Source organism: Euleptes europaea, chromosome 5 (assembly GCF_029931775.1).
Source record: "Euleptes europaea isolate rEulEur1 chromosome 5, rEulEur1.hap1, whole genome shotgun sequence".
NCBI lineage: Eukaryota > Metazoa > Chordata > Lepidosauria > Squamata > Sphaerodactylidae > Euleptes > Euleptes europaea.
The window spans coordinates 26,890,374-27,178,731 of NC_079316.1; the positions used below are offsets into that span (position 1 = coordinate 26,890,374).

General features: G+C 43.1%; 3 protein-coding genes across 3 annotated transcripts; 2 read left to right on the forward strand and 1 right to left on the reverse strand.

The window, feature by feature from the left end:
• Positions 1-89,927: 89,927 nt before the first annotated feature.
• Positions 89,928-234,776, forward strand: VEPH1 (ventricular zone expressed PH domain containing 1). Its single transcript, XM_056850194.1, has 13 exons — positions 89,928-90,075; positions 96,857-97,072; positions 97,901-98,075; positions 123,198-123,364; positions 127,511-127,720; positions 154,181-154,401; positions 167,191-167,400; positions 170,617-171,011; positions 188,314-188,453; positions 193,931-194,065; positions 212,129-212,246; positions 231,494-231,630; positions 234,535-234,776. The coding sequence occupies exons 1-13, from the start codon at positions 89,938-89,940 to the stop codon at positions 234,769-234,771; spliced, it is 2,499 nt and encodes an 832-aa protein (XP_056706172.1). The 5' UTR covers positions 89,928-89,937; the 3' UTR covers positions 234,772-234,776.
• On the reverse strand, positions 101,400-108,200 carry PTX3 (pentraxin 3). Its single transcript, XM_056850195.1, has 3 exons — positions 108,056-108,200; positions 107,102-107,635; positions 101,400-102,026 (listed from the first exon to the last, which is right to left on the reverse strand). The coding sequence occupies exons 1-3, from the start codon at positions 108,198-108,200 to the stop codon at positions 101,407-101,409; spliced, it is 1,299 nt and encodes a 432-aa protein (XP_056706173.1). The 3' UTR covers positions 101,400-101,406.
• A 37,520-nt stretch (positions 234,777-272,296) lies between the features above and the next one.
• CCNL1 (cyclin L1) lies at positions 272,297-285,471 on the forward strand. Its single transcript, XM_056849622.1, has 11 exons — positions 272,297-272,575; positions 272,946-273,020; positions 273,594-273,703; positions 279,176-279,296; positions 279,879-279,943; positions 281,525-281,624; positions 281,889-281,993; positions 282,099-282,240; positions 283,894-284,005; positions 284,136-284,234; positions 285,011-285,471. Exons 1-11 carry the CDS (start codon positions 272,297-272,299, stop codon positions 285,357-285,359), a joined length of 1,557 nt encoding a protein of 518 aa, XP_056705600.1. The 3' UTR covers positions 285,360-285,471.
• Positions 285,472-288,358: the final 2,887 nt, after the last annotated feature.

The window sequence follows — 288,358 nt, forward strand, 5'->3', positions numbered from 1 at the left end:
TCCAGTTAAAGGGACAAGGCAAGTTGGTTATGTGAAAGACGTCTGTCTGAGACCCTGGAGAGCCACTGCCAGTCTGAGCAGACAATACTGACTTTGAGGGACCAGGGGTCTGATTCAGTATAAGGCAGCTTCATGTGTTCATGTGTTCAGTATGTAGAGCTCCATTGCAAAATGGGACACCCAAGGCATGTGTGCTGCAGAAGTCCTTTGTAAGGGGAGGAAAAATCAGTTATAATCCAGTATTCATGTGCACTCTGAAAAGAAGGAATTACCCAGGCTTCTGGCATCAGCACATTTGTTTGTTCGTTTTACATTATTTTATTTTAGTTATATGCTTGCTGAGATTCAAGGTAGATTACAGGATAAAAAACAATGCAATCAGACAGCATGAGACCTTAATGATCTCATTGACTTACACTGTGTCTCACTGAGAAAGGTGGACAATAAATAACATACATAACTAAAAAATAATAAAAATGAACCAATTAATAATGCAATAGGTTTAAACTAAAAAAAAGTACAAATTCCTTAAGGCGTGGCAGAGTGTTAGATGCTCAGAGTGGTCCATAAGTCATCTTCTACTTATATAGGATAATTTACACCACTGCCACCAAACCAACAATACAGGGAACATTCTTGAGAACATGAAACTAACGTCTGGCATGGATTTTCCTCCTGTCTTCGCAGACCCTTCTTAGGAACCATCATCGCTAGCTTAACCATTCTTGTAAGGCTGACTCTGAAGACAATGGAACCAGTATAGAAAGCATCTCATGTACAAATCCAAATTGGAAACCAGAAAAAGATTAATGATCAGGAATTAATCCCACAAAATCCTTTTTAGAAAGATGAAAAGATACACTAAGCTGAAGACAATACCTGGAGCTGTGTTTGTGCCTTTGAAGACTGTGCAGAAACGTCTGTTTGTCCAACATGAGTCAGCCAGATTGCTGTTGGGATCAGATACAGGGTCATATCACTCCTGTGCTGTAAGATCTGTACTGGCTTCCTGTCTTTCACTAGTGCCGGTGCTTATCTTTAAAGCCCCAAAGTGCTGAGGGCCAGGGTACCTGAAGGACCATGTTCTCCTGTCCTTTCCTGCTCACCAACTAAAATATTAATCACAAACTTTCTCAGCAGTGGCTCCTTGGATATGAAATGCCCTTCCCCTTGAAGTTCGTGAGTAGGGTTGCCAGGTCCCTCTTCGCCACCGGTGGGATGTTTTGGGGGTGGAGCCTGAGGAGGGTGGGGTTTGGGGAGGGGAGGGACTTCAATGCCATAGAGTCCAATTGCCAAAGGAGCCATTTTCTCCAAGTGAACTGATCTTTATCATCTGGAGATCAGTTGTAATAGCAGGAGATCTCCAGCTAGTACCTGGAGGTTGGTAACCCTATTTGCATGGCGCCTATCTTCTTGGCTTTTTGGTGCCAGGTGAGAAATTTTCTCTTTACCCAGGCTTTTAGATAATGTTTTACCCCCACTCTATGGCATGCCCTCTGGATTTCTTTTACTGACAATTTTATGGATTGTCTTACTGCTGAGAATTTTGTTGGAATTCTATCAATCCTTTTATAATTTTTTGAAACTAACTGGAGTATTTCATTAGCTGCATTGCAAAAGGTTTTTAGAGTTATGGGACAGAAATAAATAAGAAGACAGGAATTTCTGGTGAATGTATGAAGGTTGGGATAGTTGGAGTATCCTCATACATCCAACTGCAACTCATTTACCAGCTGAAAGACGGTAGTGGAGAAATTCTGGATTTTCAAAAAATTACAGTGCAATCCTATGCAGTTATTCCAGTCTAAGCTCAGCATGGTGTAGGGGTTAAGAGCGGTGGACTCTCATCTGGAGAACCAGGTTCATTCCCCACTCTTCCACATGAAGCCTGCTCGGGCCGGTCACAGTGCTTTCAGAACTTTCTCAGCCCATGCAGAGGCAGGAAATGGCAAACCACCTCTGAATGTCTCTTGCCTTGAAAACCCTATGGGGTTACTATAAATCAGCTGTTCCTTGACAGCACACACACACACACACAAACAAGCCCATTGAAATGAATTGCACTATTTAGCTTCATTCTTCTCTCACAAGAAGAGTTACTCAGAAGTAACCCCAGTCCAATCAATAGAACAGCTCCAATTGTATGTTAGCATATGTGAGGGTAAGGGGGAATCCATGAGTCAAAAGGTCATCTCATACCCTTGAGCAAACAGTAGCCTTTGAATGTTTAGCATGCTCCATGTTAAGATCCCTGTGCTTGCAATACAGATACCGGCTGGCGTCCTGCAGCTGAAATAAAATTCCTTTTATTGTGCTTTGTAGGCTGCTTTTATTCTCCCACCCCAATTCATAGTGCCCTGTATATGCTATATGTGCTATATTTGGAATACATTAGTGATCTATTTTCATCATAAGTTCAAATTGCACAGTCTCTCTCTTGGAAACGTTCGTTTTTCTTCCTTGGGAAGGGATAATGCATCTTGAAGGCCCCGGTTAGCCTCCTCAGTGCTCTTCAGTAAATTAACTACGGAAAAATCTTTCAACGTACCCTTCATTATTTGTAGTATTTAAATTGAACCACACCGCTTTCATTTGGTATAATAAAAGATCCTCATCTGTATTAACTGGGTTCGATATAAGTGGTTTGCCTCTCAAATGTATTACCGTTCATTTCATATTTAGTGATGTAGTAATAGCTTAAATTGTACACTGAGGTCAAGCACCACTATTGATTCTTTAAAATATAAATATTACTATTAATTAGACATAGACTTGGGCAATTTACCTGACCTTATCAGAATTTCCTTCATTTTTTATTTTAAAAACAAAATGGGAAACAAAAATGGCTGGTACCAAAAAACTGGCATCTAGAATTTATAATGGAAGAAAACCTATTTGCGTAGATGAGATAAAATACACGGAATGAGAAGCATGATAAACTGGACAACAAGACTATTGTATTTAAAATACTTTCTGTATTGAAGTAGTGGTTCTTCTAACCATTCTTACCTGGAACTAAATCAACAGAAACTAAGCAGATTTTCTTCCAAGAGAGTATGTTGAGATGACCTCCGAACTCCTACCATTAGATGTAGATCATACCACTTAAACTGTATTGACTTACTATGTACATATTTATGCTTTCTTATTTTTCTCAATTTTAGACGGATATTCAAAAGATTGCCCTGACCTGGATGGTCCGGGCTAACCTGATCTCGCCAGATCTCAGAAGCTAAGCAGGGTCAGCCCTGGTTAGTATTTGGATGGGAAACCACCAAGGAATACCAGGGTTGCTGTGCAGAGGAAGGCACTGGCAAACCATCTCTGTTAGTCTCTTGCCATGAAAACCCCAAAAGGGGTCGCCTTAAGTCGGCTGCGACGTGAAGGCACTTTACACACATACATTCAAAAGATTCATTTCCTATTTCTAACATCATACCTGAGCTGAAACAGCATCTGTACTTGAAAGTAACAGTGCATTCCTGAAGGGGGGGACAAATGCTCTTAGGAGCCAGTGTGACCCCTATGCTGGCATCTGTGCTACTTGTGCCATGCAAACTGGCATGGACGCCAGCATTGGGGCACTTACACTAGCCCCCCGGGATCACGGAGGCCCCTCTGGTGTTCTCCCAGCAGAAGTCCCCACGCTGACGTTCTGGAAGGTGTTCCTGGGGTGTTCTGGGGCATGGAGCTGCTGTTAGGCAGCTTCCAAACAGCTTTCACCTCAGAAACACCACCCAGGATGGCGGCAGTCCTGTGCCACCTTTTGAGGTGGTGCAAGCCCACTTTCCCCTATGGGGGAGAAAAGGCTTTTTTCCTTTTTTTATTTCGGAAAAAAGGCTTTTTCCCCCTTCGTGGTGGCTGGGAAGCCTCTGATGAGGCTTCTCAGCTGCGCCATCCTGGCTGCCGCAGTTTGCACGCCCCCCTCAGGAATGCGCTGTAGGAACCACTGGCCCTACCTGGATGGCCCAGGCTAGCCCGATCTTGTTTGACCTCAGAAGCTAAACAGAGTCAGCTCTGGTATTTGGATGGGAGACCACCGAGGAAATCTAGGGTCACTACACAGTGGCAGGCAATGGCAAACCACCTCTGAATGCCTCTTGCCTTGAAACTTTGTCGGGTTGCCATAAGTCAGCTGTGGCTTAACAGCACTCTTCACCACCAAGAGCCACTGAGGGATGTGGAATGGTATAGTATAGCCCAATCTCATCAGATCTCAGAAGTTAAACAGACTTGGTATTGGATGGAAGACCACCAAGGATGACTTTGCAGAGGAAGGCAATGGCAAACCGCCTCTGCTTAATCCCTCGCCTTGAAAACTCTATGGCGTCGCTGTAAGTCAGCTGCAATTTGGCGGCACTTTACACACACATACAAGAGCCACTGTTCTAAGCCCTATTTGCCTTTGAAGGCAACAAGAAAGAGTCTTGTAACACTTTGAAGTCTAACAGGTTTATTATGGCACAAGGGCTTGTGGACTGAAAGGTGTATGTCCATCCTTAACAGCTGCAACTGGTGGTTACATCGTTTTGCAGTGTGGAAGGAAACCAGTAGCACAACTGTGCCCTTTATAGATAATATTGAAGTTCCTGATCATTTCTAATTCAGCAGCACCATGCTGGAGTGTCCCTTGGAAATTCTTTTGCTGAATAAGGGTGACTTTCAAGTAAACAGTACGGTGTCCCAGGAGACTGCTTCCCCTCTTCCCAGTGTTGTAACCATTGTTCTTTTCTGTAGAATGGGTAGGAAACCCATTTTGCCCTGCAGTGTCTACATGTGAAGAGGCTAGTGTGCTGGGGAGGTGGGGAAGAGATGACGATTGTACTCACCTCCGCCACTAGGAGCAAGGTGAGCCCCAACAGTTCTGCCAGTGCCTCGGGGCTCACCTCAGCCACTTGGATTCACAAGATGGTCTGGCATGCCAATGTCTGGCATACATACAAAGCCTAGCCCTGGTAGAGATTGTTCTGAAAAGGGCATTGGTAGCATACCATGGCACAGAATTGCTTGGATCCTGGTGAAAATATCTGCTGATGGAAGGATTTAGGTTAACAGAGTGTGACTTCCTCATCTCTCTCTCTCCTGCTGCAGCTTAAGCTTCCTCTCAAAATGCTGCTCCTAGGAGTGAGGGGACCTCCCTCCTCAGAATAGCATGAAGGGGGGACTTAGAGGTCGGCTATGGGAAGGGGGAATTGGCTAAAATCTCCCTCTCCCTCCCATCAACAGAAATCCTCTATGGGATCCAACTCATTGTGTTGAAGGGTGAGCAGGTGAAAGATCATTGCCTGAGTGGAAATGAGGAAAGAGTTGGCACCCAAGTTTATTGCCGAGCTTAACCTCGGGATTTATGCCCTTATTAGGTGGGCTGTTATTGTGGGAGGAAATTCTTAAACCATCTGTTTGTAACTGAGAGAAGAAATCACTATGTAGAAAAGGGAAGAACGGCTGAACACCAAGAATTTCATGTGAAGATATTGAGCCATGTATTTTTTTTCCCTCATGGGTCTTTTATGCATGGCTGTTTCACTGGCCATCACCCCTCCAATGACTTTGGGTCTTTGTGTTGATTATGCATGCCATTTCTGACTGCCAGAGGTTGCCTCGCTCTCCCCCTGCATTTCCCTGCATTTTGCCCACGTTTTCAGAGACCTGTTTTATCTCAAATTTGAAAACGCAGGCAAAATACGGAGAAACTCAGGGGCAGAGCGAGGCAACCTCTGATGGTTGGAAATGGCATGCATAATCAACACAAAGACCCAAAGTTGTCGGAGAGGTGACAGCGAGTGAAATAGCCATGCATAAAAGACCATGGTGGCCTATCTCACAGGTTCTTCTGCAGGGACCAGTCAGGTGAAACATTCACTACAAGGAAATATAGTGCATTTTCTGCTAGCTCAAAACAAGGTTGCCAGCTTCTGGTGCAATCTCCAGCTTTACCAATATAGAGCTCATGGTGATGATGTCTCCATTTTCTGAGTACTAATAATACTACTTGAGGTGACCAAAGAGAAATATCATTTGTTGATTATATCTTCAGCACTTACTTTCCATGACACATGGATATGTCTCTCATCTAGAGCACCGAGGTGCATGCCTGGACTCTGAGACCCTTTTCAGGAAGAAGCCATATCCTTAAAAAAGTAGAGGTTCTTGTTTTGCAAAAAGATACCACACTGAAAGCAGACTTCCATGACTTTGATCTAGGAATCATTTGATTTGAAAGCTGATGGTGAATACTCAGTTCCCTCACAGTCCTCATCCCATTTACTATAATGGATTCCTGTGAGGTTACGTTTTCTAAAATGGTTATCTCTAAAACTTAAGGCAAGGGGTACAATCAATCTTAGGGCTCAACTAAATGAGATGGTGTTCCCAAGTTCACCTCGTAGAATGAGTTCCCACCAGGGGACTCCTGGTGGGGCCCAATTCTGATCAAGACCACTGTGGTGCAGAGAAGGAGGGGCTTCTGTCTTCCCTGCACCATTTTTTTTGACCCAAAATGCCTCCAAGGGTATTGGCAAATAATGCCCCCATGCCAGTTTATGCTGGAAAAACAGCATATGCAGTTGTGGGGGGGGGGGATACGGGAGCCTCTCTTTCCAGACCACAATGGTCCCAACCAGAATCAGGTCCCTGAAATGCTGTTAAAAGGAGTTCCCCCAGAGTTCCTGAGGATTCATCCCTGGGGTGAACTTGAGGACACTGGCTTATCTAGTTTAGCCCTTACGCATGACCTGAGATGTGCTCTAGTTGTGACAGTGCCTTGCATTTCACAGCTCATCAAGAAGAGTGTCGGCCATCACAGTAATACCTCCACCTGCTTTTCATGTATCTGATCATAAGATTTATTCAGCTTTATTTAGCAAAGGGAATACTATATTTATATGAATCAGTGAAATGAACAAATGCTGAAAATAAGATATATTTCTGCTCTTCTTTTCCTTATTTTCTCCTTCCATTTATAAGGAGGAGGCAGTCATTATGGTTACAGCACCCTAAACATTGAGAGCCATAGGCTGAGAGCCATTGCTTTAATGCATCTCACCATGACTGATGGGCACTGGACACAGTGCCACATAAAGCAGCTAACTCACGTGGGGCATTTTAACCAGCTTGTATATTTACTTCTTTAGGAAATTCATTACCCTGCTTTTCTTCCCTGTGGGACTTACAAACACAACTAAGTCCGATCGCTATAAATAAACAATTTTAACAAATAAAGTGCTATTCAAACAAACAAAAATGACACCAAACCACATCCTAATCAGATTCTGGATCCAGTGGGGAGGTTTGTTCAGGTGCCATGGGCTACAAGCCAAGGGCCAAGACCTTTGGCTCTTGCCCTTGTGCCTCTGCCCCCACCCAGGCTTTATACCTGCAGGCAGGAAGGAAAACAAAAGCTCAGGCTTGATGTTATACACCTGGCAACCTTATTTCCAGATTCCCTTCCCTGCTTATGACTCCTGATCTCCAGAGTTATAGATTCATCACTGCAGGCTCAAAATATAGCTAGTGTTGGTATGGGAGGCTAATACTAACAGTGAGTTACACCCTTCTAAGCCCATCTGGTTAATTTATAAGGGTGTAACTCTGTTTAGTAAGTGACGATGGGTCCCATGACTGACACTGTAATGGTAGAGATGGATAGTGAGAACTAAAGTGCCCCAAATATGTACAGATGGAGGGGGTTGTCATTCTGGGGAATACCCAGTAATTTTATATATAACCTTTATATAACCTCGTAGAATTTGCACAGGATCAGGTCGAGTTTGTTTGTTGCCTGTTCCCTTCTCCTGACTGTATCACTTGTAAAGTTTGCAGCCTCAAATATTTAAAATATTGTGAGCTAATACTTAAAATAATTAAGCAAATACATAAAGGCATGGAAATATGTTATTGGCTGCCTTTAGTTAACTGGATCAAACCCAGTCAAGAATCTCTTGACTGCAATAACAGGCTCACTGTTGCAAAAAATCACAGCCCTTCCCAGTTGCCACATATTGTACTGATCGTATGCCAGTACCTGTGCTTGATCTCTCTGAGACTATGAGACCTCAAACATGAATTCCATCTGACACTCACCCACCAGGGGATTCTGCCTTCATCAAGGTGAGAGGCCAAATTGCCTTTGTCTTGGAAACTCCTTAGAGTTTCTGAATCATCCGTTCCTCAGACACCAAAAATCAAACCGCTCCACAAAGCGCTCAGGGTCACTAGTCACACCCTGTAAGCATGCAGAGCAAGAGAAGAGGTCCTCGTCATAAACCACCAAGGTATTAATTACCACCATTGTATCAGAAGAGGCTATTAGTCCTTTGGTTGGAGTCTCAAATCCAGTTTTGTTTAATTTTAAGTTGCTATGCCATTCGCCCTCTGGGTTTACTGTCAAGGCCATGCAATTTGGCTCCAGATTTACACACACAGCGCATCTTTGTTTGTTCTGGGTGGATGAGTGAAAGTTGTTGCCTCACAGCCAACTGCAATTCAAAGACCAACTTTCTTGCATCTCAGCATGCCACATCCAGGTACTTGATCTGCATCTTCAGCCCATTTCACTGCAGTGTTTTTCTAGCTGGAATGAGGTAACATGTTCTTAATTTTTTAACTAACAAGTGTGTGCGTAACTGAGTGAAACCTTAACCAAAGCCTTAGGAAAAAACATAGGCAAGCATTTATTTATTTTTTGTAATATGCTGAAGGCTGGGTATATTTTTCAGTCAATTTGATTTGTTTTAGGACAAAAATGATTCTAGACAATGGCTGATATCACACATGCATTAAATTATCCAAACTGGGCATAAATACATTATTTATTTACTGATAAAATGTGTATACTGCCTCTCCAGAACTATTCAAGGGAGCTGACGACAATAAAGCAAGCAGAAAAAAGAATACAACAAAGACAATAATATAAATCATAACTATAAAAATGTAACAAAACCATCCAAAACAATAAAAACATACCAATAAAAACAACCTCTAAAAGCAAGTTGAGCCATAAAATCATGTAAAACAGAGCAGTCTAAAATGCCTTGCGGGAAACCATCCTTTATTCTTCAGTGCTGTACAGATGCACGAACAATCTGGATATAATTTACTACTGTCCCTCAGAAGCTTTGCAATTTAGGGGCTGGATCCAGCACAGCATTTTCACAGGTGCAAGGAACTTTGCCTGCAGAATGCAACTTTCCTGCTTGCCCCCATCCCATGGTAGTCCAAAAGGCTCCTTCCCAAATCCTGTTCTTGCAGTCCCCTCTCCCCAAAGAGCAGGATTTGGGGAGGGGGGGCGTTTCAGGCTGCTGCTGAAAGGAGGATTAAAAAAAGTCATTTTCTGCATGCAAAAGACCTTGTGCCGGTGGAAACTCTGCACTGGATCCAACCCAATGTGGCAATTTTTACTTAGCAAATCAATCAATGAAAGCCGGTTGATTAATCAGTGCAGAGCAGGGGAGGACTGGCCATTTACCTTCCAGGGAAAGTTCCCAGTGGGCAATTGCCCTGGATGGCTTCTGGCAGCCAAAAGCAGGCAGAACCAAGCCCCAGAAACCACGTCAACACTGACAGAAGCCCCTGAGCTCAGACCTGGCCAGGGCTGTCTGAGGAAGTGAGCTCCAACTCATGAAAACCATGCTGTCAGTCTTTACAGTACCACTAGATTTCCATTTTCTTTTGCTACAATAGACTAACTCGATTGCCTTTCCGGAACTGACCAGAGAGACCAATGATAGGGATCTTGCACTGCTGCTACACTGGTGATACAGAAAGCCAGGACTGAGTTCAGAAGCCCCTGCAGTGCTGGCTTGTAGTGCTACAGGAGCCACTTGGCTCGCTCCGGGGGGGGGGGACATCTTTACTTCCCAGTCTGTTCCCGGTGTGAACCAGTTTTAATTTGGGGGGGTGGGGGCTGAGAGATTATTTTTAGCTTGATGCTAAATACAGAAGGTTGCCATACAGGAGGAAATGGAAGGAGCAATATTAAAGGGCCTTTTCTTCTAACAATTATCGACAGTAAAAGCTTTGATAAGCAGCACCTCCTTAACCGGACAGCTCAATTAACTAGCATGCTGGCCAGTCCAATGACTTAACAGCAGGCTGCCTAAGTCACTGGCCTGTATGATGGCTAAAAGCTTTGTTAACTGGTGTATTTGGTTGACAGACAACCTGAATTCCTTGTGGATGCTGATTAACAAAGTTTTTACTGTACTTTATTTAGAATATTTATATCCTGCTTTCCTTGCGGAAGGCTCATAGTGGCTTATAACAACATAAGAAAAAATATAATATAAATATGCCAAACAAACAGATAAAACAACTATGTCTTGAGTTTGCTGAGATTCAATAGATGGCTTATCCAATGTGCCAGCTGAGTGCCGGGGCTAGGACTTTGACTTGCACCCAAATGCTGGCCACATCTCTGGACACATCCAAACTGTACAGTTATCTGCAGGGAGAGGAAAACAAAGTTAGCCCAGATGGAACTCATCTGCTGCTAACCTGCTGCCAGCATGATTGTCCTCACATGCATCCCCCTGCCAGGAAAATCAAAAGTAAGTGGCAGTTTAAAACAAACAAAGGTAAATTGTCACTAAAGGGAGAGTGGGCAATTTTTGTTGATTACCCTTTCCTGCAGGAGGGAAGGCAGCATAGTATAACCCGATCTCATCAGATCTCGGAAGCTAAGCAGGACCGGTACTTGGAAGGGAAACCACCAAGGAAGACTCAGCAGAAGAAGACAATGGCAAGCCACCTCTGCTTAATCACTTGCCTTGAAAGCCCCTTGCGGGGGTCGCCATAATTCAGCTGTGACTTGACAGCACTTTACACACACACTTTCCTGCAACAGATCTTGAATTCTCTTCTTATGGGGTCTCCCAGGAGAAGTATTTTGGGGATCACTCTGGGCTATAGCAGGAGGGAAGATGTAAGGAAGTGCCATTCCACTGATGGAAATGCTTTTAGTTAGCTGAGATTTACTCTGGGATCCAAGTGAGCGTATTCTGTGCATGATCAGATATATCCTCTTTTAAATTCTGATTATATAATATTCCAGGGCTGACCCTGGCATAAAAACCACACTTGAGAGCCTTTGCTCAAACTAAACACAGACTGAAGTCAGAATGGAACAGCTGAGTTGATTGAACCTTTCCTGTGACTGACACAGTAGTGTAGAGTAAGCTGTAGGACTATGGGTAACTTTGAAGTCTTGTGGGCACAGTGCACAAAACCAACAATGCCATGCCCAGGGGTGGGGGGGTAGAGAACATTTTGAACAAATGCGAGCCATCATTGCTAAACAAAGAACAATACGTTTTCTATGGTTAGAGGGTAATAACAATCGAAAAAGAAACAGTTTCAGCCTAGCAATGCAGAAGAGAAATTTCCAATACACACACATACTGAGCTGAACAGCCCCTCTACCCTTGGAAACTATTTGGAGAAAAGCCCTGAAGAAAATGGGGCCTGGACCATGCTTTTTCAAAGCCATGGGTAATCAATGTTCGAGTCCAAATTGGAAATTGCAACATCTTAAGCCATCATTTTACCATGTAATGCCTCAGACAAGGAAGGTGGGGGTGGGCTGGGGGAAGAGGGGGAGGAGGGAGAGAGAATTCTGAATGACAGAGAATCAGTTCAGCTTTCAAAGAATAAGTGTAGCCCCAAGTGAAAAACTTGACATAAATGCAACAAGATGGCAAAATAAACAAAGCCTGCGATTCTGAAGTTTCAGAGGTTATTCATCATTGTCAAGAGTTTCTTTAGAATATAACCATTACAGCAGTTCAGAAAACTGGCAGGTCATCTCAGATGCTATTTCTATATCTTAAAGAGATCCTTTTCGGGGATGAAGGAAAAAATCAGCCTGAATATGAGGCAGGAAAGTACAGTATTCACTGCTTTGTAAAACCAGTTTATATATATATAAAATAATTAGGGTTATATACATACACACAAACCCTAATTATATATTCTTTAAAATGCCTGTCCTGCTTCTGTTCAGAAATTTGAGCGTCTATGTGCCAAAGCACTTGGGTGAATCAAAAAACAAGTCCTAAATTATTAACTATTAAAATTAACAAATTAATTAATTAATTTAAAATGTTCAATCCCCGGGTATTTAAGAGCAGAAAGAATAAATTTAACTACAGAGAGTGTAACTCCCTTATTGCTACCAGCCAACAGAAATAAAAGGTGAAAATCATGCGGCAGGAAACTTGGCAATAAGAGGTGTTATAAAGTAAGCCCTTCGAGTGGAATATAAACTACAACTAAAGGAAAAAATGCCTGTCATTATGACTAGAGAAGAAGCCAGGTATTTTGCAGCAACTACGGAAGTGATGCAATGCATCTTTATGCGTTTAGCATACAGAGGCACATCGTTCCCTTTCATGGGGCAAGCAGCAGCTTTGGAAGATAGGGTTACCAACCTCCAGATGGGGCCTGGAGTTCTCCCGGAATTACAACTGATCTCCATGCTACAGAGATCTGTTTCCCTGGGTGGGCTTAATGGAAATACATCTCTGCTGAGCTCCATCCTAAATTCTGCCTTCCTCAGACTCTGCCCCCGAATCTTCAGGAATTTCCCAATCCAGAGTTGGCAACTCTATTGGAAGATGGGATTTAAACCAGGAATATTTATTCATGTAATATTAAAATCCTATTCTTCCTCCAAGAAGCTCTGAGCAGCACTCATGGTTCTTTCTGCTTCCATTTTATCCTCAGAACAACCACGTGGAACAGGTCAGGTTGAGGGAAAATAACTGATACTGGGTTACCTAATGGATTCTAAAGAAGGTGAGATTTAAACCTGGGTCTCTCTAAACCACTGGTTCCCAACCAGGGGTCCGTGGACCCCCAGGGGTCTGTGAGAACTAAATTAAGGTCTGCGAAACAAAGTTATAAACCCATAATAAATTAATATTTTCAATTAAAAGTTCTCTATTATAAAAATATATATTCAAATATTATTCTAAGTTTAATGTTTAACTAACAGTTATGATTAAAGTTTATTTTCAAATTCTCAGAATTTTTATTTTGAACCTTGGGGTCCCTGCACCAAACAAAAAAGTCCTAGTGGTCCCTGGTCAAAAAAAGGTTGGGAACCACTGCTCTAAACCTATTCTGACACTCTAGCCAGTACACAGAAGATGCCACAGGTAGGAGTCCCACTCTGAACTGTGTCCTCAATTGCATACCATTTACCTATACCATAGAGTTCAATGGGAGTTGTACAACCCATTCCTGAAGGCGCCATTAGGCAGAGGCTGGAAGCAACCAGCCACGCCGCCTCCACAGAGGCTTCCCAGCTGCTGAAAATAAAGCAAAAGACATTTAAATTGGAAAAAAGGGAAACTGCCCCCATTGAAAGGAGCGAGGTGGCGTAGCCATGCTACAGCTCAAGGGGATGTCCATGGGTCCAAAGAGGTTAGGAAGTTGCCTAATGGCAGCTCCACCCCCCAGGAATGCCCCCCCCCCATGGTGGTGCAGGCTCCCACTTCCAGGATTTCGCTGCTGGCATCACAGTGCCAGAAGCGGAGCTCTGCCCAGTGGCGTGGATCCTGGGCACTGGCGTGTTTGCCCCTTTGCAGGAGTAGGTGCCACTTTATTCCATGATAAGATGGCCCCTATGCCAGCATGGGGTCATGCTGGCTCCTGAAGACCTTCAGCCCCCCCTTCAGTATTGCAGCCTTAGACCTATAATGGGAGAAGGTGAATTGGTTGCCAAGAGTCAGGAGACTGGGTTGCACTGACTTTTGTTCCTTTTCCATATGCTGATTCTACTAAATCAGTCTCTAAACCAGGAGATTATAGCATATGAATGTTCTCAAAGTTTGGCTTCTCCCAAAGGAACTAGCCAAAATCTCATAATATTTGATATATTTAAAAATCAGATCTCAATCCAAACTAGATTTACATTCATTGTTCCTTATGGAGATGAAATATTTGCGATGAAGCAGGCCAGGATTTTATATGAAATGAATAATTTGATGCCCATCCTGTTGTTCTAATACCGATGTGGTGTGAGCTAAGTGATAGGATACATATAACTCATAGAGACACAACATTTATTGGATGTTGGCTCCCAACAAGACATAACTCTCAGAATGAACAAAAGAAAACACTTCTTCACAATGTTGAGTCTGGTCCTGTCATGTAGAGGATGGTGCCAAGTTGTTTTCTGTTGCCCCAGAAGGTCGGATCAGAATCAACGGGTTGAAATTAAATCAAGAGAGTTTCCATCTAGACATTAGGAAGAGTTTTCTAACAGTTAGAGCAGTTCCTCAGTGGAACAGGCTTCTTCGGGAGGTGGTAAGCTCTCCTTCCCTGGAGGTTTTTAAGTGGAGGCTAGATGGCCATCTGTCAGCAATACTGATTCTATGACCTTAGGCAGATCATGAGAGGGAGGGCATCTTTGCCAGCTTCTGGGCATGGGGTAGGGGTCACTGTGTGTGTGTGTGTGGGGGGGGAGATAGTTGTGAATTTCCTGCATTGTGCAGGCGGTTGATTACCCTGGTGGTCCCTTCCAACTCTATGATTCTATGAACAGGGGATGGCCCCACTCACTGCCTGCAAGTATCAGCCTGGTGTGGCGGTACCATGCTTCCTGGTCCTGCCCTGGGTCTGTTAAGGGGCCCTGGGCCCTGCCTGCCACCCAGGTGGCTCACTTTAGTCTGCCAAATGAGGGTGATACTGTGATGCCACAGGAAGGCTGGGAGCCAGCGTGGTGTAGTGGTTAAGAGTGGTGGTTTGGAGCGGTGGAGTCTGATCTGGAGAACCGGGTTTGATTCCCCACTCCTCCCCATGAGTGGCAGAGGCTAATCTGGTGAACTGGATTTGTTTCCCCACTCCTACACACAAAGCCAGCTGGGTGACCTTGAGCAAGTCACAGCTTCACCTACTTCACAGGGTGTCTGTTGTGGGGAGGGGAAGGGAAGGTGATTGAAAGCCGGTTTGAGTCTCCCTTAAGTGGTGGAGAAAGTCGGCAAATAAAAACCAACTCTTCTTCTTCTTCTTAGTGCCCTTACAGCTCTGGGACAGAATAGTGATTGCCTAGGCATAAGTGAAAGAAAAATAGGGCTAACCTAGCAATGTGCCAGCAATCCAAAAAAGGGAAAAAAAAGATGCCAGGTGACAGCTTTATAGTTTCATAAAATCTCTTTGCATTTTGCTGTACAAGCTTTGTCAGGGGGATCAGAGTTCCTTTGTGCTGACCCTTTCCACAACAACTGACTTGTATGGCATGCCTAGGCATGCCTACTGGACAGTCTAGCTCTGACTGCCACATAATGTATCACTGGCCACTAGTACAGGTGGGTACCACTGGGTTAGCCATTGTGAGAAACACAGCTAGATGGACCAGGGGCATAACATTTACAGGATTTCCAAGGGAGGTTAAAAGAATCTTTATAATATAGTGACATGTATTATGGTGGTTGGCCACAATTCTATTACTGGCAGCAAGCCATTTTGTTTGCTTATGTGGCAAAAAGGCTGTGGCTTGCAAATAACTTAATCTCTCCAATTTTCCTTACAGGTAGAAGACATTTACCTGACTACACTGATTACATTCTGATTTGGAACAGCTTTTGCTATACAGATGCACATTCTTAATGTCCCTTGCTATCCACTAAGGAGATATTAGTCACTGGCTAACTTATATCAGTTTACTAGCAATTTCTCCAAAGAATCATGGGAATGTTAGTTAGGTGGGAGGTCCCGAGAGTTCTTTTGAACAATCCCTAGTTCATCATACCGTATTACTCTTCCCAGAATACCCCAAGGAAAGGGAATGATTATATTAATCGGCTTAACTCTAGCCTCCTGCAGATGTTACATTGCTATTCCATTCAAGTGGAGCAGGAGCTTACCAGCTGTGCATATCAGCAATGTGTGGGTTCCCCCAATGCAGCTGATACAACTGGTTGCCATATTGTGTGATTTGGCCAATATGTGGATTTTCCATGCAGGTACGGCTTCCATTCACTTTGATTACTATTAACACAATGGGTGCTTTTTTTTAATGGCTGCTTCCATCTGATGGCTCCAATAAGGCACTGGATAGGGCTTTGTTATGAAATGATGTTGCAAATCTCCCTGAGAAGGGCACATGAAACTGCAGCTTGGGGGCAGCAACAAAACAGGGTCTCCGGCTGACAGCTAGATGTGATCCCTGATCAGATTTTGAAACTGCCCTCTGTACAAGTTGCAAAAAACTATCGGTGCCAGGTACACTTTTGGAGTACTGTGGGCAATTTTGGTTGCAATATCTCACAAAGGATATTGCAGAGCTGGAAACAATACAGAAGAGGGCAACCAAGATGATCAAGGGGCTGCAGCACTATTAGGAAAGGCTGGAGCAGCTGGGACTTTTCAGTCTAGAAAAAAGATGGTGGGGGACATGATAAAGGTTTATAAAGTATGCATGGGATAAAAAAAGTGGATAGAGAGAGCTTTTTCTCCCTTCTCCCATAATACTAGAAGTCAGGGGCACCCAATGAAGTTAATGGGTAGTAGGTTTAGGATAGACAAAAGGAAATATTTCTTTACTCAGTGAGTAATTAAACTGTGGAATTCACTGCCAGTGGAGGTAGTGATGGCCATGAGCACAGATGCCTTTAAAAGGAACAGATTCATGGAGAAGTCCATCAATGGCTACTAGCTGTGGTGAGTTAAGGAAACCTCCATTTGCAGAGGCAGCAAACCTCTGAATACCAGTGCTAGGAGGCAGCATCAGGAGAAGGCCTCTATGCCCTGTTTGCTACCTGTTCAGGGCAACTGGTTGGCCACTGTGTGAAACAGTATGTTGAACTAGATGGACAGCTAGTTTGACTCAGCTGGGCTCTACTTATCTATTAAAACTTCAGCTTCTTGGCTGAATCCTGATGATTTTTACTGAAGGAGGGGACTGGCCGTTTTGGCTGATTCTCCCCTCTCTCCGCAGACCTGATACTGTTCCTGTGGATCCCCCCCCCCCGGAGCAGCATGTGGGAGGACATTTGGGGTTGCAGTTGGAGGAAGAGGTGATTTTCAGTGAGATCCAATCCAAAGTACTTTCTTTCTCCTTGTCCCTCTTCCTCCCACAGTGAAGCAGCAGCAACTGAAGAAGAAAACGTAGAATGTTCTCAAAGAAGCATCATTTCTGATGAACCCATCCTTCAGTAGCTTCGTAGCTTCTCACAAATAAGATAATCTGTGGTGTACCTTTGAGATTCATTTTCAACATCAGGAATACTAACAGGCGTATTTGGAAAAAAACCCAATCTGCTCCTGCAGACAACAGTCATAGTAGACTTTCATTACCTGTCCCACACATTAACATTTTTTCAAAAAAAGATGAATAGTTATATATCATTCAGTTATTGTACTACCGTTATTAAATAAACATGTTATAAACTGATTGCTCTGTCCACTTTGGGTCAAATGACTTATTCAGTGGTGTGCAGAAAAACTAAATCACATCTTACTTAATGGTGTGAAAAGTTAATTATCAATGTCAATTAGACACTCAGTCACTGACTAACTACACTGTAATTGACAAGGGTTAATTACTGCCATTGTAAATTAAATGATATGTGTCATTCTGAGGAGGGCCGCAGGGGAAGTGCCTGGACTATTTAGTAGGTCCAGTTTTATTCCTGCCCACTCTTTTCATATGTTTTGAAATGCTTTCTATGTAGCCTGGCTATAACGCCAATCAGGTAGCCCATTAAATGTAGACTGAAAGTCTCTATTTTGGTGGCAGCTCCCAAACCTGTTGTGACGTCATCACAGTGTGTTTTCCGATGATGTATTATTTCAGTTTGCGTTTGCGTAAGTATGACAAAAATTACAGGGAAGGGAGAAGAATAACATGAGGCTGTGGCAGTTGTGCCAAGCATAGGGGCTACTTTTACAGGACACACATCTAGATTTCCTACATCGGCTCCTCCTAAGGTTGCCAACCTCCAGGTACTAGCTGGAGATCTCCTGCTATTACAGTTGATTTCCAGCCAACAGAGATCAGTTCACCTGGAGAAAATGGCCGCTTTGTCAATTGGACTCTATGGCACTGAAGTCCCTCTCCCAAACCCCACCCTCCTCAGGCTCCGCCCCAAAAACCTCCCGCTGATGGCAGGAAGGGACCTGGCAACCCTAGCTCCTCCTTTTCCCCTTACATTGGGATTTACACTTGAAAGACTCATGATGTAATTCACATCAAGCCTTGTCTCCCCTCCCCCCAAACTTCCCATAAGATTTCCCAGCATGATTTCCCTTCACATGTCTATCAGATGATGTGGTCTGTTACTCAGGAAAGCTCACTTTGAAATATATGTTATTAGTCTTTGAGGTGCCACTGGACTTTTATTTTGCCACGATAAACTAACATGGCTACCCTTGTGCATACGTCTTCTCTAGGTTGCTTACTGAATGTTGGGGGGTGGGTCTTATCATAATGATGCAGTCAGCAGCTTCATATGAATCATCAAGATGTCTATTACACAGTCAAATTAATATTAACAGATGCTAAAATGTGGCAAGCCTAAAAGACCTTAGCTAGGTAGCAACTTCCCCAAGTATGCGGGATGGCAGGAATGACCTCGCCCAAGAGGAACTAGAGAAATATATCAAGGAAAAGAAGAAAAGGGACAGTCTTCAGGGCATATGGGGTCCTTCTTTTTAATATATCCGGAGACTGATAGGCAAAATAGCCCCCACCCCATGTCTTTTAAGCTCTTTATGGCCTGATATTTCATTTCAGAATCACAAGTGCTCCATCTAGTGGCTCCTCATTTTCTTCTTCAAAAATAATAGGTCTTCATTTCTTAACAGTTATTGCCCGTTGATTTTTTTTGCAGTAATGTTTTTTTTAATCCATAATTTTAAACAGCAGTCTCATTTTTGTATACACTGGGATAAAAACACCATGTCAATCTTCCAATTTGGTGCAATCATCAGAAAAAAAATTTGCATTATGTTTTCTAGTTCCACTGTTTGATTTAGCCAGGGACAGCTATGTCTATCCCCACCCCCCACAGATATGTAGCATACTTTTAACATTTCCTACATAAATATAAGAGACATTAAGTACTTCCGATATTGTGACAGATTTAGTTAGCTGTAGCAATTGCCTTCGAAAGTGCTTCAACATATTTATCACATACCATATGCAGTGTGATGATTTTAATCCAGGATCATCAATACACACAAGTAAGGAGGTGGCTAGTGAACCCTGTATCTAAGAGCCAAAGATTTGCTCATGTGTAGATTTTGCAAAGCTGCAAAATGAGGTGAGCTACAGCTATGAGTTATGGTTCTGCAAATCTGAGAGAATCCCCATGTTGTATTTTTTAAAATTAATTTAGGATAAGCCCAAGTTAATAGCAAAAACTGCACATGCACAGATTTTAGGAGGAAACCCTGACACAGCAATGCAAAACAGTATAGTTGTAAGCCAGATCTAGTTTACAAGGAGAATGTATTTATTTATTTATTGTTAGGAGCAGAGCCCAGATACAGTTTGCTGGAGATTATTATATTGGGGAGTAGGAGGTTAATCCTTAGATTGCCATAGTAGGGTTGCCAGGTCCCTCTTTGCCACCTGTGGGAGGTTTTTGGGGTGGAGCCTGAGGAGGGCGGGGTTTGGGGAGGGGCTTCAATACAATAGAGTCCAATTGCCAAAGCAGCCATTTTCTCCAGGTGAACTGATCTCTATCAGCTGGAGATCAGTTGTAATAGCAGGAGATCTCCAGCTGGTACCTGGAAGTTATGCCAATAACTCACTCTACTGTAAATAGTAATGATGCAAATAAAACAGTAGTAGGCAAAATTGAATGAGACAATAAGCAATGGATAGCAGGCAGCAAAACAGCGAAGGCTGTAACTATATTACAAAGAAATAAATGTACAAATGAAGCTAAGCAACAAGGATTACAAAGCAAGGAAATAACAATGTCAAGAAAAAAATCAGCTGGAGTTGCTGATAATAAGTGCAAAAAAGTTCATGTAAGACATAGAGTCATATTTTAGTCAATATCAATGTCAATGTGTCTTCAGGCAATGGAGATACAGATGGTAACGCGGCTCCGGGCGTATTCCAGCGTTTTCACTACAAAAAGTAGCTTCCTCAGCCTGATATAAAGATATATACACACAAACTTCTTTTTTAAAATGTACTTTGTAATTGAGGCTTTGAGGACTATTTATTCTTTTAGTTCTCAATGAGGACAATGCCTGGACTCAGGGGGCTACCCGGCATTCTGCTGGCCTATTATGAGGAGACTGTAGGCTTGAAGGAATCACCCAGCAGGCTTGATGAAAACAACTAAGAAAGCAGGTGTATTTCAGTGGTATGTGCGGCTTGGCTGTTTTGTTTTCCTTTTCTCCAGCCTTCTCTATATTACAGTAACAAAGTTACTGGAGAGCTGGGACCTGAAAAAGCTTAACAGCTGGAAAACAGATGCCTTGTTTGACTAATCCAGACTTATAATGTGGAACAGAAAGGCAGCAGTTTTTAACTATTAACTTGTTTTGACAAGAACAACACCCAAACCCTACCGATCTTCAAAATACCTTAAGTCCAGAATGGAATCCCTGCCTAACGAGCAGACCTCCTAAACCAGCATGGTGTAGTAGTAAAGAGTGGCAGACTCTAATCTGGAGGACTGGGTTTGATTCCCCACTCCTCCACATGAAGCCTGCTGGGTGACCATTGGCTAGTCACAATTCTCTCAGACCTCTCTCAGCCCCACCTACATCACAAGCTGCCTGCTGCGTGTGGGAGAGGCAATTGTAAGCCGCTTTGAGACTCCTTAAAGGTAGAGAAAAAGCAGGGTATAAAAACCAACTCTTCTTCTTCTTCTCTAACCATAATCTAACAACCCTCAACTCTTGTCAGCTGGCCAGCAGTTAAATTGCCAAACTCATCCTTTTTCTTTTCTTTTCAAAATTCCAGTCCCCAGTTCATTTCCCCCTTTTGATCCAAAGAATTAAGCTACCGTACTTCCCAGGAGGTGACAAACACTTACCTAGAGATCACTTTCTTCACCCCTGATGTCTTTGGTACCACGCCTTCTACTGGCCGCCCAGAGCAGCCCAATTACCGTACATTGTTCTCCTCCCCATTTGTAAATCCCAGTCATACAAGCTGTCATTATTAACTCTCTCTGTGGAAATTTCTGTGGTCACAATAATAATTTGTGAGATCTGTGCTATCAAGGGTTTTGGTATATCCCTGGTTTACAGGTCGCAAAGGAATAATACAGCATATTAGATCCCCTATCCTGTCCAGAGGGATATAAGGAACATTTTCAAGCTCAGGTCCGCATAGTCTCAATGCCAGTAATTCCATCCCCGGCAGACTGAAAACGATGATAGACAGCTAAGAAATAACTATCCAGGGAAATGGTCAGAAGTCAAAGACAGTTTAACCACAAAGTGGAGAACTGAAAATTGTATTTCACAGGCTTGAAAGTCAGATTCGGTATCTGTTCTCAAACAAGACATCAGAAGCTTTCTGCAGAAGCAGTCAAACAGATGGACACAGATACTGGAACCATGCGAAGCGACGTATTAGTTCTGTTGACAAGATTGTTACATAGACAACTTTTGAAATCCTGCACTGTAGCCTGCTGCTTCTTATTCCTCTATCCTTTCAGAATTTTATTTGCCTTCGAGGTTGGGAAAGAACAGCACAAACAGAACATATGCAACATTAGTGAATGCTCCAGTGCAAGATTGTCAGGTGCATACAGAGAGGAGGTAAGCTCTCAGATACAATGGGCAACTTGTTTAAAAAAGCAAATCAAAATATGATGTAAGAATTTCACGGAGGCATATTTGAAATGGCATCTGGTATAGAAAGAGAAGGAGTTTGACAACTATCATGCAAAACTTCATGCAGATAAGATGTTAGCTATGACACCACTTAACTGATATTCTAAAAGTTTCAAAGAAGCTGACATAGCACTAGAGAAGAATGGATGAAAAAGTTGTTCCTTAATTAGAACTGTTTGGAGAGCAGAGTGACTTGTCTATTATCTGAATTTAATGGCAGTCTTCATTTAGTCAATACAGCTTAGGCGTAGATTGTTAGTCAATAATGAAAGAAAATCTAGTTTAGGACCTTACACACAACATTGGTACTGGGTCTGCCCTAGGTACTGACCAGATGTTCCAGCCCCATGGAAGTCCCAGCAATTTTTGAACCTTAATTTTCACGTGCATGGGGAACTCATTCAGATCTAGACCATACAGCACACATGGGCTGTGTGGCTAAACATTTACTGATGGTGTACTTGTAGCTTTTCCCAATGGAGCTTAAAGCAGAAGAATTGTTTTTATACCCTGCTTTTTCTCTGCCTTTAAGGAGTCTCAAAGCAGCTTACAATCACCTTCCTTTCCCCTTCTCACAATAGACACCTTGTGAGGTAGGTGGGGCTGAGAGACTTTGGAGAGAACTGTGACTAGCTTAAGGTCACCCAGCAGGTTTCATATGTAGGAGTGGGGAAACAAGCCCGGTTCACCAGATTAGAGTCCGCTGCTCATGTGGAAGAGCGAGGAATCAAACCTGGTTCTCCAGATTAGAGTCCGCCACTCTTAATCACTACACCACGCTTACTCTCAGTTCCCTGAGGTGTGTGGGGGTCAGTGCATTGTGAATGACTGGGAGCTGGTATATGCAGGATTTTCAGGTGACTTTTCACTAGCTAGCTTGATCCCAATGGCATTAATTTTAGCCTTCAAGTGTTCAAGTAGGCTTTGCATAATAAACATATTCTAAATTTTGTTAGACCGGTTAGCCATCTTTGTTATAAGTAAGTGATATATTATGTGCAAATTTAGCAGGTGCCAGAAAATTGTGAGTATAACTGATGAATATGATAAGAACATTTATAATTTAGAACAGCAATTCCCAAACTGTTCTCCACAGAGCACATGGTGCTCCACGAAACATCTCCTAGTGCTCCATGAAGAGATTGGAAAGAAAAATAAATAAAATAAATGTGACAAGATCTCAAAACTGTTAATTTTTGTGGCCATAAACTGTGTGTAGGTATATATTGAGCAGAAATTATTTAGCTCCTGCAGTGTGCTGTGAAGCAGTAACTATAAAGGGCTAGTCAGCGTTCATTGCGCCAAACTCAAAGTTTGCTGTCTGTCGCCCATCATATTGGCCCTATTTATGTTTATTGTTGTTTTTTGTATGTAGTGAGATTAGTGGAGAAAATAATTTTTTTGCATGAAATATAACTTGATGTTTAACATGTCCAGATGCTTAAACTACCTTCCATTGTCAATACTACTGTCATTCGGTTTAGCATATAGGTGCTAGGTGAAAATTAGTGCTCTGTGATGAATTTCTCTCTTGAAAAGTGCTCCATGACTCAAAAAGTTTGGGAACCAATGGTTTGGACAATTAATGTTGTGCCTGAAAGAACTGTTTAATTATTTAGAAGATTCCTATGCCACCTCACCAGAACCTGCTTGAGGCAACTTACAAGTGAACTGGGATAAACAACAACAGTAAATGTTTTTAAAAAATTATTAGTTAACAGACTACTAACAGATCATTTTTTTAAAATGAAGTGTGCAAATGCAGAATAAAACAGTCAACACCTTTTAAAAGTCTCAAAACAGACTTAAGCAGACTGTAAAACCGTTTTGCAAGATCAACCACTAATTAAAAGCCTGGGTGAAAAGGAATGTTTTATTCTGGTGCCTGAAAGGGAATAAATACAGTCAGTGTATGGAGAACCTCAGTGGGGAGGGAATTCTACAGTGGTGCCATCACTGCAGGCTCTGGCATGGAGAGCAGGCTGTGGGAGATCTTAAATGATCTTGACTGATGGGATGGACAGTAGGGGACGAGGTCCTTCAAGTACTCTGTCTCTAAGCCAGAGAGTTAAGTTAAGAAACAGAACTTTCCTTTATTTTGTCTGTAGCAGCAAAATAAAACAGGGTTCCTTTTCCTTTATTTCTGTCCTTTATGCTCGCAGACTAACAGGTCATGAGCAAAACAAATTCAATAAACTTGGTAATACAGAGATAAGCGAACATACAGAAATACAAAATCCAGAATATACAGTTACAAGGAAGTATCATTAAAAGCCATAGATAAAATTTTTGCTACAGCGAGGGTTACATTTGGATCAGTATTAGCCAATGATTTTGCTGCTGAAACAGCACTTTGAAATGGGCAGTGTGCCCTGAAATGGGCAGCCAGTGAAGATCTTTCAACACAGGGCTAACAAATCCCTGTAACCAAACCCTGACAATAGCCTATTGTTTTTTTGGATGGAGGAGATATTTTCCAAAGCCTCTTCAATTGCCACGTTTTGTAGCCTGTTCGCTGTTGTTCATTTCTCTTTCCCTGCTTTTATGCAATTTTTTTCCTCGTTAGGTTTTCTTCCCAGACTTATCCCAGAAAATCAAGGGTTACACAGTAAATATAACATCACAGCACTATATAGATCTCCTGGTGATGTCATGGTGTCACTGAAATTACTGAAGAAGAGAAGGGGTCTGCACCAAGGCAAACCAAAGGAACCAATGGCGCAGAGGGAAATTAATTATTTAATGATGTTTGCAACCCCGATGCGTTGCGCGTGCATCTTCGTCAGGGGGAATCTTTCCGATTCTTTTCAGTAACGGACAAAGCTGCATGCACAAGGTTGCAAAAACCATTAAAGAATTCTTTCCCTCTGCACCATTTGTTCCTTGCCTTTGGTCACTGAAATTACGCAAATCAAGAGACAGGACAACGCTTCCTAACAACCACACCTCTCTATGTAGGCATCCATGTTAACCACCTTTCAGTGCAGTTACCAAAAGGTTGGATGCTCTTTGAGTCTCTGAAAATATTCATGAAAAGTGACTAACAATCTTTTGGCTTGGCCATCTTTAACAATTAGCTGAATGTTAATGTGCTTAATTTAAGATGGATCTTTTTTATGAACTCTTGATTCAAAGGATCTAGTGGGATGCAGACTAGACTTTCCCCAAATAGCAATATTACTACTGCAATCTGTGACGTCAGCATGGTGTAGTGGTTAAGAGTGGTGGTTTGGAGTGGTGTATTCTAATCTGGAGAACCGGGTTTGATTCCCCACTCCTCCGCATGAGAAGTGGATGGTAATCTGGTGAACTGGGCTGGTTTCCCCACTCCTACACATGAAGCAAGCTAGGTCACATTGGGCTAGTCACAGCTCTCTTGGAGCTCTCTCAGCCCCACCTACCTCACAGGGTGTCTGTTGTGGGGAGGAGAAGGGAAGGTGACTGCAAGCCGGTTTGATTCTTTCTTAAGTGGTAGAGAAAGTCAGCATATAAAAACGGACTCTTCTCCTCCTCCTCCTCGTCCTCCTCCTCCTCCTTCTTCCCTGAAGTACTAGATCATGTTGGAATAATAGCATAGATAAAAAATTTATCTGAGGATTCTTAGGATTTCTTGTAAATTTGGTAGACACCAGGTAAACTGTTAACCAGGTTAGAAAATAAGTATTGTTAAACAGATACATAAGACCAGATATGATAAATATGACAGATCATATGAATGGTCCAAGGTAAATAAATGCTTTAGCAGTTATTGTAAGCTCCTTATTAACCAAATACCAGGAATTAAAGAGAAGAGGAAAAGTATTGGTCACATGAAAAATCAGCAATATTCTCATTGAAGAGCTTATAGTGATTGAATCCCAATTAAGTTCATTACACTCATGTAGGGTGTCTGCAAACTATCCCTGACGTTTCCCATCCTTACTGAGCAAACTCAAAAGATTTAAGTTATGCACACCTCTTTCAAAGGCAATATCAAAACAGACATTCCATTACTGTAAAGTTCATCTGCCAAAATTTCAACAAGTCGGCTCAGTAGCATGTGGAGGTATTTTCAATATGTCAGATCTGCTGATAACCCAAAAAGCTTACTTTTTTCTAGTTTAAATGATTATTTTGCCTTTTGTAAATCTAATGGAATGTAGAGAACCTTAAAATATTGATTTACTGACAGATGTTGAAAAGAGCAAGCAAGAAAAGAGAATCTCTTGTTTGTTTCCATTACTACTAGATACATTTTTTTTACATCTTAGAAAAATTAAAGGAAATCAAAGAAGAATCTTAAAATGTCTGACTGTATGTTTGCATGCTGATACAATACCAAAAGGCCAAACTATCCATTACTGCAAAAAATGGGCGTTCCCAATCCAGGACATTGGCACGGTAGAACCAGCTGATACCGAAAGGGATAAGAATCCCTTTCCTACTCACTGATTCCCATTTACAGATGCCATTGCCCCCCCTCAGTCATGTTCACAGTATGGTTGGGTGACCTCTCTTTGCCTCATAATGCAGAGTTCTGACTTGGGATCCCCAAAACAATTCAACCATTTGAAAGTCTGTAGCTAGGAGGGTTGAACAAAAACAAAAAATGTGACGATGTTATTGAAATCAGTCCAAACTGGAGGAGCATCTTAACAAAGAACAAGTGTTCTGAAGCAGGAAATCTGTGCACTAACAAGCACAACATCAGTTCTTGTAGAGGCACCATATAATCTTTGTCACCATACTTTGGGAGATATACTTTTTTTAAGGAATTCACAGAATGTGTGTTCCTAACTATTGGAAAAATTGGCTGTGCCTTTAATAAGGACAATTTATGTCCCAACGCAGAACCAGTTCTAAATCTAAAGAGCAGAACTACGAGTTTAAACTGGTTTTGGGCAGGCAGTTATCTTTTTAATGCCTTTAATCAATCAAAATTTAGCAAAACACACATACTTTGATTGTCCTTCTTTACCATTATTTATGTCATTTTGATACAGAAAAGCTACTTAGAATAAGAAAAAAAATGCGGCAAGAATTTGCAGATGCCACAACAAATGGCATTACACTACACAAGCAGTATATCACTTGGCCAGGTCACTATATCCTTGCCTCCTATTTTCAATTTAAAGCATATCTATCTTTAAAATTCAGGAATAATAGCTTGTTAATGCCCATAGTGATGCAAAATGACATGTTTTGGAGCAGTGGTTACATTCATCCCAAGGGTTGGGACCTTCACGTGGGTCATGGTGATCAGGGTCAAAATTGGGGGGGGGGTGGCGAGGAGGGCAGCCGCCTCCCCTGTGGCATGCAGAGAGGGCAGCAGAACTGCATCTCCTGTAGGCACCTCTGTGCCGGGAAAGTGAGGCAGCTCTGCTGCCACAGAGGGTCAAGCTAGTAAAAAAAAAAAGGAATCTTCAAGGTATCATTTTGTCCATAGAAAGCTTCCAGCGAAAATACAGGAAACAAAGGAGCTGGCTTGCAAATGTAATGGGTGTGGCTCTGAAAAAGAATTTGGGTGCCTATAAAAGAGCAGAACATTTGTTTAAATATGGGTTTTTGCTTCCTGTCCCAAAGGCAGCGCATAAAGTTTTTAAAAAGAACATATTATGACAAATGTTTACGAGAAATTGAAGCTGCATATGTATGTATGTATGCTAGGGTCTAAAGGCAAGTGTTCATGTGATGCAATAACTTCTGGCCAGCATATCTGGGGACTTAATAGGAGAAAACTAGAGCATGTTGCCAAAAGAGGGGTAAATAAGAAAACATACCTTAAAAGAGAAACTGAAAGCTTCCAGGAAAGGAATGCTGTACACTCAGGAAAGGAATACTGTACAGATCAACTGGCAAAACACTGACTGAAGTATCAGCCAGTTCAATGGTTCCCAAACTGTGCTCCACCGAGCACTTGGTGCTCCACAAAACATCTCCTAGTGCTCCGTGAAAAGATTGGAAAGAAAAATACTATTGTCATTCAGTTTAGTATATAGGTGCTAGGTGAAAATTAGTGCTCCGTGATGAATTTCTCTCCTGAAAAGTGCTCCATGACTCAAAAAGTTTGGGAACCACTGAGTCAGTGCATAGACAGAGAGGACTCCATAGATGCTAGGATGTGCTCCACAAAGGCAAATTGTTAGTATGTGTATGTTGTTATGCTTTCTTTTAAAAGTTAGATTAATTGTGGGTTCTGTGCTTGAAGAAGCAGATGTTAGAAATCTAAGCTTTCCCTTTAAAAAAAGATACAACTAGCTGAAGCCATGTTTATGTACAAAACTAGAAAAAACCCTAAGCTAGTTTACAACAGTTGCCTTGCATTTGTGATAGAAAGAACTTTAATTTTAAGACTGCCTGACCAGGATTGGGAAGAGTGTAATACCAACCAGCAACTGGTCCGCTGGTGCATTTCTATCAGGTGGACTTATTTTTAAAGTGACCTCTATTTTCCAGTCATCCTATTCATAGCAGTCACTCCTGTGATCTTCTATGAGTACATCCTCCAAAAAGACACTGTTCGGTGCTCACACAAGCAGATAAAAACAACTAATTTTGAGGATGACACAAAATTATTCAGGATGGTGAAAACCAGGTATGACTGCGAAGAGCTCCTGGAGGATCTCCACAAACTGGATGAGTGGGCAACAGTGTGGCAGATGAAGTTCAGTGTTGGTAAGTGTAAGGTGATGCACACTGGAACAAAAACTTGTTGGTTTCCTACAGGATCTTACAAAAAATTAACAAAAACATTTATTTGGGAATAAGTGACATTCAATTACATAAGTTCTATGGAGCAGAATCCTGGCAATTAGTGACCTCAGCAAAGTTTATTAATACAGACCGGTAACTAAAAAAAACAGACATTAAAAAAAAGGGTTCCTTGTGGACTGTTGGGTCATAACATGTGTCCCTTAATTTGCTGGAACTACGTATGAAAGATAATAATTATTATTCATGAAAATTCTGCATTATCACTAACACTCAACACAGTTACCTTTTCTAGTTACGCAGAGACCTATTAATACATTAAATGTCAAAAGAACTGGTGGGAAATACTCATAAACCAGAATGCACAGGTAATGTACAACAGTCATTTTTGCAATAATGAGGGCTCTTGCTTTTCAGTTGGTTTGAGATAATGGTATCTGATCCTTTCTAGGAATTTTGCCTGAAACCAGAGACTTAAAACTATCCCAGTGCCCAACTGCCAGATTTCATGACAGTTATTATGCTTACGGGAATCTACAAAAGAAAATTAAATCCACAGGGAAGGCAAGTTTACTTCAACATGTGTCAACATTTGCTGGACCAGGGAAATTAATGCAAGGCTTACAAGTTGATATGCCAAATCATTATGGTTCATCAGATATAATGGTTACCAATTATTACAGCATCCTTGGTTCACAGTGAAATTATTAAAGATGTGTCAGAGGAATTGTAAGGTAAATCATGCATTGTTCAGCATTTAAAATAAATATATAAGATGTCAACACAAGCCCTCAACTGAATTTGCTCTGATCACAGTGTACCCCATATGTCATTTCCACATATACATACATAAATAAACTGAAGTCGTAGATCCTGTCTCTTTGCTACACTTCAGTGGAATCATGAAACAACATACATGGTGTGGTTTTGCTGATTAATGGGTGATATTATGGGCTGCATCCCATTCACTGGGGTATAGCAAGTTACAATCCACATCCCTAACCTCTAAATAATGAAGAAGCTGTATACCCTCTGAGGTATGGTGAAGCGTCTTAATTAGTGACAAACAAATATAATGGGAGAGTGGATTAAACAAACACCTCAACATTTACAACTAGCAAGATGTGACGTTAGGGAACATCTTCAGGACAGCTGAATGAGATATGGACTGACCTTTTGTATTTTTCTGGGTTTTGTAAGATGATTTAAGTCTTTAGCAGGAAGACAGAATATAAATACATAAATGAATTCCTTAGTGAACTTTTTTACTGTCAAAATTGTGGCTGCCTAACAAAAAAGTGACTGTCTCACATTCTGATATACAGCAGCGTTTTGCCCTGGGTGACTTATTCTGGACTTGCCCATGTAAACGGAGTTTCTCGTGTTGCCTTCACTGTGTAGAACCACACCACAGCTGTTCTGTTGGCTAATAAGATTGCTGCAAGAATTTGGGGAGATTCTCCCCTAGCACAAGTTCATAGTGTGATTGGCTTAGTGTGACAGCCAGCGTGGTGTAGTGGTTAGGAGCGGTGGACTCTAATCTGGAGAAGTGGGTTTGATTCCCCACTTCTCCACATAAGAGGTGGACTCTAAGCTGGTGAAAAGAAGGTGATTGTAAGCTGGTTTGAGACTCCTTAAAGGTAGAGAAAATTGGGGTACAAAAACCAACCCTCCTCCTCCTCCTTCTACTACTACCTCAACAGAAGATTAACTGGCCCAGGAAAAAACATGTAATATTGTAAATTATTTTAGTAAATAGAGATGAACAATGTTTCAAACATGAACATGGTTCAATGAAACTAAAAGATAAATTATTCAAATAAGAGATGTTTGTGAGTCTTAACATAAAAAGGAAATTGATTGAATATTCTTGCCAGACAGTTCAGAAGATAATAGATGTTCAAGTCAGAAAAAACAGAATTCCCAGGTACATTAGAGATTCTGCCTGATTATGTTGAGATTTGGCCAGAAGTCATAATTACCAGGACAGCAGTGATAGCCATGCATTGCTCTCTCCAGAGAAATGAGCTGTACTAGGTATAATCAGTTGACTGACTTCATTGCCTGAGATTGCTCTTTCGAGTGTGAAAACCACAAGATAGCTTTTAATAATTTAAATCACACTTTAACAATTTTGAATATCGAGTTTCATAACTAGTCTATTAAACCAGCTTTTGTGAGTTGATATTTACTTACCGTAGGAGTCCTTGTCCTTAGTTGTAAAATTTAACACATAAATTAATTTGACCATTATCCCATTAATATTGCAGCCACCCTGTTGGTGAGACAACTGGTTCTTGATCTATGTTTGAAAGGTCAACATCATTTTCAAAAGTTCGTGTGAGTCAAGTTTCAGCTGAAGTTTGGTAAATAGCCAGTCGCTGCTGATGCATTAATTTCATAAAGTCTTGTACATGTCTCTGTGTTTAGGCCTCTCAAACGTCAGCTCCCTATGTCATTACAAATACATGTCAGCACAATCAGCCTCCAATTTAATTCAGAGAGAAGGAAAATTCCTAAAATGTACAAATGAATATTTGTATCCTGCCTTTGGATGGCCCAGGATAGCCTGATCTCATCAGATCTCAGAAGCTAAGCAGGGTCAGCCCTGGTTAGTATTTGGATGGGAGACCACCAAGGAATACCAGGGTCGTTATGCAATGGCGAACCACCTCTGTTCATCTCTTGCCTTGAAAACCCTATGGGTTCGCTGTAAGTCAGCTGCAACCTGTTGGCACCTTATACATGCAATTTGCCTTTCCCTTGTCTTTTCTCTTAAACTAAAGGATGTCAGACTACTGTTTGCAGACTATGAAGACAACACCTCAACAGCAACTTCTTCAGGCTCCCTTCCTGAAAATAGTGGCTGTAGCATGGGTAATGTCTCACGCATTCCACAGTGAACACAGAGAAAAAATTCATTGAGTTTCTCTGCCATCTCCCCATCTTCCTTCAGCAATCCCTTTGTTCCTTGGTCATCCAAAGGCCCGACTGCTTCTCTGGCTAGTTTACCATGCCAACAACTCAAACAGCATACTAAAATGTGATACTGGCTTATTTGTGTAGCCTTTGGTCACGTCAATTTTAAAACAGAAGGAAAATAAAACACCCAGACTGCAAACAATTAGAACCAGTGTTGTTAGTGATAGCAGATGGCTATAACATAATATAAAACTCAGTTAAGGCAAATTACCAAGATGTAAGCAAATGCTGTTATATAACATTGCTGAAATTAGTTCTTGTGTGCATATTAAACACTAAGAAGTGGATAAGGGGGGAATTCAATGATGTTCTTCATCTGGATTTAAATAAATCCCTTGCTGTTTCTCTATACACATACATTTCTATATCAAGGAAAAGCAATATTACAGTCTAGTCGATTGCCTTAGTATGAACAACCTGGAAAGTTAGCGGCAATGAAAATATGCTTCCCTGAGAAAAATTTAAGGGTTATCTGAAGTAATTCCTTTCTAAATTAGAGAGAGAGAGAAAATTACAGATGTAAAGAAATGTGAAATCAATCAGCATTTTTACAATTTAGTGAGCAGTTTTTCATCTGGAGCACATCACCTCATTTTGCAGATCGCTTTATAGGCTCGTAACGTAACGTTATCTGGCAACCAGCAGCATAGCATAAAGCACCGTTGTTATGTTAAAGCAGCTATTACACTACCAATTTCTAGTATGATTTAAAGGCTATAATGATTTTCTGTTTTGTCTTTCATAATCAGTCTGAATACGGATTTGATAGAGAGCTGTATAACAGGAAAAAACACACATGCATTTTAATCATGTTTTTCTTCTGTGACATGAATGAGCTAGTTATATGAGATGTCAAGGCATGATCCATCAAAAGTTATGTCTTTTAAAGTTCTACTGCTTCCTACTGGGGAGATTTAAGAGCATGCCTTAAAGGGCTTATCTTTGGGTGGGTCATACACTGATCTAGGAATGCAAGGATATTGAATCTCATGCTTCTCACATGGGGGGGGGGCAAAGAGCTAGGGGTGCAAAGAAAAAAGAAGAGAGCATATTGTGAAAGAAACAGAGAGGTGGAGATGGAACAAAGGGAAAATACATGAAAACTGAATTAAGCCAGCGTGGTATAGTGGTTAAGAGCAGTGGTTTGGAGCGGTGGACTCTGATCTGGAGAACCGGGTTTGATTCCCCACTCCTCCACATGAGTGGCAGAGGCTAATCTTGTGAACTGGATTTGTTTCCCCACTCCTACACACAAAGCCAGCTGGGTGACCTTGAGCAAGTCACATTCTCTCAGCTTCATCAACCTCACAGGGTGTCTGTTGTGGGGAGGGGAAGGGAAGGTGATTGTAAGCCAGTTTGAGTCTCCCTTAAGTGTTAGAGAAAGTTGGCATATAAAAACCAATTCTTCTTCTTCTAAAAAGGAAACAAAAATGCTTTTCATAACAGTACAGCATCTTGAGTAGTTTAGGGAAGGTGGCATGGTATAGCCGGATCTCATCAGATCTCAGGGGAAAAAAAGACACCAGTGTTGCTCATAATCAACCTGGGCAATTGCTAACAGAATACAGGCTGGCCTCAAATGACAAACTGAAGAAGAGTTGGGTTTTTATACTCCATTTTTCTCTACCATAAGGAGTCTCAAAGTGGCTTACAATTGCCTTTACCTCCCCACAACAGGCACCTTGTGATGTAGGTGGGGCTGAGAGAGTTCTGAGAGAACTATGAGTAGCCCAAGGTTACCCAGCAGGCTTCATGTGGTTCTCCAAAGTCTGCCACTCTTAACCACTACACCATGCTGGCTCTGTGGTAGCTATTGTACAAGCAGCTCTGTGGTAGCTATTGTACAAGCAGCTGGGTGTGGGTTCTTGTTCATGTTTAGCTCATCAAGTGAAATGGTTCACTTGATACAGGATCTTTAGTTTTTGCCCATTTAGTGAACTGCTAAATACCACTACGTTCCTCTGCTATTTGGGGCTGTCTCCATGTAGACAGATGTAAGGCAACCAAGACACCATGACTTGTCTTTCGACTTTCGATTCCTCCTAGAGAATCTGTTGATATGCAGCCCAGATGCAGTTCTGCGCACCTTGGTTAAGTGTGTGAATGAGTGCGCTTGTACACCCATGTGTTTAATGATAGAGAGATCAAAGGAGAAGGGGTGATGTGCTCTTATGTGTTCCAAATAGCATAGATTAGCGTCAAGTCCCTGCAACAGTAGAATATAGCAAGTTAATTTGTCAACCATCAAACACTGCTTTAAAATAAAGAAACATGCTGCTCTGGCCTATCCTATTTATACTATGCAGTTAGGGAAAGGAATGCATCAAAGGACAAACCAAAAAGGCAGCTTCCAAGAAGAGCTTCAGGCAAGATTACTCATGTTTGAATCTGAAAAGTGCTTAAAGATTTTAAACTCACGGTAGTGCAGCAAATAGAAAGCAGACAATGGAGATCAGTCCTGTGACAACACTCCAGTACTTCCATGCATTCCCGACACATTCTTCAAGTAGATGCCAAATCCAGGGTGTTCCATTTAGACACAATCTCCTATCCTCCACTGGGGAGACATTAAAAGCATGTGGATGCAGCTGAAGAGCCATCTATTCAAGTTCAGGGATATTATTTCAGAAGTTGGCTCCATTCTGAATCCCATGCAAATCCATTTACCAATTCTGAATACTCTCTCCCCCCCGCCCTCAAAGCTCTCATATCCAGATGGATTACTTGGTACAACAATTTGTTTCCAGTCTCAGGGAAGGGCCTGCCAAATTCATAGAAATAGAACACATCTAGGATGAATGCATCAAATTAAAAGACAAATCCAGCTAATTATTCTATCTGGACACATATGAAAGACGAAGCCAAAGCCAAAAAATGAACATTTAAAATATAGGCATTAACCCAGTAACCATTGGACTATTTCTACCCTGGTCACAACTGACCGGCTTTGTATAGCGGAACAGAAGAGTTGGAAAGATTTACTTTCCAGAAAAAAGATGATCTCTTCCACAAGCAGTCAACACATTAATACATTTGTAGTTAATGAAATAGCCACCATGACAAAAGTCTAATTAACATTACCACAACTACAACTATATGTCAAATTCACATACGGAATGTATTTCTACAAATAGGGCACTCATGAATACTTGTGGGTGTGTACATTCTGTCAAGTCACAGCTGACTTAAGGCAACCCCGTAGGATTTTCAAGGCAAGAGACATTCGGAGGTGGTTTGCCATTGCCTGCCTCTGCGTGGGCTGAGAGAGTTCTGAGAGAACTGTGACTGGCCCAAGGTCACCCAGCAGGCTTCATGTGGCAGAGTGTGGAATCCAGATTAGAATCCGCCCCTCGTAACCATTCCCCTTCCTGGTCTCTTCCTCCCAAGGTATCTCCACTTTTCCTCATTCTTTACTTCTTGCAGTCACTATGGTTTCCCCCTTTCCTTGTACCATCCCCATTTCCCCTTCTCCCATTTTAATTCTGATATAACTTTTTTCTTCTTTCTTGCTGCTCCAATTTTGTGTATGTAAAGTGCCTTAAAGTTGCAGCCATCTTATGGTGACCCTAGAGAGGGGCTTTCAAGGCAAGTAAGAAGCAGAGGTGGTTTGCCATTGCCTTCCTCCACAGAGTCTTCCTAGGAGGTCTCCCTTCCAAGCACTGACCCTGGTTAGCTTCCAAGATCTGACAAGAATGGGCTATACCATGCTATCTCCCCCCACATTGTGTATGAAGTGCCGTCAAGTTGCAGCCGACTTATGCCAACCCCTTTTTGGGGTTTTCATGGCAAGAGACTAACAGAGGTGGTTTGCCAGTGCCTTCCTCTGCACAGCAACCCTGGTATTCCTTGGTGCTCTCCCATCCAAATACTAACCAGGGCTGACCCTGCTTAGCTTCTGAGATCTGACAAGATCAGGCTAGCCTGGGCCATCCAGGTCAGGGCCTCCCCCACATTACTCACTTTTTCAAAATGAAACTGCACTAGCTATTTAGGTTTACCTAAGCAACCACAGACAACATCAGTAATGCTGTCTGCAGCTGCCCAGGCAATCAAAAATGGCTGCTTAGATATCCTGAGGTAATCTTGAAAGATCTCAGCATTTCTTTTACCCATTTTTTTAAAGTAAGATTTTCCTGCAAACCTGGGGGTTGTCCAGATTTTTTAAAGACACATCTCTTCTATCCATACATGACCTCTGCTGAGAACCTGGAGAGCTGCTGCCGGTCTGAGTAGACAATACTGACTTTGATGGACCAAGGGTTTGGTTCAGTATAAGGCAGCTTCATGTGTTCATGTATGTGACACTTCGTTGTGCAGCTTTTAAAAAAATCTACACTCTGGGACCAATTTTAGAGTTAGATACATAATCATGATAAAACAAACAAACAAAATTCCTTAACCCAATTCACAGGCAAAGCAATCCCCTGATCCGGCTTCTGGATACCAGTGAGCCATTCCCTGTGGACCTTCCACAAGGGGAAAAAATAACATGTGCCCCTGTGTGAGGTGCATACTGTGCAGCAAGCGCACCCGAGTCCATGGCAGCCCCAGCTGTACCCACCCACCTGGCAGCAGCGGCTGATGACGCCCCTCTGAGTGGCACCCACAGGTGCAGCCAATCACTGACTACTGATCTGGCCACTGCCTCTTGATGCCACTCTCCCCCATGGAGAACCAGAAGAAAGGGCAAAAAGACCCTGAGCAGTCCCTCCCACAGCCCATAGGGAAACGGCACCCATGCAGCCAACAGGGCACCCACCCATCACTTGGCAAGGATCTGCCTGGCAGCAAAAATGTTGCCTACATCCAACCATCCCTGCTTGAAGCCACACTGTTTTTCTCATATGATTTTTTTTTTTTTTTTGGCTATCAAGACACAGCTGACTTATGGTGACCACTGGTGGAGTTTTCAAGGCAAGAGATGCTCAGAAGTGGTTTGCCATTACCTGCCTCTGCGTCACGGCCCTGGTATTCCTTGGTGGTTTCCTATCCAAATACTTGCCAGGGTTGTCCCTGCTTAGCTTCTGAGATCTGACATGATCAGGCTAGCCTGGGGCTATCCAAGTCAGGGCCATATGATTCTATTAAATATTAAAAGCAGAAATTAATTTATTATAGAAAAACATATTAACATATTAAGCATACAAACAAACATTCAGTTTAGTGGATCCGCTGTATCTCATACAAATGATCATATTACTGCTCCATACTAATTAATCTGAACCCTTGACTGTTGGCTCCATACTTGAAATAACAGACATGGTTTAAAATTCACAGCTGAAATTGCAGCAGCACAACTGTAAGTACAAAGTGGTTAAGGGACTTTAAAAGAGCAATAATCCTTGTTACATGATCCATGAATCCATCCTAGGTGACTAATTTGTACTGTTGATTAAAGCCAAAGTTTGATCTAGAGTTCAAAAATCTAGAGCTCTCCAGAGTTCAAAAATCATATTAATGAAATACGATGGTGATTTGGAAAGTACATAGCTGGTGCACTCCAAAATCCACTTTCCTGAATTCAGTTCTTTCCCTTTCTAGGAAAGGGGAAAATGTTACAACAATATGGGAAAATCCTAATTGTACCCCGAGAGCAGAAATGTGCCTGCATTTATAGGAAGAAGGACCAGATGAAAAGGGGAAATGGGCAATTATATGCAGAACAGCATTTAGAGAAGAGGAAGGAAGGATGCCAAGAGAGAATTATCCTCTCAGATTGTATAACACTAGCTAAGAAAACTCCGTCTGGATTAAAACACACCAATAGATGAGTCTAGCATGTCTTTTCAATCAGACAACTGGCTTTCTAACCAACCAAAGTGTAGCAGAACTAATCTATTGGATTTTAGCAAAACAGCTAAAACCACATAGAAGTTATTACTCAGACTAAGAGAGATAGGAATCAATACACATAATGTAAGACAGGTAGGACTGACTGAAGCAAGACGCTGCATTTTACTTCAAGAGAAGAAGAAGAGTTGGTTTTTATATGCCAACTTTCTCTACCACTTACGGGAGAATCAAACCGGCTTACAATCACCTTCCCTTCCCCTCCCCACAACAGACACCCTGTGAGGTAGGTGGGGCTGAGAGAGCTGTTACTGTCCCAAGGTCACCCAGCTGGCTTTGTGTGTAGGAGCGGGGAAACAAATCCAGTTCATCCGATTAGCCTCCGCCGCTCATGTGGAGGAGTGGGGAATCAAACCCGGTTCTCCAGATCAGAGTCCACAGCTCCAAACCACCACTCTTAACCACTACACCACGCTGGCTCCCACGCAAGCCTTTCTAGTAGTGAGAAGTAACCAATCAAGTTCCTTTGCTCAGGGATCAGTCTCAGGAGCTGTTTTGTCCCCTACTGTCCTATGAGAAATATTTTAGAGAATATACCATGCAAAGAGGGAAAACTAAACATAATGAACTAGATAGTTATGAACTTCAATAGGACTAAGTGAAAGGGGGAAATCACATGGGGGAAATCAAGAGGCATTTCTGTTACTGAATTGAGCTCCCTACCAAGAAATCACTGAGAAAGAAACAGATCTCAAGGTATTAGCTGATCATGGGATAAAACAAGTTCCTATACAACATACATCTCTAGAGTATATGGTTCATATCCTTAGATCATACAGAGTAGTTTGTTTTGCAAGCTCCTTACCTAGAATTAGGGTTGCCAGCCACCAGGTAATAGCTGGAGATCTCCTGCTATTGCAATTGATCTCCAGCCAATAGAGATCAGTTCACCTGGAGAAAATGGCCGCTTTGGCCATTGGACTCTTTGACATTGAAACCCCCCCTCCTCAGGCTCCGCCCTAAAAACCTCCCACTGGTGACAAAGAGGAACCTGGCAACCCTACCTAGAATGCCTGGTTCTATTCTTTAGACCACTGTGGATGGGACTGCAGTACAATGATGACAACACAGCTAAAACACTTACACAAGAAGGAGGATCAGTGATGGAATGCCAGATGAAACAGATACATTTTTACCTGCCAGTGGAAGGAAGGCAATGATAGAGCGGTACAGGTAAATCTCCCTGGGGAGGGATTCTATAACTTCAGTTTAGTGACTGAGAAGGCCCTTTCTATGGTTGCCACCCATTTAGCCTCAGAATGTGAGGGAACCCAAAAGAAGGGCACTGAAGATGACTACAGTGGTCAAGTAAGTTCATATAGGTGTAGGCAGTCCTTAAAGTATGTTCGATCCTTGACATTCGCCAGTTAAAGAAGTTCAGGAAGCAAGCGTTGAAGAAGACCTTCCTCAATCTGAGTTCATGGAAAGCCACAGCCAGCCAGAGAAGACGGCACTGAGCTAGATGGACCAATGGTCTGATTCGATACAAAGTAACTTCATATATTTGGCTTCACCTGTATGGTAAACACTCTTACCTGGATGGTCCAGCCTTGCCTGATCTCATCAGATCTCAGAAGCTAAAAAGGGTTAGCCCTGTTAGTACTTGGGTGGGAAACCACCAAGGAATACCAGGGTCATTATGTAGAGGAAGGCAATGGCAAACCACCTTTGTTAGTCTCTTTCCCTGAAAACCCCACCGGGGTCGTGATAAGTCAGGTCTGACTTGACGGCATTTTACACACACATGAGGTAAACGTTGCTTTTAGACTAAAGGCGCAACTATATATGTTTTCTATATACAAACCCAACAGTTATTACATATTCCTTTTCTGCTTCACCTTTGTTAAGTTAGTTCCTTTCCCTGCAACCCATTAAAGACCCTGACAGTCACTTCTTAAAAACAAACTCCTTCCTCAGCCCTTTTTAGAATGTGAAACCAACACAAAGAAAGCGAATTGTCAAAAAAAAAAAAAAAACCAAGATAACAGCTATGAAAAGTAAAATACTACATAGTGAAAAAAAAATCAATGCAATGCATTATTGAAGTAGAACTCACTTCATTACCTCAGGGCCTGTATGTTCCTGGGAGGCCTCTGTGGTAGCTCTAACAACATAATGTGGTACACGGTGGAACATCACACTGGCAGCTGATAACAGTGGGAATTAGCATCATGTGGCTGGAAAAAAGTATACATTTTTGTGTAGTTAGATGAATGCCTTGATGATGGGAGTGTGCAATACTTATTGAGCTGAATATCTGCAGTCCTCTTTGCTAGTGATTTTTTTTTAACGTTTAACCTGATGTTAACAAGCACAAAGCAAGGAAGCAGTTCAAAGGGCAGAAGGATTGTACAGGTAAGTTTGCAATCCTCCTGAGGCCCAAGGGCTAACCTTTGGCCTCTCACTGTAAAACAACTCCTTTCATGCATGTTATTCTGTTGTCTATTTGCTAGTTAACAGTCATGCAACACTAACTATTGTCAGGCAGTACGCTTAGTATTGCTAAAAGCTTTTCATGGAAAACCTGTCAGTTGTTCTCATGGCTAAAACATCTGGAAGTTTTCTGTCAAGGTCTAGCCCTCACTCACATGGGACGACCTTCTCAGGCAGAAGGCTTGCCTTCCAGGCAGGTTGGAGTTTCAAGATTTCTTATTTTAGATGGAAGCAACTTAAGCACAGCTGCTTAAACGTGGACCCTCCAGTTGATGAAATGAAAGGGCCCTGCATGGAAGAGGGGATTTCTTCTTTCAAGAGCAGACAGCACCATATTAACCTTTACCAAAATTAACCACTTAGTAAAAACTGACCCATGATAATCATCCCACCTCTTCTTAACTGCTCAGATTGTGATGGATGACACATGTAAAGAGTTAACTACTCCCAAGAGTAGGCAGCTTTTCCTTACCCAAGGAGATCCTGTAATTTAGAGTAACAATCATAATATTTACCATTAATATGGGGCTTTGTAATGTTCAGAAGCAGTGGGGAATCTTTGGAGGGCCACTGCTGCCAGCTGTTAACACCTGAGCTTTTGCTTTGGTTTTCTGTTTCCAGGTATAAAGGTGGGGCATGGTCAGAGGCATGTGCCCTTGGGCATAAGCCAAAGGACTGTTGTCCCTTAGCTCATGGCCATGGAGAAGATGGACCATTGGAGAGCCAGCATGGTGTTGTGGTTAAGAGTGGTGGACTCCAATCCGGAGAACCGGGTTTGATTCCCCACTCCCCCATATGAGCGGCGGACTCTAATCTGGAGAGCCAGGTTGGTTTCCCCACTCCACCACATGAAGCCACCATGCCTGGCAGAAGGGTGACCTTGGGCTAGTCACAGTTCTCTCTGAACTCTCTCTCTCTCAAGGTGTCTGTTGTGGGAAGAGGAAGGGAAGACAATTATAAGCCACTTTGAGACTCCTTAAAGATAGAGAAAAGTGGGGTATAAAAACCAGCTCTTTTTCTTCTTCAGGGCTGGCCCAAAATATAGCTGGTTTTTAGATGATATTTTATTTAAATATTTTCAAGCTACTTTGGATCCCTACAGGTAGAAATGCAGAAATGATCCGTCACTGATCCCAATGACCTTCCTACCTAGATCCTTTTTTCTTTTCTTTTTTTTGGCTTGTGTGTTTACCTACATTTGGTAATTTCCATTGGTTTTATCATGTGCTTTTATAACGCTTTGCTTTTAATTGTCGGCCACCTTTCTGGCCCTGATTGAGCAGAAAGGATAGACACTTTGTAGATAAATAAAATAGTTAAGTAAATTAAGCAAGGAAGTCAAAACACTTCACATTATTTTTGTTCCTTCTTCTTAGTAATAACCTTGTGAGGCAGAACAGTATTGTCACCCCATGTTACAGACTGGGGAGAGGGACAGAGAGAGACCCTGAGCTGCCTGCCTGGCCCATGCCTGGCAGAAGGAAAAAAACTTGACTTGAGGGTATTAGGTTCAAAGCCCCCACACCGGTTCTCAGATGAGTGCCTGCCAAAACTCCACGGGTAAACTTTTAACCAGGCACAGAGTTGGCAAGAAAGATAAAAGGTGGTTGCTGGAGTTTTGCATGCAGCAGGAAGCCACCTTCAAAAAAGAAGAAGAAGTTGGTAACCGAAGTTCAAAGAAGGGAAAAATCTTTTCTTTCTCATTCAGGGATAGCGGTCTTAGTGCAAAGAAGAAAAGGCCGCTTTGACCCTAACCTCCCTTTCCCCCTCCAATTATTACACACAGTGGAGAAAGAGACGCTCCAGAACCAGTGTTGAGTAGGGGTTAAGAGCGGCGGACTCTAATCTGAAGAACCAGGTTCGATTCCCCACCCCTCCATAATGAGCGGCGGACGCTAATCTGGTGAACCGGGTTGGTTTCCCCACTCCTCCACATGAAGCCAGCGGAGGGACCCTGGGCTAGTCACCGCTCTCTTTGAGCTCCCTCCGCCCCACCCACCTCGCAGGGTGTCTGATGTGGGGAGGGGAAGGAAAGGTGACTGTCAGCCGCTTTGATTCTTCCTTAAGTGGTGGAGAAAGTGTTGTTGTTGTTGTTGTTGTTGTTGTTGTTGTTGTTCTTCTTCTTCTTCTTCTTCTTCTTCTTCTTCTTCTTCCCCATCCCTCGACTTTCCTTACTCTTCCCCACATCCCGAAATACCCTTAGCCCCAAACAAGAACCAGCCAGCCACAACGCCCGAGCTCCCTTCTCTCCTTCAAGCCCCCCCAGCAATGCACATAAGGGTACCCATTATAGCAGGAGCAACAGAGAGGCTCGTTAGAGGCCAGGAGGGGCGAAAGCGCACGGCCGCTGGAGCCTCCTTTCTTCCCTGTTCCAGCCAGGATGCAGCCAGGCTCGAACGCACGGCCGTGCGTTCGAGCCTGGCTGCATCCTGGCTGGAACAGGGAAGAAAGGCGGCTCGAGCGGCCGTGCGCTTTCGCCCCGAGGCGGCTTCCTTCGCCTAACGCGGACCGGCCGAGCGAAGCCGAAGAAGCGGCCGCCTGCCTGGTCTGCAGCGCCCTCTGCTGGCGGCCTGCCGCCCAAAAGCGCCCCATCCAAAGCCGCCGTCCCCAGAACGAAGCCCTGCGGCGCGGGGTCTCCTCCCGAGTCGGCGTGCATTTCCTCTTTGCAAGGGAACAGGGCGGGTGCGGGTGCATTTCCAGACGGTCTGTCCCACTGCAGAAGCGAAACGGAGCTTTCGGTCGTTTTAAACATGCTGCTTCGGAGCCCGTTTTCCTCCCCACCCCACTGCAAGGAAAGCTGCAGTCTTTCAGAGCGCCCTCTTGCTTATTTGGTCCTTGCAGGTTATCCGGGCTGGGTGACCGTGGTCTTGGAATGTCCTTTCCTTTTCTTTCTTTCAGGAGAGAAAAAGACCAAGACCACGGTCACCCAGCCCGGATAACCTACAAGGACCAACGAACTCTGACCGTGAAAGCCTTCGATGATACTCTGCTTATTTATTTGGCACCGTTTCATTCTGCCCTGCCTTCCAGGAGCTAAGTGTGATTAATTTCCTTCCTTCCTTCCATTTGATCCCCACACAGCAAGCCTGTGGGGTAAGTTAGGCTGATAGACTGTCCCCAGGTCACCTGAAAACTTCCACGGCCGAGGGTTACAATGTGGGTCTCCAGATGTTAGTCTCACCCTCTAACCATTATTACAGACTGCCTTTGTATTCTAGGAAAGTTTTACGAAAGTCTCACCTGGAGCTGTGTAATATGGAGTATAGCGTTCCCTACCAGCGCACCAGCTGCCGCTGCTGTCAGAGATGTGCTGTGCTGGTGTATAGATGCAGCATAGTTTGGTTCCAGAATGTAGGATAAGTAACTCTCAAGCGTGATGCCTGCAATGTGGGATACCACCACAGAAAACCTCCAAGTGGCGGCGGGGGGGGGGGGTTGCAATTCTTTCTCCTCATGTGCACTTTCCTTCAAACAACTCCAGCTCTTCGCATCGTCCCTGTTTTGTACCGTTTACATTTGGGTCCTAAATATATTTACCTGGATTTGATGCCCCATTGATTTCAGCAGCAAGCATGTTTTGGGTTTTGGCTATAAACAAACAGGTGTGCAGGGGTTGCACATAGAATCGATGTGCAGTATGTGTGATCTATGGGTCCCACCTACACAAGGGTAATCAAGCAAGGACTCTCCAGGATTGATTGCCGGATTCCCCTATTGTAAAAGAGAATACAGAAATTCCATGTAGAGGTAACTGAAATAGGTGCGTATTGTTTTGTTTTTCATCTCCTTGTCTTAAATTTGAGGTTTTAAGTTCCTTAACAGTGGGATACATATTTCCTGTGGAAAAGCAGGCAACAGACAGGGGGCATTGTGGAGCTGCAGGGAAATATTTCATCCCCATTACAAGCATATTTACTCAGGGTTGAATTGGATTTACTCTCTCAAAACTGTACATAGGATTTCTGACCTAACAGCCCTCACCTTTTCTTGCCGCTTCTTCGACCAGCTCGCAGCGCTGAGAACAGACTGTCTCATAGCCTGACCGGGTTTTTTTCTATCTGAAAAGTTGATCTGAAAAAGCTACCTGGCAGTTTCCACTATAAAGGCACAGATCCACTTTCTGGCTGGCTTCAAGAGATATATAATTTCTGTAGATTGGTCTCAGAGGAGCTTTCCTACCTATTTCTGGTGACAGTTCCAGTTGAAATTTCTACAGTGCTGCTTTTTGTAGGACTGCTAAGTGACAGTGTCTGCTGGTTTAGATTGCTTTTTAAAAGGATTAGACAAAATCGTGACTGGTGGATGTGTTAAAGGCTGTTAGCCAAAAACTCTCTGTCAAAAGAAGTGTGCCTGAGTCCTGTGACACAACTGTTTAAGAAGCTACTTTAAAATGTTTTTCCCCACAGACTTTCCTAGGACAGCTGCATGTTTTGCTGTTCTGTAATAGCTGAGGGTTTTTTCCCATTTTAATAGCTAGAGCTTTCCTTTTATGTATATTTAATTGGGATTGTTTTTATATATGTTATGCTTCTTAAACACTTTGGATGTCTTGTAAATTGGGTGGTCAGAAGCAGAGCAACTGTGCCTTTTACACTTCCTTTACTCCAAGTGGCAAACGCTATCTGCTAAAATCTCCTGGTCTATTTTATTTATCTATTTGTCTTATTTAATTTATAGCCCACTTTTCTTACCAAGGCTCAAGGCAGAGTATATGGTATAAAACCATGCAATTAAATAGCATGGGAGACCTAAGAAGCAATGCAATAGAACTAGGATCACAAAAATTAGAAACGATGCATAAAAGTATCAGAGGCAATATGTCAAATAATGTAGAAAAGAGAATTACACAAGTAGAAAACGATGAAGCAAGAGCAGGATAATAGTACAATAAACAGATAATACATATCATGCACAGTACCATAGAACTACAATCCTGTTCCCTTTATTTTTATTATTTTTAATTTACTTTATTTATAGTCCACTTTTGTCATTGAGACTGAAGGCAGATTATATAATGTAAGTCAAATATAATCAACAGGATGGGACATCCAATTAACAATGAAATAGAATCATAGAATCATAGGGTTTGGACTACAGAAATCTGAAAACAAGAAGAAATCTAAAACAGAGCTGAATCAAAGCATAAGCATTTAAACGTGACATGTTAAATGGTGTAGATACATAGTTGGAGCATCCTTGCGGGGATAGGCAGCAATACAGAAGTATAGGCCTTATCCCTTTACCAGTGCAACTTTCTGACTATTATATTACAGTACATTCTTATTTTTTTTGTGTGTGTGTGTGTTAAGTGCCGTCAAGTCGTTTCCGACTCATGGTGACCCTATGAATCAATGTCCTCCAAACTGTCCTTTTCCTTAACAGCCTTGCTCAGATCTTGCAAATTGAGGGCCATGGCTTCCTTTATAGAGTCAATCCATCTCTGGTTGGGTCTTCCTCTTTTCTTGCTGCCCTCAACTTTTCCTAGCATGACAGTATTTTCCACTGACTCTTGTCTTCTCATAATATGTCCAAAGTACGACAGCCTCAGTTTAGTCATTTTAGCTTCTAGGGTCAGTTCAGGCTTGATTTGTTCTAAAACCCACTGATTTGTTTTTTTGGCGGTCCAGGGTATCCGTAACACTTGTAACATTTGTATTACCTGTGCAAAAAAATCCTCTTGGATAATTCTGTTTTGCATAGTTTGTCAAAAGCCAGGAGAGTGGGAACCTTCTGAACCTCATCAGGCAGGCCATTCCAAAAGGTGGCGGCCACAACGGAGAATGCATGAGCATGGGCAGCTACAGATCTTACCACGATTAAATACAGCACTATAAATCTTACGACTATTAAATATCATGTTGTATTTAGTCTGTGGCTTCTCTGTCTGGAAATGAAGAGACTTAAAATTATTTAAAAATAATTATAGCCAACGTTTAGGGCTGTTTAGCTTGGAAAGAAGGTGGTTAAGGGGAGACCTGATAGAGGTCTATGAAATTATGCATGGTACCTGAGTTTGATCCCAACGGAAGTTGGTTTCAGGTAGCTGGCTCAAGGTTGACTCAGCCTTCCATCCTTCCGAGGTCGGTAAAATGAGTACCCTGCTTGCTGGGGGTAAAGGGAAGATGACTGGGGAAGGCACTGGCAAACCACCCAGTAAACAAAGTCTGCCTAGAAAGTGTCGGGATGTGACATCACCCCATGGGTCAAGAATGACCCAGTGCTTGCACAGGGGACCTTTACCTTACCTTTATGGAGAGAGTGGACAGGGAGAAGCTTTTCTCCCTTTCTCATAATACTAGAACTCAGGGTCATCTGCTGAATCTGGAAGGTGAGAGATTCAAAACAGAAAAAAGGAAGTATTTCTTCACACAACACATGGTTAAATAGTGGAACACCCTGCCCTAGGATGCGGTAATGGCTAGGGTTGCAAGGTTGCTCTTCGCCACCGGCTGGAGGTTTTTGGAGTGGAGCCTGAGGAGGGTGGGGTTTGGGGAGGGAGGGACTTCAATACCATCGAGTCAAATGGCCAAAGCCGCCATTTTCTCCAGGGGATCTGATCTCTATCGGCTGGAGATCAGTTGTAATAGCAGATCTCCACCTATTACCTGGAGATTGGCAACCCTAGTGATGGCTGCCAGCTTGGAAGGCTTTAAGAGGGGAGTGGACATGTTCATGGAGGACAGGCTATCCATGGCTACTAGTCACAATGAATACTAGTCATGATGCATACCTATTCTCTCTAGTATCAGGGGAGCATGCCTATTATATTAGTTGCTGGGGAACACAGGCAGGATAATGCTGCTGCAGTCATCTTCTTTGTGGGCTTCCTAGAGGCACCTGGCTGGCCACTGTGTGAACAGACCGCTGGACTGGATGGGCCTTGGTCTGATCCAGCATGGCTTTTCTTACATTCTTATGTTCTTAGATACTTTCTGTTTTACAATGCACTGGACTTTTAACATTTTCTCAAAACATTTTAAAATGAATACTTAAATCCAAAGTATGCGTTGGAGGATTGTTTCAGAGTGGCTTTGACCATCCAGTTGTTAGTACACATAGTGTGAAAATTATACAGAATGAAAAACGGTAGTTAGCATGTGAGTGAAACTGAAGAAATTGCTTCTTCTATTTACACACTACTGCCCTCTACTGGACATACGATTCGCTGACCTAGTATATCTAGCTGTGATCTCATCAGTTGTGATTAAATACCAACATCTTGTGATGAATTACATTTACTATAAACCACTAATTGCCTCACCTGCAGTTTTCTTACTAATCTATCTTCACTATGATTTATTATAAAAACCCTGAGCAACATGGAAGCAGATGCCAGTTTTTAAAAGCAGGCTTCTATCCGGTACCAGGGATAGATTTAAGAGGCAATGGCTCAGGAACAAAAATTCTTGAATGATGTACATCCTCTCAGAAACGTTGCTGCTGCTTAGGCCCTGATTCAGAAGACACAGTGACAGTACACTGCTGCTGATCAAAGCATTTATCGGATGCATTCCAATGCATTTGCCATTCCCAAACAAGCATTCCCTCCCCACAGTATCATTCTTGAGTTCACAGATAGTCTATAAATGTAATAATGGTTCTAGAAGAATGACTTGTATAAAGCTTTATAAACTACAATAAGATGTGGGTTGATTTTGCCCTAGTCTTTTAGTTATTCTTTTATGGCGATTAAGACAATAATTATTGCTAATCTATTTCATTCCCAGGTTTTCCTGTTGCCCTTCTGTCTTTTTTCAGACCTGATTTGTGGTGATTTTTTTTCTTGAAATTTAATTGTAGCAGTAGCTGGTCCAATTTTATTGAAAGCACCATTAAGATTTCTCAGGAGTACCATCCTTTTAAATTTTTTCTGCAGCTGCTTCCTTCTTCACTTAATTACTTCCTCTTCACTTGTCAGATTCATTTCCTGCTCACAAACTGAAATGTTAAACTGTACTTGTAAGGAGTAAACAAATTTATTTCTCATGGAACCACCATTCATTTCAAATCAGGAGTCTTTACTCACTGTCAGAAGAGACAGGGTCTTCTTGGTTACTGCTCCCAAATGATGAACTCCTTGCCTGATGAGGTTTATCTAGGCCATTCACTTTCACTATTTTGCCAAACTTGTTTATTCTGGAGGACCTTTAGAATTGGGTGGATGCTATACATTCTGATGTTCACTGATGTTTTTGCTTGTGCTGCAGCTAGTTTTTATGTATATGTAATAACAGTGGTTTGATTAATTGATGTTTCTATGAATCCTGGGTAAGTTTATATTATAACAAGCGAAGGACTTGCAAGGGCATCTCCTTTTCCTCTACCCAATATTTCCTCTTTCCATTCCCTGAAAGTCCCTATAGCCTTTTCCTGTTTTCTTCTCTCCTTCCCACCCACCAGCCGAACTACCTGTCTCTGCCCTTTATCTTCAGCTTTTCTTCTTTCCTCCCCAGCATCCTCTACCCGGGAAAATGATGTCCAAGTTGTACAGTATTGGCAGCCAAACACGGCTGCTTAGGTAGCTGAGAGAGGGCCCAAGAAGAAATGAGTACCTGTTACTGTAATGGGTACTTCAAAGGGAATGTGTCAGCCAGGCAGATAACAAAGTTGAAAAGACACAGAAGTTGGAGACCAAGTAAATAAGCGGAACTGATGACCAACTATGGATTAAGAGGTGTGTTGGAAATGAGATGTTATGTGTTGTCAAACCAATGAAATGGCAAATTGATCAAGGTATAAAACTGAATGCACATCTAATGTCTCCTTACGCAAGCTTTGGAGATGACTCCAAATGAGATGACTTGGAATACTGTGTCCAGTTTTGGGCTCCACAGTTTGTTGACAAGTTGGAGCGTGTCCAGAGGAGAGCGACAAGAATGGTCAAAGGTCTGGAATCCATGCCCTATGAGGAGAGACTTAAGGAGCTGGGTTTGTTTAGTCTGGAGAAGAGAAGGTTAAGGGGTGACATGATAGCCATGTTTAAATATTTGAAGGGATGCCATGTTAATGAGGGAACTAGCTTGTTCTCTGTTGCTTCAGAGACTAGGACACAGAGTAATGGATTTAAACTAAGAGAAAAACGATTCCACCTAAACATTAGGAAGAACTTTCTGACGGTGAGGGCGGTTCGATGGTGGAATGCTCTGCCTCGGGGGGTGGGGGGGTGGAGTCCCCGTCTTTGGAGGAGGTCTTTAAGCAGAGGCTGGATGGCCATCTGTTGGGAGCGCTTTGATTGTGGGATCCTGCATGGCAGGGGGTTGGACTGGATGGCCCTTGTGGTCTCTTCCAACCTTGTGTGATTTTGTGGCTCCCTTGCGTCAGTTCGTTCATGGCCACGAATAAACTTTCCTTTCCTTTCACTAAGTGTGTGTTGTAATTGGTCTCAAAACAGCACCAGGCAGACAAACCTGAACCCCAATTTGGGTATCAATACTAGCGAGGCAGCTAGAGGGACCAGCGCAAAAGCTGGCAACCCTGTTAGTAAGGTAAGGAATACAAAAGAGAACTTCAGACGACTGCTTGGAGATTTAACACCAAAGTTTAATGTCCTTCTGTGAAAACCAGTAGAATGTACTTCCATTTACTTTACTTGCATTTGGAGTAAAGAGTGCGAATCCAGTTAAAGCAAACAGCTGCCCACTTTACTGTTCTTATGTATCACAAAGAACCAGCAATGTCTGAAAACTGAGCCCTCTTAATTCCTATAAGCTGTAGGTCAAAACCTGGCATGAATAGGTTATATGGAAAATGCAGACTGCGTTCCTTTTAACTACAGGAATAATTTATTAAGATCTTACCAAATATCGGGCGTGCTTGTGCTGCCCTATGAAGAAACAAAGGATTTTTTTGTTTCTCTTAGCAGTGCCGTCAACCCGAACTGTTTTGCCAGTGCTGTATCCTCGTTTAAAAAGAGAAGCCTGCATTTATTGAGGCCTTGCTGGGTTGCTATGAGTTCAGAATGCTGTTGTGACCTTTCCTGGCATCTCTGGATTCCCAGGTAATTGTCTTTCCGTTGCTTCCAGTGATTCAGGAACTGAAAGGTGGTTGACTTTTAGCACAATCCTAAGTAAAGTTATATCCATCTAAGCCCAATGGATTTAGGAAGGTGTAACTGTGCTTGGCCGGTTATACTCTTTACTGTGGTTGTTTCCCATAGTTTGTTCAGGGGACCAAGCAATGCAATTTTGTTTCCTCTGCCTTTCCCCCAGGATTTATCCATTGACTTGGAAGTTGAACCTATTGCCTCTTTTGCCGGCAAATCTTGCAACAACCTTATGGTAGTTCTGTCTACGTGATGTACTTGTGGTTCCTGTCCCCACCCCCACCCCCACCCCCGGGAATGACAGTTTTCCTTTTGCAAATATTTTAAAGTAAAATTCAGATTTTCAACCTATCATCACCCATTGCGGACTATCCACTCAGGAGTCACCAGGGCCAGTTCAAAGCTTTTCCTACTCCGTATGTCCATATGTCCCATGCCACCCTTGGTGAGTTCCAGCAGGTGTGTCTCTGTAGAGCACCTTGGACCCAGGAAATGGCACATATTTGGGAGGCAGCAAAGGGGAAGCCACACCCATTGCCTTTCCTGTATTGTTGCCCTTCACTGATTTGGTACCCGAAGTGGCAGTTTGGGTTGCAAACTGGCCCTGGGAGCTGCCATCTATGAAAGCCTGCTGAGATTTTTAAACAAAAGCCTTCATGCGGTTATAAAAAGCCCACAAAAATAGCGCCAAATGTGCTTCATGAGAGAGAAAATGTCACTGTCTTAGTAGGGATGCCAACCTCCAGATCAACCTTAGTAGGGATGCCAACCTCCAGATCTCCTGCTATACAACTGAGCGACAGAGATCAGTTCCCCTGGAGAAAATGGCCACTTTGGCAATTGGATTCTATGACATTGAAGACCCTCTCCCTCTTTCAGTCGGTACTTGGAAGGGAGACTTGAAAGGAAGACTCTGCAGTGGAAGGCAATGGCAAACCATCTCTTCTTAGTCACTTGCCTTGAAAGCCCCTTGCTGGGGTCACCTTAATCCCCTGCAACTTGATGACACTTAATCCCCTGCAACTTGATGACACTTTACACACACACAAACAATCCTGCTTTATATACCGTATATACCCATGTATAAGCCAACCCGTGTATAAGCCAAGGTGCCTAATTTCTCCCCAAAAATGGGGAAAAATTAGGCACCCGCGTATAAGCCGAGGGTCGGCTTATAACCCCTCCCCCCCCCGCAGGCTTACCTGACAGGGTTCTCCAGCGGTGAGGGTCCGGCGGCGGCGCGGCCCGGGGGGGCCTAGGCAGCCTTCCTGCTGCCCCAGGCCGCTCCCGGCGGGAGGAAGCGGCGGTGGCGAGGCCCAGGGGGAACCGGAGCAGCCTTCCTGCGCCTGCAGGAGGCTTCCCATGGCCCCTCCCAGCCGAGAAAAATGGCGGCGAGGCCCAGGGTGACCCGGAGCAGCCTTCCTGCGGCTGCAGGAGGCTGCCCAAGGCCCGTCCCGGCCGGGAAAAATGGCGGCGAGGCCCGGAGGAACCCGGGGCAGCCTTCCTGCGGCCCGGGGGGGCCTAGGCAGCCTTCCTGTTGCCCCAGGCCGCTCCCGGCGGGAGGAAGCGGCGGCGGCGAGGCCCAGGGGGACCCGGAGCAGCCTTCCTGCGCCTGCAGGAGGCTTCCCATGGCCCCTCCCAGCCGAGAAAAATGGCGGCGAGGCCCAGGGGGACCCGGAGCAGCCTTCCTGCGCCTGCAGGAGGCTTCCCATGGCCCCTCCCAGCCGAGAAAAATGGCGGCGAGGCCCGGAGGGACCCGGGGCAGCCTTCCTGCGGCTGCAGGAGGCGGCCCAAGGCCCGTCCCGGCCGGGAAAAATGGCGGCGCGGCCCGGAGGGACCCGGGGCAGCCTTTCTGTGGCTGCAGGAGGTGGCCCAAGGTCCCTCCCAGCCGGGAAAAATGGCGGCGAGGCCCAGGTGGTCCCGGAGCAGCCTTCCTGCGGATGCAGGAGGCTGCCCCAGGCCGCTCCCGGTGGGAGGAAGCGGCGGCGAGCCCCAGGGGGACCCGGAGCAGCCTTCCTGCAGCTGCAGGAGGCTTCCCATGGCCCCTCCCAGCCAGGAAAAATGGTGGCGGGGGCCGGGGAGGGCCGGGGCAGCCTTCCTGCAGCTGCAGGAGGCTTCCCATGGCCCCTCCCGGCCAGGAAAAATGGTGGCGGGGGCCGGGGAGGGCCGGGGCAGCCTTCCTGCGGCTGCAGGAGGCGGCCCAAGGCCCCTCCCGGCCGGGAAAAATGGCAGCGGGGGCCGGGGAGGGCCGGGGCAGCCTTCCTGCGGCTGCAGGAGGCTGCCCAAGGCCCCTCCCGGCTGGAAAAAATGGCGGCGCGGCCCGGAGGGACCCGGGGCAGCCTTCCTGCCGCTGCAGGAGGCGGCCCAAGGCCCCTCCCGGCCGGGAAAAATGGCAGCGGGGGCCGGGGAGGGCCGGGGCAGCCTTCCTGTGGCTGCAGGAGGCTGCCCAAGGCCCGTCCCGGTCGGGAAAAATGGCGGCGCGGCCCGGAGGGACCCGGGGCAGCCTTCCTGCGGCTGCAGGAGGCGGCCCAAGGCCCCTCCCGGCGGCGGCGGTGGTAAGTTTCCCCCTCCCTCCTTCCCTCCCTCTCTCCATATTGACCCGCGTATAAGCCGAGGCCGAGGCCCCATTTTTGGGGCTGAAAAAACTCGGCTTATACGCGAGTATATACGGTAGTTTGCAGAATTACATAGTGGGAGCCTTCCTAACCTCCATTCCACAGTATACGGCCACAACCGAAAATGCACGTCTATCAGCAGTTGTTGGTCTTGCCCATTTGCTGGGTAGCTCCTGCAAAAGTTTCTAAGGTTCTGCAGCAATCCCCCAGGGCAAAACACATTCCATACCCAGTACAGGCTACCAATGGGGTGCAGAAGAGTCAGGCCTCCTCTGTCTGTGCCTCCCTGGTTTTCAGGTGAGAGTCCACCCTGGCTCCAAGCTTTCAAACTGTATGCTGACCAGACTCCTCCTTGCCAAGCATTTGCTAGCGCTTGAGGGAGGTGTGTCATGTCCATTTTCCCTAGCCACAAGATGTATGGGTCGATGATAATGGCACCGCTCAAGCAGTTCCTACCCCATCTCTATGAAGGTACCAAAGGCCCATGTTTCTGGCCTGAGGATTGCCCCTTCACCCTATTCAATGATGCCTCAGGGTGCTCAACTATAGGGTTGCCAGGCCCCTCTTTGCCACCAGCAGGAGGTTTTTGGGGTGGAGCCTGAGGAAGGTGGAGTTTGGGAAGGGGATGGACTTCAATGCCATAAAGTCCAATTGCCAAAGCGGCCATTTTCTCCAGGTGAACTGAACTCTATCTGCTGGAGATCAGTTGTAATAGCAGGAGATCTCCAGCTAGTACCTGGAAGTTGGCAACCCTACTCACCTAAGTTTTATATATGCCACTGATCCTTTCCTTTTCCCCCCACCTCAGTTGAGGTGTCCAGAGCAGATTTGTCATTTCAGAATTCCTGGGAGCCTTACTCTGTTTTTACTCAGTCTATATAGTCTGTTCACTCCACGAGTAGTTAATTTAACAACTTCACTGAAACTTTTCTCTCTAGGACTTGGAAACAAATTTCATGTATATGTGTTTTTTTTAAAAAAATATATATATTTGTGAAAGCCATTGTATCATTTTGGGGATTTTACAGTTCATTTATCATCAAGTAGTTACAGTGGAGTGATCACAATAGTGAAAAGTAATGAATGGAAGAGAGACTTGAAAATACATAACTGGAAAAGCAGCATACAGAAAAGGGAAGAGAGAGGGGAAAGACATTTATTTGTGACTATTGGTTTCTCAAATCCAGAGAATTGGGTTTTTTTGTTTTTTGTTTTTTTGCACAGCCCCATGAAGTTGGCTGGAAAAAAGAAGTCCTTAACACAATTAGAGAATGCTTATAAGCGTCCTATAGTGAGTTGAAAGGCCCTGTGTTGTTATTTTTTTATGTACAATAAAGACTTATGATGAGTTTGCACATTTCAAAACTGAGATTAAACTTGGCCAGAATACCATTTATCTTTTAAAGCGTTAATCTGATTTATCTCCATTTTGCCATCTTTCTCCCTAATGTACTCGACAGGAAAAAAAATTCAATCGCTTTTACTACTGAGCTGGGCCCGAAAGGCCAATGTTCAATTTTCAGTTTCTCAATTTTTATGCAATGTGTATGCTTGGGCACTTGATAAATACAAACCTTGGGGACAGCCCAACCAAGTTATATTGTGAACACGAAGGACCATCTGTTGACTTATATAATAGAGATTATTGGTTTAAATTTTTTAACCTTATGAGAAAAAAAATCGATTTTCTACAATATACTGTAGAAGGTTAGTGAGAGTCTTCAAGTGCTTACTGGTACTTGTGTATTATTTTAAAATAATGTCTTCTTTCTTGGGAGATAATATTGAACTTCCTCAGAGTTTTTTTTTATTTATATCAAGTGACAGAGCCACAGGACAAAGATCAAAATAGTAACAACCAATATGGCTTGGATTCAAAGATAGTCTTCCCTTTGCTGTAGCCATCTACCACTTGAGAGAGCCAGCGAGGTGTATTGGTTAAGAGAGGTGGACTTTAATCTGGAGAACTGGGTTGGATTCCCCACTCCTCCACATGAAGCCTGGTGGGTGACCTTGGGCTATTAACAGTTCTCTCAGAACTCTCTCAGCCTCACCTACCTCACAAGGTGTCTGTTGTGGGGAGAAGAAGGCAAGGCAATTGTATGCCAGTTTGAATCTACTTTAAAAGGTAGAGAAAATCGGGGTATAAAAACTAGGGCTGTTGATTCGGTTTGGCCCGAACTGAAAATCAGCCGAATTTCCCCTGATTCGGTGGTTTTTAGTTCGGGAGGAACCGAACTCAAAACTGGTGGGCAACCGGGGAGCCGAATTCAGCGAGTTCGGGAGTTCACGAATAAATCCGGCAAATTCGGGGCCGTCAGTAAGCAGCATAACCGTCAGTAAGCAGCATTCTCCTCCCCCGGCCAATCGGTGGCCAAGCTGGGTCTTCTTCTGGCCAATCAGTCAGGATTGAGTACTGGAGGAATCAGCTGATGTGCGGCCCGGCCAGGGAGAGAGAGAGAGACAGCGAAATCCTCGTGTGTGTGTGTGGGGGGGGTGCTTGTGCACATTCGCTCCTTTCTGTGGCTGCAGGGGGCGTATTTTTTTGGGTACAGACACAAAGCTTTCAGTGGAGCTTCAGATGAAGCTTCTTAAGATACCCCCCAAGTTTTGTAAACATTGGGTCAGGGGGTCCCAAGATATGGGCTCCCCCCTTTTTCTTTCCATGGCTGCAGGGGGCGCATTTTTGGGGGTACAGACCCCAAACTTTCAGTGGAGCTTCAGATGAAGCTTCTTAAGATACCCCCCAAGTTTTGTAAACATTGGGTCAGGGGGTCTCGAGATATGGGCTCTCCCCCTTTTCCCTCCCCCCCTTTTCCATTTATGAGGCTTCAGGGGGCGCTTTTTTGGGGATATAGCCCCCAAACTTTCAGCATTGCTTCAGACAATCATTCTTAAGATACCACCCAAGTTTTGTAAAGATGGGTTCAGTGGGGGCAGAAATATCGCCTCCCCCCCTTTTCTCTTTCCGTGGCTGCAGGGGGCACATTTTTGGGGGTGCAGATCCCAAACTTTGAGCGGAGTTTCAGACAAGTGTTCTTAAGAGACCACCCAAGTTTTGTGAACATTGGGTCAGGGGGTCCCGAGATATGGGCTTTCCCCTTTCCCCTTTCCCCTTTCCCCTATTGGGATGAATGGATCAGCCGATCCTGTGTGCATCTCCAGAGCAAAACGTCCCGTGCCTAATTGGAATCATCTTGGATTACAAGTCCTCCCCAACCCCTCCTGATGGAACAGAAGACAGCCACAGTAAGACCCCTTTGGGGGCTTTAATCTATAATTTTTCTCCTGTGTATGTGTGTGTGTGGGGGGAAAGCAGAGTCTGTGTGTGTGTGGGGAGGGAGCAGTTTCTGGGGTGGGAAGCCAAAGGGGGCTTTCATCGGTTCTGCCTGGGGTGTGTGTTCCCCCTCGAGTCTCTCGCTCCCTGGTTTGAGGGGGGAGGTTTCAGTTGTGTGTCTTCTGGTTTTCCCTGTTGCAAAGGTGTTGTTTTACAAGGTTGTGTTGCTTTGCAGTTGCTTTGCAAACTTCTCAGCTGTTGTCGGGGCTGGGAGCTTTGTGCGTGGGCGGCAAGCTCTGCTGAGAGATGCACATTAAGGGTGGGGGGGACCCCTTTCAGGGCCCATATCTCAGCCCCCCCTGACCCAATCTTTACAAAACTTGGGGAGTCTTTCAATAAACGTCCTTTGAAGCTCTGCTGAAAGTTTGGGACCTCTAACCCCAAAATGCCCCCCCAGAGCCGCAGAAAGGCGCGATTGTGTTTTTAATGGCTTTATTCGGCCGATTTTTTTCCCCGAACTTTGAATTCCCGCTGAATTGAACGGACCCGAAGTGGGGGAGTTCGAACTTCGGCATATCCCGAATCTAAACGGGCCGAATTCAGCCGAATCCAAACTATACTGAATTTTTTAAAATTCAACAGCCCTAATAAAAACCAACTCTTCTTCTTCTTCGAGAATTGTATCTTCACACATATGGGCCAGGGCAGAAGTATTGAATTTTGCAACAGAAGCTTAACATTGTTGCTTTAAAACGAATCACTGATCTTCAGCAATCTATCATTAATAATACTCCTGAAGTTAATAAAGAAAAACCAATTTTTAATCACGACCCCCACCCCCCAGTGTTAGTAATTTGCATTTGGGTGCATCTGAGCTGAAAAAAATACCAGAAAAATACCTTACTGGTATTTTTGGGTATTTCTTCAGATGAATACACTTCAGTGAACCCCCCCAATGTAATTGATTATCTCAATCCTGACACACACACCCAATTCAAGAATTTTGGGGATTATTCAGGAATGCCGAGTAGCTGCGGTTAAAAGGGCCACAAAGTAGCCCCTTCCCCACCTTTGGAGGTTTCCCGGGCAACAGGAGGAAGGGGCTACCGCCAGGCTCTGCTCCATGTCGAGGTTCTTGACGAGGTGCACAGGGAAGACAACATCGAGAAACAGCGGGGTAGGTAGCCATGGACATCTCCATGGCCTCCATGGTGACCGATGGCAGCACAAACATTAGGGCAGCAGCACAGGCATTGTGCCTCAGATGCATTTACTGCACGGCCCACCTTCTCCACCTCATGGTTAAGGATACTTTGGGTATCTTTTTTGTAAAATTCTTGTATGTAGATTTAATTGGACACTGAGTGCCTTCATCAGGAACAATTAATTAATACAGCAGAGGCAGCATTCCTTTCAGAATTCATTGTATTGCGTACTTTAGATGTATGTATTTCCTTAAGACAGGTGATCTACAGTGCAACTTCTGAAGCTTCTCCAGTACTTTAAGGAATGTGTGCAACATTCTTGAACACATGAACACATGAAGCTGCCTTATAATGAATCAGACCCTTGGTCCATCAAAGTCAGTATTGTCTACTCAGACCGGCAGCGGCTCTCCAGGGTCTCAGGCAGAGGTCTTTCACATCACCTACTTGCCTGGCCCCTTTAACTGGCGATGCCAGGGATTGAACCTGGGACCTTCTGCATGCCAAGTAGATGCTCTACCACTGAGCCACAGCCACATGCCTTCTCCTGTATCCACCCTGTTGCTCATATATGTGAACTGATCAAGTATTCAGGTAGGGAAGTATGTATCTGAAATGACACAATGCCAACTGGTCCTCCTACTGCCCTGAGTTCAAAGCAGAGTTTAGAAGCTCAGCATATGAGTTGTGTAGTTCAATTAGCACAGAGTGTTTCCAAGTTCATCAAGCATGCAACTCAATCAGCAAAGCTCCCTAGATTGGTAACAACAGTGGCATGAAATGCATTTCTCCTGGAAAATAAAGTATGCATTTCGATTAGCAACCTAAGTCAGGTTGATAATTAAAATATGTAACTTGTTCTGCCAAACTAAAGGAACAAAAATGACTAGTTAACTTTTTCAGTCTGTCCGTTAACAACAGGAGCTGTCATTTTTATGCACTAGTTGTAAGCAACTCCACAAGGCAAATGTGACACTTGTATAGTTTTGGCATTTCACCATCATCACACACTGGGGGGGAAATGCTACTTTTCTTGCCTAAGTGTTTGGCTTACTTGGAGCTGATCTGTGCGTTACAAAGAGCAAGCTGACAGAATTCTGGATTGCACTGTATCAAATTAAAGGTGGGTAATCATTATTTAGAAACACAGTTATTGAATCATGTTTTTAAGTCTGTTTTATGGAACAATTCTCAAGATTTATTGTAAATTGAAATGCTGTGTGGTGTCTCAAATGCCCAAAGACAGCATCTAAGAAATACCTATCTATCTAAAAAAGTTTCCTAGAACATCAGAGAGAGGTTGCTGCTAGTGCTGTTTTAGTATATTCACAGGGAACTTTTTGTATTGAAGAGCATTTTAAAAATTTACATACGCAGCTGTCTGAAGAGGAAAAATCAGGAGGCATTTTTCCTGTTTTTTCTGTTTTCCTGTTTTCAGGAAACATTTTTCCTGCTTTCATTTTGTTTTTCAAATGAACTTAAAATGATTTTTTAAATAAACAGTGCAATTTTAATTCACAGTGGGTAGCCGTGTTAGTCTGTTTGCAGTAGTCAAAAAGGGCAAGAGTCCAGTAGCACCTTAAAGACTAACAAAAATATTTTCTGGTAGGGTATGAGCTTTCGTGAGCCACAGCTCACTTCTTCAGATACAGCTAGATACAGCTAGAATGTGAATCCATCGGTCTTTAAGTAGAGGAACAGTATGTAAATGTGAATAGCAGGCTTGATGGGATTAGGTGTGATATGCAGAAGATGTCTGTGATGTCCAGGGAAGAGATGGGTGTGGAGAAATCAGCATTGGTAATGGGCCATGAATGCAAGGTCTTTATTCAGCCCAGGTAAATGCATTGACTTTAGTTTGAATATCAACTGTAATTCAGCAGTTTCTCTTTCCAATCTCCCTTTAAAATTCCTTTGTAAGAGAACTGCTACTCTTAAATCTGCAACAGAATGTCCTGGAAGGTTGAAATGTTCACCCACTGGTTTTTTAATATTGTGGTTTCTGATGTCAGACTTATGGCCATTTAATCTTAATTAAATTAATTAAATGTTGCAGATTTAAGAGTAGCTGCTTTGGCCATTGGACTCTATGGCATTGAAGTCCTTCCCCTCCCCAAACCCTGCCCTCCTCAGGCTCTGCCCCAAAAACCTCCCGCTGGTGGCGAAGAAGGACCTGGCAACCCTACTCTTAGTCCATCAAAGTCAGTATTGTCTACTCAGACCGGCAGCGGCTCTCCAGGGTCTCATGTAGAGGTCTTTCACATCACCTACTTGCCTAGTCCCTTTAACTGGAGATGCCAGGGATTGAACCTGGGACCTTCTGCATGCCAAGCAGATGCTCTACCACTGAGCCACAGCCCCTCCGGTTCAAGGGGAACTGGAGGAGAGGGCAGTTAAATGTAGAGTGACAAGGAGAGAGTGTGCTTAATCCTTTTCGCCTTATGCCATCTCTATAATTCACATTTTCACTCCTTGAAATTAACTTCTTTGTCCTCAGTGGGTTCCAAATGTATGTAACCTGTAGGGAGACCTTGAGTTTCTCTTGTGTCAGAGTTCAAGTATGCAAATATGGCCCGAGATTTTGCCAGGCACGCTACAAATTTACATATTTATTGTTTGTCATTGTTCCCACTTTGATGTAATCACCAAATTGCCCATTCAGCAATTTGATCCATCATTCAGTACTTCAACTTGCAGTTAAACCAATTTATTCTCATTGCAGACAATTGCACCAAATTGGTTTAAATCACAGTACTGCAGTTTCTAACCCCACGTTCCAACTGCGAGGGCTGTAGATTTTGTTTGCTCTTATAATAAGAGATTCTTTTTGTTTGGACCTTACATGCAGGGTATAAAAATATAACAGTCCTGTTCTTATTGTGTTTCCTTCCCAAGCAGCACATTAATTTATGTATTTTTTCAAAGTTATGTATTTCCAGTATGATTCTTGTTGTGTTGATATTAACTTATTTTGTTGAAATTGTTTTAAGAAGTTTTGTTAGACAATGGTTAATTATTTAGAGCTCAGTTCCAGTAAGAACATTATTGCAACTGTCAGTGCTGTCCTTATTAAAATTAAAATGCTTTCACTGAGAAGTAGTAAAAATGTCTCTTTTAGGTTAAATGCACTGAATGGTCACTCTTGTCCACCTTCATCACTTGGGGCCCCAAAGGTCCAACTACATACAATTGTATCTTTCTCTGTTTTTGAAACTTCCCTCAAGATTTCTTTATATATTTTATTTAAAACATTTTATGCCACCTTTCCACCCAGTGTGGTGTAGTGGTTAAGAGCAGTGGTTTGGAGTGGTGGACTCTGATCTGGAGAGCTGGGTTTGATTCCCTACTCCTCCACATGAGCAGAGGACGCTAATCTGGTGAACTGGATTTGTTTTCCCACTCGTACACATGAAGCCAGCTGGGTGACCTTGGGCTAGTCACAGTTCTCTTAGAGCTCTCTCAGCCCACCTACCTCACAGGGTGTCTGTTGTGGGGAGGGGAAGTGAAGGTGATTGTAAGCCAGTTTGATTCTTCCTTAAGTGGTAGAGAAAGTTGGCATATTAAAAACCAACTCTTTCTCTTCCTCTTCTTCTTCTTCTTCTTCTATTACTACTACTACTACTACTACTACTACTACCACCACCACCACCACCACCACCAGGGTGCTCAAGGCAGCACATACAAAAACATTAAAACAATTAAAAACATTAAAAATTATAACATAATTCAATACAAAACAACCAGAACTAGGGAGGAGGGCCGATAACAGTTGTTGGGGGCATGCCAAATGAAGCAAAAATGTCTTCACCTGCTGGTGGAGGAGACTGATAGATGGAGACAGATGACACTCCCTAGGGAGGGAGTTCTAAAGTTTTGGTGCCACAACCGAGAAAGCCCTTTCTCGGGTCGCCACTGGTGGGGGCAACTGAAGAAGAGCCTCTGAAGATGGCCAAGTGAACAGGAAGGGGGTCCTTAAGTTATGTTGGTCCCAGGCTGTACAGGGCTTGAAATGTCAATACCAGCACCTTGAATTGAGCTTGGAAGCAAATTGGAAGCCAGTGTAGATGGAACAAGACTGGAGTGATATGGTGCCTACAACTCACTCCAGTCAACACTTATTAATAAATAGGAATAAATCATGTAAAACTACAACATAATTCAAATAGCATATTGTGACAATTTTAAATGCCATGACACTCAATCAGATGAATTGATTCTAATTATATTTCTTTACACCTTTTAACCTTTCTTTATCCCACACTCAAAATGTTCTCCAGCCATAACTGACAATTACCCACCCAAACAAAACAAAATTCACAATACGGATGTGTAATAAAAGCCAGAATAAAACAGCCAATTAAATCCCCCCCTCAAAATGTAACGGTTTTTAAAATGTAACGATTTCCTGAAAGGGACGTTCTTTTTCACACCTGCAGGGAATCATCATGAATAAGACCTTGCTCATACTTTTCATTGGCGTAGTCTTTCTTATAGAAAGAAAGTGAATTGTGGGTTACACAGTCCAGATAAGCTGGGGAAGGAAGGCTCATAGGACCCTTACACAGTCACAGTTCTTGTAGGTTTCCAAAGATAAGAACAAAAATACATGTAATACTTTCTTAGGACCAACCAAATTGGCACTAATCATGCAATGCACAATATTTTTGTCAGTTTGGTTGGACATAATAAAAGGCAAAACACAGATCTTGTACTTGTTTGTGGATTTTGTGTGGATCAGTATGGCTGTTTACAGCTTCTTTAAAGCACTGTGATGATATGACACCTTTCCCACAGGTGTGTGTGTGTATTCAGTGTTGTTGTTGCTTCCAACTTATGGCAACCCTATTAGTTAATGACCTCCAAAAGTCAAATTGTTAACAGCCTTGATCAGGCCTGGCAAATGGAGAGCCTTGGCTTCCTTTACTGAGTCAATCCATCTCATGTTGGGTCTTCCTCTTTTCCTCCTGCCTTCAACCTATCCTAGCATTATTGTCTTTTTCAGTGAGTCTTTGTCTTTTCATAATGTGACCAAAGTATGATAGCCTCTGTTTCATCATTTTATCTTCTAGGAAGAGTTCAGGCTTGATTTGATGGCTATCCTGGTATGTTCCCCAGAGAACTCTTTGTTCATCGAATACCAATCTGCTGGTGGTCTTCAGCCCAAAGAGTGTCCAGCTGGCCTTGTCTATGGCCAGGGCTTTTTTGGCCCTGGCCCCTGCCTGGTGGAATAGCCTCTTCAGTGAGACCAGGGCCCTGCGAGACTTTGGAGAGTTCCGCAGGGCCTGTAAGACAGAGCTATTCCGCCAGGCTTATGGTTGAGGCCAGCTACGGTTCCTTTCTCTATAAATGCTGACCTCCCTAACTTCTACCCCTGACCCCTCCCTCCCCTTTTTGCTATCACTGTGGGGACTCATCCATCTGCTTGCCTGGCTGTAACTGCATGGTACACTTGAGGGCGCCATCGGACACTTTGTTCTCTGTTTACTGATTTCATAGGGCTTTTAAAATTGATGTTTTAATGGGGTTTTTGCTCTATTTTATCTTAATCTGTTTTATGAGCTGCTCTGAGTCCATCCTCGGCTGGGGATGGTGGGGTATAAATTTAATAAAGTAAATAAATAAATATTAACCGTTATGTCCTTAAGTTTATCATGTATCACTTTAATCGCTTTTTTTTCTAAACTAAAAAGTTTTAAATGCTTGGAGCCTTTACTCATAAGGAAGGACACTCAGACAGCAATCCTAAGCAGGTCTACTCAAAATCCTACATAGGTCTATTCAATAGAGCTTACACCCAGGAAATTGTTTTTAGGATTGAAAAGTAAACCCCTTGATCATTTTTGCTGCCATTTCATACTCCTTTTCCAGCTCTGCTACTATATATGCCATAACAAAATATTCTTTCTAGTTAGTCAGGTGTAATGAAGTGTTTCATAATCCTAATATTCTCAGGAGCAGCATTTCAGCAGGATTCAGAGTTAATTTAACATTGCATTAATGTTCACAGATTGTCCCCCCGTTTTGCTAGCTACTCAGGCAAAGGATGCAACAGACCAAGTAATTATTATAATTTGCCTGCTAGCAAGTATTCTAATTCTAATAGTTGAAACAAAGGAGTTATTGTATAAAAACGAGGCCAACAGATTGTTGCTATGTTTAGCTACACAGGCACAATTCAGCCGAAGTTAAAGTTCATTGTTTTCAGTGGAAATGAAACTTCTGCTTAACTTTGGGGGATCATTCCCTAATGTACAATACAAGTAGTGAGGAACCTCCTCTGATCTGACAAATCTTTACATTGCACATTTTGAGTGAGTAAAACTTTCTGTAAAAAGCATCCCACTCACTCAAAAATACTGCATAGAAGGGTGTGTGTTTTCAGTGCTTCCTCTTTCCCCCCTGCTGCAAAATAGAAAAATTCCACCCCCCAGATTTTCCTTCTCCACCCCCAGTCACACCCACCTCTACCAGCTACTCCGTCTTCAATTAGATTAATTTAAATACATCATGATATTCTAACAAATTCTGAACTGCTAATTGTAACCCTTTCTGTTCTCTCTCTGTGTGTTAAGTGCCGTCAAGTCGCTTCCGACGCATGGCAACCCTAAAAATGAATGTCCTCCAAAATGTCCTATCTTTGACAGCCTTGCTCAGATCTTGCAAACTGAGGGCTGTGGCTTCCTTTATTGAGTCAGTCCATCTCTTGTTGGGTCTTCCTCTTTTCCCGCTGCCCTCAACTTTTCCTAGCATGACTGTCTTTTCCAGGTGACTCTTGTCATCTCATAATGTGACCAAAATACGATAGCCTCAGTTTAGTCATTTTAGCTTCTAGGGTCAGTTCAGACTTGATTTGCTCTATAACCCACCAATTTGTTTTTTTGGCAGTCCACGGTATCCGTAACACTCTCCTCCAACACCACATTTCAAAGTTCTCTACAATGTTTTAACTGAAAAGAAAAAAAAAACTTCCCCTTTCATACTCCCTAGCTTTATCACTCTCTGCTTTTCAGGATTTAATGTTGGAACTGACTTATTACTTATTTATCTGCTACCGATTTCAGAGGGATAGGATTGTTGGTTATGGCTTAATGAAAGTAAAGTAAGTTACACACACGCACAAAAGAGACAATATCGTTTAGCAACAAAACAATCTTTACTTACTATAATCAAAGGATGGGTTCACTGGGAGATTAAAACAAATAATCCTTTCTACATAGCTAAGTTTCCTAACCTTGCCAGATATTCCTGGCAGGTACTAAGCTTACACGCGAGGCATTCTTAAAGGAGTAAGTTGCCTCTCCATCCTCTCAGGCTGGTATCAAAACTAACTCTGGATACTGCTTTCACTTCTACACAAAGGAAAAAGGAAAGCAGTAAATGCAGATTGCATGTGTATGTGACAAACAAACACGTTTGCAATGGATACTCTCTGACCACTTAGCTAATTAACACATTACATCATTTCCTTGAAATGGTCAGCATCTATACAATCATTATTAACCTTTGACTGTCTGACATGTAACAAAGCTCGCTACCTAATGTCCAACATTTAACAAGCCCCTTCCCCAACTCTTCCCCAAGATTATAAACTGAGTTCAAGCCTACCTATTCAATCAATCATATAGCTGTTCTTTTCCAAACAACAGAGACTTGTATTAAAATCATTTGTTAAAAGAATTTTGTCCCAATCTAAATCTACTTATTAAAACTTCTAATATGTATTTAATACAGGGAGGTGAATTCATAACATGTGGTGAAGTGGGCTCTAGCCCAGCTGAGCTCATACTTCAAAAAATCTGTTTGTCTTTCACAAGAGTCTTTTTTTGTTTCTGCTGCAACAGACTAACACGGCTGACCTAACTGTTCAGGGGAGGCGTTTTTAATAAATGCAACAGGTATATGATCAAACAGAATTCTTCAGAAAGGGCATTTTAATAATAGTGTACTGTTAGGGTGTAGTTGTTAGAATGCCAGATTAGGATCTGAAAGAGCCAAGTTTGAATCCTCACTCTGCCATAAGGTTGCTGGTGCCCCCTGCAACCAGTGGGGGCAGGGGACTTACTGGGAGCAATGCAGTAATGTCACTTACAGCGTGCACCAGTAGTGATATCATCACATTGTTGGCAGTGTAGGGTACTCTGGCATTTGGGCAAAAGCTCTATGGTAGAACTAATTTTTACCATAGAGTTTTTGACCAAATACCAGAGCATCCCTGCATCGCTGGGAATGTGATGAGGTCACTTCCGGTGCATGCAGGCCTAGATTTTCTTTTGCTGCCAGTAAGTCACCTGCTGGCCAGCTGATTGGCACTAGGGGAGGGGCCCCAGAGCAGGGGTTCCCCTTCCCAGAGCAGGGCCTGGCAATCCTATTCTACCATGGAAGCTTACTGTGTGACCATGGGTCAGTCACACAATCTCAGCTTAGGGTTGCCACTTTTGGCCTAGCAACCAGTGGGAGACCAGGGGGGACATGTGGGTGGCTGTCAGCAATAGGATTGCCAGACTCCCGCCAAGGGTGGGGGATCCCCTGCTTTTGGCCCTCTCTCCCGGCACTGTTCAGCTGGTGGGTGGGGGTCTTATCAGATGCACAATGAGGCCCAGGCCTTGATGCAGTTGGCATGTTGATTTCACTTCCTGAAGTGATGTCATCACATTGCTGATGACATAGGAGACACTCTGGTATTTGGACAAAACTCTATGGTAAAAACAGCTTCTGCCATTGCTCCAAGAAATTGCTCCAAGAAAACTACAGCAGAAATGTAAAGTGTACACAAAACATTGGGCAAGCCGTATTCCACAGGGCATTTACTAAAGTATGTCCCTAAACTGATTCTTGTGGAATCATACTGGAATAAGCTTTTGAAATTTGCATCCAGAAATGATAAGCGGTTTGTGTCATGCTGCATTTTGTTGGGATGTTTGGTTAAAGAGTCGTGCCACTTTTGTTAGAAAGCAGCATATGAAACTGTCTTCTAGTGAATCAGATCATTGTTCCATCAAGGTCAGTACTGTCTGCCCTTCACATCACCTTGTACCTGGTGCTTTTAACTGGAGGTGGCAGAGACTGAAGGTGGGGCCTTCGGCATACCAGATGTTCTACTTGTGAGCCATGACCACTGCCTTGACCACGGTAAGACAACAGAACATAGGGTTGCCAGGTCCCTCTTTGCCACCGGCGTGAGGTTTTGGGGGAGAAACTGAGGAGGGCGGGGTTTGGGGAGGGACTTCAATGCTATAGAGCAGGGGTTGGCAAACTCATTAGTCAAAAGAGCCAAATATCAACAGTACAATGATTGAGATTTCTTTTGAGAGCCAAATTTCTTAAACTTAAACTATATAGGTAGGTACACTGTTTATTAACTTAATAAACTTTAATTAAAATTTTAAGTCTTAATTAAACTATAGGTACACTGAATAAAACTTGATATCATACTTAATAGTAATCTTATTTATTGATAAAAATTAAATTGTAAGTGCCTGCCATTTCCCCCTCCCCGCCTGGAGTCCTCGTCTGGAGGCCTGGTCTACCGCCAAAAAAGCCTATTGGTAGACCTGGCCTCCGGCTGAGTCCCATTGGGAGGCCAGGTCTACCCATTGGCTTTCTTGGCAGTAGACCTGGCCTCTGGAGGCCCATAGAAGCCAATTGGTAGACCTGGCCTCTGAAGGGGGACTTTTTCCCCTCCTCGGAGTCCAGGTCTACCGCCAAAAAAGCCAGTGGGTAGACATGGCCTCCCAATGGGACTCAGCCAGAGGCTAGGTCTACCAAAGGAAGCCAACCCCGCGCAACAGCTGATGGGCGGGGGGGGCAGGAACCGCTGAGCTGCCCGCCCAGCAATCGCGCGGCTAGAGGGGAGGGGAGGCTTTAGCCTCCCAACCATTGAGGGCAAGGGAAAGGGGGACCTGGCCATTCTCCATGGCGGGGGGGGGGGGGAGACAGCGCGCCCGCTCGCCTGCTCTCTCTCGCGCTCTCTCTCTCTCAGGCGTGCTGGCTCCGCAGCCCGGCTGCTGGCGCGAGCGGCGCGAGAGCAGGGGCTCTGAACCAAGTTCGAAGAGCTGCACTCAAAGGGCCAAAGAGCCGCATGCGGCTTGGGAGCCGCAGTTTGCAGACCCGTGCTATAGAGTCTAATTGCCAAAGCAGCCATTTTCACCAGGGGAATTGACCACTATTGGCTGGAGATCAGTTGTAATAGCAGGAGAGCTCCAACTAGTACCTGGAGATTGGCAACCCTAGCAGAGCACCTTGATTGAACTGAAATACTTTGAATAGTAGTTTAAGAGGCCATCAGTGCCCAATTGAATTAGTTTTCTTCTTGGACTCCCATTGTACCGAGCACCTTCTTTCTGAGTTGGTCAGGCACCTCACAGACTGGCCATTGATTATGATGCAGTGAGGTTCCTACATTCTGCAAATTTGCCTCCTGTTTTTCTGCAAATGGCCCGAAACTAGGATTACAGACTCTTGAGTATGGCAAAAGACTGGTTGGTTACAAACCCAAAGATGTGGGGTAGGGTTGGAGACACCGGCCCACAAACTGAACTCTTAATAGCAATACATCTGGTTTGAGTCTCAGAGGGCTCTAAATCAGGGATCAAGGTTTCGGAGCATGTGGGCGGGGCCACCTCTGTCTGCTGTTTAATCTGGAAGAACCGAGGGCTCTGATCGTGACCACAAATTTCCTCACAGGCCCTGTCACTTTCTTAGGTCCCCCATGCAATGTAAAAATGCTAGCACAGTTGAAGGGGTGGGCCCTTGGCCAATATTGAGGTCCCTGAAATTGCCCAAACTTGATACCTTCTGGAACCATACCATTGTGATAAAACAGGGATAGAGACGTGTTTTTACAAATCTATATAATATTTACAATTCTAAAGAAACAATTGGCACACCAGGGCTTAATATTTACAATTCTAAATTAAGGAGGGGCCGTGGCTCAGTGGGAGAACGTCTGCTTGGCATGCAGAAGGTCCCAGGTTCAATCCCCAGCATCTCCAGTTAAAAGGACTAGGCAAGTGGGTGATGTGAAAGACCTCTGCCTGAAACCCTGGAGAGCCGCTACCGGTCTGAGTAGACAATACTGACTTTGATGGACAAAGGGTGTGATTCAGTATAAGGCAGCTTCATGTGTTCAAAGAGGTGGTACAACACAGCATGGTGTATAGTGGTTAAGAGCAGTGGTTAGGAGCAGTAGACTCTAGAGAATCGGGTTTATTCCCCACTCCTCCACATGAGCAGCAGACTCTTAATTTGATGAACCGGGTTGGTTTCCCCACTCTTCCACATGAAGCCAGATGAGTGACCTTGGGCTAGTCACAGTTCACTCTGAACTCTGTCAGCCTCACCTACCTCACAAGGTGTCTGTTGTGGGGAGGGGAAGGGAAGGTGATTGTAAGCCGGTTTGATTCTTCCTTAAGTGGTAGAGAACGTTGGCATATTAAAACCAACTCTTCTTCTTCTTCTTCTTCTTCTTCTTCTTCTTCTTCTTCTTCTTCTTCTTCTTCTTCTCCTTCTTCTCCTCCTCCTCCTCCTCCTCTTCACATTCTTGTATTCCAAAAAAGAAAGTTGTGCCCTCCAACTTTTGTTTCTGATATTAACTTCTAAATGCCACTAGCAGATTATTCATTAATCATCTAGAACTACTCACCCCCTTTTATAAAGCAAAATAGAAATGATCATGACCGTAAGGATTCATATTTGTAAATCAAGTGTGGTGCCTTTTTTTCCTTCACTCAGGCCCACTAGTTTCGCAACCCCAATTATCCAGTTTTTGAGTGCCAGAGTTAGGGGGTGGGGTGGAGAGAAGATATTTGTTTGCTTGATTCCACATGACAACTCCAGGGTAACTGAACAGACTGTACGGTTGGTTTGACAGGGCAAGTACACGGAGCCAGCAGCCGTGCATACCAGAGAGAAGGGGGGCTTGCAGGGGGACTCTGACACTTGTAATGGATTTTATCAGAATTTCTGCAAAGGCTGACTATTTTGTCTTCCATTATTAATGCTCTTCTGAGGGGTTTCCCCCCCTTTCGGTGAGGTAATGAATAACTATTAAGTTAAACCAATATGCATTCATATTAGCTTTTTCAGCAATGAATAATTGATTGTATGTGCGGGGAGGGGAATAGTCTTGAATGGCTGCATGGCGAAAGACTAAAGTGGATTTCTGAAGCGGCATTAAAATGTAACCTTAAAAGTTGTAATTGTTTGGGAGATTATGTTAACGATGGGTATGCTACAGTTGTTTGTGGGCCTGGAGCTTTAAGTGCATTACTATTTTATATGTGAGGGATGTGTGGGGAATTAGTTTCATACGTTTCTAAAAGGGGAAGCAGGGTCTGCAGAGAACATGACGTTTCACAGCACATAGATTAATATTTCATTGTTCTTAATTTCTCCTCAGGGCTCCAGGGCAACGTATTTATCTCTCACCACCCTCATTTACAGACTTATCTCCCATTGCAGCCTTAGTTGGTGGGGGGATGGCAAAGGGGAACAAAGATATTGGCTTGTTGCACAATTTCTTTTAACAGTTGCCTGGTTGACTTATACTGAGACAGAACTAAAGAGCATTGGGGGAATGCTATGGAACTCATACTAGAATGCTATGGAACTCATATTTAGTTTTGAGGGTAACAGTCTATTGATCTGAATATTTGAACTAAACGTCATATTCTTAGTGGACTTTGGAGTTCAGACTTCTCTAGGATACTTGATTAACACCTGTCTTAGCTGTCTGTCTCTCAGTTTTAGCAGATGACCTAAGGTTGCCAGGTCCCTCTTCACTACCAGCGGGAGGTTTTTGTGGCACAGCCTGAAGAGAGTGGGGTTTGGGGAGGGGAGGGACTTCAATGCTATGGAGTCCAATGGCCAAAGCGGCGATTTTATCCAGGTGAACTGATCTCTATTGGCTGGAGATCAGTCATAATAACAGGAGATCTCCAACTAGTACCTGGAGGTTGGCAACCCTAAGATAACCAGATAGTCACCATCAGCATAGCCTGCTGCTAATGCCCTAAGTATTATGATAATAAATAACTAATTTGCTTACAAAGTTTTGTCAATGCTGAAATCCCCAATGACCTAAATTTATAGATCAATGACTATAAAGGTGTGATGTGGAAGCACTGTAAAATTATAAACTATCATTATGGTATCTGTACTCCTATTATTAAGTTGCCTGAAATGGTTTTAAAAGTCAGGACAGTATTTAATAAACTCAGTTAATATTAAACTGGGTCACATTTCTCTATCATCATTTGAAGCAACGCTGCTCAGATAACTGCGAGGGGGATAATAACATGACTACATACAATTATATAGCATCTTGGAAGTCAGTTGGATAACACTAAGTGGACAAAGTCCAACAGTACCTGGAGTCTTGTGTTGACCAAATATTTAGTGCAGTTATTCAAAAAATAACTGAAGCTGGGTGATACAGGAATGGGCAAGGGTCCAATTAATCCATAATTTACCAATTGTATCAACCAGTATTCTGTTGAATAACAAATGCTGGGTCTAAAAAGCCTTTAAACTTAAGATCTCACCCACCACTTCCAGCCCCGCCGTCACCCCTGTCAGATTCAATCCTGGCTCTGTTCCCCATCTTTCATTGAGGGTAATTTAGCAATCCTAGAAGGTGCTTGAAACTAAACTGTTGATTGGGATTAGGAATAGTGCTTCTACAGTTTGTCAGGGTTTCCCCCCATCCCTAACCATAGGCACAAGAAGTGCATTAGAGGCTCACATGAAAGTATCTTAAGATTTCAGACGGGGTGATGTGCATTGAAAAAATAGTTTTTAGATGTTTCTTTTATCTAAGAACTGATGTTAAGATTATCTGTAATGTGTTGCTAAATTGGTTCACTTTCATGAGTGATATGATCGGTTTATGTTTGGAGTGAGTTTTGAGTTCCTTCCTATGGATTCACTAATTGACTCCAGATTAGAAACTCTTAGATTTCCCATCTGTAAAATGGGCAACTGAACTCTACTGTGCCTTCAAAACTCCTTAATAATATGTGATTTGTTGTGTAGTTTACAGATGAACTCACCTGCTTGAGTTATGTATTTTTCTGTTCTTGTTTTTTCCTTGTGACATACTTGACAACTGGATTCTGTTTGGTTGATGTGTTTTGGTTGGATATTTTCTAGGCATGTATTGTTTGGTGACAGGGACTTGTAAGCACATGAAATAGTTATACCCAATTGATGAACAGAGCATTTTCTCTGGGTCTTGGCCTTCACATCTGAGTTCTACCCCTTTAACATTGGGCTATAACATCAGATATACAGGCTATACCCCTTTACTGGAAGATGCTATCTCCTGGCACAGGGCTACTTCCTCACCAGGGTGTTTTTCCATGGTAGTCTGGTTTCACCCCTGATGTGCAAATAAGCTCCCTGCTGTGTTCTCACATAGAATCATAGAGTTGAAAGGGTCATCTAGTCCAACCCCCTGCACAATGCAGGAAATTCACAACTACCTCCCCCCACACCCCCAGTGACCCTTACCCCATACCCAGAAGATGGCCAAGATGCCCTACCTCTCATCATCTGCTTAAGGTGATAGAATCAGCATTACTGACAGATGGCCATCTAACCTCTTTTTAAAAACCTCCAAGGAAGGAGAGCTTACCACCTTCCGAGAAAGCCTGTTCTACTGAGAAACTGCTCTGTTAGAAAATTCTTCTTAATGTCTAGGCAGAAACTCTTTTGATGTAATTTCAACCCGTTGGTTCTGGTCCGACCTCCTGGGGCAACAGAAAACAACTCAGCCCCATCCTCTATATGACAGCCCTTCAAGTACTTGAAGATGGTTATCATAACCCCTCTCAGTCTTCTCCTCTTCAGGCGAAACATACCCAGCTTCTTCAACCTTTCCTCATAGGATTTGACCCTCAGGACTTGACCACCGTTTTATTTCTTTTATTTTGAGGAGAATGAGTTATTTATTTATTTATTAAATTCCTATTCCGCACTCCCAAGCCAGACAGAGCCCAGGTCAGGTTACGCAGTGCTGCACAGAAATAACACGGCACCCTTTTTAAAACTTTTTTTAAAACCTCCATATATTTTCAGACACCTCCAACGATCCCCTCCTCCTTCCCTAAAAAGAAGGCTGAGCTATGGATGATTCTCTTCTGGTTTTTTTTTTTAAGATTATGAGTAATGCTGGATAGAAATAATGCAGTACCTGTAACAACCTTAAAAAGAACCTTCTTGTACTTGAAGAGCCTCTGACTATCCCCTCCCCTCAGTTTAAAAGGCAGACAATTCTCTTTTGTTATGCTTATTGTTGCCAGGGACTGGCCCCTTGTGTTCATCAACTAATGTCTTTTCACCGAAGTCCTGAAATTGAGCTGTTTCCCCTTCCGACACCAGAAACTGCTTCTGCTGATAGCATTTTGCCCACATTCTGCCCAGGAAATACTGTTTTTAGAGGTTTAAAATAAAGCTTTTGGATATGGAAAGAATGGGCTGCTAATGGTCTGCGCGCAAATATAGTATGACATCATGTAGAAAAATAAAAAAGGTACCAGTCAGGTGGCTGAAATATGGGAAGGATTGCTGAGGAAGAAGCCCTCTCACTCCATTTGGCTCCATCACCAAATCCAGAGGGTTTTATTCCCTAAACCCACCAGGTCTACCTTTTCACTGAGGGCCGTGGCTTCCTTTATAGAGTCAACCCATCTCATGTTGGGTCTTCCTCTTTTCCTGCTGCCTTCAACTTTTCCTAGCATAATTGTCTTTTGCAGTGACTCTTGCCGTCTCATAATGTGACCAAAGTATGATAGCCTCAGTTTAGTCATTTTAGTTTCTAGGGTCAGTTCAGGGTTGATTTGATCTAGAATCCACTTATTTGTCTTTTTGGCTGTCCACGGTATCTGTAAAACTCTCCTCCAACACCGCATTTCAAAGAAATCAACTGTCTTCCTGACAGCTTTCTTCATTGTCCAATTTTCAAACTCATACATAGTAATGGGGAATACAATGGCATGAATTAACTTGATCTTGGTTTCCAAAGATACATTACTACCCTTAACATATGTGAGTGCAAATGTCTATTTACCAATACAAAATATAATTCTGCAAAGTAACAAACTAAACTGTTAAGAAGTTACTTGTACTTTTACTAAAACAGATATCTTTCTTTGGTCATGTGTCCTGCATGCAAGCTACAAACTTTTCATTTAGTCCTGACAAAAAGAAACTGAGAGGCATGTGAGAAACAATAGCAGTTTTGTGGCTCGGGTTTAAATGTATGCGTCTGAGCCCATGGGAACTGCACTAGACCATACATGCTGTTTTAAAAAGATGCTGATCGGAATAATCTTTAATCCTTTTCTTTCACTAGGGAGGGGAAAAAACCTCTGTGAAATTCTGTTGAAAAGAAAGTAAGGAGATGCTTTTTAAATTCTTCACTAATAAACAAAAATAATATTCTAAATGGTAGACCAAATGTATATTTCCAAATAGCAACTACTATTGCAGAATAAAGATGGTATAAATGTCGACAGTGCTAAAGAAAATCAGGATGAAAATGTATTCAGCAGCTGTGTTCAGAATGATGAAATAAGCTTCTGGTATCCCAAACTATGATTTGGCAAATATTTAAGATACTGATATTAAGATTAATACACATATTTATGATGAAGCCCTCAGATTACAGCCAGTCTATATTTTCAGCGCAATCCTGAACTGAGCTACACCCTACTAGATCGATTAAGTCAATGAGTACAGAAAAGTGTAACTCTATTAAGGATTGCATTGGCCCCAGGTAAATCTGGGGGTGTCGCTTAAGGGTTGCACTGTTAATCTAAGCAAAATACTTGGTAAAAAGTTAGCTAGTTCATGGATTACAGCCAAAATTGGGTCACTGTTGAAATTGGTGAACATAGCCGTTGAACTGAAAAGAGTTGCAAAAGAGTGTGAATGTCTGTTTCGGTAAAGAGGATAGAGGATCTGGGATTCATAAATTGTGAAGTTGTTGGGGTAGGCACTCACAGATGATGTCAACATTAAGTCAAATAGGTCACCTTTAATTAATTGCTCATGCCACTAGTTCTTTTTCTCGGTGGATTCAGATAGTCAAGTATCTTGGGCCAATAATCTTGACCGGGCAGCTAGTTTAAAACTCACAGCATAGCAGCTGCACAGGCACTTCCTAACTCTGCAGTTGAAACAAACAAGACAGGTCTTTCTACAAAACTGAGAAAGGGCCCAGATTTGCAGAAAAATCTGATGTCTTCAAAATAACCATTGGGGGGTTAACCCCCCCCCAATAATAAAAGGAGCAGATGTAGATTTAAGAAACAGATGCCTTCAGTGGCTGTTGCTAGGCAATCACTACAGTATTGCCAGCCTTCAAGGCTTGGTTTCTGACAATAAAAAGCAAGGGGAGGGATCAGGGCCCTTTCCAGGGCTATTTTGGCCTCTGAGAAAGAACTCATTATGGCCAGGCCCAGCAGCAACCACCACAAGACTTGCTACCATGTGGTTTGCATGACTCACCCAGGCCTGAGTGGATGATCCAATTCAACAGCAGCCTCCCCACTAATGCCAGTGTAGTGAAGTGGTTAGAATTTCAGACTAGGATCAGGGAGACCCAGGTTCGAATCCTCACGCTGCTGTGGAAGCTCACTGGGTAACTTTGGGCCAGTCATACACAGGGTTGTTGTGACAATAAAATGGAGGAGACGAGAATGCTGTAAGCTGCTTTGGGTCCTGCCCGCATTTCAGTCTATACATGCAAAGTCTGTGCCTGCCTGGATTTTATTTATTCAAATACTTGTATCCCCACCAAAAAACATAGCAGGTGCAGCCAGATAATGAAATAGTTCACACCAACACAAACCTTGCATTTATATAAAATCTGGAAATGCTTCCAAAGTTAGTGAGATGCCTACTTAGATGAAATGTTGCATACAAAAATGCACATCAGGATAATCCTGTTTGGTGAGCATATTGCGGTGGATGTCATGCTAGTCAGGTTTATGTATGTTGAGTTATTCCCCCCCCTCACAGTCCCTCCCACCTTCCAATTCTCAGAAAAATAAAATCAGACAGCAAAGCACCAGAATAACAATAAGATCAAAGGTCCCCCCCACGGCGAGTTTCTGAATGTCAGAAATTAATTTGTTTCGATTTGGAGTGTTTAGCATGTTTACAAATAGGTGTAATACATATCTTATCTTGATTATTAAATTATAACACTTACAGCCCATTCCTCAAATACGGCGGCGGCCCGACCCGAAGACCTTAGAAGGCCGACGAAGGCCTCCACCGGCGCAAGGGCCCACACCACCAGCGCCCTGAAGGCGCCCGCCGGTGTTAGTGGCTCCAGTGCTGGCGTGCAGGCCTGGATGCCGGTCCCCGGATGCTGCCGCAGAAATGCTGGGCCCGGATGCCACCACAGCCTCCTGCTGGCATCCGGCCGCCAGCACAGACCGCGGCGGAGACCCAGAGGTGTTCCGGCGCCCCTGGAGGCGTTCCCGGGGTGTAACGGGGCTGGGTGGGGGGTGGACGCGATGTTAGTCAGCCTCCTGAGTCGTTTGGGCTCAGGAACGTCCCCTTTTTTTTTGCAGAGATACGCCAGCGTGCAACCCTCATAGGGTTGCATGGTTTTTCTGCAGCGGGTGGAGGTTTCGGCACTGCCAAAACCTCCTTAGGAGGCAATGCCGCTGGGTTGCCTCCTAAGCCCAGCGCAGGTATTCCTTTCAGGAATGCGCTGTAAACTCTACAACAAAATACAACACTAACAGCCCTATCTTAAAACCCTGACATTGGTGTATCACTGACGCTGGCATGATGCTGCTAGTTGGTATCCTGTGACCACTCCACAGAGGAAGCATAAAGAAATGGAAGGTCTCATGGCAATGTGTAGAGAGCATAGCAATTGTACGAGTGTGTAGCAACTCCACTGAATCCCACCACCAAACAGAGCTTGGATTGGCGGGCACTTGCCCACCAGTCCATCGGCTGGCTCAGGAGTGGGGATCGCATGTGTGAATGCACGCGAAGCGATTACATCACTTCTGGTTTACACCCAGGAGTGCCGCATCGCTACGGACCGCTTTACCACTCAAACCCCCAAAACGTCAATTTTATAGTAATTTCGCAGCTTCAAAATTGATGTATGGCTAGGTTTGTCAAGTCCAAGATGGGAAATTCTGGGAGATTTGGGGCTGGAGCCTTGAAGAGTGCAGTTTAGGAAGGTGAAGGAACTCAGAAGGGAGGTGATACAATAGTGGCTTCCTTCCAAAGGAGTCATTTTCTTCAGGGAAACTGTAGTCTGGAATTCAGTTGTAATTCTGGGAGATCTCCAGTCCCCACCTGGAGGTTGGCCACCCTAGCAATTAGAGACTGGGCCTTTTCTGTGGAGGCAACTATTTTGGAACATCTTCCTCCTTGAGGCTCACCTGGTGCCTACTTTACTGTCTTCTAGGAACCAAGCCAAAATGTATCTTTATACCCAGGCTTTTGAGGTTTTCATATTTCCAGCTTTTTAATTCTCTGCTCTGGTCTGAGGTCTGTTTTATGGATAGTGTTGCTTTTATACTGTTAACGTTATTTTAATTGTAACCTGCCTCGAGCAGGACTCTGATAAGGTGGCATACAAATAACCCAAATAACCACATAATAAATATTAAATTCTGTCTTTGTAGAGATCAGCTCAAGGCAGCGTATAACTAAAACAATGATATAAGGCCATTTAAAGAAAGCCGTAGCTGAGCAGCCTAGCATGGCGCAGAGGTTAGAGCGCCTGATTGGAATCTAACAGCCAATTCCGGAAAATACGGCGTGCGGAGTCGGCAGGCATCTCTGAATATGCGCACCGTTAAACAAACAAACAAACAAAAACAAAAAAAAGCCGTTTCGCAGCTTTTTTTGTATAACTGGGGCTTTTCGCCCCATTGAAAACAACGAGGCTGCGCCTGCAAAATAGCAGGCGCAGCAACGTTGTTCCAGCCACTGGCGCAAGTGGTCGAAAGGGGGTAGGAAGCCACCTAACCGGCAGCTCCTCCCCCGGCCCACCCCCAGAACGCCCCCCACGCCTACGTGGCCTCTCTATGCTGTTGCCGGCGCCCCGGAGAGGCCGCGCTGGTGGAGGAGAGAGGCGCGGCTCCGTGGTGCTTGGGCACTGGTGGAGCCGCCCTCCCTGCTGGCGGTGTCAGGCCACCTCCTAAGAGGTTTCGCCCCCCCCCCTCAGGAATGGGCTGTAAGGGACACAAGTTCAGATCCTTACTCTGCCATGGAAGATTAGTGGGTGAGCTTGGGCCAGACACACACTCTCATCCTAACCTACCCAGCAGGGTTGTTGTGATGATAAAATGGAGGAGGGCAGAATGATGCTTTAAGTCTCTTGAGGTCAACATTGGGCAAATATGCAGGGTGCAAATATCTAAATACATAAATAGATAAAATATTGACCAGCTAGAAGCAGACCATAAAACAGCTTAAGGAAAAAATCCTTAGTAATTTTTTTTGTTATTGCAGTTTTTAATACTATAGGGCTGCCACCTCCAGGTGGGGCCTTGAAATCTCCCAGAATTACAACAGGTCTCCCCACAACAGAGAAAGGTTCCCCTCAAGAAAATGGCTGTTTTGGAAGTTGGTCTCTATGGCATTATACCCTGTTGAGATCCCCCCTCCCAAACCCAGCCCTCCTCAGGCTCCACCTCCCAAATCTTCAGGGATTTCGCAATCCAGACCTGGCAACCCTATTGGTCGCCACCCACCTCATCTCTGAAGGCAGGGGCATATAGAACAGAAAGGCAGATCTTAACTGCATAGTATGGCAGGAGATGGTCCTTCAGGAACCCTGGTCCCAAGCTATTTAGGGCCTTAAAGGTAAGAACCAGCACTTTGAATTGTACCCAAAAACAGATGGGTAGCCAGTGCAAATGTTTCAGCACCATGATCCTTGTAACCAGTCTCTGCCAACAGATTGGCCTTTTGGACCAACTGAAGTTTCCAGACCATTTTGTAAGGCCTCTCCACATAGTGCGCATTACAGTAATCTAACTTGGATGTGACCAGAGCATGGATCACCATGGATAAACAACTCATAATTTCTGCTAGAAGCTTTGGCTGTTATGTTCTCTTCTCATCAAGCTTTGCTTCAACTGGGTACCAGAATTTTTGGACACCCTAACCCAGAACCTTATTGCTGTAAATAAGAACTTGATGTTTCGAAATAGTCAGAAAAGTAAAGTTAGAACAAACAGGGAACAACGCAGTTTGGGTCCATCTTCACTTTAAAAACTTCCATTAGTATTGCCCTGGCTTTCCCAAAGACTCCTGAGAATTTTAATCTGCTGTTAGAGACCCAGTGTAACCCTGCACAGAATTACAGGTCCCAAAGTTTCCCTGGTAGAGAGGGAATGGCTTAGACCACAAAGCAGAGACTTACTTCATTTCTCACTCATGCAATGTTCTTGGTCAGGGGCGCAAAAATATTGACAAGGTGTTTATGAAATGGAAAGCTGAAGACAGCTTCTGGCCTCGTGCTTTATATTCATGAGCAGTTTTATTCTTTGGGGGAAAGAATGGCTTCTCCATAGTAGCACCATTCATTTTCTCTCTTTCAAAGAAAGGAGGGGGGAGAAACCGGCTCACTGGGGTCTCTCCCCAAGAGAGGATAGTTTTCCACCAACAGAGAGCTCTCTCTTTCGCACAAAAAAACCCAACAACTGGCTAAACAGGCTTTTTTGTATTTTGCCCCAGAAACAGAAGCTTTCATTCAGAGATAAGGCCACTCCGCTTTTTGGTACTTTCTGGTCACCTGACCGAGCCCTTGGTAACTTTTTAGGCTGCTTTAGTCTGCATTCCTCAAATTCCTGATTCCTGGCCCTGCAATTAGCAGCTTCAGGTTCACTGCGTTAACCGTAGATTCCATAACTTTCCACTTGTTGTGCCCTGGGATGCTGAACCGCTGCAAACAGGCGAACCCGCACCACCGTGGCAACCCAAGTCTCAAAATACACAACTTGGCAGCTGCGAATGCCCTCTGTGAAGGCTGTTGTGGAGTCATGTCCAGGTAAAGCGATGCTTTGCGTTTGTCTGCTCATCAGAGATTACTTTATACCAGAAAAGCCCCAACACTGAGCCTGGATTCTTCTTGTTCCATGGTAATGTTTAGTTTCAGGACATTCTCACCTGCTCTGCTGCAGCGGAGAGAGAATCTGACCTGTCCCGTTTTAGGCTAGATTTTTTTTGTAAGTAAGATGTATGATTGTTTTCAGATAATTCTTTGATGTTCATTTTAAGGAGGTCAATGACAGGTGTCCATTTTTATGGGTGGGAAAAAACATCAGAAGCATTTGTAGTCATTATAGTGTATTGTGCTCGGTGTGATTTTTTAAATAAATTACTGTGGATGATGAATGGCATTAAATGAGGGTCACTAAGAGGAATGCCAGGAACTGGTCCGGTACGCATGATTCATTTGTATAACTTTGCAGTGAAAATTCAGACTGGCATCCCAAATGAGATGTTTTCAGTGGAAGTGCTGTGGGAAAGAAGTCTGAATATGCCTCTTGCTTAGAATCAGTGAGCACATTTTATACCTGGACTGAAGGGGATTTTGACAGTGTGTGATATGCACTGGACAGGACCCATTCATTCTACATTCCTGTCAGAATTCATGCAAGTTTCAAACTGCCAGCCATAGTAACGGTTTAATGTCATCCAGGACTTTTTTGTGTGTGATGGTACTCATCAGTATTGACTACCTGCACCTTTTTTCAGGGCTCTCCCAAGTCCTGAGGGGGGAACTGGTGGAAATTAATGCAACCTTATATAACAACAACAATAATAAATATGTTATTTATATGCTGCCCTCCCCTTACCACAGCAGGGCTCAGGGTGGTTTTCAACAGGATAAAACAGCATTAATAATATAAGACGTAAAATCACAAAAGCTAATACATTAAAATAGAGAAAAGCACAACACTTAAACTATGGCGAACGCAAATATGAGTACTGGCACTTAGGGGGAAAGCAAAATAAGCACTGATGGCATCATTGCGCAACATCTGCATTGTGCAACATGTGATCATATGTCCTACATTATGCTTTGGCTACCATAAACAGGAAAGGGGCTTCTTTTCTTAAGGAGTGTAAAAAAAAAAAGTACGACAGTGAAACAAGATGTGTTTGTGTGCTTTGTCTGACCACATTATATGAGTACTACTAAAAAAAAGACTTAAGAGTGAATGTTTAGAGCTGTCTTTTGCTGCAAGTGTGAATTCACTGACAGAAGAGGTGAGGTGATTTTTATTATTGGTTTAACTCGTTCAGTACTGACCTCAAGTGTGATTAGGGTTGCCAACCTCCAGGTGGCGGCTGAAAATCTCCTGTGATTACAACTGATCTCCAGGCGACAGAGAGCAGTTCCTCTGGAGAAAATGGTCACTTTGGCAGCTAGACTCTATGGCATTATACCCCATTGAAGTCCCTCGCTTCCTAGAACCCCACCCTCCTCAGGCTGCACCACCAAAATCTCCAGATATTTCCCAATGCAGAGCTGGCAACCCTAAGTGTGAGGTATAGGGTTCCCAACTGCCCGGTTGTGGCAGGAAATTGCCCACTAATCATCTGGGCTGCCCACTGGTTAGCTAGTGGCCGGCAGGCAGAAGGAGGAAGGCATGTGCTCCTGGCGTGATACAGTCACTTCCGGCTTTACGTCACGTGGGACTATCTAGCCAGTTCCTCTCTAGCCAGTTCCTTTTTGGAGGAATTAGTTAGAGTGTCCCTGCATGACACTGGCACTTCTGGGTAGGGCTGTCGATTCAGTTCGGCCCGAACTGAAAATCAACCGAATTTTCCTCGATTCAGCGCTTTTCTGTTCGGACGGATCCGAACTCCAAAATGGGAGAAATCCGGGAGGCCGAACTCTTCATGTTCGGCGAGTTCGGCGAGTAAATTCAGCGAATTCGGTGGTTCGGCAGAGACGCATGCGCAGGAGCTGATCCGCCCGTTGGCAATCTGCTTTCTCCCACGGCCAATGGTAGCCCAGCAGATTCTTCTCATGGCCAATCAGAGCATTGATTTGAAGTTTTGAACTGGCCAAGAGAAAGTTTAAAATGCCCGCCCATCCCTCCCTTCCCCACTGTCTTCCATTTTGGTGGCGAGAGATCCAGCCAGCAGAATTGGTGCGGTTGAGAGATCCACCCGAGTTCATCAGTTGGAACTGGTTTGAGGGTGTTTTGTGGTTTTTGTGTTGTGCGGGTGGTTGCTTTGCTTGGGGTTCCACAGTCCGGCCTAGTCTCCCCCCCCCAGGTTGGCTTGAGAAGGGCGAGCGGTCTCCGTGCGGAGGTGCGAGGAGGACCCTCTCGCTGCCGGGGCTCCCGCGTTCCTATCCCACCCCCCACCCCCCGGTGCTTGGGTGCCACTTGAGTTCATCCAGCGCTTTTGGCTTTTGGTTGTCTTGTGGTCTTTGAGTTGTGCGGGTGGTTGCTTTGCTTGGGGTTCCATGGTCCGACCTAGCCTCCCCCCCCCCAGGTTGGCTTGAGAAGGGCGAGCGGTCTCCGTGCGGAGGTGCGAGGAGGACCCTCTCGCCGCCGGGGCTCCCGCGTTCCCATCCCACCCCCCACCCCCCGGTGCTTGGGTGCCACTTGAGTTCATCCAGCGCTTTTGGCTTTTGGTTGTCTTGTGGTCTTTGAGTTGTGCGGGTGGTTGCTTTGCTTGGGGTTCCACGGTCCGGCCTAGCCTCCCCCCCCAAGTTGGCTTGAGAAGGGTGAGCGGTCTCCGTGCGGAGGTGCGAGGAGGACCCTCTCGACGCCGGGGCTCCCGTGTTCCCATCCCACCCCCCACCCCCCTGGTGCTTGGGTGCCACTTGAGTTCATCCAGCGCTTTTGGCTTTTGGTTGTCTTGTGGTCTTTGAGTTGTGCGGGTGGTTGCTTTACTTGGGGTCCCACGGTCCTGGCTAGCCCTCCCCCCCAGGTTGGCTTGAGAAGGGCGAAGGGGGCCTAGTCCCTGTTACTGCCTTTGCCACCCTTGCCTGGTGTGTGTCAGCTCGCCATTCACTGGTTATAAGGTTGGGCTTAAGGTGTGTCTCCTCACTGGCTTACTGGCATTAATAAGAGACTTTTGACATTGTCTGGCCTAGGGACCTCGCCAAACAACCATAGCGGCAGAGCCGGTCAGCCTCTTAGTAGACTAGGGCCAGCCAACATTTAAAAAGCATCAGGGGGTCTCTTTTAAGTAGACTGTAACTAGGTGGAGGGTACGTCTGCCTCGCCAGTCGCCACTCGCCACACACAGAACTGTCCCGAACACCGGTCTGCACCAGAGGGTTTGGCACTTGCAAATTTCACTCCCGGGAGCATGATCGGTTTCTGGCCACGCCCGGCGATTTGACAGGTGTCAATCAAGGTTGCTTTAACTTAAGCGGATGGCACCTGGTTTTCAGAACAAAAGAGAAGTTTGGCCTTTGAGGCGAATGTCCGTCTTTTTTTGGGGGGGTGCCTATCACCTATCACAGCTTCTTCACTCAGTTAGTAGGCTGTCCGAAACGTGGACAGCGAGCTGGAGCGCTTGCAGCCAGTGCTCCATCTTCTCCATCAAACAGCTTAGGCAACCACGGACCTCATTAGGAAAGACAGGATGTCGCGTTTACGGTGGTCGTGAGTCCCGCGCACCTTTCGCCCCAGACCCCCTCTAATCTTTGCAACCGGGGATTGCCAAAAGCCGCTGGGCAGCCACACCTCAAAGTGGAAGATATACATTACACTGGAAAAGACTCTCTGAGAAAAAGAAGGGGGGCATATGTCTTTTCCTTCCTCCAGCCACTTTTTGTAAGAGAGTTGGGTGGTCAATTAATTACTTCCTCCAGCCCGCGGAGCTGCCATGGGTGCAATGCTTATATTTCGCGCTTCACCCTGGCATGCAGTTTGTGAATTGCGTGGGCTCTCTCAGTCCAGTGTATTGCATTGCATCATTTGCTTGAATGTGCAAATGCAGCCGAGCCGAGTCACGGACGGTCTATGCTTTGCGATGGGCAATTGGGGGAGGGCTTCCAGGATCCATATCTCGCCCCCCTAGGACCCCATCGTCACCAAAATTGGCGGTCCTTTCAATAAGGGTCACAAGAAGCAATGATGAAAGTTTTGAACGTCCAGCTCTAACCCCCCCCCCCCCGCAGCCACGGGAGGCCAAGAGTGATTGTTTAAAATTTAAATGGCAATATTCGGCCGAATATTTTGCTGAACTTTAATTTCTCGCTGAATTTAACGGATCCGAATCGGGGGAGTTCGGACTTCGGCGTGTACTGAATCCAGACGGGCCGAATTCGGCCGAATCCGAACTATACCGAATTTTTTTATTTTCAACAGCCCTACTTCTGGGGTAAACCCGGAAGTGACTGTAGGGCTCCAGGAGCACGCATGCACAAAACACTTCCCAAAGCACAAAAGAAGAAACATCTTGCCAGTAAGAAGAAGGGACCTGCAACCCTAGTGGTGTATGCAGTAGTGCCATTGCAGTGAACATTAGAGGATATATCCAAGTATCTGTCCTTTGGAATGGTTGTCCCTTTGGTCTTGGGAAAGGGCACAATAGAAATCCAGTAAACAAACAAACAAACAAATAAATTTGTTATGTCTTTTTCTTGGACAGAAAAGACCCAGACTCTTTAGCCTTTCCTCATAAAAATGGTGCTCCAACTCCTTAATCAGTTTGGTCATTCTCTCTTCTACGGCTCCTAACAGCTCTGCAGTATCCTTGTCGTGATACAGTGACCAGAGCTATACCTAGTACTTCAAATGAGGAACACTGTAGCTCAATATGAGGGCATTACTACTGTACTCAGCACCAATATGTTGGAAGGAATGGCATGTGCAATGTTTAGGGTTGCCACCTCCGGGTTGGGAAATACCTGGAGATTTTTGGGGAGGAGCCTGAGCAGGGCGGAGTGTGGGGAGGGAGGGACGTCAGTGCCATAGAGTCCAATTGCCAAAGTGGCCATTTTCTTCAGGTGAACTGATCTCTATTGGCAGGAGATCACTTGTAACAGCAGGAGATTTCCAGCTAGTACCTGGAGGATGGCAACCCTAGCAATGTTGCCTAATTCTAGCACAGATTTTGGAGTCTCAGGAAAGGACAGTAGAGAGTTAATACAGGGGTACATAGGGTGCTCTCTGATCTTTTCCTCTGTCCACTCCAGCTGCTGTCCTTTTGTTACCCAGAATGCTACTCACAGGAGTTCCTTCCTTCTAGTCACTTCCCTTCTCTCTCTCGTCCTCTGTCCACTGTAAGGGCTGGACATGCTTTCTACAATCTCCACCCTAGCTTAGATAGCTAGAAAACTTTGCCTTTTCTGTCTAATATGGTGTTCTCTTACAATAAAGAACTTCTGTTTCTTTTCTAAGAGCAAATCTAAGTGCTCTTAGCACTTAATCCTCAAGCAACCAGATTATAGTATTCTGATGTGCAGAGACTATTCTGCTTTCACAAGAATCCCCCATGAACTCTGCATGTCAATCTGTATCCATACCTTGTGATATATCCATACTTTTCCATACTACACTGGCCCAAGTCTTGGTTTGGCATCTGTAGGTCTCTGCCTCCTACATGTTTCAGCTGGTGGAAAGATCAAGGAGGAACTGGTTGGAAAATCCATTAAATGTAGGGTTGCCAGCCTCCAGGTGGTGGCTGGAGATCTCCTGCTATTACAACTGATCTCCAGCCAAAAGACATCAGTTCACCTGGAGAAAATGGCCACTTTGGCAATTGGACTCTATGGCATTGAAGTCCCTCCCCTCTCCAAACCCCACCCTCCTCAGGCTCCATCCCCAAAATATCCAGATATTTCCCAACCTGGAGCTGGCAACCCTGATTACATGCCATTGTAGATTCTTTGGGAGTACAGAAAGTGCCCTACCTCTTTGCCTGAGGTTCACGTAACCGAACTGTTGTGTTTAATGCAAACTGTGATTAAACTTTTGATCTGCCCTAATTAATCTATTGCCATTCTGTTAGTCATAAACATATGTGAAAACGTATGTATAGTACCTGACGAAATGTAGGTATATTATTCTTTAAAATGGTTAAGCAGCTTTAATATTTAATATTTTATACTCCGCCGTGAGGATGCCTGTTAATATATCCTGATTTGTTAGACCTTTTCTGTCTTGCTCTGTCAGCTTTTCTTTTCCACTTCTACGACATGCTTCACACTAGGCTCGATATATGTTTACACTCAACAACACACCCAATCTTGCTCTGAATGTTCACATAAGCACCCTTATTCTCTGATAAAACAAATACCCAGTCACACACATTTCTTCCCCCCCTCAAGAAAGCCTGAGGAAACAGGTCCAGCAACAAGTTCTAGAGGTCACTAAGTAAAACTATCAACCCAAGGGAGGAATGCGGTTCCAGAAAGCTCTATACGGATCTGTACTGTCAAAATGCTAGGGAACGTTCACTTAATCATTACCAAAGTATTATGGATTATTGCTGTTATCAAAAGTATTATTGTTTCCGATTTGGGTATGAAGCTGCCTTCTATTGAGTTACAAAACTAGTTCCTCAAACCCAGTGTTTTTCTACTGTGTCTTGCGGTAGCTCTCAAAAGTCTATTTGCCCACTGTGGAAACAGATAGGATACCCAGGGCTGTATTATTTGGGCGGAATGGGGCAGATGGAAATTTAACCCTCTCCCCTCATGTTGTGGTCCTGATCAGAATTGCCTCTCCCTTCCATATTATTTGTCAAGGAAACAATCCTGGGTGCACTGTTCACAGAACTCCCGGCATCTCATGGAGTTGAGTCCACACATTCTTCACAGTCCTGAATCCTGAGGTGCTGGGTACGGAAACAGTGGCCTTCTACATGCCAAGTATACTATCTGACTCTGAGCTCCGGTCTCTTCCATATCATGTCTCTAAGCTCAAGACTCTCACACGCACTCAAAGTCATACAACACCTTTCAGGCCGCTCGTCTCAGATCCCACTCAGCGGATGAATTGTCCTTTCAGGGAAATGTCCTCCGCCATTATAGAATGTTACAGTTCTGACTGCCATCCTGAGATGCCTGAGGCAAAGCCATAGGGATAGAGGCATTCACAATAACCAGACAACATCCTCCCAGCAGTTCTAATGCTTCCAACAAGCAAGAGGGAGGGAACACTATAGAGATGTATAAAATTGTGAGTGGTGTGGAGAAAAGAAGACAGAAAGAACAATTTTTTTTCCTGCTCCCAAACTCAGATTAAGTTGTTTATGGGTAGATTCAGGCTAGACAAAAGAATTTCTATATAAAAAGTATAACTAACATATGAAACTCACTGCCACAGGACACAGTGGTCACTGTTTAAGTGGATCTGACAAAATTGCGAAGGACAGTTCCATCAGGTTAATAGGCTTAAATAAGATCATACTTAGAGTCAGAATACCTCGGAATGCCCTGGCCCGAATTGCCCAGGCTAGTCCAATCTTGTCAGATCTCAGAAGCTAAGCAGGGCCCAGTTAGTATTTGGATGTAAGATGACCAAGGAATACCAGAGTTGCTATGTAGAGGCAGACAATGGCAAACCACCTCTTAACGTTGCTTTCCTTGAAAATCCTGTTGGGTCACCTTACGTTGACTTGATGGCAAAAAACCCAAAAACAAAAACCCTGAATGCCAATTGATGGAGGCAACAACAGAGGGGTTTTTTGGCCTTTGTGTCCCCACTATTAGTGTTCTGGGGCAACTAGTTGCCCACTGGGGAAACAGGATGCTGGACTGAGATGATCCTGGGTGTGATCCAGCAAGATTCTTCTTATTTGGAATCTAGTCCTTTCCTCTTTTTGCTCCCTGTGTTGGGCTCAATTGGGTTTTAAGACTTTTATGCGTATGTTGGGATGAGAGGTATGCACAGACCCTGAAACATATTTTCCTCGTCTTGCATGTATTATCGATTTAAGAAAAATATGTGTTTCTGTTGAGAAATGTTCTTATCTTCTGGCATTTTGCCAATCACTTAACAACTTAAGTGTCCTTTTTTGTTCTCAGTGCATTTCTTTTATAATGAGTCACATGGCTCAGCACTGCATATTTCTTACAACTGCTTGTACATCTACTTTATATTCCCTGAGATTTATTCTTGTTTCACTTGCTTATATAACAAGCATGTGGAAAATGTATCTCTTATTGCTGTGTTAAAGTTTGCTATAATACATTACAAAAAGATAATGCATTATTATGTGGATATTTCATGTTTTTAAATATATCGGCCATTATGCATGGCTGTTTCCTCGTGGTCACCCCACCGACTATTTCAGGGCTTTGCTTTGATTATGCTTGCATTTTCCGTCCATCAGAGGTCGCCTTGTTCTCCTGGCACATTTTGGCACGTTTCCCCTGCAATTTCTGGATGCTGGCTAAACATGAATCCAGAAAATGTGGGCAGAACGCATGGAAATGCACGGGGAGAGCGAGGTGACCTCTGATGGAAAATCTGAACAAAGCCCCAAAGTAGTCTGCGGGGTGACCGCAAGGAAACAGCCATGCATAAATGGCTGTTGTACTATTTACTAGCAGCATTTGGGGAAGTATAGGAGGAAGGCCAAAACTGTTTTGACACAGGTTCTACTCATAGAGAGAGAGACACGGGGGGGGGGGGGGAAGGAAGCAAGCCCTGTACCACAGGGGGCCTCACTTTCAAACACCTTACAGCCCTCTTTCAGCTCTCTCTTCCAAGTTGAAAACCATCTGTTCCTTTACACATACCTTTTCACTATCCTCATCTGAAGTGATGATGCTTCCCCAAACTCTGATGGGCTTCATATTCAAGCACACAGAGCTACTAAGGGACCATCTGCTAACACTTAGCTCCCATTGAGAAAACATTCGCCTCTATTAAAGAGCATTATTTTGTTAAAGGCCTTGACTTTTGTCAGATGCCAAATTATAGTGTTCACAGCAATCAGACAAGAAACCTGTAATAATACTTGTGTGGAAGTAACTGCCTTTGAATTCATTACAATTTAGGGCTGATCTACATGATCAAAGACATCTATGGTAAAGTCATTCCTTGGCTGTCAGATCTCTAAATGCTGGTGCTGGGAAGAGTTTATATTTAAGGATGCCCCATCATATAAACAAAAATGCACCACAGAAAGAAAACTAGCATTTGACAGAATATTCTTGTTTCTTCTTCTTCCTAATTTTCTATATGAGGAAATTTTCTTGGCTTATTTAAATGAGTAAACCACACCTATGTGTCAGAAAACTGGCCAAAATTAATGTGACAACATGTTCATAAAAACGTGGTGTAGTGGTTAGGATCTGGGAAACTGGTTCAAATCCCCACTCAGCCACGAAGCTCATTGGGTGACTCTGGACCACTCTCCAGCCTAACCTATTTCCAAGGGTTGTTGTAGGGATGCAGTGATGAAGGGGGAGAACAATGTTATAAGCCACTTAGGAACAATCCTAAGCAGGTCTACTAAGAAGTAAGTCCCATTTTATTAAATGGGGCTTACTCCCATCAAAGTGTTCTTAGGATTGCAACCTTTAGGTCCTCACTGGTGGGGGAGTAGTGTATAAATATCTAAATAAATAAATACTTTTACGAACAAGAATGGCTGAAAGAGCGAAAAAAATTGTTTGCAGCCATGTTAGTCCAAAGGTAAAAGCCAAGAACACCATCCATGTAATACCATTTATTACAACCAACCCAGTGAGCTATGACATGTAACATGACAGTGTGCAAACTTTCAAGTTTCTCAGAACTCTTCAACAGGTCAGATGTTAAAGAGTAAAAAAGGGGAATAAAGCAGATTCCAGATCATCATGATCTTAAGACCTTCTTATGCCAGGTGCTGGTAAACCTGAAATCTGCTCTTTTTCCTCTCTTTTTTTATTTTGTAACATCTGGCCTGAAGAATTCTGGGGAACTCAAAAGCTTGCCCACTGTTACGTGTTACTGGATTGGTCAAAACAAATGTATTACATGGATGGTGTTTTGGGTTTTTTGAATTGAGTGAGTCTGTTAAAATGTCAGAGCTCATATATTGTATGTTAACAACAAAGAACCACTCTATTTATGTTACCAACTACTAAGAGGCAGATGTTGTAGCACCTTAAGGACTAAGGCTGCAATCCTGAAGGAGTGGTCTGAATCTTCTTAGGAGCTGGTGTGAGCAGGCGCAGGTGCAACTTTATTCCATGATAAAGAGGCATCTACGCCAGCACGGGGGCAAACACGCCGGCGTCCGGGAGCCATGGAGTTCCGCCTTCCCCCGCCGTCAGCGCAGCCACTCCAGGAACTAAATCCCAGAAGAGAATGCCCACGCTGGCATGGGGGAGGCATTCCCAGGGCATTCCCGGGGGCAGAGCTGCCTTTGGGCAGCTTCCTACCCCGTTCACCCCAGGAACACCCCCTTGAGCTGCAGTGTGGCTGTGCCACCTTTTTTGGTGGTGCAGCTATGTTTGATTCAATGGGTCATCCCCCCCTTTTGTTTTTTATTATTTTAAACTGCTCTGTTTCCCTCCACGGCAGCTGGGGGGCCTTGGAGGAGGCAGCACAGTTGCTCTGCTCTTGGCTGCTGCCTAACTGCCCTCCCTTCAGGATTGCGCTGCCCCTGAGATATTACAACAAATGTTCTTACAGGCCAGAGCTCATTTCATCACATGCATCTGTAAAGTTGGCTCTAGCCCAAGAAAGGTTATACCCCAATCCATATGTTAGCTTTTACTGATGCACTCGATGTTTCCGTTGCAGAAGATTAACATCTCCAGAATGTACATGGTTCATAGTTAAGTGTATTTTCAAAATATTTTTGCCATGACTACAATACAGCATTGAATGCTGTGTATTGAATAAACTATTACCTTTTTGTTAAAAACACATAATAGCTTATGAGGTGACATCCACATATTTTGATTAATTTCCTCATCCCCTCTCCTTTCAGGTTGTGATGGAAGAGGGGTCAAAAATAAGTGAACGATATATTCTTCAGAGAAAAGGGATGCTGTTTGGGTTATGCATTACCTGGCTTGATTAAAGCACGTGGTACCTGGCTGGCCGGCTGTACACATCCACAATGCATCATCTCTTTGGAGTTGTTTTGGGACAAAAGGACCTTTCACGTGCAGGGGACCTCTTCTCCTTAGACGATTCCGAAATAGAAGGATGTCTATCAGAAGCTCTCGATCAAATAAAAATAATCAGTTCTTCACCAGTAAGTAAAACATTCCACATTCCTTTTTTGTGCACGAGACGAAATGTAGGATAAGGATTAAAAAAACAACAGCACGAAAGAGTTTGCAATCATATGCATGCACTGTTAATACAAGAACTCAGCATCAGTTCCCAATCTGTTAAATGTGAACAGGGATGGTTGACCTTCCAGGAACAGTGTGAGAATAAACGACCATTAAATGCTAAATACAAATCACATTAGTTGGTAACAATAACAGACTCACTCTCCCCACCCCTGCAATCTTGTATCCATTTAATACTTGTTTAAAAATTCTTTTGAACTGCCTACTTATTAATAAGAATCATGGAGGCTATCTGTGCGATGACAAAGGAGGGTAGTAACAACGGAGAAATCCAGTAATCAAAAGAGGGGTGTGTTTGGATGGAAACTAGAATTTATTAAAGTATTTGGGGAGGGGCTGTGGCTCAGTGGCAGAGCATCTGCTTGGCATGGAGAAGGTCCCAGGTTCAATCCCTGGCATCTCCAGTTAAAGGGACTAGGTAAGTAGGTGATGTGAAGGACCGCTGCCTGAGACCCTGGAGGGGCGATGCCAGTCTGAGTAGACAATACTGACTTTGATGGACCAAAGGTCTGATTCAGTATAAGGCAGCTTCTTGTGTTCTTTTTTTTAATATAATTTTTTTATTGTTTTCCCATAATGATTAAACACAGTATTCAACAATCAATGTAAATAAGCATCAAGGTGTAGATTCCAATAAAAAATTGTTGAAAATACATATATATAAATAAAATATGATGACTTCCCCTACACCTCCCTCAATCTTGTCATTTATTTGTAATCTCCTTTGTTTAAAATTCTAATCCTAATATTATTACAAACATTTATAAGAAATTATTCTTTATTTAAAATTACTCAATCTAAATAATCATTATTTCGATTTTAACAATTTTCGATATTCAAGTAAAGAGAAAAAAATAAGAGAAAGAGAAAATAGAAAAAAGCACTATTTTATAATAAAAAAGATGGATTAGATAATAGGTATCATTTTTTTACTTCCTTTAAAAATAGGTATCATTATAACTCCTCCATTTCTCCCAGACATCTAATAAGTATCTATTATGTTAATGACAATAATTATTCTGTTTTTGTCAAAGCCAAGCCATTAATCAGTCCCTTTTAGTTAAATCCCAAAAAATCTAGACCCTTTGAACCAGTCTCTTTATTCTGAATTTCTAACATCTTCCTCTTTTTCTCAGTAGCTTTAAACGTCGAAGAGCATCCTTGGAAATTGTTAGTGCAGTTCCTTCTGCAGAAATTGACGAGTGATAGACAATCTTCAGTGTGGTTTCTTCCATCCCTAAGGCGAGGAAAAAGATCCCGGTGCTTCCAGCTTATCGCCCTTTTAAGTTCTCCCAGTTAACATTGAAGAATTCATCTGGTAGATTATACAAACAAAAGTCAAAGTCTCTTACGTTCAAATCCATGGTTGTCAACTGGATTGGTTCAATTTCTTCTTGCAGATGTATAGCCTTTGGTTGTCCATTGTGGCTCTCCAACTCCTTAGCAGAATTTAATTCTTCTTTTGATGGCTTGTCATTTGGAGAGCTTTCTTCTCCCATCTCGGATCTCAATGTAGTAACTTGGTCTTTTATATCCTTGAGATCTTCCAAAATTCATCCAGTTTCCGATTGAAAAGTTTGTAGATATTGTTTGTCAGAGAGAGTAGTCGATCCATCTGTTTAGTCACACTTTCCATGGTTGCTGCTTCTCATAGTTCTGTTGAAATTTAATTGGTAAAGTCCAGATAGGTATATCACTAGTTCCTATGTTGTGGGTAGTGAAGAAATGTTGCGGGAGGCAGGATATAAAGTCACAAGCCTGCCTTACTTCCTTTTGCCCAGGAACTTGGGAGATATTTGCCAGTTACACAGTAATGCCACACTTCTGGTCTCAAATACCGTGGTGTTCTCGTGGTAGCAGACGGTAGCAGACGCTTCCGGATAAGACGTGGCTTGAAGACTTGTTTACTCAGAAAAGTGTCTTCCCGGAAATGGGGGGGAATCTCCTCCTCCCTCCCCTTTGCACATCTCAGTCTCTGATTGGTGGCTGTAACGTCATTCAGAGAGTCCCGATTGTTATGTCTACCCACCAATCAATTTGATAAAAATCCTGTCGGTTTATCCAGTGTTTTTAATTTTCAAAGAGTCATCCAAACATCAGATGGGGAGATACGGATTCAATAGGTATTTTTTCGCTCCTTCAAGACTTCCAGATCCAGGTAAAACAAAAGGATTCTTGTAACTTACTCAGATTGTAACTTACTAGAAGAGTAGGTATTCTTGCTTCTGTATTGTTGCTTAGATGGTAATAGATAGGGGAGATGTGAGCCTAATTCCAAAGAGACGTTCGTGGCAATGTTTTCCCCTCAGGCCGGCGGGACCTCATCCAGGATTCCGAGAGTTGTCCGAAGGCTCTCTCAGCAAAACTGAGGGTCAAAACCACACTTAAAGGCAGCAGGGGTAATCCTACTTCCCGGTCCACTGTTTAGGATCGGGTAGGGGTGCAGGATTGCACCCCAGATTTGAACGATTCTTGGTTCCCTCGGGAGCCCCCGAGAGATGTGGTGCTCAGATCAGCGTCCCTAGCGGAAGTCCTGGCAACTTCTTGTGCTCAACCCAATTCATTAAAATTCTGCTTTTATTTTATGGGATACTTTTCTTCAAAGACGCACTTGCTTTTGGATATACAAACTCAAAAACAGTCACTCATATTAAAATGGACCGAATTCAGATGTCACAGCGATCTTCACTATTGGTTCAGACTCAGCTTTTTTGTTGAGCTCGCACATTCCCATCCTCGGTTCTCCCCTTGAACATTGAGCATGATTGAAAACTTCCTGAACCTTTGTTCAGCTTCCAGTTTACCATGATATCTGAATGCAGGTGACTGGGCAAACTACAGCTTGATCCCCTCCCCGTAAACTGGGATTCTAAACTGGTCTTACATTGTAGTTTAGAATGTATAGCAAATTGAAGGCTTCTGTAAGCAAGGCAAAGTAGGGGAGAGAAGGAGGGACGAAGAGGGTGTGCACAGCGAACAAGTCAAGTTCATGGCCATCACAAACAAACAGGGGTCTGTTGTGACATTGGATTGTGACATAAATGTTTCTCAGTACAGTAACACTAAAATGTACTCTTTCCTACCTGGGAACAACATTCTAATTTTGCTGAAAGGTTTACTGTTTTTTATCAGCTCAAAGAACAGTTGCTCAGGGGGGGAAATGAACCCTGTGTTAAAAAAATAATAATAAAAAATCTCTTGCTCTTAAGAATTTAAATAGCAGAAATAAAACCACAGTAGCTATAAAAGATAGGTGCCTGCTAGCAATACCCATTACACTCCACCACTCTCAAACTAATTATTTTACTCTGTTAGAACCTATTGAAGGACCTTCCTCCCCAAGGAGGTATCAGCTGATGCTGCCCAGTCTATGAAAAGGATTAGATGCCTAATAGAATTAGTACAGCACTTAGATTGCCATGCTTCCAATTTAGCTACTGTCTGTACCATCTCTAACAGATTTTCTCTGTACACTGCATCCATTCACAGAACCAAACTAGACATTCATGAAAGGCCAGTTCAGACTGATACTGCAGCATGGGTGAATAAGGATTTACACACTTCCTTAGCACTGTTTTTTTCCTGACCTAAGACTCTTGGATCTGCTATTTGCCCCACTCTGAGCTGGGACAAAACAGCATAGGGGAAAGGGGACCTCCTCTTCCCACAATGGCCTTACCTAGATTTGGAAGATCTATTCATAGATCTCATCACGTTTGGCCCTCAGTCTGGGTTAGCAAGCATTTCGAAAACGTGACTAAATAAAAAGCTCTTATGAATGGATTTTTGAAAATAACTTTTACAAGTTAATTTCCACTAGAGGGCAGCAGCGATACATAATTGGTGTGGACTATGATTTCACAAATTTTCTTATTCAGATGCTGGAAGATGCAAGCATTATCTCTGGCCCAAAGGTGCCTTAGAAAATTGTTGATATCTGCATGCGTTATTTAGTTTGGGGGGGATTTAACCCCCCTGTTTATTTTCATAAAACTTTTTGGATTTTTCTGCACACTCAGGGGGCTCCCCAAGTCTACAGAAAAACCTGTTGGGGTCACTGTGCTCCCGGTGTCCGCAGGCAGGGGGCACACTTGGGAATTAAATATATAGAAGAGATTGCTCATATATCCATGATGAGCTTTGGCTTGTGTTAATTTTCTCTCCTGCCCTCCTTCACAGTTCTTTCTTCTGGTTCTTTCATAGAGCTTAAATCTGGTCAGGGCTAGAAAAAGTGTTGGAAATTCCTCTGTGATTGACAGGCAAGAACTTGCCAAGTTCCTATATTAGTGCTGGCTACTTGCACTGCATGGCTTCAGTGTGGCCACTGCTTCCTCTGCTCACGTGGTGGTAGCAGAGGGAATGCTGCAGCTCTCGCAGTGGATGCCAGACCCCTTACCCCACCAACCTGGCACAAGTGGTGGGAGGGTGGTAGCAGCTCCTAGTCCTCCTCCCCCACCACCGACCTGGAGTGGAGAGGTGATGGTGCTTGAGCCAGTACCTCAGCTGCCTTTGGGTACATGAGGTCCTTCCCTTCCTGCTCATGGTAAGTGTATATTGCCTATGCAAATGCAGACAGTGGTTCCTTTGTTTGGGAGTGTTATCCTCTCCATTTTTTTTAACTTTTCAGATTTTTCTGCCAACCTGGGTGTTCCCTAGTTTTGTCGTCCCCCCCCCCCCGCAAAAATCCCTTTTTTCTGTATGGCCCTGATGTGCAGATGTAAGTATCTGCAGATGGGACCATGATGAAAATGAGATATATTGATAAGTAGGGGACTTACAAGAACTTGGAAGAGGGCACCTCATTTCTCCCTGTGTTCCCCCACCTGACAGTATTTCCTCTTCCTTTCTCCTGGCAGCCCCCAAATCTTCTCCCCTTTCCCAGCTTCCTTCTCTCATTCCCATCCACCAGCCTTCTCTCCTACCTCTAGTCATCCGTGTTATTTATTATTTATTTAATTCATTTAGACATTGCCCTTTCTTCCCCAGTGGGGAAGCTTATATATCATTCGCTCCTCCATTTTATCTTCACAATAACCCTGTGAGATAGATTACGCCAAGAGTGAGTGATTGGTCCAACATACCCATTTATGGCAGGGTGGGGATTCAAATTTCGTTCTCCCAGATTCTATTCTGATACCCTCACCATTCCAGAACACTGTCTTGCATGCAATGGCCGCTGTTGAACAGTAGTGAGTTGCCAGGTGGCATGAGAGGGCCCAGGTAAGTCAAGGAAGTTGTGTGGTAGTGAGTCGCCTGAGGGTTGCTGCCAGATCAGGCCCCGATGTGTCCTCTGTCCAGGACAGGAGGGAGAGGAGCAGTGGTGGCCCGCAGGCCAAAACTGAACTGTGAAGGCCCCCCTCCCCCTTGAAAGCTGGCAACATTGTTGTGGTTGCCTAGCAACCCCCACAATGTGTGTGTGTGTGTGTGTGTGAAGTGCCGTCAAGTCACAGCCAACTTATGGCAACCCAGTAGGGTTTTCAAGGCAAGAGACTAGCTGAGGCAGTTTGCCATTGCCTTCCACTGCATAGCAACCCTGGTATTCCTTGGTGGTCTCCCATCCAAGTACTAGCTAGGGTCGACCTTGCTTAGCTTCTGAGATCTGATGAGATCTGGCTAGTCTGGGCCATCCAGGTCAGAGCAACCCCCACAATAGGCACTGAGATATCAGAGGGTATCCATTTCTTAAAGCTACAGGTGCTGCTTCTATCGTATCCCTGTGTAAATTTACATGTGCTGTACCAGTTGGCAGGCATTATGAAGCTTTGAGATTAGCCAGATCTGATATATTAGGAGTCATCCTTCCCTGTTTGGGTAATAGAACGGTGCCTGCTGCATCCATTTAGCCCTGGAACTTCAGTTTCAGCAAGTGGGCTGTAGTGCTTAGAGAATCAGACTAGAATCAGGGAGGCCGAAATCATCACACTTCCGTGAATTTCACTGCATGTCATGGGATAGTCACCGGCTCTATCTCGCAAGATTGTTCTGAGGGTTAAATGGGGCAGGGAGAACTAAATACACCACCCTGAACTCCTTGGGATAAAATGTTCTACAAGCATACCTCTGAGATATTTTGGGTTTGGTTCCAGACCACTGCAATAAAGTGAATATCAGAATAAAGTGAGTCACACAATTTTGTTGGTTTCCCTGTGCATATAAAGTTATGTTTACACTATAATGTAGTCTATTAAGTGTGCAAGAGCATTAGGTCTAAAAAAGGTACTGTAATAATAATGAAAAAGATTGAAATAGTGCAAGAATTACCAAAATGACACCGAGACACAAAGTGAGCACATGCTATTGGAAAAATGGCATCAATAGACTTGTTAAAAAATGCAATATCTGTGAAGCGCAATAAAGTGAAGCGCAATAAAACAAGGTTTGCCTTATATAGACAGACAAATTGATTCCAGGAAACCAGTGCTGGAAAGCGTACCATCAGATCTAGGTTTAGGTATGGCAGCCACATCTGCCATATGACACTTGACACTTGGCTTGACACTTCGGAATGAACACTACAGAAATGGTCTGCAGAAAAAAGTTTGGTTGTTCTAATTGGCTCCATAAATTCCAGAAAGAAAATAGAAAGTTCTCCTTAAAACTGTAAGTTTATAATAAGTGTGAAGGGTCTATTGATTAATTCTGATGCTGCCTGAGTACAAATTGCTTTGTCTCAAACAGGACTACCAAACCAACGACAATGACCAGGCAGTCGTGGAAATCTGTATCACTCGAATCACCACAGCTATCAGGGAGACAGAATCCATAGAGAAACATGGAAAATCCCTTGTTGCTCTTTGGGAGTCGTGCTTGGAGCACAACCTGAAACCTTCAGGAAAAGATGAAGACACACCGCATGCAAAAATTGCATCTGATATTATGAGCTGCATTTTGCAGGTAAGAGCATTTTGAAAAGTTATTAGAAAAGTCAGAGCGAAAAAACTGCATGTTTTAAGAAATATAAGCTTGGTACCCAAAATGGCATTCCTATGTCTTTTTGTTACATATTGTAAAACTTACATTATGACTTGACATCATTCCTTTGTGAATTTTCCCATCCCTGCTAGTGACAGCCAATGATACAGTGGATGGATGATATATTGATGTTGAAGCTTTAGGGTTAGTTTTATTTCAGTTAGAAGTGAGAATACTCAACAAAAGCTGCTTCCATACAGAGACTATTGCCTGTATGGCTCATGTTGCTGCTGAGAATGCAGAGGAACTTGCAAAAGTGATGCTCTTGTCCTCACAAAGCCCCAAGTAGCCCCAAATTTTGTGATATGAACCAGCCCTGGTTGGAAAGGAATGGAGTTACCCCTGGGATAAGGCTGCCAACTTCCAGGTAGCAACTGGAGATCTCCTGGGATTACAACTGATCTCCAGGCAACAGGGATACATTCCCCTGGAGAAAATGGCTACTTTAGAAGGTGGATTCGATGGCATTATACCCCACTGAAGTCCCTTCCCTTTGTTCTGTAGCCCCTTGTGATAAAACATGAGGACTCAGTACTAAAGAGACATGCCTGGAACACCATGTTTAAGAGCTATACAAGCCCTGTGCTTGGCCTAAAAGAACAAGGGCGAGCATAGAAGCTGCACAGCCCAAGCCAAATGGTTGGACAGTCCCCAGTCTGGTGCGATAGTTTGTAATAACTACTTTCTTCACTTGCTAGTTTCTTTTCTCCCCCCCCCCCTTTTTTTTGGTGCCACCATTTCCCCCAGCAGAATTACAACCGTCCTCCCATTATGGCCCTGGCTGTCCCAGTGGCGGTGAAATTCCTGCAAAGGGGTAACAAAGAGCTGTGCAGGAATATGTCGAGTTATCTTTCCCTGGCAGCCATCAGCCAAGCAGATCTACTGGCTGAGCACACAGAAACAATTGTAAAAAGTGTCATGCAAGGTAAGGTAAAGCAGATTTATTCTATTTTGGTTTATCATCGCTAAACAGTACTGAATAATTTTTCATACATTTCTCTACTTATTTATTTATGAACATTATTTATAGTTTACCTTTCTCACTGAGACTCAAGGTAGATTACACAGTAGAAGTCATTGCAGTCAACTGGATGGGGCATCCTTGAAATTATTTAGATGTAATTATAGCACAGTTAGTAATCTAATGTTTCATTAAAAGTAGTTCAGAGCTCTTAATTCTATTTAATTCTTTCCTATATTTCCTTGCATTTACATTATCATTGCATTTACATTATTCTACCACCAGATGTTGCTCTGGATGCCTGAGAAAGGAATTCCAGAAATTATTAGTTTCACAATGATCTGGTAAGGTTTAGGAAACAGAAATGTTTGGGTTCACTTTAAGAACAAAAGGAGAGTAATAAAAGGGGGAAGAAATCTGCTGACTTTTATGTATATGATCCATCACCCTGATCCATCTAGGAGCAGTAGTCCTCCATGCATGTATCCCTAGATAAGAAACCTTCTGTGCAAATTCTGTGTATTGGATTCTGTGTATTGGATTCCAGCTTGGAATGCACAGAACCACTGATGGATGATTGTGCTAATCAATTGTCTGGGATGAAGAGGAAAACTGGATTCAGATCTGTCATCTGCTTCTCTTCAGTAAATACTTGTATCGTCGCTCAATGGTTTATTTTCTAACTGGGTTCCATGTGTGGTCCTGAGAGCTGCAACAGTATGATTAAGACCAGAGAGTTGCACAACCCAGTAAGGTCCTATTAAAATGAAAGGATTGGCAAAGCAGCTTGTAGAGCTGGGCTTTTGTGTGTGCTGCCTTTATGGGTGCCTGGCAACCAGCAGAGAGGCTGTGGGTGGGAATATGGGGAAGGCTGTGGCATCATGTCACTTCCAATAAAAAAAATGGAGGTAGCACAGGTAGCTCTAGGAATCATGGGAAACTTTATGGTAAAACTGGAAGTGACATGATGCTGCAGCCTCCATTGCAGGGTGGGTTGTTACTTTCCCCCAGTTGCTGCTCAGGCTTGGCAACCTGCCCTTGAGCAGATGTTATCCTTGCTGCTTTTGAAGCAATAGTTGAGGATGCTAGCATATTAGTATTTTCCTGTGATGCATAAACCATTGTGGGATAGGATTGCACTATTTGGTTTCCATCTTAAACCACCTAAGGAGATAAGTGTTGGAGATCACTTTGTCTTTAGCCTTACTTAACTATGAGTAACTTCAGACGTTGTTGAATTCATCCTAGTCAAATGCAGAAGTGACTTAGAGAATACTACCTATTCCTTTGAAGGGAAAGCCCCTGCATGGGACCTGCAGGGGGCCCTGATGCTTCCTGTATTTTCACAGGGTAAGTTTGGCTGGGATGGCCAAAGATTCAGTAACAGGATTGGCTACAATCTAACATGGGCAGCCCAATCCTAAGGGGTGGTGGATATGCGGTGGCCATGGACGGCGCAGCCATGCCGCTCCTGTGAGGTTTCCCAGCCAGAAGAAAGGTAAATAAATTCCATTTAAAAAGAAGACATAGAAAAATTGCCCCATTGCCTTTAGCGAGGCTACGCCAGCAAAATAGCAACATAGCAATGCCACAGTGTGAGAGAGCATTCCCCGGGGTGAAAGGGGTTAGGAAGCTGCCCAAAGGCAGCTCCGCCCCCAGGAACGCCTGGGGAATGCCTTCCAGGATGCTGCTGTGGGGAGTTATGCTGGGCAAATGCTGGCAGGAGACTGCACCGGTGTCCAAGGGCCACACTGTCACCGCAGTCCAGGAAGGCCAGCATAAGTTGGCCTAATGCCAGCATCTGTGCCAATTGGCACAATGCAAGTGGCTTGGACGCCAGTGTAAGGGTCACGCCGGCCCCCATGGGCATTCACCCCCCCTTCAGGATTGCACGGTGAGTTAAGCATGTTTAATCCCATTGATTTCAGTATGCTTGCTGTGGTTAATTCTTATGTTGAAATGTGGCCACAAAGCATTATCCACTTCTCAGCCCCCAGATTTAAAAGATCTGTTTTTGAGAAATGTTTCTGCAATTAGTGAAGAATATGTAGGGAGGGGGGAGGAACACAGTGCAAAAGGGAAATGCTGGTCTTGCTTTCAAATTCAAACCTTGAAAGAAAAACCCACCAGAAAATGCAATTTTCATAAAGAATTTTTTATTTATGGTACAATTTTATAAAAATAATTTCAATAAAATTAGTACAAAATCAATTTACAATATAATACAGCTGTATCCTCTTCAAAGAACGACACAGCAGAAAAACTCTAATTATCTGAAAGCTAGGTTGACTCCAGCATAAATAATATCTTGGACAAAGTACTAGCTTTATTCAGGTGTGCATACCAGGAACAATGAACCAAACCAAACCTATTACTTCATGACTCTTCTGTAAAATTCACATTAGTTATATAACATGTACAAATGGGATTCCCCAGAAATTGGTATAACATTTGCTCTGCAGATAAAAGTTCTAGCCATTTTTGTATAGTTATTTGATTGATGAATGTTCTTAAACAAAAATCTAATCTCAGATGTCTATAGAACCAGTTTAGAGTAATAGCAGTCTCTGTATTAAAAATGACTGTTCCAATGTATTTCTTCAGTATGTTCAAAAGCACCTTTGAGTAAGTTTCAATTTTTTAATTTTTTAATTTTTTTGCTAAGACAGTGTTTGGATCCATACCTCAATTTAGAACTGCATGTACTGGCTCGTCTCAAAATATACGTAAGCGCCAATGCTCACAATACTGCTGCCACAGAGAAGCCATTTTAAATTGTTCCCAGGGGCTGTTGTTCTTCACTCTGGTTTATCTGGGAGCCCATGAATAAGGTTTGAAATGCTGAGAAGGCTCCCAGCAACTGTTGGTTGTTCTGATAGCTGCTACTGTCATCTGCCGAAAGCTCCTTTCTAACCATCTTTCAACACTGTTTACCCATCCACTCACTCATTCGGCTCTTCCTTCTGGCATCACTTGGGTCATTTGAATAGCACAAATAAACAGAGAACCTGTAGTAAGGTAGCTGTGGCTGCTTTCTGCTACATTCACCAAGAAGAATCTCATTTAGGAATTTCTTTGTGAACCATGGTTGAGTGGCAGCTCATGGTATGCCCTGGTTCACCTCATGGATCAGGCAATTTCCCACAAGCAACACAAAACTTTGAGCTTTAGAGCAACCCCTTTGTAGAGGCCATATTATGTATATCAGCCCTCAGATTTGTATATATTCTGGTTTGCTAGACACTGTGTGCTTGATATGTCCATGTAGTCTTGAAGGATAACTTTTTCCATTTGTTCAGAAACTGAAAACATACTGAGCTCCTCCATGAGGCAGAATCTCTGTAACCCCCCAACCAACTACGTCACCACGGATGTTGCATGTTTCTTCTTCACTCTGCCTTGATATCTCTTTTTCGCTTAGGACCCTGTTCCAAATATTAAAGCCAGTTATTTTTCCAGAGAAAGCTAAAGATTCATTGAAACCACCTCCAACACAGCAGCCGTTCTTTTCTTGGCCAATCTGCAGAATTCCACCGTCTGGAATGATGTGTTCCTTGGCTATATCTGAGGAGGCCTTGACCAGCTTTCCATTTGCCCACAATGATGCATTACCGTTAACTGAATTCCAAATGCCACAAAAGTGAGTCCACTGTCCAGAGGAAATGACATTTTGGGCAGCTATCTTGTTCAAGTCGCTACTCACAGCCAGAACTGCGGAATCATAGCTAAGATAAAGCTGGATCTCATAGGGATTTATTTTGGTTCCATATGAGAAAACAATAGTTTTGTCGAGCATTTCAGTCACTTTGACCCACATGCAGGCAGTAAAGGAAGAGAGCATCATTCCAACTGTTGGATGAACACTCGCAAAGATCTTTTTGGAACGCATTGGGAATAAAAGAGCTGTCTCACAACCTGCCAAAAAAAAGAAGGAAAGAAAGAAGACATCATCAACCCCTTACATTGTTTACAAGTCTCATGTGAATCTCAGATAACTGTAGGGCAGTATAATTTGTTCACATGGTTCTAGGAACCTCTGTTTCCAATCAGCAAAAGTCTTAGATACACAGTTTATAGGACAAATAAGCAATTTGATGCACATTGTTCATTAATGCATAGGGTTGGCAAACTAAGCTTGACTTAAGGATTCTACTACCTGCAGATTTAAGCAGAAACCGAAAGAGCATGGGCATCTAAGTATTTAAATATTCCATATGTAGGCACAGTATCAATAGTGCTCACCAAGGGATCACCATGTTCCCTTGCACTGCCATATTTCCAGCATTCACCACCAATCCTGGATAGCCCCTCCCACCATATCATGGCACTTTTTTTTGCTGCTGTGAGCAAGGTTGGCCCCCTTCCCACTAGGGTTGCCAGCTCCAGGTTGGGAAATACCTTGAGATTTTGGGGGTGGAGCCTAAGGAAGGTGGGGTTTGGAGAGGGGAAGGACTTCAATGCCATAGAGTCCAATTGCCAAAGCGGCCATTTTCTCCAGGTGAACTGATCTCTATCAGCTGGAGGTCAGTTGTAATAGTGGGAGATCTCCAGCTACTACCTGGAGGTTGGCAACCCTACTTCCCACCTAGGAGGCAGATCAGGCAGAGACCAATGAATTTCCAAAATCAAACTGGAAATCAAAGGGCATATGCTACCCAAGCATTTTCCAACTCTATGCTTGTTCCCACACTCTACATTTAACCCTCCCCACCCAGCCTCAAAGTTATCCCTAATCTTTCCTCTGTACCGCCAACTTAAGTAGTCAACCCAAGCCCAGACTCCCATGTTATTCCTACATTTACCTCACTGGCTTTGCAGAAATCCTGTGGAAACTGTTTATATATTTATTTAAATATATACACAATATAATACTCAATGCACCAAAGAGCCTTCCAAAGCAGCTCTCATAATTTTTTTTGCAATTAAAAGCATTTGGACCAGAAACAATTTTTAATTACAGCTCTATGACCTTTTTTATTGTAAATGTTCTCCTCTCATGGAATATTGTATCAAGAAAAAAACAAACACAGTGATACCGCTGTTAACAGAAAAAGAGTTGATTAACTTCCACATGTGCCATTTGGCCTCATGTAATGGTTAGAGTATTCTGCCATAGCTTGGGAAATCCAGTTTGATCACAGATGAAATTCATTATAAACATAAATGCAAGCTGTTACATATTGTTAGATAATGTCCCAAATATGCAGTGTGGCCTAAAAAACATTACCAGTTACCTATAACTACAGATTTACAAAGGGGAAACAAGGCAATTGCAGCCCAATCAATGGGAAAGGGGGTAGATCTACACTATTGGTGGTGTTAGTTCTTAGGTCAGTACATTAGTACTTATGGTCAGTACATTAGTACTTATGGTCAGTACATTAGTCAAGTTATGAGAGTTTTTTGCCAGATTCCTATGACTACTTTTGACATAGTAAGGGAACTCACCGCCCCCCATTATTTTAAAGTGAGTAAGGAGTTTTTATGAGGCTGCCTTCTATGCAATAAAACTATACATTTTCATGGCCTGATAAATGGTAGGATTTTTTGTTTGTCTTATTACTAGGCTTCCTTACAGATTTTCTTCTTGATGAAAATATTATTAGGCTCCCTTGCAGTTTTACTTCTTGGTGGAATTATTACTAGGCTTCCTTATGACACAGAAAAAGACAGGTAATAATCATCTATTTATAATCTTCACAGGATAATGGTGACTTTTGCCATAAGGACTGGATCTTATGGGTATATTAGCACCAAAGAACAATTCCTTTTCGATTAGCATGATGCAGAATGGGAGACCAAGGATGGGTAGACCTAGGTTCAAGGCATCAGCCATGAATGTAACCATACAAATTCAGGACAGTCATCATCTCAGTCTGCCTCACAGGCTTGGTGTAAGGATATAATGGGGATATAATGGGGGGAGTGACTACACCACTCTCAGTTACTTATTGGGCTGCTTATTGTGCTGGTCACAGGCTGTTAAGTTTTGAACTTCTCTGAATGTTTTAAGTAATTTTGAGCATTTAGAGCTAGACAGAGAGAGGTGGTTCAGCAGGGGTGCTTGTTTAAAGAGCAAAGAGCTCTATGTATAAATGACTTTTTAATTAGCAGAATTTCTATCTTTATTATCAAGGAGTAAGCAAAATCAAAACCAGCTTCATAAGAGACCAGTAACAATATAATTAGAAAACCCTTTCTGAGTCAACCTGGCAGGAATCCAGGTTATGTGAGAAATCAAAACCAGTTGCTGAAAATTCTTTTTAGAAAAGATTTCCACAGGGATTTATGGAGTATTTTAAAAATCTGCTCTTCTTGTTCATAATTAAATCATGACTCCCCCCCCCCCATCAAAATATATGAAACCAAATGATTCTGTTGTGGATTAAGAACAGGTTCTGTGAAGTCAGTGGCGTTATTCCGTAGAGCACAAATCCAACCAAAATTAAACATTTTGACTTCAGTGGAAAAAAATGTAAGTATTTATCTAAGGCTGGAGCTGTACATTACAGCCGGTGTGTGTTTCCCACAACTCCTCCTCCTGTCTCCCCCCAACAATATCTAGAGCTGCAAAACATGTGACATGATGACATCACTGTGTTGTGATTTTTCTCTCTACTCATGAGGTAGTCAATGAAATCTGGTGGGGGTGGGGAAACTTCCAATGGGATGATGTCATGTTTTGCATTACTAAATATTACAGGGATGAGAGTATGAGAAGACATGGAGTTGCTGCTTCCAGCTGCAGCCACACATCGTCCACAATATCCATTTATGCCATAATTCTCCCATTGCAATCCCTGAGTGAATCTGGTTTACCTTTGGTTGGATCATACCATTTATTATTGTACAAATGTGCACAGCTGGGATCGACATGAATTTCTTTCTCTTTTGTTTCATGAATGTATCCTAAAAAGAGAGAGGGCTACAACGGAGTGTTAACTTGATGTTTCCATTTTTAGTAAGACAAGCTCTAAACAACAGAAGCGAGCCACTAATAATTTCTTGTACCTTATTAAAATAATTAGAGGGGTGTGAATAATTTCTCAAAAGATCATAAGAATGGTGGGAAAGAGCACAGGATGATTATTGTGTCGCTATTAGCACTGCCGAAGTTAGCGAGCACATCTTTCCACCTGACCACAGATGTGCATGTTTATATCCTGTTGTAATGGAAATAAGTTTTGCACCAGAAATTACAACAGAAAGACAAAACGTAGAATGCTTAATAAAGCTGAACTTTTTCTCCAGTCTAATACATTTGAAAGGATTTTAAGTGTTGATGGTAGTCCATGCATACCTTTTTGGTTGGATGTGCAGGAGTCTATTATACCATGTTTTTAAAAAATGCAGTGAGTTTTCACCTAGTGAGATGTGGTCATGCATAAGAAATGACACAGGATATTTAGCCATCTGCCTACATTTCAGCCCTAATGAAGCTGAAATAAAATAAAAGCAGCTTTTAAGTTGCAGCATCACAGGCAGCTATTCCTTCGGAGACCAAAGACAGGCATTGCTAAGCTAAAACTTCCTTCAGTTGCAGCATTAACGTCACAGAGCAGGCGGAGTTTAGCTTTTGCACATTTCGTGTGGTTAAGTCTAAAAGGCCCTATTACACTAATGTTTCTGCTGCATTGCTTTTTTTTAAGTAATGTTTCTGGATTTCTTCAGTCAGGGACCATACTAACCTACAGTAGGGTTGCCAACCTCCAGTTACTAGCTGGAGATCTCCTGCTATTACAACTGATCTCCAGGTAGGGTTGCCAACCTCCAGGTACTAGCTGGAGATCTCCTGCTATTACAACTGATCTCCAACCGATAGAGATCAGTTCCCCTGGAGAAAATGGCTGCTTTGGCAATTGGACTCTATGGCATTGAAGTCCCTCCCCTCCCGAACCCCGCCCTCCTCAGACTCCATCCCCAAAACCTCCCGCCAGTGGTGAAGAGGGACCTGGCAACCCTATCTCCAGGCAACAGAGATCAGTTCACCTGGAGAAAATGGCTGCCTTTGGCAATTGGACTCTATGGCATTGAAGTCCCTCCCCTCCCCAAACCCCGCCCTCCTCACGCTCCGCCCCAAAAACCTCCCGCCAGTGGCAAATTCGGTCCTGGCAACCCTAACCTACAGTCATCTTATAAGTCCCGGTTTTGCAACAAGTGTGTGTGTGTGTGTGGGGGGGGAAATAAGGCTGAAATTCAAAGGTATTAGTCATTTCATTAATTTGTAGCTTGAATCATAACATCTAAAATGTCACCTATGAATGATTGCTGGAGTTGGGATATCAAAGCAGTGGTCTTTCCAAGGAGAGAGGTAGAAAATCCTTGTGATGTATCCACTACCCAGTTTTTACTACACAGGGTGAAAGCTATTTTGCCTTCCTGAACCCCTGTGGAGAATCCATTTATGCCCTGAAGCATGAGAGTTGATGAATAGCCTGTTGACATAATCAGTAGGCTCACAGGGTCACATTCTGCACATAAGCAGCCTCCAAGGAATGCGGTGAGGGAGGCAGGTTAGTAGGAGGGGAGAAAAGGCAGGACTGAAAAGAAACAGGGTCGACATTTTGTTTTGTTTCTTGCAAAGTATGAATAAGTGTGTAAATCTGCGGCTATGCACATGGCAGACAACAAGATGTTGCAAATATGTTCAACAATTCTTTAAGGGCTTCCAAATGTGTTTGGACCAGTTCAGGAACCTTTCTTTACACAGACAAACACAAGCAGAGGTTTCCTTCAACATCTAGTCCTAACCATGCCGTGGTTTAGCTTGTTTTTGTATTGTGTGTACCTCTTTGGCTACCATATTGTATAACTTGGGCTTGTCTTTTTGTAAAGACTGTTCCCACTCAGTCTTTGCAGTAATGTATATATCTTGTATAATCAAGGCACCAGGTGAGAGCCTTTCACCCAATTTCTGAACAGAGCTGTTTGGGAACAGATGTAAAATGCATTAGTAGCCCTGACCGTGTCAAACAGAGTTTTTAACTTACCAATTGGCAGCAACCTCTGTGTTTTCTTTTTGTGGGATTCTTTCAGTTCAGCTTTTGTTTCCTGCAGTTTTTGCCAGAGTGAGTTCAGAATGAAATTGTCTCCTCTTGTCATGTAGTCTTTCTCGGTCAAGCCCCTCTGCTGAATATCCAGCTCTGTTTTCCTCTGCCAAGCACGCTCCAGATTGCTGAGTCGGTTGGACACGTTTCGACTCAGCTGTAGAATTTCTTGGAGGACTTTGCCTTGCTCTGATTCATGGAGCATCCCAGAGAGGTCCTCAGCTTCTTCATTCTTCCTCGCCAGCATCCGGTCCACTTGGTTTGAAATCTGGGAGGTGGCTTGCTCAGTGGACGCGATGCAAAGGCTAGAAATGTTTTCCACAAACTGGAGCATTTCACCTCTCAGTTTCTGCAACTCCACCTTAAGGATTTCATCCAGGGAGTGGAGCAGCATGCTCTCTCTCATCTGCGAGTTCTCAAGCATAATGAACAGCTTGTCCCATTCCGTGTGTTCTCGTTGACAATCGCAGGAAACGGCTAGAGTAGAACATATAGCAGCAGTTATACCACATTTCTCTGCTTGATTGTTTGCTTTAAGCAATAGCGCAGCTTCAAAGGATATGTGTTTCTCAAACCGTCTGCAAACTCCCAAAGCACCAGTGATTTCCCCAGAAAGTAAGAGAAAGGTATGACTTGTTGAAAAAGCAGCAATTGTTATTTCAACCTCTGCATTAAAAAAGGGAGGAACGAGCTGAGGAATCTGCTGGGCTAAGTGAGGGTCTTGTTACACTAACCCCTCTATTTTTGTATCTGCTGGCTACGGTTTTTACAACAGAGAAAGAACAGATATTGCAGTCTCTGAATGCTCTTTCTTTTGCTGCTAGACAAACAGCTAACTTGTACTTAAAGACTGTAAGAAATAGGCAAAAAACAAACAAACCCACAACTCCTACTTACTTTCTTCTGTTGGAGGAATTTCTATTACATTGTCAAAATCTAGGTAGAAGACATCGTTGTAGTCGTCTTCATTCTGGGATGAGAAAGACCAGAGAGAGAAAAATATAAATAGAAAGGAAAACATTTTGTTTGTAGTAGGATTCATGAGCAGTTTCCTTGGAATTTTCAGCCTCTCCTCGAATGAAAGGTCTCTACTGAGTCCCAAGCAGAGAGGATTCTATAAGACGGAGTTACAGAAGCCCTTAAATATAACTGTGAGAGCGCCTGAATTTGAATGAATGAGTAATGCTAGTGCTGGTGCTGTAATAGGAGTGCTTCTGGTTATTATTAATTTTTTTTGGATGGGAGTTGTGAGGAGGGGGAGGCGTGGAGGTTGCACAATCCCAAACCTTAAAAGTTTGAACCGATGGGCGGATTAACTAGGAAATTGACTGGAGAAACAATGGAAAACTGTTCTTGTGTATTGCAAAACTCTTTTGAGACAAGATTTTTTTAAAATAATAATCACCCATTGGTCATCCTAAGGGATAAAAAGCAGAGTGAATAAATAAATTGCAAAATTTTCAAGTCTTCTTTTGGAATAATCTTATAGCACATACCAAACTGTTGTAATTTTTGTATGAATGTTAGGTTCCAAAATTAAATGTCCTCAGAGCTTACAGTGTGGTAATTTTCAATGTGTTGTGTTATCAAACGTATTGTCATTTACTAGGAAAATGCCCGCTAAAATGATGAGTGGGGTGAAGAACAGTCCTGTATATTGCAAAGAGGCCCCATTTGCAGTAGGATGGCCAGATTAAAAAAAAAACACCAGTCAGTGCTTTCAGCCAACCACCGGTTGAACATATTCCACATTTCCCTAAAACTGGTGATTACCTAATTATAGGTGTGATCCAGGGAAGGCCACTGTTCACAAAGTTCCAGATGCTGGATGCAATTTTTTAGCTCACATGCAGCACCCTTTTGTACCCTTGGACCTCAGTCATGCAGGAAATCAGCTTATGGAAGCCTGCTCCTGCACAGAGAGAGGCCATGTTAGCCCAGAGCATCCCTTGTCTTGCTTACATTCACAGCAATCCTGAAAGATGGATCAGTGTAGTCCCCATTTTACAGATGAGATGACAAAGGCTCACGGAAGTGACTTGCTCAAAATCATCAACTTCATATTTGGCTGGCCACTGTGCGAACAGACTGCTGGACTTGATGGGCCTTGGTCTGATCCAGCATGGCTTTTCTTATGTTCTTCTAAGATTTGTTCCACTGTTGTGAAACACTTCACAGGTAAAAGAGCAGGCTGTTTTTGATAGCTCATTTCAACCTACACTTTGTTCTTGGTTCACTACACCAGCATGGTGAAGTGGTCATAGTGTTGGACTAGGATCTGAGAGACCCAGATTCAAATCCTTGTTCTGCCATGGAAGCATGCTGGGTGGCCTTGAGTTAGTCACATACTGTCAGCCTGACAGGGTTGTTGTGAGGATAAAATGGAGAAGAGTAGAATTATGTAAGCCACTTTGGGTCCTCAGTGGAGAAGAAGTCAGGGTATAAATGACGTAAATTAAACAAAAATCTGTTCAGTGCCCACATATACTTGTGTAATGTACTGAAGAAATTTCTCCTGTGAGTTCTGTGAGGAACAGGCCGTTTCAGAAGGGCACTGTGCCTTGCTGCTGCCACTGAAAACTGCAAATCTGAATCTCCCCCCTCCCACTCCTCTGTCTAGATATTGTCTGAGGAGCAACAGATAGAGGAGATGTGATGCTGCTGTTTTCTGCGGGGGACGTGTGTGTCATGCTACGTCTAGTTATGGCATGACGTGAGTGCCATCTAAACAGTCTGTGTGATCCACGTGGCAACCAGATCCTTACACATGTGCTGCCATGCAAAAGAGATTTTCATCAATCATCCTGATACTGAAGTAACATTTACAATTAGCCCTCTGATTCAATAGTCAAGGATTACGAGAGTGTGGGACCGAATGGCTGTTTTTAACCCTGGTTCTGCAGAGTTAAATAATCCTGTCTTTTATTTATTTTTCCTATGCCAATCTCAGAGTTCAAAGCAGGGTATTCATCTTCTTAAACCCCAACAGTCCACATGTAAATTAGGAAGGACACCAAAGTTCACAAATTTACTAGTTCAATGTGAATATTCCCTTTTTGAGTTAGCGCTACCCTTGTGAGAAACAAACCCAGAACATTTTTATTTTCTGTTTTCCTCTAAAATGTATGTGTTTTTGTGTATCAACTGCGTGTGTAAAGCGTCATCAAGTCACAGCTGATTTATAGTGATCCCAGGTGGGGTTTTCAAGGCAAGTGATTAAGCAAAGGTAGTTTGCTATTGTCTTCCTCTGCAGAGTTTTCCTTGGAGGTCTCTCTTCCAAGAACTGACCCAGCTTAGCTTCTGAGATCTGATGCAATTGGGCTACACTATACCATTCCACATCCCGCATCAATTGCATAGTTGCTTATAAATGGCATTAAAATGCCACAAGAAAAACAAAACAAAATCACCAGTGACAGCAACAAAAATAAGACCCAAACCAATGATGATGGCAATATTCAGGATAAAAATGGTGATGGCAACATTTGTGTTACCTTGGGGGTTTTAAGATTATATTATATTATGTTAATTTTAATCTGATGTTAATTTTATTATTTATTGGATTTTAATCATATATGTTATACGTTGTTAGCTGCCCTGGGGGAGGGGGTGGGATAGAAATAAAATAAATAAAATAAACTGAAAGGCTGCATCAGTTCATCCATAACATGAATGACGCATCCCTAACATGAATGACGCATCTGATACCTGCTAATGGAAACTAGTTCCAGTTTGAGATATTCCAGCATTATTACACACCTCAGGCATTCTGTAAATGACGCTTGCTCAACTTCTAATTCACCAACACAAATACTACACATAGCCATGTATTGTGCAAGAGAGGCACTCGGCAGGAGGCAATAAAACAGAAGGTTTCGTAAGACCTTTTAAAGTTGCCATAGATGGCTGGTGGGACGTGTTCAATTTGGCCTGTCACAAGTTGGGCGAGTCTGCTATAAGTGTTGTGGAGAATTGGTTCAGTGTTGGATGGATGTGGGTTTTGTTTGCTGCAAAAACAACATTTTCAGAACATCGTTTGTTAGTCGTCTTTGGACAGAACTCCTGCTGAGAGGGAAATCTCAGGAGAACTTCTCGCATGTTTTCTTCTCTAGTAAGTATACATGAATACAAAATATCCATCACGTCAGTTTGGAATTGTGCAAGTATATTTAAATGTTGCTTTACTTGGCAAGATGCATGGAAGTGGCGCATGCAGGAAAGGATCACAACAACCCATTTTTCATTTGGATTGCTGGGGAAAGTCAGGTGAGAAGTGGCTCTCACACTGACTCCAAAAAGAGAGCAATTTCCCCACAACACTTAGTCCCATCTGTTATAAAATATATTTCATTCAATTCTGAATTTCCACAGTTCAAACAAGGCTACTTGCAAAAACATATCGGTATTGATAACCCATCTAGTGCTTGAGTATCATCTTGTCAAAATACAAATGGTAGGAATTTGAACATCAGTGGTAGCAGTGATCATATTTTGGAGCAAGACAATTTTTCTGGAGCGGGGAGTTCCAAAATTTTTAAATTGGATCAAGAAACAGGCTGGCAGCCAGTACACTTGGCCCAATACTGGTAAAATGTGATCTCTGCAGGGGAGCCCAATTAAAAACCCTTGGTTGCTTTTGATACCAGTTAGTCTTCCAACATTCTTCAGAGTCCATCCTGGATATATAAAACATGTTGCAGTGATCCAATCCTGGTGTCACCAAGGCATGAGTAAATGTGATCAAATTGCCTTCTCTAGGAATGCCCCCAACAAGTGAGCAAATATAAACAGGTGGAACGCAGTCGTGGAAACCTCTGCATCTCAAGCAGCAGAACCAGATCCTTAAGTATCCCCAGATTGTGAATTTAATTCTTCTGGAGGAGGACAGTTCCATCCAGAACTAATTGTAAACCTACACAGTTCATCTCTACTTCCAACTAACAGTGTACTGTCTTGTGTAGTAGTTTAAGCTTCAGTTTATCTGCCCATAGCCCTTCACCACCTTCAAACATGTTTCCACTTTATCTCTAGAATTAGAAAGGAGAATTAGGGTTGGGTATTACACTGTATTACAAATGCCGGGGTAACCTCTTCCACCAGTTTCTTATAGATGGTAAATAGCATGGGAGACAAGATGGAACCCTGTCAAATCATATAGGCCAAGCACTACCTTCTGGAAACTATCCAACAAAAAAGACTTCAAATGAGTAACACTGAAGTCCATCCCAGCTACAGATTTTTGAAGGAAACCATAGTTGATAGAATCAAAAGCCACTAAGAATAGTGATACAGTCCACTATCAGATTCAGAGTTCAACCAGGCGGGCAATCAAGACTGTTTCAGTTGTGGTTTGAGTGGATTAGTCAGGTATGATATACTTTTTGTTTGTTTACGCTGTTTATCATTCTTCTTTCTCACTGAGACTCAAGGGGGATTAGACAGTGTAGGTGAAGGCAGTCAATAGGATGGGATAGTCAATAAGCAGTAATAGGGATTGGCATGAGGAAATTAAAGCCAGGTCAACAACCTGGAAACAAAGTGAAATTGTTAACATACCATATTAAACAATGCAGAAGTTAGATAATAGGATAATCATAGAGCAACAGATTGCATATACTACACACAATAGTACAGTCCACAGTCTCTTTCTCTTTATTAAAGCGTTCTTCCTGAACCAACTCTGTTATAATTAAACCCGGTTGCCTTTGTAAAAATGCCCTCCTGAATAATTCTGTTTTGCATTGTTCGCGAAATGCCGGGAGAGTGGGAGCTTTCCTAACCTCATTAAGCAGGCCATTCCATTAGGTGAGGGCCACAGCATATACTGCACTTGTGTGGGTAGGTTTTGATCTTGCCCATTTGCAGGGTGGCACCTGCCTGAAGGCTCTGCTCAGCTGGTGTGGCAGAGCAGAAGAGGTGGTCCTGCAGATACAAGGGCCCAAGTCCATGAAGGGCTTTGTATGTGATAACCAATAACTTGAACTGAACACAGATTGAGTCCGGTAGTACATCAGAGACCAACAAGATTTTCAGGGTATACACTTTTGAGAGTCAAAGCTCCCTTTGCCAAATACCTTCACCAGGTACCTGACAAAGGGAGCTTTGACTCTTGAAAGCATATACCCTGAAAATCCTTTTGGTCCCTAAGGGGCTAGTGGACTCAAATCTAGCTGTTCTACTGCTGATTAACACAGCTACCCTCTGAAACAATCTTGAATTGAACACAGTAACTGATGGGCAACCAGAGGAGGGACTACAGAATGGTGATAATATGCATGGTCTGCCTAGCTCCTGGTAATAACCAAGCTGTGGCATTCTGCACCAACTAAGATCTCCAAGTTGACTTTGAGGGTAGACGTTTGTAAAGTGCATTACAGATCAGCCATGTAGAGGGTCATCTTCCAACCTAAACCAATTTGGTAGAAAGGATTTTTTTGTAGCTGCATTAACGTGCTTCTCCAGTAGTAATGCTGGATCCAGTTTAACCCCTAAGCTCTTGACTGAGTCAGCAAGGATCAGCTGAACCCCAATGAAAGTGGGAGACACAGTGTCCTTCAAGATCTCTGCCATCCCAGCCAGCCTTACCTGTGACTTGTCAGGATTTAGTTTCAGTTTGTTCACTCTTAGCTATTTAACTACAGCAGGCAGGCAGCAATTCAGGACTTCTACTGCATCACCAGGAGATTTGGATAAGGAGATCTAGAATTGGGTGTTTTTCTTTTCGTTACATTGGAATAACTCATCCATTGAACATTTTGCCACTGGAAACATCCATTAGCCAACTTTCACCTCACACTTTTTCATTCACAATGACCCAATGGTTTCATAAACTGTATATTAGAAAGTGTCTCTGTGTTTAAGAATAAACATCAATGCACATACTATTGAAGAAGTGAAAATGGAAATCCTAGGCTGATACTAACTTTATTAGCAGTAGATATGACATATACGCCATTAGTTCTAAATTATCATGAAGGCTTTAAGAAAGAAGGGTGAATAATGATAACTTCAGGTCACAGCCCCTAGGGAGCACCTCTGTATTATTTGGGCAGTGTGAAGAAGAACTGAAAGATGCCTTATTTGGATATTCAAAGCAAGAATGGACTGGTTTAAAGAGGCCTGATGTGGCAAGCAGAGTTCTTTAATCAAAGGACTAAAATATAGGGCTGTCTGTCTAGGAGCCTCCTGACTGTTACTTCATCAGCAGCATCCTGTGTCTGGTCCAAGTCAGTGCCGGTATTGGTGTTTGACTTGCAGCAATGAGGAAAGGTCTGGGAAGCATCAGGTCAGGTCTATGAGGCAAACCTTCCCAGTCGGCCCCTGACTCAAACATTCCTAGACAAAACAGTTGATGATGCCGTACTTCCATGACAGCTCTGGGGCATGGGGGAGAGGAGAAAGTTCAATTAATGCTTGAATTGCCTCAGAGTTTCAAAATGAGGTAAAATATACATTTGTGTTCGCAATGCCTGAACAACATTGATATGATGATGCAACATATGAAACAGTCAGCTTTAATTTAAATTGTAGTTATGAATACAAGAACATTGTAAAAGCCCTTGATGAATCAAACAAAAGATTCATTTACTTGAATATTCTGTTTTCAGTACAGCTATCCAGGAAACCAACAAGTAAGCTTTGAAGGCGATAACTGGTTACATGCTCTCCCCTCCTGGGCAACAGGTGTTCAGAAGCACTCTTATTATGAACATGGAGGATCTGTTTAGCTATCATGTATAATATCCACTGATATACTTTCCCCGTTAGATGTGCACTATTTAACTCAAATGATCTGATGGGTTTGCATTATCCTGTTCTTCTAAACAGACACATTCTTAAAGAAACACGTTGCTGGTTGTTGATCATTGTTTTTCCATGCTCCCAATTCTAGCAGGCCTTCTATTCAGACGGGCGGGGGCGGGGAAGGGGGAGATGAGAACAATTGCTTATTTTTTTTAAAGAAAAGTCTATGCTTCTCCAGAGGCAACTTACAAATAAAAGTAAAACAACCCACCCAAGTAAAACTAACCAAACCAACAGTAAAGTGATCTCAAACCAGCAGCCAGCAGATTGTAAATTAAACTGGCGGGTGTTGCTCCAACATCCTGAATCAGAAAGTGGCAGACAAAACACACAAAATTTGAAAGACGCCAAGCATTTCTTGTTGAAATAACTTTTCCAACTATTTTAGGAAATATAAGGATTAAGGGATGGATATTTTGTTAAATGTAACTCTGATCCTATCCTAGCCCTGGGATACCTTTTGGGGTCATTTAGCAGCTTGAATAACCCATCTTATCAGAGCTGGACAGCTAAGCAGTGTTGGCTGCAGCCAGTACTTGGATAGGAGATCACCAAGGAAGACTGAGGTTGCTACACGGAGGAAGGGAACGGCAAACCACCTCTGTGTCAGGCTGCTATCTCGGTTTCGTTATTGCCTCTGTCTCTGTGCTGTATTGTCTGCCCCCCAAGGTCGCATGCCTAAGCCTAAGCCTGGGAACTCAGCTCCTGGGAAACTGTATTCCTGCGTGTAATCTCCCGCCTTTCCTGCCTTATAATATCTCCCAGCTAGTGAGCCTTTCATAGCTGTCATTTTATTCGTTTGCACTGTATGCCTATTTGATCAGTAAAATCCACCTGTTTGGACTCTATACGACTTTGTGGTGATTTCTGGTTCTGTGGGCCAAGGGCTGACATTATGACAGCTATCTCACATCTTCACCGTTCTCCCACATCTTCACCGTTCTCCTAGCCAGGCTGGAGCCCAGGGGGGTTCGCCTGCCACTTGGATGGGAGCTGTGCAGCTCTCCAGGTGATCTACTACCCTGGAGCCCTTCTCAGAGGACCCTACTCTGTTACAGGACTTAATTGCTGAACTTTTCCGGACGAACCGAGAGGTTTGCCGCTTGAGGGGACTGGTACACGCGCAGTGGCAATCTCTTACAGGACGTCTCTGGATGTTAACATCGGAGGATACTGATGCTCGTTTAGATCTTCAGGACTTGGATCAATTACTGGACGATGCCCGATTGGCGACTGAGGATTTACAAATATTAACTGGACTTCTGGATAATCTTATTTCTCGACAAACTCTTTCTACCATGGCGGGAGCCCCACCGGAGGGTTTTTCCCTGATCCCGGATGCGGCCAGCTGCCAGGCTGAGGCCAAGCGAGTCGCTATTAGCACCGCTCTTCTCCTTGTGGAATGTACAAAGGACACCCCGGTAGCCACCTTGGCTCAAGTTTTGACCCCGACGTTTGGAGCCGAGGCATCCGCACTGGCGGTTCGAGTACAACCTCTGCTGGGCGGGGAACCTGACCCCATACTCTTGCTCCTCGAGACAGAACTTTTGCCGCGCATTACGGCAGAGGCTGCCCTAAGACTTGAGAACGCCAAAGTTCTTGCGGATCAGCAAGCCGCCGAAGCGGCTAGGGTCGCAAGAGAGAGAGAGGCGGCGGAAGCAGCCAGGGCGGCTGCAGCAAGGAATCAGGCGAACGTGGACACGCGCCCCAAGGACTATGTACTGGGACTATCAGGTCTCACCTTTTCCCCGGCGTTTGTCCCGTCGCGTACGACCCAACGCGCACGCCGTTTGGCTGACCGACGTCGAGACTCAGATGAGTCTGAAGACGAGGATTTATATTGGGATAGCTCTCAATGGGCCACGAGCTTCCGAACCAGTAAGCCTCATCTTACTGGGGGCCCAAGTGAGGAGGTTCATCTTTTACGAGCCCAGAATCGGGAGCTCTCCGACCGTGTGGATCAACTCCAAGAAGTAATGGAACTTATGCTTCACGAGAACAGGCAATTACAACAAACCCTGATAGCTCAGAGACAGCCCGTTCCGATACCGGGTCAGGCGGTACCCGTACAACCACCCGCTAATGTGCCTGCTCCACCCTTACCTCCTGGAGCTCCTGTTGCTCCTCCGCTCCGACCACCCGTGCAACCACCTGCTAATGTGCCTGCTCCACCCTTGCCTCCTGGAGCTCCTGTTGCTCCTCCGCCCGGACCACCCGTGCAACCGGGTCAGCCCGCGCCCGGCCCTTGGAAGCAACTCAAATTGAGGACTACGTATGACGGATCTCTTGAGACTTTGCCTTGTTTCTTGCATCAAGTGGACAGTTATATGCGAGAACAAGGTCAACTTTTCCCCACGGAAGATAGCCGGGTGCGGTACGTAGCTTCCCTCCTGACAGGCAAAGCGGCTGACTGGATGGTCCTCCAGTTTGACACCCGCTCTCGTGCGATTCGTTCCCTCAACAACTTCATGACTGCCCTGAGAAGGAGGTTTGAGGACCCCTTCCTGGGAGAAAGAGCCAAAACGGAACTTTTACAATTAAAACAAGGCTCTGCTACAGTTCGGGAATTTGCCGATGAATTTCAGCGACTGGCAAGTAAAATTGTAGGTTGGCCCGAGACCACCCTAATCCATCATTTCAGGGAAGCCTTGCATCCTGACATTCTGAACTGGTCTTACATGCGGGGCGATCCCGATACCCTCGAAGGCTGGATCCTATTAGCCGAGGAAGTGGAAAGCCGCCGCCGCTTTATTTCTCTCGTCCGTCAAAAGCACAAGGAGAAGGGCACCCAAAAGCCTCAACCCAAGGCACCACTGCTCGTCCCACGAAATCCCCCACGTCCGCTCCAGGAACGTGAAGTCCGATTTCAGAGGGGTGCCTGTCTTACATGCGGAGAAATGGGCCACTTTGCAGCCGTTTGCCCACGCCGCCAGGAATTATTTCGTCCCAGCACGACAACCCGCGCCCGAGGTCGTCCACCACGCAGAGGCACCGCGGCCACCCGCAGCGCAGCTCCGGGAAGGCCCACACCCTCTGCACTCCATGCCGGGGACCCAGCCTCCCTGCCTGCTTCCAACGACCCCGCCGGGTCTCGGATTACAAGTGCCCCATTGGGGGACAGCTTTCCCTCTTCGGATGAGGAAAACCCTTGGATTTCTCCAGCCTTAAACCTGGAATCTCCCCTCGACTTATCAAAAAACGGCTTCGGTCTGTGGTGAATGGAGCATCTCCACAGACCTCTCAGGATCTTCCTATCAAACCGAATGCTCCTACCAAAATCAAAGAAGTGGACTCCACCGTCTACGTAGATGCAGTTTTACAACAACTTAACGGAGGTCCACAAATCCCCGTCAAAGCACTAATTGACTCCGGTTGCTGTCGCACTCTCATAAGCGAAGCCACGTTTGCTGCCCTCAGAGCCGACTCAGAGGCTTTACCCGCCCCCGTCCAATTTGCTCAAATGGACGGGAGCCAATTCCAGGGGGGCCCAGTTGATCATCGCACCATAGGGGTGGCAATGGGAATTGGTTCCCACTGGGAACAAATAGACTTCACTATAGCCCCTATCCGATTTGAAGTGGTCTTGGGAATTAACTGGATTAAAGGACATAGTCCCAGTATTGATTGGGAAACAGACACTATTTCTTTCGCTAGTCCCACCTGCGACCAGCATCGGCAAAACTTTGCTCTGCCATTTCCGCCCGTTCCAGCGTTAACCTCTACTGCCCCAGTACCACCGGCTCTACCCGCTGTATACCGGGACTTTGAAGATGTCTTCGACCTTAAGGAATGTGATGCCTTACCCCCCCACCGGGCCTCAGACTGTGCGATTGAAGTAGTAAAGGACTGCACATTAACCAAAAGTAAGATTTACCCTATGAGCGCTTCCGAGCGCACTGTCCTCCGGGACTTTTTGGACAAAAACCTCGCCAGAGGGTTCATTCGCCCTTCGAATGCCCCAAACTCGGCCCCCGCGTTTTTCGTCCGGAAAAAAGAGGGCGACCTTCGCCTGTGCATTGACTTCAGAAAGCTCAATGCGGTTACCCAGACCAACGCCTATCCTATCCCATTAATATCGGATATTTTGGGACAATTACAGGAAGGCCGTGTGTTCTCTAAATTAGACTTGGTGGAAGCCTACTACCGAGTCCGTATCCGCGAAGGAGATGAACACCTCACTGCCTTCTCTAGCTGTTTCGGAATGTATGAATTCCTTGTAATGCCGTTCGGATTAAAAGGGGCCCCGGGGGTCTTCATGCAACTCATCAATGAAATCCTACATGACCTTCTATATCGTGGGGTGGTGGTCTACTTAGATGACATTCTCATTTATTCGAAAACTATGGACGAGCATGTGACTCTGGTCAGAGAAGTTCTACAACGCCTGCGTAACCATCAACTGTTCGCTAAACTAGCTAAGTGTGAATTTCACCAAAGCAAACTCACGTTTTTGGGATACATCATCTCCCACCAAGGTCTTCGCATGGACCCCGCCAAAGTCCAAGCCGTCCTCGATTGGACTCCCCCCACCAACCGTAAGCAAGTACAGCAATTTCTGGGATTTGCAAACTTCTATCGGGGATTCATCCCTAACTTCGCCCAAGTGGCTCTACCCATTACGGACCTGCTGAAAACTAAAGGAAAAGTAAGCTCGGCTGCCTTGCCCTCCGCAAAGATCCTATGGACTGAGCAATGCCAAGCCGCCTTTCTGGCCCTCAAACGCCTCTTCACTTCGGAGCCGGTGCTACGGCACCCAGACCCAAATCAAATGTTCATTGTGCAAGTCGATGCTTCCGATGTAGCCATGGGAGGGGCTCTCCTCCAGCAAGGACCGGACGGTCTTCTTCACCCTTGCGCTTACTTTTCAAAAAAATTTGCGCACGCTCAATTAAACTGGCCCATCTGGGAGAAAGAGGCCTCTGCAGTTCATCATGCACTGACTTTATGGCGGCAATTCTTGGAAGGGTCTAAAATACCCTTTGAAGTTTGGACCGATCACAAAAATCTAGCTGCCCTCACGGGGTCCCATAAGCTATCGGCGAAACAACAACGGTGGGCGGAGTTCTTTGCTCAGTTCCGTTTCACCCTGAAGCACGTCCCTGGGAAGCAGAACGTTCTCGCGGATGCCCTCTCCCGTTTACCACAATATCCGGTAAAACTCGAAAGACCCACCAACTCTCTGTTCACCCCTATACAACGTGGGGCCCTACCTATGCTGGCTGTGCAAACCCGATCCCAGCATCAACACACCTCGCAAGCTCCGCCAGCCCAACCGGCTGCCCAGCCGCCACCGCAACAGACCGGAGTTCCCGCCCCTCCTACCCCTCCGACCGCTCAGCCGCCTGCAGTCTGCGCGCCGCCACACGTAAGCACTAGCCCTATAACTATTTCTCAGATCTCCAGAACCGACGGGGGGGCTCCCTCCAAACTCCCCATCTCCGAATCCTTTTTAACTGTCCTTCGGGACCAGTGCCTTTTAGAACGTTCCGCTCATACCCTACCTCCTGGTGTTTTGGAACAAGGGGGATCCTGGTACAAAGACTCAAAATTGTATGTACCCAAAGCTCTCCGGAAGGACGTTTTACATTTAGCTCATGGAGCCAAAACAGCTGGGCACTTTGGGTTTCTGAAGACCCTTCACTTATTGCGCAGACAGTTCTGGTGGGGGGGAATGCGTTCCGACATTGACTCCTTCATCCGCAGCTGTCCCGTTTGTGCCGCTGCGAAACGATCGCAGGGCAAACCCCCGGGACTGCTACAACCTCTTGAAACGCCCAGCAAACCTTGGGAAGTGATCGCTATGGACTTCATGACTGATCTCCCTCTCAGTGGGGGTAAAACTGTGTTGTGGGTTGTTACTGATTTGTTTTCTAAGCAAATACATTTGATTCCATGTGCAGGGATCCCCTCTGCTCAGAAACTAGCCCGCCTCTTCGTGACGCATATATTTCGTTTACATTCGTTTCCGCGTAAAATAATTTGTGACCGCGGAAGTGGTTTCGTTTCTAAGTTTTGGAAAGCTTTCCTCAAGTTGGTGGGGGTGGAACAGGGATTGTCTAGTGCATACCATCCTCAAACTGATGGTCAAACTGAACGTGTCAATGCTGTACTCGAATGTTATTTGCGTTGTTATGTTAACTACCACCAGGATAACTGGGTGGAACTGCTACCTTTAGCAGAATATGCCTACAATAATGCCATGCATCAATCCACAGGTTTTAGCCCGTTTTTTGCTGTGTATGGACAAGATTTCAGTCCCATCGTTCCTACAGATGATGTAGAGGGGGAGGGGAACCCCGACATTGCCTCCTGGGCACACGCCCTCCGTACCACTTGGCCCTGGCTCGTTAGCAACCTCGACCGGGCCAAACGTAAATACAAAGCGCAAGCTGACAAACATCGCTCCCCCGGGGGTGATCTGCAAGTGGGTGCTTTGGTTTACCTTTCCACCAAAAACCTCCGGTCCACCCAACCGTGCCATAAACTCAGCGCCAAATTCATTGGCCCTTTCCCCATTACTCGGGTCATAAACCCTGTCACAGTGGAACTGGCTCTCCCCAAATCTTTGAGGCGTGTGCATCCTGTTTTCCACATAAGCCTCCTCAAACCCCATGTTGCTTCTCCACGGTGGCATCCGGACCCACCGCCTGCGCAACCCATCATGGTGGGGGGGGAAGAACACTTCGAAGTCTCCAAGATCCTTGACTCCCGTATTCACCATGGTACTCTCCAGTATCTAGTTCGTTGGAAACATTTCCCCCCTGCCTATGACGAATGGGTGCGCGCACGGGATGTCTCCGCCCCCGACCTCATTGACGCCTTTCACATTGCTTACCCGAACAGGCCAGCCCCCTTGCGAACTGGGAGGGGGCCTTGAGGGGAGCAGAATGTCAGGCTGCTATCTCGGTTTCGTTATTGCCTCTGTCTCTGTGCTGTATTGTCTGCCCCCCAAGGTCGCATGCCTAAGCCTAAGCCTGGGAACTCAGCTCCTGGGAAACTGTATTCCTGCGTGTAATCTCCCGCCTTTCCTGCCTTATAATATCTCCCAGCTAGTGAGCCTTTCATAGCTGTCATTTTATTCGTTTGCACTGTATGCCTATTTGATCAGTAAAATCCACCTGTTTGGACTCTATACGACTTTGTGGTGATTTCTGGTTCTGTGGGCCAAGGGCCTGGGACACCCTGTGGATAGGTTGGTTTCTACTCAACGGCACGTTCTTTTCCTTTGGGTCAGTTATGATATAGTTTTCTTAGGCAATGTTGAAACATATACATATGCTTCAGATGCTGATTGCTGGAGGGGAAAAACAGCGGCTGGTTCTACAAGACTATCTGAAGCTGTGCTACCTTATTAGCTGTGATACAACTAATGAGTGACCTGGTTGACTTCCATGTTAAGACAGCAAGAAGAGACCAGCATGCACTTTTTCTTTTCTTTTTTTGGTGGAAAGTGAATCCATAGAGGTTTTAACTATGTTAGAAGATTTAGAGAGTGAAACTCTGTAATATATCGATAGGCAGATGTTTTCCATATGTTGTCAGCATGGAACTTCAATCACTCCAAGGCCAGTTAGTACAGTGTTTCATGTTATAGATTTCTCTCTGAAGCCTGGTTTTGAATTAAATTGTGCACGCACATCTTCAAACACACTCTCAAAAATGTGTGAGAATATTTTGTTCTGCTTACTCTCTTTTGTCTCTCTGCTTCACTGGTTCTGCAGTCCCTAGAAATTGCATCTAACTGGATATATCTTTATGCTAATTCTACTCTTTTTAAAAAAAATATTATTTCCAGATTTCTGTTTAATTCAGATTTCTGAAACTCAGAAGGGGGGAGGAGTAGTTAAAATCCATTGGTTCGCCTTCCTTTTCATGTTCATTGAGCAGTTCGCTCTGCCCGTGTGGTTCAGCGCTCAATTAGATATCCAAATTTTTGACAACTCAGACAGTTCTGGTTCATAGGCAGGTCTATATTGTCTCTCTCAGTCGCATTCCTCGGTAGATAATATTTTCATTTCTTTGTGCTCCGTGTATTTTTCTTTTGTTGTGCCATATGTTTCTGCACAAACATCATTTCCCACAAATATTCCCAGAAATCTCTGGCAATAACATCCTGACTCTGTGTCGCTTTATCGCTTCAGCGATAAAGATATTGCAGCATGAAAGAGTGAATGGAAAGGCAAAAGGTTTGGAACCTTTTAAAAAAAATGGGACTGTACTTTCTTTCTCTTGATAGGGAATTCCATGTTGCTCCGTGTATTGCCGACTTTGTATGAAAAGCAATCACAGCCAATTAACGGCCACCTGAGAGATCTGGTTGCGCTGATGTCTCACCTGGAACAACCAGAACAGCATCATCTTTTACAACTTTTGCTGATAGTTGCTAAGAAAAAGCAGCCAGAGGTAAGATGTTTTAATTCCCTGTTAAATCTTGAAAGGGTCTATTATTTTGATAAAGCAGCTCTTGATACAGTAAGGTTTCTCATGTGGCCCCACTGACTAGGATCTGGATGCTGTGTGTGCAAATGTTCTCTTTGCACCTCCAATTTATTTCCTTCATGAACCTTTCAACTTTTAATCTTTGCTGAATTCAAGAAGCACTTTGGGGATTAGAAATAATATGCCTCAAAGAGGAACTGCAAAAAAACAACAACCCCGTCTCCTTGTGTGCATACTCTGGCAGCACTGCAGCATGTTATAGGAACAAGGGACACTTAAATACCTGCCAGTTTGGCTCACTTTCCTTCCCCAGTGGTGATCAGGCAACTAATTTATCAGTGGACCATTTGATTGTTTGCAGCATGTTTATATGTGATCTCAGGAACAAGCTTCTTGCAACCATCGGGAGCTGATTCCCAGCTGATGAGGGATCAGCTGGGAGCTGGCTTCTGATCTCCTGCTAGAAGGTTTATGTTCTATACCCAAAAAAGCTTTTTGTGGGAGGGGGATCTAGAGCTGACTCCCAGCTGATCATCTGGAAGTCAGGTTTTTTTGACCTCCCACCCTGGAAACATTGCTGCCTGGCTCCCAGATTTGCTGAAATGTAGCAGATCTAGCTGTGGGGGGGGGGGTGATGAAAAACCCATCTGATTTCTCTTCTCTTGTTGTTGTCTTGGGTTGCAGAGAAAAGGAGATAAACTAGCTCTTTCTTCTCTCCCTTTTGCAACTCCACGGTGTAGTTGTTTTGCTGGGGGCGGGGGGTTAATAAGAACCCAGCTGATCCCCCAAGCAGCAGGGAGTCAACTTCTGACCAACAGGCAACTGCACACTTGTTTGGTAGCTGTTTCAGTTGCTCAATGCAATCTAAAGATATCCCTGATCAGATTACAGTCTAATCATAAGTGTCAAACTGGGTAACTTCACTGAGAAATTCACAGCATCCCTAATACAAACACATCTTCACATGGGCATTTCCAGATCTCCCTCGCTGGGTTCTCTGGTTCTTTTTTGTTGCTACTCCAGGGTAGGGATGAGTTCTTAAGTGCTCCAGCAAGCTAGCTGTGATTAAAAGAATCAGGAACAGCACCTTGGACACTGTGCTAGGTGCTTCAACTCAGTGGTGCAGCCCACAGCATAATAAAACAGAAGATTCCCCTTTGCCAAGTGGCTTTCCCTTAGGAAATGTGAACGTTCATCATTCATCAGTTAACTACTGATGTTTATGAATGGGCCATTCCAAACAGAATTTTCATGATCCAGTTTCAACTCAAACATAATAGCTTTCCAATATGGTTGTTTCATTTGACTGGAAGTTAGCATGTGCTGAGAGAGAGAGCCATGTGTGTCTATATATTGTGTGAACCAATTCACAATACCCCAATCAGCCTCTATATGTATTGTGTGTGTGAAGTGTCATCGAGTCTCAGCCGACTTATGGCAACCCAGTAGAGTTTTCAAGGCAAGCGACTAAGAGAGGTGGTTAGCCCTTGCCTGCCTCTGCATAACAACCTTGGTATTCCTACATCAAGTTTGCTTGACGTAGTTGGATAGTATTTCAATCAAATGCTCAACAAATATTATTTTTAATCAATTGCCCAACATGACAAGGAAAAATACCATTTATTTCAAGTGATGTAAATGAAGGGTTAAAGTAGTTAGTATATCAAGAGAGGATTAATAAGATGAAGCATTGTTACTGAAAAAGGCTACAGTGGCCTTCAAACTGATTGCTAGCCACTCAGAGCCTGTTTTGGGGAAATAACCAAAAACAGTAGTATGGGGGACAGAGTTACAGGACTACCAGCCGTGATAAAGTCATCTTCAAACCAAAACTTCCTGCCATTTTGGACTTAACTTAATTACGCCTGAAATATTGCATACCATTATTCTCTTTCCTTCTGTAAAGATATTTTAAAGGTTTTTGGAGTTTTAAAAGCTGAGTTATAAGGAATAACTGCCAAAGTAGGAATGGGGGGCAGGGGGAGCCAGTAGAAATATCTCATTTCATGTAGAGTTTCACACTGTTACACAAGCAGGATGTTTATGAGGCATGGGACATTATTACAGGGTACAAAGATGCCTTATTTATAGAGTATAAATTTCAGCAGTCTTCATAAAAAAATCAACAGAAACTTAATATCCATCTTTCAGTTCAGTCAAGGGGACCCGTATTAAAATATACAATTGCAGAGGATCTATAACTACGGCTATGAAAAAGATTTATCAGTCTGATGAGGCATTTTAGTCTTTCTTTGGTGCCTGAGTCATATGACAGCTTTTCAGCCTAATTTTCATTGTCTTGTTAATATCACTTTGCTGTACCATTAGGTCTCTGTTGTGCTCTGTAAAATGTGTTCCGACGGAGAGAGAGAGAGCACTTTAGGGGGAAACTTAAGCAAGTCACTGACCTGACATGCTTAAGCTACCCTGACCTGGATAGCCCAGGCTAGCCTGATTTCATCAGATCTCGAAAGCTAAGCAAGGTTGGCTCGGGGTTAGTATTTGGATGGGAGACTACCAAGGAAGTCCAGGGTTGCTACACTGGGGCAGGCATTGGCAAACCACCTCTAAATGTCTCTTGCCTTAAAAACCCTACAGGGTTGCCATAAGTCGGCTGCAACTTGACAGCACTTTACACACACACACAACCAAATCACTACCTTTCATCCTGGCCTGCTTCACAGGGTTGCTTTGAAGACTGAAAATGCTGACATATGCTGCCATCAGTTCCTTTGGGGAAGGGTAGGATAAAAATGTGATAAATAAATGCTAACCATATTTACCGAACACACAAATACATGGTTGAAAGGATTTGCAATAGGTTATTGGATGGGAGACCAGAAAGGAAGACTGGAGTTATTGCGTAGAGGAAGGCAATGGCAAACCACCTCTGCTCATCTCTTGCCTTGAAAACCGTATGGTTTTCAAACCATGAGTTGGTTGCGACTCAATAGCACAGTTTTTAGTGTCATTAATAGGAAGGAACTTGTGTGGGTTGGAGTTGTGAGTACAGTGGGAAAGAATAAATGTATACGTGGAACTGTTCAAAATAACTTTGTATTGACTGACATGTTTGCATTAGAATTAAATTAATTTAAAAAGCATGTTAGACGTTCCCAGATTGAAAGATTCTTTAGCAGGATGAATTAGTGGAGATCTGTAAGAAAAAGGAGGCATTTTAGAGGTTTTAATGAGAACTTTGCAAGGAAATATCTGCAAGGAAATTCTCCATATTAAATTGGGAAGAAGTGCACAATGAACTGGGATATATACATGAATTTTGAAGTCAGAAAATCGGGATTATATAGATGTCTAAATCTAGAAGCATTAGATAAATAATCCTAATATATTGCTAACTATAATAATCCCTGATTTCCAAGAAGCCACTTTTTACAAATTAATATGTGCCAGTGTAAATTGCCAGTGTAGTTCCATAAACATGCCTAGTTGCCCAAGATTTCAATTTTTTTAGGAGGTTCCCTAGGGCATTAGATGAAAGAATTGTATTACAAAAGCGTGTACTGTCTTTATGGATATTACAGCCATGTGATGCTTATTTTTCACATTGTCGAGGCTCGGCCAATCTAGGATTGCAATAATAAAATTGATTGATTGATTGACATTGTCAAGGGCCCAGTTCCCTGCCACTTTGCAGTTCATGGACTGACACTGATTTAAAACAGCTGGCAATCTGTATCCCAAATTTAATTCTTTGCTCTAGCTATCACGCCTGGGATTTCAGACCTTCTTTGGGGATGATGGGGGGGACTCCTGTTATTCTTTAATTCACTATGCCATTGGAGACTTTAACTGACACATTTTTAAAATCAATACAATTTCATACTACTCTAAAGGGAGAAACTTGAGAATTTCATAGGGTGGGGGGTTGTATGTTGAAGAATTTCCTTAATTATGAAATGCTGACTCTATGCATTTATAACCCAAGGCTACTCATATGCTTTGTGTGAAAGTAAACTTGCATTGACTTCTTTTCAAGATTTTCATTTAAGGATAATGATAGTAGGAATGTTTTGAAAAAAACGAATTAGCATTCTAAAACTCTATAGATTATCAGTGATTAATCTCTACCTTCTTCCTTTATTTTTTTAGGTGCTTCAAGAATGTATTCCCTCTCTAATTAGTCACCTAAGAGATCCCAATAATAATGACATCATCCTAAATATACTGATAGAAATATCAGGGTATGAACCAGAAGTACTGGCCAATTTGCTTCCTACACTGAAAGAGATTGGAGATAGTTTCCCATGTCTGATTGGACAAACAGCAAAGATCTATGGAGCTGTTGGACTCATTGATGAGGTATGGAAACTGTCATACACTGAGAATAATTATTTATAATAATATAATCTGCCTGGCCAACAGTCCTAACATAAAGGTTCTCCCTTCAGTAGCTACAGGAACTAAGAGTAAAGACAGTATGAGTGGTATCCACTTTGAACATCTCCTAAAGGTAAATGTTAGTGGCTTTTACAACTGTGGCCAAGAGCCTATTGCACTGCAGTCTACTTAAATAATGGAAGAAATCAAGGGGGGAGACAGTATGGTGTAGTGCTTGGAATACTGGGCTGGGATTGGTGAGACATGGGTTCAAATCCCTGTTTGCCATGAAGCCTCCTGGATGACCTAGGGCCAGTCATTTTCTCTTAAACTAACTTACCACACAAGGCTGTTATTGTGAGGATAAAATGGGGGAGAGAAACCTTGATTTACTTGGAGGAAAGGCGACATTGATTTATTTACTTCAGTTATTTATTTATTTATTTATTAACACATTTATATCCCACCTTTCCCCATGGTTCAAGATAGCTTATAATAATAGTTAAAATATTGTCAGTTAAAACCAAAAATAAAATAGTAATCCCTCTTTAAAAGATGCCTACTTTTCAAACCCCCTCAAAAGCCCTGGCAAACAGGCAGGCCTTACTGTGCCTCGTGGAGATCTCCAAGGAGGGCCCTCCTCTCACCTCTTTAGGGAGCCCCTTCCACAGAGCCAGAGCCAGTTAATACCAGAATGGCCACCCTAATCCCGGAGGGGCCCTGAAGCAACTTTTTTTTTAATGAGTGAATTTTTCAACAAAAAGTGATGGAGTTTTTTAAAGTGTTTATTATTAAAATAAGGCTATTTTAGTGATCGAATCATAAACCAATGGGTTGGAGTACTTAATATTGACTTTAGAATATGCTCTAATAACCATTTCATATGGCCTCAAAATGTCCCTGTAATTGGTCACATTTCAAAATTTTCTCGGGGGCTTGGAGCACCTGAACCCCCAGCTGTATGGGCTCGCTGAGTTCGCCAGAATCTATTCATAGCCTACATTTGGGCAGCTGGATCCTTGAATCCTTCATTGGTGCACGGCTTAATAGTTCTGTACCTCAACCCTTAGGCTAGACTGCATTTTAACACCAAAAATCAGATGTTCACCTCTTTATCCTAACGAGCCCCTTCTGATGACCTTCTACCTTTCTATTAGAGAATGAACCAATACATCTGCCATAGAACAACCCCATTGAAGAAGATAACAGCGGTTACCCAGACCTCGTTGCTGGTGGGAAGGGGCTCACTGTATGGCCCATTTTCAAGGACTCCACCCCACCAACCTGTTCTCCACCATTTGGGCCTCGAGGTCCTTGCAAGGGCAGCAAGGCCCTTTGGAACTTGTTGGATGTTGCCCTATTGTTGCTGGTTGCAGAGTGGCCCCCGTAAGAGTTCAAGCTTCAGGGTCCCAAAAATGTAGGTCCACCACGGCTTTCTTGTTGAAACTCAAGGTGGATTACAGAATTGCGAAACAAAGCAATAAAGGCCAGTAAAATATATACAATAAGCATAGCAATAAATCTAGATTACATAGAGGAACAGTGAAATTAAAAAAATAGTGAATACATCCCATATACAATGGAATATGAAATACGATAAACCTGCTTACAGTTTTTTTCACAGATGTTTAAACAACGAGCCTATTCCCTTTATAAAAATTCCCTACTAAAACACTCTATTTTACAAATTCTGCAAAACAATAAATGTGGGGGCCCCCTGCTTTTTCATCAGGCAGGCCACTCTACCCAGTGGGAGCCAAAACAGAGATGTTCTGGTATTGGCAGCTGTTGTTCTTACCCTTTTGCAGAGTGGCACCTTCAGAAGGCTTTCCTCAAATGGGTGAGGTTAGATGAGAGGCTAGATGAGTTATCAATAGTGCATCCTAAGCAGAGTTGACCTTAGTGGACTTAGAAAGGTATAACTCTGCTTTACCCGGACCTGGATGGCCCAAGCTAGCCTGATCTCATATTTCAGAAGCTCAGCAGGCTTGGCCCTGATTAGTATTTGGATGGGAAACCACTAAGGAATACCAGGGTTGCTATGCAGAGGCAGGCAATGGCAAACGACCTCTGTTAGTCTCTTGCCTTGAAAACCCATGGGGTCACCATAAGTCATCTGTGACCTGACATTTTAAAAAAGGTAAGTTTTGCAATAAAACACTGCAAAAAGGCAATCTTGATTGGATTGTATGATTGTATCAAGATTCTTTTTTTTTGCATAACTATTTACTGAACATAGGCCTGTTCCTTGGTGAAAAGCCGCAAAGAATGCTGAAGGCATGACAACCGTGTCTCCTAATTTGAAATCCTGCAGATAACCCAAAAATTTAAAATGTCCTTTGTGTGATAGTTATCTCCCCATTTTCAACACATGTGCCCATCAGTGGTATAAAAGCTTACTTGTGATGAGTGTGCGATCATTTAACTATACTGTGGAAATTCCATCTAGGAAATTTCATCAAGGAGCACCACATTGTTGTGCATAAGAATGCATGTTATGGGGCTGTTTCACACAGTCCACCTGGGACCAGATTAAAGTAATTTGCATTCCAACCTCAGACAGCAAAGTGCTGTGTTGCACATTCATGTAGAGTTCTCTCGAGTATCCTAATCAAGGCACTTCAGGAAGCAGCTCTGACCCAGGGTTGACCTGTGTCGGGGGAAGTGCAATATGCTTATTGCTATACTGTGCTTTTCCTGGCATCTGTGAGCTAGAACTGTGAGCTTTATGTAACGCTCTGAGGGGGATTTTTATGGAAATGCCCACTGTGTCATTTACAAGTCAGGAACATTGCAAGTTACTTTAGGCACAAGTTGTGCCTAATAATGTGAAAGCCCCTTGAGCAACCTCTTCAAAGCTGTTAGACTGGAGTGATTTTACGTAGACTTGAGCTGTAAATTGTTTTAAGACCTTTGAAATCCATGAGTTTAGACTGGAGGAAGTCCTTATAGGATTGCACCGTTAATCTCTTTCAATACTTCTATGGCTTCTTTGGAGGAATGCTATAAATGGATAGTCATACTGTTGCAAACATTGTCTTTCGATATACAAAAGGACTGCATTGTGTTCAGCTTGATAGAAGAAGGCGCTTCCTTAATGGTTTCTAACGGTGGATTGCTATTCCAAACCACTGGATATTTTGGGAACTGAGAGACAGTGTGTGTAGTGGTCAGGGTGTCTAGGATTTGAGAGACCCAGGTTAGAAACCCACATGGCCATGGAGCAGGAGGAAAAAATGGCAGGGAAAATAGTGTTGATGGTGACATTGTAGGAATTTCGCTGATCTCTATGGTCTTGGGAGAATTCCTAGAGTATCACCTGGAAGTTATGTCACATCCTCCAACTCTCCACCAGGAGGTAATGTTACATCCTTTGTTACACTCTAGGAATTTCACCAGTCTCTATGGTCTTTACCATAGGGATTGGGGAAATTCCTAGAGCATCAAAGAGAATGTGATGTCACAGCCCTTGAAACACCTCTTTCCCAGGTACTACCCCCAAAATTTCCTGGAATTTGCCAGTGCAAGGCTGGCAACCCTAACTGATGCCTATAACAATCAAACTATATTACACAACAGTCTACTGTAGCAGGTCATAACAATACTTTTGTGGACTAATTTCAGCTTCTCTTGGAGAGTGAAGCAGTGAAAAATCAGTTCAAGCACAGAGAATAAAAGGGTGTACAAAAATATGGATGCATGCTGTGTGGGCAATGGTAATTGTACAATATTGTATCCACCTCTCTCAGTTTTGTGCATGGCTCTGGCCCTAATCCAGAGTTCGATGAGCACAGGGGAAACATCTCACTCACAGAGCCCTTCCCCCCATAGGGTAGGATAGACATATACAGCTGCCTTAAACTAACTGAAATGCCAAATTTCAAATGCCACCCTTCCAGACCAGTCTCCACCCCAGCTTGGAGTTGCCAACCCTAGCAGGAGACACACCAGCAAATCAGAGGGAAAGTTTCTGGGCTACATAAGTGATCTCTACCCCTCCCACTCAGGCATTTGCCTTGTGCTGCTCAAGAGGAAGGAGACAGTGTCGCTGTTTTGCTGTACCAATTTGGAGTGGATAAGTTGGCTGCACGGGAGTGAGGCAAGTGGTACAGTAAAGAGAGTGGTATAGTAAAGTGGTACAAGCAAGTGGTACAGTAAAGAGAGCCAGCATAGTGTAGTTCTGATTCATAAGGTTAAGAGCAGGAGACTCTAATCTAAAGAACTGTTTTTGATTCCTCCATTCCTCCATATGCAGCCTGCTGGGTCACCTTGGGCCAGTCACAGTTCTCTCTCTCTGAACTCTCTCAGCCCCACTTATTTCACAAGGTATCTGTTGTGGGGAGAGGAAGGGAAGGCAATTGTAAGCTGGTTTGTGACTACAGAAAACTGGGGTATACAAACCAGCTCTTCTTCTAATTGGTAGTGCATGGGAGAGGAGTTTTAGGGTGTGGGTGTGTGAATTTTTGCCAGTTTGCTTTTGGGGTGTTTGCTGCCAGAGGGGTATTTCTCTTTCCCAGTTGCTGCCTCATGGTCAACTTTGCCATGTATCTTTGCAACCTCCCCCCACCCCAATTTTGCGTGAGAGAGGTGGGGGCTGTGAGCATTTAAATTCTAAGGCTCCTGCTCTTAGCCTGTGGATCATGACTGGGGATCTGTAGGGTGAGTATAAAATATTATTATCTTGGAAGAGTAACTCTCTCCATCCAGTTGGAGTACCGAGCAACTTGAATATCTATGTGAATTAGCAGCAGATAGCTGCAGGGCAAGGAACTTCGGCACTCAGTTCTTATTTGGTACAGGAAGAGTGCAAGAGAGTAAAGAGCAGGGTTACAACACCAAAGAATAATATAATATAATTAATTAATTAATTAAATACCAGTTATGAAGGTAGAAAGCCAGGAGGGGTCGGGGGGCTGTCCAGTGTGCTTCCCGGAGTGTCACATGTATGATTATCTGCCTCCTGGACAGAAGTCGTGGGTGTGTGCTCGGTGCAGGGAGCTCCTGGCTCTCAGGAAGCGAGTTCACTTCCTTGAGGCCAAGGTAGCTCAACTGGATGAGCTGAGGCAGGCAGAGAGAGAGGTGACTCAGGACTCCGGGGATGAAATAGACACATCCCAGGCCCAAGGTGACAGCAACCCGCCAGTCATGGATGATGGAGCCCTTGGGGAAGGAGGCCATCTCACTGAGGTAGGGGGATGTGGTACCTTAGAAGGGACCTCTTCCTTGGTGGATGAACAGATACCCTATCATACCGAGGATATGCCTCAGAGGAGAGGGGGGCTTCTTGTAGTGGGGGATTCAATCCTTAGGAATGTAGATAGCTGGATTTCTGGCGGGTGCATGGACCGCATGGTGACTTGCCTGCCTGGTGCGAAGGTTGCGGACATTACCCATCATATAGGTAGTCTGGTAGATAGTGCTGGGGAGGAGCCAGTGGTTATGGTGCATGTTGGCACCAACGACGTGGGGAAATGTAGTCCGGAGGTCTTGGAATCCAAATTTTGATTGCTAGGCTGTGGGGAGACATGATAGAGGTCTATAAAATTATGCATAGTTTGGAGAGAGTGGACAGGGAGAAGTTTTTCTCCCTCTCCCATAATACTAGAACACGGGGTCATCTGCTAAAGCTGGAGGGTGAGAGATTCAAAACAGATAAAAGGAAGTATTTTTTCACACAACGCATAGTTAAATTGTGGAACTCCCTGCCCCAGGATGTGGTGATGGCTGCCAGCTTGGAGGGCTTTAAGAGGGGAGTGGACATATGCATGGAGAAGAGGGGTATTCATGGCTATTAGTTAGAATGGATACCAGTCATGTTGCATACCTATTCTCTCTAGTATCAGAGGAGCACGCCTATTATTTTGGATGTGGTGGAACACAGGCAGGATGGTGCTGCTGCAGTTGTCTTGTTTGTGGCTTCCTAGAGGCACCTGGTTGGCCACTGTGTGAACAGACTGCTGGACTTGATGGGCCTTGGACTGATCCAGCAGGCCTTTCTTATGTTCTTATGTTCTTAATTTTGTTATGTTGCCATTTCTTAGACCCATAAGCATTGGCTCTTAGTCTGCTGCGGCAGCTGGTCATCTGTTTAATGAGGGTAAGAGCCATCTTGTGTTCACCATAAGGTGAAAAGGGGCATTTAATTTTAAATGTGTATCATAGGAATATTAAGCAGGTTGATAATAACATCAGTTTATGACCCACACGGGTCATATACCAGCTCCCAGGGTTTTACCTTTTGGGCTAGGGCAAAGAACCCCCCCCCACACACACACACACACCACTGTGGCTCAAAAGGGAAACACTGGTGGCCCCAAGTGAGCACATGTGTGGATTCCCAGCTCAGAGCCAACCTGGGGAGAGGAAAGAGCTGAGCTCCCCCTTCAAAACGTTGGAGTTGAGGTTCCCTTTTATTGCCTCTGGCTTTCAGCTTTTTAATTTAGTGGCTGAGCTGCAGATCCACTGTTAAGGGAAAGGAGAGAGGGGGATTGTTGAGCGACACCCCCCCCCAATAAGATCCTCGTTGCATTGATTCTTCTGTGCCAATTCAACCAAGGGTAAGGGGGCAATGCAGAGACAGCAGTGAATGGCATGGGGGACAGGGCATGCTGACGTCATCCTTGCATGCCTCCACACTGCTTGCTTCTGCTTCCACGCTGGGGAGGGGTGACTATTCCCAACCCTGTGTGGAAGCAGCCTACATCATGAATTAGGTATGGACTTGAATGTACCTACACAGTATATTTTATAATAATATACATGTAGCCACAGGAATTAGGGTTATTACAGAAATCTCAATGTATGTCTTCCTACTAACGTTTCAATATTTCTACAATGCAGTTCTCCAGTTCATTCCTCTGTATGTGGTTGCAAATGTATAGATAAACAAATCTCATGACAAGACATCCAGAGTAACTGGAGTAAACAGTCTTACAGCAAAACACTGCCTTAGTTTTATTTGTAAAAACAAGTAGAATTCTTTTCTCAGGAACCCCCGAATTTATTAACAAATGGCTATGGTAAAACAGATCAATTAAATCTGGGGAACAGAATAGTTGAGGCCAGTTTCTGGAGTTCTAGCATGAGTTGCCATCATTTCTATTATTTTTTGAAGTAACTAGTAAAACTAATGCTATGAATGTCTTGAGAATTCAGAACCCAAAACAAACTATTCTGTATGTTGTAATGTGGACAGTGTCTTCATGTTTCTTAAAAGGTTTACGTTTGCTATGTTCTACTCATTTTCTGGCTATTATGAAAATCATAAACATTTATCCAAGAGCACTCTAATTCAGCAGTAAATGATCTCAGTCCTACAGGCCTTTAGGAAAAATCATTCGTAACTTTAGAAATGGATGTCATCAATACGCTGAGAGCAAGCAGAAGAAAAGAAGGTGTTGAATAAACCCTTTATTGTTATTAATTGCTCAAGATGAGACTGGAGACTTATGCTATGATAGATCCCCTGATGAAGCCACAGGTGAAATGCATCGGGATCAGGAAATAACAATAAAGGATTTATTCAACACCTTGATACTTTTCTTCTGCTTGTTACCGCTGGTGTGAACCTGACTTCTTTCTGATCAGTACGGTAATGACACCCAGCTCTGTATCTTTCTATTCAAATCTCCTGGTGAACAAATTAAAACTGAATCTAGATAGGACAGAAGTAATGTTGGCTGTGAAGCCTGAGGTCTTGAACAACATTGTGCATCCCACTTGTGATGGGGTTCGGCTGACCCTTGTTGACTAAGCTAAAAGCCTACAGTTATATGGGACCCTGCATTACTGCCGGAAAAGCAAGTTAATGCTGCAGCACAAAATCAATTTTTCCAACTTTGTTTGGCCCAGAAAATGCCCCCCCAGTCTGTCTCGACTGATTTGGCCACTGGATCAGCGCCATGGTAACATCAGGAAACACTAGGTAGCATGCATGACTTCCCAAACTGTTTTTAAAAAGTTCTGGAGGAGAAATGACAAGGAGAATTAGCTGCTCTAACTCCCAATTGAATGTTACAGAGGTGGAGGTGATGGGTGGCTGGCACAGGTTGATGGGATGGGAGGTTGCTGTTCCAACAAGCTCCCCCCCACCCGCAACTCAACCACCTGAGGTAACAACTGACACTGTAGACTTTATGATCTGAGTCTCTTGAAACATGACCTTTGTTTATTATTGTGATTTTGGATTTGAACTGAGTGCCTTGGGACGATATTACTTCTCTTTTTATCTAACTTGTTTCACCCCATAATATTTCTTCAACATCCTGCAGAATGAACTATGATGCTTTCTTCTGCAGACTTGTCTTATGGTGGCATGCTGACAGCACCTACAAGTAATAAATCTTACCTTATGAGAATGTAGCCATTGGCAGTGCAAGGAGACAGATTGCAGGCTCTCTGATAAATGACCTGCCTTCAGAATTGAAGGCCTGGTTCAGATGGCTGAGCCAAGAGACTACCCTGGAATAATTCAAAAAAACTTTACCAAATTATTGTAGGTTGTGTTAGACTCAGTATCTGGTATGGCAGAGGTAGCCACTCTAGAAGGAGCACATCAACAGTGACGAACTTTATGCTGAAAATATGGTTTTACGTCATTGATTTTGATTTTTTTAATGCCATTCCAAGAGTTTGTAATTTAAAGACTAAGAGAGAGCCAGTGTGTAGTAGACTGGCAGCCCAATCCTGAAGGGGGGGGCAAATCTGCCGGGTGGCAGGAGCGGCACAACCACATTGCTTCCTCAGAGGCTTCCTGGCTGCCGCAGAGTCAAAAAAAAGGCTTTAAAAATAAAAATAGAAAAAAAGGGGGAAATCCCCCATTGCCTCCAATGGGGCTGAGCCACCAAAAAAGGTGCTTTTGCTAAGTCTGTGCCAAAACTTTATTGCATCTTCCTTTTTAAATAAATACTTTTTAATTCTAAAGCAGTTTAATTCTAATTCTGAATAATTAAAAAAGAGGCAATTGATTTCATGTTCCAAAGCCTCTTGTGCTCCAGAAGCTGCGGTGTGACAAAAACACACTGTATACTGAAAAGAAAATCCTGAAGGAAATTTGGTTACTCATGTTTTTAAGTGTTGCTCGCTGCTTATCTACTTGGTTGCAGAGAGAGACTTTTGGTGGCGGCAGGGGACCAAGAGGTTTTTTCAGATGCTTTTTCTCTTTTTATAAATTTTTTTATTATTTTCATAATAAACACACAAAAATAAAAAAAAATAAAAAACAAAAAATAAAATAAAAATTACATGTACATAAAAAGAAAAACAAAAGTTACATAATCAGGACACAATTTATCCATTATTACAGTATTCAAATCATTTTATAAAACATGTGCCCCGAATACAAAACCCCTCCGCCCACCAGTGCCCTCCACCATTGGACTTCCGATGAAGTGTTATGGCATATAAAAAGAAAAAGCTATTATTATATCATATTAAAAATCATCTTATACTATAATTCGTTAACTATACTTTTAAAATCCGTTTTTGCCACTTTATCCCAATATGCGGTGGCCTTTGCCCACGTAGCTTTAAATTCCTCCATATCTTTATCATATAGAAATGCTGTAATTTTGGCCATCCGCATATACATCCATAATTTCTCTCGCCACTCTTTAATTGAAGGTTTATTTGACTGCTTCCATTTTTTAGCAATTATAATTCTTGCTGCAGCAAAACTATATTGGCATATGACTCTGTCACCTTTATCCAAATCTTTTTTTGGTATTCCCAATAAACAAAAAGCGGGGTCTTTCTTAATTTTTAATTTAATCAAATCATTCGTTTCGTTCAAAACTAATCTCCAAAACCTCCTTATTTTTTTGCAAAACCACCAAACATGCATAAATGTACCTATTTCTGTACCACATTTCCAACATATATTTTCCTCATCTTTCTTCATTTTACTTAATAATACAGGAGTTATATGCCATCTGTAAAACATTTTATACAAATTCTCTCTTATTTCATTTGAAATTGTAAACTTAAATTCTTTTTTCCATAACTTTTCCCAAATTTCCAAATCTATATTATAACCTAAATCTCTCATCCATTTCAGCATCACTAACTTAATCCTTTCTTGTTCTAAATTTGTCTCTATAAGTAATTTATAAATCCTACCTATCAATCCTTTATTACCCTTAAATAGTATAACCTCAAATTTTGATTTGGTTTGATTAAAACCTAACCTATTATCTTTATTAAAAACATCTCTTAATTTATAATACATAAACCAATCTTTAATCAAAATTTCTTCTTTTGATTTCAGTTCCCATATACCATCTTTATATTCTATTATTTCTCTATAATTATCACAATCCAAATTTAAATGTGCACCTCTTCTCATAAATGCTTCTATAGGATTAATCCAACCAGGTGTTTTACTTTCAAAAACTTCTTTATATTTATTCCAGATTTGCAGTAAATTTTTCCTAATAATATGAGAGTTAAATTCTTTATTTACTTTCTCTTTATCATACCACAAGTAAGCATGCCACCCGAATCTCAATTTAAAACCTTCTAATTCTAATAATTTCGGATTCTCTAAGAGAATCCAGTTTCTAATCCAGGTGAAACATGCTGCTTGATAATACAATTTCAAATCTGGTAATCCAAATCCACCCGTATCTTTTTGCTCAATTAGGTTATTGTATGCAATTCTATGTCTTTCTTTACTCCAGAGAAAACTCATAATATCTTTTTTCCAAACATCAAATATCTGTACACCCTTAATTATTGGGAGATTTTGAAACAAAAAGAGCATTTTAGGTAATAGCATCATTTTTACTACTGAAATTCTTCCCCATAACGATAATGGCAGTTTTTCCCAACTTATCAAATCCTTTTTTATCTGTTGCCATTGGTTCACATAATTATCTTGAAATAAATTAAGGTTATTATTTGATAACCATATACCTAAATATTTAACTTTATTTTCAATATTAAACCCCGTCTTTTTTACTAATATTTGTTGTTGTGAGAGAGTCATATTCTTAGTTATAATCTTAGTTTTAATTTTGTTAACTTTAAACCCTGAAAGCTTTCCATAAACCTCCAAAATTTTATTCCATCTGTCAATTTGTTCAATCGGATCAGTCAAAAAACATACTACATCGTCCGCATATGCTTTAAACATATAATGATTTCTACTTATTCGTACACCAACTACATCACTATTTCTAAAATTATGCAATAATAATTCTAATACTAAAATAAACAGTAAAGGGGAAAGAGGACATCCCTGTCTCGTTCCCCTTTGAATTTCTATTTTGGGTGATAATGACCCATTTATAATCAGATTAGCAGATTGTTGTGTATATATACCTTTTATAGCTGTTTTAAAATTCTCACCAAAATCCATAGAATCTAATACCTTAAACATAAACTGCCAATTAACATTATCAAAGGCTTTTTCAGCGTCCAAAAATATCAAAGCTAATGGTGTTGTATCCTGCTCTGCATATTCTAAAAGATCAATTACTACCCTCACATTCTGACTCATCAACCTTCCTGGTAAAAAACCAGCTTGATCCTCATGTATTACTTGATTTAATACTCTTTTTAATCTTGTAGCTAAGACTGTTACAAATAGTTTATAATCAGTATTTAATAATGATATTGGTCTAAAATTTTTAACTTCCGATGTATCCGAATTTGCCTTTGGTATTAATACTATATTTGCCTGTTTCCAAGTTTGAGGGATAATCCCTTCTGTCAATCCTAAATTCATTACTTCCAACAGATAAGGGGTTAATTGGTCTTTAAATATTTTGTAATAGGATGCATTAAATCCGTCTGGCCCGGGAGATTTGTTTAATTTACTTTTCTTTATTGCCTCTTCCAACTCTTCTTTAGTTATTGGCAAATCCAGAAAATCTTTATTTTCTTGTGTTATTTTCCCCCAGTCTCCTTTAGTAAAATACATCTCCATTTCTACCTCTGAAGGTGTCTTTTTGCTATATAAATTTGTATAAAATTCTACAAATGTTTCTAGTATCTCCTCTTTTATTCTTGTGATTTTACCCTTCCTTTTAATTTGAGTTATTGGTATTTTTTTCTCCTTCTGCTTAAGTTGCCATGCTAACATTTTTCCCGGTTTATTTGCATGTTCAAAAAATCTTTGTTTATTAAACATAAGTTTTCTTTCAATTTCTTCTGCAATTAAAAACTCATATTGCTGTTGCAAATTTCTAATCTTCACCTGTTGTTCATATCTACTTGCTTTATCTTGCAACCTACTTAAATGTCTTTCTCCTTGTTTTATTTCATCTAAAATATGTTTTCTCTTATTCTCTCTTTCCCTATACCATCTTGTATTTTGTTGAACTAATAATCCTCTAATTACTGCCTTACCGGCATCCCAAACTATATCTTGGCGAGTACCCTTATCTATATTTTCTTTAAAATAATTCTGTATTTCTATCTTCAATTTAGCAACTATTTTAGAATTTTTTAAAAGTAAATCATTAATTCTCCAGGGTTTATACCCTCTATTTCCCACTTGAATTTTAACTGAGACAGCATTGTGATCGGACAGAACTCTGGGTAAAATTTCTGGGTTTTCTGATTTCTCTGTTAGGCCTTGCGAAAGCCACAACATGTCTATTCTGGAACATGTTAGGTGTCTTTGTGAAAAGAAAGTATAACCTTTTTTATTTCCATGTGCCAATCTCCAAACATCAAACATGTTCCATTGATCAATAAGAGTGTCAAAAACCCCTGGTAACTTTCCTTCATTAAGCGCTTTTTTCTTTTTCCCAGATCTATCTACCTTAGGTAATATAACACCATTAAAATCCCCCATCCAAATCATCTTTTCTATGGCATATTCAGCTAATAAAATTGCTAATTTATCATAAAACATTTTTTGATTTATATTAGGAGCATATATTCCCACAAGCATTATCTTCTGAAATCCAGATGTTATTTCAATCATCAAAACTCTTCCCTCCATATCTTGATAAACAACTCTTGGTTCGAATGAGACAGGTATATACATAGCTATCCATTAGTCTTTTTAACCCTATTACAAGCCGTGAAGAGTGTACCTAATCTTACATGTTCCAGTCTGAATATATCCTTTGGGAGTATATGCGTTTCCTGTAAACAAATAATGTTAGCATTACTTTTGAGTAGATGGTGAAATATTTTTCTTCTTTTATTAGGAGAATTCAGTCCGTTAATATTCCAAGATAGGACCTGTAACATATCAAAGATCAATTAATTCCCATAATTTTCCCCATTCAACATAAACAACCATGTCAGTTATTGCCCCCCCTCCCCCAATTCTGCAGTCTTCAGTCGTCAGTTGTGGAGTCCTCAGAGGAGTCTATTGGTAAATCTCCACCTCCAGCTGCTTCAGATGCCTTTTCTTCTTCTGTAGATTCTCTAGTTGGAACTTGCTTGGCTGATTTAGTAGGTTTTACCAGGTCTGCCTCATATCTTCTCAGAAACTGCTCCGCCTTATCCACTTCTGTATACTTGAACCTTTTTGCCTTGAAAGTAAAGGAAATACCCTGTGGGAATTCCCATCTGAATTGGATTCCACTAAGTCTTAAACATTGAACAATCTCCATAAAATCTTTCCTTTTCTTCAATAGTCTTGCCGGTATTTCTTTCATCAATCTCAAAGGTTCATCTTCAATTTTTAATGGAGTCTTGTAGTGTGTATTTAGTATCAAATCCCGATGACTCCTTGAAAATAGTTGAAGCAGGCAATCCCTAGGTACCTTATTTCTGGTTGCATATGCAGAGTTGATTCTATAGGCTGTCACAATCATCCCAGCAGTTACTTCTTCAGTTTCCTGTAAAAAGTCAGCCAGCAGAGTTGATAGGTATCCACGTAAATCCTTATTTTCCACTTTTTCTTTCAAACCACGTATGCGCAGCGAAGATTCTTTTATCTTAAGTTCAATCATAGCCATCTGGTCTTGTTGTCTGTCGTCCCTTTCAGATGAGGATGCTATTGCCATCTCAAGAGTGTCCACCTTCTTCTTAGTTTCTTTAATTTCCTGTGTATTTTTCTTAAGCTTGGTTTCCACTCTATCTTGCCTGATAGTCAGGGATGAAATTGTGTCTTGCAAGGTAGCTATTGCAGCAGAATTTTGAGATGTTGTTACTGTATTCTGGGATAACTCCTGCTTCATTTCTATAACATCCTGATGGGTCTTAGTTAAAAGTTCAAAGACAGAAGTCAGTGTTACTTCAGGTTTCACTTTAGGAGGCATCTTGGCACTGACAGATGTTGAAGTAACTGGAGATGTTGTCTGTTTGGCTGGAATTTGAGTTATTGAAGGTCTTCTGGGAGGCAGTGGTACAGCCAACTTTACATCTTTAAGAATGTCTTTAGTATGTTTCTCTTTTTCTCCCATTGGTAAACTGTAAAGGCTGAAGGCTGAAGACAAAACAGCTGGTATTTGTAATCCAAAGGAATAGAGGAGGATGGGGGGGGCAGAAATTTTCTTTTATCTCATTGCAGAAAAATTATTTCAGATGGAAGAATCCATATTAGAGAAAACAATCACCATGACATCTCACTTGATATTATTCCATGTCACTTGATTGCTCTCCAACTCTTGGTTTTTACTTCCAAGTTCTTAGTTTGATGAGAAACTTTTTAAAGTACGTCACACAACTGGCAAAAAGCCAAAAGTCTCAAAGCCAAGCGTAACTGAACTATAGATTGTTCTAAATGAAGTCTTTGAAAAAAAATACTGCCACACACCCCAAATTAATTCTTTAAATGTGAAAATTTATTTTAAAAAAATTTTTAGAAGAAAGTCGGATCCCACCTCGCTTGCTTCTTGCTGCTCCTGAAGATGGCGCCGGCCATTCAGCAGAGCCCCGTCAGAGCGACTGCCGCCGATTTCAAGGCGGCTATCGCTCGAATGACGGGTCCGCCACCGGCACCCGAGTCTGCACCCCCTCTTACACCGAGGGGTGCCGTGCCGGATCTTTTAAGGGGCGATTACATGCCCCTCGGCAACGAGGCAGCAAGAGCGCGGCTTCGCGCTTGCGGCGGGGGGGCCGTCCGACCCGGAAGTCTGTCAGATGCTTTTTCTGACGCTGTGAGGTAGGTGAGGCTGGGAGAGCTCTAAGAGAACTGTGACTAGCCCAAGGTCACCCAGCTGGCTTCGTGTGTAGGAGTGGGGGAACAAATCCAGTTCACCAGATTAGCCTCCGCTGCTCATGTGGAGGAGTGGGGAATTAAACCTGGTTCTCCAGATCAGAGTCCACTGCTCCAAACCACCACTCTTAACCACTGCACACCTGATTCTCTCCTGACTGCAAACTTCTATGCCTTGTTGTTTGTGAGGGCACTCTGACACCCACCTCCCAGACCCAACAATGGCATTTTCAGGAATCATAGGAGGCTGTGGGGAGAAGGGAAAGGCAGAGAAAGATCCACTTCTTCCGGTAAAATGTCGGTAGAATCCAGTTCTGAGTGAATTTTTATTTTATTTATTTTTCAGATTTCTGACCCACCCTCCCGGGCAAAGCCGGGCTCAGGGCGGGTAACAACACTAAAAACACAAATATAACAATAAAACATTTAAAACCACAAAACTGTTCCTGAAATTATTTAAAAGATGGTCACAATATAATATAGTGCATGCTGCAGCAAGAGATGCTGACATCAAGGCAAACCAGATTGAACTGGATCAGTTATCTGCCCCCCCTATAATATCAGTAGTAGTAGTTGTAATTTGTGCCCCCGCATGGTTTTGCACTGATTCTGCAAGCCATCCACTGATTCCGCACTGAATCTTTAAGCTAACTCCTCATATTCAGTCATTTTTGAATGCAGAATTAACTGTCTGCGTTCCAAAAGCACAGCTGCTCTCATAATATGTATTATGCACTTCTGTTGTTCCAGAACAATTTCTGTTGGTTTGTTTAAATATTGAGGTGGTATCAGCCATATTTTTTTTGTTCCCATCTACCATATTTGTCCAGTTTCTCCTAGTAAGCCCAGAATATATGTCACAGGACCCAGCGAGCTATTTACGTCATACGAGATACTATTTCTACTCCTGCAAATGTAATATTTTGTTTGGTTGCAGTCCCATCTTGATAACTAGCCAGTCAGGTTTCCAGCCAAGGACTGAGTCTGGCTTCTCCCAGATCTTAGGAAGAAGCTTTAATCTGGTATGCGTGACAGTCAGTGGGCTATTTGCCAAGATCCCTGAGTCATTAGCCTCCATTTGCTTCCTTCCAGAGAAAGGAGGGGAGGTTGGGAGGAAGGGAACTCCGACCCAAATCTTAAAAGGCTCAAAATAAGATCTGGCTTTTGCCATTGTTTCCCTAGCAGAAGATTCATCTGATGACTGGAGAGTGCCCATTAATGGCAGTGAAGGCAGAAGGGTCCTGGCTCTCCATTATCCAGAAGAGCAGGAGGATGGCTCATTGGGATCCCAGAGACACTCACCTGGGAAGGAGAAGGAAACCTCTTTTCCCAATGATGGTAGCAACAATAAGTTGTGATAGGCAGGGTCGGTTTCCACATAAGGATTTCCCTCTGGGTGGAACACAGCATGCCGCTACTTTATTTGGGAGTTTCCACACAATCCTGTGCTGTTTCCAAACATGAATTGTGTGGCTCCCAGCCTTCCTTTTTTCAGCTGGATCAAAGGAAGACCTCATTTGCTTCAGTTTAAAGGGGAAATAGCTCTGTCTGCAGCATGAGCCTCTGTGCAGGAGGGGGAAATTTCGAGCCACCTTCAAAATAGTGACTCTCAGCTCTAGTGTCCCTCCCCTTAGCCCTTTAACAGGGCTTTTTTTTTTCTTTAACAGGTGAGGGGCAGTTCATCTGTGAGCCGCCTCTCAGCCAATAGGTAGGAAGGGGGGATTGCTGAGCTGCAGGAGACAATATTCTCATTGGGTTGGTGCCTCTGTGCCCGTGCAACAGGGAGAAGGGGGTGGAGAAGGGTGGTGCCATCAGGGAACAGTATGGGAACAGAGGCCTATGAATGCTGTCCCTGACGGCCTGCAATTTGCTTGCTGCTGCTTCCACTGTTGGGGTACAATTTCAAGACCCCTAGTAGAACCAGCCAAGGAGCCCCATGGTGCAGAGTGGTAAACTGCAGTACTGCAATCCAAGCTCTGTTCACAACCTGAGTTCAATCCCGACGGAAGTTGGTTTCAGGTAGCCGGCTCAAGGTTGACTCATCCTTCCATCCTTCCGAGGTCGGCAAAATTAGTACCCAGCTTGCTGGGGGTAAAGGGAAGATGACTGGGGAAGGCACTGGCAAACCACCCTGTAAACAAAGTCTTCCTAGTAAACGTTGGGATGTGACATCACCCCATCGGTCAGGAATGACCCAGTGATTGCACGGGGGACCTTTACCTTTACCTTAGTGGAACCAGTCAAAGTGAAGATACTTCCACTCTGCACCATTTTGGGACTGGGATCAAGGTGAGATATAAATATTATAATACATAAATAATAAATATATCACATAATATAAAGCCGTTGTGCATATTTCCATCTACCATTCATTCTTCCATCTGATTTGTATGTGTTTATTTTAAAATGTTACATTCTACCTGCCTTCCTGTTTTGTGTAAGTAATGTCCTAAATTGCTTCAAATTAGTTATTTGTGCCTTACGGATGTTACTTCCATACTATGAAGCAAGATTAATATGCATTTGTAATTTAAGTGCGCGGAGTTGTTCTGGAAGGAAATCTGTCAATTTGCTATTTTCAAGATACTACCTGAGGAAATAATATTTCTCCACACATGTACTCTGTATTATTGTATGTCACCCTGAGTATTGTTTTTTTTGAAACACATTATATTTGACTTTGACAGGCAGATGTACAGATCAACCTGAATCAAAAAGGTTTGGAGCCAGACAGTAAGGCACAAATTCATATCTGTGTGCTCACACAAATATTTAGTAGAGAGTAAAGTTGAAGGAAGTAGAGGACAAAATAATGGTATTAGTAATGGAATTAGTATGCCCAAGTAGTGGTAATGTCAAATTCAGGAGGTACGTATCATACAGTGATGAGGCTCATTTTTACCCCACCACAATTACTAAGCTCATCACAGCCTGTGTCTAGACCATATACCTGTGATACTTCCTCCTAATGTATCTGCTTAAGTGTTTAGCAACTGACATTATATCCTGTTGCCTTTCTCATTTCTCTTAAGCCATTCTGACATGCTGACTTAGCAGTGTGTTTGGTTACAGCTGGCTGTGCCATCAGGAACAATATTTATTTGAAGGGATGACATATGTTGGGATTTTTTTCCTAACTAGCTCCAGTTTCAGTGACAACCGGAAAGACCTTTCACTAGACGGTTTAAAAATATTTATGGAAGTGACAGGAGAAGAACAGCAATGGTGAACTTGCCGGCTTGGTTTCAGCATTTGCGACTTTCTACTTTGCAATTCAAAAAGTCACTCTCATACTTAATCCAAATGGCTAATGGGTTGGAAATACTAGTGGTAGTACAGCAAATGTTGTTGGCTGTTGCTGGCTGTGTGCCATGTTCTTTGGGCTTTATTTAAAATATGCACATTTTAAAGTTTTGGTTGCCTGAGACTTACTATTTTCATTGCTTTTTAAATATTGGGGTGATGTTTGTGTGTGGGGGACATCTGAGGTCCACCCCTTTATTGGTCTTCCTCTTGACTTCACCCAAGGACAACCCCCAACTGCCTTAGAATCAGAATGAAAAGGGCTTTCCAGTGCCTTTTTCTTCCTCCTTGTTCCAGCTTCCTTACTTGCTGCCTTTGGAGGGTAGCTGGGTGCTGTCCTTATCAGCCCACCCCCAATTGTTGTTGTTGTTTTAGGGTTTTTAATATATATATTGGGATACAGCAGGAAAAAATAGTGAGAGGGGAAGAAGAAAAATCAAATAAAGAAAGATGTCTGTGCCCAAGCTTCAATATAATAATACAAGCATAGACCATCATCTACTCTGATCTCACCTTATTGAATTCAAATACTGATGGTAAATAGTGCTAATACTGGCATGCTATCCTCCTACGAAATATATTACATAAAAGTTTAGAACGCTAATAAATAATTACTAATCAAATAAAAACTATTACATTATTATTAGTTTGTGCCCTTTACTCTATCAGTAAGCTAAAACTTTAATCTTCAGGTACTAAGTGTTTGACATTCTATCTTTATGGCCCCCAAAAAATCAGAAGAATTTAAAACAAATGAAAATTTATCATATAGTGGTTGCCATTTCAGCTTAAAGTCATCAATTGTGTTCCTTTTCATCAAATGAGTTAACTTTGACATTGAGGCAAAATCAAATAATGTGTTGATCCACTACCAACGGTTTGGAAAGGTGGCCTGACAGGCTGAATATTTCCTCTGACTGGCCCAGACCTCTCACAGATATTTCTTTCCCCTGACAGTCAGTGGTCAAAGCCAAGAACTTCCTCCTCTAAAGCTGCCACCAGACAGGTGTTTTCCAAGGAGCTCTTTAAAAGTACAGGTTTCTGGGCATCTGCCTGAACCACCACTTTGGAACAAACCCCTGGCAGGCCTGGGAGGTTCCCTGCCTCCAATTTGTTTTAGCTCTGTATTAATATTATACATACAGATGAAGTTAAAATATCAAGCAGCATTGGGAATATATTTCCTCCCCTCAGGAGTGGTAGACACTGCAATTTAGTGTTATCAGGTACAACTGTGAAAGCATTTACATATCTTTGAAAGAATGGGGGGAAAGACCATGGGAAAAGCGAGTGGAATAGAATTTGGGATGAATATTGTCATTCTAGCACTTATGAAGCCATATCCAAAAACTGTGGTGGTCTTTGCCAAATCCACAGTGTTTTCAATGAAATTAGTTTTGAGTCATGAACAAGCAACGTCTGTTCTTTATATTCTAACTATTTCAATCCAGACCATTTTTATTATGGCAAGCAAAATAAGAGTGCCTGAGAACTAAGCTAACTGTGTTCTCACAGTATTTTTCACTTTTTCATGACTCTAAAGACCTTCATTGTTGTGACTTAAACACACATGGTTGAGAAAAAGCATTTGTACGGCTGCAGCTACGAAACCTACATAGCATTGTGAGTGAAACATGGAGGCACAAAAAATCCCCAGGCCTTTCTGCCAGTTTATATTGAATGCATTGTCCAGCAACTGAAACTGACCAGAAGAAGAAGAAGAGTTGGTTTTTATATGCCAACTTTCTCTACCACTTAAGGAAGAATAAAACCGGCTTACAATCACCTTCCCTTCCTCTCTCCACAACAGACACCCTGTGAGGTAGGTGGGGCTGAGAGAGTGTAACTAACCCAAGGTCACCCAGCTGGCTTCATCTGTAGGAGTGGAGAAACCAATCCAGTTCAACAGATTAGTGTTCACTGCTCATGTGGAAGAGTGGGGAATCAAATCCGGTTTTCCAGATTAGACTCCAAACCACCGCTATTAACCACTACACCACGGTGGCACACATCCCCGACAATAAACCCTGTGGTCAGGGTCAGGAAACAACTGCACAGTGATATCTCTCCTGTAAGTTTCAAACACACCTGTGGGAAACATGAACTATCAGAAGGTGACATTCAGATTGCTCTCCTTTTTTGCCTTCCAGGTTTCAACTTTAAATTTAATGTTTGGTTGTTTTTCTTCGCAGATTTCAGGATAGATGGTACCAGTAGTTCTTCATATCTTTCATTAAAAATGCTGTAGCTTTTAATAACTTAAAACTGTATAGATCTATCCTTTCTAAAATGAAAATAAACCAAAACCACTTTTATTTGAAAAGAAGTCCAGGAATGTGTGCCTTTTTAATGTAATTTACTACTCAGAAGAAAATGAACTTCAAGATTAAATAAGCAGAAACCCCACTATTAAAACTGTTTCCAAAAAAAGAAATAATCAGGATATCTATTAAAAATAATAGACTAACGCAAGCATAGCTATATGCTTATAAACATTTCAGGAAAGCACAAGAGGCAATAGCCTCATTTTTGCTATTGTGATGACGGCTTCAGAAATACAGGCAATAAAGAGCTTTATTATATATACACTCATTTTACCTTTCCCTTATCTTTACAATCAGCACAGTGAGTCACCCTGTCTGGAGAATCCACATCCTTCTCCAAACAGACCATTGTTTATAAAATCAATGACAAGGTCTTATTCGTACATCATCCTGCATGCTAATACTAAGGACTACTATAAATATGTAAATATTAAGGCTTGGTTCAGACATCATTCAAAGCCACGGTTCAGTTAAATAACTATATTTAGTTGATCATCCAAACATCCAGGCCCACTGACACACATGAACACATGAATCGGGTTGCCAGGTTACCCCTCTCCTCCGGTGGGAGGCTTCTGGGGCAGGGCTGATGGGATCGCGCGGCTGCACCAGTGCACATGCACGTCACTTCCGGTTTACACCTGGAGGCACCGCATCACGAGGGGCCTTATACCACTCAACCTGTGAGTTTGAGTGGTAAAGGGCCCCTTGCAAGGTGGCACTTCCAGGTGTAAACGCATCGCAAGGGGCCTTTTACCATTCAAACTTCCCTTTAATGCTCTCTTTCCCTTTAATATTTCTTCACATAATCCAGGAGTTGATCATGATGCCAATTATAAGTGAAGACCTGAAAATAGACTGAGATAAACCATTAAACAGGCCTCTAACTGATACTTATAGTTCCCATAGAATTTCGCAGCCCCCTTTCTTAGGCTATCGCAGCCTTGCCTTTTCTGCAGAGTTTGGGACTTGAGAATCCTACTTCTGCTTTTATGTGCCCTCGAGTATCATTGTCTTTCACTTCATATTTGCCCTTCCTATATAGAAAAGAAATTATGGACTTTCAGCTTTTTTAAGTCCCCCGGAGGTGTGGTTGCAGTCCTGCTTTGGCACTGAGGGGAGAAGGCATCGCCTCGAGCGTTTTCTTTGGCTACCGGCCGAGACCTCCAGCACCTATTACCATCTTAAGAAACATTTAAAGGAAAAATACCTCACTCTCCGAAGTCTAAGCGAGTACAAGAATTCTTTTGATCTTACCGGGTACAGAAAATTAACCAGGCTGAAAGCAACTACTGGGAACTCCGCATGCCTTCCCTCCATCGTATAAAGCCTTTTTTGTTAAGATAAATCATCAGATAAAGTGACAAGGACTTTATCAAACTGATCTGTGGGTAGACAAAACAATCGAACTTCCTGATTGATGTGAAAGGGACCAATCAGCTTCTGTGATGTTTGAGGGGAAAGGAGAATTAAAACCCTCCCTTTTCTCGGCTATGCTACCTTTTCCCGGCTGGGGAAGGTCCTCCATCCATGTCCTTAAGTTTCGTTTTCAAGAACCGGAAGACATCTAGGAATTGCCGTGATCTGCAGAACCATGTTTGCCGATTGAGGGGAGAAGGGAAGTGAAAGAAGTGTGCAGGACTGAAAGACATCCCCTCGGTGCACCATCTAAAGGCGTCTCTTTGAAAAACTACAAAACAGGGGACGTCGGAAAGTCCGTGGCTATGCTGTTTCCTGTCAACTTCCTACTGCCTGTTTACTGCCGATCTAGAGCGTCTGCAAAAAACTTGTTGGTTTTTTCAGAAAATTTTCAAACCTCTATTTCTACTTCAAATTAAGGACTTTTTGGAAAAAATTCTTGGTGGCTATCTTTAACAAAGCTTACTAATTTACCCACACTCATTACAATCTTTGATCTTGGACCTGCCAAAATCGCTGTTAAGAAGGGCATTCTGGCAAGAAACTGCCATGGAAAACTTAATTCAGGATATGTTCAATCTACAAAATGAGACAACTGCAAGGTTCTATGAACAACTGATAAATCAACAAAAGCAGATGTCAGCACTGCTGGAGCAGATGATGACCAAATTTAATATCTCCACCCTGCCAGCAACCCAAAACAGGAATGAATTCATAGAAGATTTTGAAGATGTATTCCCAAATACTGCAATGCTAGAGAGCTCTCTAGCTGAGGAACAAGAGAAAGAACACACAACAGACCAAACTCCAATAGCTTTGCTGATACCAATGGAACTGAATGTAAGTGATTTCTTCAATTTGTTTGATGAATGGTTCAATACCTACTTGGACAGGAAAATTCGACCTGTTGGGATCTTCCTCTTAGAACTGGATGCGGAAAACACTGCAACTAAGATACGCCTTGAAGACTACTCATTTGTGGAAGAGAGCTTGCTAACAACTTTCAAGGATCATCTTCGGTGTTTTATGAAAATGATGACAAGAAGGAGACGTTGGAAAACCCGGATAAAGGGACTAGCTTAACTGGCTTTAGCGTCTTGTGTGGTGAAGATTAACAAATGGAATTGTTTAAAAGGACAGGCTTTATGGATATGGACTGTATTTGATATTAAATTTACTTGAAGTATTTCATTGAATTGGTGTTAGGGAGGAAGGGAGAATTTAAAATAAGTTAAATTTCTTAATGGAAGTAATTAATGTTACTCTGTTCTACTAATCCTTTTATTATTATTGTCTTTTTTTATTTTATTATATTATAAGATAGAATTAATTACTAAACCTTTTTTCTTGTTTCTTTTTGTTTTCTTTTTTGTTATAGTAAGGGATAGATAAATAATGGAAATAAATATTAGGATTAGAAACTCTATGCAAAAGACTATACAAATATATTTTGAGATGGAGGAGGGTGTAGGGGAAGTTAACCTAAGATTGAATGTAACAATCTTGGCAAAAAAAATTTATCTATTCTGATGTTTATTGTTTATTTGTATTTGATGAAATAATGTGTTTAATAGATTAGAAAAATAAAAATATTGTATTTTTTTTTAAAAGAACATTTATTTTTTGCCCTGCAAGCTATAACTTGACCCTGGCATAGCCTAAGATGGTTTTCTGTAGGGTTGCCAACCTCGAGGTATAGTTGGAGATCTCCTGCTATTACAACAGATCTCCAGCCGATTGAGAGCAGTTCACCTGGAGAAAATGGCCGCTTTGGCAATTGGACTCTATGGCATTGAAGTCCCTCCCCTCGCCAAACCCCACCCTCCTCAGTCTCTGCCCAAAAACCTCCCGCTGGTGGCAAAGAGGGACCTGGCAACCCTGTCAGTGAGCTTCCATGACAGAGTGGAAATCTGAATGGGGGCCCTAGTATGAAATTCAAATCACTACACCACACTAGCTTTTGTGGTATGGCTGCTGTTGAACAGTAGGAAGTAGCTAGGCCTAGGTGAGATATGTAAGTTGGGTGGTAGCAAGATGCCCAGTAGTTCAGTTTCAGTCACCTTTAATGGCATGATAAACTCCCAGTAGCTGCTGATGGAATTAGCCCCAATTAGTCCCTTCCCTCCCCAAACCCCACCCTTCTCAGGCTTCGCCCCCAAAACCTCCCACCGGTGGTGAAGAGGGACCTGGCAACCCCACTTTTCTATTCTATGAAGTTGTGCTGGATGATCTAAGAAGAGTGCCACAGAATCCTTTGCCAGGGATGCTGAGCACAACTGTCAAATTGCCTGCAACCTTGGTTTCCATGCTTATGCAATATAGCTGGCCTTGGGTTGACCCTTTCAAAAAGGCAAGCAATCTGGCAAAAAGAAAAAAAAGATCCTTTGTGCCTGTTTTGGCTCAGTTTTTGCTCCTAGGCTAAGAGCACACTTCTGACTGACTTTTGAAGGAGTCTCTTGCAGAAATTTTAACACAATGCTGCGTCTGTTAAATAACTTCCCCAAAGTAAAATCAGAAGCCCTTTATAATGTGCTGATTATTTACCTTGATACAAATGATCCCTTTGCCAAGATAAATCTAGAATCACTCCATATTTTCTTTTGCTGTTTCCTTACACTTTTTGATGCAGCAAAATAAAATATTTTAAGCTGTTGCAACTCTTTATGTTAACATTGTTCCCCTGTCAACAAATATATTTGTATACCATAAAAATGAAAAGCTATTGCCCATATGGAACATAAATATACAACCTCTCCCAGCCTACAATAACAATGGTAAAAATGCAAGAGAACACTTTCTCCAGAAACTTTTGATCTTAGTTTTACCAAAGATAATTATTGCTTTTAAATGAAGGGGGTGGGTGTTGCTAGAAGGGCTTGGGGTTTTGGTTTGGCATCTTTTTCTTTTTGCATATTAGCCACATATCCTATGACACCACAGTTTATTATTCCTTGACAATATTCTAGATGAGTAGCAAAATTTCTGCACTTATGGATTCCTGCCAGATGGATCAAAAGTTGGAAAAGTCTGGTAGAAACTTCTTTTCCCATTTGTATCTACAGCTATTTTTTGTTTGGGAAACAGGATTCTTCTGTAAATGCCAATTAAGCCCTTGTTTACATCTTAATCTGCCTAGCCTTAAGTAAAAATGAGAGGAGGGAGGATACAGTCATGACTTTCCATATGTGTTAGCTGCCTTCTAGATGCAAGGATTCTCCTGCCTGCACGTAATTCAGAATCACTATACTATGTCATTGTTTCCAAGGACTGAATGGCAGCAGCTCCACATGTTTTGCCCATCTTCCTAGAATCCACTTGTATCAAACCTTTCCTCCAAGAGCTCAGGGTGACATACAAGGTTCTCCCCCATCCATTATGTTATCCTTCCTACAACCCTGACTTGCCCAAGGTCACCCACTGAGTTTCATGTTGAGCTAGGATTTGAGACGGAGCCTCCCCAGGCCTAGGCCAACACTCTAACCAATACACAACATGGCTATACCAGTACTGCACACTGTATCCATAATAAGGTGTCTTTCCTGATTTATAGGTTGAATGTAGGTCAAATATGCAGGGAAATGTGTGGGGAGAGCGAGGCGACCTCTGAGGATTGGAATCAAAATAAAGACCCGAAGTAGTTTGGAGGGGTGACAGCGAGTGAAACAACCATGCATAAAAGTCCCTATTCTATGTTTTTTTTTAAAAAAAAATAACATTCCTTTACTGTATTTCTTTCATTTGTGTCCTGAGTGGTGGTCCTAGGGTCCTAGTGGTCCTAGGGTTGCCAAGTGCCAGGTGGTGGAGGGCAAACCACCGCCAATCCACCTGGCCGCCCGCTGACCAGCTGAAGGTCGGTGGGCAATTACACCCAGAAGTGCTGCATTGCAAAGGGCCAGTTTCCACTCAAATTGTATTGCAAAATGGGTCACTTCCAGTCACTTTGCATTTTCCCATTTTATTTAGTATCTGTATGGCAGATGAGATATGGCTGAATTAAATGGAGTCCATGCAGACCCACCCCATTTTGTAACTGGGTTTCTTTTGTTATTTAAAGAATTATTTTGCCTACATCTCAAGAAATTTTATGTCCTGGCTGCACCTGTAAATATTTTTTTTGCATGAGTGCCCTTAAAAATGAAATGTTCCTAGTGGTCCTAAAACAAATACTGTAGCAATGTTGTGATTTGTAACTTTCTTTTAGTAATGTGATCGCAATTGATGTGCATTTTAAAATAATGACTTCTGCTTTCAACACTGTCCCTTCTTAATACTTAGGAGAGAGCCCGAATATGCCTGTTCTACTTGGTTAATCAACTGGCTAACATGGAACATTCATTCCATCATATCCTTCTGCTGGAGATTAAGCACATCACAGACACCTTCTCCAATATCTTGGGCATCCAGAGCAGAGACATTTATCGTATGAGTAACAGTTTCACTGCCATAGCTAAACTTCTCATTCAACAGCTGGAAAATGACACTACCACTGACAGCAGGTAAAACCAATGTTCTCATGCCTTTATTTGAATGACTTGAATGTGCGGGTGTGGCAGACATCTACCGTCATATTCAATAGTATTTTCTCATTGACTGATGAATAGTCATTTGGTTCAGTGACTGCAAACATTAATGACTAAGGACAAATTATATTGATTGGTATGAACCGGTACCTGATGACGGAATCTCTGATAGACAAATGGGAGATTGTCAATACAATACTTTTGCGCTATAGCTGGTTGGAGGAAAGAATTGCAAGTCATTCAAGACAGGATAAAAACACCACAGAAAATCCTTCTGATATTGGGAATCAGGTGATTTCATGGGCCCAGTCCCATGCCACTGCCATCTAAGGTCTGCTGGACTCCCTTAATCTGTGCTACTTATTTCTTAGCAAAACCACTAGGCTATCTGTCCCCCCACCCCACCCCCTGCTTCCTTTTTCTATCTCTCAAACTAACCATGTCTTTTAATCTCATTGTAGCATTGGTCTGAATTCAAACTCCATTCTGGTCTGCTTAGGGGCTGCCAGGCCTCCCGATGGCAGCCTTCGTTGCCCACTGCCACTCCAAGTGGTGTTGGGTGTGCTGCAATGTCACTTCCAGGGAAAAGTGGAAGCCACATTGGGTAGCTCTTGGAACTGCTGGAAACTCAGTGATAGCTCTAGGAATTGCTGGAAACTCTATGGTTTCCAATGATTCCTAGAGCTACCCAATGTCACTTCCAGGTTTTCCTATAAGTGACATCATGGTGCACATGACGATGCATGCCCTTCAGTGTCTCTGAAGATCTCACTAGTTGCCAGTTTCCTGGCAACCCTGGTCCATCTTCTTTGCATCCAGATACCTGCAGCCTCCTTAGCCATTGAGTCCTGATCTAACACATGCCTACCAAAGATATTTTTTCCCTTGAACAACTCTAGAGGATGACTGGTTCCAATGTGGAGTAGCGGTTGAAATGACAAGGAGCTGGGAAGACCAAAGCCCATCGGATGGGTGGTCAGGAGTGACATTTGGCTTGCCCCTCAAGCTCAAAGGAGGCCTCGAATTTAGACACAGGGATCAGGTCCGGATCTACATTTTTTTTTATTTTGAAGGGGGGCAAAAGTACAGATGGACACCCTGGAGAGCTGAAGGTAACAAGGAGAATAATGCTGGTCTGTAGCCATCCTGGTATGACATCTACATGCTACATTTTTTCACACAGCAGATTATTGGAAAAGATGTGTCTTCCTCAGACCCTTAGTACGTAGTAGCTTGGCCTAAATATTTGGATTACAAATGTCTCAGAAAAGCCTATTCAAACATCTATAAGTAAAACAACAACCTCCAGTCTTCCTGTCTCACATCTAATACTTCAAAATCCCAGCAAACTTCTCATTTCACTTTCTACTGGAGTATCTTTTCAATCATATTATGTGCCCAGCTGTTTTTCAAATACCCTTGCTATTAACTATACAGCTTAACTTCATAAACACGTCGCTGTACTTGATCTCCAAAGTTTTAAATAATTTCATATGGCCTACTCTTTAAATGGCTACGGATTATTGAACTTCTAAAAAGCCCTCATGTCTCTTGCTGAGTGCAAATAACCATTTAAAATACTAAAGCACAAAAATAAAGTATTTGAGTGTGCTATAATGTTGGAAGAGATCGGTAAAAAAATAGGCAAAAATCCTATAAAAATTAAGAACTTTTAAGTCCCATTGATTTAAATATAAGAGAACCTGAATAGGGCTACTCAGAAGCAAATTTCATTTCATTAAGTGGGGTTTACTCCTAGGAAAGGGTTTTTAGAATTGAAATCTTAAACATCCACACAGCCTGGTACTCTGAATGTTTGCTCAGAAGTAAATTCTATTAACTTCAGTGGAACTTGTGGGCATGGGAATGTGACCTTCTTAAATTAAATCAGTGGGATGTGGTGTGCGCACCTTTGGCTGAGTCACACCTAGTGTTCAAAAAATTTCAGTATGGTGGTAAATATAAAATTTAAGGCATGCAAGTCTCCTTTAATCACACCCAGGGTTTCCAGGTCCCCTCTACTTTCTGCAGGAGTTTGTTTCCGGCAGTGCCGGAAACCATAGAGTTTTTGGAGGTTATGGCTAGAGCATCCCACGCAATGCTAGAACTTTGGGGGTAAACCCAGAAGCGGCAGTATTGTGCTGGGAGCATGCTTAGAGGATTGCTCTCCCCTTCCTGCTTCCGCCGTCAGCAAGCAGCCTGGTTGATTGGCAGGCAAATGCCCACCACAACCAAACAGTTGGGAACCCTAATCACACCTATCCTACAAATACTCACAAATAAGTGCTGTGTAAAGTGAGTTCAGTCCTTTTCAGTGCCATCCTAAGCAGAACTACTCCCTTCAAAACTCATTGACTTCAGTGGACTTAGAAAGATGTAGCTTCTGTTTAGGATTGCACGCTGGTGTTTTATGCATGGTCGCTTTAACCTCCTTTATTCCCGTTTCAGCCATGATCATTTTTTTCAGTATGCATGATATCTCTTTCCTTGGAAGCTCAATGCTGTTTCGGCGCAAAACGAACACGGCTTTTCCCATTCCTCTTCCTGCCCGAATTAAACCGTTCATCCTGGCTCATTCCGGAGTCACAGAGTGTGCATACTCCGTTCTCAGGTTGAGCTTCCCTGCGCCATCACTCCCCACCCTTTTCCAACCCCCTCCTCAAAGCAGCATGCCGATGGTTAAATGGGAAAACAGAAGATTGGCTTCTCTCACAGCCAATCACAAAGCAGTGTGTAAAGAGACGGGGATTCAAGTGCTTCCTGCTACCTTGGAGCTCTTTCTGAGCAAAAGAAAGGCGTTTTAAAAACGAGGCTTGGATTCCCCCCCCTTTCAGATTGCTCTGTTTTTTTTTGTTGTTGTTGTTCTTAAAATGCTTTTTTATGGGGCAGTTGGGTTTGGGGGGAAGCAAATCTTCTCTCACAGGGAGCACTGCGAAGTAAGGCAGTTACAGAGCAGCATTTAAAATGGTGGGACTTGATTTGAGCTTGGGAGACTGTTTTTTTGTATTCATGGTTCGATTAGCACACAGTTTCATTGATTAGCACACAGTTTCAAGCCAATGCATACAGTTTCCCCCAACCCGGGTTACTTTAATGTGCGGTGAACCCAGGTCCAAGCAGGGAGATCCAACCCATGCATAAAAGGACTTTCTGTCTAAGACATTGCAGATTTGTCTGACGTACTTTACATATGTAACATGTGTCCTAATGAGTTCAGGCCAAATGATATTTACTGACATATGCTGCTAATGAACAGTAGTCCCTTTTAAATTAAATGAAAACCTTATAATTACAGCTGAGTGAAGTATAAATGGTCAAGAAGAGGAGATGAGAAATTACGCACATAATAAAACTCAACACAGATGTTGCCAAGCTTATAAATATGAAAAGCTGCATTAGAGTAACATTGTGAGTAGGCGCCAGCACACTGGATAATATTAAAAAGAAATGTAGTAAAATCTTAGTGAATTAAATTGTGAAACATTTATACAAACTAACCTGGAAAACATGCTTAGTTCAAATATTATTCTGACAGGATATTTTCTGGCCACCATTGCTGTTCAGTGCTGGATGTAGGGCTGATTTCAAACATGGTCTCTTTTGATATTATCACTCCTTTGTAAGTTCTTTATCATAATAGCGATCATATTTGATGTTTTATGATTCAGGGACAGGCAACAGGCTACCAGTGTTCAAATCTGGATTTGGTATAGCCTGTAGTTGGGCCTCTACTCTGCAGAGTCCTTCTAGTGACTAAAAACTGCCTTTTTCTTGCCAGGCAGTTTCCTCATAGCAGGCTTTCTGCAGACAGAGAAGCTGCTAAAAAGCCAAGGCTGTGTTACCTGTATTTTCCTTACTTCCCCTCCCCAGGTTAAAACAACAATAACAGCCAATAAGTTTTGAATTTTTACCTCAGCCAACCGTGGGTATACTGGTGGTGGCAAGTGAGGAAAGAGGAAGCGGACAGTGAACTGTTTCCTTGTTTCAGTGCCCACCTGAATGTGTGATGTGATTCCACTGGAAACCCTTTATTTGGATCCTAACTGTGTTTTCCACTGGTAGAAGGCACTTCCACTAGCGGAAGAGGAGGGAATGATTGCTGCTATTTCCTTCTTCTGACTACAGACCCCCTGTTTTCTCCTATGCTGTTCCTAGGGGGTCCACCTACCCCAAGAGCAGAATTTTAGGTAGGGTTGCCAGGTCCCTCTTCACCACTGGTGGGAGGTTTTTCGGCAGAGCCTGAGGTGGCCAGGGTTTGGGGAGGGGAGGGACTTCAGTGCCATAGAGTCCAGTTGCCAAAGCGGCCATTTTCTCCAGGTGAACTGATCCCTATCGGCTGGAGATCAGTTGTAATAGTAGGAGATTTGTAGCTAGTACCTGGAGGTTGGCAATCCTAATTTTAGGGTATGATGGAGACATCAAGGATGAGGAAATTGGAAAACTTCTGTGAGCACTGCTGTGCTCTTGCAGCATAGGATCCAAACAGTTGTGTTGGGTGTCATTTGAAAGTCTGTGGTGGTAATGCTCACTCTGTGGCTCACAGAGAGCCGCATTCACAATTGCCATCAACCAAAGGAGCCACATCTACTTCTGTCCCTGTAATGGTGACTGCACCTCAGGGAGGCTCATAATGTACCCATTCCTCTGACAGCAGCTGTTTCAATGTAGGAAACAGCTGCCAACCACAAGCCCCACGGGGCAAGACCTTGCCCACTTACCATGAGGCAGGTGCCACACTGGGAAATGGTGCTCAGAAAAGCCACAGGTGACACATCCAAGAGCCACTTGTGGCTCTGCAGCCACTGGGTGTGTATCACTAGTCATATATGAGAGTCACCACTTGATCTTCCAGTAATCAGGTCATGAATATCTATGCCTGGTATGGTGTCAGGTTCTTCATGTAGACAATGTGTCAAAACTAGGAATTTAAGACAAGTAGTCGGAAATCTTGGGGCATGGCTACAGACTCTGATTGACAACAGGGAGTTTATGATCAAACCAAGAACATGGCAGGGGGACAGCATTTGTGGTGTTCCTGTAGTGGTTCATTCACACATGACAGTCACCACTTGAGGTAAATCTTTTATTCTGATGGTCTCTGAGAACATTGCATATAGTGTCTGAGGAGACCTTCCAGACAAATAAACTGCTTCAAAACTTCCCTTACAGCTGAGGCAGTGTTTGGATCAAAAAGGATTCTGACCCCGAGGAGACTAGTACTGAACTCCTTTCCTGCTCATCAATCAGCACAGAAGCACTGACCAAGCAAGAATCCTACACACAGTCCAGCAATCCCCCTCCCCACCAAAGCTGGGAGGCAGCTCCAGTTAGGAAATAAAAACCCTGTTAAAGGGGGAAGGAATACCAGAGATGTTTACCACCCTTTTGAAGGTGGTGCTAAGCTCCATGGCCTCCACAGATTGGCTGTGAGCAACGCTTTCTCACTGAGGCTCTACCTGCAGACAGCACCCTGTTTAGGGTTGCCAACCTCCAGGTACTAGCTGGAGATCTGCTATTACAACTGATTTCCAGCCGATAGAGATCAGTTCACCTTGAGAAAATGGCCACTTTGGCAGTTGGGCTCTATGGCATTGAAGTCCCTTCCCTCCCCGAACCCCTCCCTCCTCAGGCTCCGCCCCAAACACTTCCCACTGGTGGCAAAGAGGGACCTGGCAACCCTAACCCCATTTCCCCTTTAAGTTGGAGGAAAGGAGGTTTTTCCATTGCCCTGGCTTAAAAGAGAAAGCAGCAGAAACCATGCTCAGGAAAGACATGGTGTTATGTAGAAGCTCCCAAATAAAGTGGAGGGGCATGCGTTGTGCCACCTGAAGAAAAATCCCCATGTGGAAACAGCTTCTTTTAAACATGCCCTGCATTGAAGCTATTCCCCTTCCTGGACCCTACAAGCAAAGTGAGAATGAAGGAGGAAAGGGTTATCGCAGCAGGTACTAGGGTGTTTTGTTTGTTTCAGTAACAGGGACCCCAAAATAATGCCCTTGAATTCTCTAATTGCATGAGTAGCAGGCTGTTGGTCTTGATATAGTTTGTAGTCAGAACTGGACATAGGATTCCAAGCACTTTCTTGATTGTTTTGCTCGCAGAATTATATGAATAATTGTATATAGGAACGGGACTGGGGTGTGTGACTTATCAATACCAGTAGATGGAGCTAACATTGAGAAGTCAGGGCTCAGGACAGTTGATTTCATTAAGGGCAGCCCCTACCCTCTATAATTTGAGCCCAATGATTTCTGTTTCAAAAATAGCTAAAGAGCAAGTGGAATGGCTGGAGGGAAGTGGAACACACACAGTATTTGAAAGGGGCCTATGTGGAACTGGGGGCAAGTATTACATTACTGCAGTTTTGTTCTGTTTTCCTGCAATTATTTCAGAAGTAAAAGTGGGATTTGGACTCAAGGGCAGGATTCCAGGGTAGGCTCTGTGGTAAGGCTCCCATTTTAATGCAGGGACCTATAAAATAATCTTCCCTTGATTTGGGTAAATCTCCCCTCTTAAGAAATTGGCCTGTACACAGTGTTGATGATGAGACAAATCCTGTTGGCCCAAGACAACTGATTCCTGTGGTATGAAAAGGTATAGTGATAGAAAGTTGTAGCTAAAGTGAGTTGGTGTTTCCTGCTGGAGACGTGTTTGTGATATACACAGAGCCAGTTCAGCCAGTGATACGGGCCTTATTTCTTTAACAAGAGGATCACTTTCCCATGTGTTACTATTCCCTTCTGGTACTTGGTCTTCCAATATTCATTATGGCTTCAGTCCATTCTCCTCCATCTGATGGGTGCAGTTTATGCCTGTGCTTCAAGCACGTCCCTCCAGCTGACATCACTGGTATGAACTAGAATACTGACTGATTTCCAAGAATAGATGGTGTGAGAGTGGTATAAAGAAATTCTATAGTTTAGGACTGTATTGGAAATGTACATTGCTTTTTGACAGAGACAGTGAAGTCTCATGTTCTTTCCTGGAAAGGAGAGAGGGAAGTAAATTAAGCAACATTGAAGTCAATGCTGCTTTTTACTAGAGACACCACAGTGGAATGGTATTTCTCCATCTCAGTCTCTTCGTTTTCATCCTGCCATCAGAGGTACCCACTGGTGTTACCTTCATGGCATGAAAGCTGCTGCAGTGTAGGTCTTTGCCTTACTTGGAAGATCATTAGAAGCCCTGGGCCACATGAGAGAAGAACCACATCAGCATTGTCTAAGTTTCCAGACTGGGCAGTACTGGTGTGGGAGGAGGTACTTTAGTGTGGGATCTTTCAGCATGGCCCAGAGATGCTCACACTGCCTTTGCAATGATAAAGCAGTTCTCACACCACAAAATTAATGAAAGGAGGCCACAGTTTTGATCTTTGTTTCTCCCTACTATGTAAGGAGGAATTTGTACACAAACTTGTATGTGTGATGTACAATAAATGCACATGTACTTGGAAGCTGCAACTGGCTATGCCCTTTAGTGCATGTGTTTTCATCATGTGCATGCAGTGATGTGCACTCATGTGGCTTGAAGGCAATTGGTAAATGCAACTGCTTTCCAGCTTGAAATTTTACAAACTTTGATGTTCTCCTGAAACCAAATTCAAGCATCATTAATCAGAATTTTTTTCAGGAGTTTCCATGGTCTGGAAGTTAACAAGAGGTATCCCTAAAAGCAAGTTCATTTGGGCTGTATTCAGACTGAGCCTGAATTAGCACATTTTAAATTCAGTCCCATTAAACATTTTGTCATGCTCCTAGTGAAGTCATTGAAAAACCCCAAAAGTGCCTGGAAGCTTCCCAGTGTCTTGCTGCCTCTTCCACAAAATTTACCACATGGTGACACAAATGACAACCATAAGGATTGCAGCTTTCATTAGGCTGTGGATGCAGCAGTAAAGTCCCAGGTGCCAGGTTCCCTGGGAACTGTAGTTTCCCAGGTAGATGGATACTGCTGACACTACCTAATGAAGACTGAAACAATAGTTCTCACAACCAGTCATAGGTAAGTTCCACTGGGAAAAGGGGAAAGCTAGCCGTAACTGAGGGGATGGCTAGTGCTGAGAACAGCAGCAAGCTAGTTATGAACTGAGTCCAAACTTTTTTTAAAAAAGTGTTGGATCTGGTTTATAATTTCCCTGAAAGGTTCGGAACCGAGTGAATCTGTACTACAAACTTCTTAAAGACTTTGGCTTCATCAGTGTTCTATAGTGCAGGAAAAAGACTTTTCAAATAGTAATGGTTGACCTGAATCATTTGACATGGGGAATTTTACATGTATCTCATTTACACATAATTAAAAACATTCAGTATTTGAAATACCGTTGCCCCCAGCTTATCCCAAAGATGTAGGTCATTCAGCCCACAGAGCTTACTTTTTTTAAATGAATGGGGAATGTTAATGTATAGTGATTTCATCTTAGTAATCTTACATGGCCAACTTAACAAAGAGAAAATGCAGATCTATTGAAACATCCCAGCCACCATTCTTGAGAATAACAAGGCGCGCAATTTTGATTGTATCTTTTCTTATTTATTTTACTTAGCAGCTGGACAAAAAATTATTTCTTCTCTTAACAAGAGAAGCTCGATGTGGCATTAACGATCTGGCACTTAAAGCCCTTATGTTGGTTGTTGTTTTTTGTTGTTGTTTTTAAACAGGGCCTTGACAGTGCTTCTTTAACAGGGCCATACTTCCTTGGTAAGATTCTTATTAGTGTTCACCAAGCAACTTTCCCCAACTGATTACAATATGTTCACAATAAAAGAAACAGCTGTGAACAGAGGTTCTCTTATCACTCCTCTTTAAGTCCTCACTCTTTTCAGGATGGCAGAATGTCAACAATAATCAGGCAGTACTCCTAAAGCAGAGTAATAATATTTATCATTTTAGACTAGCTGAACGGAGCTATCATTGACTCTAACTTCCATTTGCAATATGGTCTACTTTTCAATTTTGTTGTATAGATTCCTGGCCTCTGCACTTGGTGCCTACTTGCTGCCTGCCAGGAGTAATGGTGGAACCTCTCCCAGATGTCGCAGTTCACTCTAGAGTTTTGGTCTAGCAGAATCCATTGGAAACCAGTGGTTTCATTCATCCCTAATTCCCACCAGTAGTTAATTTTATTGGCTCCTCTCGTTACTGAAGGAGCCTGCAAAGAAAACAGGTTTCCTAGCTGTGCTCAGTATGAAGCATTTCACTCTCGTTCCATCAGTTGTGCTTACCAAGAAGGACTCTTTGCCAAGAAAGCCACAGTCTTGGAGAGGTGATCCTGGAAACAGACAAGTCAAAAACAATGTACCCCCTGAACAGCATCTCCAGGGATAAGATTTTTGTTTGTTTGGTTTTGTTTGGCTTTAGCAAGAAAATGTAAAACTTGCCATGCTGAGAATCCCATGTGTGTAATATTAGCTAACTCACAGAGCCTGAGCCAAGTAATATGTATATGAGCCACAGCGAACAATGTAGATTCAAGCGTAGAACAAAATGTCCCCTTAAAAGTAACTGGCTCTTAAAAACACTTCCTTCTTTGGCCAGTCCATTGACAACGATGGTGGGCTGCCCCTTGCGTTCTGTAAACCCTGAGTCAGGGTTCCATGCATGAGTGTGAATGGAAGCAGGACCCCACAAACGAAAACTTGCCAAGCTTTGCAGGACGGTTTGTTTTAATTGGTCAGAGAAAGAGACTGCGTAGGTAAGACAAAGAGACTGTGTTGATGTGAAACCAAACACAGCACTGCGGTTTTACAAAATAACAGTACTAGTTTACAACATTTAAGTAAGGGTAATGCATGCAAAACATGGGATTGTGTAATACTATTTGCTTGATACACAGTGTTCAGTATCTCATGGCTGGTATTGCAGCAGTTTATGTTGATGTTAGAGTTTTGATCCTTTTTCATATTTGCCTTTTGGGGGGCAATTATTAAGCTGTCAAAGCTTTCTCTGGGTCATGTTCTGCAGCCTATTGGCCATTGCCACACCTGGTTTCTGCTTGCCAGCATAGCTTGTGTCCTGACTGAATCTCCACTTCACAATCACTTGTATTGGGTAGCTGGTAGTGGATGGTCTGTGAGTGAATGTTTGTAGCCAAAGGAAGCTGATGCTCAAGAGGCTCTACTCTTCCAGCGATCAGTCAACCACATCTTCAGATGTGCATTAACTCTGCCTTCCCATACTTTTGAGGCCCTTTCACAGAATCAAAAAGAGAACTGTGGGGTTAGCAGAGCCATATTTCTCACATTTTGAGGCCAATAGATCCAGCCCTTCTAGACCTGCAGCGATCTTTGGGGTGTTAATGAAAGACGTGTCTTATAAGGCTACACTATTGGCTCCATTTTTTAGCTACTGCTACCATTACAACATTAACTGTGTTGTGGAACTCCAGGAGTCTCTCCCACTTGCCTTCCTTTCCCACCCTCCAGTATAGTAGATGAATAAGTTTCAGGCTGGGAATATTCCTCAATCCATTGTATCTTGTGTGAAACACAAAAAAATGCTGCTATTACTTTTACTGCTGTGCCATCTCAGGGTAAGGTAAGTAGTTACCCGGTCCCATAACCAGAAATATTATGGTTAGAGGACATAAGATTAAATTTGCCAGGTGCCCATAATCTCAAACCCCAAGCCTCATTAGATACAACCAGAAGGCGTTTGTTTGTTAGTGGATAAAATGCATTCTGCACATGCTCAGAGGCACACATTCTTTCACACATGCAAGGTGCAACAGGGTGACTTTCAGCTATATATTAAAAATAGATATGTGGATGAGATAAATTGGAGATAATTATTTTTTTTTGTTTCTGCCTCTGCTTTGATGGCCCCACCTTCTGAAGCAATTCCCCACTGTAAACAAAGGAGGCAACCCCGAAACAGTATAAATCTCACTCCAGTTTTCTGCCCAATATTCTCACTTGTTACTACAAATGGTAAAAAAGAAGAGAAACAAGAAAGAAGTAAAGTGCCCTGGAAGAAAACGTGTTTGAAGAGAGCAGATAGAAGTGAATTGGATAGCTGAAAGCTTCAGCTTTCTTGCAGCTTCCCTTCCTCAACTGCTTATAATAGTTTTAATTTATTTGTTTAAAGCTACATGGTAAACATTGAACACATGAAGCTGCGTTATACTGACTCAGACCATTTTCCTATCAAGATCACAGGTCTGTGGTTGAGGTCAGCTACAGTTCTCCATCTAGCACCAGCCTCCCAAACCGACCCCCAATTTCTTGGGGGGTGTTAGCTGATTATCTACTGTAGTCTATGCCACAAAGTGTGCCAAAATGAGTTTTTTCTGGGCAAATTTTTATTTAAGAATGGTTCAACTATAAAATGATGTTTTAAATATGTTGTGCACCACCCTGACTCCGGCGTTGCTGGGGTGGGCGGGACATAAATTTAATTAAAATAAAATAAAATATGTACTCTAACATATTAGAGTATATAAAATTTATTAAATTTAATACAATAAAAGTAAAATAAAATATGTACTCTAACAGCAACTCTCCGGGGTCTTTCATGTCACCTACTATCTGATCCTTTTAACGGCAGATCGCAGGGGTTAAACCTGGAACTCCCAGCATGCAAGAAGATGCTCTGACTGTCACTGAGCCACAGCTGTTTCTAAAGTTCATCCCTCAAGTGTGCAAAAAATCCAAATTAACCATCACAAACTGCACCAGGGTTCTTTAGTTGTCTGAGCTCTTCTTTAGTGGAGTTAATAAAGTTATTTTCACCCCATTATTGGGTTACAGTACAAGTGGTAATGGATCAACTTTGTAGACCTTCATAGGTCCTCAGCAGGCATTGCTTCTTGTGGTACATGGCTGAAGCTGAGTCCATCTGAGGTGATTTCCTCGGAAGAAGTTGTAGTTAAAATATATTGAAGGAGAAACAATTATTTCAGGCTAAGAAGAGTGAGAGTTTCAAAACAAATAAAGGGAAGTATTTCTTCACACAATGCACAGTTAAATTGTGGAACTCCCTGCCCCAGGATGTGGTGATGGCTGCCAACTGGGAAGGCTTTAAAAGGGGAGTGGACAGGTTCACGGAGGATAGGGCTATCCATGGCTACTAGTCAGAATGAATGCTAGTCATGATGCATACCTATTTTCAACAGTATCAGAGGAGCATGCCTATTATCTTGGGTGCAGTGGAACACAGGCAGGACGGTGCTGCTGCAGTCGTCTTGTTTGTGGGCTTCTTAGAGGCACGTGGCTGGCCACTGTGTGAACAGACTGCTGGACTTGATGGGCCTTGGTCTGATCCAGCATGGCCTTTCTTATGTTCTTATGTAAGTGCCCAAGAAACAATTCAATAGATTTTGGAAGCTGTAAGATGATAAATAGATAGAGAAGAGAAAAGTTTAAAAGATACAGGACCGATGGGAATTATTGGCACATATCCTACCTTTGGCTGGAGGAAGTTCCTCTAGCCCAAGGAGCTTTCCTCCATTGTAAATAGCTCTTCCTCCAATTACAGACCTACTTGAAGGAAGGTTCCTTGGGCTTGAGGAGAGCCCCTCAGGCTGGATGAAGCCTTAGGATCCCTCCAATGGAAGAGCCACTTGAGTTGAAGGAAGCCTTCTTAGGCTGAAGGAAGGCTTCTAACTTTGCTCAATGGTGTGGGAGGAGATATGCTATTATTATTTGAATGAATATGACCATAGATGGGCATGGAATAAAAGTTAGCATGTATACAAATCCTTAGACACATTTTTTAAAACCACAAAATACAAAACTGCTGCTTCTAACTCACTGGTTTTTGCCTCTCTAGAGTAGAAGATGTTGCTGAAACAGAATCTCCTTCACAGCTGGATGATTTAAAATCCATTGTGAGTGGAAACGAAGAGGAAGAAAAGCTTCAGGTTAAAATACAGGCTTTTGAAGAGAAAATAAATCTTGACAACAGTACGCCTGGCTCTGTGCACAGGTATAGTCTCGGCCAGGTTTCTAAAGAAGAAAGGAAAGACATGAGATTTAACAGGTATAGTTCCATGAAATGTGTCAGTGATTTTGCATGCTGATCAGTTTTCCTATACTGATCTAGCAAAACATTAAGGTGAACAGCCAAATTACATAGTACCTGTGGGCATCAGGCATTTAATTGTATCCAGGCGTCTTGTCAATAACTCTGAGAGCTGGATAAGATCTCTATGAGCTATTTGTTTAACCTATCCTGTACCCCAGAGTGCAGTGGGAGATGCAGAAAAAATATTGTTGTGGATTTGAAAACCTTAGAAAATGAAAATTGCTTTCCCTAAATGTACTTAGTAACAATTCCTTCTCCAATAGACATTTTTAAAGACTTCTATCAATATTATAGACTTGGCCACAGCAATTTCTTTCCTCTTTTTTTCTTTCATTTCCCTCCTTAAAACATGGTTTATTTGCCCTGACAAAGAATGAAAAATGAGTATGCAGTCATACATAAATATATAGTCAATTCAGAGAAAACGAACATATGGCACAAATGCATCAAATAGTTAGTTAGCACTAACCCAGCATTACATGAATACTTAGCAATTTTAAAGTTTTACATTAAACAAGCAATACAGGAAGGCAAAATTGGAGTTCAGACCTGTATTCCCCACATGGAAAGATTGCTTGAAAAGAGTTCTGACAGCAAAACACCCTTTAATCAACTGTACACATTGTTAAGATGAGTTGAAGCTATTATGTTTTTATAAATGGTGTTCTACTAAGATTATATGTGATGTTACATAGAAGGCTGAATTCAACAGTCATTAATTGCTGATGGAAACACTTCCACCAGTGGAAAAATACTTTCTTGATTCCCCCCTCTCCCTGCAGCCCACATACCCTTGCGAAGAAGAAGAAGAAGAAACATTGGTTTTTATACCCCACTTTTTCTATACCATAAAGAGTCTCAAAGTAGCTTTTTCCCAGGGCATAACGGCGCCAGCCGTGGGACGGGGCCGACATTAGTCAGCCTCCCGAGCACTTTCAGCTCGGGAACGCCCCTTTTTATTTTTGCAAAGATACGCCAGTTTTTATCGTTTAGCTGGCGTATCGGGTTTTTGGCGCTGGGCAGCCTCTTTAGAAGGCAGCGCCGCTAGTTTGCCTCCAACGCCCAACGTGGGCATTCCTCTCAGGAATGCGCTGTAAGTGAGCTTTGACTCATGAAAGCTTATACCTTAGAAAACTTTGCTGGTTTTAAAGATGCTACTGGACTCAAACTTTGTTCTACTATTGCAGACCAAAAGGGCTACACACCTGATTAGTTTATAATAGCACCCATGTGCTTTCCTGAACTTTTGGTGTGCTTGAAACCTTTAATTTGCAGTGATGGGAGTGTATTTAACTTTGTTAAGTCTAATTAGTTGAATGTGTTCTGAATTACAGGTTAATTTTTTATTATTTGGGTTGGGTGCATACGTTAATCCAGCTGTTGTTGAATGATTGATGGCATAATGAATTGTATTTGGTTGTTTCATTTAATTAGCTAGTTTAGCAATGCAGTCCTACACAAAGGTGCACCCTCCTAAAACCATTGAAGTTTATGGGTTTAGGAAGGTGCTACTCCCCTTAGGATGGCACTGTGTAATCATTTATGGCAGAAAGAAAGGATGCTAAAATCCCAGTTTAGTTTTCCAACTAAATAGCTGGTCAATCTAAATATAAGTCTGGACTGATCCCAAACGCACTAATAACAATTACATTTGAAATATATATATAAATATTTGTGTCTAAAGTTTGCATTGACAAAAAGATTGTCAGGAAACCAAGCTATATATGGAATGATAGAGTTCAAGAATAAATTGGAAAATAAACTTGTTGATTGAGGTAAAATGAGAACAGCAAAAAAAGAATTCCCCCTGTATGGGACTAATTATTAAATTACTTAGCTGCAAGATGAAGATTTGGAAAGTACAGTTGGTATAAATGATTTGTTAGTAGAGGCAGGTAGGGACATCTTCTCACCGTTGAGGGAAAATGGATAATTTCTTCATTAATCCGGGAGGCAGAGGAAGTTGGAGAGGATTTCGCATTTAGACTGAAATCCTTTTTATTGGTTAATAAAACGTGCCAGACAGTGTTTGCGATAAACAGCTGGATAATGCATAGCAGCAGCCTAATACGATGATTGATAATCCTTAGTTAACATGCCATCAGACATAGAATTAATGCTTTAGAAAATAATAGTTGAAATAGATATGATTTAAACAATACTTCCTGTTCTGGTGGGGACGAAAACGGACGGGTATGTGTGCCTCGGCTCAGAGGCAAAATAGAGTTTTCTTGTTTTCTCAGTGCTGTAGGGGACTTGAATGAAAGTAATTCTATCGGAATTCTTCAGAGATAACAGCCTGTCCAACAGGCATCTCAGCTGCCTCCCTTTTACTCCCCATATTTGGCAGCAACTAATGAGCATAAAGCATAGAGCTGAGACCCGATATGATTTAAACTGTTGTTTTGTATGGTGCTTGTGAAAGGTTCCTTCTATGCACCAGCAAGCTAGGGATGTGGTCTGCTAGTGGGAAGGACCAGCTTCAACTGTGGGGTGATCGAGAGAGGGGTGAGTGGGATTCTTACCTTTACTAGTAACAATTGTGATAGAGCAGTGGAGTCAAGAAGTGTCCCCACCCTTTGAAAGTTTTCTGTTTCTGACCTGTAAGCTGCCCCCAGCAATTGTACATGTTGCTGGTGGCTTTTGGAGCATTCTTCTTTGTAGGTGACAGGGCAACACATTTGGATCACCATTCCTATAATTCTCAGAGCAGCTTCAGATACTGCAGAGAACACGATCTGGCCCAAAGATCTGAATGTCCTACACACCCCTACACCCCTACATAGTTAAACTGTGGAACTCACTGCCCCAAGATGTGGTGATGGCTGCCAACTTGTAAGGCTTTAAGAGGGGAGTGGACATATTCATGGAGGAGAGGGCTATCCATGGCTACTAGTAAAAATGGATACTAGTTGTGATGCATACCTATTTTCTTCAGTATCAGAGGAGCATGCCTATTGAATTAGGCACTGTGGAGCACAGGCAGGACAATGCTGCTGCAGTCATCTTGTTTGTGGGCTTCCTAGAGGCACCTGGTTGGCCACTGTGTGAACAGACAGCTGGATTTGATGGACCTTGGTCTGATCCAGCATGGCTTTTCTTACACACATGTACATCCTGGACTATTCTGTCTCTTGCCCAACCAATTTGTCCCTGCCTTTCTCACTGCAGGTCCAAAAGCCTGGCTTTCCATGCTGTTCAGATGAAGAGTGTTCATTCAGACAACGGGCAAGAGATGGAGAGCAGAGACATTACAGCCGGCATTTCTTTCACAGATATCTACTTGAGCCAGGAAAGTGGCAAATTGCCTTCAACTGCAAGCACTGAAGAGCCGCAGCTGGAAAACGCTTTACTTTCACACCCAAGTATCAAACGTATCGAATCAGAGAATCCGCCAGAACCTGTTAAAGAAAACTGCCGTGAAGGGAACCCGAAGACAACAAAGCAACCTGTGGAATATCAAGATAAGCTTTACTTTCACTTAAAGGAAAATCTCTCCAAAGTGAAAGCATATGTCCTGGAGATGGGGAGGAAAATTCCACTCCCAGATGAATGTGTTATTGAAGGTAAGAGGCCCGAACCTTTGAAATAATGGAAGTATTAAAAACATTTTAGGGCTCTCATATAAGCTGTCAACCAGTCTCCTCCAAGCAAAAGCTCTTTACACCGGTTGAAACATGTATTCCCATAATGATGTCACCTTAAAAGGCATTGCTTTGAGATTTCCTTTTGCTGCTCTGTTGTTTCTATTCTTCACTGTGTTTTGTCCCCTAGAAGACCTATTTGCTGCCCTTGCATGCTGGCTGTAATCTCTCAGTAATATCGAAGGATGTACTAAGTGTGCTCAAAGGCCTTGGAATCCTTTTGATGTCCCTTGTGCATTCATCAGCACATTACACTGGAGCTAGAAAGAGATGAGTTTTTTTTTTCTTCCCAGTGAGCTGAAGGTGGCTTTAAAGGGGGGGATGGGGGTCACTGCTTATCACTTGTCACTTACTTTTTTCTCTGGTGAACAGGTTTCATAGATTTTTGTATTGTTCTTAAATCCTGCAAACCCTGGTTCACCAGAGGCAGCCCTGGGACAGTGTGTTACCCTGTTGTCACACCTTTTCAGGTCTCTTAGAAGTTACTGACTGCTGCAGCCTTAAGGGTAATGATACATAAAGATGTCCAAAAGAAGAAGTTCAACTTTGTAGTCTGTGTTAAGACTGAGCCAGCGTGGTGTAGTGGTTAAGAGTGGTGGATTGGAGCGGTGGACTCTGGAGAACCGGATTTGAGTCCCTACTCCTCCACATGAGTGGCGGACACTAATCTGGTGAACCGGGTCGGTTTCCCCACTCCTAGACTTGAAGCCAGCTGGGTGACCTTGGTCTAGTCACAGCTGTCTTTGAGGTCTCTCAGCCCCATCTATCTCACAGGGTGTCTGTTGTGGGGAGGGGAAGGGAAGGAGATGGTAAGCTGGTTTGATTCTTCCTTGAGTGGTAGAGAAAGTGGGCATATAAAAACCAACTCTTCTTCTTCTGATATCATTGGGAGGGGAGAGCACTCTCAAGCAATGCTGGAGGCAGTGACAAAAGGCTTTTTGGTGTAAGGATATTCCAAGGAAAACTTTAGTCCCCAATTCTGCTATCTTTAGAACCATAGTTATCTATTAGGGTTTAAAAAAATAGCTAAGGTGTGTACTCAGCAGTGCAGACAAGTTATTCAGTCAAGTTGTCTGGGGTATCAGGTGCCTGGTGGTGGACCTTGGAAGGCATATGGATTTCATCTGACAGCAGCCCTTAAGACCTCTGAGGCCACACATTCTAGATTAGAACATCGTCAGATGGTGCCCATCTCTGCAGAACTCCAAGTCAGAACTCTGACTCTGATTTGGGTTAAGAAAGTATCAGGTTAACAGGTCTATCCTTAGAGCATCGTGGTTGCTTTTTCTCAGGCACCTCATTCTCATTCGGTTTATTCCCGGTTTGCCGAAAAAAATCCGGCCAGATAAACCTGACCCCGAAATTTACAGATATATATTTTTTGTATTACCCGTCTTTACCTTCCTCCCTTCCAGAGAAACGTTTGTCCTACACCTTAGTGTGTTCTTGGACAAAAAACAAAAACAAATGTGCATTAGTGGCACCATGTCACTTCCAGGCCAGCTTGGGAGTCTTTTCTTTCGGCTGGGTTGGCTGTGGTGTAGAGCTGCTGGAGAGCCCAAAGCAGCAATGTTCCTGTCCTGCCAAGGGGAGAGTGCATCTGTTTTGAACGATGGGAAAAAAGAGTGGTTATGAGAAACTGGGATCCAAAGTCATTCATTTTTATCTCATTAGAAATCAGTACTTTATTCCTCCAAGTTATTTGCAGTATGTAATTAGGTGTATTCCAGCTGATACTGTCACCACAAGGAGATCTCGTTTTTCACAACATGTATTTGTTAATTTTTAAGGGTTACTATGTGCATTTGGAGTGTTTGAGTTGGTAGCTTGCCACTTGAGGAATCCACCTCAAGAATTCCATGATGATTTCCCATGGTCTTTCTGGTTCGAGGCTTTCTGAACTTTGCATTATACTCCAGGGAAATTGCTGCTGGCCATCAATATATCTAATTCTCAGCATGGCCCCATCTGTGAAATTTTTAAATCCAAAAATTGGAGCCATGGCCAGACAAGAAAGATCTTTCTACAAACCAGAGAAAAGCCCCAGAAAAATCTGGAACAAAATATATTGGGGAGGGGTTAAAACACCCCCAAAATAATAGAAGCAGTGGTTGTAGATTTAAGAAACTAATGCTCTCAGTGGCCATTGCTGGGCAACCGCAGCCATATTGCTAGCCTTCCAGCCTTGGTTTCTGTCAGGAAAGGGTGGAAGGAGGGAGGACCCTTTGCAGTGCTGTTTTGACCTTTGAGGGAGGATTCATTGGAGCTAGGCCTAGCAGCAGTCACAGGAAATAGTAGGGGGAGGGGGATACCATGGAAACTGTGGTGCCCCCCCCCCAAGTCCTTGCAGGTTCCTCACTGCCCAACTGGCTCCTTGTCCAGCACCACCCAATTGGGCCCAGCCCAGTGGCTTGAACCTAGCAGAGTTTTCCCAGGGAGAGGCTACCAGTTGGAAGAAAGGGAAGGAAAGCTGAAGACAGAGAGCAGATAAAGTTAAGTTGGCTGGTGGATGGGAAGGAGAGAAGGAAGCAGGAAAGGGGGGGAAACTATAAAGCTATAAGGGCTATCAGAAAAGGTGTAGAGGAAGTTGTGTGAAAGGGGGAAATAAGAGGCCCCTTGCAAGTCCTTGCGGGGGCCCCCACTTGTAGAGTTCTGATTCCAAACCATCTGAAAGAATGAAGACTATCTAGCTGTCTTTATGTCTATGTTCTTTGAAAGAGCCGACATCTTCAACTTCCTCCAGAGTCTAGACAGCTTTCGGTGACTTAAGGAATAAGAAACCTCCAGAGCTCTGAGAGAAGGGATGCAGGGAAACCTACTGCCATGGGGAAGTTTTTTTAAAAAGAAATCCTTTATATTATGCAATATGGATTAATGCTTGCGCATTCAACACACACAGCAAGTGAATATGCCAGATGTCACATTACCAACTTGGAACATAAGGAGCTACATAGTGTAGACCAGGTCTTAGGCAGACCTGACTCTGGTAAGGCCATTAGGAAATGCTCAGAACATTTCAGAAGCCTCTATTATGTTCCTCTCTTGGTACCATAGGATGAGATGATGTGTTACTGATGTTTCAAGAATGTTCAGATGTACCTGTGGCTCAGGAGAATATATTTGCAAGATTCAAGACTCGCATGACTTTTTTATTTAGAGATTTCACACATTTTATTAGAGAACTTGATTGCCATTAGTCAATGCAATTGTCTGAAGATGCTTGAAACTGTAACATGATAATCATCCTATTAAGCATTTGCAAATAATCTATCTTTAGTGTCCCTTTTCATATAGTGAATACTTAACACATAGTCCCTTGCTTCTTTCTGGTGCCAAAATAAACTTAACATCCCTAGTATGGTAATCATTTTAACCATGTCATTATTGCAAAATTCACTTTTCCTGATGCGATTTCCTGGAAATTCCTGTAGAAAAATTCTTCAGACAAATTCCCAGAGCATGGACACATTGTAAGATTGATGTGACTCATTCTTCATGCATTCACAAAAGTGCACTCATGCCGATTACACATGGGATACAGCTAGTTAATATTTCAGATACTCCATAAACCACTTATTCTGAAACATGGCAGTAATTCAACCTCATATAATTTCTGCATTGGCATAGCAGGAGTTACACATTTTTTCTTATATTCTAAGAGCTTGCTTATAAGTTCTTGCCATGAATACACAGCTGGTTTCTAAACTGGATTTTGTTAAGATTTGATTAGTAATAAAGAGTAAAGTGAAAAGGGCATTCTTTAAACAGCTTGAAGGTATACTTCTTTTGAATCACAAATCGGTATGTTGCAACATGTCTGTATTGCAGTGTACAATTAATAAGTGCGAGGAGTTCTCACAAATGCCTGCTAATTCTCCCAGATCTTTCAGCAGTTTCCTGTCATTAACTGTAGTATCTGATTCTTTCAGGATCACTTAGCAAAGTTGGGAGTTGGATTCCAAAATGTTTTTGCCTTGCAGTTCAATTCCAGAAAGTAGTTGGGGGAGGGGGCTGTTGCTTTGCACCATGGCAGTTGGCAGTGAAGCTCTACTGGTCAGACCTCACTTAGAGTATTGTGTTCAGTTTTGGGCACCGCAATTTAAGAAAGATATAGACAAGCTGGAACGTGTCCAGAGGAGGGCAATAAAGATGGTGAGGGGTCTGGAGACCAAGTCCTATGAGGAAAGGTTGAAGGAGCTGGGTATGTTTAGCCTGAAGAGGAGAAGACTGAGAGGGGATCTGATAACCATCTTCAAGTACTTGAAGGGCTGTCATAGAGAGGAGGGTGCTGAGTTGTTTTCTGTTGCCCCAGAAGGTCGGACCAGAACCAATGGGTTGAAATTAAATCAAAAGAGTTTCTGTCTAGACATTAGGAAGAATTTTCTAACAGAGCGGTTCCTCATTGGAACAGGCTTCCTCCGGAGGTGGTGAGCTCTCCTTCCCTGGAGGTTTTTAAGCAGAGGCTAGATGGCCATCGGTCAGTAAGGCTGATTCTATGACCTTAGGCAGCTCATGAGAGGGAGGGCATCTTGGCCATCTTGTGGGCATGGAGTAGGGGTCACTGGGGGTGTGTGGGGAGGTAGTTGTGAATTTCCTGCAGTGTGCAGGGGGTTGGACTAGAGGAAAGGTAGGGTACCTCTGCCCTTTAAACTTCAAAGGGCCATTAATTTCCTAATTGAAAATACTGGTCATTTTAAGTTTAAAGGGCAGATTAGCCACCAATCAGCTGAGGTGGTTTCTCTGACTAATAGATGGTAGATTTGGCCTCCAGAATCTTTTACTTTGAGTGGAACTGAATAAGATTTCATTGAACAGACCCAGGATTCTGAGTAGATCTGTTTAGGATTGCTCTCACCTTGAACTGTCCCTGTCCCTCTTTCTACATGTATCCATGTTTGAACGTATTTTGTTACAATACCTGTTGAAGTGGTGCATTGATTCTTCCTATATCCACAACTCTGAGGCGATATCACCAGACTTTAAAACAACTTTACATCACTGCATATTAATTCAGAATGTGCTGATCAAATAAATGTGACCCAAACTAGGTGGTAATCAGATTTACAAGGAACTGATTCAACCAGATCATGAGCAGTCTATATGACCAATATCACAGAATGCAGTTTCTATTAAAAGCAACCATGTGGCATATCCATGAAGATTTCTTCCATGCTGACTGGCAAAACTAAAGATCTGCATGTACATGTATATACATGTGCATACTTTTCCCGTTTCGAAAGGTAACACTAGGTGAACTGTATTATTGAAAACAAGCCCATAGTTTCTCCCAGTAGTTTATGATTTACCAAAAAACATCAAGAAATAGCTATGGAATGCAATTTATGGTGTCTGGCTGGCAGCAGGATAAAGTTTCAAGCTATGCAGAGACTATTTACATCAGTGTCTCTCCACCCACCCACCCACCAAATTCTTGATCCAATCCAAACCACCTCCCAGAAACGAAGCCAAAACTCCTTCTCCTTTCACAACAGAAAGCTCCGTAGGGAGCCCCCAGTTACAAGGTGAGACTCCCTCAGCGCTTAGCCATTGAGGGCTAAATTAATCCCTCCCTAGATAGGAAAATATGGAAAGGCTATTAATTTGCCTACCTTCCTCATTTTCAGAGTGGTGGATTAGCACTTTCGTTATCAGTTGCGTTGCCACTGGTGCCAAAATCAGAAAAGCCAGCCTGTTAGTGTGTGTGACCTTTGCCTCAGAATGTGAACTGGACTTTTATGTCTAGAGCAGGGGTGTCAGACATAAGGCCCATGGGCCAGATCCAGCCCCTAGAGAGCTCTTATCTGGCCCGCGAGCCAGCCGAGGCAACCACCCCCTCCATTCTCGATCTGGGCTGGTGAGGCATGGCCCGGCCCAACCAAGTGACATCTATGTCATATTTGGCCCTTGTAACAAATTAGTTTGACACCCCTGGTCTAGAGCTTTAATAATGATAGTAATAATAATAAGAAGAAGAATCCACCCTTTTTCTTTTTTCCCTTTTTGCCCCCTTTTTGCATAGCTAAAACCCAACTGATTTCTAGAAACGCTGGTCTTCATCTCTGCAAGTTTGTGGTTGTACTGAGCTAGCAGGGGCCCATGTGTCTTCAATCACTCTTTGGCTCATGCCATGCCTAAATGTATCAAAAAGGTTCCAGAAGCAAGCACTGCAGGGGAGCAGTGATCTTTTCCATCTATTTCCATCATATGGTACTAATTATCTCACAGTACAGCATAAAACATAACACCAACCAAATTCAGGCCGAGGGCGCTCTAGCCCCCTTCCCCCCTTTTAAGGGGAATTCTGTTGTACTTTCAATCAAGTTTTTGCTGGTAAAGGTTTATCCTAGAGAACTAACAATGAGAAACAATTCAACACTGGCAGAGCTGAGATGGAATTTTGCAGTTATTGTACCAATTCGTTTCTTCCTGGTTTAATTATAATGAGCATGTACATGACTACCTACGGAAAGTGACACAACCTACATTGAGGGCTGGTTTGTGGGTCTGAAAGAACTATTGCAAACTTAACATCCACAGGTGGAAATGGGCATTTTAATTGTAGTACTTTTCAAGAGTGTCCATCCATACATTCAGAGGCCACTAGTCAAGTACTGATCAATCAGGTGATGTGTGAACCAGTCCTAAACACATTGCTAAATTTCTGCCCAAATTATAGGGTTGCCAGGTTGCTGGAACCAGCAGGTAATTGCCCGCCAATCCAGCATCCTGCTTGGAGCAGCGGCTGCACATGACATACTTACATAAGATCATAAGAAAGGCCATGCTGGATCAGACCAAGGTCCATCAAGTCCAACAGTCTGTTCACACAGTGGCCAACCAGGTGCCTCTAGGAAGCCCACAAACGACTGCAGCAGTATTTTCCTGCCTGTGTTCCACCTAATATAATAGACATGCTCCTCTGATCCTGGAGAGAATAGGTGTGCATCATGATTAGTATCCATTTTTACTAGTAGTCCCAGAAGTACCACATATTTACTAGTCCTGGAAGCGCCACATCACAAAATGGAGGTTTGAGTGATAAAGGGCCCCTTCGTGATGCGGCACTTCTGGGACTATACCCAGAAGTGATGTAAGCATGTCATGTGCGGCTGCGAGAGTGACCACCCACCCCTTAAAACCTCCCACTGGTGAAGAGGGAGGACCTGGCAACCCTATCAGATTAGCCCAACAGATGGCTCTTAGGACTGAATTCATGAGTCAGTCCAGATGCCACTCCTGCCCAAGGTACAGTGAGGAGCAGTGGGGGGGGGGCAGCATGCCTTATCTGCCTCCCACCTGGTGTGCTGGCCCTATTTCCAGAGATGGCATAATGTCTGATGGCAAAATCCAATATGCACAGGAGCCTTCAGAGGTTGAGAGAGGCTCTGGCCACTTCCCTTTTTTGAGGCTCCTGGTACAGGCGGTAATGGGACCCAAGTTTAAAGTTGTGTGATGAACACCTTCTTTCAATCCTGTCAGTGTATCTCTGTGACTGTATGTATAACCTCATTTGTAGATAACGACAAAAAAACTAAATTTGAGGCCATCCGTGAATGTGAGGCTCAGGCCAAATGCTCCTCCTACACCCCCCCATGATAGATTCTGAATGTGCATGGGTTCCATATACATCTCCTACATTAGATATAGGATTTCAACTGCACGTAGGAAGTCTTTTTTAGATTTGTACCCATTCATATATTAAACCCACTGGTGTTAGAGGAAGGGCCAGAGTACCCCGTAGGCTTTTCCTTTCCCCCAGTTCCTGACTATGCATAGGGCTAGTGTACCATCTTGAACTGGGGCTGTGATGCTAAGACACAGAAAAAATGGTGTAACACCAATCAGATCAGGAATTGATGTCTAAGATTGCTGCTGAAAATCATCTGTGACTTCAGCAATAAATTCTTCCTGTCTTTTCTATCTAATTTACTGTTGATTGTTTTTAAAGGTCATGATACTAACTCTAAAGATCTCCTGTGTGGTGGAAGTCTGGGAGTGTTTTCATGATGGGTCAAAGTAATCAATATTTCTAAGGCCATATAATAAGACAGGCAGAGTGTCCTCTCATGCTAGATATATAGACAGTATTGGCTGGAAATCCAAGATAACATAAAACTAACTTTAACAAAAGAACTGGTTCTTCAGAAAATTATTTTTGTATTTGTAGTAAACAAATTTATATTTATAGTAAGCGAAATTCCTAACACTGATAAGAAGGAAGATCACAAAACATCTGGAGAAATACAGATGCTTTGTTTTTCTTAAAGAAACAAAAAGTTAAGTGACAAAGCTGGTGATATTTTCGAAAGAAAACAAGTTAAAAGTGATCCTGTGGGAATTAAGCTAGAAATGAAACAGTTGCTAATCCAAAATTAAATACAGATCAAATGGTTTTGGGAAGATTTAGATATTGTAATTCTTCTTTCCAATACTGAAGAACAGCACATTAATTTCAACATTTATACACATCAGCATCTGAAATGTGCCAAATTGACATAAGATGTCCTGCCTCACCACATATTTAATTCCGGAAGAGATTTAGGGTTGCCAGCCTCCAGGTACTAGCTGGAGATCTCCTGCTATTACAACTGATCTCCAGCTGATAGATATCAGTTCCCCTGGAGAAAATGGCCACTTTGGCAATTGGACTCTATGGCATTCCCCTCCCCAAACCCCGCCCTCCTCAGGCTCTGCCCCAAAAACGTTCCGCCGGTGGCGAAGAAGGACCTGCCAACCCTAAAGAGATTGCTTCTGAGCACAGACTTAGACAGGATTTCCAAAGATAAGTTCTAAGCCTGCAACCATTTTATCTAGATAGAAATGACTCCACTTCTGATTTTCTCTTCCACCACCCCCTTTTCCTAACTTTCAGCCACTTAAAAAACAAAGATGTGCTTAAAAAGGTTAAAAATAACAACAATATAGGCATTTCTCCTATGCTCTTAATCTAAATGCATCAGTTCAGCCACATTCCCCTATAGCTTTGGATCTCTGCTTATTCACTTTTGTCTTTTCATATCTTCAGAGCTTTGTTGACTTGCAAAGGTAGCATTTGTTCAGAAGAAATGTTCTTGCTCGGTGCCATAATAAAAGAAATACAGAACTGGATACTAACTAAGGTCCCCAGATGTTGTTAATGTAGGGAATTTCCCCATATTTCATGGTATGATGGGCCCTTTTAAACATATATACTGCTTAAAGTATGGTTTGTGGGATATGCTCCTCACAATCCTTCTGGATTTTAATATTTATTGTATCCCACCTGTTTCCAAAGATTTCAAGGTGGATTTCATACATCAAAAAACTATAGTAATGCCCCATGTGTCCGTGAGTCTGTTTGACTGGTTTCTCCCATAAAGTCCTATAAAATATACAACTTGGATTCTTTTTTTGGTGGGGAGAGCATATGAGGCCACTGGGGATATTTTGAAGAGCTATTTGTTATAATCGCTTCCTCTTGGATGTGGCAACCATCTAATCCAACATGTGTTCAGTTTGATGGAGTCATGAAGACAAGTTGTCAGAAATCCCATTCAGAGGAGGTGAAGGTTGATGAATAGGAATGGAGGAAATGTTTTGGATTCTGCCTCTCACCGAGGGGTGTTGCTTTCTTTACGTTAGAGCCATATCTAGTCTTTCTCGCTAAGTGGCACTATCCGGTTACCTGGTAGGGCTTCAAAGACATGAATGGAAAAAGATTTCCCCTTAGGCAATCAAAACTACTAGAACCCTGCTGCCAAACCCCAATGTCAATGGGTATTTTAGTGGCAGAAAGGTATACTTTTGAATAAAAACACTATTTTAAGCCTGGAAACTTTTACACACTTGGTTTGTAATCAACGTCTTTGATTTATCCTTTCTCACACACACACCTTGCCACACTCAGAGAATTTTTCAGGATAGGGGAGCTTAAAAAATCCATCCATCTTGGATGTTCAGAGGTCAGGAGAAGTACTATCATTTTTCTGGGCACTGGATACCACAGATTTTTGGGGGGTAATCAAATAACTTCCTATTCTAAAAAACAAATTCTTGTCCTTTAGTGAAAGCTTTCATGTCACAAATTAAAACATCCATTTAAAAAAAAATGGAATGGAATGGAATAAACCAGGGTCTCAGGTTGGATGATGCATTCACAGTCCCTACCTTGTCTATGTCAGTTAACCTGTTAAATATAGAGCTATTCCACCTCAGAATGTACAAAGGAGATGCACAAATGTACAAATGTGCCCCTTCAATGTACAAATGTACAAATGTGCCCCTTCAATATTCCCTGTGCTTGCAAGCTTGGTTCATTTTCCAACTTTTTGAAGCGGGATCTACTTCCTCTATCTCTTTGGACCCACTTGTAAATTAGCACTGTGTTTCTCCTTAGCATGAAGTGCAAGAATCTGTTACCTAGTACTGAAGTTTTTGTTTTTGTTTCATTTTTAGCATTTATAAATATACAAACCGGGGATAAACAGGGACTTGCAGGAGTCATCTTATTCCCACTCCCTCGCTATTTCTTCTTTCCCTTCCCTCAAAGCTCCCATAGCCTCTCCCCTTTTCCTTCTTCCTTCTCGCCTCCTCACCCACCCACCAGCCAACCTACCTTTTATATGCTCCCAACTTCAGCTATATTTATTTACTTCATATATCTCCCGTCTTTCTCCCCAGTGGGGAACCAAAACAGCCCTCATAACAACCCTGTAAGGTAGGTTGGGCTGAGAGTGTGTGACTGACCCACGGTCACCCAGTGAGATTTCACAGCACAGTGGGGATTTGCATCTGGGTCTCCCAGATGGTAGTAGCCACTACTCCACACTGGCTTTTGTGGGCTGGCTGAACAATAGCAAGCAACCAGGCTTGGGCAAGGCATGCAAGTCTGGCAGAGGCAAGTAGTCCAGTGGCTGCTGGTGGGCCTGGCCCCGATGAGTCTTCCCATGATGAATCTTCACCAAAACAGCCCTGGAAAGGACCATGCCCCCTCCTTTTACTGACAGAAACCAAGGCTGGAAGACTGGCAATACTATTGTGGTTGCCTAGCAACAGCCACTGGCAACATTTGTTTATTAAAGCTACAGGTACTACATGTATTATTGGGAAGGGGTAGGGTTGCCAGGTCCCTCTTGGCAACCGGTGGGAGGTTTTAGGTGTGGATCCTGAGGAGGGCGGGGTTTGAGGAGGGGAGGGACTTCAATGCCATAGAGTCCAGGTGAATTGTTCTCTATCGGCTGGAGATCAGTTGTAATAGCAGGAGATCTCCAGCTAGTACCTGGAGGTTGGTAATCCACAGTTGTTGAGGAGGAGGGGCTAAGAAAGGGTTATAAAGACTTGGAGGGAAAATGGTAGGCTGGACAGGGTGGAGGGATATCAACCCACTGACCAGGAGGCCAGCCGCTAAAGGGGCTTGGGACACATTGGCGGGAGCACAGGGAAGACCTGTCCCAGGTACAGCTTTATAAGGCCTTCCTGGAGATAGCCAAGGAGGAAAGAAGCTGGGAGCCAGAGGGTATGCAGAGGCCAGGGAGAGAGGGAACTAGGGTGAAGGAACACCCATCCCCTCCATTGCTGAGACATTGCTCACAGGTACACTGGAAAAAGAGAAGCTGGAAGGTGATCCCCTCCTGGACTCTTGTCCCCAACTAGTAGAGTCAGACAAAGAGCAGGAACCAGAGTGCCTGCTTTTTCCTCCTTTTTACCCATCTCTACCTGTTCCTGCCCCCCCCCCCCAGCCTCATGAGCCACCTGTAAAAGAGTCATGGCCCACTTTGGGGTTCTAACCAGTTTGAGAAACATTGAAGTGAAGGGTTTCTAGGAAATGTGCTGGTTTAATGAAGTCAATTCAGCATTAATCTGTTATTTAAATGATATGAAACATTGAGGTTTTCTGCACATATAAATGTGGCCTAGGCATTGAGGAATGGAAGGGCCTTGAAGGCCATTTAATCCAACTTCCTGCCTTGATCTTTGATTCCAAAGACATTTGCTTGCTTCACTCCCTTTTTCCCATAGCCAAATATATTACGGTTCCATCTTGGCTAGATTTCTGATTTGCCTGGTTTAAAATATTATCAAATGAAGTTTAATCAAAGCTATGATCGGCGTTTTGCAGTTCTGTCTTTAAAGTGGTGAGGGAAAGTGCTGAAAACTATTACATTTTGTGGTCATTGATCACATACATATTTGATTACCATGCTGGCAGCTGGCCATCTGTGAACTTCCCAAGGGTCAAAGCCACAGACCAGCAGAATGAATGGAATCCAGCGAGGAAAAGGGATTACACAACAACTGAGAGAGTCTTTGGAATGCGAAGGGTATATAAGCCACAAATGGTCTGGTTTTATGGTTCCTTGCCTTGTGCATCTCCTCATGGCACATGTGTGGCTGACTCTACAGTGAAGCTTGGTGAGGTGATTGCCTTAAGGTGATGGATGTTGGGGGGGGGGATCAGCTACCCGCACCCCTCACCCTCACCACCCCGCCTTCCAGAGGCCAAAGACATTCCTTCCTTCCTTTTTCTTCACGTATCTGAGTTAATTTGTGGCAGGTCACTGGAGGACTACCAATTTCTGCAACATCCATGAAAGGCAGTCGGAGAGTTTGGTGCCTTTAGTAAAGGCCAGGGCCAGCATCAGAATAGGGGAGGGGCTGTGGCTCAGTGGTAGAGCATCTGCTTGGCATGCAGAAGATCCCAGGTTCAATCCCTGGCATCTCCAGTTAAAGGGGCTAGGCAAGTAGGTGATGTGAAATACCTGTCTTGTCTGGATTAAATTTCAGCTTATTTATCCTCATCTATCCCATTACTGACTCCAAGCACCAGTTCAGAACATCAACAGCATCCATGGAATTAGGTGGAAAAGGGGAGGGGCTGTGGCTCTGTGGTAGAGCATCTGCTTGGCATGCAGAAGGTCCCAGGTTCAGTCCCTGGCATCTCCAATTAAAGGGACTAGACAAGTAGGTGATGTGAAAGACCACAGCCTGAGACCCTGGAGAGCCACTGCCTGTCTGAGTAGACAATACTGACTTTGATGAACCAAGGTTCTGATTCAGTATAAGGCAGCTTCATGTGTTCATGTGTTCAATACCATGAGGAGAGGCAGCTGCCAGAGCCCATGGATTCTGGTGGGGCTCACTGCTGCTAACTTATTACTCACACATCTCCTCTGATGGCTTCACTCACACCCTTCCAATGTCTGCTTTGTCACTTGCGCTTCCAGCTGCATATGCTGCCTTGCACTGCTGGAGAAGGCCATGTGGGTGGTGCACAAAACATCAGTGTTCCTGGTGGCCATGGTAGTGGCACTCGTAGCTGCACCCACCACCCAGCACCATCAGTAAAAGATGGTGCAGGCAGTAGGGGCAGCTGTGCCTGCAGGCTATGGAGAGCTTGCAAGTGAGCAGAGGGTACACAGGCAGATAGGGGCACATGCATCAGTGGGCAAGAAATGGGGGCCTAGTAGTAGGCATGGTGAGGTTAGGCACAGTCTGCCCAAAACCTTGAACCAGCCCTGGCAAAGGGTGTTAGGAGTTGGCAGCAAAGACACTGGTGTTCTCTCTTTGAGAACCAGGCCAGGGGGCTGCAGCTCAAATGGGAAATACAAAGAAGTCCCAGACACATGCCTGCTGACGTGAGCAGAGGTGCCTTTTCTTTTCAGAAGGGCACCTTTGCATTCAACTCCATTGGTGTAAATTAACATTGTAAATCAAAAGAGAAATGCAAGTGAGTGCCAAATGTTTTGTGGTGTTTATATTTTTTACAAAGCAATGCTATGTCTTTTTTAAATCAAAGTTTTAAGATTTGAGAGTTTCTGGCTCATGATTTCTACATTGGTACATGTGGACGGTTTTGTTTAACCTTTCATGATGGGCATTATAGAGTTAATATCACAAAGTAGATAACATGTTTTTGCTTCTCCCTGCAAGTTCAATTGCAATGTGGTTCATAAATGGAAAGCTCATCCTTGCAGTGAGAAACAGTCTACTTAAGAATGAATTCTCTGGCCCTCGATGATTGACTCATGTCTTAGTGAACAACCTGAACATTGAAAGATGCATTTGAGGACCCAACGTGTGTTTCAGCTGCCATAAGCTGGGAAGCTTTTTAATCAAGGAACTCATTGCTGGCAATTATCAACAGCGAAGAGTGGCTTATTGTGCATGCATATTTTAATAAGCAGAACTCTGTCTGTAAATATAATGCAATAGAATATTTTGTAATGAAAGCAACAGACGGTGCACACTGAAGGCTTGTCTGTTTTACATTTTGTGTTAGTTAAAAATGTAAATGAGCCTTAGAAAGCTGAAAGCTGGTCGGAATATATGCATGTGGATGTCCACATTCATCAAAGTAACTTAGCCTTAAATTTGAATGTGTGGTGGGGAGCTCGTTTGAGAACATCGCTGCTTAAAGTGTCTAAGGGCTGTGCCGCGTAATTTTTTCCCTTTGGTTCTGGCCCCATACTGCTTCAGTTTTCCCCCTGATTTCCACATGCCCTTTTGTGCCTTTAGGTGTCACTTCGGGGTTTTTTTCTTCCCCCTCCCCTCCTGGGGTGTGTGGTTCTGGCTCTTTTGAGGCCACCTTTACCCCAATGTTTTTCTGGAAACCAATTTCAACTCAGCTTTTTCCTAGTGTGTAATGTTTCTATCAGTTTCCTTTGTCCCACCCACCTCCCACCCACTTTTCAATGACCCGAGTATCATCATCATTAAACTACTCCCTCTCCCCGCCACAGACTAGTGATTTCAGTTTTTCTTTAAAAGCCCTAAAATATCGATATAACGCTATAGTGTTGTATTGATAATTTAAGAGGTTATCTGAATTCCCAGCTTTTTTTAAAAAAAGTAAGTCTTATTTCCTCTCATGGAGATATTCCTTTTTCTTGAGACTTACTTTTTAAAGGCAAGCTGGGAATTCAGAGAACCTGTTTAAACTATCACTGCAACACTATGGCATTATAAATATTTTAGGGCATTTTTTTAAAGTAAGGGATAGGGTTGCCAGGTCCCTCTCCACCACCAGCAGGAGGTTTTGGGGATGGAGTCTGAGAAGGACGGGGTTTGGGGAGAGGAGGAACTTCAATGCCATAGAGTCCAATTGTCAAAGCGGCCATTTTCTCCAGGTGAGCTGATCTCTATCAGGTGGAGATCAGTTGTAATAGCAGGAGATCTCCAGCTACTACCTGGAGGTTAATACAAAACAACAGCACTAGCTCTTAATTTAGAAAAGTACAATGCTATATTTAGGACAATAAATATACAATCAACACACTACTACAATAAAAGCACAAACTGTACCATAGGCATATGAAAAAAGCAAAGGTTCTTATATACAGCTAAAAGGATGGAAGTCAAAAAGGTAGGTAATGAATGACTAAAATGTTCATTCCCAAAGTTGGTAAGCACGATGACTTATCCCGTAGAAAACAGTTGGCAACGGGAGTTGTTTGGTCATGCGCAGTAAAGAAGCTATTGGAGTTGAGTTGGCAACCTGGAGGTTGGCAACCCTAGTAAGGGGGGTGTTGTGACGCCACCGATAACAACACTGATGACAACAGCACCCTCCCTTGAAAATCCTCATTATTTAAGCTATGCACAGAAGAAAATAAATTGACTCCACAACTACCAAAATGCACAGGGAGGGCAGACATAAGGAAGAACCCTGCCCAAACCAATTCAGTGCTTGTGGATCGACTCCCAAGAAAATAAGGAGTAATTCCAGTGTGCGGAAAAGGTAGGGTTGCCAAACTTCAGGTACTAGCTGGTGATTTCCCTCTATTACAACTGATCTCCAGCCGATCTAGATCAGTTCCCCTAGATTTTTTTTCTTCCGTGCAGTTCCCCTGGAGAAAATGGCCGCTTTGGCAATTGGACTCTATGGCACTGAAGTCCCTTTCCTCCCCAAACCCCACCCTCCTCAGGCTCCGCCCCAAAAACCTCCCGCCGGTGGTGAAGAGGGACCTGGCAACCCTAGGAAAAGGTCACAGTGACATCCAGTTTCTTTTAACAGCCCCAGCCCCACATCTGTAAGAACAACAACAGCAAAAAGCACAATGTTAAAAAAAAAAACAACCAAAACAACATGTTTAACTTATATTGCTCAAATCTTTAAATACAAGTAATTTAAAACTTAGCACTCCTTGGCACAGCTGCAATGAAAAGATTCTGGTGTGCCAGTTGTAGTCTCAGGTTCAGGGTTTCAGTAGAGTATTGCTCGATGGTTTACCACACAGGGCATTATAGACAAACACAGTTTCTGATGAGTTATTCCAGAAGAGGAGTGATGTGATTTGAATGGCTAGAAATTTAGATAGGGTTAAGAATATCCCAGCAGGCATCTACATTGCTGATGTTTACTATGAAGCAGTGGAAATTGTTTTGCTTGTATGCAGCAATAAACTTTTAAAGTAAACTTTTAAAATAAACATTTAAAACCGCTTTCATTTTTTAACAAGCATAGGGTGCAGTGTAAGGCTGGGGTCCAACAAAGCGTTGGTGCAAAAGAGATTATTTCTGTCTGCAGAGTGTGACTTTCTTGCCTCCCCCTGCAACTGCAGCCCAAAAAATCCCCTGTAAAAGTTCAAAGAGCATATTAGGCTGCAGCGGGAAGAAGAGGTGAGAAGGTAACGCTCTACTGATCAAACCCTTCCTCCTGTAGAAGCTCTTTGTTGGATCCAAGCCTAGATCCCCTAGACTTTCCTTTTCATATCCATTTAAGAAATATCTGGGCATTTATTAACATTTCTTGTTAGGCGGATGGAATGTTGCATCTTACCAGCAAGAACCAAACACTATTGTGTGGGTCAGGTTCAAATCCATAACATTGCCTTGGACAGCAGACGCTCCCTTGCAGCTGTATATGGAGGAATCACCCACTCCACATATAGGATGACATTTTATGCAGTAGACATAGGGTTGCAGGTCCCTCTTCACCACCGGTGGGAGGTTTTTGGGGCAGAGCCTGACGAGGGCAGGGTTTGGGGAGGGGAGGGACTTCAATGCCATAGAGTTCAATGGCCAAAGCGGCCATTTCCTCCAGGTGAACTGATCTCTATTGGCTGGAGATCCGTTGTATTAGCAGGAGAGCTCCAGCTAATACCTGGAGGTTGGCAACCCTAAGTGGACAGTAGCAGTACGGTACCAGGTATCCTTAAGCCTGCATAGAGTTTAGTATGAAAGTATAATGACTAGTCTGATTTGCACTAAAGTATCTGATGTTATTAATATGTATATTTGTTTCTAGATACTGTTAGAAGTTCTGTAGCAAAACTGTTCTTCAGCTGCCCCCTGAAAGGCCATTACTGCCTGTACAGTAAATCCAGCTTTACTCTCATCAGCCGACAGCCTCAGCTTTGGATCCATATCATGTTTCTCTTTCAGCAGGTGTGTGAAATATGAACATGTAAATGGTGGCACCTTGATCGTGTCACTCTTTGTGAATTAAAGTCAGTGCTTTAACTGTAATCTTTTTGTGAGATGTTGAACTTTATCACTGTTGTTGCAAGTCCTTGTATCCATGCTGGGAGGTGAGTAGTGGAATCGGGGTTGTGTAATTCCATTTGCTTTAGACTCTGTTCTGGAGAACCGGTTTTTAATTCCCTGCTCCTCCACATGAGCGGCGGAGGCTAATCTGGTGAACTGGATTTGTTTCCCCATTCCTACACGTGAAGCCAGCTGGGTGACCTTGGGCTAGTCACACTCTCTCAGTCCCACCTACCTCACAGGGTGTCTGTTGTGGGGAGGGGAAGGGAAGGTGATTGTAAGCCGGTTTGATTCTTCCTTAAATGGTAGAGAAAGTCGGCATATAAAAACCAACTCTTCTTCTCCTTAGCTGTAGTGACATGATGTCATACGTTTTTACATAGTGATGTTGCATTTACCTGAAAAGAACAGGCTAACGATATAAACAATGCAGCTGCAAATTCAGTTCCCATTTATTTGGTTTCCACAAGGTTTTTAATGCAGACAGAGTTATGTCGACCCTGACCCACAACTCTGGCTGCCTATTTCAGAGATGTCTAGTCCATAGGATGCTTTCTTTTGCCATTATAAAGAAAGGAGAGCTGAATCACTGGATCGTAGACACTAACATTAAGATCTAAGCCTACCCCCATGATTGGTTAGCTGGAGGAAATGGTCCTATAGGTCTCAATAGAAGACAAACATGTTTACCCTTATTAGGGAATTTTGCTGCAGCCAAGTGTACTGGATATAATCATTTTCGTTTTCTCACTGCTGAAGCTAATTATTAATTTGACAAAATCCACGTTTTTAATTACTGTTTAACATTGCCTTTGTTATGCTAACAGATCTAAATGAAATAAATGTCCGTTCTAACAAGCACAATGCAAATTATAATCAAATTCTGACCTCTAGGCTGAACATCAAGCAATCATATGACTTGATGTGGATGTCAGACTGACTTGCTGGAAACCATTACTGAGAAATGGGGAGCCAGTCCTGGGAACATGCAGTCCCTCCCCTTTCCTCCTCCCTTCTTCAGATTCCCTCGTCTCTTCCATTAATCCATGGCTAACAGTGACCAAATGACAAGTATACTGACATGACTGATAGTTTATGCTAACCATGGTTAGCACCAGTGCACATATGACTCCAAACCATGGCTGACCATGGTTTCCTTATAAATCAGGCTTTGAAAACACAATTGGAGACAGCCAGCATGGTATAGTGGTTAAGTGCGGTGATTTAGAGCAGTGGACTCTGATCTGGAGAACTGGGTTTGATTCCCCTCTCCTCCACATGAGTGGCAGACGTTAATCTGGTGAACTGGGTTGGTTTCCCCACTCCTACACATGAAGATGGCTGGGTGACCTTGGGCTAGTCACAGCTCTCTTAGAGCTCTCTCAGCCCCACCTACCTCCCAGGGAGTCTGTTGTGGGGAGGGGAAGGGAAGGTGATTGTAAGCCGGTTTGAGTCTTCTTAAAGTGGTGGAGAAAGTCGGCATATAAAAAACAACTCTTCTTCTTCAGTAAATTGTGGTTATGAGAGAACCTGGTTACCATTAAGGTAGCGTGTAACTCTAAACTGTGGTAATGCTGAAGGAGGAATTTGATCTTTGGAGGGAACATGTTCCCAAGCTTGACCCCTGACAATGCAAACCATGGATTGTTGGTATCCAGCTTCACATCTGCATTTGCCTTGGGTCCAGGATTGTGACTGCAGTGATTTTCTATAAATACTCATGCTGTTTAACCTTTCTTGTAAAATTGTGGGGTGGTCACCACAAAATATTTCTATAATTTTGCAATCATGTTGAAGAAGGGAAAGACTGATGAGGTTGCTTCATGTGCAGGCTACAATGGCACAAAGAATATAATCCATGTTAACACAAAGTCCATGTTTTCTTGGTGGATGTTTTTTTCTTTTCATCATGTGAGGAATCCATCCCTCGTGGTATTTTGACTCCTACCTACACAATAGTCTAAATACACTTTGAATAACGGACAGCTCAAATGGACTGCGAGGCATGGTTCAGTTTCACTGTTTCATTTCCACTAATGGGAAATCTAGGAGCAAACAACCAGAGACTCAATATGCCCGTTGTTCCAGGAATCTAGCTCAATTTCAGTGCTGTCAAAATTAATTTTGTTCATGCAGATCCTAATTCAGGGAATAGATGAGTGATTGAGATGCCAGGGCGCCATTTAGGAAGGTTGAAGGGGGCAATAGTTGCTGTCTTTGCTGCTTGGAGATGGCATTCCTCACAAGTACTTATGTCTTGGTATTAAAAAAAATTACTACATCAAATGTTTTTCAGCCACCCTGCTATTTTGACAATGTGATCTTTAATATACCGGTAGCCCTTGAAACTTATTGTGTTACTCCCACCCCATTTATCCACTGGAATCTCATTGCCACTTTCCCACTGAAACCCCAAATGGCAGGAAACTTACTGGGGCGGGGGGGGGGGAGTCTAAAAGACCTCAGCAAACCTGAATAGAACGGGGGGGGGGGGCTAAGGAATCAAGGGTAGAAGAAAGTTTAATGGAAAGGTTTAATGAAAAGAAGATTTAATGAAAAAAATGCAAGAAGCAAATACAAAGCTGAACATGCAAAAATAAATGCCTTGAGGAATGAGGCTGAAGTCTGATCATGGAGCAATGATCAGAAAAATAATTACACAATTGGAAATCAGCAGCAAGGGAAATAGATAAGCAAAGCAAGTATTAAGGAAGTAAGGACAATACTCAAAAGAGGCCAACGACATTAAAAACCCATAATATTTTTTGTAAAGTTAAAATTAACTGTTAAGTATCAGGAAAAAATGCTTCTAGTAGAGTAGAATAACAGCAATGTAGTCCACGTGTCTCTGTAACTTTTGACATTAAAATTGTATCTTTTAAAAAATGAATGGATATTTTTTCACCTCTGTTTCAGTCTGTTTCAGACATAATATAGTTTCAGATTCAGTATTTATCCATACATCTAATCATTTGAATTACTAATATACTCCAATTCCACTTCATGTCTAGTGTGTCATGTTTCATTTTTCCCACTCTCTGATTTGAAAAATGCTGACAGTATTACTGGCACTGTTAATACAGCTTATACTGAAGTAATAGTAACAAGTGGGAGATCCGGAAGGACTTGCAGAGGGGATTTAATTTTCCTTTCCTCCACTATTTCTTCTTTCCCTTCCCTAAAAGCCCCTACAGCCTCTCCCCTTGTACTGCTTCCTTCTCTGTTTCACATCTACCAGCCAACCTACCTTTTATCTGCCATCTTTAGCTTTCCCTCCTTCCCACCCCCTGGAAGTCTCTCCCTGGGAAAACTCTGCACGATTCTAGTTGCTGGTCAGCAGGCCAGGCACAGTTGCATGATGCTGGCCACTTAGGGTTGCCAACCTCCAGGTACTAGCTGGTGATCTTAGCAGCTGCCTGGTTTTCTATGATGTGTGTCAAGCAGCACTTCCAAGCTGTGAACCTGGCTTTTCAAGGGGATTATAACCCCATCCAAGACAAGAGGAGATCTGAAATCCCTAGTCTGCCCTTTTGCTAACTGAGGAACCTGTCTTGTCTGGATTAAATTTCAGCTTATTTATCCTCATTTATCCATTACTGACTCCAAGCACCAGTTCAGAACATCAACAGCATCCATGGAATTAGGTGGAAAAGGGGAGGGGCTGTGGCTCTGTGGTAGAGCATCTGCTTGGCATGCAGAAGGTCCCAGGTTCAGTCCCTGGCATCTCTAGTTAAAGGGACTAGTCAAGTAGATGATGTGAAAGACCTCTACCTGAGACCCTGGAGAGCCACTGCTGGTCTGAGTAGGCAATACTGACTTTGATGGACCAAAGGTCTGATTCAGTATAAGGCAGCTTCATGTGTTCAAAGGTAGAGCTGGATATTATCCTCATATTGGTAGCATCACAGCCCACTCTGCCTAATGACCTCTACCAGTGGCTTCATATAGATATTAAATAGCATGGTAGATAAGATGGAACCCTGCGGCACCCCAGAGGTCAATGGCCATGGGGCAGAGCAGAAATCTCCCAACACTATCTTCTGAGACCAACTCCCCAGATAGGACTCAGACTATTGCAATATGGTGCCCCTTAGTCTCAGCGCTGAGAGGCGGCTCAGTAGTATACTATGGTTGATGGTAACATTGGCCGCTGAGAGATCCAGCAGAATTAGCAGGGCCAAATTCCCCCTGTCTAGTTCTCAATAGAAGTCATCAACCAAGGCAACCAAAGCAGTCTCTGTTCCAAATCCTGGCCTGAAGCCAGATTGAAATAGATTCAGAAAATCAGTCTCTTCCAAGATCCCCTGTTGCTGAGAAGCAATAGGCCAGGCACAGTTGCATGATGGGAAACCCATAAAGACTTGTGAGGGTCAACTCATTTCCCCCTGTATCCTCCTCTCCACTATCACCTCTTTTTCTCCTCCTTACAGCTTCCATATGGTTTCCCTGCTTCCTTTTCTCCTTCTCACCATCCCACCAGCCATTTATCTACCCCCCATGTCCAGCTATATTTATTATTTCCTTCATTTATACCCTGACTTTCTGCACAATGGGGACCCGACACAGCTTATATCATTCTTCTCTCCTCTGCTTATTTTTACATCAACCCTGTGAGGTGGGTTAGGCCGAAAGTGTGCGATTGACTCAAAGTCATTCAGTAGGGTTGCCAACCTCCAGGTATGAGCTGGAGATCTCCTGCTATTACAACTGATCTCCAGCTGAAAGAGAACAATTCACCTGGAGAAAATGGCCACTTTGGCAATTAGACTCTATGGCATTGATGTCCCTCCCCTCTCCAAACCCCATCCTCCTCAGTTTGTGCCCCAAAAACCTCCCACCGGTGGCAAAGAAGGACCTGGCAACCCAATCAGTGAGCTTCCATGACAGAGTGGGAATTTGAATGGGGGGACTAGTATGAAATTCAAATCACTACACCACACTAGCTTTTGTGCGATGGCTGCTGTTGAACAGTAAGAAGTAGCCAGGCCTAGGTGAGACATGTAAGTCGGGTGGTAGCAAGATTCTCAGTAGTTGCTGATGGAATTGGCCTCAATGAAACCTCCTTGTATAATAAACCCTTTCAAATTTTGCATTCAAAACAGATTTCAGCTATGCAAATTTAGCTGCATAATTTTGATCATAGTGGGACCTTGCGGATTTTGCCGAATTGGGTGTGTGTGTGATGCAGAATGAGAACATCTCGAAAGACTCTTGGAGTGTTCAAAACATACAGAATAAATATTTTCATTCGATTTTCATGCATAGATTTTATCTAGATATTATCAAGTTGGAAATAGCATTTAGCTGAACTTGTGCATGACTCAGCCTAATGGAAACCACTGTACGTGAAAAATATTTATTTCAATCTTGTCCAACAGAACCTGTTCCCAGAACCTTTGTCCATGCAAAATAATTCTGTGCAAGCCCTGAAAGCCTTGTGGGAGAAAACCCAGCTGAAGGGAACACACAGCTTTGAAACCGCAATGGTTCAGTCTACGTTTCCACTCCAGAAGGTAAATATTTTTTTCCTTTGTAGTGAGACTCCTAAAACATTTATATGGCAACAAAATCACCGCATGAAACTCAATGGAGTCACCACCAAATCTTGATATTGGGGTAAAAACAATGCTCTCCTTAAGGGCTTTGGTTAGATCCTGTATTTATAATGAACATAAGAAGCTGCTTTGTTCTAAAAAGGACTGTTTATCAACTGGTTCAGGGTTGTCTGACTAGCAAAGGATCTCCAGATTTTCAGGCAGAAAAAGTTATTTCCCACTACCTTAGGGTTGCCAACCTCCAGGCAGTAGCCGGAGATCTCCTGCCTTCTGCATGCAAAGCAAGTGCTTTACCCCAACCCATGGTCACTTCAAAATGTACATTTTTAGTCTTATGTTTCCTTGGTTTGGCTCTAAGTCTGTGTCTGTCTGTCTCATGTGTCCCATGCCATGCACTAAGAAAGAAGATCAGATCCTTCCTGGTGTCCAGCAGTTATAACATTAGTCTACACATAGGAACAATCTGCAGCGGTGTCTGCTTTTATGTCATGTACAAGCAATACATTTGGGCCTATGGGTAGTAGGCACAGAGCAAAATAGTAAGCAAAGGAAGCCTCTGTGCTTATATAGGATCACAGTGTGGTGTAGTGGTTAAGAGCAACAGAGACGGAGTTCCAACAGCAACCGCTTTATTAGGTGAACGAGAACAGAACTAACTTAAAGTGACCAGACCCCTGCTTATATGCCCCCCTGGCCACCTGCGGCCACTCCCCCCCAGTCCGTGATTGGGGGGGGAAACCCCAGTAGCCAATGGGAACATACAGTTCAGGAGCCTTGGGGAACACCAAGCTGCCCAGGTTTCCCCTGATGCAGTTACAAGGATCGTTATTCCCTTGATTCAATCACACACACCCATGCATACATAACAACAAGGATCGTTATTCCCTTGATTCAATAACACACACCCATGCATACATAACAGTATGAAAGAGGGGGCCAGTGAGGAATGAGATTTCCCCCATAAGTCCTTGCAAGTCCCTTACTTGTAGAAGAAGAAGAAGAGTTGGTTTTTATATGCTGTCTTTCTCTACCACTTAAGGCAGAATCAAACCAGCTTACAATCACCTTCCCCTCCCCACAACAAACACCCTGTGAGGTAGGTGGGGCTGAGAGAGCTCTAAGAGAGCTGTGACTAGCCCAAGGTCACCCAGCTGGCTTCGTGTGTAGGAGTGGGGAAACAAATCCAGTTCACCATATTTGCCTCCACTGCTCATGTGGAGGAGTGGGGAATCAAACCCGGTTCTCCAGATCAGAGTCCACCACTCCAAGCCACCACTCTTAACCACTATACCACTCTGGTCCTTCAATAATTGTATTAACAAATTGAGTAGTTTGGGTTTACTCCCTGAGATATACCTCCTCTCTAAACTAGCTATCATGGCTGACAAGTATTAATAAGCATATCTCCCAGGACTGGAGGACAGCAGTTGAGAAGTTAGCAAGAATTAGGAATCCAAGCACTGCAGTTCCTCCACCAATGTCATCTGTATTGTGCTTTGAAAGGTCTTTGGGTTTTGCTCCTAATCCTGCACACATGCTTTAGATATCTAGATGGAAACTGCAAATGGTATGTGGTGTTTTTTCTTATTTATAAAAAGAGGGCTGAGAAGCGAATAGTTTGAAGCACCAGGCTAAGAGGAAGCTGTTCATAATGAATTGTTTAGATGCCTTATGCAATTGTGCATAGTTGTGGGCCATGGCATGGACTCCAGGAGGGTTAACGACTTGGGCATTCTCAGTTCTCTCAACCTTTGCCCTCTGAAGAGATTACTGTTTCAAAGCAATTACATTTTCAAAGATTGTAAAGAATACTGTTTCAAAGCAGAGCACAGATTTCTGGTCAAAGTTATTAATCTTTAATTGGAGGTTCCTGCAAGTGACCACCATGGAATTTATTTAAAACAAAAACATATTTGAGGTAGGGCTTGACTGCCTACAATTACCTTTAAAAAAAAAGTACACAATCAACTTCAAATTGCATAATTGAAACAAAGAGAAGAAAGCTTTTTTAAAAAACCTCCACTGACATTTTGACTGATAGGGAAAACACATCCACAAAATCCATAAGTTAGAGAAGAGCTATGCTAGCTAACCAGCTACCTAAACAGCATTCCCTGGTCACACATATGAATATCTTTTGACCCTCAGCCAACACACCTCATCTTTAAACTATATGTTAGTTTCTGTGAAGGTGGACATTCTTGCCATTCTCAGATGCTTCTGCACCTCGGCCTCAACACGTAATATCTATTGATATGGACTGGGTGGCTTCTAATCTCCTCAAGGCCATATAATTGTGGTATTTCTTTGTTTCTTGCTTATCTCCAAGACTATTCTATTCTGACAGCACATTTCTGAGCCTGAAGGGCAAAAGCCCTTAGGAGGCCAGGAAGGCGATGTGCTGGCATTTGGGGCCCCTGCGCCAGTGTCTGGGCAACTTACACCCGCATTAGTGGCCTCAACGTCAGCGGAAAGACCCGGATGCCAGGTGCTGGGTGCCACCACAACATCACCACCCCAGGACACCGACGGGGCCTTCCACTGGCGTCCCACCAGCATAAAGGCCCACGCCGGCATCCCGGGAGGCGTTCCAGCATCCCGGAAGGTGTTCCCAGGGTGGGCCGGAGGGAGGAGCTGCCGTTAGGCAGCTTCCTGTCCCCTTTTGTCCTGTGAACGCTGGCACGAAGAAGAGTGAGGCTGCACCTGATTTTTAGCAGGCGCAGCCTCACTTTTCTCTATGGGGCAAAAAGGCCCCGTTTCACACAAAAAAGCCTCTAAAAGCCTTTTTTTTGTGTGTGTTTTTCGGTGTGTGGGGAACTGCTTTAGAAGGAGGCGCGGTAGCGCCTCCCCGCCGTCCACGCACGCCGAATCTCAGGAATGCGCTGTGAGTCTCTATGCTCCCTTTTGGCATGTTTAGCTGAGGGGCTAAGCCCGCTCTGTCTCTGGTGTACAGGACCATCTTACATAATCAAGGCCAGCCTCTGTTCCCCTATATTCCTGGCTATAACATGAGAATTTCTTAATAGCCACTGGTAGACCTATCCATCAATTTATCTAATTTGTCTGATCTTCTGTGACAGCCGTCTAAACCGGTAGTTTATTTATTTTTATTTATACCTTACTTTTTTATTCAATGGGAACCCAAAACGGCTTATAACATCGTTATCCCCTCCTTCATTTTATCCTCACAACAACAGTTGAGAGAGTGAGAAACTGGCCAAAGGTCACAAAGTGAGCTTCCATGGCTGAGTTGGATGCAAACCTGGCTCTCCCAGTCTGACACTCTAACCATTACACCACACTAAGCAGACAGTCTCATGCATAGTGCAAACAGCTTTTGAAAATACCTTCATTTTCATAAGCAGCTTCCCATGGGGCATAGGCATAGCCATTGTTTCAGAAACCATGCATCCAAAGAGCTGACTGTGTTTATTCAGTATTTACTAACCAGAAACTCTGTGGCTATCACTGAAATCAGCAGGAGTTAATTGGGAAGGGGTTATATTAAAAATCTGAATTATAGGCAAAATGTGCCAGCATCGATTGAATGTTGTGTTTGAGAGAAACACGATTTCCAAAAAGATGTTTCTGTTTTTGTGCCCAGACATGTATTTCAAAGAACTGGCAAGACTTTCATGGGACTAAGCTCTCTTGACCCACATGTTTCTATTCCGAATCCTAATCCTAAAAATGCTGTGCATGTTGTTGTTTGCCCTGGTGAAAGTCCTGGGGTTTCTGGAGTACTGCAGAATCACTAGCAGAAATCCGGAAGCGCCTGAGTCTCCGCCCCTTGAAAACACCACTTTGTAATTGGCTGTAGTGCTTACGGTGAGAAAAACGTCTCTCTCACACACATACCCTGGCTCCCTTCTCCCGCGCTTTGGCTTATGCATGGAAATGGGGATGATTTAACCTGGACTGATCTCAGGGGAGATTGAAGAATCGTGTTACAAAAGGATCAGGAAGACCCAGACAGTGTGTGGGCTGGGCGTGAGGTCATCTCTAAGGGACAGAAAACTCATGCATAACCCCAATGAAAATGAAGTCGGACCAGGGAGGAAACAAGTCAAAGTGCCCATGCATAAAAGACCTAAGTTACTGATCAGTTTTTAAGTGCCTTTGAAAATCTGAGCAACAATCATCCCTTGTTCTCTTTGCCATCTTGTCTTCCTGAGGCTCAAGTGATGCATTCTGTGGAGTAGCACGAAACTAGAGAGGGTCGTCTCTCAGCACAAGAAGGCTACACTAAGAGAGTAACTATTCAATCCTTCCTGTAATTTTTTCCCCTGCTCCAAATCCCTCTCTCCAAGCTGCTTTTTCACCTCTGGGGGAAAGGTGTAAGGTCCCAACATCTTTCCTCATAACTTTTCCTTTGTTGATAACAGAACATGCTGGAATGGGGGGGGGGTGATTTTGAGCTGGAAATGACCAGAGCAGCCTCTCTATATCTGCTCTTCCTCTGCCCCGACTTGCAGCCTGACTGAGCTGATTTTGGCTTTTAAAAAAATGCAGAGGGGGGAAAAACCCCAGACATTTTGTGTTGTGTGTAGCGTGAGCCTCTGGAAGACAATGCTAGACTGGGGAAACCACCAAGGGAGAGGGAAGTGCTGAGGAAAGAGAAAATCTTCATTCTTTGTCTAATAGGTCATATAAAATTTCCCAAGTACATGAAATATGCAGCAAGAGCACAAACACTAATAACTCTCAAAAGAATGCCATTGCATGTATTATTCTTTGGGTGATGGTTCTTACCGCTTGCAGGCCTGTTATGCAAAGCACCATCAGCAAAGTCTCCCTATCGGAGAACAGCTGCATTATTTCATAAACTTGATGCATTCTAATTCCTGGTAGAAAACAGGACTTCAGGGACACCCAGCATTTCTAGAATTGCACAATCCTCTGTATTAGCCAGCAAAGCTTACAAAGGTTCCCCCCCCCCCCCCCATACTGATGCTGGCAGGTTTCAACTGTAACAAAGGGAAGAAACTTCCCACATTCTGGCTACCATTTAAAGCAGTTACATCAACCCATCCTGTGGGCCAAACTAAATATGATAGTAGCAGATCTGCCTTTACACGTGCAATTGGAGCCCCAAAGTAGGCCATGGGAAGTCAGATTTAACAAGCAAGTGCAAACAGGAGTGCTTAGGGTTGCCAACCTCCAGGTACTAGCTGGAGATCTCCTGCTATTACAACTGTTCTCCAGACGATACACTCAATATTTATTGGTACAGTCAATCAGACCAGTAAAAACTATACAACAATAACCTCACATGAACAATATACAAGAGTTCTTGTAGGTTATCCGGGTTGTGTAACCGTGGTCTTGGAATTTTCTTTCCTGACGTTTCGCCAGCAACTGTGGCAGGCATCTTCAGAGTAGTAACACTGAAGGACAGTGTCTCTCAGTGTCAAGGGTGTAGGAAGAGTAATATATAGTCAGAAAGGGGTTGGGTTTGAGCTGAGTATTGTCCTGCAAAAGTATTGTCCTGTAAGTATCAAGATAATGTGCTAATGAGGGTATGGTATGTTAATATGGAACCATTGTATCCTGAAGTGATCTGTTAATGTGTGTAATCCAAAACTAATCTGTATGGCTATTGTTGAATGTTGTCTTTGTCTGGAGGTTTTTCAGGGCAGGAAGCCAAGCCTTATTCATTCTTAAACTCTCCTCTTTTCTGTTAAAGTTGTGCTGATGTTTATGAATTTCAATGGCTTCTCTGTGCAATCTGACAAAATAGTTGGTAGAATTGTCCAGTCTTTCAGTGTCTTGGAATAAGACCCTGTGTCCTGTTTGTGTCAGTCCATGTTCAGCCACTGCTGATTTCTCAGGTTGGCCAAGTCTGCAGTATCTTTCATGTTCTTTTATCCTTGTTTGTATGCTGCGTTTTGTGGTCCCGATGTAAACTTCTCCACAGCTGCAAGGTATACGATATACTCCTGCAGAGGTGAGGGGGTCTCTTTTGTCTTTTGCTGATCGTAGCATTTGTTGTATTTTCTTGGTGGGTTTAAACACTGTTTGTAGGTTATGTTTTTTCAAAAGTTTCTCCATCCTATCAGTGACTCCTTTAATAAATGGCAAGAATACCTTTCCTATGGGAGACTGTTTTTCTTGAGTTTTCTGATTTTTGTTTGGTTCAATGGCCCTTCTGATTTCATTCTTGGAGTAGCCGTTTGCTAGCAGTGCGTGATTTAGATGGTTAGTTTCTTCCTTGAGAAACTGTGGTTCACAGATCCGTCTTGCACGGTCCATTAATGTTTTGATTATTCCTCTTTTCTGTCGGGGGTGGTGGTTGGAGTTTTTGTGTAAGTAGCGATCTGTGTGAGTTGGTTTCCGGTAGACCTTGTGACCTAACTGAAGGTTTGATTTACGGATGACAAGGGTATCAAGAAATGGGAGTTTACCCTCAATTTCCTTTGGAAATTGAGGGTAAACTCCCATTTCTTGATACCCTTGTCATCCGTAAATCAAACCTTCAGTTAGGTCACAAGGTCTACCGGAAACCAACTCACACAGATCGCTACTTACACAAAAACTCCAACCACCACCCCCGACAGAAAAGAGGAATAATCAAAACATTAATGGACCGTGCAAGACGGATCTGTGAACCACAGTTTCTCAAGGAAGAAACTAACCATCTAAATCACGCACTGCTAGCAAACGGCTACTCCAAGAATGAAATCAGAAGGGCCATTGAACCAAACAAAAATCAGAAAACTCAAGAAAAACAGTCTCCCATAGGAAAGGTATTCTTGCCATTTATTAAAGGAGTCACTGATAGGATGGAGAAACTTTTGAAAAAACATAACCTACAAACAGTGTTTAAACCCACCAAGAAAATACAACAAATGCTACGATCAGCAAAAGACAAAAGAGACCCCCTCACCTCTGCAGGAGTATATCGTATACCTTGCAGCTGTGGAGAAGTTTACATCGGGACCACAAAACGCAGCATACAAACAAGGATAAAAGAACATGAAAGATACTGCAGACTTGGCCAACCTGAGAAATCAGCAGTGGCTGAACATGGACTGACACAAACAGGACACAGGGTCTTATTCCAAGACACTGAAAGACTGGACAATTCTACCAACTATTTTGTCAGATTGCACAGAGAAGCCATTGAAATTCATAAACATCAGCACAACTTTAACAGAAAAGAGGAGAGTTTAAGAATGAATAAGGCTTGGCTTCCTGCCCTGAAAAACCTCCAGACAAAGACAACATTCAACAATAGCCATACAGATTAGTTTTGGATTACACACATTAACAGATCACTTCAGGATACAATGGTTCCATATTAACATACCATACCCTCATTAGCACATTATCTTGATACTTACAGGACAATACTTTTGCAGGACAATACTCAGCTCAAACCCAACCCCTTTCTGACTATATATTACTCTTCCTACACCCTTGACACTGAGAGACACTGTCCTTCAGTGTTACTACTCTGAAGATGCCTGCCACAGTTGCTGGCGAAACGTCAGGAAAGAAAATTCCAAGACCACGGTTACACAACCCGGATAACCTACAAGAACCAATGAACTCTGACCGTGAAAGCCTTCGACAATATACAAGAGCATTAAAAATGAGACATATTTATATAAATTTTAAGAACACTTTACATAAAAGTGGATGGAGTAGAAAAAAATGCAACAAGTACCAACAGCATCATTCTAGCAATAGTCTATGAAGCTTCATAGAGACAGCACAGAATTTGGCAACCTGAGTTGTAACCTGAGGGTTCTCGCCGCTTAACAATTTCGTGACCCTGAGGCTTATCGCACCTAGTCTGGGAAACGTCTCTCAAACCCTTTAAAAACGTTACATTCTTTCCCCCACGCACCACAGACCTCCCGTTTCAGCTTGGAAATGCTTTGGAAGCACCAGACATTTATTTTTTCCGAAAACGCCTATACCACGACGTATTTCCTTATGTCGTTTCAAAACCAGCAAGCCAAGGGGTGCGTTCAATTACAAACGCTTTTCTGTTCTCCTCCCCTCTTTTCGCAACACCCAATGAAAAGCCTTTCTCCTCCCACCACCTTCCCCCTCACCTCCCGTTTGCATCCACCAATCTTTACTGCTACTAAATCCCCTCCCCCATAAGTGCTTGTGCAGAGGAGGGTGAGGGCTGGGAAAGAAGCAAAATTGCTGCCAGCGGCGGAGGGGGAAGCAGCACGAGGAGGAAGGGAGAGAGACTGAGGAATAGAGAGAGCGCCCGCCCGCATGCGCGCACACACGCACACACACAAAAGTCAGGGCTCTCCAGTGCCGGCACAAAGTTTCCCCCGCAAACAAAGTCTGCCTTGGAAATGTCAGGATGTGATGTCACCCCATGGGTCAAGAATGACCTGGTACTTGCACAGGGGACCTTTACCTTTTTACCTAGTAAGGCTGAGGGCAATGTTGAGCATCTGGCAAGTGTGAATGCTCTTCTATGTCTATTTGCTTCAAGGGAAAGCAAATATGTGGCTGGTGCCATCAGGTATCTAGTTGTGGCTGAGGCAATAAAGGATGGTGTTCTAGTCAAGTCTAATTGTCGTCCAATGTCCTTAACTCTCTGTTTAACTGATGTTATAGCCTGATCTAAGCTTAGCTCTAATATAGAGTAGGTAGAAAAACCTAGATGTGCTAATTTATTTTGGACACTTGCAAGCCATGACGACTGAAACTTGTCGTGTAATATCAATGACGACAATCCCTGAGAGTTTTTGTTAAGTTTGAGCCACTTTGTAATGGATGCCATGCAGATCCTATCCTCCCCTCTAAGCATCCCTGTTTTCAAGCGAAGCATAGAATTAGAAACACATCGGGGAAGCTGGAGAATGGTCCTTAAAAATTTAGATTGAACCCTCTCTAAGGAGGGTATGCATGTTTCAGGTATCCCTAGGAGCGAGCCATACATAAGTTGGGCCAAGGTCTTTGCAGTGAATAGTTTCAAAGCAGCTGGTATAAATTGCCCACCCTTGGATCGGTGAAATTTAAGTATGGAGTTGCCGGATCTTTGGCTCTGCTCGGCCGCATGCTTGCAGTGGGCACTCCTAGATCCAGATGATTGGATAATCAATCCTAAATACTTAAACTTAGTAACCTGTTCAATTTGCTGGTCATTTGTTTTCCAGGTTCTAACTTTGGGACGCTTACCAAAGACCATGACCTTGGTCTTTTGGTAATTTATCTCGAGGAGTTCCCTGGCACAATAAGTGGCCAGTTTCCTTAGCGCTCGCCTAAGTCCTATCGGGGTTCTGGAAAGGAGGACCACATCGTCTGCATAAAGCAGTATAGGGATTGGGCATTGAGCCAAGGTTGGTGGATGTAGATCAGGAACTTGAAAACATTTAATTATATCGTTGATGTAAAAATTGAACAGTGTAGGGGCTAATATGCAGCCCTGTTTGACACCTTTAGAGGTCTTTATGGGGTCTCCAGCCGATAGAGATCAGTTCACCTAGAGAAAATGGCCACTTTGGCAATTGGACTCTATGGCATTGAAGTCCCTCTCCTCCCCAAACCCCGCCCTCCTCAGGCTCCACCCCCAAAATCCACCAGTGGCAAGGAGGGACCTGGCAACCCTAGGAGTGCTGACCCTCCCTAGGCTCCCTGCCTGTCTCCCCACAGCTCCTTTTCTTGCAGCTGGGCTCATTCCAGTATCAGAGGTAGGGTCGCCAGCTCCGGATTGGAAAATACCTGGAGATTTGGGGGCCGAATCCTGAGGAGGGCAGGGTTTGGATAGAGGAGGTATTTCAATGGGGTTTTATGCCATAGAGTCCACCTTCCCAAGTGGCCATTTTCTCCAGGGGAACTGATGTCTGTCTGGAGTTTTAAGAGGGGGTGGTGACCGACGCCACACAATGGCTGCCACAGGAGGTGGAGCCAAACCCAAAATGGCTGCCTCAGGAGGCAGAGCTCAGGTGAATACCTCCCTCCTCACACTTCCTGGGACAAAAGAAAACCTGAGGGGCTAATGGAACAACATACTGACTATGGAAAGCCCAAGTGTTTACCAATCCTTCTCAGTCTCTAGTGGAAAACCCGTTCATTTGAATGAGGATGACCCAAAACAAGCCCTGCCTTACAATGGCCCAGCACACTTTCTGAAAAGCTTCCTGGGTGCCATGGGAAGTACTGGCGGGCGCCACATTGGGGAATCCTTGCCTAGACCTATAGAAAGCCAAACTATACCAGACTCTACATTATGCTGTTGTACATAGATGTGAAATGGTACCAATTACAAGGTTGAACTGAGTGCTCTGTTTCCATGGGCACAATGGTCCTCCGAATCCTGTTGTTGGGGGTCCCCTCTCCCCCAGGAGCAGGATTTCAGGGGGTATTTTGGGGACCTACGGGAAGAAGGAGCTGAGAAAGTCACACTCGGTGGGCTGAAGTTTTCATCCCGGTACTGTGCTGGACCCAGCCCATAATCCTCAGGGTTATGAGGAGAAAAGCCACTGTCATGCACTCAAGGCAACTAGCAGACTAGGTGCAATCACAGTGAGCTGCACAAAAATCCCATGGATTTTACTGGGACTTTCTTCCAAGTAACTACTGTAACCTTTATCTCCTTGATTATAAGGGTCCTCTGCTAGCTTAAGTGCAAGAACAGGGGCTTAACCAATTTACTTTTTGCACCGTTAATAACCAGGCCTGGGCGGAAGTGACTTATGTTAATAAAAAGGCCCAAAGAAACTTTGGGTGCGGTGAGAGGAGCCAATTCCCGTACAAGTTTCTAATGAGCATTTGTGCAATGATCGTTGCGGAGTTTGAAACTGCGTCAGATGCACGTGTGTATGAATCTGGCTGTGTCGTCTGTTCAGCATCTGTTTGCAGCTTGCTCTGATGCCTGACAGGACACCCAACTCATGCAAGCCACATGACATGCGTTAGAGGGCTGCCAGCTTTTAAACTGGTCCCACTAGCAGTCTCTTTAATATCAGTTTGATCTGAGAACAATTATCAGGTGACGCGATCTAACTTTAGGCCATGAAAACGGTCAAACCACCTATTTCCACATATTAAACCTCTATTAAAGGGGCAGGGCATTTTATTCTCATTCTAGTTGGCAACCTTACGGGTGCTGTTTGCTTGCCAGTGTTAAAGTTGAAGTTTCTCCAATGCCACGTCATTTCTGCTCCCAGAAGCCACTTACTTCTCCTCCTCCTTTTTTGGTTCCTGCTGCCAAGTCACAGTTTGGAGGTGGTTTGCCGTTGCCTGCCCCCGCGTCACAACCCTGGTATTCCTTGGAGGTCTCCCATCCAAATACTAGCCAGGGTCAGGGCTCAGAGTGTGTGACTGGCCCAAGGCCACCCAGCAAGTATTCATGGTGTGAGTGGTGATTTGAACCTGGGTCTCCCAGGTCGTAGTCTGACACCTTAACCACTACATCACGCTTGCTTCTCCTCCTAGTGAAACAAAATGGGGGGGGGGACGACACCGAGTGCTGGTACAGAAACACCTTACTAGTCCATGTAGCTGTCTTTGGCAGCAAATCTACATAATCAGGCAGACTGCCAGATGTATGACATAAATCAGTCTTACTCTATTGGTTTCAGTAGAAGCATGTTACTCTACAGCTGGACATGTAGCTTAGGCAAAATTTTAATGGGGAACGATCTCTAATAAAAAAAAATCCTGACCATAAAAAGGGGCAGATGGATAAACAGCAAGGAAACGAGTTTTCCCTTGCTGGTGGTGATTTAATAAATCTGTTTTTTCTTTAATTTACAACTGGCCCATTCTATCATAATAAAATATGTCAATTACACTTCTTTGCTACATTTCTTTAGAGACAACCAGATGTTTTATATCATTTGAAAAATTCAGAATGCCTGACAGTCTGAACATGGAAACCAGTCTTTGTTGGGGTTCTAATTTTGGGGAGGGCGGGGAGCTTCACTTTTCCCTAGCCAACTGAAATAGCATTTTTAAACATTTGTCACAACTACTCAGGAGGTAAGGAAGACCTTATCCATTCTGTCTATCAGTTCCTTGGCATAGTTCCTGCTGCCTGGACCCATTCCAGTCTTTGCTGAACAGTTCAAAATGCACATGGAGCTGTTAAAATAGCAGTTTATTGCATTTCACTTTGGGCAAGAGATTGTTGGGAGTGCAGTTGGAAAGGATTGCCGCTCCACCAGTTCTATCCTAGCCTGTTTTTAATTTATTTCTTTACTTCATTTATACCTTGACTTTCTCCCCAACGGGGACCCAAAGCAGCTTACATCGTTCCCTCCACCATTGTATCCTCACAACAACCCTGCGAGGTAGGTTAGGCTGAGAGAGCGTGACTGGCCTAAGGTCACCCAGACAGTTTCCATGACAGAGAAAAGATGTGAACCTGGGTTTCCCCCATCCTATGTGTATATGTCCCAGCGAGTTGCAACCGACTGATGATGACCCCAGCAAGGGGCTTTCAAGGCAAGTGGTTAAGCAGAGGTGGTGTGCCATTGCCGTCCTCTGCAGAGTCTTCCTTGGTGGTCTCCCTTCCACGTTCCGGCCCTGCTTAGCTTCCAAGAGCTGAAGAGATCAGGCTATACCATGTGTGTGTTAAGTGCTGTCAAGTCACCTCCAACTCATGGTGACCCTATGAATCAATGTCCTCCAAAATGTCTTATCTTTAACAGTCTTGCTCAGGTCTTGCAAATTAAGGGCTGTGGCTTCCTTTATAGAGTCAATCCATCTCTTGTTGGGTCTTCCTCTTTCCCTGCTGCCTTCAACGTTTCCTAGTGTGATTGTCTTTTCCAGCGACTCTTGTCTTCTCATAATGTGACCAAAGTATGACAGCCTCAGTTTAGTCATTTTAGCTTCTAGAGCCAGTTCAGGCTTGATTTGATCCACTGGCAGTCCACGGTATCTGTAACACTCTTCTCCAACACCACATTTCAAAGGAATCTACTTTCTTCCTATCAGATATACCATACCATTCGACATCCCCACCCACATCTAATCGCTACACTATACTGTCTCTCTCGTTGGGGGGGACAGTGAAAAAGAAGCAGCTGAGTTCCATCTAGACTAAGTTTTCCTTCCTCTTCTGGCGGGTAGTTGAAGCTTGGGTAAGATCAGAGGCACGAGGCCTTGGGCAAGAACCAGAGAGCTCTTAGACTGGGACCCATGTTAGGCAGCCTCATCACACAAGGCCAGCTCAAGATCTGTTTGTTTTGTTTCTTAACTGTATAATTTGTTGATTCAGATGTTGGTACCTGTCTGTGAACCACTTTGGGTCCTGCTGGGGAGAAAAGCAGCCCACAGATACTGTAACGAAATATATAAATAAATAGATTCCAGTCTTGGCCCTGCCGAAGCCAGCTACCTTTTTGTTCTGTACCGCACTGCAGGGGCGTCTTCTGCAATTTAGGACAAGCAAGGGATGGCAAAGTGAGATTCCTCTGAGTGTGCAGAATGTGGACTGAAGGGGTGCCACCTGTGTGGTGCTTACAGTATAGTTGGGAATCAGTGCGCCATCATGTTGGGGGTTTTAAAGTCTTATCATTTGCTTTTATTAATGATTATATGTATTGAATGTTTTTATGTTTTTAAATGGTGTTACCTGACCTGAGCCGGCTTGCTGGGGAGGGCAAGTTATAAGTCTGAAAATAAATAAATAAATATATAAATATATATATATATGTGTGTGTGTGTGTGTGGCAACCTTGCAAAGATTAGTGTGAGGACAAGACAGTGAGAACAACACCGAAAATGGCATGGACAAGACAAAGGTCCCGGACTTAACACTTAACCCTGGTCCTATTGACTGTCTCAGCAGTCCCCAATCTTGCTAAGCTTGTGGCAACTTTATATATTTTTAAAAAAGAAGAGTTGGTTTTTGTATGTCTTTTTAGGAGAATCAAACCAGCTAACAATCTCCTTTCCTTCCTCTCCCCACAACAGACACCTTGTGAGGTAGGTGGGGCTGAGAGAGTTCTGAGAGAGCTGTGACCAGCCCAAGGTCACCCAGCTGGCTTATGTGTAGGCATGGGGAAACCAACCCATTTCACCAGATTAGAGTCCGCCGCTCATGTGGAGGCGTGGGGAATCAAACTCGGTTCTCCATATTAGAGTCCACCGCTCTTAATCACGACACCACCCTGGCTCTTGTTTTTTAACAAGTCAGGTTCAAGGTCACCCCAACTCGCTTCCCTTGTAGCCACATAGCCATTGTTTTACAAGTCTGCAGGGGACTGATTCAATTTGGGACCATGCCACGGGAGGAGGAGGGGCTCCCCCGGCACTGTTTTCCTAAGCCAAAGGCCTCAGAGGGAGTAATTTGCCCCAGTTTGGAGCAGCACATGCAGCATGGGAACCTAGACACAACTCAATAAAAAATATACTGTGTAGTTTGGCCATGAGTAAAATCATTGATCTTTCAAGAGGGGCAGTGGCTCAGTTTGTGGAGCATCTGCTTGGCATGCAAAAGGTCCCAGGTTCAATCCCTGGCATCTCCAGTTAAAGGGACTAGGCGAGTAGGTGATGTGAAAGTCCTCTGCCAGAGACCCTGGAGAACCACTGGCTGTCTGAGTAGATAATGTGTGTGTGTGTTAAGTGCCGTCAAGTTGTTTCCGACTCATGGCTACCCTATGAATTAACGTCCTCCAAAGTGTCCTATCGTTAACAGCCTTGCTCAGATCTTGCAAATTGAGGGCCATGGCTTCCTTTATAGAGTCAATCCATCTCTTGTTGGGCCTTCCTCTTTTCCGGCTGCCTTCAACTTTTCCTAACATGATTGTCTTTTCCAGTGACTCTTGTCTTCTCATAATATGTCCAAAGCTTCAGTTTTGTCATTTTAGCTTCTAGGGTCAATTCAGGCTTGAGTTGATCTAAAACCCACTGATTTGTTTTTTTGGCAGTCCAGGGTATCCGTAACACTCTCCTCCAACACCACATTTCAAAGGAATCTACTTTCTGCCTATCAGCTTTCTTCATTGTCCAGCTCTCACACCCATACATAGTAATAGGGAATATGATGGCATGAATTAACCGGAGTAGACAATACTGACTTTGATCGACCAAGGGTGTGATTCAGTATAAGGCAGCATCATGTGTTCATGTATCTACTCTGACTGACGGTGGCTGCACTAGAGAGACCAGAATAGCAAGCCAACAAGGAACATAGTATAGGCATACCTTGCAAATACTGTGGGTTTGGTTCCAGACCACAGCAATAAAGCAAATATTGCAATAAAGCGAGTCACGTGATTTTTTTTGTTTCCCAGTGCATATAAAAGATAGATTACTGTAGTGCAATAGCATTATGTCTAAAAAAATGTACATACCTTAATTTAAAAAATAGTTTTTGCTAAAAATGTGAGACACACGAAGTGAGCACATGCTGTTGGAAAAATGGCACCAATAGATGGCTCGATGCAGGGTTGCCCCAAACCTTCCATTTGTATAAAGACACAATATCTGCAAGCAAGCACAATAAAGCCAAACGCAATAAAATGAGGTGTGCTTGTACTTACATAGAATCGAATCAGAACCCTTTCAAATCCACAAGGATTTTATGCCTGCTGCAAAGAATACTTTAGCAAGGAAGGCCTAACCAGCCTAGGAAGGGGCTGCCTCTTACACAGGTGTTCATTTTTTAAATTGCTAAATTCTGTTGTTTCCTCCACTTATGTAAATATGAGGTAACTGTGATAAGTCAGCAAGTTGTCTTAAAAAGTGAATAGGCCCTGGTGACTTCAGTGGAAGGGTTTATAATTTGCATAATTGTAATAGACTGCAGATTTGGTGCGCAGGGGTCCATTTCTTTGTAAAATCCATTTGCAAGCAATGTCATTTTGTGATCTCCAGCATATTCGTGCCACGGAAAATATTTTTACAACATTGTTCAAATTTGCTAGGAAGTAAAATGTTTCCAGATGTGTTTGTTTCCTCACAGATTTCCGGTCAATTGCTTCTCAGATATTTATCAAAGGACATAGGTTAAGTTATATTTTGGGGGAAAAAACAAATGAACACAGCAGCCTACCTAACAGCCCGTTGTAAAATCCATTGTGTTTGCTTGTGCTGTCACACCGCAGCGAAGAATTACTCTTGTGTACTTTTACATGTTTACAAAGTCTATCTAACTACCTTTTTCTTATGCTAAATCGGGAAAAACTGTAGACAGATGCCTTGTGGAAGAGATCGTGGCCATTCCATTTTTGTTACTGTGCACTGCAGTCTTCGAGGTCTTTCTCTAAATCAGGGTTTCCAAACTAGTTGAGCCTGTGGGCACCTTTGGAATTCTGAAAAAGGGTAGTGGTCGCCAACCACAGAATGGCAGCCAGGGCAGGTAAAACGAGTCACAAAATGGCTGCCATCGGGGGGGGGAGTAATAAAATGTTGGGATATTTGAACTCACACATTCTGCTATGATGGGGGCAACACTTCCAAAGGGGTGCTCCCCAAAATCATGCCTCCAGGGGTTTTCTAAAGCACCCCCTGCTCCAATGACTTGGAAGAAAGCCAGGATTGGCTCTTTGGTTTAGCAAGGTGACAATGTGGGGAAGAAGCAAGTGATTACCAGTAAAAGTCATTGGTGGCCATCCTGGTGTCCAAGGGTACAACACTGGGGGTGGGGGGAACTGTTCTAAATTATCTAGAATTTCTTTACTGTTAGTCTCTATTTTAATTATTCCGATCAGGTTTTAGAACATGTTTGTCACCTCGATGAAAAAACCCAGAAAACAAGATCATGGCTGCTCTGAAGTCTGGAAGTAGTACAATGAATTTCATTATAGCAGGTTTAGTTGTCAACACAGTAGGTTTGCCAGGTCTGGGTTGGGAAATACCTGGAGATTTTGGGAGTGGATACTGGGGAGGGTGGGGTTTGGGAAGGGTCCACCTTCCAAAGCAGCCATTTTCTCCAGGGAAACTGATCTTGGTCACCTGGAGACAGCTGTAATAACAGGAAATCTCCAGGTGCTACCTGGAGGTTGGCAACCCTCATTTTGAGAGTCATTCAGTTCTCCACTATAAAGAGACTTTCTAATTTAAAATTATTCCCATAGAGTTTCCCGCTAGTTCACTTGTAGAGCAGTTCTCTTTCAAAGGAAGCCATTCAGAACTAAACCACACAGGTTACCGTTCAAATTTCCTCTTATACGTGAATTAATTGGATAATAATGCTTCTAGCCCCTTGCCTTAAATATTATTAATTGTGTGTTTGATAGAACTATGTAAAGCTGCATTAGATAAGGATTAGAAAGAAAGTTGCACGGTAAAAGAAATGTTATAGAACTGTTAAGCGGTAATAAAGTGGGCATGAGTTCCCAGCAAGCATCTCTCTTTCTGAACACAAAGTACTGAGGGGGGCATAGTTCACTGGAAGCAGAGATTATTTCCATACCAAAGGCCTGGCGCTTCCAACATGAAGGATTGCATGTAGCAGTGCTGGTAATCTCTCAGATACCTTGGAGAGCCACTTCCAGTCAGAATGGATTAGACTGGTCTAGTAGTAAAGTAAGGTCAGTACAAGAAAGCTTCATTTATATTCCTTTGGTTTCAGTTACTAAAAATGTGTTTGACTAATGTGGTATTAAACAAAACAGCAAGCAGGTTTAGACCCTTGTTTCTGATGATGAAAGGACACTTTCTTTGGGAAGGGATTTCCATTGATCTCCTGTTCCCACTACAGACTCTGCCTTTTGTCCTGTGGTGTTCAGGGTCCCCTGACTCCCCCACAGCAGAATTTGGGGTGCTCGGTGCACAGGGGAGCCAAGGGAAACCCTGCTCTTGTGGATATTGTAGGATACAAGCCACAGAAGAATGATCGTGCAAAGTTAAGAACCCTCTGGAACTGTGCTTATAAATTTTCACTTTCAGTTTCCATCAGTGTAATCCTAAACAGAATTAGGCCCTTCTGAATCCATTGAAGTCAATGGATTTCGAAGAGTTAAGTCTGCTTAGGGATTGCACTGCATGCCTAAGAAGCGTTCAACCTTATTTTAATGTTGCAGCCAATAAATTGCTTATCAGTCATGTCAGATCCTGGTGTTTTTGTTTAGTCTTGTTTTGTTGCTTGCCTAGGATCTGGAGCATGTACAGATACAGCTGGAAGAAGTGAGGTTCTTTGATTTATTTGGTTACAGCGAGGAAGCGGGGGCTTGGCAATGTTTCATGTGTAATAATCCTGAAAAGGCAACAGGTAAGGGAATTTTTCAAGTTCTACTGAGACAAGTAGTAAAGTATGGATTCTGACAGAGCTGAAGGGCTATTCTGCGCAGGTGACATAAATCATGCAAGCTAATGCTTCAAGAGTCTCTAACGGAATATGTGCAAACTGATATTTTCCTAAGTGTTGCATCTCCGCTGAATGTTGGGTGGAAATTCACCATGACAGCAAGCCACTCCTTCCTGATGGAAAGGCCTAACCACAAATCGACCTGCCACATCATAGAGGTGTTAGAGCTGCATAGTGGGAACAGCTTGGATATATCATTGAACCTCTCTGTGGAATAAGTATCAAAAAGGAAGGATACCTTGCATGGAACATTCAGCCCAATGGATTTACTCCAGAACATTCTTCTCCAATTTCACTTTATGAAATTCCTTTTAGGGGATATCCTCGGCATATTCAAATATTCAACATATTTCAATATTTTATATTTGACTTAATGATTTGATTTCAATATTTTACATTTGGCGGTATTTGATTGCTGATATTCAGTGCTATTTATGTACGTACATGCTATCAAATTGCAACCGACTTATGGCGACCCCAGCAAGGGGCTTTCAAGGCAAGTGAGAAGCAGAGGTGCTTTGCCATTGCCTTCCTTTGCAGTCTTCCTTGGTGGTCTCCCATCCAAGTACCAACTCTGCTTAGCTTCTGAGATCTGACAAGATCGGGCTACACCATGCCACCTTCCCTCCAACGCTATTCAGTATTTGACCGTTTTAGTGAAGCATTTAGCATGTTGCTCAATATTATTTTATTTATTTATAAAATTTTATGCTGCCTAACCAGAGTCTTGCCTGGACCAGGTCACAAAGTACAAACAAATGCAGTAAAATCATTAAAAACCATTACCATAAAATGATCGATCAGCCATCAAAAATAACATTAAGTAGCCTAAATAAATACAACCAAAAGCTGCCCAGCTTGGTATTTTACAGTGCATTCCTCACCTTTCGGTGCCTGGGGACAGCGTGGCTGAGGCTCCGCCGCTGCGCCTCTAAAGCTGTTTCACAGCCGCCAAAAGATTTTTAAAAGCCTTTTGCTGTTTTTTGGTTTTTTTGTAAAAATGGGGCTTTTCACCCTATAGAGAATAGTGAGGCTGCACCTGCACAGCCTTGCTATTCTCTATGGGGTGAAAAGCCCCGTTTTTACACACACAAAAAGCCGGCAAAAGGCTGCAAAATAGCAGGTGCAGCACCGCCATTCTCGGCACCAGTGTCCAGGGCCGAAAGGGGAGAAGGAGCAGCTGCCTTCAGGCATGTGCTGGAAACGCCCCCCGGGACACCCCCTGGAATGCCGGTGGGATGCTGGCGGAAAACCAAGCTGGTGTTCCAGGGTAGCGCTGCCACAGCAACACTGGGAGAGTGGTGTCTGAGCCTCCCTGCTGACGTTGGGGCCACTTACGGCAGCATAAGTAGCCTGGACATAGGCTCGGGAGGCCCCAGTGCCAGGGCAGCCCCTTCCGGGCCTCCTGAGGACTTTCGTCCTCAGAAGTCAGGAATGTGCTGTTAGTCGAGCAGCTCATAGTAAAGATGAAATACGCTGATCCAAGACTCAACTCGCATATAGGCTAAGCATGGTGTGTTCACCTGGTAATTGTGTTCTCCACAATGTAAAGTGAGTTACACCTTTCTAAACTTATTGACTTCAGTAGACTGAGACAAGTGTAATTCTGTTTTGGATTGACTTGTTATTTTCTTATTTACAACCCCTGTTTTTGCAGCAGCCCTTGAGCTTATGTGGTCAGGTTTATGCTGGTCTCTAAGGTGTCCATAAAGCTTCCAATACATAGGGCTGCTGAAAGCTTAAGAATTTATAATTTGACAAAATTATATGTATTTAAAGAAACAGATGCCTCCAACAGAAACTATTCAGATACTTTTAAAATTCTGATTTAACTATTACTTGAAGGAAAAGATTCCTTAACAGAAATAGGCATGACCACCCAGCAAAGCAAAACTACGTTATTTTGAAGCTATTGGTAAACTGTAGATTCTGTAGCCTCAGTGGAGTTGTTTTATTAGTTTATGTTGGTTTCTTCTGTGTATAGGTTTGTTAAATAGAGTTTTGCCAGTTATTCATTTGGGCAAGTCTGTTTATGCTGGACATAGCTCATTGTTTTACCCAGATGGAGACATGAGACGGAAACAGATGCCAACGAAAATGAGTTGCCATCTGAGAAATGACAACTGTAGGCAAAGCAATTGAAACCATATAACAGGATGGAAACACCTGGTAATTAGGGAGTTTGGATGGCTTTCTAATACTGACTGTTGGCAATTACACAAGACTTTCAAAATGTCCACTAACATCAGAGGGATTTTGGAGTAGTTTTTCACTCAGCTCAGGTTTTTCACAAGTCAAGTGAAGCCTGTGGTATTTTAAAAACAAAATTGGATTCATTTTATCTAGAAACACATGTGTTCAATGATGAGATTCGGACGTAGCTTGCTTAAGCAGTTCCTATGCAATTGCTTAACCCAATCAACTAAGCAATTATTTTATTTTTTATAAAAAAAAAGGTTCTGTTGAAATCAGTAAGGCTCACTTTCACGTGTAGAGATATGCTTCCATTTCTTGCACAACCCATTCTGAATTTTCAGGTTACAAGAATGATACATGATAATATGGAAGGAGCAATAGCTGAAGCCGGTCTACTCATAGGTGTCTCAGGTTATTCAATGGGGTTTACCCCAGGAAAGTGGCCTTAGGGTTGCAGCCATAAAATCCTAATTAAAATATAAGTATAAAACAGAGTTATTCAAACCCTGCTCCAGTAGCTTCAGCCATCAAAATTTATCCCAAATAAGACAAAATTCCTATTCCGGGAAAAGAAGATTCCAGTAAGGCAGCCCCCCAGGAATGCCTCTATATGCAATACAAACTTGGTACACAGATTGTGTATTCAAAGAGGATAGCCAGATTCCAAATAATTGCACAACTAGTTCCATGAGCTCACAGACATGAGTCTAAGTGGTTTTCTGGATGCCAGCCAGTAGCCCTGGCATGTTGGACTCAGTTTAAATGTGTATAAAACTGTAGTGTTAAAGCAAAACCACTTTTAATTCCTGCTGTTAAAGAAATTATTATCTAAATAGTTAGACAGAGAAGCTAGAAATTAGGGCCGATGGGGGAAATACATTGTTTTGCATTCATTTTCGTGAACAAGAAGAGCGTTCTGTTTTTTTGTAATTTTTGACACTAGATACAAATACGCTCATCTTGTTTCCATATTGTTCTTCTTGGAAATGTTGTCCTTCTGTGCTATCGCTACCCTTGGCTTTGTATGCCTACGCTGACCTATTGGATTTGCCCACCATGTGAGTTTTGTCAACAATGGCAAGACAATATGACCAAAACAACAGTGAACACATGAAGCTGCCTTATATTGAATCAGACCCTTGGTCCATCAAAGTCAGTGTGGTCTACTCAGACCGGCAGCGGCTCTCCCAGGTCTCAGGCAGAGGTCTTTCACATCACCTACTCGCCTAGTCCCTTTAACTGGAGGTGCCAGGGTTTGAACCTGGGACCTTCTGTATGCCAAGTAGATGCTCTACCACTGAGCCACAGCCTCTCCCCAGTATCATGAATGCTCAACAAAATCGTGATGATCATCAGGAGCCATCAGATTAAACAGCAGTGTGTGCTGGTAAGGCCCACAAACAGTTTGAGCAAAGAAAATAACAAAAAGGGCAATGCGCAGCAGCAACAGTCAAATCGGCCTATTGAAACAATCCAAATGTTCGAAATGGGGCTTATTATTTTCAGTCATTTAAAAATGTAAGAGAGGAATCCCTGCTGGCACCAAAATTCCATCTAGCCCAGTTTTCTGTGGCTAGCCTGGTACCTCCAAGAGTACAAGCCGTGACTGCCTGTTCATGGCTTTTGTGGGAGCTGTTCAGATATCGTGAACAGTCTTCCGGCAAACTACAGATGATCCCTTTACATTTAAGACCCTTCTGCAAGTTCAGAAGTGATGTAAGGCTGAACTAGTTAGAAGGGCTTTTGGTTTACAGAAGGTGTTTTAACAAATGGGAGTGGATACTGGGGAGGGCGGGGTTTTCTCGAGCAACTTTAGAGCAAAAGATTCAGTTCCTCTTAGAGGACTCTCACAGTCAGTGTACTTATTTTGTTGCTTGTTTTTTGGAGGCTGCAGGGAAGAGTCGAAGGGAGGTGTTTTTAGAGATGGGTCTTATCTATGTTTTATGGTTTTCTTGTTCAAGACCTTGGTCTAAGAACGGGGGAAGAAAGAAAGAATGGTTTACCGAAGGAGTGTTTGACTTTCAAGGGGAACTGCTTAGACATAAAAAAATGCTATTGATGGCTGATTGGATGGGTTTTTATATTTAATGGCTTTAGGATGTATTAATGTTACTGCGTTATCAACTCCAGGTTTATAAATATTTAAAGGAAATAAATTAACTGAATATGGTACCCTTCCCATGTTTGCCCTTCAGAAACTGATATTCTGAGGTAGACTGCCTATGAACAAGGAGATTCCATTTTGCTATGATGATAGGTGTTGATGCAGCAACCCTCCTTACATTTCTTTAGGCTTCTTTTAAAGCCACCTATGTTAGTGGATACCAGTACTTGTTGTGGCATAGTTCAGAATCATAGAGTTGGAAGGGACCACCAGGGTCGTCTAGTCCAACCCTCTGCACAATGTAGGAAATTCACAACTACCCCACACACACACACCCAGTGACCCCTACACCATGCCCAGAAGATGGCCAAGATGCCCTCCCTCTCGTGATCTGCCAAAGGTCATAGAATCAGTATTGCTGACAGATGGCCATCTAGCCTCTGTTTAATTATGCATTATAGAAAGAGGTATTTGTTTTGTCTGTCCTAGATCTATTGTCCAGCAATTTCATAAACTAAGTCAAGTTACCCCTTTCTAAGTAATTTGAAGTCAGACTTAACATTGCACTATGAATGACCCCAAGTTCTAGTATTATGAGAGAGGGAAAAGTGCGCTCGATCCCCTTTCTATGTACTATTCATAAGTTGCTAAACTTCTAATATATCCCCACCCTTAGTTATCTTTATCTAAACTAAAAGAAATCCCAAATTTATTTGGCTGTATTGATGTGCTATTTTCAGAGCAAATATCACCATTAGAAATGCATTTCCCACAAACCTGTTTTTGAATTAGAGGAGAGTGGATAGCAAATAAGCATCTAGATTTTGCTTCATAAATAGGTTGTTAGAAGAAGCTCCAGATAAATATATGAAAAATTCAAAGTTACAACTTTGGCATCAAAGAAAGATCTTTAAAAGTCTGCATTCATAATATTCGAGCAGACTGCTAACATCTTGAATTTCCTAAATGTGATGCTGTGTCTGCTTTTGACAGTTCTTAGGAAAAATTGTTCATATAAAAAGACATTAACTGTCTTATTAAAAAAAACTTGAGAATATGATTGCGCTAGTGCCTGTCTTTCTTTGTTATAATTTAAATGTAGCCACTGGAAATATATTGGGTCCAATTCTATACTGTAGAATATATTGAATCAAACTGTTTGACATTAGAAACCTCACTATATTTGGGGCTTTCTTTGTTCATTTCCTGCTGTCATAGCAAAAAAATGAAAAGTGGGGGGGTTGTATGTGTGTAGTCCTCTGCCAGATGGGGAGCATATTATGTTACAGACAGCTGGACTCCTAGCCCTGGAAATAGGCATGCTGGAGACTATTGATACCCATTAGACTGTTGGTCCGGAGGGAGGGGGGTCCTGACCCAACCTAAGGTGGGTCACACTAGTGACCACCACTATATCTTTGTTTGTTTAAGATTGTTTTAAGAGAAGGAGAAAGATGAAGAGGAAAAGCAAAAGTAGAAGAAGGAAAAATACAAAGGGAAAAATAGAAAAGGAGAAAGACAATATACAAAAGAGGGAAAAGGGAACAGTTTCACCTCCTTCCCCCTTTCCTGTGCAGCCTCCCAAGTCATGTGGCTATTACTCCATGCAGTCCCATGACTTTGGGAATAAACTTTCTTGGAGTCAGAAGTGGCTGCAGGAGGAGAGAGGAAAGCCTGAGAGATCAACAAGCACCAGTGCCTTCTACTGACAGATTGTGGGATCCATCCTTTATTTATTTAAAGATAAAGGTAGTCCCCTGTGCAAGCACCGGGTCATTACTGACCCATGGGGTGACGTCACATCACAACGTTTACTAGGAAGACTGTTTGAGGGGTGGTTTGCGATTGCCTTCCCCAGTTGTCTACATTTTACCCCCAGCAAGCTTACCTACCTACCTACCTACCTACATATTCATACATTTATACCCAGTCTTTCTCCCCAAAGAGGACTCCAGGTGGCTTGCATTATTCTCCACTCCTCCAAAAGTTATCCTCACAACAACCTATAAGCAATATAATCACTGATAGAAAATCTTCAGTCTTCGTCCATGTCTGATCCGTTTGATGACTGATCTAAACAAGCCCCCAGCTATGCCCATCATGGAATAAAAACTCAACCAGCCAAGGACTGATTTTGTTTCTCATTAATGCTAGCTCTACCTTCCAGTAAGTCTATATATACCACCCTGAACTGCCAAGGACACAATGGAGAAGAATTTGGTCTGATGCAACTGGGGAGCTAGAAAAATTAAAGGGTGACCTGAAAAACAATTCAGGACATTCTGTATCTATGACAGTAATTACAGCTGGGAAGCTTGGAAATTCTCAATGCCTATTGTATTTTGAAGAGGGTAAAAAGGTTGGTTCCATTCTGTTGAGGAGGGAACTCCCTGATTTCAATTATTCTCTGTGCCTTACAAATACTAAATATATATATGCAAAACTATTCTGGTGGGCTCAATCCTGTAAGAAATTATCATTATTGATCATTTTAAAGTATACAGTTCCCTTTGACTATGTGAATACCCCGTGTGTGGGTATGGGTGGGTGTGGGTGTGGGTGTATGTGTGTGGGTGTGAAAAGTGTTGTCAAGTCGTAGCCGACTTATGACAACCCCAGCAAGGGTCTTTCAAGGCATGTGATTAAGCAGAGGTGGTTTGACATTGCCTTCCTCTGCAGTCTTCCTTGGAGGTTTCCTTTCCAAGTACTGGCGCTGCTTAGCTTCCGAGATCTGACGGGATTGGGATATACCATGCCATCATGTACAAGTTCTGACATGTCTATTGCCTTAAGCACAGCTAGAAATTGACTGAGAAACTAAAATGAATATCTAGACCCTTTTTACCATCATAGTGACTTTACTGCTAGCGACACAAGTGGTTCTAGTGGAAGAGCCTGCGGTACTTGCTTCTGAGATTAAATGAGATAATTTTTTCTTCCAATGGCTTGGATCCAAACTAACATTTCTGCAAGTGGAAGGCCAATGGAGCTTGATGCCTTTCCCCTCCTGCAGCAGCCCAAATGCCCCCCTGAAATCCTGTTCCTGAGAAACAGGGTTTGGGGGAGCATTTTCAGCTGCTGCAGAAGCAGGAGGCAGGAAAGTGGCACTTTCTGAATGCAGAAGTCCTTGTTCTCACAGAAACATTCGCCTGGATCCCATCCATTGCTTCAAACTCTGATACCGAAAGAGCCATTCAATGAAACCTTAGCCTGGTGTAATCTCTACTTACATTAATGGGATCATATCCACGGATACGGTGATCTCTCAAAGTTTCTCCCCCCCCCCAAAAAAAGTAAAAAACTTCCATAGAATTAATTTCATAGAATTCGCTTAATTTAAGATTTTCCAACAATTTTATTTTTGGACCCAAGGAGGAGATGCTCAAAGTGTAGATCATCCAAGATGGGTGAAAGGACCAAAACACCTTAGAATCAACTGGAAACCAGAGTAGAGTATTCCAACCTCCTGCCATTTTCAAACCACTTGATAATATAAGAGCTTCCATAGAATGTGAGTATAGATATGCCCACGGACTTATACAGCCACACTACTTGATTATTCTACACTTGGTGACTCTCAGAATGTATATATTACACCAAACCCAGCACTTTTCTATGGAGTCATCATTGGGTGATGTGAACTTCCTAGTTGTGGTGTTACAGGTGTGATAACGTATTCACACATGACAGCAACACTGTGAATTAGCAACACATAATGTTACAGTCATCGACTGATGCATATACATCAGCCCTAAACCAGCTCTCAGGTTCAAATCCTTACCAAGCCTGCATGGTTCCTCACCAACTGTGTGAACGGGCCCCTCTCTACAGGACATATGTGTCCATCAATATCTATACTGTTCTTGTGGCTCTGAAAATAGCTACCACAATCAGACATATCATAACAGCCATCTGTATAGCCTCCCATGGAGTTCATATAACCAGCATGTCCACCCAATCCATGCCTGATAATGAACCTGTGGGTACCCTAAACATACTTGCAGGCAATCAAAAGTATGGGAAGAGGGTGAGGAGTCACAGCACAGCTGAACCTGGTATATGCTCCAAGGCAAAATTGCACTTCTTCACTGAGAATTGGTACATTATTTCATAAACAATATTTGGTTATCAACAAATGAGTCACTTGAGAAACAATTCAGGCTTTGTTGTTCAAAAACCTGGCTTGCAACAGACCTGTTTCAACATAATCTGCTCTGATTTAACAGTTGGCTTCAATAAGCATGCAACCTTTTCAATCAATTAATTCTCTAGGAAGGTATTGAAGTGCACAACTGATTATGCACAAATGCACTTATTGAAGCCCTGAAGCGATTTTTTTTTTTTTGTATGGGGAAAAAAAACAGTTTTGCAGGGGCAAGCAAGAGTGGGAAAGATGCAGGGGGGCAGCTTTTCCCCTTTCCATTTCCCCGATCTATATTACTGCCCCCCAAGCAGTCCACTCCCCCCAGTTTTAAAATGTGCACTGGCAAGCAAAAGTGGCTTACCATGATGGAGAGTTGGGAAAAAGTAAGTAGGGTGAGGATTGAGCACCCCTTTCCACTCACAGCATCTCTGGTCTCAATCACTTTATACCTCTTTGGCAGGACTGGGTGTCTCCTGGGCAGCCCATAGCCATCTGGGTAAGGGGCTTGAGTCCATGGATCCCATTCCCCCAAGCACACGCAGGACTCTCCAGTCAGTTCAGCCAGTTGTTTATTCAGGCCTTCAGGCATACAGAGCAAGGAAGTAGTTGACAACTCCCTTCCTGTCTTATGGCTTGCAAGTTCCCCTGACTACTCCATCAGCTTTCCCCAGAGATCCCCCTGTCTGCTGCTTTTAAGCCCTGTCTTAACAAGCATCCTGGCTTGGCTGACTTGTTGCCCCCCCCCCCCACTCCCAGGTGCTGCTAATGGCTGCTGGCTAGGGTTGCCAACTCTGGGTTGGGAAATACCTGGAGATTTTTGGGGTGGAGCCTGAGGAGGGCAGGGTTTGGGGAGGGGAGGGACTTCAATGCTATAGAGTCCAATTGCCAAAGTGGCCATTTTCTCCAGGGGAACTGATCTCTATCGGCTGGAGATCAGTTGTAATAGCGAGAGATCTCCAGCTAGTTCCTGGCAGGAGATATTTTAATTAAATATCATAATTTATAAATTGCTTGCAGCATTCATAAAATATCTTAATCTTATCATTATTCTCACCAAATGAATGAGTTGGACAATAAATACTTAATTGATTACAACTTTATCCGTTTATTTCAAAGAGGTGTATGCCTCCTTTCCAAACCTGTTCGAGGCAGCTCACAATTAAAATAGTAAAACAAAATGAAGCAAACAGGACAATAAGAACCACAAAAAAACAAATCAATAAAATAACTAATAAAGACTTTTATTGACCAAGTCAATAAAAGCATGCCAATAAAACACAGCCAATAAAAGCAAGTCAGGGCATGAAAGTTTAAAATCTCTTCATCATTTTGCACTTACTGCCTCCTTTATTCTTGTTGAGTAAAACCCAAACATATCCTTATTGGTGAAAGGAGCAAGTGGGCATAGTTGCTATTACTTCCTTCTAAGAACTTGAAATTTTCCAACACCTTCACTTCAAATGTAATTATTATCACAGTGGTCTGACCACAGCATGTATTAGGGAACACTTATTAATAATACTTAATGTTTTTATAGTGCCTTCAGTATTCCATGTGAATACATCCTTGCAACAACCTTGCAAGGTAGGCCTGAATTACTGTCCCTATATTTGTTTAGTTATTTATTGGGGGGGGGGGGCTGAGAGAGAGTGGCTTGCCTAAGGCTCCTTTGTAAGGAAAAGATGCAGATAAGATACTTTTCTGCATAGCCTTTGCTATTAACTCTCTGCATTCCTTGATCCTGTGAGTTTTCAGCTCTGAATTCTTTCTCTTGCTTTTCTTCCTGCGCTGAGATATCATAAATTGGGGACAGAACTTCCTTAACTAATAAAAGTCTTTTGAATGGAGCCAACTTCCTGTTCTCATGATCATTCCTTATCAACACATTTTAAAAATGTTCTGTTTGAAAAACTTGAAACATAAGCGTTGGAGGTAGGGTCTAACAGCTCCCATTATCTGAAAAACTATTGCACACCCCTTCTGTCTATGATAAGGTCTGTCTTATTAAAGCCATTTCTTTTCCATGCATCTGAATTCTCCAACAGAGACTACAATTTAAAAATTTTTATTAAAGAAAGCAGGCATGGCAGAAAAAAATATCTTGCGTTCATATCTAACCTTATTCCAAGTTGTGATAAGAATTCTAATTTATTCTCTGAACATCTCATCCCCCCCCCTCTTTTTTAAACAAATCATAATGGACCCTCATGGGGAAATCACCCCTGCCTTTCAAAAAGCAGTTTGGGGGGGCCTTATGAACAGCCTGGGATGGGGGCACAGGGGCTGTAACACAAAGGAAGCTCCAGCAAATATCTCCCTTCTTGCACAAGCAGAATTAATTGGCCTTCCATTCACGTAATATTTGGATCCAGCCCAGAACTCCCAGATAATGATGGAATATGAGTCCCCCTTAAATATTTAATAGAGCCTGCAATATATATGTTCTTTTAAATATATTGGAAGGGAAGGTGGCAGGGTATAGCCTAGGGTTGCCAGCTCTGGGTTAGGAAATAACTGGAGATTTTTGGGGCATAGCCTGGGGAGGGTGGGGTTTGGGAGGGGAGGGACTTCAGTGCCATAGAGTCCAATTGCCAAAGCGGCCATTTTTTCCAGGTGAACTGATCTCTATCAGCTGGAGATCAGTTGTAATAGCAAGAAATCTCCAGCTAGTACCTGGAGGTTAATCCACTTAATCCACTTAATCACTTGCCTTGAGAGCCCCTTGCTGGGGTTGCAACTTGATGGGTGTGACTAAGAATAGTGATTAGTAAGTGTAAATGAAACAAATGTCTCAAGCTTATTTATTTGTTCATTTTAGTACGTTTTTACCCCGCCCTCCCCAGCCCAAAGGCTGTTGCTAGGCTTGTACAGATTTATTAAAAAAAAAGATTTCCCTTGTCACTTACACAAGCCAATATAATACTGTCCACTATTTCCAAAATATGGGGGAAAGCAACCTTGTAAACAACACCTCCCCCAATAAAAAAAGTTATGAAGGTCTTTAGTACAATTAAAATATTGTGTTAATGAAAAACATTTGTTGTGCTATGCATTTATTAGGGATTCAGTGTTTCACATTAATGAAACCAATCAAAACCATCAGCGGCACAAAAACGTTTGTCCCAACCGAACCCTGTAGCCAAATACACAAGCTTAATTCCCTGGCACGAGACCCTCTGACAGAAATGTTTTTAAATCAGTGTTTTGCATCCTTTCCTAAAGACCAAGAGGAGGATGTACTCAAACGAGCCTCTGATTGGACCACATTTTCAGGACTGCAGCAGCAAAGGCCAGGCTCCCTGCTGGTGACGTCACCTTCACGCAGCGCAGGCCACTGGAGAAGGGCCCCTTTCCTGTCGAAGACCTTCCTAGGCAGGGAAGTTAATCTGGGGATAACAATACTGCACTGCATTTCACCGTCATATTAAGATAGTGTTTGTGGAGACTTTTGAATACCCTAAAGCACCATGTAAATACACTGCTGAAGGCAGGCAGCCATGGCAAGGCAAGCACTATAAACACATGTCCTCCTAAATGTGGTCTTAACTTTTTTCCCCCCAGTGCTCAAACCATTGCAAGCCCCTAGTTTTGCATGGTAGATGGGATTTTTTTTCATCCTTGGCAATAATTTTCAACTAAGGTTAGGGTTGCCAACCTCCAGGTGGTAATATTGGATTATCTACAAAAAAATACAAGAGTAGTGCTGGAATAGAATGATATTCAACCTTAAAAAACACCACACTTGCTCTTGAGAATAATGTTACTACTATGAAAAAATCAACATAGACCCTATTGAATGTCTCAATTGTAATGAATTACGTGAATCATATGAATTCATTACAATTGAGGCATTCAATAGGGTCTATGTTGATTTTTTCATAGTAGTAACATTATTCTCAAGAGCAAGTGTGCCGTTTTTTAGGGTTGAACCTCCAGGTGGTAGCTGGAGATATCCCGCTATTACAACTGATCTCCAGGCGACAGAAATTAGTTCTCCTGGAGAAAATGGCCACTTTGGAAGGTCAACTCTATGGCATTATACCCCACTGAAGACCCCCCCCTCCCACAACCCCAACCTTCCTCAGGCTCCACCTCAAAAATCTCCAGGTATTTCCCAACCTGGAGCTGGCAACCCTAACTAAGGTAGACCAATGGCTGCTTCACTTCATCATATTATTGAAGAAGTATAGTTCCTAAATCACATTCTGATTGGTCATCATCAATATATCTTATTCTCACCATGGCCAAACCTATGTATACTTAAATCCAAAGACTGGGGCCATAGATAGACACGACAGATCTTTCTACAAATGTGACAAAAACCCCAGGCTTGCAGAAAAATCTGAAATCTAAAAAAGAAAAAAGAAAAGAAGAGAGTTAACCCCCAACGATAAAAGAAGCGCCTGCAGCTTTTATAAACAAATGCCCTCAGTGGCCGTTGCTAGGCAACCACAATAGTACTGCCAGCCTTCAAGACTTGGTTACTGTCATTAAAAGGCAGGTGGGGTTAGGGCCCTTTCAAGGGCAGTTTCAGCCTTTGAGAGTGGACTTGTTGCAGCCAGACTTAACAGCAGCCACTGGGCAACTTGCTACCACCAGACTTGCATGACTCACCCAGGCCTGACTGTTTGGTACTGTTCAACAGTGGACACCCTATGAAAGCCAATGTAGTGTAGTGGTTAGAGTTTCAGACTAGGATCTAGGAGACACAGGTTTGAATCCCAACTCTGTGGAAGTTCACTGGGTGACTTTTGGTCAGTCATACGCTCTCTGCCTAAGCTACCTTGCAGGGTTGTTGTGAGGGCAAAATTGAGGAGAGGAAAATGATGTAAGCTGCTTTCTCCCATTGTGGAAAAAGGCAGAATATAAATGAAATAATAAATATAGCTGAAGATGGGGAGCAGACAAAAGGTAGGTTGGTTGGTGAGTGGGCAGAAGAGAAGGAAGCAGGGAAAGCTGAGAATATGGGGGCTGCCAGGAGCAAGGAAAGAGGAAATAGTGTGGGGAGGGGATACAGGAAAAAGTGAGGTATCTCCCGCAAGTCTTTGCATGTTCCCCACTGTTCAGCTGGGCCTAGCTCAGCCAGCATCACACAATGTGGCTAGAGTTTTCCTAAGTAGAGGCTGCCAGGGGGAGGGACAGAGGGAAAGCTAAAGACAGGGGGTCACATAAAGGTAGGTTAGCTGGTGAGTTGGAGTAGGGAGAAAGAAGTAGGAAAAGGGGTGAGGCTATGGGGGCTGCCAGGGAAGGGAAAGAGGAAATAGTGAAGGAGGGTAAAATGATGTGCTCCGCCAAGTCCTTGTAGGTCACTCACTTGTTATCACATAAAATTGTTCTTTGTAAAATAGGGCCATTCCTCAAGCTATCTTTACTTTCTTTCTGTTGTCACCACTCATCGCTTTTGTTTAAATTGCACCTCTGAGTAAAGCATCTTCTCTTTCAAAGCTTATAGTGACATTCCTGTTTAAGGACAAATTATACCTATTACTGGGTAGTGATGATTAACAAACACTGTAAACCAGTTCCTTTTAAAAGAAAACACTTATGAAGAAAAGATAGAATTCATTATAATTGCAACATGAGCAAATAAATTGAGATCACACATCTTCTCATTCCCACCTAGATTGATTGTAGCAAATCTTGATATTCCAAAACATTCCAAACTGTTAACTGTAAGCTTGTCTGTTCTGTGCTATCTTTTATCAGTAAAAACATTTCTCTAATCAGGTGCACCAGGTTGGTTTCCCCAATCCTACACATGAAGCCAGATGGGTTACCTTGAGCTAGTCACAGTTCTCTCGGAACTCTCTCAGCCCCACCTTCCTCTCAAAGTGTCTGTTGTGGGGAGAGGAAGGAGATTGTAAGCCAATTTGATTCTCCTTAAAAGGTAGAGAAAGTTGGCACATAAAAACCAACTCTTCTTCTTTAGTGCAGTGTTTAATTTTTAGAATCAGAAGTGCTGAGGCTCAAACCTCTTTGTGAAACCATACTCTCTACCATGGGAGAGTAGCTCAGCAGGCCACAGCTTAGCGTAGAATCTTTCTCCTTGAAGAGTTCATTTTATATATGCAAGGTTCTTAAATGTGGAAGCATTCAAAAGTGTTATGTCTTGTGGTAACCTGAAGTGGTAGAGTCCATTTTAGCATTCCAGCATTCTGCCGCTTTGCTTCCATCTTATACTGATGCATTGTGAGCCCGGCATGGAAGTGATTTCTTGTGTATATGATAGTTTTGTTCATTTAAGTTTTAGCCAACATTTTTAGCATTGTTGTGGGATTCCAAAGAAGTCACATACCATGAAAAAATGTTTACTTCCCAGTTAAGTCAGATATTTAAACATTTGCTCTCTTGAATCCTTTCTACATAAATATAAGCTTAGAGGATATTTGTATGGAAATTTCATTATAGTCACAAATAGCAATGGTTTCAGGAACTTAGAAAGTGGATCAAAATATTAGCAATAATCAATACATGTTCAAAATAATATACAACCCATATATCAGTTATCACCTCTGTAGCCAGTGTGGTGTAGTGGTAAAGATGTCGAATTAGGACGTAAGGAACCCAGATTCAAATCCCCACTCATGCCATGGAAGCTTGCTGGGTGACCTCTGTGACCTTTGGGCCAGTCACACACCCTCAGCCCTGACCTTGGCTAGTATTTGGATGGGAGACCTCCAAGGAATATCAGGGGTGTGACATGGAGAAAAGCAATGGCTAACCACCTCTGAACGTCTCTTGCCTTGAAAACCCTACGGGGTCACCATAAGTCAGCTGTGACTTGATGACAAAAAAAAATCACTGCAAGTACAGGCTAGCCTAATCTCATTAGATCTCAGAAGCTAAGCAGTTTCAGCCCTGGTTAGTACTTGGATGGGTTGCTAAGCGCAGAGGCAGGCAATTGTAAGCTGCCTTTCTTCATCTCCTGCATATAGGGCTGTTGGAAAAAAAATTCGGTAAAACTCGGATTTGGCAAATGCCGAAGTCCGAACTCCCCCGATTCGGATCCGTGGAATTCGGCGCCAAGTTCCGAGTTCGGGGAAAAATTCGGCCGAATAAAGCCATTAAAAACCCATTCGTGCCTTTCCGCGGCTCCAGGGGGGGTGCATTTTTGGAGGTAGAGGTCCCAAAATTTCAGCGTAGCTTGAGGGGACCCTTCTTGCAAGAACCCCCAAGTTTTGTAAAGATTGGGTCAGGGGGTTGATAGGCTTTCCCTGAAGTCTGATTGATATTATTCAGTCAGACTTTGTATTAAAGCTCCTGACTGCCTTTGCTACATCTTGCCTCACTATTAAAGCAACTCCGTTTCTTCTCTTTTTGTCATTCCCTGAATAAAACACTTTGTAATTTTCTGATTGAAAATGTCCTAATGCAGTCCACTTTAATTCACTTACTCCCAGGACTGAAATGTCCATACGTTCCATTTCTTGTTTAACAATTTTAAGCTTACCCTGATTCCTGCTTTTCACATTCCATGTTCCTGTTATATGCGTCAAACAGCTTCGGACTTTCCTTTTGCATCTATTCATGTCAACCACTGAATGTCCTTTCGGCTTTAGTCCAATCGCATCATTAAGAACAGTGCTACTAATACTTGTCCTCAGCTCTACCCCAGTAGCAGATTGAGTGCCATCCAACCTGGGGGTCCCATCTTCCAGCACGATATCTTTTTTCATTTTGGATTGTCTCATCATAGGGTTTTCAAGGTAAAGGTTGGTCAGAAGTGGTTTACCAGTGCCTTCTTCTGCGCAGTACTAACCAGGGTTAGCTGTAGTGGCACTGCCGTTGTCTACAAAAGATCCTCCACCAGTGTCACCTTCCACTGCTGCTGCCCAGTAGCTAACCTTCAGGGATTCCTCTGCCCCCATCCCCATTGGAACTGCCTGTTCTCTTCTGCAGATGTGGCCATTGATCCCTTAAGGGGGTGGATGCATCTTCGTCTGGTGTCTCAGCTGTGACCATTCCATCTTGAGTGACTCTGCTAGGAGTTTAGTCTCTTGATAGAGTCTAGACCCCTTACGGTATTGCTCTCAGCTTCCCTGACACACACAAACCCCCTCACCATGTTAAGGTGTGCATCCAGAAGGGGATGGTCGCTTTAGCCTTTTTTATTCCCTGTTTCAGCCAGGATTCAGCCAGGATCGAAAGCACGTTCGGCGAAAACGCATGCGTTCGATCCTGGCTGAATCCTGGCTGAAACAGGGAATAAAGGAGGCTAAAGCGACCATGCGTTTTTGCCCATAGACTCTCTCACTTTGGGTTGCTTTTTTTTTTCTTCAAAGAAAAGGAGGTGCTGTCCCCTTTTGAATGTTTAATGAACATATATACATATTTAAAGCTGGTTGGGCTTCTTCTTTTTTTGCTTTTTTGGCAGGTTGCCAAAAAAAATTTCCCCAAAGAAATAAAAAGTGCAGGCTCAGTTAAAAAGTGGCTGGATGTTTCGCCTAGTCTCGCTGAGCGGGGATAGAGCTGGCAATTGTGGATGACTGAAGAAGGCCTTTTAGCGACTTATTTTGCATTGTTGTTCAATGCAGGCAGCTTTTATAGACAGGTTCCTGTGCCAGAGCTCCCAGACTTGTCACCCTGTGAAAAGGTTTTGCTGAATGTTATTATCCAAAAATATTTACACAAGAGCCAGCATGGTGTGGTGGTTAAGAATGGCATACTCTATTCTGGTGAACCGGGTTTGTTTCCCCACTCCTCCACATGAAGCCCGCTGGGTGACCTTGTGCTAGTCACAGTTCTCTCTTCAAGCTCTCTCAGCCTCACCTACCTCTCAGAGTGTCTGTTGTGGGGAGGGGAAGGGAAGGTGATTGTAATCCTCTTTGTGACTCCTAAAGATAGAGAAAAGAAGGGTATTAAAACCAACTGTTCCTCTTCTTTTTAGGAGCAGGGTTGCCATTGAGAGCCAGTGTGGTGTAGTGGTCTTGAGCGGTGGTCTTGAGCGGTGGACTCTGATCTGGAGAACCGGGTTTGATTCCCCACTCCTCCACAGGAGCAGCGTAGGCTAATCTGGTGAACTGGATTTGTTTCCCCACTCCTACACACAAAGCCAGCTGGGTGACCTTGGGCTAGTCACACTCTCTCAGCCACACCTACCTCACAGGGTGTCTGCTGTGAGAGGGGAAGGGAAGGTGATTGCAAGCCGGTTTGATTATGCCTTAAGTGGTAGAGAAAGTCAGCGTATAAAAACCAACTCTTCTTCTTCTTCGATGGGAAATTCTCGGAGATTTGGGAGTGGCCTGGGGGGAAGAGGCAGGGTTTGGCATAGAATCCACACTCCAAGGCCGCCATTTTCTCCAAGGGGAACTTTTCCCTGTCATCTGGAGATCAGTTATAATTCTGGGAGATCTCCAGGCCACACCTGAAGATTGGCAACCCTATTTAGGAGGGCGCTGACTCAGAATCCAGTTTTGCTTTGATCAACAAAACGATGCCACTGACTTTTAATCTTACATACTGAGATAAGAAGCTGCTCTGGCTCAGACAAAAAACACTTCAGAAACAAGTACCCAAGTGGCCGACATCCCGCAAAAGGAGGTTGTTTCCATTAAAGTAATAAGATGAATCACGAGGTCACTGTACCAAAGTGCACATGCTTAGACAGCTTAATTGCAAACAAAATATGTTACAAAGAGCTCTAAAGTATTTGGAATATTAGTTCATTGTGACCCTCTTTGAACTTCTCTCTTTTGATTCGCCCCCTCAGACATGCTGGCTTCTCTTCACTTGGGGAGCCCTTTAAAACTGACATCTCTGTCGACCTGAGGATATTATCCAAATATACACAGCAAAAGCTACCATTTGGAGATTTGTCTGTGACCACCATAAGCCTAAAATACATATTAACATTTCCAGTGTAATACCATCTTACGAGGGTGCAACTACATGATCTGATAATTTTCATTTCACACCTCTGGTGGAGGCATTGAATTCAGATTCTGGTGCTGGGGAGAAATTATTGAACATGTTGCCTCATTGCCCAGGTCAGCTATTTTCCCCAGTAGGGAAAATATACGTGTACCAATGTATTCCTGTAAACAGGATTCCCAAACTCTAACTGGAATAAACTAAGCAATTTGTCTAAATTTACTTACTGGCATGTCAGTTTTTGATATATTCTCTTTCTAGGGCATTGGGTAGCAACAGCTGGACAGAGGCATAAGAAAACAATCTTATATTAACCAAAAATTGTAAGGATTTATTGGCCAGGGATCCTGGAGGGTTGTTTTGTTTTTTTGCCATCTTCTGGTCATGGAGTGTAGGGGGAGGAGGTAGGTGTGAATTTCCTGCATTGTGTAGGGGGTTGGAATAGATGACCCCAGAAGCCCCTTACAATGCTATGTTTCTATGATATATTTTTATCTCACTTTTCTCCCCAAAGAGGGACCAGGTTTCCATGGTATAATGACAATTTGAACCTGGGTCTGCTAATCTGGCACTCTAACCACTACACCACTCTGGCTCAGTAAGGCAGATACTGGGTTTGACTCTGTTATATAGGCAGTAAAGTACAAACTTTGCCTGAAAAAGATTGTTCTAAACTAGTAACACTGTCTGTTATTTCAGCTTTTTAATTCTCAGAAATGTGGCCAACTGGCCTATAAGAATGCAATTTTCTGAGTGGCTGATTTCTGATGTGGTTGTAAAATCTACAGTAGAAACAACAAAAATTAATGAAAGTATTACATTTTTAAATCTCCCCAGTTGTGAATCAAGATGGCCAACCCCTGATTGAAGGCAAGCTGAAAGAAAAGCAAGTCCGATGGAAATTCATCAAAAGGTGGAAGACCCGCTATTTCACTCTTGCTGGCAATCAGCTTCTCTTTCGCAAAGGAAAATCAGTAAGTGAGCAGAAAGATCCTTTATATTTAGTAAGTCTTCTACAATCACTCCTTTGAAATGGTTGGGAAGGCTTATGAGGATGATATATGGCCGTCACTTAAAGGCAGCGTCTTCAGTTGCACTGCTTATTAGTTGCTTTCTGAAGACAGTTGCTAGTTTTGTTCTTTGAGGCCCTGAACCATCTAGGCCTTGAACATTTGAAGGAACGTCTCCTCCCAAATGTGCCACCACTTACCCTTCTTTATTTACTTAGTTCATTTTTATCCTGCCTTTCCTCTAAGAGGGTCCACATGGTTCTCCTCTCTTCCATTTTATCTTCACAACAGCCCTGTGATGTAGGTTAATAGGGTTGCTAATGCTGGGTTGGAAAATTCCTGGAGAGTTGGGGGGTGGAGCCTTGAGAGGGTGGAGTTTTGGGAGGAGAGGTTGCTCAGCTAGGATGTGATGCCACAGAGTCTATCTTCCAAAGCTGCCATTTTCTCCAAGGGAACTGATCTCTTTGGTCTGGAGATCAGTTGAAATACCAGGAGAACTGTAGCCCCCACCTAGAGGTTGGAACCATAGGCTGAGGAAGAATGACTGGCACTCTCAGCCAGTAAGTATTATGGCAAGTGGGGATCTCAGCCTGGGTTTCCCCAGTCTTAGTCCAACCAGTATGCCACACTGTCTATTAAGATAATCTATAGAGGCCTGCACCATCTATGGAAGAGGTCCCCAATCTTTGGAATTCTGAGAAGGGTGGTGAGCGCAACTACAACATGGTTGCCACAGGAGGCAGAGCCTCACACACAGAGGAGAACCAAGCGCAAAGGAGAAGAGGAATCATGCATTAAGCTATGCAAAATTTATTGATGACCTAGGAGACATCATCTCCTTAAAAATAAACTCCACTGGGAGTATGCATTCAAAATGGAGGGTTTTTTCTCCACAGGGTGTTGAAGGTATATCTATGCTTCAAACTTATAATGGCTTTATAACAATTTAACTATCAGCACTAGGATTGCCAACCTCCAGGTAACAGCTGAAGATCTCCCGCTCTATCCAGCCAATAGAGATCAGTTCACCTGGAGAGATTGGCCACTTTGGCAATTGGACTCAAATTTCAATACCTGTATTGGCATACCATCTAGCAGTCGATCAAATAAAACCAACCCTCTAAACATCATTTAACCTCCGCCTCTTAACAATTTCATCAAAAAAATTAGACACAGATTCAATAGTCTCAGAATCTCGGGAGGATAACAACAATTTGATCTTACTATCATCAGCTTGATCTACATGATTTGAGAAAAAGGGATCTAAAAGGACCACACGAATTTCACAATAAAATGGACAATACAAGAGCATATGGTCAATACTTTCAGTCTCCCCCAGGGCACATTTACAGGCAATTGGACCCTATGGCACTCCCCTCTCCAAACCCTGCCCTCCTCAGGCTCCAACCCAAAAACTTCCTGTCGGTGGTGAAGAGGGACCTGGCAACCCTAATCAGCACTTCCATCAAAGTCTCTTACAGTGCAATGCTGAACAGAATTCTACCATTATAAGTCCATTTAGAAGCGTATAACTCATCTTAGGATGGCACTGTTAAAAACTAGTTTGGAAGAATCCCGAGTATTTTCTTTGCAAGGACTCTAGTTCCAAAGATCTCTGGGAGCTACAATAACGAACAGTCATATGTGAGTAAAAAAATGCTTATGCTCTTTAGGGCTTGATAACTAGGGTTCCCAGGTCCCTCTTCGCAACCGGTGGGAGATTTTGGGGGCAGAGCCTGAAGAGGGTGGGGTTTGGGGAGGGGAGAGACTTCAATGCCACAGAGTCCAATTGCCAAAGCGGCCATTTTTCTCCAGGTGAACTGATCTCTATCGGCTGGAGATCAGCTGAATTAGCAGGAGATCTCCTGCTACTACCTGGCAGTTGTTGGAGAAGGCAGCACGTGGCTCAATAGTAAAACTAAAGTAAACCCAAATTGGGATATATGTATGAAAAGAACTGCAAGGGTGATTAATTCGAAAACAAAACAATATTAATACACCAACATCAAATAATTAGCATACATCAAATAATGCACAGGAGCTTGAGGGAGGTCATATAATCTGTGTTGGAATGCACAGGGAAACCTCAAACTACAAACAAGGCGAATAAGGATATAATGTTACAATGTATAAGCCTCAAACAAACTGAAAAAATGGATACAGTAAAGAAAAGTTGAAACAAGCCTCACCAGGCTTATATACAATGTATTTAAAGGTGGAAACAAAAGCCTCACCGGGCTGAAGCCTAACAGGGCTGTTATTATAAAGAACAAATAAAATAATTGGTGCAAAAGCTCAAAGTCATCGTCCATAATTCAACACAAAGAAAACCTGAGCCAGTGGATGAACAGGTGGGTACTGGCCCAGGTTTTCTTTGTGTTGAATTATGGACTATGACTTTGAGCTTTTGCACCAATTATGAGGCTTGTTTCAACTTTTCTTTACTGTATCCATTTTTTTCAGTTTGTTTGAGGCTTATACATTGTAACATTGTATACATCATATCCTTATTTGCCTTGTTTGTAGTTTGAGGTTTCCGTGTGCATTCCAACACAGATTATATGACCTCCCTCAAGCGCCTGTGCATTATTTGATGTATGCTAATTATTTGATGTTGGTGTATTAATATTGTTTTGGTTTAGAATTAGTCACCCTTGCAGTTATTTTCATACATAAATCCCAATTTGGGTTTACTTTAGTTTTACTATTGAGCCATGTGCTGCCTTCTCCAACAGTCTCCACTAGTTCCAGCATAGGTTATCCTCTTTGTTTCTAACTACCTGGCAGTTGGCAACCCTATTGATAACCAAATGTATGGTCGAAACCAATGCTGAGGTCTCCCCTGCTTCATCTCTTTCTCTGTTCTAGAAAGACGACCCAGATGACTGCCCCATTGAGCTCAGTAAGGTCCAGAGCGTCAAAGTCGTGGCCAAGAAACGCAGAGACCGCAGCCTTCCCAGGGCCTTTGAAATCTTCACGGACAGTAAGACTTACGTTTTCAAGGCCAAAGACGAAAAGAATGCAGAGGAGTGGCTCCAGTGCATTAATGTCGCAGTGGCACAAGCCAAGGAAAGGGAAAGCAGAGAGGCAACTACATACTTGTGAATAACTATGGGCCTGTTCGTGCCATTCTGTCAAAGCGTCCCGTTATTCAAAAAGAAAGAGAGATACTTTCATATCTCAGTGATGGTGGCTATCAGCTGGACCACATTCCTCATTTGCAAGAAGGGCTGGAGTGATGCGTCGTGTTCACACTAGCACTGTGTTCGCTCCAGTTTTAAGAAATAACCCCATTAACGCCTGTCCTCTAATTCTACGGTGTTTGTTCATGGAACCTGTACCAGTATAGTGCCCACTACACTTGTTCTCGGGATCTCTCTGCCCACCATAGACTACAGAACTATGATCCTGTGTAGAAAGCAACTAGAGTTATCCTTGCATGAATTCAAGGAACGTGCCCCTCATTAAGCAGACAAAAAGTGGAGAATGCGCAGATTGTGTACAGTTATGCGTGAACACAACAGAACCAAGAATCTCATTCCGGAATAATACTTAAAGATGTACTAACATTATTTGTTATTCACCTTGTGAATACAACTTAGCATGTGATTAAGACTTCTGTATTCTTGCTGAGTGACAGAGTGACTGGGCCCATTTTACAGAATCTGCACTAGTTGCTTAGCAAGGGAAAAGTCCAGCCTGATGGCAACCCTCCCTTCTAAACATCATAAGACAACTTGTTCAACGTTACTGCCAACTGCCTACCACATTTTGCTTTGGAAAGGATTAGATTGTACCTATGGCCCTTCTCATCCTTCCAGAATTGGTACATACAGATGTGCATAGTTTTTCTAACATCATTTGATTGCATTTTGGGTAGGTTTAGGGCTCACTCAGGGTTCCTTCGTACGTAGACACTGAATAGCGAAGCCGCTATATTTGCCTTACCACAATGTAGTGCTTCCTGCCTGCCATCTTGTTCACACCCAACGCAATCCTAGGACCACCTTGCTGCTCTGGCCCTAATGAAAATAGACTGCTGGAGCAACTTGTCAGCATTTCAAAATATTGGAGGTTTACATCTCATCCTATTCCTGAAGCTTGAAGACAGGTAACAGTATGTAAGAGAGACCAAAGGTAGTCTCACTTATCTAGTGGGAAATCAGGCTGAAGGTGACTGGTGAATCCATGGTTGAGATGGGACCCGAACATGGGTCTTGCAGGTCTAGCTGTAATCCACCTTGAAGAAGAATGAGGTTTTTATATGCCGACTTTCTCTACCACTTATGGAAGAATCAAACCGGCTTACAATCACCTTCCCTTTCCCTCCCCACAACAGACACCTTGAGAGGAAGGTGGGGCTGAGAGAGTTCAGACAGAACTGTGACTAGCCCAAGGTCACCCAGCTGGCTTCATGTGGAGGAGTGGGGAAACCAACCCAGTTCACCAGATTAGCCTCCACTGCTCATGTGGAGGAGTGGGGAATCAAACCCGGTTCTCCAGATCAGAGTCCACTGCTCCAAAACACCGCTTTTAACCACTATGCCACACTGGCTTTTTTGAGTCTCAGCAACAAAGGTGGGCTCTAAATAACGTAAATAAATAAACAATCTGAGTATGACATACGCATCATACAGCCCATGCACTGATATATATTTTAAAGGCCTTGTTCCTTTGATGCTGGGTGCTAATCTAATAAGAATACAGGGCATGGCCTTCTTGAAGGTTTAAAAAAAAAAAACCTGAATAGCAATTGAGGGGAAAGAAGACCTGATGCTGTTGTTAGTGGCTTCCTAGAGGCATCTGGTTGCCACTGTGTGAACAGACTGCTGGACTTGATGGGCCTTGGTCTGATCCAGCAGGGCCTTTCTTATGTTCTTATGTTCTTATGCTGTTACCAGATAGCACCTGTGAGACAGCAGCAGAAGCATGGAGGCTGCAGGCTTATCCCTGTTTAGGTGTCTGATCACTAAATACCTAGCAGTGCCCCACAGTAGGCTACTGACATTAGGACCCACACCAGCACTGGGCACTGCTGGCCCCTCGGCGGCTGTGACCCACACTTCCGTCTCTGTCTCACAGCACCCTCTGATGAGGTCCCGTTCCCCTTGACCTTCTGCTCTGCAGCAGCTGTCTTTTTAGCCCCATCAAACTGCCCAATAAGTCAATGCTGTGTGTCTGTAAAACTCCATTCCAGTATCTTGGTTCCCCAGCAAGGCCTGGTCTCATTTGGAGTATAGAAAGGTTCTGTCCTGCCAAGCTTTTAGTTGAAGTCAGAACTGATATTCTGCCGCTACTTTTATTTTTTTGTTGTTGCTTGTTTTTAAATTAGCAGTTTAAAGATGCTTTATATTCCAAAAGTTATTTCAAATACTTCTTGTGCCATCTTGAAGGCCATACATTGAATACGATGGAGGAAAACAGCTGTTGGGAAATATAGGGTCCATTCATATAGGTACAATTTTAACGTTGGGATGGACACTTGTGTGAACCACCTCATTTACCAAAGTGGTTTGGAGGACAACCAAAACGATGCTCCAATAAAATAGGATTGTCAGTTATGGAATTTATGCAGCATTATACTGATGCCCAGGTGGATGAGGAGACCGGCATCAAATAATTTGGGAGTTTTTATATACCATGGAGTGCCTAATGGATAGATATGCTCACGACTGCCTGTTTTCTTTCATTACTTTTTTTGGTGGGGAGGGGGAGATTTAACTCATTTAAAGAAAATCAGTAAATTTGTGTCTATGTGATATACATCTTATACTTGTCAAGTGCTTGTTATCCATCCAACAGTGCAGTCCTAAGCAAAGTTACACCTTTCTCTGTTCATTGATTTGAATGGGCTTTGAAGGGTGTAACTGGGCTAAGGATTTCACTCTAGATCACTCAGCAGTTCTACTCCATTAGTATAGCACGGATAGCTTTACGATGGTCTTGCAAATGAAAAGATTTAGGTTTGGGAAGTTATGACTGCTCTGATTGTATACCTCTAACACTGCCACATTTTCCATAGTATTGTTCTTTTAACAGAATGTGTTTTAGAAAATAATGTTGAAATTAAAATCTAGGAATTTCATCTCTGGTTTCTACGAGTTGTATGTTAATATTCTTTAGCCTCATCCCACACCTTCAGTCCGTGCTGGTCAGGTAGCCCAGTGACCACTGCCTGTTTTTCGAAAATATCTCCGGCCTAATTATGATCATCCTTGGCCAAAGAGCTGGTGCTGTTATTTTCTGGGGCCCCAGAAGGGACAGGCCTCCTAGACAAAACCTGACTACTATGTAGGGTTGCCATCATCATCATCATTTATTTATTATGGTCAAAGACCAGCTTACACAAAAAGAAATATCATAAATAATTTTAAAATGTCTAATATTTGATCAGGTAAAACAAAAATTTAGTTACAACAACTCTTGATAAAATGGTCTGTTTAACATAAAAGACATTATGACAGCTTCTTCTGCCTTATTACACATGCCCTGGCACAGAATCTCGCATGTAGGTTTGCCAACCTCCAGGTACTAGCTGGAGTATCTCCCGCTATTACAACTGATCTCCAGCCAATAGAGGTCAGTTCACCTGGAGAAAATGTCCCAAAAACCGCCCCCCAAACCTCCCTCCGTTGGCAAAGAGAGACCTGGCAACCCTACTACTGTGGTAACAGCAGCTGGACGAGTAAGAACTATATAGATCAGGGGTCCCCAACATGGTGCCTGTGGGTGCCAAAGTGCCCATCGACACCTTCCCCGGTGCCCACCAAGTGTTTTGAGAAAGTGAGTGGGGGCCATGGGGCTTTTGCCCAGCAGGGCTTTTGATTGGCTATTGGAGATCTGATTGATTGGCTGTGCAGATTTTTAAAAAATGCTTCAGCAGCAGCTGCTACCACAGCACAAGATTCCTCATTGTATGACTGAAGGTAAGCTGTGTGTAGGAAAGACATTATTTTTAAATATATATATGTTAATTTTAAAGGGCATCCTGTTAGAGCTTCTTCATGAAATGTTGGAGAGTTACTATTTGATTTTTGCGTAACTTCACTCCCTGACATTTTGAGGTCGGGTCCGCCTCCAGGAGTAGCCATTTTGAGGTCACGCCCACCACCCTCTGTCAGAACTCCAAAGGTGCGCATAGGCTCAGAAAGGTTGGGGTCCCCTGGTATAGCCCTTGAGAGCTCAGCGTTTAAATGCACATCTCTAAAGAAGATGTTTATGGAGGTCTAAAAATGTTCTTTCCAATATCTAAAACCTGTGAACAAACAAAAGTAAGTGTTTTTCATGCAACACATATGTGGCCATTTTTAAGGGATTCTTAAAAGGTATGTCTTGCTGACCCTTGCTTCTCTTGCTTTCTTCTCTCTTCTCATGCCTCAAATACTTTCTCTCCCAACTGATAAGATTCATCTGAACAGAAAGCAGAACAAGATCTAGTAGTGATTCCTCGTTCATGTTCCTTCTATGCTTGTGTTTATTTTGCTCGGTTGACACTATTCCTACTCAATGTTTACTTTGACAAAGTTCCTTGAGAAATTTGACAGACCCAGACCCATACACACATTATTCCTCTGGGTTTCTTTAGCCATGGTCCTACTGACACACTAAACACAAAACATGAAACACATGCCTCAAAGCATTTCAAATTATAGACTTGGCTTCCCCCTTCAGAAAGGTTGGCCAGGCCTTCCTCAGACAGACACTATATCTTAATCCCAGTCTTCACACTCTAATTAGAAAAGGAAATCATGCCTAAATCATGTCACACGGTATGTGACTGAGAACAAAACTCCTTAAGAAGCGCTCCCACATAAAGTGAAAATTGGGAGAACTTTCATACCAACAGGATATTTAGATATAACAAAGAGATAAACTCAACAATGGCCCTAACAGTGTGGGGTAGGGGAGAGGGAAATCCGACAAGGAACCACAATAATTTTTTTAACCAGATCCAGACTGCCTTGGCAGCTCTCACAGCCTAGAGAAAATTCTGAAATGTTAAGGATCTTGGAATAACTATAGAAAAAAATTAAGCTCCCTAGGTAGGGAAGTGTTCTGCGACTAGTCCCTTCCCTTCACTGCTGCTGACATCAATGGGCATAAATCAACATTGAATTTGGCTGATTCTAGCAAGAACAGAGAATCCTTGCTGAGGATTTTGTGGTATCCTTGATAAAAGCAGAGTTATCAGCCATCCCAGTAATAAACACACTAGCAAAAAAACAAGTATAACACCTTAACTCTTTCTGGGGAAAGAAAAATAAATATTAAGTCATCTTTCCCGATACGATAGCTAACTTCAGATGTCTGAAACTGAAAGGCCACCATCTGGAAAGCTGTAAATGAGAGAAGGGTTGAAGATAGTGGCACTGTCCATACAAAGAGCCAATTCACACAGCACAAAATTACTTCAAAGGACCCCCGAAGGATGGGTGGAAAGGAAGGAGGAATTGGCATCAGAAAACATGCATATTCTGAGGACAACTCTTTTCCCCCTTGAACTGCAGTATCAACATTTGTGTTATTGAATAGCTTCTGAGAGAGTTCCTCTTTACTTGGGAACCAGTGGGTAACTTAGGAGATGAGGCAGACATGTCTTCTCCAACCACCCCATCCACGTACTTTCTTCTTCCATCCTCCACCAGCTGTAGCAGGATTCCACATATGCTGCAAAGTAAACATGAAGGGGGATATGACCATGTGTGGGAGAAGTTGCAAGAACAGATGAACTCTGACCGTGAAAGCCTTCGACAATGTTTAGTTGCAAGTTTATTTCTTGCATTTATAGCCCACTTTCCTTCCTTTGTGGAATTCGTGATAACACAGTTGGAGTTCCCAGGATTTCTTCCTTCAAGATACTGGCCAGACCCAAACCTGCTTTGCATCAGCTGGATTGCTGCATCTTGGCACCTCCAACCAATCTGGGAATCTTAGTTGTCTGGAAGTCTGATTCAACTTCAGATTGTAACCCTGATAATCCTAAACATGGAATGCCAACATGCAGGACTAGGTTCTTGGTTAACTTAACTAGGTTAAGGCTTTGCCTTAAATTCTGCAGTTATTCAATTGAAGTATTGAAGCCCTAGAATTACTGTAGAGGACAAAAGAGACCATTCCGCAGAGACCCTTATGGCCTACAATCATTGCTCTAGTTCATAGATTACTGGAAGCAGTGCTTCTATTCACGGGCATGTCTGTTCCTGGCCATCATGCAGATAACTGCATGAGGACAACACTCCAAGCTGACACTTATTCAGGTAAGTGCCCAGTGCAGGTGATTCTTTCTCCTCCAGAAAAAAAGAAGTCAGGAGATCAGGTAAATCAGAAACATCACACATGGGACCATTTTAGGGTATTGCCAGCTCCAGGTAGGGAAATACCAGGAGATTTTGGGGGTGGAGCCTGAGGAGGGTGGGGTTTGGGGAGGGACTTCAATGGGGTATAATGTTGTGGAGTCCACTTTCCAAAGCGGCCATTTTCTCCAGGTGAACAGATCTCTGTTGCTCGGAGATCAGTTGTAATAGCGGGAGATCTCCAGCCACCACCTGGAGGTTGGCAACCCTACACCATTTGCACAATGGAGGTGTGGGATGTGTCCTCTCCTGTTCTAGGCCTGCCGCAGGCCCATCAGGGGTGATGGAGGAATCAGCCCATGGTCTTAATGACATCAGGTTTGGAGGGCCAAGGCTGAAATGCAACCTTTAAAATGCAATATTTGAAATAATTTAAAACCCTCCACCTTTTGTGGTTAACCTTTGCTTTCAAATTGGAGCACCTTTTTTTTTGTTGAGCAACTATTTGTAGCAGCCATAAAAGCAGCGTGGTAAATCATTGCCAAGCGTATTCAGCCCTACAGAGCCAGACTGCTTCCTTTTTTAAAACTTCAGCAATATTTTGGAATGAGAGCATTCATTGTACTTTGGGTTGCCAACCTCCAGGTGGTGGCTGGAGATCTCCTGGGATTACAACAGATCTCCAGGTGACCGAGATCAGCTCAGCCACAGCAAATGGCCTCTTTGAAGGGCAGACTGTATGGCACTGCAGTTTTGCAACCAATTATTTTCTTAGCTGTCTTAAAACCAACCCTTCAATCCCAACATTATTGAAACAATATGGAACTGTGGAATGAAAGAGAGCCGTGCTTTGGAGCCAAGCGTTAATTGCCTCAGCTGAAGAGCACAAGTTTGGTTTTCCTGTAGCCGATTATTCTTTGGAATACATTAAAAGGAAAACTTCACTGGCATTCTTTTTAGTTGCTGTTTTAGCAAAAGACAAGTAGAAGGCATTGTCCAGAATACAGAGGGAATTGTCATGGAAAACAATGTCTCCCACTGCTATACATTTGCTACTTCAGACTGCCAATCAAACTTTCACAAAGTTTTGTATTTCAACATGACATTCAACACAACATCCCCTCTTACCCTGCAGTGGGCAAACTGAGCTCACATGGTCTTATTTAATGTAGTATACATTCAATCATTTATATTGTACCAGGAGCAGAAGAGGATTCTACAACCAATTAATCCTACATCTTTGTTTTGTACCAGTCATGGCACCCCCCAAAGAATCCTGGGAAATGTAGTTTGGTGAGAGTACAGAAAATTTTCTGTTAGAGATTCCAATGGTATCTCTCACAGGATCTTTGCAGAAAGAACAAATTATTTTTAAAATAGTTGAAGCCTGTTGTGTTGATATATTCTGAGAGGTGAAGGCATAATGTGTGTGTGTAAAGTGCCGTCAAGTCGCAGCCAACTTATGGCGACTCCTTTTGGGGGTTTTCATGGCAAGAGACTAACAGAGATGGTTTGCCAGTGCCTTCCTCTGCACAGCAACCCTGGTATTCCTTGGTGGTCTCCCATCCAAGTACTAACCAGGGCTGACCCTGCTTAGCTTCTGAGATCTGACGAGATCAGGCTAGCCTGGGCCACCCAGGTCAGGGCTCTCTACCACTTAAGGGAGACTAAAACCGGCTTACAATCACCTTCCCTTCCCCTCCCCACAACAGATACCCTGTGAGGTAGGTGGGGCTGAGAGAGCTCTATCAGAGTTGTGACTAGCCCAAGGTCACCCAGCTGGCGTAGTACCAGCATTGAAATTAAGGTTCCCTCCTTTATCAGCAGGAATAATAACAGTTATTACTCTCAACTGAGGCCCAATCCACTCCTTTGACTATGTACATCATTAGGCATACTTTATTTATTTATTTACTTCATTGATACCCTTCCTTTCTCCACAATGGGGCCACAAAGCAGCTTACATCATCTCCTTTCCTCCATTTTATCATCACAACAACTATGTGAGGTGGTTTAGGTGGGGAGTATGTTACCCAGCAAGCTTCCATGGCAAAGTAGGGATACAAACCCGGGTCCCTCAGATCCTAGTCTGACACTCTAACCACTACATCACACCCTACTATGACTAGGGCTCTCTTTGCCCAGGAGTAGGGTTGTGCAAAAAAATTTTTTGGTAAATTGCAGGATCGGGTTTATTGGGCCCGATTTTTTCGGTAAACCTGGAATAAGTCGAATACCCATACCGTTAAATGTGTATTTCATCTTTCAAATCAAATTTATTTAATACAGTCCAAGACCAATAAAAATAAAATCAATACAATAATTCAAACTTCCATAATATCAAATAACTCATGAGAAAAAAAGATTTAAAATTATAAATTCACAGAATTATACATTATCTTATAAAACGTATAGCTAAAAAGCCTATATATGGTTTACATAAGTTTTCCTAATCTAATAGGCTATCCATCCAAATTTGGCAATCTTCAAAGTGATCTCTTGATTATCTGCTAGCATTACTAAAAGAAGAGTCCTATTTTTACCCGGATGGCAGGAAATTATGGCTTTATTTCCAGGTTTACCTAAAAAGCCGGGCCCATTACAGTCTATGGGGATTTTTTCAAAGCTCTGTGGGGCATTTTTGGAGGTAGAGTCCCCAAATTTGCAGCACGGCTGCAAGGGACTCTCCTTATATGGTCACTGCAGTTTGGTGAACTTTGGGACAGGGGATCTTATTTTATGGGTCCACAAAGGGGTTGCCCCCCCATCCTCCAGGCATTTGCGAGCCAAGCTGTCCATCGGTTTTCAGGTTCACAAGTTCAGCACTGCCAAGGACTGGTGGAAAGAGCCAATTGACAGGCTGGTGCCTCAAAGTCTGGCGGCTCCCTTCGTATCTGGGGCACATAGCATGATGTCCATGCAAATTAGCCTCCAAACCGAGGGGAAAGCTTTAAATGCAAGAAAAAATAAGGCATAGAAAACATTACTTTTGGTGGCAAATGACATCCTGTGAACAGTCCTTTATTATAGTCATCAAAAATCTCTACTTGGGGTGACCTTCAGTTTCAGACCAGGTTTTCAGGGGGTGGGGTGATATTGGAGCCAGCTGAAGTCTTGATCACAGGGGCTGTCTGAAGGAGATTGCTCATCCACATGGGTGAGGAAGTCTCCTTCAGAAGCCTGGTGGTTGCAGCACTCGAAGCTGGCATTTTTTAGTTGGAAGGTCTATCCCTCCGGATGGGACTGGGGAGCCCCGTCTTTTAAACAACCCTTATGCTTTATCCAAATTAACCCACTGAATGGTGGTGGATGGATGGTTGTGTGGTTGGATGGTTGGTCAGACCAAGTTGGCGCCCATTACATGACCCCTACCTCAAAAGGATCCCAACTATGGGGCCCCAACAAAACCAGTCAAAAAAAGATAGAAAAATGGGAGAAAGCACAGAGCCATGCACCTGAGCAAAGGCAAATAGCCGAACCTGAAAAAGCCGAATAGTTATTTATTTTGCTTTTTGGAGAATATCCTATTCGGCTTCAGGGAGATCCCCAGGTTTTGGTATTTGATAAATCCAAAACTCGAATATTGCTGAAACGGCTAATTTTGGGTTTATTTTCAGTTCGGGTTTATCGATATGCACAACCCTTCCCAGGAGGCTGATAGAAAGCAAACTTGTATTTTATCTAGTTTGAAAAGCAGAGTCTATCTGATACTGGCTAGCATTAAGGTTGCCAACAGCCTGGAGGAAAAATATGCTCTACCCCTTTAATAAAAGACTTGATGTGTGGAAATGGGCAGTTGAAGCTTTTCATGGTATGGAGATAAATAACATTCCATTAAGCCTTTATCATAGGTAAATAACATCACCTAGTAAAGCACATCCTATTAAACTTCTATTAAAGGGGCAGGGTATTTTTTTTCTCCAGGCTGATGGCAATCCTAGCTAGCACTGATGCTCTGGAAAAATTGTTGGACTTTGTTTTTCCTGTGGAGTATAACCGAATGTATTGCCTCTTGCCTGGAGTAACTTGAAACCACCCCTGTTTAACATCATTAACACCATTTCCTGGGGAATTCTTCCTTCTTAAAACTCTTTTTAACCATTTTTTTGTAACAACCAGCCTGAAGAAGAATTCTGGTGAACTCTAAAGCTTGAACATTGTTATTTGTCATTGTGTTGGTCCTAATAAAAGACACTAAATGGACTGTGTTCTTAGATTTTGGATTTTACTTTTGGACTGACACAGCTGTAGCCAACTTCTTGGAATGGCATTGGGGAGAGACCTGGGAGGACCATCCTGTATTGGATAGCCAGCTCAAGGTTGACTCAGCCTTCCATGCTTCCAAGGTTGGCAAAATGAGTACCCAGCTTGCTGGGGGTAAAATGTAGATGACTGGGGGAGGCAATGACAAATCACCCGCAAACATAGCCTGCCTAGTAAACGCCGTGATGTGACATCACCCCATAGATCAGTAATGACCCAATACTGCACAGGGAACTACCTTTACCTTCTCTGAACATGATATTTCAGCCAGGGAGGGGTGCAATACAAGTGGAAGGAGAAAGGGAGGATGGGGAAGGGAGCTGGATTTTGGGTTGCCAAGAACCTGGGAAAACTGTTCTGCCCCTTTGATAAAGGCTTTATTTTTCTCCTTGCCATGAAAAGCTTCAACTGTCCATTTGCCCACTAAGCTTTTGTTAAAGAGGCAGACTTGTTTCCCTCCAGGCTGCTGGCAGTCCTACATATGGTGAGGATTCAATTGATCCCTAAATAGCAAGCTCGCATTTTATCTGTTTTGAAAAGCAGCACCCACTGATACTGCCTAGCATTGGTCCAAGTTTGGAAGAGCACATGAGGGGCTGTGGCTTAGTGTTGGGGTATTTTCTCTGTATGCAGAAGATCCCAAGTTCAATCCCTAGCATCTCCACTTAAAGGGGTCAGTAGTAGGTGATGTGGAAGACCTCCACCTGAGAGCCTGGAGAACCACTACCAGTTGGAACAGACAATACTGAACTTGTTAGACCAAGGAAGTCTCAAAAGTATGCACACATAAACATGCAGGGCACGATTCTTTCCATGTTTTCTGGGCACAGAAGAAATTGCATGCACAGTGATTGTCAAAAAAAGTCAGCTGTTTGCCAAGAACAGAAAAGCACCAGAAGGCTTAATCTAACCGCCTGTTTCCTGTTGCTGATGGGTAAGACTTTGGTTTCCTTTACAGTGCTGCACGTGCTTCTATGCCCTGGCCTGGATAGCCCAAGCTAGCTCAAACTTGTCATCTCGGAAGCTAAACAGGATCGCCCCTGGTATTTGGATGGGAGACTACCAAGGAAGTCAGGGGTTACTACGCAGAGGCAGGCAATGGCAAACCACTTCTGAACATCTCTTGCCTTGAAAACCCGATAGAGTTGCAATAAGTCAGCTATGACTTGATGCCCCCACCCCCAGAAAAGTGCTTCTATGCTCATAAGGCCTGGGAAGGATTGTAACCATAGTTATTAAAACTGTGAAAACCACTTAAAGGAAAAGCACCATCGAAACAACTGCTACACAGTAAATGTCCAAAATATTACTTACACTTGTTACTCCCTTGCCAAGCAAAGGATCCAAGCTAGAAAGGGTCAAGTTCCTCAAGAAGTATAGTCTCCAAAGTTCACTGAACTAGAATAGTTTCTAAGATTTGAAATGGCATTATGTGTTGATATTTCTTTGTTTTTCTATTATTGATCCCAACCTTATTCCTATAGATGGTAGCAGCCCCACTCAAGATCAGAAAAAGCCTCCACTTCACAGATTGTTTGGGACTAGGATTGCCAGCTCCAGGTTAGGAGATATCTGGAGATTTTTGGGGTGGAGCCTGAGGAGGGGAGGGTTTGGGAGGGGTGGGACTTCAAAGCCATAGAGTTCGCCTTCCGAAGTAGCCATTTTCTCCAGGTGAACTTATCTCTGTTGCCTGGAGATCAGTTGTAATAGAGGGAGATTCCCAGCCACCACCTGGAGGTTGGCAACTCTATTTGGAATGGAAGCAACCCTTGGTTGGATGCACAAAGGCAGCATGTCCCAGCAAACCATTCTTCATCTGTCTTGGCAACTCATCACTGAACAAACTCTACAATTTAACTTTCATTAACATAAGTAAAAATTATCTGGATGTTTGGTTTTATTTTCCTTCTCTTTTAAATATTAAATGGAGAAATCCTTCATAGGGATTCACTTGTGGTATCTGGAACAAAACAAAACAAAAATTCATGCAGGATGTTATAAAATGCCTACTGGTTTACCAGAACAATCTCCCTCTGAAGCCAAGAAACTGAAGCCACCACAAAATTTTCCGTCAAGCTTGCTGTGGTTCTCCTTTTGTAGAAGGAATACAAAAGAGTTCAACACCACTAAATTCAGTTCTCCTTATCCTGAAGAGAAATCATGTTTTAACGAATCAAAGCATGCCTTTTATTACATTTCCTGAAGGAAGGAGATTTGGCCTCCCCACTCTCAGTTCACTTTTTCAGATGCCCTGCTCTGGTTTCAATACCTGACCAGATTATGGCAAGTCGATAGGTGGGGCAGGGCTTTCTCTGCTTTGAAACTCTGACCCAGATAAGTCCCACTGGATCCCTTGTTGTTCTCTTTTGGATGTCAGGTGAATTTGGTGTGCTTTCGGCTAGAGCATCGGTTACATTTTGCTTTTTGCCTATCATTCAAGTTAGTTTTGGGGAGGGTTGGAGGGATTCTCTGTGCCATTTTTCTGATGGCTTTGTGAATAATTAAGGGTTATTGTTTTTATTGATTGTTAGTCACCTCAAAGGTCTTATCTGGAAATAATGTGCCCCTTCAGCTGTGAATATTTTTATTTTTTTCTTTGAACATTAGTTCATAATAATAATCCATACAAACAACACATTTTTTTATTGAAACATTGATTATGTTTTTTTGATTGACTTTTTTGGTTGGTCATATATATGTTGCTGGGGCACTGTATTTCAATTACCTGTTTATATATGGTTGTCAGGACTCTGTTTTGATTGTTACACTAAGTTTACATGTGCTTGTCAGGACTTTGAGCTGATGGTTACACTAATATATTTGTGGTATTTGTGAATTTTTCTCTTTATTATGTGCTTTCTTTCTTCGCTGTGATTTTTTTGGTCGGTGTAAGTCCCCTCGAGCAGGTCTCCAGAGAGGGGGCATCTAAATGAACTGTGTTGTCCTTAGACCCCACTGGGTGATTGTGCATGAGAAAGAGAGCCGGTGTAGTGGTTAAGAGTGTCAGACCAGGACCTGGGATACCTGAATTTGAATCCCCAGCCATGCCAAGGCGGCTCACTGGGTGACCTTGGGCCAGTCACACTCTCTCAGCCTAACCTTCCTCACAGGGTTGCTGTGAGGATAAAATGGAGGCCAGGAGAACAATGTAAGCCATTTTGAGTCCCCGTTGGAGAGAAAGGTGAGGTACAAAATAAGTAAATAAATAAATAAATCTGCAGCCCGATGATGGGCTTGAGGTTCATAGTGTGGTGTCTGTAGGTGCCATGGTGCTCACCAACACCTTTCCTGGTAACCGTTAAGTGGTTTTAGAAAGTGGGTGGGGCCAGATGGGGCTTTTGCCCAGCAGGGCTTCTGATTGGCCATTGGAGATTTCATTGGTTGTGCAGACATTTAAAAATGTTGCTTTGGCAGCAGCTGACACCACAACACAAGCATCTTTACTGTGTAACTGAAGGTAAGCTGTGGCAGCCGTTTTGTGGCTGCGGCCACCATGCTGTGTCCGAATTCCAAAGGGTCCCTCAGGCTCAAAAAGCTTGGGAACCCCTGTAGCAGAACCTTCTATTCAGTATAAGGGTGCCTCTCCACATATTTCTGCTGGTGGCAAGTGGGAGATATTCCCCAACCATTAACAGCAGAAAACCATGATTCTGGAAGGTGGTGGTGATGGCAGCCCTCTGGTGGTAGCCCCCAACCCTCCTCTGTTGGGTTGGTACCAGGCTGCTAGAGTAGCTAATCACTCAGCAGTGCTGATAGTAACATCACTCTGGGGTAAACTACACGCCCTATGCCACAAATAGGAAAAGCACTGGGATTGTTATGCAACATTTCTGGCTCCTTAACTCTACTTCTGTTTGGCTGCAAGCAACTGTATTATTTCCTCTGTACTGAGGGAAATGTAATGGGACGAGTAGATGAGTAGCATGCCAAAGTCCCTTGAATTCAAAACTCCTCTCACCGTGTCTTCCAAGAGCCTGCCAAGGTTATTTCATGAAGCCTAGAGCAGAACAGAAACAAGTTCTCAGAAATATGGAAGGATTCTGAGATAATTGGTGAAAACTGAACATCTCAGCTGCTCAGAGGGTGGGTATTGGTAGGTCAGAGGTTAGGCAGCAACAGGTCAATTGAATCTTTCTCCACCTCTCTCCCCTCTTCAAAATCTCTGTGCCTGGATATTTCTGAAGGAGATTAACCCCCAAATTAAGGGGGGGAAGACCTGTCCCTTTGCTGTGCACGTTTAATATGCAGAAATCTTCAGTGGAAGCTTTTGTTGGCATGGAGCTAGCACCGTCTGATAACTGCTGCAGATCAAACTGATATTAAAGAGACAGCTAGAGAGACCAGTTTAAAAGCTATCAACCCTACCAATCCATAATGACATTTGCTTTCACATTTATAACCAAGGATCAAATTGTATACCACTCAGGTACCACCCAGCACATTTCTCTCTGTGTAGCTCCTCTCTGTGTGTCTTTTTGCACCACATTAGCAAAATCATATGTTGTCACATCTGCTGTAGTTCTTCTTACTCCCTTAATGAGAAGTGGCAATGACAGTCCCTTCTGGCTTAGCTGGCTGACAAAATGGAAACATACGATGCCCTTGGCAATGATGGTGATTGGTTCACACCTCTTTAGCAAGCACTGACAAATCCACTGCAATAGGGGTGGAATATAAACGTCATCTCCCTCCGGATGCTACAAGACAACAGACCCCCCCCCCCATGACTAGGGGAGGAACACTCTGAGGTCTGGAAAGGGAGAAGACTTGGCAAAGCAGAAGTCAAAGTTTTGTAACAGGGACAGCCAGGATTGCAGCACCGATTAAACACTGAAATATAAGACTGATACAACGGTAGCTATTTTACAGCTGTCCTTATTAATGGAGCCTCTCATGTCCATATGACACACTCAATACGTCTCAAGCAACCACTGCTCAAAATTAATTATATGATACCATGAAGGCCGCACAGCAAACAACATTGGCTTTCCACATTGGCTAGTGTAGATCTTGCCTCCTCTGTGCTTCAGAATAAGAATAGTTCTGAAATACCACATCATCTCTTCCCCAAAAATCTTCCCCAGTTGACTTTTCAAAATTAAGTTTGAGTTTGGAATCATGGTTAATTCAAGCCATAGATGCTAGCCTTTATTCTTCTTTTGGGGATACCCTACTACATTGACTAATACATCTAGAATGAGCAGTTCTGTGCTTGAAAGCCTTTATGAAACTAATGGAGTCTACTCTGATATAACATTCAAAGCTCTCTGTTCTTCCTTGTACCGATATTTCACGGCCATGTAGTTACTGACACTTCTGCAGCTGATCCCATATCACTTAAGAATAGGGTTTCCAGGTCTCTCTTCGCCACTAGCGGGAGGTTTTTGGGGAGGAGCCTGAGGAGTGTGGGGTTTGGGGAGGGGAGGGACTTCAATGCCATAGAGTCCAATTGCCAAAGCAGCCATTTTCTCCAGGTGAACTGATTTCTTTCGGCTGGAGATCAGTTGTAATAGCAGGAGATCTCCAGCTAGTACCTGGAAATCGGCAAGCCTACTTAAGAAATGTGTAAAGCCTTTCCTCCCAAAGTGCCTCTGATATCATTTGTCAATTATTGGTTGAGGTAAAAAAAACAAAAAAAACAAAAAAACACAATCAACCCTGAAAAGGACCCCACCAGCACGAGAAGGGGAGCTGGGCTATGGCCAGGATTTCAGGCAGGGAAATGAGGGGCAACCCGCCATGTGGAAACCCCCGTGTTGCGCTAAATCAGCAGCTGCACCACAGCGAGAAGACTATCAAGAACTATCGCCCTGTGGAAGACGTGGCCTTAATCCATGATACGTTTAAGCAGACCTGGTCCACTTGAGTTCCAAAAGCAATTCACCTGGGATTACTCTTCATCGGGGTGGGGGGGGTGCACATACACCTGTCAAAACAGCTGCTGTCTCCCTCAGAAATGTTTTCAGAATCCTATGAAAATTAAATTGCTATACTTTGTCACAAATGCATGATACAATGTGGTCTAGGAAAAAAATGTCAGGGAGACAAAGGGAAACAAATGCACCTCCTTCGATAATTAGAAAATGCTGCGCCTCAGTATAGAAGAATTTAAATCACACCTGCAGAGGCAATGGGCATTGATGAATTAGATGTCAAATTAAAGAAAACATTGGGGCGACTCTATTACATCATAAATCTCCCTATCATCTAATTAGCTGAGGAAAGAAACAAAATAGGGCTCGGCTCAGCCCATGGGGCCATTAAGATGATTGGGAATGTTCGGTTATTAATATGACACTCATTCCACCCCGGCACACTAAAATACCTTGATTACATGAACCCCACGGCACCCCTCTAGCCTGAATAGGTGTTAATCTTGATTATGAAATGTAGTTCTGTTTACATACATTAAGGGCTATGCGTGTAGTTCTCTCAGGCGCATCTATCATTGGGTTTCCCAGCTCTCGTTGACTCACATTACATGAGTCTGGCTCCTGTTGACATGTGTTTTGTTTAAAGAAAACTGATATGAAAGATCCAGCTGTGGTTCTGTGATCCATGATAGCTCGTTCACACCTGGGCACCCTCCTTTGATGCTGCCGAGATCAAAGGTTGGAGATACATGTATAAATCAGCCTGAAGAGAGGGGGAAATGTGTTGCTGCTGGCAACAAGGACCTTGAACTTGGATCCTTTGGGAGGTAAGATAAGAAGCTTTCCAGAAATACTTGACCCAAGGAGCTTCAAGAGCCCCCTCCTTGATGCCCTCTTCTGTCCTTTACGGGCTGTAATTCACTGTTGGTCCAAGGAGTTGCCATGTACTTCGTGAGAAGAGCTATTGCAAACCTACAACTGGTTCCAGTTGGGCAGGAAACGGTTAAGACTCCCACCATATGTTCCTGGATCCCAATCTGGACTGAGCTTCTTGTGATTGCTATTTACATTTTGGAAAATGCAGGAGATTGTTCTGTAGCTTGATCCTTGCCGCCATAATCAGTTGTAAAATCATAGAGACATAAATAAAAAAAAAACATTAAAAATGTGCCTTCCACAAAATTCAGTGCAGACACACACATTCAGAACTAGTTGTAGGGCAGAACTAGATATTTGAGCAAACATGTGTTCCCAACCCGGTGTTTGCCAAAATACTTCAACTGTGAGGTGTGTGGACATTTGCAGGAGAAAATAGGAAATGGAGAAGGAGGGAGAAATGCTTATCCCCTCCTGAGCCCACCAATTCTTCCTAGTAAATGCCTCCCCTTGGTTGATTTTCTTCCAACTAGGCTTACTTGTAGTTTCAAAGCCCGGCTTTGGAAAAAAGAATATGTTTCCCCTGTGTGAAACAAAATTTGCAGGGGTGAATCAGTGAGCAAAGGGAGAGCTACACATCTCTGGTTTCGTCCACATGGAGTTTCTGCTCCAGTTTGGTGTCCAGACCAGAGCAGAGATTTTTTTTTTTTAGCATCTGCATGACATCATCCTCTAATCATCCACTTTCTGTTCCCCACCACCACTTTGCTGCACTCTTTTCCAAACCTGGTTCGGCACAGTCTTTTTGGAAGGGTAGCAGTCAGTGCATGTGTGTATGGTGTGTGGATAGGAACGTGTGCATTTTTGCAGGTTCCACCCCACACTGGCCCTATTTTCCTTGCCCCCTCCCCTGCCACCATTTCCTCATGATACCAAAAATGGCAATTGGCTTATACATTACAATGATGTATCCGCTAGCTCCTTTGACTCTCCAGCTTGCTTTTAAAAAAATCAAGCCTCTAGCCCAGGGGTGTCAAACTTAAGGACAGTGGGCCGGATCCAGCCCCATGAGAGCTTTTATCCAGCCTGCGAGCCAGCCGAGGCAACCACCCTCATAACCCCTACTCTTGATCTGAGCTGGCAAAGCATAGCCCGGCCTGACCAAGTGACATTTATGTCATATCAGACCCTCATAACTAGGGTTGCCAATCTCCAGGTACTAGCTGGAGAACTCCTGCTATTACAGCTGATCTCCAACTGATCGAGATCAGTTCACCTGGAGAAAATGGCTGCTTTGGCAATTGGACTCTACGGCATTGAAGTCCCTCTCCTTCCCAAACCCCACCCTCCTCAGGCTCCGCCCCAACAACCTCCCGCCAGGGGCAAAGAGGGACCTGGCAACCCTAGCCTAGGCCTCTCAGGAGGTCTCCCATGAGGGCACTGACCAGACCCAGAGCTGCTTGGCTTCAACATTTGTTCCCTCACATGCCTTCAAACCATATTCTGGCCTTCCAACCCATCTGTCATAATATTTAGTTCTAACTTCAGCTGCATGCTTTGGTTATACATGCTAAAAGCTGCATCCTTTCGAGCATAGTTTATGTCACAGTCTTCAAACAAAAGAATAAAAATGAAAGGCAGTATATTCTGGTACAAAATGTGACGGTGAGGCTCCTCATGGGGAATTCGCTCTGAGAACACATATAGCCAGTTCTCCGTCATCTGCACTGGCTCCAGCTGGAATACCGGGTCAGGTTTAAGGTGCTGGTTTTGACCTTTAAAGCCTTACACAGTCTGGGACCCTGATAGGGTTGCCAGGTCCCTCTTTGCCACCGGCGGGAGGTTTTTGGGGTGGAGCCTGAGGAGGGAAGGGTTTGGGGAGGGAAGGGACTTCAATGCCATAGAGTCCAACTGCCAAAGTGGCCATTTTCTCCATTTTCTCCAGGGGAACTGATCTCTATCGGCTGGAGATCAGTGGTAATAGCAAGAGATCTCCAGCCAGTACCTGGAGGTTGGCACCCCTAGACACTCGTATCTTCGGGATCGCCTCTCCTGGTATACCCCCTGAAGGACATTAAGATCTGTGGATAATAATTTGTTGGTGGTCCCCAATCCTAAGAGTGTGCGGCTGTCCTCAACAAGGTGGAATGCTCTGCCTAGTGACATCAGGGCCCTGCAGGACCTTAAAGAGTTTCACAGGGCCTGTAAGAAAGAGCTATTCTACCAGGCCTACAACTGAGGACAGTCACAGGCGTTATCAATGCTGGCCTCCCTACCTCCCCCCCCCCCCATCTTTTTTCTGGTATTTAGTACAATTATGCTGGAGGGAGTGACCTGTCTTCCTGTTTGACACAGCAGGTGCTGTAAGTACTGTGCACCATCTTTGGTTTGAATGTTTGGAATGTTGCTATATTTTATTGTTTTAAATATTTGAATGTGATATATATATATCACATTATATATTTAATTGAGCCTGGCCTTGGCCGGGGAGGGTGGGCTAGAAGTTAAATAAATAAATAAATAAAATTCCTTTCCACCGCACTTTCTTATACATGATCTCCCCCATATTCTATTTCCCAGTTTTCCTCCTCAATCCTCTAGAGTGCTCCATGTAATGGAATTGATTATGAGGGTTTTTTGTTTCGTTTTTTAAAAGATGATTGTTTTAATCCAGATTATCCTTTCAGGAGACAAGATTCCTTCTCCCTTCCTTTCCAAAACCCATAATCTGTTAGTCTAAATAACAGCCATGCCATTAAATCAAAGAAGACATGAGGATGACACCCCATTAATTTCCTCTTTAGTAGCAACGTTTCAGAATTTAGGAAGGGATTTTTCAAAACGTCAGTGCTGACATGGCCAAACCTGGGAACACATGTCTAAGCATATGTTTTACATAAGCAAAGGAAGGTCATTTTTCCCCCATTGCAGTATTCAAGCGAGCAAAGCTGTAAATGGAATGACACGCAGGGCTAAAGGAAAGCTCAAGGGCCAGACTATGAGCCAAGTACATCAGTACTTCCAAGGCCTAATGGGAAAGGATTTGGGTTAGTTCAACTTTTAGGTTTTCCATGCTGCAGCCAATAGGAGTAGCTGTGGGACAGCAGGTTGAGTGCGGCATTTGCAAGATTATGACAGCAAGATTCGAGCCCAGTAGCACCTTAAAGATCAACAAGATTTCCAGGGTATAGAGACTTTGAGAGATAACGCTGCCTTCTTCAGATACTTTCGAAAGATTATACACTGGTCATCGTGTTGGTCTTTAAAGTGCTGCTAGACTCAGACTAACACAACTACCCACCTGAAACTAAGGCCATTTAAGCAGAGGGAGTTTGCCTTGGTTTTGCTGCTCTCTAGCTGCCCAGTTTTCCGATTTGAATTCTCAAAATGCTATTCATGGGGGCTTTTTGCCCCAAAGAAATTCCAGGAGTAGTGGAGTAAATTTATGCCATGAATAAATCACCAGCGGAAATGCGGACAGTCTGAGTCCTCTACCTCCAAAAATGCCCCCCTGGAGCCGTGGAAAGCCGCGAATGTGTTCTTGATCGCTTTATTCCAATGGGCAGATTGGGGGGGGAACCCTTCCAGGCCCCATAAGTCGGGACCCCCTGACCCAATCTTAACAAAACTTGGGGGTTCTTGCAAGAAGGGTTCCCTCAAGCTACACTGAAACTTTGGGACCTCTACCTCCAAACATGCCCCCCGAGCCATGGAAATCCGCGACTGTGCTGTAAATGGAACAAAGATGCACATTAAGGATGGGCGGACCCCTTCCGGGCCCCATAACTCATGGGCCCCTGACCCAATCTTCACAAAACTTGGGGGTTCTTGCAAGAAGGGTCCTCTCAAGCCACACTGAAAGTTTGGGACCTCTACCTCCAAACATGCCCCCCCAGAGCCGTGGAAAGGAGCGAATGTGCACACGCACCTCCCCCACGGGGATCTCTCTCACACAAACAGACACTCTCTCTTTCTCTCCCCGGGCCGTGCAGCAGCTGGGCTCACGCACTCAACCATGACTGATAGGCCAGAAGAAGACACAGCTTGGCCACCGATTGGCCGCGGGAGAATGCTCCTTTGGGGGCACCGAATTTATTCGGCATCCGCCCGAACTCGCCGAATTCAGCTCGTCATTTTCCCGCCTTTTTCAAATTCAGTTCCATCCAAACTAGAAACTGCCAAATCAGGGAAAATTCAGCTGTTTTTCAGTTCGGGACGAACCGAATCGACAGCCCTACTTCATACCACGGTTGGGAAGAACATGCTGTGACATCTGATTTGGCATGCACTGTTGAACTTGATAAAAACTGAGTGTGGTTGAGAAATTAATTTTAACCACAACTATGCTTAATCATTTGCTGTGTTTCACAAGAGCTGAACTGGAGTAGCAAGAGTTACTCCAATCAGCCTACGTTATCTTTTTACTTTGAACTGGAAGGATCAAAAAATGACGTGCCGGCATGCTGGGTGACATCAGTTAGCTAGGGCCTCCTACACTACTGTGATTCATTTGTTTCCCTGCCCTTCTAAATGCTAGACAACAGTGGGGAAGGAAGGGTACAGTCACAACCCCTTTGCCCAATGGGTAAAGACACAACAGTGGGCAAGGGAGGATTCTGTGTGTGGATGACACATGACACAAAGCATGATGCACATTCTAGCCAGAGTGAACCTAACTCAGCCTCCCTCTCCAGCATCATTCTGGTTCTTGCCTCAATCACCATGCCGTCCCCCTTTCCACATTAATACTACCATATAAGCAGCAATACCTATTACTTGCAGTTGCTAGCAAAAGACTGGTCAGCTCATTTGTTTCGTGAATGTATCATAGCTAGAGATGTAAAGGCCTGGGGGGGGGAATGAAAAATTGGGGGGGAACAGTTTTTTTCCATTTCCCCCCGTTTTTTTTCCAAAGCCGTTTCCCCCCGGAAAAAAAACACCTTTGGAAAAAAAGGAAAAAAACAGAAAAAAACTGTTTTTCCCCAATGTTTCCGTTTTTTTTCCAGGCCTTCCCATCTCTAATCATAGCACAAAAAGGCCCACTGTGACATCTGAGCCAATCAGCCAAAAGCATCGAGGAAAACGAAAAGGACAGAGGATCAGTAAAAATAAGGATGGGGATACAGAGCACGGGACTGTCAGAACGGTGGGAGACTCAACAACAGTGGCAACCCTGTAAAAGGGCAAGTGCATTCTCCTTGGTGGTTCCCATCTTGTGGAACAGCCTGCCTGAGGAGGTCTGGAAGGCTACCACACGCCCATCATTCCACAGAATGTGCAAAACTAGGGTTCACCATCGGAGGGGGATTTTGGGGGCGGAGTCTGAAGAGGGCGAGGTTTGTGGAGGGGAGGGACTTCAGTGCCATAGAGTCCAATGGCCAAAGCAGTCATTTTCTCCAGGGGAACTGATCTCTATCAGCTGGAGATCAGTTGTAATAGCAGGAGATCTTCTGCTATTACCTGGAGGTTGGCAACCCTATGCAAAACAGATGTTCAGGAGGGCATATGGAGGGCGACTTGATAATAGAGCAAGATTGTAGTCCATTGCAGTGATCATTCTAGTGATTATCTTGTCTTCTACTTTTGTAATTCCGCCACACTTTGCTTAGGCAGTTGTGGTTCGCATTGTCCACTAATCCTGTAATCCTAACCCAATTACATTGTTCATTGGATGTCTGGTGCTGTATTATTGTTGTTGTTTTTTAATTCTGAAATCCATCTTGAGTCTCCACAAGAAAGGTGGAATATAAATTAAGTAAATAAATACATGAAAACCTAGTTTTAAATCCCCACCCCCCAAAAAAACCTTTACTTACTTTACTAGTTGTAAATGTTGCTAATTTCCACTCAGTTTCTGTTTGGATCTCTACTTGTTTACCAAGAAGTTCAACATGGTGAACAACACGGTAAACGTGGTAAAGGCAAAAGTTTGACTGGACCTTATCAGTTTTGTTGCCCTCAACATACCTGGACTTGTTAAGATTCATTTGACCTGTACTGGTAATTACTTTATGCAACCACAACTAATTCTCAGAATAGTTTTGAACAATGTTCTCTCTGTCCAAAGAGCAACATTCTTTCACAATTCCAGCTAAAGGTCTACAGGTCACAAATAAATTTGCTTGTAACTCAGTTTGCTTGTTCAAAGCTAGGAATAGCCGCTTTGTCTTTCAGGTTTCACTGGGACAAAAGTCCCATAATTCTAGTTCTGGTGTTTTCATGTCCTGTCACTTGCCCCATAGTAACTTGCTGAGATAATGTTTACATTGCTATGCTAACTTGTTAGGATGGCTCCCCACAGAGCCATTCTGGAGGGTCGACATACTCCAAGCAGGAGACATCTTCTAGGGCTGAGAGAGCTGTAAAGTTTAAACAGGGTACGGTGTGCCAATTTTTAAAACAGGGTAAGATGCGCCAATTATTTCTCCAGAATGGCTGCTTTTAGTTATCGGGTTTAACTCAACATAAACCAGCAGTAAAGCACTGCAATTATCCTTCATCATTGTTTATGGCACCTAGTCAGATGTTCTTCTGAACCAATGGCAAGGTTGTAATGATTTACCACAAGGCACATTTCTTCCTACGTCTTGTTATATTGCTCTGCTTAAGCTACCCAGCTCACCTCACACAGTAAATGTGGAGGTACCACAAAAGGCAGATAATTACCAATTGCTCATTTTATTATTTATGGTCTTATCCCATGAGGGTGCCATTTGGATTCAGCTGCTCTAGGGACCCAAATTACTTGTTCTGACTCTGCTTTCCTGATATGTAAACTGGTTTGAGTCTCCCTTAAGTGGCAGAGAAAGTTGGCATATAAAAACCAACTCTTCTTCTTCTTGATCTCTATCACCTGGAGATCCATTGCAATAGCAGGAGATCTCCAGCAAGTACCTGCCGGTTGGCAACCCTAAGCAGTGCCCTTGCCCAACTAAGTGTGAAGCCTGAATCACCAATCACACTGGACTCACCCTCCTTACTGTGCCCTTTTTTCCCTCACTTCAGGGAGATCTGATGAATATCAACGGAGTTCCCAAATCACAGTGAACCAAGAGATGCCTGTTACAGATGAAGTATCCAACATAGAAGAAAAATAGATTGTTTCTTTTGTAAATTCTTTATCTTCTTTTAAACTTTATTAGGAAAACACTTCTTTCAATAAGGAAAGTTGCACTCTAACACAGAAACAGGGCAGATGCCTCTCTGTTTGGGTACACAGCATCTATAAGGGGAGAAACTTAAGGCTGCACATTTTTTAAATGTTTCATTCCATGTGAAAAATGCATGTGTTTCTCTAGTCACACAAAATGGTGACTGCACCTACTGAGAGGATCGCACACTCTCCCAGTACATGAAAGAGCACCAAAATTTGTAATGACTGAAATGGGCTCCAGTTCATTAGGTACCCTCTCCCCATGAATAGCAGGAGCTCCCCAGGTTGCATGCCAAGATTTTTTTTTCCAGTCGTGCTGAGTACCACTGAGAATGGTAGAGAACGAATCAACAGCCTTTTATGCGCAAAGCATGTGCTCTTCCACTGAACAACCATTAGGGCCTGGCCTTATATGCATTCACTGTGGGGATACTCCTGATGTGTTCAAAAGATTGCAACAAGGCTGGGTAATCCCAGATTCTCAAGATTTGTACTAATATGCCACATGTTGCATTCAGTATTTTCTTGCAGGATAAGATAGTTATATAAACAATTAATTATACACAATATGGAATGTTATAGCAAAATTTATTGGAAATAAATTATACAATTGCTGAGTTTTCATTCCCCTTTCTCATTACAAGGTTAAAAAAACCAGTTCCAGTGAGATGTTGCCTCCTGCTGGACAGAAAGGAACACTGCAAGGAAACTGGGTTTCATTCCGGAGACCCGGACAGGAGTTCGAGGCATAAAGTACTATTACATGTTATCACCAGATATAGAAGGGATTATTTACCAAAAACGTCAAAGTGAGGTGACTCACTTACACATCATGGGGAATGCCAGTCAATGCTTTGCATCACTGCAAAAATCTAGTTCAGAACAACCAAGTACAGACAGATATGAACATACAGGGACAACTAGCAGGCATGTATATACTGAATCATGGTAGTGAACTAAGTCCGACCTTCTCGTGAACAAAGTGAGCTTTTCTTGTCACTGAATTTTATCCTGAAATTAAAGCTCCTCCTCAAAAAATAATGCCCTTGCAAAAAAAATTGGTTCATTTATTGTATTAATAATCAGGGCTTCAGTTCTGTACACAATACATACAACAAAACTCTCTTAGACTTGCTTCTGCATAAATGAGTTTGGGATTGGGCTGGATGTGTCTTCTTAGCCAGAGTGAAGGCCCTTCTCTCCTCTGGAAAGTAAGCAAGTCAGTACCTTTGCAAATCAGATTATTTAGCAGCTGCCTTGAGATATACGGATAAACCTGCTCGATGCAGGCCTCGTTGAGATACCAAGTTTGTTTCTTAGGTTTGTTCCCGAAGACCATAACTTTTGTCTTCATGTGATTAATTTCTAGCTGATTCTCACAACAATATTCCGCTAAGGAATGCAATGCCCTTCTTAACCCAATAGGGGTCCTTGAAAGGTGGACTAGGTCATCTGCATACAACAGTAAAGAAATGTGTTTGTCCGCTAATTTTGGAGGGGGGAAATCCATATTCCCAAGACAAGTTGTTATGTCATTAATATAAATATTAAACAGCTGAGGTGCTAATATGCAACCCTGTTTGACCCCCTTCTCTATTTTTATGGGGTCTGTAAGATGACCCTGCGAGTTACACTTTACCCTGATGATCATATTTTCATACAAGGCACAGATTAGGAAAAGGAGTTGTTTATCTATGGATGTCTTCCCTAGTTTTTCCCCAAAAGTATAGGTCTTGAGATTGAGTCAAAGGCAGGTTTGAAATCTATAAAGGCAGCATACAAGGATACAGTGGAGTTAGAAGAATATTTAGCTATTAGATGGTCTAATATTGCACACTGATCTATGGTCGATCTCCCCTCTCTAAACCCTCCTTGCTCTTCTGCTAAATATTTACCTTGTTCCAGCCATTCCTTAAGCTTCCATTGCAGGTGTTTTGCATACAGCTTACTTACTGTACTTAATAAACGTATTGGCCTATAGTTAGCTGGATCGTTTTTATTACCCTTCTTATATATGGGAGCTACTATTGCTTTTTAAAAGAGAAAGTGCCAAAGCAGGACTACAGCTGAACATCAAGAAAACAAAAGTAATGACTACAGGAGAATTACACAACTTTAAGGTAGACAATGAGGAAATTGAAATTGTTCAAGACTTTCAATTCCTTGGCTCCACCATCAACCAAAAGGGAGACTGCAGCCAAGAAATCAGAAGGAGATTGAGACTGGGAAAGGCAGCCATGAAGGAGCTAGAAAATATTTTGAAGTGTAAGGATGTGTCACTGGCCACCAAGACTAGATTAATTCATGCCATCGTATTCCCTATTACTATGTATGGGTGTGAAAGCTGGACAGTGAAGAAAGCTGACAGGAAGAAAATAGATTCCTTTGAAATGTGGCGTTGGAGGAGAGTGTTACGGATTCCGTGGACTGCCAAAAAAACAAATCAGTGGGTTATAGATCAAATCAAGCCTGAACCTAGAAGCTAAAATGACTAAACTGAGGCTGTCGTATTTTGGTCATGTCATGAGACGACAAGAGTCACTGGAAAAGACAGTCATGCTAGGAAAAGTTGAGGGCAGCAGGAAAAGAGGAAGACCCAACAAAAGATGGATTGACTCAATAAAGGAAGCAGCAGCCTTCAATTTGCAAGATCTGAGCAAGGCTGTCATAGATAGGACATTTTGGAGGACTTTCATTCATAGGGTCGCCATGAGTCGGAAGCGACTTGACGGCACTTAACACACACACACATACACACTCTATTGCTACCTCCCACCCTTTCAGGATCCTTCCAGTTTTATCTATTGTTGTAAATAAAGTAGTCAAAACTGGGGCCCACCAATCAATGCTTCCCTTAATTAAATCTGGAGGTATTACCGTAAATCTATTCCTGGTGTCTTCCCTAACCTCAAGGATCCAATGAGGTTTCTTATCTCTGATTGTTCGATTGGTGGCCATGTTGGAATATTATAAATATTATCAGCATTTCCTAAATGTGAATCCTCCAAGGCTAGGGATGCATAGAGCTCCTTGAAATGTGTCTTCCATATTTCTGGTAAGTTTGTAAAGGAAGAGTAAGTTCTTTTAGGACAATCTGACACCAATCTCCAGAACTGGGAAGTGTCTAGTCTAGCTGTTCCCATGCTTTAGCTATGTACCTTGAGATATATGACAGCTTGCAGACGTTTTTCTTTTCTTTAAAAAATAAATGCTTTGAGAGAAACAGACAAGCCAAAAGAAAGGCAAGTTGGCTCAAGGCATGTATTTTCATCAGATGCTTCTCTGATGAAAACAAATGCTTCACAGCACCTCTCAAACCCACAAATCACACTGTACACAATCTGGCTGATGCCATCACGCCATGTAGAGATGAGAGGAAATTTTCAAGGCCAGCCAAGGTGGAAAAGTCCAAAAGTGGAATATTGCGTAAAGCTCCACGTGCCATCAATCTGCAGGGCCCGCTTCCTGAACTTCCAGTTTAGCAACCAAGGGCTGGCCCGACAAGAGATGGAAATTCTCATGCAGTCATGCCTCCAAATGCATAGGTTTGCCAAACGGGTATGATCACTTCTGAGTAACATCAGGAAAGGCAACCACTGTACCAAAGGAGTCTTGCCTGGACCCACCAGACTGACACCCGGTACACACAGCTGCCTTGAATACTGTCATGCTACCATACAACAAACAGGCTTTTTCAGAGATGCTTAATCTCCATATCATGAAGAATCATGGCTTGTATCCTACAAGATCTGCAAGCAGAAGGGGGCTTTTCCAACTCAGTTCACTGAGTATACAGGGCAAAGTGAGGGGGGCCTAACGCACTCAGTATATACTACGTTTAAAAAAAGTGTTATCCCGGTTAGATCGCACCTCAGACCTCCCGTTTCAGCTTGGAAATGCTTTGGAAGTGCCAGACATCTGTTTTTTCCCAAAACGCCTATATCACGATGTATTTCCTTATGTCGTTTCAAAACAGGAAAAAGGATCCCTGGAGACACTCCCCCCACAAAGCCGAAGCCTGGCATTTGCAACTGGGGGGGGTCAAGAGCAAGGAAGTGCCCCCCTTATGGCGTCCTGTACTGGGCGCCCCCCCCCCTGCAGCAGGCTTCTGGGCCCCCAGGAGAGGTCGAGTCCAGCCGGGGTGTCTCTTGCAGCCTCTTGCTGGGTCCCCCCAGCAGCAAGGTGGCAGAGCGGAGGGGGGTACGAGGCGGCGTGCCCCTGCGGGGCAGGGTGGGGGTCTCCCTGCAGATTACACTGGAGTGAGGGGCTGCTCGAAGTCCTTGCTGTCCACCAGGGGGAAGCCCCAGGGCCCCGGGCTGCGCAGGGCCAGCCGCTGCCTGCTGCTCATCCCGCTCCCCACCACGCCGCTCCACATGTCTCGGCAGCTGGGTGGCTGGGCTGGGCCGGGCTGGCCGGGGCGCTCCGCCTCAGGGCGGGTGCTCCACGGCTGCCCCGCTGCTAGCCGGGCAGAGCCCTGCAGACGCAGCAGCAGCAGCTGCGGGAGAGGCGCTCACCCCCGGCCACGTGAGCGCCTGGAGCCAGACAGGAGAGCGCACAGGGGCGTGAAGCCCCAGGGACTCGCTAAGACCCTCCCCCCCAAAAAAAAGACCTTGCTTTCGCCCCGGGGCTGCGGCTGCACGAGACTCGTGTCCTCTCAACGGTGCGATAACAATATGACGATATGACAATAAACCGTCTTGGGAGCAGTCTTCACAGGCACTGTGCGATCGGAAATGAAGAATACGCATCCAAAACACACACACCGAGCACGATGATACTCTGCTTTAAATTGTTGGTGCGTTAAGGCTCAGGGTCTGCAGTGAAATTCAACAAGGATAAATGCCGAGTTCTACATCTGGGTAACAGAAATGAGGGACATGCATACTGGATGGGGGATACACTTCTGGGCAGCAGTATGTGTGAACAAGATTTTGGGGTACGGGTGGACCATACGTTAAATATGAGCAGCCAGTGTGATGCAGCGACAGAAAAAGCTAATGTAATCTTGGGGTGCATCAACAGAGGCATAACATCCAGATCACAAGATGTCACAGTTCCGCTGTACACTGCATTGGTCAGGCCGCACCTGGAGTATTGTGTGCAGTTCTGGAGGCCTCGCTTCAAAAAGGATGTGGACAGAATGGAGTGGGTGCAGAGGAGAGCAACAAGGATGATCAGGGGCCGGGAGAACAAGCGCTACGAGGAAAGGCTGAGGGAGTTGGGAATGTTTAGTCTGGAGAAGAGGAGGTTGAGGGGGGACATGATTGCTCTAAGTATTTGAAGGGCTGTCACTTGGACGAGGGCAGGGAGCTGTTCCTGTGGGCAGCAGAGGATATGATTTGCAATAATAGGTTTGAATTGCGGGAGGAAAGGTACTGGCTGGATATTAGGAAAAAAATGTTTACAGTAGGAATTGTTTGACAGTGGAATCAGCTACCTAGGGAGGTGGTGAGCTCCCCCTCACTGGCAGTCTTTAAGCAGAGGCTGGACAAGCACTTGTTAGCAATGCTCTGGGCTTATCCTGCAGTAAGCAGGAGGTTGGACTACTAGATGGCCTGTATGGCCCCTTCCAACTCTATGATTCTATGAAATGGGTCAAAAAGTAAAAACAGCCCTCTTCTCCTCCACCACTAACAGAGCTGTCCTTCCATCATCATTCCACCTCCAATCTTCCCCAAACATGCTTTCCTGTGAAGTTTTAGGAAAGATTACAGCAAATCTTGGATGGCTGCCATGTAAGTAGGAAAGTTAGAATTTTTCCAGTCCCACCTGCATGGCAGCCATTTCCTTCCTCTGCCGTTGTGGGGGCTCATTTACTTTAATTGGTAAGTGAATATTGTTAGATCACATCTGTGGTGACGCTTTCTGAATTCCCAGCTTTTATTTTTAGCCCCTTTTGTTACAGAGTTATAACAGAAAAGGCATATCTGAAATAAATGGGGTTAGAGATTTGCTTTTTGTAAAGTACAAGCTGGTAATTCAGAGAACATGAGCCACAGACCGTTAAAAATGTTATAATGATATTCAACTGCTGATTTGGAGGGGGGCTGAAAAAGCCCTGATGGTATGGGGGGGTAGGAATGGCCACAGCTGTGGGTCTGAGGCAGGGCAACTACAGGGTAGCCAGTTATGTGGAAGCCCTGTTGCTGCTGCACTGTATGCATAAACCCAGCAGCAACAGGGAAGGTACAGAAGCCTGCCACCGTGTGGAAACACCAGGCTGATACAAATCATGTGAGTCAATTAAAGGAAGTCCCCTGTGCAAGCACCGGGTCATTACTGACCCATGGAATGACGTCACATCCCGACATTTACTAGGCAGACTATATTTACAAGTCAGTTACATATTGTTTGTTTACTTGGTTATACCCCATCTTTCTCTCCAATGAGGACCCAAAGGAACTTATATTATTCACCTCTCCTCCATTCTACTGTCACAACCACCCTTGGAAGTAGGGGAGGTTGTGAGAGTATGACTAACCCTAAGTCACCCAGCAAGCTTCAACGGCAGATTGGAGATTCAAATCTGGATTTCGTAGATCATAGTATGACACTTTAACCACTACACCATTCTGTCTCTCTAAGGATATGTGCAGCTGAGCCATTGTTTAATATCCACATCGATGTAGTTATGATTGACATTAAATTTGTTATATAATACCATTAATGGGTGTCAATAAAATACATACGTTGTAAGAGATTCCCTACCCCCCAAATTTGTGGGATCAGGATCTGAAGTGTATTTGAAGTGATTCCTTCTTTCCTTTGACGTAGTACCTATCAGCTTTGTGTAAGAGTTATTTTTCAATTTTAAGAATTGTTTGCAAAACCAAGAATTGCCACCAGATGGCAAACAATGATTGGCTGATAATACAGAAAAATAAATTCTATAAGAAGCAATCGGTTACATGTTGGTTTCACTGTGATGTGGGTCTTGTTGCTATTATTATAAACATTTATATCTCACCCCTCAGCACAAGACTAGTTCGAAGAGCCTCTCACAAAATCCATTAAAACCAAGCCAAATCAATCATTATTTATTTATGTACAAATATAAAAACTAAAGTATCTTCAAATCCAAATAGCAGAAAGTAATTAACAATAAAAACAATTAAAAACAATATGACCTGGATGGCCTAGGCTAGCCCGATCTCATCAAATCTCAGAAACTAAGCAGGTTGGCCCTGGTAAGTATTTGGATGGGAGACCATCAAGGAATTCCAGGGTCACTATGCAGAGGAAGGCAATGGCCTTGAAAACCCTACAGGGTCATCGTAAGTCAGCTGCGACTTGATGGCACTTGGGTGGCTTCTCAATGTCTTCTGCTGCTTTTCCGCCCATCTCCGGATATGAGGACAGCCGCTACTTCAACCTGTGCTACCTGTGTGGAGAAGTGAGGTTGGGGGAGATTCCTGCAACCCTGCCCTTTACCTCTACAGTCCTGCCTTGTTTTTTGTTGCTGTTGGAAGCAGCGCAAAATTGGAGCTCCCGCGGATCCACTATCAGTTTTGTTTCTTCTCCCTAGTCAAGAATCACATTCCCTGCCCTGTGAGTGACATTTGATGTCACACGGCACCAGTTAAGGCCCTTGAGATTGCACTAACTCCTTCCCTTTTGTATACTTTAGAAAATCCTGCCCGTTCAAAATAATTAGCTTCATATATGCTTGTGCTTAAACTTACGTTCAGTTTTCCCTGTAATGAACTGTGCCACCCTACCTTTGGACTGCTTTGTTGGCTATACTGACCAGGCACGGGATCTTTCCAGCTTTTAGGTACAAAAGAACATAAGAAAGGCCCTGCTGGATCAGACCAAGGTCCATCAAGTCCAGCAGTCTGTTCACTCAGTGGCCAGCCAGGTGCCTCTAGGAAGCCCACAAAACAAGACGACTGCAGCAGCACCGTCCTGCCTGTGCTCCACAGCACCTAATAGGCATGCTCCTCTGATCCTGGAGAGAACACGTATGCATCATGACTAGTATTCATTTTCCATGGATAACCCTCTCCTCCATGAACATGTCCACTCCACTCTTTAAGCCTTCCAAGTTGGCAGCCATCACCACATCCTGAGGCGGGGAGTTCCACAACTGAACTATGCCTTGTGTGAAGAAATACTTCCGTTTTTTCTTTCCGATAGTCAAGCCCCCCACCAGAGAAATATTGCTTATACTATATAATTATACTATATAATTATTTCAATGAATGATGAAAACTGTGTGTGTGCGTGTTAAGTGCCGTCAAGTCGCTTCCGACTCATGGCGACCCTATGAATGAAAGTCCTCCAAAATGTCCTATCTTTGACAGCCTTGCTCAGATCTTGCAAATTGAAGGCTGTGGCTTCCGTTATTGAGCCAATCCATCTCTTGTTGGGTCTACTGTACTATAAAAACTACTGTACTATAAAAAAACAATTAAAAAATGTTTTAAAAAAGCAACCCCTACCCTTCCCGGTTGCATTTTTCTCAATCCCAGCATGCTTTTTTTATAAAACGCCTTCAACAGCGGGGCAGTCTGTAAGCGGGGCAGCACGCAGGAATCAAGAGGAGAGCTCGCAGCTCCGGAAACTGCGCAGGTTGCAAGAAGCGGGACGTCGCCCGCTCATTCACCGCAGCCAGCCTGCAGCCGCTGGCCATAAACCGGTCGGCGTGCAACGCTTAAGCCGGCTGGAAGGGTCAGCCGCCCTCCCGTTCGCTTCGCCATCCGCTCCGTCTGCTGGTTTCACCCGGCAGGTGCGGAAAGAGGAGCCGGCTCGCCCTGGAGGTGGCGGAAGGATCTGGGCTAATTAAAGAACGCCGGTTGCGAAAATTGGCTGCTATGTTGGGGACTTTCCCACGTGCGAGCCGCGTTGCTCGGCGGGTTGCGAAAGACTAGAGAGAGGGAGGAGGGGAGGGGGCGGCTTGAGTGACGTTTGCAGGGCAGAGGCTACGTCCGCGAAGCGGTAAGTCTCTTGCAACAGCCCGCTGAGCGAAAAGTCAAGGCTTCATGTAGGGCTCATTGGCTGGGATGGGCAAGCGAAAGAATGGGCTTCTGAGCATAAGCAGCGAGCCTTTTCTCGCTGCTGGGTCTCCCGGGAATTTCCCAGGCTTGGCTTGCCAGAAATCTTGTCCTTTCTGTTCTTAAAAAAAATAAAAATAAAACACTGGTAGGAGTTAATAGAGGAAAGGGGTTATTTTAACCATTGTTTGAAAGAAGAATGTTTGGGAAATGAAAAGTTCAGACTTCAAGAGTTGGTTATAACTACAGCCAGTGTTGTCCCAAGCGATACTCGTTGGTCTAGCTGAACCGACTTTATTCCATAAATGGTCACAAATCAGACATGTATAATGGAAACAATCAGAAACTGACTATTTCAGCTTTTACTGGTCAGTTGTTTCAAACAATGTTTACTGATCAATTGTTTCAACCAATAGACAGCCAACAAAATTAAAAAGTTGCAGAGCCTTAGCAGAAGAGCCTCAAAGAGTTGCTGAACTGTCATTCATTTGCAGATTTGGTACATTGACTTAGTAAGATCTGGGTATGGCCAGCCTCCAGGGAAAGAATTTGTTCTCAAGTTCATCTACTTTACAGATTCATCAGCTGTTGGCAGTAGTCCATACCAGTCTTAACGAGATCCTTTATCCTTTTGTCTGGATCTTGTTTTAATGCTGCTTAATGTTACACAACCATCTCTTGGCTTGCTGTGTACCTTTGCATAACATTTCGTTAATTCTCTCATTGCTCCAAAGAGCTCTGGTCAGCATACCTGGTACCCTAGGTAAAGGTCCCCTGTGCAAGCACCGGGTCATTCCTGACCCATGGGGTGACGTCACATCCCAATGTTTCCTAGGCAGATTTTGTTTATGGGATGGTTTGCCAGTGCCTTCCCCAGTCATCTTCCCTTTACCCCCAGCAAGCTGGGTACTCATTTTACCAACCTCGGAAGGATAGACAGCTGAGTCAACCTTGAGCCGGCTACCTGAAACCAACTTCTGTCGGGATCGAACTCAGGTCGTGAGCAGAGCTTGGACTGCAGCTTACCACTCTGCGCTATGGGGCTCCTGATGCCCTGCCCTGCTTTTATTCTTACAGCCCCCAGAGACAACAACATGAAACAGGAGACCAGTGGCAACTTAAAGACACACAAAAAGGATTCCACCATGAGCTTTGGTGAGTCAGAGCTCACTGTGTCAGATGCATGAAGTGTATGTTCAGTTGGCAGATACATTTATACCCAAAGCTATAAACAACAGTAGGTAGGAGAGAAAGGAGCAAGGCATTACATTGGCAAGGCGCAGATGAAAATAAAACACAGTCAAAAGAGTACAGGAACCCATTAGAGTGGGTGTGGACCACTCCCAACTGTAGATGAAATGGCAAAGTAGGATGAATGTAAACTCAAACCTAATCAAACCTAATCCAATCAAGAAAAGTAGAGACTGGTTTTGCTGATCTAATTAACACATGTAATAGGTGGGAAGTCCCAAATTCATGATCTTTAACACCTACAATAATGCAGAAAGTGGAAGGACATTGGGGATTTTTTTTTTAATGATTTTATTAGCATTACGTCATACGAATAACAGTTTAACATCTATATTATAGACTTTATTACTTAGATTTATATTTATAAGGTTGATAGACTTACAGGTATTCTACCTAGAGGGATTTCTAATTTGAAATTTATTATACATCCTGTTCGCATGCCTGGGCTTGTATAAAGATATCTATATATGGTGATACATTTGTATATTGTGTACATATTATATGGGTTTTTATTTGACCACTGATGAAGGCCTATAGGCCGAAATGCAAATAGTGTGTGGTTTAAGTCTATCAACCTTATGAGTAGCCATTGTGCCTTCGTTTATCATTTTTAATGTTTTTAACCCTGATAGAAGCACCTTAAAATAAAAATATTTTTCTATTATATAATGTTTCTTTCTCCATGCAACCTTGGGTACCCAGCTTTCTGCCTTTCTACTAACCCAGAGAACCTGTTTTATCTGGTTCAAATTTCAGTTTGTTCATCCTCATCCAACCCATTACTAACTCCAAGCACCAGTTCAGAACATTAACAGCATCCTCAGAGTTAGGTGGAAAACTAAGGAGGAGTTGGGTATCGTCCACATATTGGTGACATAACAGCTCCTGATAACCTCGCCCAGTAGCTTCATACAGGTACTAAATAGCATGGTATAAGATCGTTGTTATCCGTATTTAGGTTTCTGGGGCATGGTCGTATTGTAAGAAGCAATACCATTATGAAATCGGTGTCACACATAAATTCCATATTTAATTATATATGACCTAGTAGGTTTAAATTACAGAGCAGATTTCAGGTGAACCTTGGGAAGATCTTTTTCACAATAACAGTAGTTCAACAATGGAACCAGTTGCCAGGGCAAAGGCCTCTCTCTAACCACAAAGCCATCTCTGCCTGGGATGATCTAATTTTGGATTTCCTACAGTGATAGTGCAGTTCAAAGACGAGTTACACCCTTCCAAGACAACTGAAGTAAATGGGATTATAGGGGTGTAACTCAGTTCAGTATGGCACTATGAGCCGCAGATTGGACGACAGAGCTTTTAAGGACCCTTACAAGGCAGCCCAATGTTTCTATAAAGTTTTTAAATTGTATTTTCTTAATGCATTTTCTGAGTGAAAGCAATACAGAGCTTATCTGGCACCAACTGATCAGAGTTGAGCAGGCTGTGTTTAATTATAATTGCTTCATGTTCTCACACATGAATCATGAGTGAACAAACAGTTTAACCAAAGTATACTTTTCCACACCAAACTGATCTGGCAGGTCTTGAGGTATATCCTTTTCCGTCTTGTAAAGGTGAGTAGGAGGGCAGAGGTGTAAACATCCCATAATTGACCAACATGCAAGCTAACTGCTTAAGGCACTTTTTTTGCATATTATGAATTTTATGGGCAAGTGGAAGGCCAGCATATTAATTGAAAACTAAATACCGGTATATGCATATTTGGGGTTAGAAAGTGTAGGAGTAATGGCTGCGGTATCAGACTAGGATGGAATCCCCACGTGGAAGCTTGCTGGGTGACCTTAGACTTGTACTACGGCCGAGAACCAGGATGTGGTTTTAAAACAACAACACCTTCCCTGCAAATGGTAAACTAGCAGAGGGCACTGAGCTGAATTCAGTAGGTGATTTCAAGCAGATGATGTGAAAGACCTCTGCCTGAGACCCTGGAGAGCCCTGCCAGTCTGAGCAGACAATACTGACATCGATGGACCAAGGGTCTGATTCAGTGTCCATGTGACCTTTGACACTGAGAAAGCAGCTTTTTAATTACAGGGAAGGTAGGGTTGCCAGATCCAGGTAGGGAAACTCCTGGAGATGTGGGGATGGAGCCTGGGGAGGGCAGGGACCTCAGTGGGTACAATGCCCCAGAGTCCACCCTCCAAACCATCCATTTTCTCCAGGGGAACTGAGCTGTGATTCCGGGGGATGCCCAGGTCCCACCTGGAGGCTGGCATCCCTTGAAGGGAAGCCCTCAAAAGATGTCACCCTCCCACTGTGAAAATCAATTTTCAATGGGACCATTTAAAAGATACTCTTTGATCTAATCCCTTATTTATACTTTGTATTAATTTTATATTTGGTTTTGATTTAATAATGTTGGATAGGATAAGAACAGGTTAATTAAATTAATCCGTTAGCAAAAGTTTATGCAATTCATTTTAAGATGGGAGGGGGAAGTCATCTTATTGTTAAATTAGTGACGCTACTTGTTTTTCTTTTTATTATTACTATTATTTTTAGTATCGGATATCGTTTCTGTTGATAGGTTAAATGAAGAAAATAAAAAAAAATATTATAAAAAAAATAAAAGATGTCATCCTCCTGCCCGTGCTCTGAAATGGTACCACCTCCGTCTCTTTCACCAACAAGCCCTATCTGGAAGTTACTACCTGCGCGCGCACTCCCGTCGCAACCAGGGGTTTCCCCCCCCTTCCGTTCCCCTTTAGCCGCCAGATACGTCACGCGAAGGGAGGGTGGAGTGAGGAGTACAGAACGTGCTGGTCGCTTCGGGGAAGGGGAGGGGCCAGGACTCTTTTCCCATCACGCACCGCGCCGGGCTGCGTCACCGGGCGAAGACGGGTTCTTCTCTGCGTGGCCGGCTCCGGGCGCGGTCGGACGTGCGCTGAGCGGCCGTTGGTCATGGCCTCCGCAGGGACTCATCCTTCCCCGGCCGCTGCCGCCGCCGCCCTGGGCTCGGCGCCGCCGCCGCCTCCTCCGCCCCCCGCGGCGGGGATCCTGATCGGGGACCGGCTGTACTCGGAGGTCTCGCTGACCATCGACCACTCGCTCATCCCCGAGGAGCGGCTCTCGCCCACCCCTTCCATGCAGGACGGGCTGGACCTCCAGGCCGAGACCGACCTGCGCATCCTGGGCTGCGAGCTCATCCAGGCCGCGGGGATCATCCTTCGCCTGCCGCAGGTCAGCGGGAGCGCGGGGCCCGGCCTGGCGCGGGAGGTTGGGCCCTCTCCCCGCCGGCGCTCGGCGCAGGCCCGAGGCCTTAACTCCTCCGCCGCGGCCTAGAAGGGAGAGCCGGAGACGAGGCTCCAGAGGCCGGCGGCGCGGAAGGACGCGAGGGCCGAAACGGGGAGCGGCGAGCGAGCGCTGGGCACAAAATGGCGGCGGGCCCGCAGGCTTCGGCCTAGCTTGACAGGCCCGGCGGTCGGCGCCGCTTCCGGGAGGGGGAGGGGTTCGCCCGATGGGGTTTTCTGCGCCTGCGCGAACCCCCGACGCCGCCTTGACCTCGCTCATCCTTCTCCCTTCCCCCGTTGCGGGGGTTTCCTCTTCGCAGGTGGCGATGGCGACCGGGCAGGTGCTGTTCCATCGCTTCTTCTATTCCAAGTCCTTCGTCAAGCACAGTTTCGAGGTGAGTTCTGGGTGAACGGTTTTTGGGGTGGCGGGGGGGGGGAAGGAGGACATACCCGCTTTCTTTAGTTTCCTATCTTGGGAAGTGCCCAGCTTGCTGGGGGGTAAAGTGTAGATGACTGGGGAAGGCCCTGGCAAACCACCCGGTAAACATAGGGCGGAAACGCATGGTGGCTTTAGCCTCCTTTAATCCCTGTTTTAGCCGGGATCGAACGCACATTAGGCGTTCGATCCGGGCTGAATCCTGGCTGAAACAGGGATTAAAGGAGGATAAAGCGACCATGCGTTTTCACCCATAGTCTGCCTAATCAAGTCGGGATGTGACACCACCCCATGGGTCAGGAATGACCCGGTGCTTGCACAGGGGACCTTTACCTTTTTATCTTGGGAAGAGAGCTGCTGCCCGACATGTGTCTCGCTCAGGCATTTCCAGGATGCACAGCCAGGGCCAAGAGAGTCTCTTCTCTCAGCCCTCCTTGGGGCTTGGCCGTTTTTATTTTCTCCAGCCATGTAATGATGTGTTGTCCCTGTTCCTAAGAGGACTGCCTTTTCATGGGAATGGGCTTCTTTTCAGATTGTTGCTATGGCCTGCATCAATCTTGCGTCCAAAATCGAAGAGGCGCCTCGTCGCATAAGAGATGTGATCAATGTTTTCCACCACTTGCGGCAGTTGAGAGTTAAAAGGTAAGGTCTGCTCTGTTTTCGACACGTGCACTTTTCATTGTGATGTAACTCAAAAAGGCTGTCGAGGTCCTGACTCAGTAGTCTTTCCTCAGTAGGTTGAGTGGAGTGATCTTTGAGCTGTGCGTGGACAGTGAGTGCTCTGAAGCCAACTCTGATCAGTTTTGTTATTGTTGTGTTAATGTGTACAAGTGATTATTGCACGAAATTTCTCTGTGACTGAGTAGATATTGAGCTTGGTGGCTGGGAAGTTTTAGACCTGTGTTGGTACTGGAAGGCTTTTTTATATATTTAGCTCTTACTTTTTGCATTGAATCACATGTGTGCTCGATGTTAACTATTTGAGAAATAACAGTTGGTTCTTACCATGTCCACTTGTAGTAGGAAAGCTGATAGTATGGTTTGGTTTACAATATGTACCTCTTTTAGCATCTTCAAGAATATAAGGAGGATCCTGGAAAACTGTATTCAACTAGAGTTACAGGAACAGCACTTTTTCATACAGCTTGATTATCTAAATCAGATGAGTCTCGATTTTGTGTGTGTTTTTAATGGCCCTTGTAGAGTTATCAGTTGTGGCTATGTAAAGCTTTTGGTAGGGGGGTGGGTGTAGGAGCTTAGATAAGATAAGGCATTGGGTGATGGAAAGATTGAAGAAGGAATACTTGCACAAGAGTCTTAAATCAGGCATAGTTTTTTTTAAAGGTGCTTCGTTGCTGCCTTCTTGGGTTATAGTTACATGAAGCTGTATTTGGATCAATAAACATGGACCTCATTTCAGGGAGCTCTTAATAAATCTGTAGAAGCTTGCTAGTGTTTTTTTGTCACACCTTGTGGACTGATGGGTTATCTTAAATTCCATACCTTTGCTTCTTTGGGTTTAGTATTTATTTGTTCAGAAATGTGTATTCAGTACAGAGAACACGTATTCGAGTCTCTGTTTATCTTTATCATTTCAATTAAACCATTATAACCAGGGCCTATTGACTTAAGAATGCAAATTCAAATCACGCTTTCAGTTAACTGATACCTTGTAAATATTTCTTGGCAAGTCAGGATAATATCAGGTTTTCTAGGTTGAATCAGAAGCACTGTCCGCTAAGGAAATCTTACGGAATACAACTTTTTCTCATTAAAAACAAATTGGCATGCCAGATGTACATGTACTATGTGAGCAATATCACAAGCAAATACGGGGTTTGGGCTTTATTTGTCATTAACCTAAAAGTAAGTGTTTGAGAAATTTCTGTAATATGAAGAAGTCTTAATACCGGTCAGATGGGTTCAGTTTAAAAACAAACGGGATGTAAGCTTTTTCTATGCGTGTTACAGTTTTACAAGTAAATAAATTGTACATGTTATTAACTTTAGCTCTTTTTTCCCTTGCAACCGACTATACAGCGACCAGCTACATTTACCAAAGCCTGGGTGATGTGGAGTGGTTCATAGAGATGAAGCTGTCGTCATGGCAACAGTGAGTGAAGTATCGAAAATCCCCAAGGAGAAGCCAGTGCTCTGAGAATAGGTCACTGGAATCGGGGACTGACAGGTTGGCCATTGGTGAACCGTTTCGAAGAACTCCTGTATCTTGTGTTAAGCTTTTATCTTTGCTGTCCAGGGTTTTGGAAACTAGCTAAATATGTATGTTAAAATTTTAAATGCTCATTAATTCTTTGTTCTATCACAAACAATCCAATCTGTTTGAATTCGTATGGGGAGTCAATTAATCAAAATTTCAGATACTGTTGTCTAATCATTGCAGATAAATAGTTCATGAGATGAAATTGTTATCCAGGATGTTTTAAGAATAATTTACTATTACTCTGAAATAGTAAATTCAAAAGCATCCTTTTTTAGAATTTACAGATGCGTTATGATTGAAAAGGTAATTTGGTTTACACTGTGTACCTTTTTTAGTATCAACTGACTTCTTCACAACTGTAATAATTGCATATTATGAGACACCTGTCTCATAATTTTTAAAACCACTGTACGATAAAGAAAGTGAGTTTCAGTGAGGGCTTCAATACATTTTGTTTTTATATGCTTGTGTCATATGTAGTTCCACTACTAGGCACAAAGTTGAAATGTCACAACTTTAAAAACAAACATGTGCTGCAAGTGGCTTTCCTAGAGACTCAGCCACCTATTTTGAGCCCATAACTGGACTGAGAAACCATGAATCCATGTTACAATAACTTATGCTTTATAGATGGCTGTACATAAAACTTAGTCCACAGATAATACTCTGCCAGCAAATACATGCTGCTCACCAGCTGCTCAGTTTAACATCACAGAGCATGGAAAACTAATGTTTTACGCAGCTGCAGCCCTGACTTGGATAGCCCAGGCTAGCTTGATTTCGTCATACCTCAGAAGCTAAGAAGGGTTGACCCTGTTATGTATTTGGTTGGGAGACGTCCAAGGAATACCAAGGGCATGACGCAGAGGAAGGCAATGGCAAACCATTGCCTGAACGTCTCTTGCCTTGAAAACACCACCATAAGTGGGGCAAAAAAAGTGGGATGCAGAATAGATGTGGTCTTGATCAGAATTCATAGAACAGATTTCTGTAACTATTAATACAGCTTGCCAAGAATACATACAACGTTAATCCAGGCAGATGCTGGTTGAGTGGGAGCAGCAGACAGATACCTACATCCTTCCCTTTCCAAATCAGTGCTATTATTCCCTCACAGTATGTTGTACTGTTCGTTTTAGTTTGTGATTTTAAAGGTGAGTTTCCTGTACTGAACAGGCTTACAGTTCAGTTCTGTGCATGATTTATTTGGTCATAAGGCCCACTGAGGGTGAGATTTACTCCCAAGTCAATGCATCCCAGCGAGCACTTAAAGACTGGCTTCTAAGTAGACATTTATACGATTAGAGTGTTGCATATCTATCATCAACTTAGTTATTGGTAGACTCTAGTTTGCATGACTTTTCACTGTTAATCAGATTTTGAACTCATTGGAAAAGGAGATTTGGGCAATTCTTTGTTGCCTCAGAACAGGGATCTTTGGATTGTGTCTTATTTTTGGCACCTTAAAATGGAAAGTCATGCGTTTATATTACAAAAGCTCAATTAAAATTAACTTTAGTATTCATTCTGTGGCATGTGCGTAATGTGCAAGCAGAGCTCCTTTTTAGCTCTGTTGTAAATGTATGTGCTGACAGGAACTTGTTATGAGAGGCATCTGTATGCTAATCCTATTTAATAATATCTAGAAGCCTTTGGTTACACACAGAATTACCAGCAGATTTGAGTATACTAAGCTAGCAAAAAGTATGAACAGTAATATGGCATGGTTTTAATGAAAAAGAGAGTGTTTAAGCTATCTGAAAAGATTCTAGATAAGCCAAGGCTGATATTTCTCTTGATGTTCACCTTTCTAGGAGTTTTTTTAATCTATTCTAGGGGTGGCATCTGCCATGCTTTTTTGTGACAAAATCCTCTTAATAAAACACCACAGCTATAAGTATTTTTTTTAACTGCCATCAAGTCACAGGCAACTTATGGCGACCCGTAAGGTTTTCAATGCAAGAGACGTTGAGGTGGTTTGCCATTGAATTTTGCTGGAAAATAAGCAAGGTGGAATAAGTCACTTGTGTGATGTTTCCTTTCTCAAAGTTGGAGGCCTTCAATAAGGAACTAAAAAATAAATTTCTAAGTAAATCTGATCAGTTATATATGTATGGAACACATTAATGACACCCCAGAAAAAAATAAATGCCTCTTCAGATTATTGGTAACTTTCACTTTGTGAAAGTGAAGAGTAGTTGAATGTGTCGGTATCCACAAGTATAAAACATTATGGCACGTTTGACATTCAGAACTGTATGGCTTTTTCCTTGCTATGGAAAATGCATAGTGAAGTTTCAGTTAACCAACTGGAATATCATTTAAGACGTAGGTGTTCTTAGTTTGGTATACCAGCAGGAATTCATAACCTAACTGCTGTATTGTAGCTTGAGCACAAGACCAATTTTTATTGGTTTTCAGTCTAGAATCTCACAGAATATTTATAATCCCTCCAAGTATAATTATTTCTATTTAATGCCTAATATTAGAGTGTTCTTTTTAGGTTAGTCTTTCTGTTTTCCTGTAATATTCTCGAAGGGACAAGTGATTTATTGAGGTTAAGTTGCCCTTGATTCAGTAGTGTGTAATTGTCTCCACTGAAATTCAGTAGTGTGTAATTGTCTCCACTGAACTTCCTTTTCAAGTTGTTTTGTGAAGACTTGGTGGCTGAGAGATGTCACCTTACCTTAAAGCTGTTGTGCAATCCTTAGTAGTTGTACCCTTCTAAGCCTGTGGCCTTCACTGGCTCTAGAACTGCTTAGGGTAAGAATTGCACTGTAAATGTGTCATGTTCTCAGTTATTCTTCTCCCAGTCCAGTTAAATGCGCTTTTACAAGGAATGCTCTGTAAACAGATATTTTCCTATGGAACAGGAGCTGAAGTATTTGCTGAATCTAAATATGCTCTGATTGAATTTGACCTACGCTGTGTAATCCGCCAAGAGTCTCTGTGAGAAAGGCGGACATAAATAAGAGTGTCATTTAGCCTATCCAGTATAGAAAGTATGGTAACCTTAGTCCTTTTGAGAGCCACTGAATTTTAGTCCTCTTAAGTAAGGCTCTGAACTTCAAATGGGATAAGCAGCAGAGGTGAGGAATAAACTTCTATTGAGAAAGCCAAGGCATTTTCTTCATGTATCTTAGTATCTTGGTGAAGGTGGTTATGCTGACTACTGGCAGCCTCTAAAACATTTTCTTTTTGCACACTAAACCATTCCTTAGCATTATAGTTTCCCATCAATTAAACAAATTTAATTTCTAAGAGTATAAGTTGCTGCTGTTTTGATTTGCAAAACAGATGGAAGTATTACACAACTGTCTGGTCTTCTACTCGGTTTGTGCTACATGGATGGGACAAGGCAGGCATATCTACTTGAGCTTTCGTTAATAGAACCTGAGATGATACCTTTGTTTTCTTGGCTTTTTTAAAAGGGGGGTGGGTCTGTTTGAGAATTTGCTGCCTTCATATATGCTTGGGGGATTATTTTAAATTGGCGGTTCTGTGCCTGATTTTATTCAATATCTTGTGCATAATGCATTTTTTTTTTACAGGTGTAAAAATTACAGGTGTAAAAATTAGTATTGGTCATTGAAGATAAATGCACCACTGGGTTCCTTTACTGGGAATGGAATCTTCCCATAAGAGACCAGTTAAAGTTTCTTGGGATTCAGCTTTTTAGGTCAGCTGCCTCTTGTTTTCGCTCTTAACAAGTTAACATAGTTGTAGCTAGTAAATTAGCTTAACTTGGACAGCACAAGATTAAAGCTTACACTTGTTTGCAGGAGTTTAAAATCTGGTTTCTGTTGCCATTAGTTGGTTGGAAGGGAAAACAGAGAAGGCGTAGTCTTCAGTATATGCAAAACAGTTTTGACTCTATTTCTTACAAACTGTAGGACTCCAAGCCCATTGATACTTGATCAGAACTACATAAACACCAAAAATCAAGTAATCAAAGCAGAAAGGAGGGTGCTGAAGGAATTGGGATTTTGTGTTCATGTCAAGCATCCTCATAAGGTAAGTTGGTTTTTCTACTGTATTGAACTGTGTGCGTCTTGGTAAGAACTGAGGTAAAATAAGCCCAAATATGTAAATGTGGGAGTGTGAACCATGTAGCATCCATAATTATAAGTTACACATTTTGTGTGAAAATTTGACTTTGGGCTGAGTGGAAAGGATGGGTTGAAAGATGAGAAATTTTTGACTGTGCGTTGGCTTATGCTCCAGATGGATGAAGAAAGAATACATTACTTAGCCAGTGTGGTGTGGTTAAGAGGGGTGGTTTGGAGAGGTGGACTCTGATCTGGAGACCCAGGTTTGATTCCCCATTCCTCCACATGAGCGGCGGAGGCTAATCTGGTGAACTGGATTTGTTTCCCCACTCCACATGAAGCCAGCTGGGTGACCTTGAGCTAGTGACACTTTCTCAGCCCCACCTACCTCACAGAGTGTCTGTTGTGGGGAAGGGAAGGTGATTGTAAGCCGGTTTGATTCTTCCTTAAGTGGTTGAGAAAGTCGGCATATAAAAACCCAACTCTTTTTCTTCTTAAGTACTTTGTAGTTGTTAATACTGAAGATTGTTCTCTCTTTTTTCTTTAGATCATTGTTATGTATTTGCAAGTGTTAGAATGTGAACGTAACCAAACTCTCGTCCAGACAGCCTGGTAAGTTATTCTCTTATGTCTCTCTTAGCCAGGAAAATAGTAACAGAAAAAAACAAGCTTGATGTCTCATAAGTCAAACAATGAAGTGTAAGTTAAAACAGTGCCTTGCAAAAATGTTGTTGCTTGTTTTTTGCTTACTATTTTCATGGCTCTCATAAAATATTTTCTTGGAGAACTCAATTTAACTTTGTCCTTTTTTCTACTCTTTGATTAAAGGGTAGCCCCTGATGGTAAGTCATAGAACTCTGCTCTCTGCACCACAGCTCATGACCCAAGGATGGCCTGATTGGCTGCCTCTCTCTCCAGCCAATCCAGTGCAAGCTCTCATCTGAGATTTACTGAAGTGGTCCATGTCCATCTGGCAGCATCTTCTAGTTCTGTCGGGGTGTCGAAAGGATTTGTATATTTGCTTCTAGAAGTACCTCTGTTCAACATACATGTCATGAAATGTATATTTGTTTTCCTGGTTATTGTAGCTCTATGGCATGACCTATTGACGTAAACTGGATAGACTCTGGTTCTCACCAGCCTGAATTCTTAATTACCTTGTATTTCCAGTTTTATCTAAATTTTGGATTTTAAAGAATTTTGGTGCATGCAAAAGGCTCGCACATATCTATTTACTGTCTGTATATTGAGCATAGTTTTCTATATAGCAAATATCCACTGTAGGTCAATTGGCATGTTTGAAGGTTTCCACCCACATCCTTTTCTAATTGAAACGTTATTACTAAATTCTAAAATAATTGCAGTTTTCAGTAAACACCATATTGGATGGGAAAGAATGCTTGTTAGCTCGTGGCTCTACCATGTGTATGTTGCAGTTATCTGTACTTCAGGTTGGTATATTGTCATTCATTTTGCAAAGTAGTGCCAACATCTAGCAGCTGTAACCCTGCAGTCAGTAAATTGTTGATAAAATGTCTGGGGCATAATGTTTTTAAAGTTGAGCAGTTACATACTCTGTTGTCTTTAGTAAGACAGTTAAATATGACCTTGAACCATTCTCTTAAAATCAGTCAGATGGAAAGTGCTAAACTGTGTCTGCATTATGCCATGTAGGTTTTGCTTATAATGTAGCATGAGGGATACATTTAGACATTTGCAAATGTGTTACAGAAGGTGTTTATGAATCTGATTGTTGCAGGGATGCATTAACTTTTAAATGTTTTAACTTGCTATGAGGGTTCACTGTGGGGGGGGGGGGAGCTACTCTCTCCTCCCAAACAAATTATTTTGTAAGTTAAATGAAATCTTAGTTGATGGACACTTCATAACATATTTATAGATACATAGATAATAGTTGTGCTTTGAAAGCCATTGGATTGACTCACACCCCATTGTAATAATAATAGAGATGTAAAAGTAAAATTCATCTTGTGCTGTTGGGGTTTTAGAGAGATGAGACAGCGTGATCATTGCAGAGGTCCTGGGGCATTTGGGGAATATAATTTGGCTCATTGAAGTCTAAATTATTGAAATGAAGAAAAAATAATGAAGTAGATTGAGTCTCCAACTTGGTTTGTTTGCTCTCATAGTAGACTTTAGAACTTGAGATAAATTAAAACTCATATTTTACAGGAATTACATGAATGACAGCCTTCGAACCAATGTGTTTGTCCGATTTCAGCCAGAGACAATAGCGTGTGCTTGTATTTACCTTGCTGCTAGAGCTCTTCAGGTAACTATTTATACGTAATTCATAGACATACTGGGTTGGATCCAGACTTAATATTCCTGTTCAAAATAATTTCTTGCCTTCCCCTTCCCACTGTGGCCTGCTGATCTCCATGAAATGCTCCTGGGAGTATAGGGGAGCCCAAGTGACTGGAAGGGGGAAGTGGCATAAATTGCCTACTTAGTTTGGATCCAACCTGTACTTTCTAAAAACCCAAAGTGAAATTTATGTTCAGATTTATTAAACTTGCAATATTTTGTCTTCTAGATTCCTTTGCCTAATCGTCCTCATTGGTTCTTGCTTTTTGGCATTACTGAGGAAGATGTTCAGGAGATATGCTTAACAACTCTTAAGCTGTACACGAGAAAGAAGGTAAGTTGCCTAGCTGAATAATACATGCAGATGTATGGAAGAGAATGTGAAATGGTTCTGTGGTGTCACATAATCTGATTTTCAAATACTTGTGTTTCCTTGTAGCCCAACTATGAATTGCTTGATAAGGAAGTAGAAAAGAGGAAAATGGCACTACAGGAAGCTAAACTTAAAGCAAAAGGATTAAACCCTGATGGGACACCGGCTCTTTCAACACTGGGAGGTTTTTCACCTGCTTCTAAGCCCTGTAAGTTTTTTGTTTGTGATTTAAAAAATAAATAAATGTTTCTGTTAACCTAGTGCATCAAATATGCTATGAGTTTTTTAAAGGGGTAGTTTATGCAATTGGGTATTGTTCCAACACTGACTTGGAGGAATTGTCCTACATGAATTAATTTTTAACTGTCATGACTAACTTGGATAACTTTATGACTGGGAGTTTTTAGGCCTTAGCCTGTTTCTTTATCCCTTGTATGAGCCTGCTGCATTTTCCATTTCAAGGCAAAAAAGAGCAGGAGTCCCTCAGTATTGACAGTGCAGCCCTAAACTGAATTACACCCCTTCCAGATTCTTTAAAGTCAACCAGGTCAAAGGGTGTAGCCTTTATTGAAATAGTTATATTATGGAAGCCCGGTCTGAGGCGTGCAAGCATGCTGAAGATCCCACTATTCTGTCCGTAACAAATTTACACGTCCTCTTTCCTGTGCTGTCCTGCTATCAGACCTAAGAATAAGGATTGGGTAGTACTGGACATATGTCTGGTGCAGTGTCCATTAAGCGGTACAGGAATAGTCTGAGGCACACTTCTCTGAGAGTAAGCCCTATAGAATATGGTGGGACTTAGGCATGAGTAAATATGTGTAGCACTATTAGTCACCTGTTTTGGACTGGGTTAGTAGCACCTTTGCCCTAAAGATTGGGTACGACGTACATTTTCTTCATGGCTTTAATGCTGCCATATGATAGGAATGGAATGTTACAGTGCTTCATATGGAAAATAGTTTTATGTGTATTACACTGCTTAAGAGTGTTTCAACTTCACTTTTATTTAAAATGACAGGTTTGGCAACATTTTGAGCTTAACTTAATAAGTGTTTTTACAAGTTAAGAGAACAGTAGGGCTCAAATCAGTTAATTTCAGGTTGAAGTTTACAATGCTTTTCTATTGAGAAGGAGGCGACTCCTTTGGAGGCTCATAAAATCAGACCCCCTGCTTCAAACTTCACCGAACTTTGGGGTTCATGCAACGAGAGTCCCTTGCAGCTACCCTGAAAATTTGGTAACTACCTCTAAAAATGCACACACACATCGAGCTCCTAAAAAATTCCCATAGAGGAAAGCCGAAGGCCAAATATCTATTCGGCTGACTTGGCGATTGGCTATCCAGCTTAGGCTTTATTCTCTATTTCAATATTTGGCCCCAAATAAACCTGGGCAAAGCCTTTTTCAGATTTATATTCAGGTCAGTTAACCCGATATGCACAACCCTAAAGAACAGTTCTTTCCCGTAAGTGTTCAATGCATATATGAAAATATAAACCAAGCCGCCTTATACTGAATCAGACCATTGGTCAAAATCAGTACTGTCTACATAGTCTTGAAGCAGTTCCCCAGGGGCTCAGGCAGAGATCTTTCACATCACCTATAAGCTGATCCTTAACTCCAGGTGCCAGGCATTTTACATGGGACCTTCTGCATGCCAGCTGTATTATGGAGCTATCTGCAGTGGAAATTGGCAGTAGAAAATACACATATGAAAATATAGGGTACTATTTTAGATTTAATTTAGTGTAGCCATTTGATACTCAGAGCCTGGTCATCACATGCTTGTGGTAAATTATATCAGCAAATACAGTAAAGGTTTTGTCACATGAGAATATGTAACTGTTTTGATTCTTAGGTTCTCCAAGAGAAATAAAAGCGGAAGAGAAGTCTCCAGTGTGTATCAATGCAAAAACGATCAAAAAGGAACCGGAAGATAGACAAGTGGTTTCCAAGAGCCCTTACAATGGGTAAGCAGAAATCTCACTACAGATAGCCAGATGTTTGCTTATGCAGTTCAGTCTAGGCCTTTTATCTGCTCTTGAATATCCAAGTAACTGATCTGGTGCTTACATTATTATTTTTTCTGTTCCCCTCAAGTATGAGAAAAGAAAGCAAGAGAAGCAGAAGCAGCCGAAGTGCCAGTCGATCAAAGTCGAGAACAAAGTCACGATCTAGATCCCATTCTGCAAGGAGACAGTGAGTGAAGCTGTTAACCTTTACTTGGACAATATACCATCATACTCTCATTTTCCTACATATTACTCTAAAGAAAATCAGTGGCATGAGCATAAAACATGATGAATGCCTTAAGGTGATTTCATGAATTGTAATCTGAAAAGCAAGTGAAATGTGATCTTGCTGTTAAAATCACTAAGGTTGCCAAGTATTTTATTACCATGAAATAACCCAAGATGGGTACATTCTATAATCTCTTGAAAGCCTATAGCACTAGAGTATAGTTCAAAAGTAGTGTAACAGCTGCTATAAATAGAAGACTCTCTAGAGATGGAATGTGCAGTGTGGCCAAGCTAACACTGGGCCAGTGTTGCTTAACTCTTCCTATCGTATGTAAAATATTGCATGAAGATCTGTTCTTGTGAATTTGTTCCATAAGTACAATGGTGGGTTCGATGAAGCTAACAAACTGCAAACAGTTTAAAAGAAATCCAAAACATCTAAAAACAGTAAATCTTTTTTATCGGTCACATTTCTCCTTTTCAAGACTCAAGGCAGTTGTAACTGCTCTATTTCCAGAAGTGGGGGCTCCCAAGTGAATCATATAGAAGTGTGCATGGGTTCTCCTTTAGGCAAACAATTGAATTTGAAAGGAGTGGACCTGATTTACTGGTAGTTTGCCTCAGTGATGGGGATTTGATTTAATAGAAGTCAAGAATAGATCACTTTAGCTCATTTGAATTTTTTTAAGTAGCCATGACACGTAAAGATTGTAATGGGTAGTTTTGTGTCTTAAGTTACAACAATAGGCGGAGCCTGTCCGGAACCTACAGCTCCCGATCGAGAAGCAGATCGCGGAGCCACAGCGGCAGTCCCCGGAGGCATCATAATCATGGATCTCCCCACCTGAAACCGAAGCATAGCAGGGAAGAGTTGAAGGGTGCAAACAGACACGGGCACAAGCGGAAAAAGTCTCGTTCCCGCTCCCAAAGTAAATCCAGGGACCATTCGGATGTGGCCAAGAAACACCGGCACGAACGGGGACACCACAGGGACAGGCACGAACGGTCTCGCTCGTTTGAGCGGTCGCATAAAGGCAAACACCACAGTGGCAGCCGTTCAGGACACAGCCGGCACAGGCGTTGACTGTGAAGCAAAACTGCCTTAGTCGTGCTTGCATATTATACTACGTATGAGACTGTTTGAAACTTGAAGTCAATTAGGATTTGATTTGAAGCCCAACATCTTCAATGTGTAGGACATTATTGGTTTGTTTGTTTTTCTTTTTGAAGAACTGTTGAATTTTTGCACATCAAACACCTTAGCAGTATCTGACTGATTTAAAAACGTTGATCAGGTTAAATTGTATGTGTTAGAGTTGTGTATCCGTATGAAAACTGGAGAATTGTTTCTGTACAAACGTACCTTATTTTTATACAAAACATATTGCAGACACTTCTATTTAAGTATAGTTATTTGTTTAAAATAATGGTGGATACTTTCTTACACTGGTTTTAGTCTGCATGTGTAAAAAAAAGTCTTTTTTTACAAAAAAATAAAATATACAACTGTTTTTACTACCCTGCTGAATACCTCATTAAACTATTTTATGCCAAAATGTTGGGTTTTCATGACAAATAAATTAAACCAGTAATATATCCTTCCTATTCAGCTTCAAAGAATGCTTGAGCGTTGAATCCGCTGAGGAGTGGAAGCCTTGATTTAAATGTTACTAAAACATCTTGAAGGTATTGCGATGCCACCAATCTTTTCTCTGATTCTCTTGATGAGCTTATTTAAATGTCCTGCAGAGCCTATGATGAAATTAAAGAGTCTTTGTCCAAGAACATCACTAGACAGCTAATGTGTAACAGCATAGGGATGGCAATCTAACCACACAGCTGCTTTATCCTTCTGAAAGTTTCCAGAATGGCTTTATGAAAGCCGGAAGTCTCTAAAGAGATGAAAAATAGGCCAGTTCAAGGAGGCAGGCAACATAACTCCTGTAGGTTTATTTTCACAAAAACAAAGGATCTTATTAAGTTAATCTACAGCTGTCTGTCTTCCTCACAAAGAACACTATAAAGATTGGTTTACAAGAAATCTAATAGACCTACTCTTGTTATATATTCTTGAGAATTCCACATTGTTTTATCATAACTCGCCATTTGTGGTCTCAGGACACTCGTATGGAATTCTGTCTGCCGCATTTACCTGCAGCAATAAACTTGTGTATTTATTAACATTACAAAATTACTTGGTCTGGGATGAAGGGAAAGCTGCAACTTGATACGAACCCTCCCTTAATGTAATCGGGTCTGCAGTATATCCTGTACAAGATGCAAACAGAAGACAACAGCACAGACTGAAACATCCCCGCCTACTTTTGTTTAGAAAATTCTGCCTGAAGGAAAGGTCTGGGTAATTTAAAAGCTTCCACACTGCATGGTGGCCTTTTTCGATATCGTACGGGTTGCAGTGAGGTGTGTTGATGGAAACAAATGCAACTTGCATTGCATTAATTCCAAAAATAGATAATGTGTTTGTGATTCTTGGAGTTATGCTTTTCATTCCTCAGTTAACTCATGTGGAAGCCACTTAAGGAGTTAACTGGTTTTATAGGTAAGCTCTGTAAACAACATTTCTAAGAATACAGTGCAGTTTAGGCCTGTCCAGGTGTAATTCCTTCTGGTTTGCATAATTGGACTTGCACTGTTTTATGAGCCCTGACTTTCTAGAGATGAAAGGTGTCACGACAGATATTTGTAGGCATTGGCTGTTAACCTGTTTACTACTTCATAACCATCTACACCATCACTGCTGGACTTTGGAGCCCCAGTGCAGCAAGGGGCACTCAAACACACAAGCTGTAACTAGCATAGGCTAGCAGCAGCTGCCTGGTGTTTGCATCTCCTTTGCTGGGGTGCTCTGGTCAGAGGTGAATCACAGTTCTTTGATTGATCAGAGGAGAGAATGGGTTGGAGCCAGCGGGAGTGGGCAGGACTGGACAAGCAGGTGGGGTATGCTTCTCTGCCACTCCTGTGAGACTGTGATTGATGGGGAAAACATCTGTCAGATGAGTGAATATTGGGTGCATGCAGCTGCCCCATGACACAGGAGAGGCCACATACTAGGGGAGTAGACAGGTGGAGGCAGGGAAGGGGTGTCTATGTGTGTTTTTTTCCCCTCTGGTCTCTTATTTCCCATATCTTTTTGTGAAGCTTGCCATCTCTTGGTTGTTAGTAATCTTTTTAACTAAGCCTTGTTGAACATGTTGGGACTTACCACTGAATGAATATGCACAGGATCACATAAACCAGGGGGGGTCAAACTCATTTGTTACGAGGGCCGGATACGACAAAAATGTCACTTGGTGGGGCTGGGCCATGTGTACCATAAAATTTAATGCCAGGTACTAGAGATACAAACTTTATCGAAGACACAGGCAAAGCCAATTAATATTATCTTTTTACTTTATTTTTACTTAAAATACATGGAAGTACTTGAAGGGCTGTCATATAGAGGAGGGTGCCAAGTTGTTTTCTGTTGCCCCAGAAGGTCGGACCAGAACCAACGGGTTGAAATTAAATTGCAAGAGTTTCCGTGTAGACATTAGGAAGAATTTTCTAACAGAACAGTTCCTCAGTGAAACAGGCTTCCTCGGGAGGTGGTAAGCTCTCCTTCCCTGGAGGTTTTTAAGAAGAGGCTAGATGGCCATCTGTCAGCAATGCTGATTCTATGACCTTAAGCAGATGATGAGAGCGAGGGCGTCTTGGGCATCTTCTGGGCATGGAGTATGGGTCACTGGGGGTGTGGGGGGAGGTAGTTATGCATGTCCTGCATTGCGCAGGGGGTTGGGCTAGATGACTGTGGTGGTCCCTTCCAACTCTAGGATTCTTACAGTATTTTATTTAACAGTCTTTGATCATTGACACTTTGGGATTGGGGGAGGTGGCTGCCTCAGCTGGCCAGATAAAAGCTCTCAAGGGGGTGAATCTAGCCCCCATGTTTGATGCGCCTGACGTAGACCATAGTGTAAAGACAGAGGAGTGCTTCTGCACATTCGAAGTAAAGAAAAGCACTCAACCACCCAAAGACAGAGCCTCGGTAAAGTCCAAAGTCAGCTTCACTGTACCACCGACCTA

Coding starts and splice junctions, on each gene's coding strand:
- PTX3 (XM_056850195.1), bottom strand. CDS start 108,200: ATGAATCCTACTACAAACAAAATGTTTTCCTTTCTATTTATATTTTTC. Junction 107,636..108,055: donor AATTCCTCCAACAGAAGAAA/GTAAGTAGGAGT, acceptor GTTCTACTCTAG/CCGTTTCCTGCGATTGTCAA. Junction 102,027..107,101: donor ACAGAGGTTGCTGCCAATTG/GTAAGTTAAAAA, acceptor TTTTTTTGGCAG/GTTGTGAGACAGCTCTTTTA.
- CCNL1 (XM_056849622.1), top strand. CDS start 272,297: ATGGCCTCCGCAGGGACTCATCCTTCCCCGGCCGCTGCCGCCGCCGCC. Junction 279,944..281,524: donor ACTCTCGTCCAGACAGCCTG/GTAAGTTATTCT, acceptor CATATTTTACAG/GAATTACATGAATGACAGCC. Junction 281,994..282,098: donor AGCTGTACACGAGAAAGAAG/GTAAGTTGCCTA, acceptor GTTTCCTTGTAG/CCCAACTATGAATTGCTTGA.
- VEPH1 (XM_056850194.1), top strand. CDS start 89,938: ATGCATCATCTCTTTGGAGTTGTTTTGGGACAAAAGGACCTTTCACGT. Junction 127,721..154,180: donor CTGTTGGACTCATTGATGAG/GTATGGAAACTG, acceptor CTTAATACTTAG/GAGAGAGCCCGAATATGCCT. Junction 194,066..212,128: donor CTACGTTTCCACTCCAGAAG/GTAAATATTTTT, acceptor TTGCTTGCCTAG/GATCTGGAGCATGTACAGAT.